Source organism: Narcine bancroftii, chromosome 8, assembly GCF_036971445.1.
Source record: "Narcine bancroftii isolate sNarBan1 chromosome 8, sNarBan1.hap1, whole genome shotgun sequence".
Lineage (NCBI taxonomy): Eukaryota > Metazoa > Chordata > Chondrichthyes > Torpediniformes > Narcinidae > Narcine > Narcine bancroftii.
In genome coordinates, this window is record NC_091476.1 from 177,694,138 (window position 1) to 177,982,495 (window position 288,358).

At 44.2% G+C, this 288,358-nt stretch overlaps 2 protein-coding genes and 2 long non-coding RNA genes across 6 annotated transcripts; 3 read left to right on the top strand and 1 right to left on the bottom strand.

Annotated features, from left to right (window-relative positions):
• The first annotated feature begins 10,371 nt into the window (after nt 1-10,371).
• On the top strand, nt 10,372-21,310 carry LOC138741961 (uncharacterized). 2 transcript variants are annotated; one of them, XR_011343928.1, is made up of 3 exons: nt 10,372-10,462; nt 16,089-16,187; nt 17,928-21,310. It is a non-coding gene; the product is annotated as an uncharacterized lncRNA (long non-coding RNA). The 2 variants fall into 2 exon arrangements; XR_011343927.1 differs by lacking the exon at nt 10,372-10,462 and adding an exon at nt 13,604-14,328.
• Nucleotides 21,311-99,933: 78,623 nt separating this feature from the next.
• Nucleotides 99,934-219,396, top strand: LOC138741963 (C-reactive protein-like). Of its 2 annotated transcripts, none has more exons than XM_069896158.1 (3): nt 99,934-99,938; nt 216,224-216,299; nt 218,276-219,396. In XM_069896158.1, the coding sequence occupies exons 2-3, from the start codon at nt 216,236-216,238 to the stop codon at nt 218,893-218,895; spliced, it is 684 nt and encodes a 227-aa protein (XP_069752259.1). In that variant the 5' UTR covers nt 99,934-99,938; nt 216,224-216,235; the 3' UTR covers nt 218,896-219,396. The 2 variants fall into 2 exon arrangements, with proteins under 2 accessions (XP_069752259.1, XP_069752258.1); XM_069896157.1 differs by lacking the exon at nt 99,934-99,938 and adding an exon at nt 216,038-216,139.
• On the bottom strand, nt 157,755-165,034 carry LOC138741962 (uncharacterized). Its single transcript, XR_011343929.1, has 3 exons — nt 164,565-165,034; nt 162,012-162,109; nt 157,755-157,930 (listed from the first exon to the last, which is right to left on the bottom strand). It is a non-coding gene; the product is annotated as an uncharacterized lncRNA (long non-coding RNA).
• Nucleotides 219,397-256,847: 37,451 nt separating the features above from the next.
• On the top strand, nt 256,848-260,206 carry LOC138741964 (C-reactive protein-like). Its single transcript, XM_069896160.1, has 3 exons — nt 256,848-256,949; nt 257,034-257,109; nt 259,086-260,206. The coding sequence occupies exons 2-3, from the start codon at nt 257,046-257,048 to the stop codon at nt 259,703-259,705; spliced, it is 684 nt and encodes a 227-aa protein (XP_069752261.1). The 5' UTR covers nt 256,848-256,949; nt 257,034-257,045; the 3' UTR covers nt 259,706-260,206.
• The last annotated feature ends 28,152 nt before the right edge of the window (nt 260,207-288,358 follow it).

The window sequence follows — 288,358 nt, forward strand, 5'->3', positions numbered from 1 at the left end:
CTGGCCACCGAGACAGAGGTGCACCAAAGAAGAGGTACAAGGACTGCCTAAAGAAATCTCTTGGTGCCTGCCACATTGACCACCACCAGTGGGCTGATATCACCTCAAACCGTGCTTCTTGGCGCCTCACAGTTCGGCGGGCAGCAACCTCCTTTGAAGAAGACCTCAGAGCCCACCTCACTGACAAAAGACAAAGGAGGAAAAACCCAACACCCAACCCCAACCCACCACTTTTCCCCTGCAACCGCTGCAACTGTGTCTGCCTGTCTCACATCGGACTTGTCAGCCACAAACGAGCCTGCAGCTGACATGGACATTACCCCTCCATAAATCTTCGTCCGCAAAGCCAAGCCAAAAAAAACAGCCAGTGGAATGGCAGAGCAGACTTGATGGCCCAAGTGACCTAATTCCACTGCTATTTCTTATCCAGTGAGGTCAGAGCTCATGAGGCTTCACATAACCCTGGATTACCAGGACAACAACCGCACATACATCAAGCTATTATTCATCGACTTCAGCTTCAACATCATCAACCCCTCAGTACTGGTGAACAAGTTCCAAAACCTGGGTCCCTGCTTCCCCCTCTGCAACTAGATTCACCTTTTTCATCAGGAAACTGAAGTCCGTACAAATCAGAAACAACCAATGACAATCGACATAGGTGGCTCTCACGGTTGCACACTCAGCCTCTGATCTAGTCACTATGGGTCCATGACTGTGGCCCTCACAGTTGCACACTCAGCCACTGCTCTAGTCACTATGGATCCATGACTTTGGCCCTCATGGTTGCACACTCAGCTGCTGCTCTAGTCACTATGGATCCATGACTATGGCCCTCACAGTTGTGCACTCAGCCACTGCTCTAGTCACTATGGATCCATGACTGTGGCCCTCACAGTTGTGCACTCAGCCACTGCTCTAGTCACTATGGGTCCATGACTGTGGCCCTCACGGTTGTGCACTCAGCCACTGCTCTAGTCACTATGGATCCATGACTGTGGCCCTCACAGTTGTGCACTCAGCCACTGCTCTAGTCACTATGGATCCATGACTGTGGCCCTCACGGTTGCACACTCAGCCACTGCTCTAGTCACTATGGATCCATGACTGTGGCCCTCACAGTTGTGCACTCAGCCACTGCTCTAGTCACTATGGGTCCATGACTGTGGCCCTCACAGTTGTGCACTCAGCCACTGCTCTAGTCACTATGGGTCCATGACTGTGGCCCTCACGGTTGTGCACTCAGCCACTGCTCTAGTCACTATGGATCCATGACTGTGGCCCTCACAGTTGTGCACTCAGCCACTGCTCTAGTCACTATGGATCCATGACTGTGGCCCTCACGGTTGCACACTCAGCCACTGCTCTAGTCACTATGAATCCATGACTTTGGCCCTCATTGTTGCACACTCAGCCACTGCTCTAGTCACTATGGATCCATGACTGTGGCCCTCATGGTTGCACACTCAGCCACTGCTCTAGTCACTATGGATCCATGACTGTGGCCCTCACGGTTGCGCACTCAGCCACTGCTCTAGTCATTATGGATTCATGACTGTGGCACTCACGGTTGTGCACTCAGCCACTGCTCTAGTCACTATGGATCCATGACTGTGGCCCTCACAGTTGTGCACTCAGCCACTGCTCTAGTCACTATGGGTCCATGACTGTGGCCCTCATGCTTGCACACTCAGCCACTGCTCTAGTCACTATGGATCCATGACTGTGGCCCTCACAGTTGCGCACTCAGCCACTGCTCTAGTCACTATGGATCCATGACTGTGGCCCTCACGGTTGCACACTCAGCCACTGCTCTAGTCACTATGGATCCATGACTGTGGCCCTCATGCTTGCACACTCAGCCACTGCTCTAGTCACTATGGATCCATGACTGTGGCCCTCACAGTTGCGCACTCAGCCACTGCTCTAGTCACTATGGATCCATGACTGTGGCCCTCACGGTTGCACACTCAGCCACTGCTCTAGTCACTATGGATCCATGACTGTGGCCCTCACAGTTGCGCACTCAGCCACTGCTCTAGTCACTATGGATCCATGACTGTGGCCCTCACGGTTGTGCACTCAGCCACTGCTCTAGTCACTATGGATCCATGACTGTGGCCCTCATGGTTGCACACTCAGCCACTGCTCTAGTCACTATGGATCCATGACTGTGGCCCTCACAGTTGCGCACTCAGCCACTGCTCTAGTCACTATGGATCCATGACTGTGGCCCTCACGGTTGCACACTCAGCCACTGCTCTAGTCACTATGGATCCATGACTGTGGCCCTCACAGTTGCGCACTCAGCCACTGCTCTAGTCACTATGGATCCATGACTGTGGCCCTCACGGTTGCACACTCAGCCACTGCTCTAGTCACTATGGATCCATGACTGTGGCCCTCACGGTTGTGCACTCAGCCACTGCTCTAGCCACTATGGATCCATGACTGTGGCCCTCACGGTTGCGCACTCAGCCACTGCTCTAGTCACTATGGATCCATGACTGTGGCCCTCACAGTTGCGCACTCAGCCACTGCTCTAGTCACTATGGATCCATGACTGTGGCCCTCACGGTTGCACACTCAGCCACTGCTCTAGTCACTATGGATCCATGACTGTGGCCCTCACGGTTGCACACTCAGCCACTGCTCTAGTCAGTATGGATCCATGACTGTGGCCCTCACAGTTGCGCACTCAGCCACTGCTCTAGTCACTATGGATCCATGACTGTGGCCCTCACGGTTGTGCACTCAGCCACTGCTCTAGTCACTGTGGATCCATGACTGTGGCCCTCATGGTTGCACACTCAGCCACTGCTCTAGTCACTATGGATCCATGACTGTGGCCCTCACAGTTGCGCACTCAGCCACTGCTCTAGTCACTATGGATCCATGACTGTGGCCCTCACAGTTGCACACTCAGCCACTGCTCTAGTCACTATGGATCCATGACTGTGGCCCTCATGCTTGCACACTCAGCCACTGCTCTAGTCACTATGGATCCATGACTGTAGCAATGCACAATTCATATGCCATCTACAAATTTGCCAATAGCAGCCCAGTCGTCAGCAGAATTACGTATGGCAATGAGGAAGTGTACAGTAGTGAGAAAGATCAACTCATGAGAGGTGTCACATCAACATCCTTGCATTCAACATTAGCAAGACTAAGAAGATGATTGTGGACTGAAGGAGAACACAGACCAGTCCTCATCAAAAGAATTTCAAATTCCTGGATGTCAACATCTTTGAAGATTGTTCGTGGGGCCTCCAAGTCGATGCAACCATGAAGAAGACTCGCCAGCAGCTGTACTTCAAGAGTTTTGAGGAGATTTGATATGTCACCAAAGACTCTTGCAAATTTCTACAGATGTACCATGGAGACATTCTGACTGTGTGCTTCACTGTCTGGTGTGGAGGTGCCAATGCACAGGACAGGAAAAAAACGACAGAGAGTTGTGAACTCTGTGGTAAGTGACAGAGAAGCAATAAACAATTGATCAGCGCCATCATGGCCACAGTCGTGGATCCATAGTGACTAGAGCAGTGGATCATGGGCACCAGTCTTCACTCCGTTGAGAACATCTACAAGAGGAGGTGTCTCAAGAAAACAGCCTCTATCATCAAGGACCCGCACCACCCAGGCCACGTCCTCTTCTCACTGCTACCATCAGGAAGGAGTGTCACAAGCCCAGAGGACCCCAGCTGCAATAGATATGCACCACAACACAGTTACTTAAACAAAAGTAGTTTTTAATTATAATTGAATAAGAAAACAGAATTAAACTTTAACTTATTACTTAACCTACTTAATCCCCCCTCTAATGCTAAGCGTAGGTATGTGCATTGTTTATTTATGATTAGGAAAGTTCTTTAGATCACAGTCCAATCTCACTGGTTGAAGGTAATTCTTGTACTGTGCACAGAGGTCAGCATAAACAAAGTTCACCAGTGTTTGGTGCTTAACAGGGAAATGGTTACTACTCAGGAGGTTTTCAGAGAGAGATTCCTTTTGTTCCAGGACATCCACACGTGATTCCTTTCCAATCAGTCTTGCTGATGAAACTTGCCCCCTTCAGAGTTCTCCAGATGATCCTCTTTCTTTCGGGTCACCTTTCAGACCGCCAGTCTTCTCCTTTGACCAGGCAGCCTTCTAAAGTTTGCCAGCTTGTCCCTCTGGAACTGATTTCTGTGTCTCTCCTCTCTGTTTCACTCTTTCCCTCTCGGTCCCTCTTCTGTCCTGCCTGCAAAGATCACATGCTCTCCCAGGCCAGCTGTATTCTGCAACTTGGTTGCTCTTCCTGCAAAAAGCACTCTGTAAAAATCCTGCAAAAATTCTGTGTTTTGAAATGTGTGTGTGCAAGCTGTTCTTGCAATTCCTCCCAAGCCACCTCTAAATACTCTGTCACAGGAGGTACAGGAGCCTTAAAATGAACACATAGCAGCACAAATACAGTTTCTTCCTCTCTGCTATCAGATTTCTAAATGGACAATGAATCACAGACACGACCTCACGTTCTGTTCTTTTGCGCCAATTTATTTCTATTTTTAATGTAATATGTGACGCTGCTGCAAAACAACTAATTTCATGACATGTTCCTGATGATAAATTCTGATTCTGAAGTTCCTCGAAGTCCACTTAAGCAGTGGCCTATCCTGGACACATCTCCTCCCTTGTCAGGAAGGCGCAACAGTGACTGCACTTCTTTAGAAGGCTGAGGTGAGCAAGGCTAGTGGCCACCATTCTGTCAACGTTCTATAGGAGCTCCATCGAGAGCGAGCTGGCCAGCTGCGACACCCTGTGGAACAGTTGCTGTAGAGCATTGGATCAGAGGTCAGTCTACTGGACCATAAAGTGGCAGAGAGATCACTGAGGCCTCCACCCCATGTCGATGTGATTTTACTGGGACAGGTGTTTAAAGAGGGCTCGTAAAATCAGGGAGGATGTCTGCATCCCACATACAGCGTCTTCCATTGGGAAAAAGAATCAGGACGAACCGAGCCTGAATCAATAGGCTGAGGAGCAGCTTCTTCCCTCGGGCAGTGAGAAATGCTGAATCAACTTGTTGTGACTTTACTATTTATTAAGAATATTAATTTTAATATTTTTACACATGTTCTGTGCACGTGTGTGATTTGTCTGTCTGTGTTATGTCGGCACCATGGATTGAACACAGTTTTGTCGGGTTTTCCTGGTACAATTGGATGACAAATGAACTTGAACTTAATATCTTCCGTTTCCTTCTCCTTAGTGAATACATGAGACGTATGTGTGTAACCTTGCACCCACACCCGCATTTTACACAGTTAATCATGATCAATATGGGGAGATTTACATTTTTACACCACTCCAGTATTATTGCTTTTACACCTTTCTGTGATTTGCTTATGCATCGTTCCTCTGATTTCTGACTATTGGGAGTTCCAGAGTATAACCCCAGCAAAGCAATAGCCCCTCTCAACTTCCTAAATTCCACCTATTTGGCCTCTTCGGACAATCTCTCCAGGGCATGCTCTCTGTAAACTGCTGTGATGTTCTGATCAATCGTTTATTGCTTCTCTGTCACTTCGAAACCCCAGAACATTAAGCTGCCATCCTGCCTTTCACTCAACCCCAGTTCTAATATTGTAATAATGTCACGCTTCAAAGTGCTGATCCATGTTTTAAGCTCAGCTGATTTCCCAATGAGGCTCCTTAAAGTTAATGCCATTATTTCATAGTGTCGCAGGCATGTGCCCTGATCTCCTCTCGGGATAGAGATTCACGAAGAACAGGATTCCTCTCCTTCTCTCCTATCACCCCACCAGCCTCCTCAATGCTCTCACACTTAATCCCAGCCTCTGCTCTCCCAACCAATTTCCCACAAGTCCCTTTCAGTTCAGTTTTCTCAGATGAGGAATAATTAAACGGAAACATTGACTTTATTCTCTCTCCACAGATGCTGCTTGACTGCTGTGCATTTTCCATTTCAGATCTCCAGTGTTTAATTTTCAATATCTGTTAAATATGTCATTCTCTGAAGAAGACTCGGTAATGAATTGGTCTTCTCCCAGCAAACATTTTCACTTTGACCTTATTTACTTTTATTGAGCTTTTCCTAAGGAATGTTCAGGATACTGCTAAATATAAAACACATAGTGGCTCATTTATTATTATCCAATAAACCCATGAAATTTTAATTAAATATTACAATCAGACAGGCAATCTTCACTAAATTTAAATATCCATTAACATTTAAAAGTCACTTATTAAATTCCTTCCACTTATACTTATATTTCCATGAAAATCAGTTCTGAGTTGCAGCACAAATAGAATTTTAATTATTCATTTAAATCCAATAAATATCATTTATTTCATTTGAGTGATTACAAAGTCTTTGACGTGTCCTTGGCTTATCTCAGCAGCATTTCCCCACCAGTCTACTGCCTGGCCTTACTCTCTCCTACACACAATCTGGGTTCCTTGCGCCAGCTCAGATGTTATCTGTCGGCTTTGACACTCCTAATCCCATTTCTTTTTGTGAGGCTTCAAGCATCTGTCACTTGTTCCACCAAAGATGACATTCTCATGGCTCGACTGTCTGTCCTCTCCACCGTAGATGGCGTTCCCTCGGCTCAGTACTGTCTGTCCTCTCCACCGTAGATGGCGTTCCAACAGTTCAGCACTATCTGACCTCTCCACCGTAGACGGCGTTCCCTCGGCTCAGCACTATCTGACCTCTCCACCGTAGACGGCGTTCCCACGGTTCTACTGTTTGTCCTCTCCACCGTAGACGGCGTTCCCACGGCTCTACTGTCTGACCTCTCCACCGTAGACGGCGTTCCCACGGCTCTACTGTCTGACCTCTCCACCGTAGAGGGCGTTCCCACGGCTCTACTGTTTGTCCTCTCCACCGTCATAGTTTCCTTCTCTGCAGATTTCTCCAAAGCTTGTCCTTGTCACCCCGATGTGAATGGTGGATTGTCCAAAGTTCCACTCAATTTGCAACTCCTGACCAATGCAGCCATGCCAAACTTCACTGGGTGAGATTCCAACATGGGCTGACCATCTCCATCAACCAGCCTTCCTCACGTGCAGGCCAAGTGCCCTGCCATCAGCCTCTTGGAAGATCCCATGATTGTGAAGGCAATGGGTGCAGCCACATAGACAGTGACCTCAAGGGCTGGGTATCCTGTGACCTAGGCCTTTGAACCATGTCCAATGCAAGCGTGAAATTTGACTAAATCCTCATTTGTCCTAGAGAGCTCATCTCCAACATTGTTTGAGTATGAGCACCATGCAGGTCAAAGAGGAAGCTTGATTCACTTCCCCCAACATTCACTGCTGACCTCACTGGGGACCAGTGGCTGAGGGGTGTACCATTTACAAAATACTCCTCCCAAATCCATGGCTTTTCCCCTAAACTTCCCTAATTTCCACACCATCTTGATTTGGAAGTGTATCCTTCATCATAACTGAGTCAATTTTCTGGGCCTCCCTCGCTCACCAGAAGGTCTGCAGTGTTTCAAGAAGGCAGTTCACCATCTTCTTCTCAAGGGCAATTAGACATGTTCAAAACTTGCCATTAATTCTCAGGACCCAATGGAGAGTGAGAAAATACCAATCAATTTGTTCTGAATCTATTTACAGCAACTGATTCGTTATCAGGCAATGTGAAAGATGAGGAAGACTCATCCAGTCTCATTCACTGTTCCCCCAATCAGGATGGATGTCCCTGTCTCATCCCAATCAATGGTGGTCATATCTCTAAACATCTTAAGCTCCACATTTCAAGATGTTTAGGAAGCTGGATCCTTCATCATGGGAGCAGTTCAAGTTCATTGTTATAGACACCAGGGAGCAGTGATAGAAGTAATTTTAATGTGTTAGTTCCTTTTACAAAGTAGCGGGAGGTATAGATGGGAGTCAGTGTGGAGGAGGGGGGTGTCTGTGATGGTCTGAGCCATGTTCACTACCCTCTGCAGTTCCTTGTGCTTTTGGGTGGAGCTGTTCTATCCCCACACAGTGATGACCATGACAGGATGCTTTAAATGGTGGACATGGAGAAGTTGTAAAGGGAACCTGGTGACTTGGCAAATGTCCTCAGACTTCTGAGGAGACAGAGGTTCTGGTGCACTTTCTTGGCCATGTCTTCAATATGGGTGGGACCAGGTCAGGTCAATGGAAGTGTTTACTCATCAGTACTGTCTCCACCTCAGTACCATCAATCCAGACCAGGGAGCGACCTCTGCCCCTCCTCAACAAGTCAGTGACTAGCATTTTGGTCTTGCTGATGTTGAGGGAGACATCGATGACCTGGCTCTGGGCCACCCATCCCTCCACCTGAATACAATTACATCATTGTTAGAGGTTCCACTGAGGACAGTGGTGTCATCTGCAAACTTGCAGATGGAGCTGATGTGTTGTTCAGGGAGTGCAGCAGGGTGTTGAGTGCACAGTCTGGTAGGATGGGGATACAATTTCAAATTCCACCTCTCTTTTACAGCAATGAAAAGTTCTAACAGAGATGGCCTCCACCCTTCTACCAAACAAGTCCTCCACCCAGGCAGTCTACAACCCAACGGGATAAGCATTGAGTTTTTGATTTTCAGGTAATGAGTCCCCTGATTCACTTCATTTTTGTTACTTTGGAGGTAGAGCACGGTAACAGGTCCTACCAGCCCATGACCTGGTGCTGCCCAAATACACTCATGACTTCTTCTTCTTTGGCTTGGCTTCGTGGACGAAGATTTATGGAGGGGTAATGTCCATGTCAGCTGCAGGCTCGTTTGTGGCTGACAAGTCCGATGCGGGACAGGCAGACACGGTTGCAGCGGTTGCAAGGGAAAATTGGTGGGTTGGGGTTGGGTGTTGGGTTTTTCCTCCTTTGTCTTTTGTCAGTGAGGTGGGCTCTGTGGTCTTCTTCAAAGGAGGTTGCTGCCCGCCGAACTGTGAGGCGCCAAGATGCACGGTTCAAGGTGATATCAGCCCTCTGGCAATGGTCAATGTGGCAGGCACCAAGAGATTTCTTTAGGCAGTCCTTGTACCTCTTCTTTGGTGCACCTCTGTCTTGGTGGCCAGTGGAGAGCTCACCGTAGAACACGATCTTGGGAAGGCGATGGTCCTCCATTCTGGAGATGTGACCTACCCAGCGCAGTTGGATCTTCAGGAGTTTGGATTCGATGCTGTCGGCCTCTGCCATCTTGAGTACTTCGATGTTGGAGATGAAGTCGCTCCAATGAATGTTGAGGATGGAGCGAAGACAACGCTGGTGGAAGCATTCTAGGAGCTGTAGGTGACGCCGGTAAAGGACCCATGATTCGGAGCCGAACAGGACTAATTTACCTACTAACCATGTACGTCTTCAGAGAAAACCCACTCAGATATGAGGAGAATGTGCAAATTCCAATTCACTGCAGGAGTTTGGATTCACTGGAGGAGTTGTCAGGTCACAACCCAAAAACATCCAAAGGCACCAACTTCTGATAATTCACGACTTAAAGGGTGACAAGGTTTGCACAATGCTGTTACAGTGCCAGCGATCCAGGTTTGAATCCAGAGCTGTCTCTCAGGAGTTTGTACATGTCCCGCATGTCTGTGTGGGTTTCCTTTGGGTGCTCTGGTTTCCTCCCACTGCTCAAAATGGAATGGGGGTTGTAGGTCAATTGGGTATAATTAGGTGGCATGGGCTTGTGGGCCGAAATGGCCTGTTACCCTGCTGTACATCTACATTTCAGTTTTCATTCCACTTTCTGGAATTATTACAAGATCAACTTTCCTCTCACCAACACTCCCAACAACTTCACTGACAACTGAACATATTTGCCAATATTTGGGAAATATGAATAATAATAAAGAATAAAGTAGTCGGCATTAGACACAAGGAGAGGTTGAACAACTGTGGCTTGGAGATCTGGATTATGAGAAATTGAGGGAAGTTTATAAACTTAAATAATAAGATAGATAGAAGGGGTAGGTTATCAGAGACTTTGTCTCCATCATCTACTGGAGGGCACAAGTTTGAGATGGGGGGGAAATGCAAGTTTACCAGGTGTATTTTTCAGTGTAAAAATGGTTGGTGCTGGGAGAGCTGGACATAGCACAGATGATACCAAACATCCAACAATTCAGTGGCAGGCAGGGATCGGTGGGAAAAAGCCCACGTGGAGGCAGACCACATCTACTCAAAATGGCAATACTGTCATGCAGGTGGAAAGGCCTGTCTTGTGCTGTGCTATGTTCCATGTTCCATGGCATTTCACAGAAGATTGGATACAAAGTTTATTTGAACATTTCTGAGGTCAGGACAAGTATTCCAGAACCATCCTTTCTTTCATTCTGAGACAGTTAATCACCAGCTTTGACAAAATCATTTCGTTTGTCCTTTTGATTGGCAGCCCTTGAATCCGGGAAGGAATCTGTGAAACCAACTCCATTATTGTCCTTGAAAGTGGAATGTGCAGGGATGCTCAGTTGAAAGGTGAAATGCAACCCCACACCACTTCCCTCCATCGCTCCACCTCTCATCCCCACTCCGATCACTGCTCCACTCACATAGGAGCAGAAATAGGCTATTCAGCCCATCATATCTACCTCGCCATTTAATGATGAGCAGATGCATTTCCCCACTCAGCTCCACTGCCCAACCTTCTCCCCATAGCCTTTGATGCCCTGGCTAATCAAGAACCAATCCATCTCTGTCTTAAATACACCCAATGACTTGGCCTCCACAACCACCTGTGGCAAAAGGTTCTGCAGATTTACCACCTTCTACATCTCTGTTCTAGGACAATGCCCTTCAGTCCTGAAGTTGTGCCCTCTTGTCCTAGACCAGTGGATCTCAATCTTTTATGTTCTCCACTCACATACAACCTTAGGTAATCCCTCACTAACCACAGACAACCTACGTCAACCACTGTTTTTGATTTTCTCACCCTTGGAAACAGCCTTTCTACATCTACAGAGTCTATGCCTTTCAACATTCAAACTGGTTCAATGAGATGCCCCCTACCCCCATTCTTCTAAATTCCAATGAGTACAGGCCAGAGTTGTTAAACACTCCTCAAATGATAACTCCTTCATTCTTATTAATCTCCTTTGAACCCTCTCCAAAATTAGCACATCTTTTATTAAATGAGGAGCTCAAAATTGCTCTCAGTACTTTCAATTTTCTCCCCATTTTAAAAAAATAGTCTGTCCATTTATTTCTTTCACTTAAGTGCGTGATGTTACACTCTCTGACATTATATTTCATTTGCCTCTTCTCTGCCCTTTCTCCTAATCTAAGTCCTTTTGCAGCCTCTGTATTTCCTCAACACTACCTGCTCCTCCACCTTCCTTCATATCATCCACAAACTTGGCCACATAATCCAAATCAATGATATAACACTTGAGAAGAAGTGGCCCCAACTATGATCCCTGGCAACCAATCAGAATATGATCCCTGTATTCCAACTCTCTGCTTCCTGCCAATCAACCAATGCTTTTCCCACGTTAGAATGTTTCCTGTTATACCAAGGGGTCTTATCTTGTTAAGTAGCTTTATGTGCAGTGCCTCATCAAAGGCCTCCTGAAAATCCAAACACACAATATCCACTACATCTCCCTTATCCACCTGTTTGTCACTTCCTCAAGGAATTCCAGTAGGTTTGTCAAGCAAGATTTTCTCTCAAGGAAATCATACTGGCTTTGGTTTAAATTATCATGTCCCTCCAAGTATTACATAACCCCATCCTTGACAATCAACTCCAACATTGTCCCAACCACTGACGTCAGATTAATCGGGTAATCATTTCCTTTCTGCTGCCTCCCTCCCTTTTTGAATAATGGGATGATATTTGTGATTTTCCAGTCCTCTGGGGACATGCCAGAATCTACTGATTCCTGAATGATCATTCCCAATACCTCCACAATCTCTATCTCTACTTCTTTCAGAATGCAAGGGTGCAATCCGTCAGGTCTAGGAGATGTCCACCCTCAGCTTTCTGGACACCTTCTCTTTGAAATAGTAACAGCACTTTCTTCCCTTCCCTGATGCCCTTTCAACATCTGGTGCACTGCTAGTGTCTTCCACAAGAACAAAATACCCAAACATTTCCTCTACCATCTCCTTGTCTCCCATTATTATTTCTCCAGCATCATTTTCTACTGCTGCCTTATCTATTCTCACCTCTCATTTACTCTTTGTGTAGTTGAAGAAGCTTTTTACATCCTCTTTGATAGGATTTTGCTAGTTTACTTTCATACTTCATTTTTTCCTCATTATGAGTATTTCAGTTACTTTTTGCCAATTTTTAAAAGTTTCCCAATATTACCACTATTTTTAATTACATTTTTTTTAATTAATTTTAATAAAGGACATACAAACAAAGAAGGGCACAATTCAATAAGATGATATGGAGCTGAATTCCTCCCCCCACCCCCCCAAATTTTTCTAATTCAACACTTCTTGGCTCTTCACTTCCATTCTGAACAACGTTAATAGATAAAACAGTTGTTAACTATTCTATGAGAATTTGGGTACAGTTTAGAAAACATTTTACATTTCAGAATTTTTCTCTTTCAAGCGCCATCATATCCATTCACTTTTTTCAACCTTCTTTACATGATGATATTTTTCAGAGATGTTACAGGGAGGGGATTCAGAGTTTGAAGAGTTCATGTTAGTGGCTAATTTACACCAGAGGTGAAACCAGATGATCCCAGACATCAGCTGGATAGTAATGCACTTCCAACACAGCTGGGTGAATTGAATACATTGTCCTTCAAAGATAATATTTTACTCCAAATAATTATTTTAAATATGTTGTGATGGATTGTGAAGAATTTTTTGAACAAAACACCTCGCCTACAAATACTTCTCCTGTCCCAGGGGGATGAGTCCATCATTCACCCAAAGTCGGGAGATAAATTGGAAATTTGCAGCAACATTCCCTCGTGGAGATGAATTAATTATTCGGCTGGGCAAATGCTATACTTTGTGGCAGTAATTCCCTCATCGCTGCAGAGAACAGTAATTAATACCTGTGTACATTTGGTGTGTGTATGTGACGAGACTTTGGGCTAATATTCATATTGCCTTCTCTGCAGTGCTTCACCCTCTGGTGTAAATTGTGGGCTGCAATCAAACTCCGATTTTTCCAAGATGATGTGTGAAATGATGGACATTCAGGGGTTCTTTTTTCAACACAAACCAATTTAGATTTATCCACATATCATAAATATACAGTTTAAATTTAAAACCAGTACTGTTTGAAGGGTTTCGCTTCATTATATTATGTTAAATATCTAACATATCATTTGTGACAAGTTGTGACATGATATGTAAATATTACTGACAAAGTGAACCTGCCAGTGATAATCTCATCAATGATGAGATTAACCAGAGCCTGCCCAGCCTTTTACCAACCGGATGGCATAAACAGTGACTTCTCTGGTTCCTGTGAGCTGTCTGCCCCATCTCTCCCCTTCCCCTCTCCCTAGTTCTCCCTTCCTCGAGGTCTCTCTCTCTCCTTTTCCCTCCACCTCTCCATTCACAGAGCCAACCCTCCCCAGTCAATACTCAGTTTTCCTCTCCCGCCTCCCCCCCCCCCCCTCATCGATTTCCAATGATCATCTTTTCCCTGTTGGTCTGTGTTCCTGCCTCTGCCCTATTATTTTGCCTGTGTGTTGCTCATAACTTGAAAGGCTCAAACCCAAACTGATGGTGTTTATATCTTTACCTCCACTGGATGCTGTGGGAACAGATGAGTTCTGCCAGGACTTCTTTCTGTTTTTATCAATCAAATCTTTGGTCACTTATGGAGAGAGAGAAAGAGACTGAAGATGCAGGTGTTTTACCAGGTTGCACACAGCACACCGACTGGGGGACATCTGTAGACCAGGTCCACCACACCACCCCAACTGGGGAACACCTGTAGACCAGGCCCACCACACCAACCCAACTGGGGGACACCCATAGACCAGGCCAACCATACTGATCAGAGAGATGCCTGTGCCTTTGTAGTTCTGTGAATGTGGATATCCCATTGGCCAGTCCCCGAGCCATTGAATGGACTCACCAATACTGCCTATTGAAGGCTGAGCTGAAGTTGGTGATGTATGAGGCATTGTTCTCCAGATGGGACACAACGGAGTGGAGGGACAATGCTATAGCATCGTCAGTGCAACAGTTCCTTCGATAGGTGAATTGAGATGGATAGTCCCCCTCGATCATCCATCAGACTCAGGAAACAGTTCGTGGTGGCCGGGCAGACGGAGGAAGAGACACAAAGATTGAAAGTCTCCTGGGAAAGTGCAACTTACCACTGACACCAGGACAACTCCAGCCTGTGGCTGCTCAAACCGGTGAGGGGGGGGGGGTAAAGGCAGGAGTATATCATCTCCCAAACACCCCTCCATTCCCACCGCACCATGACCCTGGGTCAGCTCCACTTATTCCACTTGTCTACAGTGATGTGAGGGTCGGTGTTCACCGTTCCCTCTCACAGTGAGGATCAGTGTTAAAAATCAGAATAAGGTTGATTGTCTTTAACGTGTCACAAAAGTTGTTCATTTTCACCAGTAGATGCATTACAGCTACAACAATAGCTATAAATTAAATTTGCATAATAATTTGTGCAAACAAAGAGAAATAAGTGAGGAAGTGTCTGTGGTTCATTGTCTGTTCAGAAATCTGGTGGCGGAGGGGAAGAAGCTGTTTTTGCAACATTGTGTGTTAGTCTTTAGGCTCCTTTACCTCCTCCCCAATAGAGAAGTGAGAAGAGGGCAGGCTGTGTTAACAATCCTCTGGAGTTTATTCTTGTCCTGAGAGTTTAGTACCAGGCAATGATGCAAGCAGCCAGAATCCTCTCCAAGGTCCACCTGAAGAAGTTTACAAGTCTTCATTAACAGAGTAAATCCCCTCACAAAGTATAGCTGCTGGCAAGCCTTATTTGTGATTGCATCAATGTGGAGACTTCAGGACAGATCCTCAGAGCCCTGTGATGCTGCAGTATTGATGGAGATTGTGAAGATGTTCTTACCAATCCTCACTGATTGTGATCTGCAGGTAAGGAAATCCAGGATCCAATGTGAGTATTGAAGCCAAGGTCTTGGAATTTGTTGATTAGTTTTGAGGGAAGACTGGTGTTGAATGCTGAATTGTAGTTAAAGATAGGTTTGTCCCACTGGGAAAAGATGATAGGAAATGGGAACTGTAGTTAAGAGGAAGTAGGAACCATACATTAGATTTCGGAAGCAAAAAAAAAACAGGATGGGATCATGAGAATTATATGGTATCCAGGAAGGATCTTAAGAAAGGTGTGGTAGAAGGGGTGTGAGAAGGACTTGGCAAGTAGAATTAAGGAAAACGCGAAGGCATTCTATGCATATGTGAAGAACAGAAGGATGTCAAGTGTGAAGGGAGGGCCGCTTAAGAAAAAAGGAAGTGAACGAGATTGAGGAGGTCCTAAATGAATGCATTAGTTTGGTATCCACGAGAGAAACAATCTTTGGTCAGGGAGAGGTCAGAATAGAACAAGTTTATGTGCTGGACCATATTGAGATTAAGATAGAGGAAATGCTATATCTTCTTAAAAATATTAGGATTGATAAGTCCCCAGGTCCGGTTGGGACTGGACGAGATGTATCCCAGGTTTCTGTGGGAAGAGAGGAAAGAAGTTGCTGAGACTCTGGCAATGATCTTTAGAACCATAGAAACTCAAGAACTTTACAACACAGAAATCAAGCCCTTTGGACCTTCCAGTTTGTGCAAAACTATTATTCTGCCCAGTCCCACTGACTGGCATCCTGTCTATAGCCCTCCATACCCCTCCCATTCACATACCTGTCCAAATATTTCTTCAGTTAAAATTAAGCCTGCATTCACTACTTCACCTGGCAGCTCATTCCACACCCCCACCCCTCTCTGTGTGAAGAAGTTCCCCCTCATGTTCCCCCTAAACTTTTCCCCTTTCACCCTTAACCCATGTCCTCTGGTTTATATCTCACCTTCCCTCAGTGGAAAAAGCTGACCCTTTATCATTTTATAAACCTCAATCAAATCTCCCCTCATTCTTCTTCGCTTCAGGGAACTAAGTCCTAACCTGTTTAATTTTTCTCTGCAGTGATATACAAAGAATACAGAAGCTGTGATTGTGGTAAAAATACACAGAAAAGGAATTCAGACCAACAAAAGGTGTTAATTAGATATGATAAGAGGAGAGGTAAGAATTGATTTTAGCCCTGTGATAGGAGACAGAGGAAATACAGAGACAAAGCTGGGTGAAAGGCAACGGGGGAAGAGGAGGAGGGGGGTGGGTGGTTTAACAAAAACCAGAGGTCAATGTTAATGCCATCTGGTTGGAGGGTCCCCAGATGGGTCCCAGTCTGTGCCCAGTCTTTCTAATGCAGATGAGATCATAGGGGGAGCACCAGATGCAGTAGGTGACCCCTGCAGATTCACAAGTAAAATGTTGCTTCACTTGGAAGGACTCTTTGGGGCCTCGAATGGTGCTGAGGGAGGAAGTGTGGGTGCAAGTGGAACATCTCCTGTGGTAATAGGGGTCAGTACCAAGGGGACAATTGGTGGGGAGGGAGGAGTAGATGACAGACTCCCAGAGGGAGCAGAGCCCGCTGTAACCAGAGAGGGGAGGATAGGGGAATGTGTCTAGCGGTGGGATCACGTAGTAGGTGGCGGAAATGGCAGAGGAGGATGTGTTAGATGCAAAGGCTGGTGGGGTGGTAGGTGAGGACAAGAAGAGTCCTGTCCTTGTTGCTTGTGGGGGCGGAGGGGGCCAGGGCAAATAATGTGGGTAATGGAGGATATCCAGATGTGCCAAATTGATGGTCGTAGAGGGAAAGTCACGTTGTTTGAAGAAGGAGGATATATCTATGATCTAGCATGGAAGTCCTCATCCTGGGTGCAGATGCAATGGAGATGGAGGAATTGAGAGAATAGAATGCAATCCTTACGCAGGGTGGGAAAAAGTGTAGTCAAGGTAGCTGTGGGAGATGGTGGTTTATAGAAGATGGCGGGGACGGGGTACTGAACTTTAAGATTAGCCATGATCTCATTGAATGGCGGAGCAGGCTCGAAGGGCCGAATGACCTACTCCTGCTCCTATCTTCTATGTTTCTATGTCTGTCAAGGGTTTGTCTCCTGAGATGAAGGCAGAGATTGTGTTGCTAAAGATGGACCAAGTGAATTTGAGGTCATGGTGGAAGTTAGGTACGAGGCAGCACCAAAGTAGTCATCGATGTTGAGGGGCCTTGCCTGTATAGGCCTGAAGCATGGATTGCTTCACACAGCCAACAAAAAGGCAGGCATAATTGGGACCCATGCAGGTACCCATGACCACCCCTTTAACCTGGAGAAAGTGGGATGAGCCAAGTGAGAAATTATTGAGGGTGAGGAACAAGTTCTACCAGCCGGAGGAGGGTGTTGGTTTAGGGGGACTAGTTGGCTCTATTATCCAGAAAGAAGTAAAGGGCTTTGAGGCCTTCATTATGGGAAATGGAGGTGTGTAGGGATTAGATATCCATGCTAAATTTGAGGCGATTGAGTTCAGGGAAATGGAAGTTGTTGAAGTGATGGAGGACATGTGAAGTGTCCTGGATGTAGGTGTGGAGGGACTGGTCCGTGGGGACAAAACAGAGTCAAAATAAGCAGAGACCAATTTGGTGAGGCAGAAGTACGTGGCTTCATTAGCAACAATGATGAGTCGCTCTGCACAAAAGAGTAGAATATCTTGTGATATGGTGCGAGAATAATGGCCTAAGTCTCAATGTGGACAAGACAAAAGATATAATTGTGGACTTCAGGAGGACGAGGTAAAACCACCCTTCTCTACACATTAATAGCTTGGTAGTGGAGAGAGTGGCGTGCGTCAAGTTTCTCAGAGTCCACTTATGATGTGACCTATTCTGATCACACAACATTCTCCTCACTTGTCATCTTTCAACAGGAACTCTATCATGAACATCCTGGCTGCTGCATCACAGAGTCGTACAGGGCGGTGATGCATCGGATTGGAGGTCAAACCATATGAACAGCAGAGAGGATCATTTGGGTCTCCCACCCCACCCCCCCCCACCAACCCCTCTATTGATATGATCTATTAGGATCGTTGTTTGAAGAGGACTCGCATAATCATTGAGTTCTCTCCCACCTTTCACACAGCATCTTTCAACTGCTCCCGTGGGGGAAAAGGTACGGGAGGATCAGAGCCAACACCACCAGACTGAGGAACAATTTCTTCCCATGGGCAGTGACAATGCTGAACGATAAGGAACCCTCCAAGACCATTTATTTGAAAATATTAATTAATTTATTTTTATATATGTCCCGGTATATAGATGCTGAATGTGTATCGTTTGTGTGTTATGTCTGATGTGTGTTTGCATGTTTTTACACTGAGGGTGGGAGAACGCGGTTTCACCGGGATGTACAATTGGATGACAATAATCTTGAACCTGTTGTGATTCATTCCCAAATTTCACTCTCTCTGTTGTGACCTCTTTATGATGATTTGGAAAACTTTACTGAGCACATATGACAAACTCTAACTGATCCAGCCCTTTTACCATGTGGGAATTAAAATCACCTACTGTCACAACTGAGCCCTGTCCGCATCAGTGACAGGGATCTCCCAGTGGCCGACCACTTCAATTCCATGCCTCTCTTTCATGCTGTCATGTCTGACCATGGCCTCATGCACTTTCCCACCAAGGCCACCTGTAAATTGGAGAAGTAACACTTAATTTTCCGTCTGGGCTCTCTCCAACTGGATGGCAGTAACATTGACTTCTCCCCTTTTGCTAGCCCACTCCCTGTTCTCCCTCCCTCCCCATCCTTCTGTCTCCTTTCTCCAGCTCTCCACCCCCTTCCCTCTCCATTCACAGAACTGTCCCCACTCCCCCTATTTGCTGCTGTGCCCTCCCTCCCTGATACCTCCTGTCAGTGGGACCGTGCTCCTGCCCCTCCCCCCATCATTTTATTTGGGTGCCTATCTATATTTTTTTGAACCTTGATGAAGGGCTCAAGCCTGAAACGTTGGTTCTGTATCTTTATCTTGGCTGTATGAAGTTCACTGTTCGATCCACTGAGTTTCTCCAGCGCCGTGTTTTTCCGATCACACTTTGTGTCCTGCAGATGTCTGCTACCTTTCTGCAGATTTACTCTGATTCTTGCTGATGATCAGATGCTCTTCAAGACAACCCCATTAATGGGGTCATACCTTCCCCATTCCTCAGTTCCACCTTTATAGCCTCAGTAGACGAGCCCTCGAGTCCGTCCAGTCTAAGCACAGCTGTGATATTTTCCCTGACTTACAATGCCACTCCTCCTCTGACTTACAATGCCACTCCTCCCCCTCTATCCCATCTGAAACAATGGAACCCCAGAACATTGAGCTGTCAGTCCTGCCCCTCCTGCAACCACATTTTACTGACAGCCACAATGTCACAATTCCATATGTCCATCCACGCTCAGCTCATCTGCCTTTTCTACAATCTCCTTGCATTGAAATCGCTGAATTTGAGAACATTATTCCTACAGCACACAGCCCTTTGATTCCTGTCTTTGTTTGCAGGTTTAACATAATCTTTGCCCTCCTCCACTCCACTATCTGCTCTGGCCCTCTGGTTCCCCTCCCCCTGCAAATCTAGGTTAAACTCCTCAGAGCAGCACTAGCAAATCTTCCTGGAAGGACATTAGTCCCCTCCAGTTCAGATGCAAAGCATCCTGTAGGGACAGGTCCCACCTTTCCTGGAAGAGCCCAAACATCCAGAAACATGAACCTCCTCCCTCCTGCACCATCTTTAGCCATATGTTAAGCTGCATCATCCTCCTTTTTCTAACCTCACCGGCACGTGGCATGGGCAGCAATCCTAAGATCACAAGCCTGGAGGGTCCTGTTCTTCAACTTCACATCTAACTCCCAGAACTCTCCTTGCAGGACCCCCTCAATCTTCTTACCCACATCATTGGTCCCTACATGGATCACAAAATCTGGCCGCTTACCCTTTTTCCAAGATGGCGGCGTACAATATTTCAGCGGCCACTTCGCTCCTCACAGAGGTGAACCCCACTCCCCAACCTGTTACTTTGTGTCTATAATCAGGAAAATTGTCAAAATACGAAACACAAACTGGATCTTCAAATTAGTGGTAAGCTTCTATGTAGTTAAAACCTACTGAAGTAGGGAACACAGTCTTCTGCAAACCATGGAGCAGATCATGGAGAACACATGAGAGAATATCGGAAGCAGTGCTGGAGAAGGCAGAAGTGTGGAAAACAGGCCAGCGTCGGAATCAGAATGAGAGTTAATCCCTTCAGATCGCGGTCCCAATGATCTTATTCTCAAATGCAAGATCGCTGGAGAAGAAAATGGATGAGCTCTGGCTGAATCTGACCCAGAAAAAATCACCAGCTGTGCTCTGGTGATTACAGAAATGTGATGCCATTCCAGACTCAGCGTTCCAGCTGGATGGTCTTATCTCGATCAGGGTAGACAGAGATGCTGCTGAATCTGGCAAGACGAGGGGGGTCTGTGCATTTACATCAATGAGAACTGGAGCACCAATTTTTCTGTTGTGAAGACCTTCTACTCTGCAGAGATAGAGAACCTCAAGGGGAAATGCAGACCCTTTTACTTGCCCAGGGGATTCTCAGCCATGCTGATATCCGCAGTCTACATTACGCCTTCGGCTGATGAGGGTGAAGCCATGAAGGAGCTTTATGATGCTGTCTGTAACTCTGCTCCTGGATCCTGGACTTTCTAACGGGAAGATTACAGTCTGCCCGGGTCGGCAGCAGAATATCAAGCTCTGTCACGCTGGACACTGGTGCACTTCGGGGCTGTGCTCAGCCCACTCCTGTTCACACAACTCACCCATGACTGCATCGCCAGATCCTGCTCCAACAGTGTTATCAAGTTTGCAGATGACACAACAGTAAATGGCCCCATCAGGAACAATGAGGAGTCGTAGAGGGAAAATCTCGTGAAATGGTGTGAGATGGTGTGAGAACAACAACCTGAGTCTCAACGTGGGCAAGATGAGGGAGAAGATCATAGACTTCAGGAGGACCAGGAATGACCATCAACCACTCTATTGTGGGGAGAGTGGAGACACCAAGTTCCTTGGGGTTCACTGAACCAGTGACTTATTGTGGATACTCAACATCTCCACACTTGTCAGGAAGATGCAACAGGGACTGCACTTCCTGAGAAAACTGAGTTGGGCAAGGCTACTGGCCACCATCATGTAACCCTTCTCTTTTCTTTTCTTTGGCTTGGCTTCGCGGACGAAGATTTATGGAGGGGGTAAAAAGTCCACGTCAGCTGCAGGCTCGTTTGTGGCTGACCAGTCCGATGCGGGACAGGCAGACACGATTGCAGCGGTTGCAAGGGAAAATTGGTTGGTTGGGGTTGGGTGTTGGGTTTTTCCTCCTTTGCCTTTTGTCAGTGAGGTGGGCTCTGCGGTCTTCTTCAAAGGAGGCTGCTGCCCGCCAAACTGTGAGGCGCCAAGATGCACGGTTTGAGGCGTTATCAGCCCACTGGCGGTGGTCAATGTGGCAGGCACCAAGAGATTTCTTTAGGCAGTCCTTGTACCTTTTCTTTGGTGCACCTCTGTCACGGTGGCCAGTGGAGAGCTCGCCATATAATACGATCTTGGGAAGGCGATGGTCCTCCATTCTGGAGACGTGACCCATCCAGCGCAGCTGGATCTTCAGCAGCGTGGACTCGATGCTGTCGACCTCTGCCATCTCGAGTACCTCGACGTTAGGGGTGTGAGCGCTCCAATGGATGTTGAGGATGGAGCGGAGACAACGCTGGTGGAAGCGTTCTAGGAGCCGTAGGTGGTGCCGGTAGAGGACCCATGATTCGGAGCCGAACAGGAGTGTGGGTATGACAACGGCTCTGTATACGCTTATCTTTGTGAGGTTTTTCAGTTGGTTGTTTTTCCAGACTCTTTTGTGTAGTCTTCCAAAGGCGCTATTTGCCTTGGCGAGTCTGTTGTCTATCTCATTGTCGATCCTTGCATCTGATGAAATGGTGCAGCCGAGATAGGTAAACTGGTTGACCGTTTTGAGTTTTGTGTGCCCGATGGAGATGTGGGGGGGCTGGTAGTCATGGTGGGGAGCTGGCTGATGGAGGACCTCAGTTTTCTTCAGGCTGACTTCCAGGCCAAACATTTTGGCAGTTTCCGCAAAGCAGGTCAGATACAGCAATGAGCTCTCTGAACCCTTCTCCATTAACAATGGCGTGAAGCAAGGCTGTGTTCTCGCACCAACCCTCTTTTCAATCTTCTTCAGCATGATGCTGAACCAAGTCATGAAAGACCCCAACAATGAAGACGCTGTTTACATCCGGTACCGCACGGATGGCAGTCTCTTCAATCTGAGGCGCCTGCAAGCTCACACCAAGACACAAGAGAAACTTGTCCGTGAACTACTCTTTGCAGATGATGCCGCTTTAGTTGCCCATTCAGAGCCAGCTCTTCAGCGCTTGTAACCCTTCTACAGGAGCCTCTATTGACAACATCCAGGGTGGCTGCATCCCTCTCCCCCCACCCCCATTACTGGGGTCTCCTTCTCCCCCCACCCCCACCTCTAGACTCTGTGCCAGAGACCTGACAGCCCTGGTTCATCTCCCTCAACAGAATTCAAATTCGTACATGTGTTACTGAGGGAAATGGCCACAGGGTGTCCTGTACTTCCTTTTCCTGACTCCCACCCAGCTATCTGCCTCCTACCTCCTTCCTCCTGCCTCCTTGGTTCCTTTCCATCACCTCTTCAGCCTCCTGAATGATTCAGTTCATCCAGCTCCAGCTCCAGTTCCCGAACTTGGTCTGTAAGGAGCTGGATGACCTCCTTCCTGCCACCTTCTGATTCCAGTAGCTCTTCCTCTATTGCTGGTTGCCCTCAATGCCCCTACAACTCACACCTCACTGACCCCCTTTGCAGGCACAGCCGTTATTCATGGAGTGACTCACCAAGGTGATATAAGACGAAGGGCTCTGTGGAGATGCACATATTTCTCATGTCACTTTTGTGGGCTGGAGGATACCGGGAACCACATCTACATGCATGAGGCTGCAGGCCCCTCCTCGCCTTTCCAAATAGCCTTCTGGCTTTCAGATTTATTGTCAGAGTACATACACGACATCACATACAACCCCGAGATTCCTTTTTCCTGTGGGCCAGGCAGAACTGCCACTAATTGGTAATGCAAAAAAGAACTACCCAACGTAAAACATGTAAATAAATAAAAAACTGTTAACAGAGAATGAATGGAAATAAATTGTGCAATACAGAGAGAACAAGAAAATCAATAAATTGCACACGTGAGAGTCCTTAGAGTGGGGTGTTGAGTTTGTCGTTGAGTATTCTGATGGTGGAGGGGTAGAAGCTGTTCCTGAACCTGGCGGGGCGACTCGTGGCACCGTTACTTCTTTCCTGATGGCAGCAGCAAGAACAGAGAGTGTGCTGGATGGTGTGGATCTTTGATGATTGCTGTTGCTTTCTGATGACAGTGTTCTCTGTGGATGTTGCCTGTGATGTCCTGGGCTGTGCCCCCTACCTTTTGGAGGGCTTTATACTAAGAGGTATTGGTGTCCCCATACCAGACTGTGATGCAGCCGGTCAGCTCACTGTCCAGCATACCACTGTAGAAATTTGCCAGGGTTTCTGGTGTCATTACCAAACCTCCACAAACTCCTGTGGAAGTAGAGGCACTGGCGTGCTTTCTTCAAGATGCCATTTGTGTGTTGGATCCTGGAAAGATCCTCCAAGATAGTGACTCCTAAGAAACTTTTTTTTTTAAATTTTTTATTTTTCACACCATAAATCACATTAGCCATGATATACACTATTTCTTTTTCACACATATACAGTGACTTTTTCTCCCCCCCCCCCTCCCTCCTCCCAAGCCACCCCCCCCCCACCCCCCCTCTCATCCATTTTAGGTATACAATCTAGGTTGCATTAAGCCAGTCAGACAATGTTGTCATTCAACAAAAATACATCAGAAATTCTACTGAGTCCATTCTTTTCTTTCCTTCTCCTTCCATCAACTTAGGTAATGTTTGTCCCCGGTAGGTTTGCGCTATTGTATTTAATGTAAGGCTCCCATACTTGTTTGAATATTTCAATATTATTTCTTAACCTATATGTTATTTTTTCTAATGGAATACATTTATTCATTTAAATTTAGTAGTTTCTTCCTTTTAATTTGGTTATGTATTCCATTAATATTTAAAGTCATATAGTTCAGCGTAGCCCTTTTATATTTTGTTTATCTTCTCTTTCCGTTTTTCCATCATTACCTTTCCTCCTTTTCCATTTCTGTTTTCTTATTTTCAACTCTTTATAAGACAACATTCCTACAACATCCAACATTTTCCTTATTCTCCTATTTCTATCTTCTTTATCCCCAATCTCCCCTTCCCCTCCTGAGTTGTCCTTTATCCCTTGTCGGACAACCACATCTCCCCTCTCCATTTGGATTTGCGAATCCACTCGCAAGCGTCAACTGATTTTGCAGTGACCGCTATTTCCCCCCACCCAGCCCCCCCCAGAAAAGATTTCACTTTTCATATGTCACAAAGGTCACTCTTTTAATTCCCTCCTTATTCTCTCTATTCCATTACCTTCCCTTATTAATTCTTGTCTATACTATCTATATTTTCCTCTAAGTACAGATACATTCACGTATGCTCATTGTCTCTATTCACTCTTATACCTCTTTACCCGCATACATATCAATCGTGATCATTTTTACTCTCATTACCCGTCTTCATCCCTCAGTCTATTTTTGTCTTTACCCACATACATATCAATCGTGATCATTTTTACTCTCATTACCCGTCTTCCTCCCTCAGTCTATTTTTGTAATTGTTCTGCAAATTTTCGTGCTTCTTCTGGATCCGAGAATAGTCTGTTTTGTTGTCCTGAAATAAATATTTTCAATACCGCTGGATGCTTTAGTATAAATTTATACCCTTTCTTCCATAAAATCGCCTTTGCTGTATTGAACTCTTTTCTCTTCTTTAGGAGTTCAAAACTTATATCTGGATAAATGAAGATTTTTTGCCCTTTATACTCCAGTGGTTTGTTGCCCTCTCTTACTTTTTCCATTGTCTTCTCCAGTACCTTTTCTCTTGTAGTATATCTTAGGAATTTTACTACAATAGATCTTGGTTTTTGTTGTGGTTGTGGTTTAGAGGCCAATACTCTATGTGCCCTTTCTATTTCCATTTCTTGCTGTAGTTCTGGACATCCTAGGGCCTTAGGGATCCATTCTTTTATAAACTCCCTCATATTCTTGCCTTCTTCATCTTCCTTAAGGCCCACTATCTTTATGTTATTTCTTCTGTTATGGTTTTCCATTGTATCTACTTTTTGAGCTAGTAGTTCTTGTGTCTCTTTAGTTTTTTTATTAGATTCCTCCAATTTCTTTTTTAAGTCTTCTACCTCCATTTTTCCTGCTACTGCCCGCTCTTCCATCTTGTCCATTTTCTTTCCCATTTCTGTTAAGGTCATATCTATTTTATTCATTTTCTCTTCTGTGTTGTTTATTCTTTTTCTTAAATCATTAAATTCCTGTGTTTGCCATTCTTTAAATGACTCCATGTATCCCTTAATAAGAGAAAGTACCTCCTTTATCTTGCCTTTCTTTTCTTCTTCCATTTCACTGTACTCTTCATCTTCCTCTTCTTCTTCCTCTGGGTTGGCCATCTGTTGTTTCTTTGTTGCCCTTTCCTTCTCTTCTTTCTTGTTTTCATTGTCTTCTGTGGTCTCTTCTTGCTGCAGGTGTTCTGCAGCTGTCGTTGCCGGCTGTGGAGATCGACTCCCCAGCTGGTCCCCCCTCCCGTCGGTGTGTTTTTTTTCATGCGCGGTTGCGCACTTTTACTCGGCTCAGCGAGCCATTTTTGTAGTCCATTATTTACCGACCTGAGGGAGCGGGTTTCTCTCTCCGCAGCGGGCCTCTTCGGACAGGTAAGGCCTTCACCTTTTTCCTCCGTTGTCTTCTCTTCCTCTCTTCTTACCGTTGATTTTGATTTTTCTTTTTTTGTCGCCATCTTCTTTCCACCTTTATACTCACTTTTCTGTAACTTTTATTTCTGTGCCTTTGTGTTTTCCTTTGTTTTTTCTGACTTTTCTGTAGAGGGCTGGAGTTCACCGTCCGGCCACTACTCCATCACGTGACTCCTCCTCCGACTCCTAAGAAACTTGATGTGCTCACCCTCTCCACCTCTGATCCCCCAATGATTACTGGATTTGTAGATGGTGTTATTGTCGTACTGAGTCACACAGTCGTAGATGCAAAGTGAGTAGAGCAGGGGGCTAAGAACACAGCCCCATGGTGCTCTGGTACTGATGGTGATTGTTGAGGAGAAGTTGTTACCAATCCTCACAGGAGGTGAGGAAGTCCATGATCCAATTACTCAGTGGGGTGTTGAGTCCCTGGTCTTGGAGTTGCTGCTCAGATTTAAGGGGATGATGGTGTTAAATTCGAACTGTATTCGATAAAGAGCATCCTGATGTCTGCATCTTTGCTGTACAGGTGTTCTAGGGCTTTGTTTATGGCCATTGAGATGGTGTCTGCTGTAAACTTGTCTGACAGAAGTATGATTGGCCTGAGCGATCACTTGGTCACAGTTCTGTCCAAACTCTCGACAAGACTTGACCAAGCTGTGTTCGTCATTGGCCAGTTTGTTTGCAGATTATGGTGAGAATGCCTGGAAATGTCCAACACTAACCCACCCAAGCAGTGTGATAACTGAGATCTCTACAACTTCTCTGAGTTCTGATCCATGCTCACCAACTCCAAACATTCTCTGTTTCTCTCGAAGAGGAGGACAAGTTCTGCCAGATAGAGGAGGGTGGTGGTAGAGAGTGTCTGGTCGGGTCTCTAGTCCAGGAAAAAGCGAAGTACTTTAAGACCTCCTGTGTGGGGGATGGAGGAATCAAGGGATTGGATATCCATTGTGAAGATGAGACAGTCCAGTTCAGGGTTTCTGAAGTCATTGAAGAGATGGAGAGCACGTGAGGTATCGCGGATGTAGTTGGGGAGGGATTGGACCGGGGAGAAGAGATAGAGTCAAGGTAAGATTAAACTAATTCAGTAGGACAAGAGGAAGCAGAATCAATGGATCTACCCAGACGGTTGGATTTATGCAAGTTGGATAGGAGTTAGAACGAGCACTGCAGTGATGAGAATCGTGATGGAAGTGACCTGAGGACAAGTTCTGCCAGGCAGAGGAAGGTGGTGGGAGAGGGTGACTTATTTTCTGTCCTCTGTGCCACATACATAGAACATGGCACTTTCCAGCACAGTACAGGCGCTTCAAAACTTGTGGTGATCTACGTAAACCTTTCTTTGGCTTGGCTTCGCGGACGAAGATTTATGGAGGGGGTAAAAAGTCCACGTCAGCTGCAGGCTCGTTTGTGGCTGACAAGTCCGATGCGGGACAGGCAGACACGATTGCAGCGGTTGCAAGGGAAAATTGGTTGGTTGGGGTTGGGTGTTGGGTTTTTCCTCCTTTGCCTTTTGTCAGTGAGGTGGGCTCTGCGGTCTTCTTCAAAGGAGGTTGCTGCCCGCCAAACTGTGAGGCGCCAAGATGCACGGTTTGAGGCGTTATCAGCCCACTGGCGGTGGTCAATGTGGCAGGCACCAAGAGATTTCTTTAGGCAGTCCTTGTACCTTTTCTTTGGTGCACCTCTGTCACGGTGGCCAGTGGAGAGCTCGCCATATAATACGATCTTGGGAAGGCGATGGTCCTCCATTCTGGAGACGTGACCCATCCAGCGCAGCTGGATCTTCAGCAGCGTGGACTCGATGCTGTCGACCTCTGCCATCTCGAGTACTTCGATGTTAGGGGTGTAAGCGCTCCAATGGATGTTGAGGATGGAGCGGAGACAACGCTGGTGGAAGCGTTCTAGGAGCCGTAGGTGGTGCAGGACCCATGATTCGGAGCTGAACAGGAGTGTGGGTATGACAACGGCTCTGTATACGCTTATCTTTGTGAGGTTTTTCAGTTGGTTGTTTTTCCAGACTCTTTTGTGTAGTCTTCCAAAGGCGCTATTTGCCTTGGCGAGTCTGTTGTCTATCTCATTGTCGATCCTTGCATCTGATGAAATGGTGCAGCCGAGATTGGTAAACTGGTTGACCGTTTTGAGTTTTGTGTGCCCGATGGAGATGTGGGGGGGCTGGTAGTCATGGTGGGGAGCTGGCTGATGGAGGACCTCAGTTTTCTTCAGGCTGACTTCTAGGCCAAACATTTTGGCAGTTTCCGCAAAGCAGGACGTCAAGCGCTGAAGAGCTGGCTCTGAATGGGCAACTAAAGCGGCATCATCTGCAAAGAGTAGTTCACGGACAAGTTTCTCTTGTGTCTTGGTGTGAGCTTGCAGGCGCCTCCACAATAATCTAACCTTTCTCACTCCCATAACCCTCAATTTTTTTCAGACATCCATGTGTTGGTCTAACAGTCTTTTGTAAGGCCCAAAGAACCAGCCTGCACCATACTCTCTGGCAATGCAGTGCAGGCAGGCACCACTCCCTGTGCGTTGGCCTCCTGGTTTTTTTCAGATCACATTTATATTTTTTTTTTAATTTTTTTATTTTTCACATTATAAACCATATTGATCAAGATACATACATTTTACCTTCATAAATATATACAGTGTCGTTTTCTCCCCCCCTTCCCTCCTCCCCTCCCTCCCTCCCTCACCTCCCTTCCCATTTATTTAAAGTTCAGAATATAAGATACATTAAACCCGTCAAACAATGTTGTCACTCAATAAAAATAAACAAGAAATTCCACTGAGTCAGTTCTTTCCATTATCTTCTCCTTCTGTCATTTTAGGTGGTAGATGTCCCCGGTAGGTTTTCTCTATTGTGTTTCATGTATAGCTCCCATATTTGTTCAAATATTGTAATGTTATTTCTTAAATTATATGTTATTTTTTCTAATGGAATACATTTATTCATTTCTATATACCATTGTTGTATTCTCAAGATATCTTCTAATTTCCAGGTTGACATAATACATTTTTTTGCTACAGCTAGGGCTATCCTAACAAATCTTTTTTTTGCTCCATCCAAATCGAGTCCAAATTCTTTGTTTTTTATATTACTTAGGAGGAAGATCTCTGGGTTTTTTGGTATATTGCTTTCTGTGATTTTATTTAATATCTGGTTTAGATCTTCCCAAAAATTTTTTATGCCCCCTCATCACATCCTTGCACAATCCTCGCCTGGACATCACAGACTGGTGTCCTAATCTACTGCACTATCGACATATGTTCATGGAAACCACTAATAGCTTCATAACCATTTAATTATAAATAATATAAAACTGTGAATTAGTGTTTTGGTTTGTTTTGTGTAATGGGCTCATTAAGATTCTATTCCTAAATCCTTTTATGTGGATGACTGTGGAAACAGACATCAAATTCTGGATGCTAATAGGCCAATCACAATTTATTCTCAAATATTAAAGTTAAAATTCTTTGCCATTTAGAAAATAAGTTGTTACGAGCTGCAGAATATACCAGACAGGGAGCTGCACATGGGCACATTAGGAGGGAGGAGGGCAACTTCTAGCAAAAACACTGCAATGAGGATAGTTGCCCTCAGTAGTTGGAGGATAAGGGGGAAGGGAGGGAGGTCTTGGTACATCACTCGTTGTTAGGCCACCACGAGAATGTTGTGTGCAGGAAAGAGACCGGGGCAGTTTGGGAGTGATTTCCTAGGATGAGGAGAGGTGGGATCTGTCTCTACATGTGCAGAGAGGGTGAGAGAGGTGCAGACAATTACAGGATACTGAGAGGATAGATTGCCCACGCTGGAAGAGTTGAACACTGGAGGCCAATTGCTTCAGTGTTCGGGGTAAATGCTGGGGCAATTCACAAATGTGCTGGAGAAATTCAACAGGTCAAGCAGCATTAGGTGTGTGATGGCCTTTGTTTTCCTTGGATGCCTCATGACTTTGCTGAGTTTCTCCAGCACTGCAGAGGCCATCTGATGGTGGATATCTTCTCCAGAAGGTGGACACTATCTGGTGCACACTGCCTGAGGGGTGAGGGAGGCAGAGACCCTCATGTTCATCTGGGCACGTGCTGGAATCACTGATGCAAAGAAGATCATGCCCCAAATGGGATAGTTTGTCAGCATGGGCATGTGGGGTAAAGGGCCTGTTTCTGTGCTGTGGAAGGACAGAATGTTGATGACATCCCATCAGAATGGAATAAATGAAACAAAGTTCAGGCACATAGGAGATTGCAGAGGATGGGGCCTGAAGAACAAATTCTGCTTGGGGAGCTCAATGGGTCGAGCGGCAGTCCTGGGAGTGAAAGAGCGGTCGTCATTTCAGGCCAGAAGCCTTCATCGTCGAAGAGTGCAGATGTAATCGGTGTAATGAGGACAGGGTGGGAGAGGTCATTCAGGGAATGGGAAACCAGGGCTCATGGGTGACAGACCAAGGAGTGTGGGGTAAGAGACAGAAGTGTGGACAAGGTGGTGATCAGTGGAGAGAAAAGCTGCTGCAGGTGGAATTTGATAAGGTTTTGTTGTGGGAGAGGGGAAGATCAAACTGTATTATAGTTCATAACATCTCCTGGTTCTGATGACGGAGAAGATTGATGAAGATGATAGAGTTGGCATGGACCTTGGACAATGTCCCACATGGATGACCTGCTCCTGAAGGAGAAGGCACTAAGGGTCCAAAGGTATCGGTAAAGTTGGCCTGGTGATGGGAAGTGAGGGTGGGGATCAGTGCTTGGACCTTTCCCAATGATGAACTTCAGATAAGGTGTCAACTGGTACAGTGGGAGGGACTGAAGAATCTTGTCCAAGGACATAGCAGGACACAGACCAGCTGGGATGTGGATGCATTGGTATCAGTAGGAAGTTGGTATACACAAGGACGTGGTATCTTTGGGACATTAACTCCTGGTGTGAACTTGACAGGGGTTATCCGAGTATTGGTGCAGAGAGGGACCTTGGGGTACATGTCCATTGGTCCCTTGACATGGGCATGTGAATCAAGTAATGAGGAATCCATTTGATATACTGTACTTGCCTTTAAAGATGCTGGCTGTAGACTGAGGATCACGGACCAGACTGAGCGGACACGGACTGGACTAAGGAGTCACGGACCGGATTAATAAGCTGAGGGGGTCACGGACTGGATTTAGGAATTGTGGACTGGACTGCTCGATCACCGACTGGACTGAGGGGGTGGCTATACGACATTCAACTACCTGTAAGTTACTGCGCGTTCAGGGTGTTGAGAGCAAGAGGGTAGCCAGGGCCAGGTGGTAAGTCTGCATTTGGGGAAGCTCGGATGGGTGGGTGGGTGACCGGGACCAGGTGGCAACTCTCAGTTTGGTGCTTCGGGAGTTCCGATGGATGGGCAGGAGGATGATAAGGGCCTAGGAAAGAGCCCACAGTCGGGATGTTAGGAGCTTGGATGGGAGGATGGCCAGGGTGTTGGGAGCTAGATGGGAGGGCAGCCAGGGTGTTGGGAGCTGGATGGGAGGGTGGCCAGAGAGCTATGTTTGGCCAGCCCTGGTATAAGCAGAACTAAGTGGGTTGGTAAACTTTGGACTGTCGATGCATGGAGACCAAGTTCATGTCTAGCCCCCTGAACACCAATAGGAAGGAGAAGAAGCCTCCAACATGCTTGACTTCATCAGTGGGCATGGGGTGTAAGAACTGCCGTATTATGTGGCAACTTTGCAAACATGGGTTAGATTGCAGTTCTGGTCACCATTCTACAGGAAGGATGTGGTTGTTTTGGAGAGATTCACCAGGATAACATGGGAGTCCACAGACAGTAGAATCTGGAGCAAAACACAATTGGCTGGGATGTTCAGCAGGTTGAGCAGATCAGTGGGAGAAAGTTACTGATGTTTTGGATTTGAACCCTTATTCCCATATTACAGTTGTGATCTCATAGTAAACTCACCAGGATGTTGTCTGGTTCAGTGTTGTGGGGAGATTGGACTGGATGAGCTTGTGTTCCCTGGAATGAAGGAGGCTGAGGGGTGAACTGATAGAAATATATAAAATTATTAGTGGCATCAACAGGGGATTTAGTCAGAATCTTTATCCCATAGAAGTGATGTCAGAAACACAAGGACTGAGGTTTAAGGAGAGAGGAAGAAGTTTTAATTAGATACAATTTCCATGTTGAAGAGGTATTCAAAAGATACAATAGAAACATACAGTCCTAATGGGAGAAGGTCATCATGTACATGATGGGCTGAATGGCCTATTCTGGAGCTGGGTGACTCTCTCTAGTAGTCTTGACTGAGATGTGTTTGCAAGGTGACTGAGGCTGAGAGCTGAAAATTCCAGAGCAGCAGGAGAGAAAAGGTGGTGAACAATGACTGTTATATTTTTTTTTAAAACACAGAAATAATGGATAAATTCTGTATAAAATTTGCATACTTCCCTCCAGAGTGGTCGTTTATACAGAACTTCTCCTAAGCACTTTTACATTGCCTTCCTGTGTGGCGGAGTTTGTGGGTGAGTGAACGTCGTACTCATTACCCCAGTTTCCTATGGAGGGCCTGTGGATAATTTGCACTGCAATTGCTCTGTAAAAATGTGTAGGGGTCTTGGTGGAAAAATTATGGGATGGAATTTAGCAAATTAATTCCGTCAGGACATTTTTAGACTGCCAGTTGAGCAGAAAATTTGCAGGAATTTCCTACTTTCCAGCTGCTGTGTAAAAGTACCTTGTGGCTGAGTGAAAGAAATACCAGGAAGAGCAGGGTAAATGTTTCCAACAGAAGCAACGCTGGAGAACAGAGTATAAAACAAACTGAGGTCCCTTCAAGAATGCTCGCACAATCATCTTCACAGATTGGACAATATGTTATGGAGCAATTAGAGAAATGCATCATTTTAATTCTCATTCTGTGTAATGTTCCAGGATTAATGAGCAAACACAGAGTAAAGGATCCTCTGGGGAAAAGTGACATGATAGAATTTGGTTTGAGAATGAAAACATTAGGCCTGCAACTAATGCCTGCAAATTAAATGAAGGCAATTATGAAAAAACGATAGCAGAGTGTGTGCAGTTGGGCTGGAGAACAGCTGAAAATATAACATGGTAATGGAGGTGCAACAAACGATTTCACAGTTCTCCACAAAAGTAATGAGAAATGAAGATTCTTAGGAAAGGATAATGCTCTAAAAAAGTTGCAGATGGGATCATGTTTAAGGAGAATCTGATCCAAAACTCTATAAGGCATATAAAATTCATATGAGGCCAGAAGTCTTGGAAAAAATTTAAAAGCAGCAAAGAATAAAATTGATGCAGTAATAAAAGTAGGTGAAGTTGGTTATGAGTCAGCTTTGACTCAAATTAAAGCAGAATGATCCACAAGTGTTCAAGAGGAGCTGTAGGTCAGTCAGGTGTAATTGGGCGGCATAGGGCCTGTTACTGCACTTTACGTCTTCATTTAAATTTCGTTATTAACCCAAGGACGCTTACACTGTAACATTTAATCGAAAATCAGGAATTGGCAGAAATGTGGGAAAATATTTGTATCTGTCTTCATTTGGAAACCTAATGTCCTAGAGACATAATAGAGGCAAAGAGTAAAAAGTAAATCCTTCTCTGTTGCTCACGAGAACTTGACCAGCTGCCTTTCTCCTTTCTGTTTCCTTCCTTTCTTGAATCGGGTATCCTTGCATCTCAGGGTCAAGTGAAGGCCTCATCCTTTCTCAACAGTATTGGAGATGCTTCAGGAAACGTGGGGATGTGTGGACATGGGGTCATGTGTGGTCATGGGGGGACATGGGGGGATGTGGAGACACAGATACCAGGACCCAGTGATGTGGGGACATAATGTGGGGACCTGAGGATGTGAGGGGATGTGGGGACGTGGTGACTTGGGGACATAAAGATGCAGGGACCTGGGGATGTGGGGGGATATGAGGATGAGGGGGGGGCGTGGAGACACAGAAACGTGGGGACCTGGTGACATGGGGATGCGGGATATGGAGATATGGAGACACAGAGATGCTGTGACCTGGGGATGTGGGGACACGGGAACTTGGAGAAGTGAAGGTGGGTTGGGCTGAAATGGAACTTGATTAAAGCTGGTTTGGTGCTGGAGTGGAGATGAAGAGATGTTGATGTGAAGTTGGAGAGGAGGTGGACTGGAGCTGGAAAGGACTGGACTAGATCTGGAGCGGAGGTGGTATGGAAGTGGAGTGGGCCTTCAGGGGAGCTGGAGTGGAGGTGAGTGTAGCTGGAGTGATGCTGGGTGAAGTTTGAGTGGAATTGTAATGGGGATGGAGTGGGCCTGAGGTGGGAAAGCTCAAATAAAGCAGTTGGAGCGGCAGCAAAGATGGAGGTGGAGTGGAGCTGGATTGTGCATCAAAGCATACCTCCCAGACCCGCTGCACCCATTTCAATTCTGCTGTAGCCTTGTTCCTTCGCGCCGTCCTGACCCATCTAGAGAACGATGCTCATACGCCAGGCTGCTGTTCATCAACTTCAGCTCGGCATTTAATACGATCATTCCCCAGAGGCTGGTGACTCAACACACCTCACTGAACCTGGATCTTGAACTTCCTACACAGTCTGTCTGGGTCGGTAGCAGAATGTCAAGCACCATCACACTGAGCACTGGTGCACCTCAGGGCTGTGGGCACAACCCAATACTGTTCACACAACTGACCCATGGCTGCATCACCAGATCCAGGTCCAACAGTGTCATCAAGTTTGTAGATGGTCTCATCAGTGACAATGATGAGTCGCACGACAGAGAAGAGGTGGAAAATCTCATGAAATGGTGCAGGAGTAATGATTTGAATCTCAACGTGGGCAAGATGAAGGAGAAAATTGTGGACTTCAGAAGGACCAGGAATGACCACCCTCCACTACACATCAACAACTCAGTAGTCAGGAGAGTGGAGACACCAAGTTCCTTAGAGTTCATTAAATTAGTGACCAATCATGGACACTCAACATCTCCTCACTTGTCAGGAAGGTGCAACAGCGACTGCACTTCCTGAGAAGACTGAATTGGCCACCATCATGTAATCCTTCTACAGGAGCCTCTATCGAGAGTGTCCAATCCGACTGCCGTCACAGTTGCTGCAGAGAAATTAATCAGAGGTTAATATACATGGCCATAAGAGCGGCAGAGAGGATCACTGGGGTGTCTATCCCTCCACCCTCCCCTCATTAATGTGATCTACTGGGATCGTTGCGTGAAGAGGCCTCATAAAATCATTAAAGGACCCTTTCCACCCTGCACACAGCATCTTTCAGCTGCTCCCATTGGGGAAGAGATACAGGAGGATCAGAGCCAGCTCCACCAGCCTGAGGAACAGCTTTTTCCCATGGGCAGTGAGAATGCTGAACAACCAAAGGACTGCTCACACTGACCCTCCAAGACTGTCATATTCATGAAGGAATATGTATTTATTTGCTTGTACAGATGAAATACTTGTCCTGCATGAGTATTGTTTGTCTGTATGTGTGTTGTGTCTGGTTATGTGTCTGCGTGTTTTGCACCAAGGACAGGAGAACACTGTTTTGTCAGATTTTACTTGTCGGCTTGAGTGGAGGTGGATTAGACATAGAGAGGAGGTAGAGTACTGGTGGTCTGTAGTGGAGCTGGTTTGTAGCTGGAATGAAGCTGGATTGAAGGTGGAATGGAGATAGGGTGGAGGTGATGTAGAGGTGGAGTGGAATTGGAATGAGGCTGAAGTTAAGCTGGAGTGAGGCTGGAGCAAAGCTGGAGTTGAGCTCGAAAAGAACTAGTACTGCTGGACTAGAGATGTGGAGTTGGAGTGGATCTGGTGTGGCGATGCAGTGAAGTTGGAGAAGAGATGGAGTGGAGCTTCTTAATATAATCCAAAACACATTTCCGTTTTATCGGATGATTTAGCCCCCCTTAACATTAAAAGTTGCAAAATTGAAACCATTCATTATATCTTACCAAATGGCACCCAAAACAGAACCCTTCCACTAAATTTGGCTCATTCTAAAACCAACCCTAAAAAAAATTTAAAAAAAAGAAAATATTAAAAAACTAAATCAAAGAAAAAACACAAAGACCCCAACCCCCCCCCCCCCCCCCCACCTCCAAAAAAAATTTACTAGCAGCACCTGCCCTCTATTAACCGGGTGATGACTTTGGATTTAGCTGGGTCGTCAATATCTCCCCATCCGGACTAGGAATGATCCAATCAAGTATTGGATACTCCCGGAAGTTCCTCTTGTAAATCCACCAATTGTTCAGTTTCCAGTTTTCTATCACCTTGTCCATTTTCGACTTTATTCATATAGTCACCAACAACTTCGTAGAAAAATCTTGAGTCAACTTAGAATCTGGCAAAGATTAGTCAAAGGGTAATGCATCTTGTGGATTTTCAAAAATTCGAGACTGATACTGCCCATAAAATACCTTTAGAATTGTTGGGTATCTAAAAGTAACCTTTCATCCACAAAACTGCATTAGCCACATTGAACTCCTTCCATCTCATAATAACCCCCTGACTCAAGTCAGCATAGAAAGAAACCTTACTATTCTGTTCGATCATCGGACCTTGATTCATAAGAGCCTGCAAAATTGCTGCATGCAAAATCATTTCTCAATCTTGGTACAGGTACACAATCCTTTACCTGGACATCTAAAGTCCGGAAAGCTCCAAAATCCGGTGTGGGGAGAGAGGCAGCCGGGTGGCTGGCGCTTGGGGGAGGCGGCCGGACGGCTGGCGCTTGGGGGAGGCGGCCGGGCGGCTGGCGCTTGGGGGAGGCGGCCGGGCGGCTGGCGCTTGGGGGAGGCGGCCGGGCGGCTGGCGCTTGGGGGAGGCGGCCGGGCGGCTGGCGCTTGGGGGAGGCGGCCGGGCGGCTGGCGCTTGGGGGAGGCGGCCGGGCGGCTGGCGCTTGGGGGAGGCGGCCGGGCAGGCGGCACTTGGGGGAAGTGGCTGGGCAGGCAGTGCTTGGCGGAGGCAACTGGGTGGCCGACGCTTGGGAGAGGCAGCCAAGGGACAGTCGCTTGAGTGAGACGGCTGGGCGGCCGAGGGACCAGAGGTTGGGGGAGATGGCCAGGCGGCTGGAAGGGTGTGGGGGTGGATATGGCAGCACAATTTGGGTGGGCTTTCTGAAATGCGGAAAAATCCAAAATTCGGAACACACAGTCCCCCTAGGGTTCCGGATAAAGGATCGTGTACCTGTACCTTAAACAACTCACCAAAACTGCCTGAGGTGGTTTCCCTGGTAACAGTTTTTTCCTTAACACACAATGAGCTCTCTCTAACTCTAAACCCTCCAGAAAATATTCTGAACCCAAAACTTCAACAATCCAATCTGTGAGAGATGGGAAAATTGATCTAAAATTATGAACATGGAAGAAACTAAAGTTCATCAGTAAATGGCTATAACCAGTACAAACAGGATAAGCTTGGGGGGTTAGGATGCAGGAAAGCAGAGTCAGCACGATTAACATAAGAATCTTCTAGTCTTTGTGACAAGACCATAAGACTAAGATAAGGAGTGGTAAGGAACAATAGAATGTAGGAAGTTGAGGTAGTCTGGATCAGATAGGGTCTCCTAGCCCTGGACAGAAGTACCAAGTCCTGCATATCTAATTAGCTAACCTTACACAGATTTATACATATGAAATTAGCCAACCCTAGATAGAATGAGTCAACTCTGCATATCAAGAGACAGGAAGGTGTGAATAAGGACAATAACATGAAGGGACACCGACAGGATACCCCCTGGTCCTCCAAGTATACTGAAACTGCACGTAGGCAGGAAGGATTGCCTATGCCAAACCCATCCAGGGGGCAGAAGAATGTAAGGGGGAGGGCATTCTGATACTGAAATTGACTGTATAAAAGTTGGGTGAGCCCCAGTATGTGTGTGTATTCCCAGGGTAAGGGGAAGCACCCAACTTTGCATTGTTGTAGTAATAAATGTTCTTTGTTCTCAATTTTTGTCTCGAGCAATTTCTTTAAAGGTACTTTAATTTCTAACAAATCTTTAAAAAATTTTGTAGGATTTGTCCCTTCATAACCCTCTGGTAACCCCACTGTCTTTATATTGTTCCGACGACTTTGATTTTCCAATGAGTCCATCTAATGCAAAAATTTTTCTTCTCTATTTGTCATCCAGCAACCCCTCCTTCAACTTGGTCAACTCTGTCTTCAACATTCTTGATTTTATCTTCAACCATATCGACTGCTGTCAAACACTTATTAACATCCACCTTCATTGAAGCAATCTCACTAGACATATCAGTAATTTTAAGTCTTATATCAGCAAGTTGTTGGTCAACATTTTGAAAACTAGAAGTTATATATTCCATCATACTTTCATTTTGTTTAGTTATTGTTTCCATCATAATTATCATATCTGAACCAGGCATAGGGCTCAATGTACTTGGGGATTTATATGGCGAAGGTCATTTTAAAGTTTTAGGTCTACCTTCCACTTTAGCTGCAGCCATTAAAACTTCACTCTTCTTTTTCCAGGTTTTCTTCCTGTTCCTCTTCCACCTCCACTTGCATTAAATTAACCTCCCTGGTTTGACTGCAGGTTTCACTCCACTCCATGATGAGCTGAATTCATCAGCCTGACGTTGAGAGGGAGCCCCTGTAGCCCTCACCCGATCTAGTGTTTCGCACATCCCGGCAGCAGCAACAGCGCGAGGGTAGGTTCCCCTTGACATATCTTAAATGCACTGCATCAAAGATGGAGCTGCGAGCTCAGCGTCATGTTCACCCCCCCCCCCCCCCCACCACCCCCCGCGCTCGGCCGCACTACCTGAGGCACTGGACTGGAGGTGGAGTGGTGAAAACCTTCAAGCACCTTTGTGTTTTGATCGACAATAAGTTCTTCTGATTTTTCTTCATCATCAGAAGGACCTGGCAGTGTGTCACCTTGGGGAGAGACGAGACTGTCAATGAGAACCTGCAGACTGGGGTGAGGCTACATACAATCCTTGTGGAGAGGTGCAGGTCGGAAGCTAACAAAACTGAGAGTGAATGAACGTCACAACCGTTGACCAGATGACACTGGTGTCGATTTCCACTGTCCAACACTGGTCACATTTGATAAATTACTCCTTATTTTGTGTTTGAAAGTTAAAATGCACTGTGGAGAGCTTAACGCTGACTCAAAATTAGCATGGCTATAGGCCATTGCATTAAGTATTATTTTGGGACCATTTAGTCACATTTAAATGTTTGAAAAATAGTTTTCTATGATTAACATGGCAATGAAGTGAGATGGCTGGGTAATCTTTAACAGCTGCTGCAATGTGACAGCCTTTTCCCTGCAGGACATCTTTGTTCCTTTCATTAGTTACGCTTTTTCTCCAAAGGTAATCATACTCACAGTCCAACAGATCCTTTTTGTTTAAAACTCTGCTTAATTAAAGGTGGAAGTGTGTTCACAGACATATTCACCTCCTCTCCAACAGGCTCAAATACCCACTTACTCCACTGTCATCACGGTGCCAAAGAAGATAGTGAGGGGTCTAAATGACCACTGAATGGTGTCTCTGATATCCACCATCATGAGGCACTTTGAGAGGTTGGTCACGGCTCACATTAACTCCAGCCTCCCAGTCCTCCTCGAACTACTCCAGTTCACCTACCACCAAAACAGATCCCATCTCCCTGGCCCTGTACCTGGCCTGGAATTCCTGAACAACAAGGACCTACGTCAGACCATTAGTTATCGACTGCAGCCTTGCTTTCAACGCAACTGTACTGAACAAATTCATCCTGAAACTCCATGACCTTGGTGTCACCACCCCTCAGTGCAATTAGATTCATGGCCTCCTGGCTCCCAGGCTGCAATCAGTGAGAATCGGTGACAGCACCAGCCACTGTGATACCACCAGGTTAAGTATTCATTCCCTGGACGCCCATAACAGTGTGGCGAAACACCACTCCATTCTCACCCAGATCTTGGTCAATGATGAGATAGAATATGAAAGGGAAATAGGGTTTCAAGCAGCTTGGTGCCAGGATAACAACCTCTCCGTCAATGACATCAAGACCAAGGAACTGGTCATAGGCTTCCAGAGCTCACTCCACATCAATGGTGCAGTGGTGGAGCTTTGTTCTTAAAGCTCCAATGACCTTCCTAGTCAACCAAGTTGACACAATGACCAAGAAGGTGCAGCACACTTCTACTTCCTCAGGAGTCTCAGGAAATTTGACACCTGTCTTGTGTCCCTCAACAAATTTCACAGGTGCCCCACTGAGAGGATCGTGTCTAAGGAAATAGAGGCATAGGATTCAGGGCAGGTTGGAACAGAGAGAGGTTGGACCTTGCAATGCAGCTGGTACGCAATGGTGAAGATACAGGAGACCTGCATTCACGAACTGATGCATGAATGTTTGGAGTACAGAATCAAGCAGGAAGGCTATTGAGGAAACGTTAGGTAGACCCAGCCTGAGTTGTGTGTGTCATTGTGGTATGGTAACCACACTGTGGAGAGGACATGAGAGGTGGTCAAGGATGTCATCTGCAATGGAACAGAATTCAGTACATCAGTACACTGTGTCTATGTGTGTGACAAAAAAACTCTCATTATCATTCAGTAAGGAGAGACTGGATCAGCAGGAAATTGAGGGAGGACCTGATAGTGGTGTACAAAATGATGAGGGGCAGAGATAGGTTCGATGATATTGGAAGCTTTTACCCATGGCGGAAATGTCTAAACCTGGAGGGCATTGGTTGAGCCTTAGAGGGGTTCTAAGGATGCCAAGGGCATGGAGGCGGGGAAGAGAGGGATATGGATAAGGTCCAAGCAGCAGAGGTTTAGTCGAATTTGGCATCACATTTAGCTCAGACATGTGAGTCTGTGCTGTTCTACTATATGTAGCATCTTTCATGAGAGAGAATATCACATCAGTATTGAGAGAAGATATTCCTGGGAACTATGAGGCTAAATGCTGTGTGATGGATTTATGTTAATCTTTAATGTTAAACTATATTTCTTTTATAAAAATGTCTTAATAAAGTAAATTATAGAGTTAAAATATTACATCTGTATTCTTAGTAAGTAAGCTGGGGGTTGGTACAGGGTCACACACAGGTCACAGCACATTTACAGAGAACCATTGCTTTCTGGGAAGAGTGTTCATTTTTGGAGTCGCCATGTCTTGGACAGACAGAGCTAATGGATTTTAAGTGGGCCTTAATTATTGGAGAGATGTTGAGGAAGCCATCTGTTTTTAATCAAAGCCACTTAAGTGTCTTGGACATGGAATGGAATGGTTTTGAAAAAGGAACAGAATTTTGGTAGAAATAAACTGATGATCATGTGGTTTCCAAGTATTGGAACAGACTTCGTCCATGATGTAATTGTCACATGATTTGGAGAAATATATTAACATATTCAGTCATTTTGAGTTCAGTTTTGGAATAGTTCAGCTTGGAGTTTACAGAAATCAAACCCTGTGACAAACAGGGGTTGAAACCTTGTAAAAGACAGAGTTGATTTACTGTAACCAGAATTGGTGTTGTTTGTTGTGTGTTACTCCGAGAAGGAGGGGGACACAATCAGTGGCTATTGAATTAATGATGACCACTTTGATGAACTCTTTGGAAAAGAGGACAGAATTCTATTGGGTCTATTTTTGTGTTTGGCCTCTTTGTTTAACCCTTGTCTGGTTTATGACTTTGTCATGGAAGAAGATAACCACAGCAGTTTAACCCTTGTCTGGTTTGTGAATTCATTGTGGAAGAAAATAGCCACATTCTTTGGCTTTGACAAGAAGGCAGATTCTTTGTGTGGAAAACATAATTGAGAGTAAAAGAGCTTGAAAGTGCTTTATAATTATTTCTGAACTGAGAAGTTAAGTCCTTCAAGCAAGTCTAAAATGATGCTGAACTTTTAAAGATTGACTTTTCAGAGTGCGACTTTGAATTACACATACACACACACTTACATTTGCACATAATGGGGTTAAATTTAGAGATAAGTAAGAAAATGCTATGTTATTAATAATTTAATAAAACTATTATTTTGAATTTGTCATTGTCTGTGAATTTTCCACCACTGTTCCTGGTTAGTGCTAACAAAAACCCTTCAGTCCCAAAAATAATTAAAAGGTTGTTAGTTCGTAACAGCTGGAATTGAGAAGGTGGAATAGGACGTTAACTTTGTTGGGATTGTATCATAGGCCCTAAATAGTCAGTGGGAATAAACAGAGCAAATACTTCAGCAGATGGTAAGAAGGTGCAGGAACGATAGGACTGTAGTAGTTGGGGGTACGAAGCTGATGGATATTGAGTGAAGCTGCCACAGTGCTAATTCAGGATTTGATGGGGAAAAGTGTATCCAGAATATTTTACTAAAGCAATACCTAGAGAAGGAGCAACATTAGACCTCAAGAAAAAGCCTCCAACTTTCTACTCCTACACAGAAAATAGAACACTTCTGCACAGTACAGGACCTTCAGCCCTCAATGTTGTGCTGACCTATATTTTTTTTTCTTTGGCTTGGCTTCGCGGACGAAGATTTATGGAGGGGGTAAATGTCCACGTCAGCTGCAGGCTCGTTTGTGGCTGACAAGTCCGATGCGGGACAGGCAGACACGGTTGCAGCGGTTGCAGGGGAAAATTGGTTGGTTGGGGTTGGGTGTTGGGTTTTTCCTCCTTTGCCTTTTGTCAGTGAGGTGGGCTCTGCGGTCTTCTTCAAAGGAGGTTGCTGCCCGCCAAACTGTGAGGCGCCAAGATGCACGGTTTGAGGCGTTATCAGCCCACTGGCGGTGGTCAATGTGGCAGGCACCAAGAGATTTCTTTAGGCAGTCCTTGTACCTTTTCTTTGGTGCACCTCTGTCACGGTGGCCAGTGGAGAGCTCGCCATATAACACGATCTTGGGAAGGCGATGGTCCTCCATTCTGGAGACATGACCCACCCAGCGCAGCTGGATCTTCAGCAGCGTGGACTCGATGCTGTCGACCTCTGCCATCTCGAGTACTTCGACGTTAGGGATGACCTATATATTCCTGCCCAAAATAACAAAACCCTCTCTACCTCATAACCCTCTATTGTCCTTCCATCCATGTACCTGTCTAGGAGTCTCTGAAATGCCTCTAATATTCAAGACTTCACCACAACTACGGGTTAAGTATTCCAGGCACCCACAACTCCCTGCATAAATAAAACTTACCCATGATGTCTCCCCTAAACTTCCCTCTCTTCACTTTGTACAAACGTCTTCTGGTGTTTGCTACTCCTATCCTGAGTAAAAGACATTGGGAGTCCACCTTATCTCTTCTTTGGCTTGGCTTCGCGGACGAAGATTTATGGAGGGGGTAAAAAGTCCACGTCAGCTGCAGGCTCGTTTGTGGCTGACAAGTCCGATGCGGGACAGGCAGACACGATTGCAGCAGTTGCAAGGGAAAATTGGTTGGTTGGGGTTGGGTGTTGGGTTTTTCCTCCTTTGCCTTTTGTCAGTGAGGTGGGCTCTGCGGTCTTCTTCAAAGGAGGTTGCTGCCCGCCAAACTGTGAGGCGCCAAGATGCACGGTTTGAGGCGTTATCAGCCCACTGGCGGTGGTCAATGTGGCAGGCACCAAGAGATTTCTTTAGGCAGTCCTTGTACCTTTTCTTTGGTGCACCTCTGTCACGGTGGCCAGTGGAGAGCTCGCCATATAACACGATCTTGGGAAGGCGATGGTCCTCCATTCTGGAGACGTGACCCATCCAGCGCAGCTGGATCTTCAGCAGCGTGGACTCGATGCTGTCGACCTCTGCCATCTCGAGTACTTCGACATTAGGGGTGTAAGCGCTCCAATGGATGTTGAGGATAGAGCGGAGACAATGCTGGTGGAAGCGTTCTAGGAGCCATAGGTGGTGCCGGTAGAGGACCCATGATTCGGAGCCGAACAGGAGTGTGGGTATGACAACAGCTCTGTATACGCTTATCTTTGTGAGGTTTTTCAGTTGGTTGTTTTTCCAGACTCTTTTGTGTAGTCTTCCAAAGGCGCTATTTGCCTTGGCGAGTCTGTTGTCTATCTCATTGTCGATCCTTGCATCTGATGAAATGGTGCAGCCGAGATAGGTAAACTGGTTGACCGTTTTGAGTTTTGACCGTTGACCGTTTCACAAACTCAAGCTAGCATGCTGGAACATCAGAACCATGCTAGACAAGGCTGACAGCCACCGACCTCAACGTCGGTCTGCCCTCATTGCACATGAACTCCTCAGACTTGACATCGACATAGCCGCTCTCAGTGAAGTCCGCCTGGCAGATGTAGGCAGCCTCCAAGAACGCAGCGCGGGCTACACACTCTACTGGTCTGGCAAGCCTTCGGATGAACGACGCCTATCTGGTGTAGGCTTCATGGTCAAGAGCTTCATTGCCTCCAAACTCGAAAACCTTCCGACAGGCCTCTCGGACCGAATCATGTCCATGCGACTCCCACTTCAAAACAAGCGTCACATCACCCTCATCAGTGTCTATGCTCCAACCCTCCAGGCGGAACCAGCAGAAAAGAACAAGTTCTACACCGACCTGCGCAACCTCATCCAACGTACCCCTACAGCCGACAAGGTTGTCATCCTGGGCGACTTCAACGCTCGTGTCGGCAAAGACTCAGAAACCTGGCCAGGAATCCTGGGCAAGCATGGCATCGGCAAGTGCAACGACAATGGGCGCCTCCTGTTGGAGCTCTGCGCAGAACAGCGACTTGTCATTACAAACACCCTTTTTCAGCAGAGGGACAGCCTGAAGACTACCTGGATGCATCCCCGATCCAAACACTGGCACCTCCTGGACTACGTCCTGGTGCGAGAAAGTGACAAACAAGATGTGCTCCACACCAGGGTCATGCCTAGCGCGGAATGCCACACTGACCACCGGCTGGTTCGCTGCAAGCTCAACCTTCACTTCAAGCCAAAGCCCAGGAACAATAAAGCCCCCAGAAAGAGGTTCAATGTTGGAAACCTGCAGTCAGACGAAGCGAGAGGAAACTTCCAGGCAAACCTCAAAGCAAAGCTCGACGTTGCAACCCGCCTCACGGACCCGTCCCCTGAAACCCTCTGGGATCAGTTGAAGACTACCATACTGCAATCCACTGAAGAGGTACTGGGCTTCTCCTCCAGGAAAAACAAGGACTGGTTTGACGAAAACAGCCAGGAAATCCAGGAGCTGCTGGCAAAGAAGCGAGCTGCCCACCAGGCTCACCTTACAAAGCCGTCCTGTCCAGAGAAGAAACAAGCCTTCCGTCACGCATGCAGCCATCTTCAGCGCAAACTCCGGGAGATCCAAAATGAGTGGTGGACTAGCCTCGCCAAACGAACACAGCTCAGCGCGGACATTGGCGACTTCAGGGGTTTCTACGAGGCTCTAAAGGCTGTGTACGGCCCCTCACCCCAAGTCCAAAGCCCGCTGCGCAGCTCAGACCTTATCTACACCTTTCTAGGAAACCACCTCTCATCCTTCAATCCAAAGAGAAAAGTCCCAGCTCTGCAATCCTTGCTTCACAGGACTTATTTTGAAATCCAGGCAGCACCCTGGTAAATCTCCTCTGTACTTCTCCATAGCTTCCACATCCTTCCTATAATGAGGTGACCAGAACTGAACACAGTGTGGTCTCACCAGAGATCTGTAGAGTTGCAACGTGACCTCTCTACTCCTGAATTCAACCCCCTATTAATGAAGCCCAGCATCCCATAGGCCTTCTTAACTATTCTATCAACCCGTGTAGTGACCTTGAGGGATGTATGGATTTGAACCTCAAGGTCAACCTCATCCACACTGTTAAGTATCCGAGCATTAACCCTGTACTCAGCCTTCAGGTTTGACCTTCCAAAATGCATCACCTCACACTTATCCAGATTGAACTCAATCAGCCATCATTCTGCCCAACTTTTCATCCTGTCTATATCCTTTTGTAACCTACGACAACTCCCAACACTCTTCCAACCTTTATATCATCCACAAGCCTACTGTCCCATCTTCCATTTCTGCATGTAGGCCATTTATAAAAATCAGGTCCCAGGACAGATCCCTGCAGAAGTCTTCTAGTCTCTGTCCTCCATGCAGAATGCTTCCCATCCACGACTACTCTCTGCTTTCTACAGGCAAGTCAATTCTGAATCCACACAGCCAAGATCCATGGATCCCATGTCAATTACTTTCTGAATGAGTCTCTCATGGGGAATATTGTCAAATGCCTTACTAAAATCCATATACACCAGACGTACCACCTTAATTTTATCAGTTTCTCTTGTACCTCTTTAAAAAAAACTCAATTATGGTTGTGGCAAGATCATTCTCTTATAAAGCCATGCGGACTATCCCCAAGTAGACTTTGCTTCTTTAAATGCTCATAAATCTTGTCCTTAAGAATCCTTTCCAAACTTTTGCCCATCTCTGACATGAGATGTCACCGGTCTATAATTTGCAGGATTCTCCCTATTACCCTTTTTAAACAAGGGGCTACATTTACCGTTCTCCAACCCTCCCGCACCTCCCCTGTGGCCAAGGAGAACTCAAAGATCATTGTAAATGCTCCAGCTTTCTCTTTCCTCTCTTCCCAGGGGTATATCTCAGCTGGCCACAGGGACCTCTCATCTTGATGTTTTTAAGGAGATCCAGCACTTCCTCTTTCCACTCACACAATGGCCACTCCAGCAATGGCCACTCCATTTGTGGCTGCTTTATTTTTATTTTTTTATTTGTTCCGTGAAAGAATAAGGATAGGTCTGGTCCTTGGGTTGAGATTCTGAATTGGACACAGGATTTGGCAAGTGTGGGTTGAGACAGGTGGCTTTCTGGCCAAAGTGTGCATGATAAGTGCAAGGCTTTCAAAGGTGAAATTTTGAGAAGACATAATTTGTATGTTCATTTCAGGATTAAAGGCAACTAAAGGAGGTGCATAGAGGGTACAGGGAGCAAGGAACCAACAAGGTAATTCAGGAGCGCAGGAAATCAGGAGGAGGAAATGAAGACACGCGGTTGCTTTGGCAGACAAGGTGGCGGAAAGTCCTGAGAGCAAAAGGACAGCAAGGGGCAAATGTGGTTCTCTAGAAGATCAGAGTGGAGTCAAGTGATGTGGGTTAAATGGTTTTTTTTTTGCATCAATATTACTCAGGAAACTGGCACAGACTTCATTGAAGTGAGGCAAAACCAGTGAAGTTTTGGACCCAATGCAGATTAAAGAGAGGGAAGTGAAAGAGGCAAATGAAGATAGTTCAAGATCAAGGTTCTTTTATTGTCATGTATAAGACAGGTGCACTGTTACACAATATTTTAGTCTGCTGTAAGAAGGCACCCCTTACAGTCAGAGAAAGAGAAGCAAAGGAGGCCCCTCCCCAGAGTCACTGAATGTCCGTGGATTTGCCTCCACCAGACCTGGTCCCTGTCCCAGACCCAGACTATCTCCCAGACCCAGTCTCAGCCTCAGAGATGGACAGTCCAAGTCATGGACACGGACCAAGACCCACATTTTGCTCAAGAGCTGGACTCTGCCCCACACACTGACACTGTCCTCGACCTGGACTCTGTCCCACTGACCTAGTCACCGTCACTGGCCCGGACTTTCCCCAAGGCCCAGACTCAATCCCAGACCAGGACTCTGTCCCAGAACTGGTCTTTGTCCCAGACCTGGACTCCATCCCAGACCCAGACACTCCACCAAACACAAACCCTATCTCAGACCCGGCTGCATGGTTAGTGTAGCAGTTACCACAACAGTCACAGCCTCAGCAATTGGGACCAAGGTTCGAATTCCATGCCGTCTGTGAGGAGTTTGTACGTTCTCCCCGTGTCTGCGTGGGTTTTCCCTGGGGGCTCCAGTTTCCTCCCACCGTTCAAAACATACGCGGGGGGGGGTGTTGTAAGTTAATTGGACGGCACAGACTCATGGGCTGAAATGGCTGTTACCATGATGTATGTCTAAATGTTTTTTAAAAATTAAATTTTAAAAATCTCGCCCAGGCACAGACCCTGTCTCAGACGTGGACACTATCCTGGACACAGACTCCCCAGTCCAGACCTGGTTCTCCACCATACCCAGACTGATATCCTAGACCTGTAATTTGCTCAAGACCAGGACTCTCCCCCAGACTCAGAATCTGTCCCAGACATGGGTCTGCACCAGACCTCAACTCTGTCTCAGACCCTGACTCGGACCTTGAGGGAGACATGTGTTGAAATTGCAGGGGCCTTGGCAGAAATATTCAAAATGTTCTTGGCCACAGCTGAAATGCCTGAGGATTGGAGGGTAGCTCATGTTGTTCCGTGGTTTAAAAAGGCTCCAAAAGTAAACCAGGTGATTATAGGCCTGCGAGCCTGACGTCAGAAGTATGTAAATTATTTGAAGGAGTTCTGAGAGAGAATATATAGGTATTTGGACAGCCAAGGGCTGATTAAGGACAGTCAGCATGGCTTTGAGCATGGTACATCATGTTTAACAAATCTTGTAGTTTTTCGAGGAAGTTACAAGAAGGTAGATGAAGGAAAGGCTGTGGATATTGTCTTCATGGACTTTAGTAAGGCCTTCGACAAGGTCCCACATGGGAGGTTAGTTCAGAAGGTTATGATACTAGGTATACATTGAGGAGTTGTAAACTGGATTCAAAATTGGCTGTGTGGGAGAAGGCAGAGGGTGGTAGGTGGTGATTGTTTCTCACACTGAAGGCCTGTGACTAGTGGGGCGCCTCAGATCTCGGTGCTGGGACCATTGTTGTTTGTGTCTATATCAATGACCTAGATGATGACGTGATGAATTGGATCAGCAAGTTTGCTGATGACACAAAGATAGGAGGCGTCGTGGACGGTGAGGAAGGTTGTAAAAGTTTGCAGAGGGATCTGGACCAACTCGGAGACTGGGTCAGTAAATGGATGATGGAGTTTAATGCAGACAAGTGTGAGGTGATGCATTTAGGAAGGGAAAACCATGGAAGGACATAAAAGGTAAATGGTGGGACACTGAGGAGTGCGGAGGAGCAGAAGAATCCAGGAGTGCGGAAGAGCAGAGGGATCCGGGAGTGGGGAGGAGCAGAGGGATCTGGGAGTGGGGAGGAGCAGAGGGATCTGGGAGTGGGGAGGAGCAGAGGGATCTGGGAGTGGGGAGGAGCAGAGGGATCTGGGAGTGGGGAGGAGCAGAGGGATCTGGGAGTGGGGAGGAGCAGAGGGATCTGGGAGAGCAGATACATTGTTCCCTGAAGGTGGCGTCGCAGGTGGACAGGGTTGAAAAGAAAGCTTTTGGCATCTTGGTCTTTATAAATCAAAGTATTGAGTTTAGGAGTTAGGATGTTATGTTGAAGTTGTTTAAAACATTGGTGAGGCCAAGTTTGGAATATTGTGTGTAGTTCTGGGTGCCCAACTCCAGGAAGGATATCTGTAAGAATGAAGGAGTGCAGAGAAGATTTACTAGAATGTTGCCGTGTCTTCAGGAACTGAGTTACAGGAAAAAATAAAAAGGTTAGGAATTTATTCCTTGGAGCAAAGAAGAATGAGGGGAGATTTGATAGAGGTTTACAAGTTTATGAGAGAATTGGACAGATTGGATGTGAGTAGGCTTTTTCCACTTAGACTGGGGGTGATAAATTTGAGAGGTTATAGTTTTAAGCTGAAAGGGGAGAGGTTTAGAGGGAACAATCAGAAGTTTTTCATTCAGAGAGAGGTGGGAGTGAGGAACCAGCTGCCATCTGATGTGGTGAATGCAGGTACATGGATATGAGAGGACTGGAGGGTTATGGTGTGGGAGCAGTTCAGTGGGACCAGGGAGAGGATGGTTGGCACAGACTAGAGGAGCTAAATGGCCTGTTTTCGGTCTGTAGTGTTCGCCTCCAGCACTCTGGCTGCCTCTGTAGCCACACAGAGCCTAGCAACCAGAGCTCCAGATCCAAACTTTCGACATCCTTAGTACCCTTTTGCATCCCAGTTCCTGTACCTGATACCACTTTAGCCAGTCTCCAGCCAGTGACTGGCAGCCCATAGCCTTAATCTCGAGTAGTCAACAGCCTGCTGCCTGTGTCTTCCTTGCCACAGAGCCCCTCACTGGTCTGTCACCGTGGTCACCAACCCATGGGTTGTCTCTTCCGCTTCTCCTCAAATGGGGATGGTCTCCCTGTTTTCTGGTCCTCTACCTTTCTCAAAGTCTGCAACCTCATTCCATCTTGGGTGAAGATCCCAGGGTTGCAGAATTTTGAATGAAACCACCATTGGCTCCTTTCAAGGGCTCTTTAAAGCCTGTACAGGCTGACAATGGGGAAGGTGCTGAGCCTCCAGTCCAGCTTTTCACGAGTCCACACCAGCAGCAGGAGCTGCTTTTACAGATGTGGACTCCGCCCCCCCGGCCCGGACTCCGCCCCCCGGCCCGGACTCCGCCCCACGGCCCAGACTCCGCCCCACGGCCCGGACTCCACCCCCGGCCTGGACTCCGCTCCCGGCCCGGGCTCCGCCCCCCGGCCCGGGCTCCGCCCCCCGGCCCGGACTCCGCCCCACGGCCCGGACTCCACCCCCGGCCCGGACTCCGCTCCCGGCCCGGGCTCCGCCCCCCGGCCCGGGCTCCGCCCCCCGGCCCGGACTCTCAAACAGACCTGAACTCTTGCCCAGACCACCATCTATTGGGGGGTGGGAGACTCCACTGAACCTCTCTGTCACATTTATGATTCTGTGCATTGATTTCTGATTCATTTTTCTAGAGCAATTGTACTGCACTTTGATGCAGCCGGCAAGGTCACTCTCCATAAAGACTCTTGTAGAAGGTTGACATGACGGTGGCCGGTGGCTTTGTCCCTTTCAGCCTTCTCAGGAAGTGCAGTCGCTGTTGTGCCTTCCTGACAAATAAGGAGATGGTTGAGTGTCCACGATAGGTCACTAAGTCAGTGAACTCCATGGAACTTGGTGTCTCCACTCTCTTGACTACAGAGTTGTTGATGTTCCTGATCTACCTGAAGTCCGCAATCTTCTCCCTCGTCTTGTCCATGTTGAGACTCAGGTTGTTCATCTTGCACCATTTCGAGAGATTTTTCACCTCTTGCCTGTCGTTGTTGCTGACGAGGCCAACTCGCAACCATGAAGAAATATTCAAATGAGCACTTGAACTGCATGACAGGTAAGGCCAAGTTGAAGTAAAGGTTCGTATGGACAGTATCAGCTGGAGAGCTTGTGCACTGCAGCGTCCATCCTGCTGGTGTCGGCCACTGCAGCAGTGCCTTCTTATTTGTAGTTTGGCCAATTTAAGACATTCTCCATTGAACAGGACAGCAATGAACAGATATTCTTTTCACCTTGAAGGCAGTTGACAGGTTGTCATTTAATGTGTACATGTGTTTTTCAATTTGACGAATTCCTGTCAGTGAGAACTAGCTGATTAAATCCCAACACTCACACAAAGAGAGTTTTGGACGCTTAGGTCCAATTTTGGAATCTTGCTGACATTGCTCATTGCCCTTTGAACACAAGCTCACGTTACTTAAACAGATACATCAGGCTTAGCATCAAAAGCAGGAAAAATGACAAGCCCATGCCTCCGAAGGCTAGAGTTTGATTAACTGACAGGATGCAGGTTTGAGTGTGAATCCATTATTACTGTCTCAGTGCTTTGTATTGTCAGCAGAGATGGTTTTACATCGTTACATTTCAGTAAACAACAGACTGATAAAAGACCTGACCACATCCATCAAAAGAACTGCATTGTTCTTGTTAATCAGCTCATTCATGCCCTGAAGTCAGGACAGGATTCAGACCAACGGGAAAGTTGGCCAGTTTGAAAGTGAATGGGTCAGCGATGATATGGGGGTCAAGTCAAGTCACCTGTATTTATCGTTCATACTGTGCTCGCACGGTAAAGACAAGATAGCGTTTCTCCAAGACCATGGAGCACATTTACATAAATATGTTAGAATAGAAGTTAAACACATTGAAAATATTAAGGCTTGTACATTAACATCTCCCAAATGATCTGGGAGTTCAGAAGCCTGATGGCTTGGGGTGTGGGGGGGGGGGGTGGGGGGAAGCTGTTGCCTATCTGGACATACGGTACCTCCTACCAGATGGCAGAAGGGAGAACAGTTTGCATGAGGGGTATGTGGAGCCCTTCACAATGTTTAATGCCTTTTGCCTGTATCGAGTGTTGTGGCCGTCCATCATGGTGGGTAGAGAGCCCCCAATGATCTTTTCCGCTGACTTCACTCTCCACTGCAGGTTGGATGAGCTTCATGTTCACAATCTCTTGTTCAACAGATATGTGGTCTCTCCCAATCAAGGGGAATTCTTGGTGGTTCACATCCTTGGATTCAAAACGAGGGATATAACCAGATAGATCCTTTCTGCAGATGTCATCTGAACAAGAGTGGTTTGTTTTGCTCAGGGGATAGGATTGAGTGTGATAGGGCAGAGAATGGAGTAGATGGTGGAAAGGCTAATGTAATGTGCAGTGAGTTTGTAAGGAAGGACAGGCCATGGAGGGAGCATAAATGTAGTCAGATGGAAAAGTTGAAATGTGTTTACTGCAATACAAGAAGTATCAGGATGTTCATTACCTGCTCTCCACAGATCGCCAGGAGCTCCATGTTACTGATTCTCCAGGGGTTGCCAGAGGCTCCACGTTACTGATTCTCCAGGGAAGGGGGTCACCAGGGGCTCCACGTTACTGATTCTCCGGTGGGGGGGGGTCGCCAGGGGTCCACTTTACTGATTATCTGGGGGGTTAGCCAGAGGCTCCACGGTACTGATTCTCCAGGGAGGGGTCACCAGGGGCTCCACGTTAATGATTCTCTGGTTGGGGGTCACCAGGGACTCCATGTTACTGATTCTCCGGGGGTCACCAGGGCTCCACATTACTGATTCTCCGGGGATCGCCATGGCTCCACGTTACTGATTCTCCGGGGGTGGTCACCAGGGTCTCCTCATTACTGATTCTCTGGGGTTCACCAGGGGCTCCACATTACTGATACTTCGGAGCTCGCCAGGGGCTCCACGTTACTGATTCTCTGGGGTTCACCAGGGATTCTTCTTTTATTAATTCAAAAGGTGACCTTGATAGAGGAAGTGGTTGGATTAAAGTTGGCTTTAGTTTTTAGGTTCCTTTTTCCTTTAATTTATAAAAGTTATTTCAATAAAAAGGTTTAACATGGCTGCATGGATCAAGTGTATAAAATATTTGGAGGGATTATAAACAATTATTGATGTAGTCTTATCTACTTTTCTCCATTGTTTTTTTTTGTACAAGCTTACTCGTATACAAATGAATCATTATGTACTTGCCAATTTTGTTCATGTTTATATATTAAACTAATAAAAATATTTTTAAATGAAAGAAGTATTAGGATGAAGGAAAGTAAACTTGATGGAGGAATCAGTATGTGGAGATAGGATGTTGTGGCCGTTATGGGAACTTGGCTGACTCAGGGACAGGCCTCATTGATGCATGTAAGGGGGTTTAGATGTTTCAAACATGATAGGAAGGGAGGCAAAAGAGTGGGGCCTAGTAGCATTACTAATCAGGAATCATATCGCAGCTGCAGAGAGGTTGAGCCCCTGGCGACCCCCAACCGGAGAATCATTAACGTGGAGCCCCTGGTGACCCCTCCCTGGAGAATCAGTACCATGGAGCCCCTGGCAACCACCAGAGAATCAGTGCTCCCAGTTAGCTCAACTTTAATTTTAGCAGATGATTTTCCTACCTTCATATAACGACAGGAAATGTATTTTTCCAGAATTGGCAATTACAACTTGAACAATAATTGCTTTTATTTCAGCGCAATAACTGAGATCTCCATGGAGGCTATCATCTAGGGTTAGATTAAATGTTCACTCAACAATTAGGAAAGTATCTAGCAAAAAATTGACCCTCCCTGCCCCATTATTACTGCATTTATGAATTCAAATTAAAAAGCTGTAGTGGCTGCTACCATTGGAGAATTTCCGCTCAAAGAAGAGACACACACTACAGGAGTGAATTCAACACTGGTTTATTATGCTGGCAGCTCTCTTTATCCCATCCCTGATGTCATCATGTCCCCCAACTGGTGGCATTACAATCAACTTCCTGGAATGGGTCGTTTAGTGCAATGTGGGGAGCGGCCAATCAGTGAGCTTCTCTCATCCCTGGGTGTGGCTGCTTTCATTTGCATGTGCGGAGAGGAGTCAGGACATGGTTGAGTCCTTGGCCCATGTATTAAGAGTGAATTGATCTTCTATTTATTTCAAAGAAGCTGGATAAATGAAGGCCAAATCAGATCAACCAATTTTATTTACATTAGTTTTCCTGAACTCCCACGTCCATCCCCCATTTAACTCTACTTGAACAGAAAATAAAACTCCCTGAAGTGTACGGGTTATTTATACTTCCCTGTGTTATGATTACAATGGTTTAGAATTAAGGCTACATCAACCATTGCGGACCTAGTTACACATAGAAGGCAGGCAAATACCGGCATGCCTTAACCCTTACCCTAACCCTAATGTGTGACAACTTCGCCAAGTTTCTCCTGTGAAAGCTCCGTCACTCCTTGACTAAATATCATGTCATTACAAACACACACCAATCACCATTCGAACTGCAGGAGAGTTGCAGATAGAGGAGGGGCTACAGACGGGGCAGAGAGAGAGAGAGAGAGAGAGAGATGAGGCAAGTTAGTGTTTAAAAAGAGTGAGGAGCAGGGTTTAGCACCTGAAGTATTGATTTGTGCAAGAGTAATCAAAAGGAAGGGAGGCTAAAGGCGAGTAGCCCAGTGTGTAAGGCCCAGTGAAGAAGTGCAGTGCTAAGGCTTTGGAGAGCTTACTCCAAATGAAGTTTTGCTGGTAAATTTCTTTTTTTTTAAACTTTATTTAAAATTATTAAGAATAATATTTTAAAAATTACATGAAAAATACAATAACAAATCATCAAACAACCCACCCTCCCACCCCACCTTTCAGCCAGCCCCGCAAGGGGAGCCACAAAAAAAAAATATTACAAATAATTACAAATATGAACAAACATAACATTTTAAGATATTTCTAAACCCATATACTCTAAATAAGGTGACCACATTTGAACAAAAAAAAATTATCATGTAAATTATATGTTATTTTTTCATATCAATACAAGATCTCAATTCATTATGCCAACGGATTATATTAATTTCCACATTATCTTTCCAAGTAATCGCTACACATTTCCGTGCCACTGATAACACTAAATGAACAAATGCAATCTGAAACTTGTTCAACCCCAAACCAGTCAAAGAAACCATATAACCCAACAAAAAAATCTCTGGGTCTAACAGTAATTTAATCTTAAATAATTTCTCAAAATGGCTGTACCTTATCACAAGACCAGCTACAAGAAAAAAAGTTCCAATATTCAACCCACATTTAAAACACAAATCCGAATCACTAAATCCATATTTTTTCAATTTCTCAGGAGTCAAATACAACTGATGCAAAAAATTATAATTAACCAAACCCTACCTTACATTAATCAGTTTAGTTATCCTTTCACAACACATAACCTCCCAGTCTTCCTGGGGTATATCATAAATCACCTTCCCATTTATTTCTAGATCATAATATTGACTGGCACCTCCTGCCTGCAAGGGATAGATGGGGTTGAATTTGTCACGTGTGTTCAAGGAGGATTCCTGACACTGTATGTGGACCAGCCGACAAGAGGAGAGGCCATACTGGATCTGGTTCTGGGAAATGAACTTGATCAGGTGGTGGACCTCTCAGTGGGGGAGCATTTTGGTGGGAGTGACCACAACTCCCTGAACTTCAACACAGCCATGGAAAAGGATATAAACAGTCAAAATGGGAAAGTGTTTAACCGGGGAAGGGCTAATTATGAAGGGATGAGGGAGGAACTAGTGAGAATAAATTGGAAACAGATGTTCAGGGGGGGCGTGGCAAGATGACGTAGAGATTAGACGTGTAATCCCTGCCCTCTCTGGTCAGACTTTTAAATGCCCAATTTTAACATTTTATTTTTAATTTTAAAACTTTAATTTTTAGTTTGATATTTTGGTGAGCCATTATGGCTACTAATGTAAAAAAAACTAAGTCTCAGTTACAAAAGAAAATACAGTTTCGAAGTGCAAAGGAATTGGGGCCTAAACAACCTGGAACAGCCTCGATCCGCTTTCAGCGATCCCCAAGCTTCAACGATCGTCAGTGGGGACGAAAGCTAAGGGAACAGTCACTCATCAGTCTCAAGATGGTGCTGGTTCGACCCGTGCTGTGGAGGAAGGAGCACGCTCCCGAGAAGTCGGGCATGAGCCTGGAGGCTTGCGACAAAGAACTCTCCCGTTGGAAGAGACGGGAGCGCAGAGGAAGAAGATTCTGATGGCAGACACGCAGGTTGCAGCGATTATGCACTTGGGTGGCGCTGTGAATTACGGAGAACTCCGTAATTTTATTTTAAAAATGGTCTGCGGGGGGACAGCAGCGACGACCCCCTGAGGAAGTCGGAGGGTCGTCGTTGGGTGTCCAAACTCACAGCAAAACAACTAGAATGCTACCTTTTGAAGAGCAACAAGAAGAGGACTTGCCTTACTCTCTACTATTGTACAGGAAATGGAAGAAGAGGTGGAAGAAAATGAGTTACAGATTATGGAACCAGATCCTGCCATTCAAATTGCACCTCAGCCTGTTTATATGATGTTTGATGTTATACTTATCTGGATCAATAGAACCAGGTGGTTGAAATGAACACTGATAGAATTTCAGACTTAACTGTGGTTAAGGCAGAAGTTAAAGAAAACCGGGAAAACTTCAAAAAATTTGAAGCTTCCTTTTCTGAATGTAAACAACAGGTACAATCCAATACAGAAACAATAATAAAGGTGGAAAATTCAGTTAAAGATTTAGGAGCCCGGGAAAAAGAGTTAACACAAAAAATGGACTATTTGGAAAATCAAAGCAGAAGATATAATGTGAAAATTGTGGGTTTGCCAGAAAGTATAGAAGGTCAAGATCCCGTCAAATTTTTTAAAAATTGGATTCCCCAGATGTTGGGGGAAGAGTCCTTTCCTGACGGATTTGTATTGGAAAGAGCACATAGAGCTTTAAGAAGACCACCTTTACCTGGTCAACCCCCAAGAGCTGTGATAGTTCGCTGTTTGAACTGTTTGGATAGAGAGACAATTCTTCAACTTGCAGTTCAAAATGCAAGACAAAGGCAAGTTCCAATGATGGTTCAGAATAGTAGAGTTTTCTTCTACCCTGATTTGAGTCAAGATATCATCAGATGCCGACGTGAATTTAATCTAGTTAAAGATGTTTTATAACGTGAAGGTTACAAATTTGCTTTCGTTATCCTGCTGTGTTGAAATTATGGAAATAATTTTATGGAAATTATCAGTTTCAATCCTTTGAGAGTGAGCATGAGGCCATGGTTTTTGCTAATTCGTTACCAGATGTCAGAGGACAAAGAAGAAGTCCACCATTATCTCCTAAAAGAAAATCTGATGGACTTGGAAATGGACAAAATGGCAGAAATGGAAAGAACGGGAATGGAAAGAGTTCATCTACTCTTGAAATGAGTTCACCATCTGGACTGGAATCTCAAGGCAGATTTTTAAAAAAATTTTGTAATATGTTAATATTTCTGACTGGCTGGCTGGGGAAGAGGAGATTGCACTAATTTCTTTGTTAGTCATCAGTCACTCGTGGGTAATCCACACCCAGTTTTTTAGGGAATTACTACCATTTGGTAGTTTGTTTTTGTTGTTTATTTTCTCTCATTAACGAATATTATTTTTATTTGGAAGGCCTATATATTTTAATTTGAGGGTTCTATATATAAAAAAATTCCTCTTATTTTTCTTTGTTATTATTAATTTTGTGACTATTTTTGGTATCTAGCAATTGTATTAGATATGTCGAATTTGAAATTTGCTACCTTTAATGTTCAGGGATTAAATAATCCGATCAAGCGTAATCGAACTTTGGCTTACATTACAAAGATGAAGATTGATATTGCTTTTTCTTTTTTTTTAAATTTTTTATTTTTCACACCATAAATCACATTAGCCATGATATACACTATTTCTTTTTCACACATATACAGTGACTTTTTCTCCCCCCCCCCTCCTCCCAAGCCACCCCCCCACCCCCCCCCCTCTCATCCATTTTAGGTATACAATCTAGGTTGCATTAAGCCAGTCAGACAATGTTGTCATTCAACAAAAATACACCAGAAATTCTACTGAGTCCATTCTTTTCTTTCCTTCTCCTTCCATCAACTTAGGTAATGTTTGTCCCCGGTAGGTTTTCGCTATTGTATTTAATGTAAGGCTCCTATACTTGTTCGAATATTTCAATATTATTTCTTAACCTATATGTTATTTTTTCTAATGGAATACATTTATTCATTTAAATTTAGTAGTTTCTTCCTTTTAATTTGGTTATGTATTCCCTTATTATTTAAAGTCATATAGTTCAGCGTTGCCCTTTTATATTTTGTTTATCTTCTCTTTCCGTTTTTCCATCATTACCTTTCCTCCTTTTCCATTTCTGTTTTCTTATTTTCAACTCTTTATAAGACAACATTCCTACAACATCCAACATTTTCCTTATTCTCCTATTTCTATCTTATTTATCCCCAATCTCTCCTTCCCCTCCTGAGTTGTCCTTTATCCCTTGTCGGACAACCACATCTCCCCTCTCCATTTGGATTTGCGAATCCACTCGCAAGTGTCAACTGATTTTGCAGTGACCGCTATTTCCCCCCACCCCGCCCCCCCCAGAAAAGATTTCACTTTTCATATGTCACAAAGGTCACTCTTTTAATTCCCTCCTTATTCTCTCCATTCCATTACCTTCCCTTATTAATTCTTGTCTATACTATCTATATTTTCCTCTAAGTACAGATACATTCACGTATGCACATTGTCTCTATTCACTCTTATACCTCTTTACCCGCATACATATCAATCGTGATCATTTTTACTCTCATTACCCGTCTTCATCCCTCAGTCTATTTTTGTCTTTACCCACATACATATCAATCGTGATCATTTTAGCTCTCATTACCCGTCTTCCTCCCTCAGTCTATTTTTGTCTTTACCCACATACATATCAATCGTGATCATTTTAACTCTCATTACCCGTCTTCCTCCCTCAGTCTATTTTTGTAATTGTTCTGCAAATTTTCGTGCTTCTTCTGGATCCGAGAACAGTCTGTTTTGTTGTCCTGGAATAAATATTTTCAATACCGCTGGATGCTTTAGTATAAATTTATACCCTTTCTTCCATAAAATCGCCTTTGCTGTATTGAACTCTTTTCTCTTCTTTAGGAGTTCAAAACTTATATCTGGATAAATGAAGATTTTTTGCCCTTTATACTCCAGTGGCTTGTTGCCCTCTCTTACTTTTTCCATTGTCTTCTCCAGTACCTTTTCTCTTGTAGTATATCTTAGGAATTTTACTACAATAGATCTTGGTTTTTGTTGTGGTTGTGGTTTAGAGGCCAATACTCTATGTGCCCTTTCTATTTCCATTTCTTGCTGTAGTTCTGGACATCCTAGGGTCTTAGGGATCCACTCTTTTATAAACTCCCTCATATTCTTGCCTTCTTCATCTTCCTTAAGGCCCACTATCTTTATGTTATTTCTTCTGTTATGGTTTTCCATTGTATCTATTTTTTGAGCTAGTAGTTCTTGTGTCTCTTTAGTTTTTTTATTAGATTCCTCCAATTTCTTTTTTAAGTCTTCTACCTCCATTTCTGCTGCTACTGCCCGCTCTTCCATCTTGTCCATTTTCTTTCCCATTTCTGTTAAGGTCATCTCTATTTTATTTTTTTTCTCTTCTGTGTTGTTTATTCTTTTTCTTAAATCCTTAAATTCCTGTGTTTGCTATTCTTTAAATGACTCCATGTATCCTTTAATAAGAGAAAGAATATCCTTTATCTTGCCTTTCTTTTCTTCTTCTATTTCACTGTACTCTTCCTCTTCCTCTTCTTCTTCCTCTGGGTTGACCATCTGTTGTTTCTTTGGTGCCCTTTCCTTCTCTTCTTTCTTGTTTCTATTGTCTTCTGTGGTCTCTTCTTGCTGCAGGTGTTCTGCAGCTGTCGTTGCCGGCTGTGGAGATCGACTCCCCAGCTGGTCCCCCCTCCCGTCGGTGTGTTTTTTTTCATTCGCATCGCGCACTTTTACTCGGCTCAGCGAGCCATTTTTGTAGTCCATTATTTACCGACCTGAGGGAGCGGGTTTCTCTCTCCGCAGCGGGCCTCTTCGGACAGGTAAGGCCTTCACCTTTTTCCTCCTTTGTCTTCTCTTCCTCTCTTCTTACCGTTGCTTTCGATTTTTCTTTTTTTGTCGCCATCTTCTTTCCACCTTTATACTCACTTTTCTGTAACTTTTATTTCTGTGCCTTTGTGTTTTCCTTTGTTTTTCCCGACTTTTCTGGAGAGGGCTGGAGTTCACCGTCCGGCCACTACTCCATCATGTGACTCCTCGATATTGCTTTTTCTACAGGAGACACATTTGAATAAAAAAGAAAGTATGAAATTGAAGAGGGATTGGGTTGGACATGTTTTTTCTTCTTCATTTAATTCCAAAGCTAAGGGAGTAGCAATTTTGATACATAAAAATTTATCTTTTGAATTACAATCAATGGAAATGAATGCAGGACGTATTCTTAAGTTTAACTGTAAGATTTTTAATGAATTTTGGACTTGACTTAACATTTATGCACCGAGTGTGGATGATGAAGCATTTATTTCTGATGCATTTTTGCTTTTGGGACAAGCTAATGAAAATGTTTTGGTTGGAGGAGATTTTAATTGTGTTTTTGAACCTTTATTAGATAAATCTCCAAAAAATGTTAAAAAATCTAAAATGGCAATTAAAATTTGAGCTTTGATGAAAGATTTTAATTTAGTGGACATTTGGCGATATCTTAACCCAACAGAGAAGGATTTTTCTTTTTATTCATTTAGACGTGAATCTTTTTCTAGAATTGATTTTTTTTTTAGTATCGGCACATTTACAGGGGAAAATACTACAAGCAGAATATAAAAGTAGGGTAATTTCAGATCATTCTTTGTTGTATTTTACTTATGAGAGTTTTGAAAAAATTCGTGCAGCTTATCGTTGGAGATTCAATAAGATGTTGTTTTTTTAAAAAAGTGGAATTTATTGAATTTTTTAAAAAACAAATTAATCTCTTTTTGGAAGAAAATTTTAACTCCATTCAGAGTAAATTTATATTGTAGGATGCTATGAAAGCTGACTTGAGAGGTCAAATAATTAGTTATACCTCTAAGGTTAAAAAAAATTATTTGACCGAGAGTCTTGAATTAGATAAACAGATTGATGAATTAGAAAAGGAATTTCAGAGAGATGTGACAGAAAATCAGAAGATGGAGTTGTCTAGATTGAAATTGAAATATAATACGTTGCAATCTTATCAATTTGAATGCTTGATTAATAGATCTAAACAATGGTATTATGAATGGGGTGAGAAAGCACATAAGGTACTTGCATGGCAGTTAAAGAAAAAATAGGTATCAAGGGTTATTAATGCAGTCAGATGGAATTCGACTATTACTTACAAACATTGTGAGATTAATGATGAGCTTTATTCATTTTATAAGAAATTATATCCATCTGAGGAAAAACAGGAGTGGTTCAATTGATTCCTTTTTAATCGGTGTTGAAATTCCCGGTACTAGGAGAAAAAGGCATATTGGAGCTGGAGGCTCCTTTTACTGATCTAGAAATTAAATCGGCTATGTTGGAAATGCCGAGTGGAAAATCACCTGGTGATGATGGGTTTTCGGTTGAATTTTAGAAGGTATTTTATGATGATTTATCTACAGTGTTTGGAGATGTGTTACGACAGATTAATTAACATTATGATCTACCTAAATCATGCTCTCGTGCTTTAATTACTGTAATTCCTAAGAAAGATAGAGATCCGTTGAAGATGTCTTCATATAGACCAATTTCTTTGTTCAATGTAGACTATAAAATAATAGCTAAAGTATTAACGAATCGATTGGTTAAATTTTTACCTAAGTTGATACATGTTGATCAAACAGGTTTTATAAAGAATAGGTATGCTTCAGATTATATTCTTTGAGTGATTAGTTTGATTAATAAACATCGACAGTGCCCTGATCATCCGATGGTGATATCTCTCGATGCAGAAAAGGCTTTTGACAGAGTTGAATGGAACTTTTTATTTATAGTCTTAGAGAAATTTAAGTTTGGTCCTTCTTTTATTGGTTGGATTAAAGCTTTATACAATAAACCAATAGCCAGGGTATTGACAAATGGTCAGATCTCGGAACCTTTTAAATTAACTCGTTCAACTCGACAAGGTTGTCCTTTGTCTCCAGCTTTGTTTGCGTTAGTAATTGAAACCTTTAGCACAGTTGATATGACAAAATACACAGATACAAGGTATGAAAGTTTTAGATGAGGAGTATAAAATTAATTTATTTGCTGATGACGTACTGGTGTATTTAATAAACCCAGCTCAGTCACTTTTACACTTGAAGGAATGTTTAATACAATATGGATCTTTGTCTGGATATAAAGTTAACTGGGAAAAAAATGAAATTTTACCGATAGGTGAAGGAGATTATTCAGTTTATAAGAATATTATTAATTTGAAGTGGACTGATCAAATTAAATATTTGGGTATAAATGCGGATCTTTATATAAATTAAATTATGTACCGTTAATGAAAGAGATCAAAGCTGATATGATTATGTGGAAGGATCTTCCTATAAATTTAATTGGAAGAATAAATACAATTAAAATTAATATCTTTCCAAGTATACAATATTTGTTTCAGTCAATTCCGTGTTTACTTAATAAGAATTTTTTTTCGAGATTAAAATAAAATGGTTAGGAAATTTTTATGGAAGGGTAAATTTCCGAGAGTAGCTTTGAATAAGCTAACCTAGAAATATGCATTAGGGGGAATTACACTTACCACATTTTCAAAATTATTATGAGGCAGCTCAATTTAAATTTATTAGCATATTAATGGATTTGGAACGGCCCTCTAGTTGGTTTAAAATTGAGATGGCGAATATTTCTGACTTTGAAATACATCAATTTTTGTTTTGGTGGAATTTAAATTTATTACAACAAAATAATGTGCCTATACTAAGACATTTAATGAAGTTATAGATGAGGAAAAATAGAATGATAGGTTCTAAGGGTAAATTATTGACTTTAACACCATTATATAATAACCAACTTATTCCTTTTTCAATGTATAATCAATTTTATTATGTTGGAAATCTAAAGGTCTAAAAAAATTGGGGGATTGTTTTAAAGAAGGTCAATTTTTATCCTTTAATCAAATGAGGGAAGATTTTGGTATTAATGAAAATTCTTTATTCGTTTATTATCGACTTCGATCTCTAGTAAAACAAATATTTGGTAGAAACATGATTTTACCTGATTTGGCTACATTTGAATCTCATCTTGTGATTGCACCAAAGAAGGGATACATTGCTTTGATGTACCAACTATTACAGGGAAGTATGGAAAAAAAGGGATGGAACAGATCTAAGATTAAATGGGAAAAGGATATTAACTTTACTTTTTCAGAGGATGATTGGTTAGATATTGGTCATGATAGAGTTACTAGATTGATAAATGTTCATTATGCAATGGTTAATTACAATCTTTTACATCAATTGTATTTAATACCTGAAAAGTTTTTTAAATATATGGTTTTAGTGAATCAGATTCTTGTTTTAGGTGTGGTCATTCGGTTGGAACTTTTTTTCATGCTGTTTGGTTATGTGTACAGATACAATCTTTTTGGAAAGTAATTCAACTGTTTTTGGAACATTTGTACAAGATTAAAATACTTTTAGATCCGACAACATTTTTGTTGGGTAAGTTGAAGCCTTTGAAAGATTTAAGATTAGAAAAATTTCAGATTGCTTTTGTATATTTAGCTTTATCTGTAGCAAAAAGTATAGCAAGTACATGGAAAAATGCTAATATGATTGATATTAATAGATGGCATAATGAGATGAAAACTTGTTTGGTAATGGAAAAATTACGTATGTTTTACATGATAATTATTCTTTTTTTTAAATAAGTGGTCTTTATATTTAGAATATTTACATTTAGATTTACCTTGATTAGATTTTAGTAAATATATTTCAGTTTTCTTTTCTCTTTCTTTGGCTCTCCTAAAGAGAGCTGGCTGAGAGGGGGAGGGGGGGGGGTTCTTTTTTCTTTTTTTCTTTTCTTTTTTTTTAAAAAATAAAATTTATCATTCATAATATGTATTTTTCTTATTGTATGTAATAACTTTATTGAACGAATAAATAAAGTTATGAAAAAAAGGAAACAGATGTTCACGCGTGAAAGCACAGAAGTAATATGGAGGGAGTTTAGGGACCACTTACGCTGGGTTCAGGATAGATTTGTCCCACTGGGACAAGGAAAAGATGGAAGGAAAAGGGAACCATGGCTGATGAAACAGGTGAGGCAACGTCAAGAGGAAGAAGGAAGGAAACATTAGATACAGGAAACAGGAAATGTTCATGAGAAGTATATGGTAGCCAGAAAAGAGCTTAAGAAAGAACTCAGGAGAGCTTGAAGGGGGTATGAGAAGGCTTTGGCAAGTAGGATTAAGGAGAACCCCCAGGGTGTTCTATGTGTATGTGAAGAGCAGAAGGACAATGAAAATGAAGGCGGGGCTGATAAAGATAACATGTGTCTGGAAGTGGAGTAGGTTGGGAGATTTTAATGAATACTTTGCTTCAGTATTCACAAGAGAAAAGAACCTTGATCAGGGTGAGGTCAAAATTGAACAGGCCTGTGTGCTGGACAATGTGGAGATTAAAGAAGAAGTGTTGGATCTTCTTAAAAACATCGATTGATAAGTCCCTGGGGCCAGACTGTTGTGGGAAGTGAGGGAAGAGTGAGTTGGAGCAGCAGCTATGATCTTTGAATCTTTTTTAGCCACAGGGGAGGTGCAGGAGGGTTGGAAAATGGCAAATGTAATCCCATTGTTTAAAAAAGGTAATATGGAGAATTCTGGGAATTCTATACCAGTGAGTCTTACGTCAATGGTGTGTAAACTAATGGAGAGGATTCTTAAGGATAGCATCTATGAGCATTTGGGGAAGTCCATTCTACTCAAGGATAGGTTTGTAAGGGGAAGGTCGAGCCTCATGTGTCTAAATTAGTTTTTTTGAGGAGGTAACAAAAGAATTAATGAGGGTAGGGTGGTAGATGTGGTCTATGTGGATTTTAGCAAAGCATTTGACAAGTTCCAACATGAGAGACTCATCCAGAAAGTCACAAGTCACAGGATCAGTGAAATCTTGGCTGTGTGGTTTAAAAAATTGGCTTGTAGGAAGAAAGCAGAGAGTAGTACTGGAAGGAAAGTATTCTGCCTGGAGGTCGTTAACTAATGGAGTGCATGGGGATCTGTTCTGGGACCACTGCTCTTTGTGATTTTTATAAATAACCTGATGAAGAGGTAGAAGGATGGGTCAGTAAGTTTGCAAATGATACAAAGGTTGTCGAAAGTCACAAGATGATATAGACGGGATGATGAAATGTGACAGATGATTTCAATCCAGATAAGTGTGAGGTGATGCAGTTTGGAAGGAGAAACCAGAAGGCTGAGTACAGGGTTAATGGTCAGTTACTTAAGAGTGTGGATAAACAGAGGGAATTTGGAGTGCAAATCCATACATCCCTCAAGGTCACACAGGTTGATGGGAGAGTTAATAAGGCCTATTGGATGCTGGGCTTCATTAATAGGGGGATTGAATTCAGGAGTAGAGAAGTCATGTTGCAACTCTACAGATCTCTGTATTGTGTTCAGTTCTGGTCACCTCATTACAGGAAGGATGTGGAAGCCAGAGAGGGTGCATAAGAGATTTTCCAGGATGTTGTCTGGATAAGGAAACCATTTTTATGAGGCAAGAATAGCAGAGCTGGGACTTTTCTCTTTAGAGCATAGAAGGTTAAGAAAAGATTTGATAGAGGTCTACAAGGTCATGAGAAACATCGATAGGGTGGACAACCAGTACCTGTTTCCCTGGGCAGGATCAACAAACACCAGAGGACATGTGTACAAAATGAAGAGAGGGAAGTTTAGGGGCAACATCAATGGGGAAAAATCGGGTCTAATGGTGGCTGGCACTGCTGGACACCGGTGACGAGCACACCATCATCTCAGGAAACCATGACACCTGGCAAGGGCCCTGGGTGGCCATTGAAGGTTTAAGGGTGTCCACCAGCCCTGCCAACATCCAAGGCCCCAGAGTGCATCCTGGGGATGAATGTGCTTTGGCCAGTCCCTCAGCTCTAGCAAGGGGCAGTTCTCCTCTGGGTTGCTTGTGCGAGAACTGGGAGTTGAGAGGGGAAACATTGGTACTTGGTTATAGCCAGCCAATGTCTTTTCCTCCATTCCCCCGAGTGGAGAATCACAGGGCCAGTCCGCCTTTACATGGGTCACCAGTACATCTTCTGTCACCTTACCCAGGAGTATCTACACATTCCCACATTGTGCCATGGTCTGCAGCTGGACCCAAATATCTCACTGTCACATTACACCAGCAACATGCTGCTCCAGGGTAGTTCAGACCCTAGACACAGAAGTCACTTCCCTCTTAGGCATGGGGAATGGCACATTAACCCCAAGAAGATACAGGGCCCTAGCCAATCTGACCTGTTCCTGGAGATGCAAAGGCATGCGGGCCAGAGAGAAATCTCCAAAAAGACTGGGAACAAAATCCTCACTGCCACAACCCCCACTTCCAAGGGAGAGACACAGCCATTTATTGGGCTACTATAATTCTTCCTGCATCTGACCAGGATCCTGTGCCCCTTGTACAGTACTTCCTGAATGAAGGCTATGATTCACTGGGGCCCCAACCAGCAGGCAGTCTTCATGGCAGCCAGCAGGCAGTCTTCATGGCAGCCAGCAGGCAGTCTTCATGGCAGCAAACAGGCAGTAGAGCAGCCTCTCCCACACTGATCACACCCCATCAGTCCTCACCCCAGAACTCATCGGTCCCCGACTTTTCTAATATAGGGTTGATCCCATTTTTAAAAATTTTTAGACCTACAGCATGGTAATAGGCCTTTCCGGCCCACAAGTCTGTCCTGCCCAAATATCCCATTCAATCCACGTTTCGAAGGATTGGAGGAGTAAACCAATGCAGACATAGGGAGAAGGTACAAACTCCATACAGGCAGCACCGGATTCGAACCCGGGGCACTGGCGTTGTAACAGCGTTGCACTGACCACACCACCTTGGAATTCCCTCCAGCCAATTCCCCTGCACTGTTAGACTGTGGTTCCCTGGCTTGTCCTTGCTGCCTGAAAGTATAAATTGGAGGGCCCCAGCTAAGAGTTCAGCGCAACATCTTTCACTGTAGCTTTGGTGGCTCAATAAGTCACTGAGGTGGTCATTATAATCAATGATTATTACAGATAGATATTGCCAATTTGACGTTTATCACCATTGATTAGACATGAGCAGATGGTATTTATAACCAGCAATTAGTATGGCTTTGAAAATGCCATATGGTCAACAATACTTAGAATTTGCAGATCAGGCCAATGTTTGAACAAATGGATCACCTATGTGCCTTTTCAAAATTACTACAGTAGGCCGTGGCTGATGGTATATTTTGCTGTGATTACGACAGGAGAAATGGCCTAAAGCTATTTTTTTAACTGAGTAGAAAGGACCTGATTTTCCAACAGCAATTTTTAATCGAATGAAAAATCTGCTTCCTGTTATATCCAATTACATACAAGACAGGAAGAGTCTGATGTTGTTTTGAACCAAGCCGGTAATAGTTATGATAGATTCAGCCTAATGGCATTGATGACCAGTGATCATTATCTGCAAGAAATTCCCAGCGATCGTTGCTGCCGACAGATGCTATTCATAACCAGCAGTTATTATTAGATTGATGCTGAGACACTAGAGTGCCTTCAAGGAGTATGGTGACCAATTCTGGGCTCCTCATTTAAGAAAAGATGTGCTGACATTGGTGAGGGTTCAGAGGACATTCACTGGGATGATTCTGGGAATGAAAGGTTATTAAATGAGGAATGTTTGACAGCTCTTGGCTTGTTATTCATTGAAATTTAGAATGAGGTGGGGTCTCATTGAAAAACTTGGAATGTTGAAAGGCATGGACAGAGTAGATGTAGAAAAGTTGTTTGCCATGGTGGGAGAGCCTTGAACAAGAGGGCATAACTTTGGGATTGAAGGATGTCTGCTTTGAACAGAGATGTGTAGGAATTTCTTTAGCCAGAGGGTGGTAAATCTGTGGAATTTGTTGCCACAAGTGATTGTGGAGGCCGGGTCATTGAGTGTATTTAAAACAGAGATGAATAGGTTCTTGATTAGCCAGGGCATCAAAGGTTATGGGGAGAAGGCTGGGGAGTGGGGAAAACGGATCAGTTCCTGATTAAATGACAGGGCAGACTTGATGGGCTGAATGGCCTATTTCTACTCCTACATCTTGTGGCCTTACCCAGTGCTATTTGAACCCAGTGATCATTATACATATATACCCCCAGAGAGGTATAATAAGCAATACTGATTGAAATGATGATTTGAACCAGTGATTATGAGAGAGGAGCATTCTATTTAGATCTATTTATGGTCACCTATTAAAAATACAGTGGTGTGTTTTGCACGCACAAATTTGTGGTTTTGTGGCACCATGACAGATGCAAATGTTGTGATGAAATTCCATTAAAAAATAAAATGGAGCAAAAGAGGAGGTCGGGTAGTATCCATTCAGAAATTTGATTTTTCGGGGGGAATGACCTGTTTTTGTGCTGCTCGGTGTTCCACCGAGAACTCTCTAACTTCATCCTTTCCAATATTGTCCCAACCACTGACCTCAGGCCAACCAGCCTATAATTTCCTTTCTGCCACCTCACTCCCTTCCTGAATAGTGAGGTGGCATTTGCGATTTTCCAGTCCTCCGGGACTTTACTAGAATCTATTGATTCTGAAAGATCATTATCCATGCCTCCACAATCTCTACTGATACATTGTTCAGGAAACAAAAGCTGCAACCCATCTGGTCCAGAAGACTTGCCACCCTAAGACCATTCAGTTTTCTGAACACCTTCTCCCTTGAAGTAGTAACTGCACTCACTTCCCTTTCCTGATGCCCTTCGACATCTGGCACATGGCTGGTGTCTTCCACATTGAAGACTGATGCAAAATGCTCATTTAGTTCCTCTGCCATCTCCTTGTCTCTATTATTCTTTCTCCAGCATCATTTTCAATTGGTTCTATATCTACTCTAACCTTTTTTCTATTATTTATATACTTCAAGTTTTTCAGAATCGGGATTTATTGTCCTGAACAAGTCAAGAAATTGGGTGTTCGCAGCAGCGTCCTAGTGTAAACATTCAGATTATAACCATCTGACTACATTACTGTAAAAAATAACAGTGCATGAAAAGTAAGGCAGTGTCTGTGGTTCATTGATCATTCAGGAATCTGATGGCAGTGGGGAAGAAACTGTTCTTGAGTCACTAAGTGCTCGTCTTTAGGCTCCTGTACCTTTTTCCCAATGGTAGCAGAGTGAAGAGGTGTGGCCTGGGTGGTCAGGGTCTTTGAGGAGAGAGCCTGCTTTTTTAAGACATTGCCTCATGTTGATGTCTTCAATGGAGTGGTCTGGTGCCTGTGATGTCACAGGCTGAGTTAACAACCCTCTGAAGTTTATTCTTGTCCTAAGAGTTGCCACCAGATAGTGATGCAACCAGCCAGAATGCTCTCCACTGTACTCCTGTAGAAGTTTACGAGAATTTTCTTGTATTATCTTCTTGTGTCGTCTTTGATATGATTTACTAGTTACTTTCATGCTTCATCTTTTCCCTCCTTAGGAGTTTTTGGTTACTTGTTGCAAGTTTTTAAAGTCATGCCAATCCTCCATCTTCCAACTAGTTTTGCATCCTTGTCTGCCCTCTCTTTGACTTTTACGTTGGCTTTGACTTCCCTTGTCAGCCACAGTTGTGACTTTTTCCCATTTGAGTATATCCCCTTTTTGGTCTGTATTTATCCTGCACCTTCCCTGTTTCTTACAGAAACTCCATCCATTGCTGCTCTGCCATCTTCCCTACTAGTGCTTCTTCCGATCTACTTCAGCCAGTCCCCCTCTCATGCCGCTGTAATACCAATATATTTGACTTTAGTTACACCTTGTTAAATATCACATTGAACTCTTTCATTTTGTGATCACTGCCCCTCACCTGCCACTCAGAAAACGAGCTGTTTATTCTAACTCTCTGTCTTCTATCTGCCAGCCAGTTCTCAATCCACATCAATACCTTGCCCCCAATCCCATGAGCCTTGATTTTGCATGCCAGTCGTTTATGTGGGACCTTATCGAAGGCCTTTTGGAAGTCCAGGTACACCACATCCACTGGCTCTCCCCCATCTATTTTACCTGTCACCATCTCAAAGAATTCCAACAGATTTGTCAAGCATGATTTACCTTTTGTAAATCCATGTTGACTCTGTCCGATCCCTTCTCTGCTAGTCATATGCTCCGCTATTACATCCTTAATAATGGATTCCATCATTTTGCCCACTACTGATGTAAGGTTCACCACCTTATAATTCCCTTCTTTTTCTCCCTTTTTAAATAGTGGGGTAACATTAGCTACCCTCCAATCCATGGGTACTGATCCTGAGTCTACTGAGTTCTGGAAAATAATTCCTAAAGCATCTGCTATCTGAATGCCCACTTCTTTAAGTACCCTAGGATGTAGATTATCAGGCCCTTGGAATTTATCTGCCTTCAATCCCATCAATTTCCCCAAGACCATGTCCTTAGAGATGCTGATTTCTTTCAGTTCCTCCCTTGCATTAGTCTCTATGTTTCCCAACATCCTTGGGAGGTTATTTGTATCCTCTCTTGTAAAAACAGAACTAAAGTAAGGATTTAATTGGTCTGCCATTTCCTTATTCCCCATTATATATTCCCCTGATTCCGACTGCAAGGGACCTACTCTGGATTTCACCAATCTTTTCCTCTTGACATATTTATAAAAGCTTTTGCAGTCAGTTTTTATATTTGCCGCAAGCTTACTTTCGTAATTTAGTTTTGCTCTCTTGATTAATCCCTTTGTCCTCCTTTTCTGCATCTTGAACTGCTCCCAGTCTTCGGTTGCGGTACTTTTTTTGGCTAATTGATATGCTCTCTCTTTGGACCCAATGGTGTCTCTAATTTCCCTTGTTATCCACGGTCTAGTCACCTTTTTTGGTTTATTTTTATGCCAAACCGGTATAAACGATTTTTGCAATTTCTCCATTAGATCTGTGAATGCTTTCCATTGTCTATCCACCGTCAACCCCCCCATAAACACCACCCAATCAATCTTACTCAACTCCCGTCTCATACCATTATAATTCCCTTTATTTAAATTCAGGACCTTAGTCTCGGTTTTAATTTCATCACTCTCCATGTCGAGTGAGAATTCGATCATATTGTGATCGCTCCTACCCAAAGGGCCTCGCACAATAAGATTGCTGATTAGCCCCTTATCATTGCATAATACCCAATCTAAAATGGCCTGCTCCCGAGTTGGTTCCTCGACATATTGGTCTAGATAACCGTCCCGTAAACATTCAAGGAATTCCTCCTCCTCTGTATTTTTACTAATTTGACTAGTCCAATCTATATGTAAATTAAAGTCTCCCATGATGACAGCTGTTCCCTTATTGCACACTTCTCTAATTTCTCTTTTTATGCCTTCCCTCACCTCTACACTACTATCTGAAGGCCTATATACCACCCCCACTAACGTTTTCCGCCCCTTGCTATTCCTCAGTTCTACACATATTGATTACGCATCTTCCGAGTTGATATCCTTCCTGTCAATCATGTCGGTCCCTTCTCTCACCATCAATACTACCCCACCCCCTTTTCTTTCTTGCCGATCCCTCCTAAATATCGTATACCCCGGGATGTTAAGTTCCCAGGCTTGCCCACCCTGCAGCCATGTTTCTGTAATCCCAATCAAATCATATTTGTTTATCTCAATTTCCACAGCTAATTCATCTACCTTGTTCCGAATGCTTCTTGCATTAAGATATAAAGCCTTCAGATTTGCTTTTTTCACCCTCCTTGCTCTTTCTGATTTTTTACTTTCGCTGCCTAACCTAACTTTTCCTGTTTTATCTTTTCTGTCCTTTACCCTATCATACAGGTTCCCACCCCCCCCTGCCAAATTAGTTTAAACCGCATCTGACAACTGTACAAAACCTAGCTGCCAATACATTGACCCCTTTTGGGTTTAGGTGTAACCCATCCTTCTTGTAGAGGTCATGCCTCCCCCAAAAGAGATCCCAATGGTCCAAGAAGCCAAAACCCTGTCTTTTACACCAGCCCCTCAGCCACACATTCATTTGTCTTAACCTTCCATTTTTGTCCTCAGTTGCACTTGGCACAGGTAGCAATCCAGAGATCACCACCCTGGCTGTCCTATTTCTTAGTTTCCATCCTAGCTTGCTGTAATCCTTTTTCAGTACCTCCTCCCTCTTTTTATCTATGTCATTGGTACCCACATGTACCAAGACATCAGGCTGCTCGCCTGATTTGAGATATCCCTTACCTTTGCACCAGGGAGGCAGCACACCATGCAGGCATACCTATCTGGCTCACAGAATCTCTCGTCTGTACCTCTGACAATGGAGTCCCCAATGACCACTGCATTCCTCCTTACCTTTTGTACCACAATGCCAGGCTCAATGCCAGCGACCTGGTCACTGTGGCCAGCTTCTGTCAGGTCATCTCCCTCAACAGCATCCAACACAATATACTTATTGCTGAGAGGGGTAGTCACAGGTGTACTCTCCATTTTCCAGGCATTTTCCTTCCCTCCCCTGACAGTTCCCCACTTACCTGACACATCTGGTCTTGGGGTAACTATGTCCCTGAAAGTTGAATCTATCAACTCCTCACTCTCCCTTACCAGCTGCAGGTCCTCAAGCTGCAGTTCCAGATCCCCAACTCGGTCCTTAAGGAACTGCATCTCGGTGCACCTGACGCAGATGTGGCTATTTGGGAGGGTGGAACTCACCCATGGTTCCCACATCTGACACCCAGTACAAAGCACTAACCCCATTGGCCTGACTGAGTTAAAATAATGCCGCTTACCTTTCTCCTCGCCTGCTTTCGCCTAAGCCTGTTGAGCCAAAGCCTGGAAGTCCCATTCCTTCTCCATGTCGCTCGCTTGCCGGGCCGCTCACCTCCGCTCGCCCGACCTCTGAAGTTGCACGCCTCTCGGTAGTGATTAATCAATGTTGTATACCTGCTTTTTCAAGCAAAAATTCTATTAGAAAACACTTTTGGTCATCTTTTAGCACTTTTTCCTCAGAGAGCTCAGAAAAACACATCCACTCAGCATGGCCACGCCCTCAAGGTGGCCCTTTCTTACTTCAACTCCTGTACCATCACCTCAGTCCCTATTCACCGAAGCCCTTTGAGCCAAAGCCTTTCCACTCAGAATCACTCCACTCCCTTGATGACTACTCCCTTTGGTAGTGATGTTTGGGTCACCTGATCTCAGTGGCCCAATCAACTGCTTATGTGCTGAGTCTCTTCTAAAGTTGCTGAAGTTTAGAAGGGTGAGTGAGGATCTCACGATGTTACGAACTGACCAACCCCGTTAGTACCTGTCACAGCAACAGCAATGCAAGATTCGTCAGATAATGGTAAACTCAAAATAATATATTTAAACATTTCATTAATCACATAATAGTTCTCACTTAACTCTAAACTTACTTAACTCTAAACTTAAACTCCACTATGCGCGAATGTAATTGTATAAATGTGTGATGTATTAAAGTCAAAACTACTTCAGTTTAAACTTGAGTATGAAAGGTTATCTTTAAAGCCCAGTATTTTAAATTCTTGTTGAACTTGAAGGTCTATTAAATCGTAGTTCAGCAATGATTACGAAACATCAAGTTCTTTTAAATTGTGGCTGAAAGCAGTAGTGAACGCCCATCGGGAAAGAGGAAGAGGTGCCAACAGGTTCAGGAACAGTTGCTTCCCCTTCACCATCAGACTCACTTAAAGTGCACGTTATTATTTTCTGAATTGCAGTCAGTTTGTTCACATTTCTCTCTTGTACACATCTTTTATTTAAAATAGAGTTGACAGTTCGGGTTAAGTAGAAATTCTGCCTTGCCCGCAGGAAACAGAATTTTAGAGTACTATTTGTATGTGAGGTCAATGTAAAACTGGGTCGGCCACACTTGGAATATTGTGTTCAGTTCTAATCACCTCATTAAAGGAAGCTTTAGAGAGGTTGCAGATGAGATTTGCAGGACATTGCCTGGATTGGGATACAAGTCTTATGAGGGCAAGGTTAGCAGTGTTAGGGCTTTTCTCTTTGGAATGAAGAAATATGAGAGGTGATTTAATCAAGGTTTACTAGATTATGAGAGACATAGATAGGGTTGATAACCAACACCTTTCTCCCAGGGCAACAGATGCAAATGTCAGAGGACATTTGTTTAAGGGGAAGTTTAGGAGAGAAGTCAAGGGTGATTTTATATATATATATAATCACCACCTCCAGCGTGGTGGTGGAGGATGGAACAATAGGGACATTTAAAAGGCTCTTCATCAGGCACATGGATGCAAGAAAAATAAAAAGTGATGGGTGTGAGGTAGGAAAGGTTTAGATTGTTGAGGTTGTTTATGTGGATCTGCACAACATTGTGGGCTGAAGTGCCTGTACAGAGCTGTATTGTTCTACAGTGAGACCCCTGGTATCTGACACCTATGGGGATGTGTATTTTCTGGTTAAGACTTACTCTTACAATGTCTAACTAAAATATTTACATTAAGAATAAACAGTTTAAAAGACAAAAATACTGTACTATTACTTACACTGAAGAAACTTTACTTGCAAGAATATCATTATTTAGGTGCCTTGCCGTATGGTGTAGGCTATCACATCTTTCCATCCGTCATGATTTCTGACCCTCCGAATTGTAATTGTTGCCTCCCCTGTTCTCCTTCGGTGAAAGCTCCATCTTTGAGCTGAGACCGTAGTCACTATTGAGTTCGTGATTATACGGGAAAGAATACTGAAGTGGTTTCCTGTTGCCTTCTTGCATGAATATATAAACCTTAAAGCATTTTACTTTATTTCAGTCACTTTCTTTGAAAACATTTAATTGTCGCTGCATCTGCAGGTTCCTCCCCCTCCATGGAGCTGCCTGAAAGACGAACAGTAACATTACAGATAATTAACCCTCCTTCTCCCTTCTCCCAAGTTTACAGATAAAGCCTCTGACTGGGCAACTCTTTCTAAGCAGGGAGAAGGAGACACATTAAGAGAGTCACCTCAACAGCGAGTGGCATCAACTAGCTCTTCATCCTGGGCGACGCTGTCACTGTTTTACACAACGTTATTCAAACAGCTGCTACGAACAAAGCCCGACCAAGGCCCTCCCTCCGCTGGCTGGATATTTTCCCCCACCTTCACCAAAGGTTTACATCTTACTTCAGAGAACATTTACTTTTTACCATTTTTAACGTGTTCTTTTACCTTTTATTCTTATTTATTTGCCTTTTTTTGCTGGTTACTGGAGGCTGGGATTGTTGATTGAATTTCAGATACAAGGGGTTTTACTGTATATTCTATATCCCTTGTAGCAAAGGCCAACCTACTACACGTAAGCTTAACTATTTTGTTGCACTTGTCTGTGAACGTATTAGATTTTATGCACTCGATCCCTAGATCCCTTCAAGATTTTGCCATCCCAGTCAACATAAATGATAAATTGCTTTTTCATTCTTCTTTTGAATGTGGATAACCTCATATTTGGTCACTCTTTTAACCAATCATGTTCCTTTGCAATCTCTATGTTCTTCAGAACTTGCATAACTACCCCATCACCTCTCGCGCTTGTCGGAGAAAACTCGCATTGAGCAGACTGAGGTGAAGATGTTTTATTTTGTGATGCTAACAGGCTGATGTCTGATTACCTTGAGACTGGGGAGCTCTCTGAGCTCCCTCCTTTATACAGAAATGCAAAATAGTTGTCTTACAGTGTATTATCAGGAAGATAACTCTTGTGGTCCCAAAGGCTGTTAGAACAATGCTGATTGGAAGCAGTGCTTATCGTATAACTGTCCGTACCATCACATTTATACTCGACAATGCTTATCGTACATATAACTGTCCGTACCATCACATTCATGAAGCACCACAAGCTCCAGACTGGCAGTCATGGCTCTGCTCTGGCCTTGAGATGAAGCTGCGAGTTTTAGTTCTCTGGCTTTTTAGTCTTGCTTGGGTTTTTTGGCTGACTTAACCCTTTAACCACCAAATTCTTCCATAGTGCTCTCAGTCCTTTCATCAAAGTCATTCATGGTGGGACAGACTCGATGGGCTGAATAGCCTATTTCTGCTCCTTTGTCATGGCCTTGTTACGCCACTGATTGCAAAGTGGTAAGTGACCCATTGACACACATTTTGTTTTTGGTAAGTTCACCAGTCCTTACCTCTGACAATGAATTCACTCCTGTGTATAATTTTATTTTATCAAAAGAAATGGAAAATAGAATTTAACTGTCAAGGGCACTGTGTTCCCTTTGGTCAGTTCACCCATGGCAGGACTGAATGGCATGCCTCTGGGTGTGTTGTAGAACAAGAGAGCAAGAGAGTCCAAGATAGTGGGAACACAAGGAGGGAGATGGGGCAGAGAAGAAGGTGCTTGGCATCCTTGCCTTCATCAATCGGTCAGGTGAATGAGTGCAGGAGCAGGGATGTCGCATTACAGATGTACAGGATGTTGTTGAGACCACACCTGGAGTATTATGTCAGCTCTGAGCACCCAGCGATAGGAAAGATACCATTCATTTGGAATGGAAGTAGAAAAGATTTACAAGAACATCACCAGGACTAGGGGCCAGGAGTTATAAGAGAACTTTTTCCTTGAAGTGGGGGACTTTATAGAGAATTATAAAATCTAACTTTTTTCCACTGAGTAGAGGAGTCTAAAATTAGAGGGTACAGACTGAAGGTGAGAGAGGAAAGATTTAAGAGACCTGTTTCTCACAGAGGGTGGTGGGTATATGGAGCAAGCTGTTGGAAGAAGTGTTAGAAACAGGGACAATTACCACATTTAGATAGGCTCCTGGCCAGACAGGGTTAGAGGGAGGCAAATGGAACTTATCAGCATAGAGAGTTTGAGCTGAAAGATCTGTTCCCATGCTGCAGAATCTAAAAGGCTCTGGAATTACAGAAAAATCCTCACATCTACTGGGATCTTTAAACTTTTTTTTAACTTGAAAGGATGTCTCTCTGCAACTGGATTCTTGATTTCCTCATCGGCCGGCTCCAGTGCAACTGGCAACATCACCTCCTCCTTGCTGACCATCAACACAAGCCCCTCAAGTCCATGTGCTTAGTCCCTGTTCTTCTCCCTGTATATCCATGACTGTATAGACAAAGTCAGATCCAATCCAATCTATAAATTCACTGACAATACCACCATTGTTAGTCAAATGATAGAAAACGATGAGTCAGATTACAGGATGGAGATGGAGAACATGGTTGGGTAATGCCAGACCAACAATCTTGTTCTCAACATCTCCAAAACCAAGGAACATTGTTGATTTTAGGAAGGACAAGAGACCATGCACCCGTCTGCATTGATGGGAGGGAGGTGGAGAGGTTTAAAACCTTGAAGTTCCTGGAATTCATATTGTAGAAGCCAGCACACATCGAGGAAACTGTGAAGGAGGTACATCAACGCCCCTACTTTCTATGGAGTCTGAGGCGATTTGGCACATCGTCAGGTACTCTATCAAACTTCTGTAGATGCACCATAGAAGATGTACTGACCGGTTGAATCAGCCTGCTTTGGACATTTGGCTCTCCAGGGAAGGCTGCAGAAGGTAACATATGTCAGCAGATCCATTACAGGCTCAGACTCCCATCCACTGCAGGCAAGGAGGCAGCCAACATCATAATGGAACACTGGTCACAACCTCCTCTCTGCGACCAGCACCTCCTGGTTCATGAACAGTTTCTTTCCAACAGTTATCAGGCTCTTGAACCTCCCCTTGGTGCACTGCTCCGACACCACAAAGGGACTGTCTGCCTGATCGTAAACTTTTTATCACTTTTAATTTAATATGTGCTACTGTCTCATTTGTTTTACAAAATCCTTGTTCAGCTGCAGCAAGTAAGAATGACTGCATTTGTACATTGTACAAGGTCTATGATAGTATATTCATTATCACACAGCAAACACAATTTCCCTTTCCTCAAACCACATCAGTTCTGCTTCATTGTTAATTACTTTCTAAATTTACTGCTTTTACCTCCTTCAGGTATGGATTCCAGTATTTACCCAGTGACCAATGTTGCCCTAATTGAACATAATAATAGAAGAAATTGAAGCGGAGTCAGCCATTCGGCCCATCGCGCCTGTTCCAACATTCAATAAGATCATGGCTGATCTGATTATTGACTCAATTCCACCGACCTGCCTTTTCTCCACATGCCTAAGAACTGGGCTCCATCTCCCTTCTTTATGAATAGAGACATTCCATTTGTGTATTTCCAACCGTCTGTAAAATCTTAAAGGATTGTTGGCGATTACCACCACTTATCAATAATCCATGAGATTAACGCTCTGGGGTGCAAATGATCAGGTCCAGAAACCAATCAGATTTTAGCCCCATTAATTTGTCAGGTAGAAGGATCCCAAGGTTACAGAAGACCTGATTTACAGGAATCCGTCTTGAAGGAAGTTCTCCCAGACTCTTGAGAGTTTACCTGCTGATCACCCGTTCCCTTCCCCTGTCATTCCATCGTGATACTTTCAGGCAATCACCATGACATTGTACCTGCTGGTAACAACTCCATCACCTCCCCTGACCTTTGCTTTTGCAAATCACCCCAAAGGGCTGGTCAGGATCAAAGATTTTGTCTGATAATTTCAGAGGAAATTGTTCATTTCGACTTGCAGGAAATGTCATTGATAGTAGCTCCTTGTAGAACCTGTGCACGTCTTCAGTTAGTTTTTCCTCGAGCTAGAATTTGTCTTGTTTCTTTCTCCCTATAACAACTTGATTCTCCATTATTATTGTGAAATCTTTAGTGTCATCCAAAATGCACAATGATCCAAGTAATTACTTACATCTCTACCATTTCTGTCTCTTCTCATCGATGTCCCGTCATATCTGATCAGAGCCCAACGTTTACTACAAATGCTCTCTTATGCTCTCATACGTCTGTAGAAGCTCTTGCCCTCTATTTTCATGTTATTTGGAAAATATTCTCACAATTCATCTTCTACCTCTTAAGAAGTGTAAGTCTCTGGGCATAGACTACCGGTAATCCAGGCAAGTACGGGATGTAGCACTTTATCAAACCTTTTCAAATGCCTTACTTTGGGAGGATAAATGTAAATGTATACAGTTACTAGCAGGAGTCTTAACAATGTTGATGTGTTGGGGGGGGGGGGGGTCTGGGCATTTTTTAAAGTATCCCTGCCAGTAGATGGGGGGGGGGGGAAGGAAGGAGATGGGATCTTGGCTTCATTGAGTAGAAAAGTGGGGAGATCATGTAGCAATGATATAAAACTTTAGTTTGGCCACATTTACAAATACTGCGTGCAGTTCCGGTCGTCCCAATACAGGAAAGATGTGGAAGCTTACGAAAGGGTACAGAAGAGGTTTATCAGGATTTTGGTTTAGAGTCTGAGTTACGGGAAGAGATTGGGTGGCAACAGTTAGTGCAGTGGTTAGTGCCACACTATTACTGCACCCAGATTCCCAGGTTGAAATCCAGCTCTGTCTGCAAGGAATTTGAATGCTTTCCCCATGTTTGCACGGGTTTCTTCCAAGTGCTTGGTTTCTTCCCACCTTCCAACCCATATGGAGTTGTTGGTTAATTGGTGTATTTAGAGGGGGGGAGGGGGCAAGCAGAGCAACAAAGAGTTATCATGGGCTGGAAGAGCCTGTTACCATTCTGTGCGCCTAATTTTAAATCTAAAAAAAATCAGTTTGTTTCCTCTGGATCGTCAGAGGCTGAGGGGGTGAACTGTCAGAGGAGTATAAAAAGAGGAGAAGCATTGACAGGGTGGGCAGTCAGAATGTTTTCTCCAGGCTAATAGTGTCACACACCAGAGAACGTATATTTAAGGAGAGGGTGAGGAAGGTGAAGGGAAGATGTGCGAATCCAATATTTTACAGAGTGGTGTCTGGGCCCAGTGGTGGAAGCAGATACAAAAGTCGTGTTTAAGCAGCTTCTAGTCAGACGCATGAACATGAAGGGGATAGAGGTGCGTTATCGGTGCAGGCAGCAGGGTTCCAGTCAGATATGTGGGCCAGTGTGTTCCTATGCTGTACTCTCCTATAATCCATGGCCTTCTGGTTTCTAAAAACCAACATCTTATGCCTTTTCTGAGTCCTTGTTGTGGAAAAAAATTTATGAAGAAAAGATTGATGCTGTTATTAATGTAATTGTTTTAATACCAGCATCTGCTCAGTGAGATAAATACAAGGCAAGTTGTGGTCAAAGACACTAACCTTGATTATTGGCACATTCTTCTTCAAGTGAGACAAAGCCCCAAATTGTAGATTTCAATGGGTTTATTCTATGAATTAATCCTATTTTCTGTAACTGCTTGTTTGGATCTCTGTATCAATGCACATTTGTAGAAGTGGAGACTGCCACCAACTCTCCATGACATATCGTGCAAAGTGATACCAGAAGCCTCCAGTCGGTTAATTTCATCAATACTGGACTTGCTCTAAACATTCTGAAAGCATGAGACCTCTTCCAGTTTGTCTTTAAACATTACTTTCAGTCAATGAAGTTTCTTCCTGGAATGTGTGGAGCAGATGCCATCCAGAGCCACCTGACCTGGAGGATGATGGCTGATGGAAAGGATATTTGGTCAGGTATTAAATGCAATAGAAATCTCATGGTCTGCAGGACCACCTGAAATTGTATTCAGCAGGTAGTTAGGGCAGTGGTTAGGACATTGGTATTACAGTTCCAGTGACCCAGGTTCAACTCCAGGTGCTGGCTGTAAGGAGTTTATATATTCACCCCATGTTTGCATGAGTACCCACTGGGTGCTCCAGTTTCCTCCCACTTTCCATTAAATGCAGAGGGTTTGTAGGTTAATTGGGGTATTTGGGGCAGCACCAGCTCTTGGCCAGAAGATGATATTTTGCAGCTTTATGTCCAAATTTCAATTTAACAGGGACAGCAATTGAAGACACAATTCCTGCAAAATCCTTCCAATCCTAGGAACATCCTCTCCCAGGTCAACCACCCCCACCCACCCCCCCCACCATCAACCCCAATCACCACTCTGACAGGTGGGCCATGGATATCTGAAACAAACGGCCCCTGCCACAGCTTCATCCACACAAGCAACTAACCATGAATGCTTATGTTGGATAGGAGCATTCGGGAAGGCATTGAGAACCTCCAGCTGCCTGCCTCCCTCTGAGGAAGCAGCTGGTTCCCCACATTGCCCTTGCTACATCATAGAAGCAGACCAGAGGCGTCACCTTGGATCTTGCTGAAGAATTAAAACAGCTGCCCTCCTAGATGGATCCAAGGTGGATAGAACACGGGCCTGAAGACTAGTTATGTAGGTAAGTCCTCAGCACCTGATGGAATCAAACCCAGGTTTTAGTGGGAGGCAAAAGAGGGGATTACTAGGCCCTTGGTAGATCTTTGAATTCGCTTTAACCACAGTAGAGGTCCTAGACACCAAGGGTGTAGCCAATGCTGTTCCTCTGTTGGGGAAGGGTTAGAGGGATATTGCACCAAATTCTGGACTGGCAAGTTTACATCAGTGACTGAGAAACTATTAGAGAGGATTCTTATTTACTAACATTTGGGAAAGCCTTCTAGTTTGTGCCAAAAACATCATTCTACTAGTCTTACCGACCTGCACCCATTCTATAACTCTCCAGACCCCTCCCATCAATGTACCTATCCAATTTATTCTTAAATGATGGAGCTCACATTTACCATGTCAGATGGCAGCTTCTTCCACACTCCCTCCACTCTTTAAGTTAAGACGTTTCCCTAATGTTCCCCCTAAACCTTTCCCCCTTTCACCCTAAAGCCATGTCCTCTTGTATTTACGCCTCCTAATCTAACTGGAAATAACCAAATTAAATTTACTCTGTCTATACCCCTCATAATTTTGAAAACCTCTCTCAAATCTCCCCCTCATTCTTCTATGCTCCAAGGAATAATCTCCTAACCAGTTTAATCTTTCCCTGTAATTCAATTCCTGAAGACCTGGCAACATCCTAGTAAATCTTCTGTGCACTCTTTCGTTCTTATTGATATCCTTCCTGTAGTTCGGCGACCAGAACTGTACACAATTTTCCAAATTTGGCCTCACTAATGTCTTATACAACCTCACCATAACATCCTAACTCCTATACTTAATACTTTGATTTATGAAGGCTAATTCCAGCAATGTCAGACCCTTCCAGGTGTGGCTGCGGGTCTGTACTCCTGACGATGCCATCCCGACGTGGTCAGGACGCCGCTGCTCAGCCCCACACATGGTCCAACAGGTCCCGGACCCCTGAAGCACTGCGCGTGCACGGTAAGGCCAGGGACTGCCCAGTGCGACTTACAATGCCATTCTGCGCATCCCCAGCTCACCCGACGGCAGCCTGGGCTCAAGGGTTCTTCTCTCAGCTGGGTCCCCCACACGCCCGATATCGCGGATGTGCAGTTCGACACCAGCTGAACTTTTCGTCAAGCCGGCGCCATCTTGCAGAGGCAAGGTCGGCGCCGGCGTCATACTTAGTCGGGCAGGAGTCCTCTGCACCTTGGAGGTTCCAAACGTTGGGTCCATGGCTGCAATTGAACCGGTAGGCCTCAATTCTTCAGCACTTTTAAAAGGTCATTTCTTCTGCAGTTGAGTTTTCATTTTTTTTAAAAATTGGTAGCCATTATAACCCACTAATGTTGCCAAAAGTAAAAATACAACTTTTAATCACTTTTATAAACTTTAAAAACGGTTGCTTAAAAATCTAGCTGAGGGAGGGTGGGACCGCACGTCTGTCCTCTATGCCATCTTGCCACGCCCCCTGCAGCTCCAGGGTTTGACCAGTCACCCATTCTGGTGACCACCATAGTCATCAACCCCAACACTCTTTGAGGAATGTTGACCCTGAAGAGCAGGAAAGGTTGAACGGTGAGGAAGCACAGCAGGAAGTATAAATATGAGAAGTGAAGGGATCTCGTGCTCTCTCTGTCCCCATTGAGGCTCAATGTGATTTGCAATCTCTTGTTGAGAGGTTACATTTCCATTAGTCCAGGATTGAAGGGAATGTACGGCCTAGGCTACACACCTAAAGTGTCACCATTTTTTTCCCCCCAGACCATGTTCTGATTGAAGAGGCACATTTGTCTTTATGTTGGTTTCCATGTGAAATTGAGGACACACAGCCAATAATCTTGGCAGAGGACTCCCAGGTGTTTCCTGGCAGATCTGATAGTTCCTGAAGGTCATCTGTCCTCTTGTAAACTGTTTTGTCAGGAGTAACTGACAAGGCATGAAATTATTTTAATAAATAACATTCACTTCTTGCTCTGCAGAGCAGAACTGAATAATGAATGATTCAGTTTATTGTCATTTAGAGAGGTACATCGGTGTAATGCAAGTCTTGCTGAAGGTTCTTGGATGCGTTAAACAGACAAACAATGAATAAGGTAAAATGAACACAGAGAAATTAAGTTTTTACATGTAAAAGAAAGAGAGAAAATAAGTAGGTAGGTAATTAGATAGCAGTTCACTTTTGCAGTTACTGCAATAAGAATAAGTGATGTTTCTACAGGGCAACAGATTATTTTGCAGTCCTGGAGTAGTTTATAGTCAGAGTTAGGGGAGGTTCAACAACATTAAAGCTGTTGGATAAAAACCACTGTTGTAGAACCTAGTGCTGCTGGTTGGCCTGAAGAGATTGTCACCAGGATGGGGGTGGGGGGGGTGGTGGGGTGTTCCTTTATGATGTTGGCTTCCTTCTTGAGGTAGCGCCTCACAAAGACGTCTGCAATGGTGGGAGGTCGGAGTCTGTGAAGGACCTGGCCACGTTCACTACCTTCTGCAGCCTCTGGGTTCCAAGGCACTCGAATTCTCAAACAAGCTTTGATGCAACCAATCCGTTTACTTCCACCGTGCACTTGTTCAAATCTGATCAGAATACCTGATGACATAGAAAATGTCCTCGGACACCTTAGAAAAGTGAAGCATTGGTGTGTCTTAATCACAATTGCCTCGGGGTGTTGGCTCTGGGAGAATTTTCAGAAATATGGACTCCCAGGAAATAGAAGGTTCCGTTCCTCATCACTGTCACCCATCAATGTGGTCATGCACATGGTACATCGGCCTCTCATTCCTAAAATCCACAATAAGCTCTTTGGTCTTGGTTCTGGGGGCAGGGTTGTCCATGTTGTTGGGAGGCATGATTAGTGCAGTGCTATTACAGTGCCAGAGAGCCAGGTTCGAATCCAGCAGTGTCTGTAAGGAATTTACCTTCTCCCCAGGAGCTCTGGTATCTCTCATCCTCCAATGTATGGGGGTTGAAGGTCAATTTGGGTGGTGTGGGTTTAAACGACTAGAATCCGCTTCGACTATGCTGTAATAAAATTGAAATCAAAAATTTAAACTAGATTCTAGATCTCCATCTTCATTCATTTCCCATTGTTGACCCAGTAGTTGTCAGTGAATTTGCAGATTGTGATGGAACTGAACTAGGCTACAGAGACATGCATGTACAGGAAAGCGAGCGGGACCAAACACACAGTTTTATGGTGCCCCGTGCTGATGGTCAGTGGGTGGAAGTGATGTTGTCGATCTGCACTTATTTGGCTCTGTCGGTGAGGAAGAGGGACTGACAGAGACCCAGATCCCTTGATGAGATTATTACTTTCGTGGTACCGTGGATAAATTAGTTGTAGAAGTTCCTCAGCTGCCCAGGGCTCTCCCTTGTGGATCGGGCCATCTCAGTAGCTTCTCATTTCACATCTCCACTTGAACTTAATTTGCGGCAGTTTAATAGGGGTGTGGTAACACGTGGAAAGAGATATTGAGACCATGGCAACACCTGGAAGGAGATCTGGGGACTACGATATCAACCAGAGTGAAGTCTGGGATCTATAGTGACAGATGGAGCGGATCCGGGGACAACAGTAACAGATGGGAGTGAGATCTGCGGACCATGGTAATACCTGGAGTGAGATCTGGGGACTACGGTAAAACCTGGCATGGATATGGGGACTACGGTAACACCTGGAGTGGATCTGGGGGCAACGGTAACCAATGGAGGGAGATTAAGGATTGCAGAATAACCAGAAGTAAGATCTGGAGCTGATGATAATGCCTTCAGTGAGATCTGAGCTGATGGTATCACCTACAGTGAGATCTGGAGCTGATGGTATCACCTACAGTGAGATCTGGAGCTGATGGTATCACCTACAGTGAGATCTGGAGCTGATGGTATCACCTACAGTGAGATCTGGAGCTGATGGTATCACCTACAGTGAGATCTGGAGCTGATGGTATCACTTACAGTGAGATCTGGAGCTGATGGTATCACACAGTGAGATCTGGAGCTGATGGTATCACCTACAGTGAGATCTGGAGCTGATGGTATCACCTACAGTGTGATCTGGAGCTGATGGTATCACCTACAGTGGGATCTGGAGCTGATGGTATCACCTACAGTGAGACCTGGAGCTGATGTTATCACCTACAGTGAGACCTGGAGCTGATGGTATCACCTACAGTGAGATCTGGAGCTGATGGTATCACCTACAGTGAGACCTGGAGCTGATGGTATCACCTACAGTGAGATCTGGAGCTGATGGTATCACCTACAGTGAGATCTGGAGCTGATGGTATCACTTACAGTGAGATCTGGAGCTGATGGTATCACCTACAGTGAGATCTGGAGCTGATGGTATCACCTACAGTGAGATCTGGAGCTGATGGTATCACCTACAGTTAGATCTGGAGCTGATGGTATCACTTACAGTGAGATCTGGAGCTGATGGTATCACCTACAGTGAGATCTGGAGCTGATGGCATCACCTACAGTGAGATCTGGAGCTGATGGTATCATTAACAGTGAGATCTGGAGCTGATGGTATCACTTACAGTGAGATCTGGAGCTGATGGTATCACCTACAGTGAGATCTGGAGCTGATGGTATCACTTACAGTGAGATCTGGAGCTGATGGTATCACCTACAGTGAGATCTGGAGCTGATGGTATCACCTACAGTGAGATCTGGAGCTGATGGTATCACCTACAGTGAGATCTGGAGCTGATGGTATCACCTACAGTGAGATCTGGAGCTGATGGTATCACCTACAGTGAGATCTGGAGCTGATGGTATCACTTACAGTGAGATCTGGAGCTGATGGTATCACCTACAGTGAGATCTGGAGCTGATGGTATCACTTACAGTGAGATCTGGAGCTGATGGTATCACCTACAGTGAGATCTGGAGCTGATGTTATCACCTACAGTGAGATCTGGAGCTGATGGTAACACCTACAGTGAGATCTGGAGCTGATGGTATCACCTACAGTGAGATCTGGAGCTGATGGTATCACCTACAGTGAGATCTGGAGCTGATGGTATCACTTACAGTGAGATCTGGAGCTGATGGTATCACCTACAGTAAGATCTGGAGCTGATGGTATCACTTACAGTGAGATCTGGAGCTGATGGTATCACCTACAGTGAGATCTGGAGCTGATGGTATCACCTACAGTGAGATCTGGAGCTGATGGTATCACCTACAGTGAGATATGGAGCTGATGTTATCACCTACAGTGAGATCTGGAGCTGATGGTATCACCTATAGTGAGATCTGGAGCTGATGGTATCACCTACAGTGAGATCTGGAGCTGATGGTATCACCTACAGTGAGATCTGGAGCTGATGGTATCACCTAAAGTGAGATCTGGAGCTGATGGTATCTCTTACAGTGAGATCTGGAGCTGATGGTATCACCTACAGTGAGATCTGGAGCTGATGGTATCACCTATAGTGAGATCTGGAGCTGATGGTATCACCTACAGTGAGATCTGGAGCTGATGGTATCACCTACAGTGAGATCTGGAGCTGATGGTATCACTTACAGTGAGATCTGGAGCTGATGGTATCACCTACAGTGAGATCTGGAGCTGATGGTATCACTTACAGTGAGATCTGGAGCTGATGGTATCACCTACAGTGAGATTTGGAGCTGATGGTATCACCTAGAGTGAGATCTGGAGCTGATGGTATCACCTAGAGTGAGATCTGGAGCTGATGGTATCACCTATAGTGAGATCTGGAGCTGATGGTATCACCTACAGTGAGATCTGGAGCTGATGGTATCACCTACAGTGAGATCTGGAGCTGATGGTATCACCTAAAGTGAGATCTGGAGCTGATGGTATCTCTTACAGTGAGATCTGGAGCTGATGGTATCACCTACAGTGAGAACTGGAGCTGATGGTATCACCTATAGTGAGATCTGGAGCTGATGGTATCACCTACAGTGAGATCTGGAGCTGATGGTATCACTTACAGTGAGATCTGGTGCTGATGGTATCACCTACAGTGAGATCTGGAGCTGATGGTATCACTTACAGTGAGATCTGGAGCTGATGGTATCACCTACAGTGAGATTTGGAGCTGATGGTATCACCTAGAGTGAGATCTGGAGCAGATGGTATCACCTAGAGTGAGATCTGGAGCTGATGGTATCACCTACAGTGAGATCTGGAGCTGATGGTATCACCTACAGTGAGATCTGGAGCTGATGGTATCACCTACAGTGAGATCTGGAGCTGATGGTATCACCTACAGTGAGATCTGGAGCTGATGGTATCACTTACAGTGAGATCTAGAGCTGATGGTATCACTTACAGTGAGATCTGGAGCTGATGGTATCACCTACAGTGAGATCTGGAGCTGATGGTATCACCTACAGTGAGATCTGGAGCTGATGATAATGCCTTCAGTGAGATCTGAGCTGATGGTATCACCTACAGTGAGATCTGGAGCTGATGGTATCACCTACAGTGAGATCTGGAGCTGATGGTATCACCTACAGTGAGATCTGGAGCTGATGGTATCACCTACAGTGAGATCTGGAGCTGATGGTATCACCTACAGTGAGATCTGGAGCTGATGGTATCACTTACAGTGAGATCTGGAGCTGATGGTATCACTTACAGTGAGATCTGGAGCTGATGGTATCACCTACAGTGAGATCTGGAGCTGATGGTATCACCTACAGTGTGATCTGGAGCTGATGGTATCACCTACAGTGGGATCTGGAGCTGATGGTATCACCTACAGTGAGATCTGGAGCTGATGTTATCACCTAAAGTGAGATCTGGAGCTGATGGTATCACCTACAGTGAGATCTGGAGCTGATGGTATCACCTACAGTGAGATCTGGAGCTGATGGTATCACCTACAGTGAGATCTGGAGCTGATGGTATCACCTACAGTGAGATCTGGAGCTGATGGTATCACTTACAGTGAGATCTGGAGCTGATGGTATCACCTACAGTGAGATCTGGAGCTGATGGTATCACCTACAGTGAGATCTGGAGCTGATGGTATCACCTACAGTTAGATCTGGAGCTGATGGTATCACTTACAGTGAGATCTGGAGCTGATGGTATCACCTACAGTGAGATCTGGAGCTGATGGTATCACCTACAGTGAGATCTGGAGCTGATGGTATCATTAACAGTGAGATCTGGAGCTGATGGTATCACTTACAGTGAGATCTGGAGCTGATGGTATCACCTACAGTGAGATCTGGAGCTGATGGTATCACTTACAGTGAGATCTGGAGCTGATGGTATCACCTACAGTGAGATCTGGAGCTGATGGTATCACTTACAGTGAGATCTGGAGCTGATGGTATCACCTGCAGTGAGATCTGGAGCTGATGGTATCAGCTACAGTGAGATCTGGAGCTGATGGTATCACCTACAGTGAGATCTGGAGCTGATGGTATCACCTACAGTGAGATCTGGAGCTGATGGTATCACCTACAGTGAGATCTGGAGCTGATGGTATCACCTACAGTGAGATCTGGAGCTGATGGTATCACCTACAGTGAGATCTGGAGCTGATGGTATCACTTACAGTGAGATCTGGAGCTGATGGTATCACCTACAGTGAGATCTGGAGCTGATGTTATCACCTACAGTGAGATCTGGAGCTGATGGTAACACCTACAGTGGGATCTGGAGCTGATGGTATCACCTACAGTGAGATCTGGAGCTGATGGTATCACCTACAGTGAGATCTGGAGCTGATGGTATCACCTACAGTGAGATCTGGAGCTGATGGTATCACTTACAGTGAGATCTGGAGCTGATGGTATCACCTACAGTGAGATCTGGAGCTGATGGTATCACTTACAGTGAGATCTGGAGCTGATGGTATCACCTACAGTGAGATCTGGAGCTGATGGTATCACCTACAGTGAGATCTGGAGCTGATGGTAACACCTACAGTGGGATCTGGAGCTGATGTTATCACCTACAGTGAGATCTGGAGCTGATGGTATCACCTACAGTGAGATCTGGAGCTGATGGTATCACCTACAGTGAGATCTGGAGCTGATGGTATCACCTACAGTGAGATCTGGAGCTGATGGTATCACTTACAGTGAGATCTGGAGCTGATAGTATCACCTACAGTGAGATCTGGAGCTGATGGTATCACCTACAGTGAGATCTGGAGCTGATGGTATCACCTATAGTGAAATCTGGAGCTGATGGTATCACCTACAGTGAGATCTGGAGCTGATGGTATCACCTACAGTGAGATCTGGAGCTGATGGTATCACTTACAGTGAGATCTGGAGCTGATGGTATCACCTACAGTGAGATCTGGAGCTGATGGTATCACTTACAGTGAGATCTGGAGCTGATGGTATCACCTACAGTGAGATCTGGAGCTGATGGTATCACCTGCAGTGAGATCTGAGCTGATGGTATCACCTGCAGTGAGATCTGGAGCTGGTGGTATCACCTACAGTGAGATCTGGAGCTGATGGTATCACCTACAGTGAGATCTGGAGCTGATGGTATCACCTACAGTGAGATCTGGAGCTGATGGTATCACCTGCAGTGAGATCTGAGCTGATGGTATCACCTTCAGTGAGATCTGGAGCTGATGGTATCACCTACAGTGGGATCTGGAGCTGATGGTATCACCCACAGTGAGATCTGAAGCTGATGGTATCACCTACAGTGGGATCTGGAGCTGATGTTATCACCTACAGTGAGATCTGGAGCTGATGGTATCACCTACAGTGGGATCTGGAGCTGATGTTATCACCTACAGTGAGATCTGGAGCTGATGGTAACACCTACAGTGAGATCTGGAGCTGATGGTAACACCTACAGTGAGATCTGGAGCTGATGGTATCACCTACAGTGAGATCTGGAGCTGATGGTATCACCTACAGTGAGATCTGGAGCTGATGTTATCACCTACAGTGAGATCTGGAGCTGATGGTATCACCTACAGTGAGATCTGGAGCTGATGGTATCACCTACAGTGGGATCTGGAGCTGATGGTATCACCTACAGTGAGATCTGGAGCTGATGGTATCACCTGCAGTGAGATCTGAGCTGATGGTATCACCTGCAGTGAGATCTGGAGCTGATGGTATCACCTACAGTGAGATCTGGAGCTGATGGTATCACCTACAGTGAGATCTGGAGCTGATGGTATCACCTACAGTGAGATCTGGAGCTGATGGTATCACCTGCAGTGAGATCTGAGCTGATGGTATCACCTACAGTGAGATCTGGAGCTGATGGTATCACCTACAGTGAGATCTGGAGCTGATGGTATCACCTACAGTGAGATCTGGAGCTGATGGTATCACTTACAGTGAGATCTGGAGCTGATGGTATCACCTACAGTGAGATCTGGAGCTGATGTTATCATCTACAGTGAGATCTGGAGCTGATGGTATCACTTACAGTGAGATCTGGAGCTGATGGTATCACCTACATTGAGATCTGGAGCTGATGGTATCACCTACAGTGGGATCTGGAGCTGATGGTATCACCTACAGTGAGATCTGGAGCTGACGGTAACAGGTACAGTGAGATTTGGAGTTTTTTAGCTGGTTCGTGTGAAAGCTCCTCTCGAGGTCAACTGCACAGTTAGTGCTCTCCACTCCCCTGGAGTAAGCTGGTGTTGAAGCTGAAGAGGATTTCGGTTCAATCTGTTTTTGTTTCAACTGGAAATGCATGGAACATCCCTTTGGTGCATACTGCTGGGGATGGGGGAGAGTGGAGGGGGAGTCAAGTCAACAGCCTGCTCAGATCATTCCCTGAGTCATCACTGTTGACTCCTCTGAGTTCCTGAGCCTCCGTACCTGTCTCTCCACTATATTAATGATGTGCCAGTTGATGAAGTAGACAAAGACGATGCGATCAAACAATATTAATGGCTTTTATTAGCAGTGGAGCCTCAGCATGGCCATCTGAATGCTTACTGGGGGTCACAGGCTGGGGGGGGGGGGGTGAGTCCAATCTCTCAGGCTCGCTCTGAGTAGGGGTGTGAGGAAGGGGCGAACCAGGCAGGGGCATTTCTTTTAGGGGTACAGTGTCCGTGCTCCTGTCTGGGAACTTAACTTGAACATAATTGTGGTTAGTACGCAGTAGCTGAACTGGTTGGACTAGAGGGTCCGTTTTACGCATCTGAGCATGGCTCTTCAGCAGCATGGTTCCAGGCTCAGATAGACAGGCTGGCCAGTCCATCACACTTCCTTATTTCCTAGGGAAAGTAAACATACGTTCATGTAGTGTTTGATTTGTTGCAGTACACAGTAAAGACCGGATAGAATGTAGTGCCTCAGGTAGCACCTCTTGCCACAGGGTAACAGGGTAAGCATGTGTCTTTAACCCAAGGTTAACAGTCTTCCAGACTGTAGTGTTAGCCCTTTATACGTACCCATTTCCCTGTGGGTTGTAGCTCGTAGTATGGCTGGTGACAATCCCCTTTCGTAGCAGGGCTTGGCGCAGCTCAGCGCTCACGAATGCTGAGCCCCTATCGGTATGAATGTAATTGGGAAAACCAAAAATGCTGAAAATTCTGTCAAGTGCCTTAATGACAGACGCTGACGAGACGTCAGGGCCGGGTATCGCAAAGGGAAACCTTAAATATTCGTCGATTACTGTAAGGAAATATACATTTTTGTTGTTGGAAGGTAACGACCCTTTAAAATCTAAGCTAATCTTCTCAAAAGGTCAGGTTGCCTTGATGTCAGTGGCCTCTGGAGCTTTAAAGTACTACAGTTTTTAGTCAGTTTCCTGACTTCTTCCAGGGAGTAAGGAAGGTTGTTAGCCCTTATGTAGTGGAAGAATCTCCTGACCCCTGGGTGGCCCAGTCTGCTATGGATCACTTTTAGCCCTTCAAGCTGAGCACCAGCAGCAGCTCGTGACGATGCGTCAGAGGGATGATTTAACCTGCCCGGTCTGGACTGGATCTCATAATTATAAGTTGAGAGTTCTATTCGCCAGCGTGCCATCTTATCATTCTTGATTTTACTTTTGTGTTTAGTACTGAGCATGTAGGCTACAGATTTCTGATCAGTGACAAGAGTCAATTTTCTGCCGGCTAGAAAGTGTCTCCAATAGCGAACAGCTTCATTGATAGCCTGGGCTTCTTTTTCAATGGCAGGATGTTTTAGTTCAGGTCTGCGTAACGTGCGGGAGAAGAAGGCCACAGGTCTGCCCTTTTGATTAAGGGTTCCTGCCAAAGCACAATCTGAGGCATCAGTTTCCACTTGGAATGGGACGTCCTCGTCAATGGACGAGAGTGCAGCTTTGGCAATATCAGCTTTAATTCTCTCGAAAGCCTTCAAGGCCATCGGAGAGAGAGGAAAAGATTTAGTGTCAAACAGAGGGCGTGCCTTCTTAGCATAGTCACGTACCCATTTGCAGTAGTAGGAAAAGAATCCCATACACCTCTTAAGGGCTTTTGCTGAGTCTGGGGGTAGTAACTTCTTAAGGGGAGCCATTCTTTCCGGATCGGGGTGGATTTTGCCCTTGCGGACAATGTAGCCCAGAATGGGCAGCTCTCACGTTGAAAACACATTTGCCCTCGTTGAATGTAAGGTTGAGTTCTTTAGCTGTTGCTAAAAATTTCTTTAAGTTGTTGTCGTGCTCGGCCTGTGTTTTCCCACAGATAGTGACATTATCCAGATAGGGAAACGTACCCTGTAACTCATACGTCCTAACAATCTTATCCATTTCCCTCTGAAACACTGACACATCATTAGTGACTCCAAAAGGTACTCTTTTAAATTGGTATAACCCCCCATCAGCCTCAAAGGCCATATTGGGTTGTTCTCTCTTTTTTTAATAGGGATTTGGTGGTAAGCTCCTCTGAATGAATATCCATCCCAATAACACAGGAACACAGACCTCAGGCATTACAAAAAGCCAAACATCAGCAAGGCAATGTCCCTGCAAGTTTAAAGTAACTTTACACTTGTCCTGTACAATTTTTGTAAGTTCACTACAAGCCATCGATATCTTTCGGTTCACTGGATATCTCTGCAAATTTAAGGCTTTGGCGACTTTCTCGTGGATGTAGCTGTCAGTACTCCCCGAGTCTATTAGGCAATTGAAAGTCTCACCATTCACCTCCCCCTTCATAGTCGACCGTTCCAGTCTGTAACATCCCCCAAGCTTTACAGCCAATTGAGCTATCACAGGGGATCTCACCTCGCCCTCACTTGAAGCCGATTCAGTCGGCTCATCTGAATATACCTCCTTTTCACAGTTATCTTCCATTCCCACAGCCCCAGGATGAATTTTCTTGGGGCTTCTCTTCTTCTTCTTATCAGTGGGAGTACTTTTCACCCTACATGCTTTAGTGAAGTGGCCGAGTTTCCCACAATAGCTGCAGGTAGCAAATCGAGCTGGGCACTTCTGTCTGCACAGAAGTATAGCACTTCTCAGTGTTTTGGCTAGAGTAACTGCCCGGTCGTAGGTTAAGGGCTCCGTCTCCAGCAGCCTGACGGATGTAACTGGAGTCAATCCAATTGACTAAAGCATCCACCTTCAAGACTTTGCGGTGTTATTGCACATTGACTGCCCTGACATCACATTCGTTTGCCAGTGAGTCAAGGGCCAGTGCATAGGCAGCATCACTTTCCCCGGGTTTCTGGCATCTAGTCAGCAACTGGTGTCGAGCAAGCACCACATTCCGTGGCACTGTATAGTGAGCAGTCAGATGTTCTCAGGCTATAGCCAGAGTGGAAGCTCCTTGCATTACGGTGAAAGGGACCTCACCCAGCAGAGAGTTCAGGTGGCCCCACTGTATCACCTCATCGACCACGTTGTTTTGAGCCATGTGGTTGAAAATTTCTCTAGCCCTCGGGGCAGACTGGTCGATTATCAGCCGCTCTGGCTTGAGGGCTGCATCCATTTCTGCTAATAAAATTGAAGTGCCAGTTGATGAAGTAGACAAGGAAATAAAATGTGGTCAAACAATAATCATTGCTTTTATTAGCAGAAACTCATGGTACAATAATGAAAGACAATAGGTGCAGACACAGTTACGCCCACGGGGAGTGTCCTTAATGGTAGAGATAATTCACAGCCAATGTTAGTACAGCAAGGCTCGCCAGAGGGGAGACGGACAGCTTGGCAGACATTCACAATTATTCGTTTTGGACTTCACCCATCCTCTGTCGCTCCACACAGACACGGCCTAAAGGAATCCCATTCTTTCCCAAGTTACCCTTTTACCTTTAATACACTTGCAATCTCATTCCATTCTCCAGTGCTAAGTCAACATTTTGCCTTTTGAGAGTGATCCTACAACCCCCTAACTCATCTGCAATTCACTGATCCCATCTGTTGATACTCAACATGTGCCACCAACTTTATTGTGACCAGACTTCAACATCCCTCATCAACAACTATTCCTCCTCCTGCCAGCCTTGCCCTTCACTCAAACAGGAGCACATTGCCCTGAATTTCTCCAAAACACATGAACAAATTTCAGCCCATCCAAGCCCTAGCACGATTGCAGTCCCAGCCAATACCTGGGTTAAAAGCCCTGCCTGTTACAGTCTTTTGTCCTTGTAGCTGTCTGCCACCTCCCCACGTGGCTGCTGTTCATCATGGCCTCCATCACCTGTGGCGGTCGGCAGGCATTGGGGACATCTGCTGATGCTCGACCTCGGCTTTCTTCGAAGACTGAGAAGTTCAGCATGTCTCCCTTGTCTCTTCTACAGGGGTAGGATAGAAGGCTGTCTTGCTGTAGGCATCATAGCATCGGCTCTGCTCCAGATTGGAAGGAGCTCCAAGAGGTGGTGAATACAGCCCAGAGCATCATGCAAACTTCCTTCCCCTCCATGCTCTATGACTACATCACCTGCTTCCTAGGAAAGATCCGTCAGAGCCCAGACACCCTTCTCCCCTCCTCTCACTGGGGCGAGCCAAGCCTGCAATACACCAGTGCTCTCGACCAGTCCTCCTTTGGTGTTGACTGAGATAAACAAGGAAATCTGCAGCTGCTGGGGTTGAGTAATACAAATGTGCTGATGGAGCTGGGCCCGTTATACAGCTTCAATTAGCAGCTGCCGATTGTTTTTCCTGCTCATTGCAATCCCACACTGTAAATGTTGCTCATGACACGGCTGTATGAATGTTAGAGATAACTGGCTAGATTATTTGCAGAAGAACACTGTCCTCAGTACTTACTGACAAATTTCATTAAGTCATGAAAGAGTACAGCACAGATAGGAGCCCTTCTGCCCATCCAGAACATGCTGACCATAATGCCTCATGATGTTAATTCTGCAATTCCTGTATCCCTTGACATCTTCCCTGCCTCCATCACCTCCACAGCAGCACGATCAGATCGTCACCATCTGTGGAAAACCTGCCAGGACCAGGAACAGGGGGTATAAAAATACCTCGTCCTGGGGAGGTTACAGGGAGAGAAGGAACCACATCCCGGGGAGGTTACAGGGAGAGAAGGAACCATGTCCCGGGGAGGTTACAGCAAGAAAAGGAACCACATCCCGGGGAGGTTACAGGGAGAAAAGGAACCACGTCCCGGAGAGGTTACAAGGAGAGAAGGAACCATTTCCTGGGGAGGTTACAGGGAGAGAAGGAACCACGTTCCGGGGAGGTTACAGGGAGAGAAGGAATCACGTCCCGGGGAGGTTACAGGGAGAGAAGGAACCTTGTCCCGAGGAGGTTACAGGGAGAGAAGGAACCACGTCCCGGGGAGGTTACAGGGAGAGAAGGAACCACGTCCTGGAGAGGTTACAGGGAGAGAAGGAACCACGTCCCGGGGAGGTTACAAGGAGAGAAGGAACCATGTCCCAGTGAGGTTACAGGGAGAGAAGGAACCGATGAACTTTGTGGAGTGAGAAATAAGATTGGATGGTGAATCAAAGAACTTTTCTGAACATACACACACATGACATACACGTGCACTTTGAATTAGAAGGGAGTTAAGTTAGGTTAGTTAAGTTTAATAGTGATAAGTTAAAGTTTGATCCTTTTTTTAAGTTTAAATAAAATTTAAAACTACTTTTATTTAAGTAACCATTTGTTTTGGTGAATTTCTATTGCTGCTAGGATTTGGGGTCCTGTGGGCCTGTAACAGGTGGCAGTGAGGACAACTCAGTCTCCTTGGACAAGCATAGTAGTAGACAAACTGGAAAGGTGCTGAATTGGAGAAGGGGTCATTATGAAAGGATTAAGCAAGAAATGGAAAGAGTAAACTGGGACAGATGTTCTCGGGGAAAGCTCGGGAATAATGTGGAGGTTGTTGAGGGATCACTTGTGCAGGTTCTAGGTAGACTTGTCTCACTGAGAAAGGGAAGAGATGGCAGGATAAGGAAACAGTGGTACCAAAAAAAGCTGAGACAGCTAGTTAAGGAGAAGAAGAGCCAGACAGGGTTTCAAAAGCAAAAGCCAGGAAGGGCTCATTAAAATTATCCGGTAACCAGAAAGGAACTTAAGAAAAGACTTAAGGAGAGTTAGAAGGGAGCACAAGAAGGGCCTTGGGAAGTAGGACTAAGGAACACCCAAATGCCATTCTCTGCATACATGAAGAACAGAAGATCGTCGAGTGAGGGTGGACTGTGAATGAAAGGAGGATTGGCTGATGCAGGTACCGGGTTTAGATGTTTTAAAAGGGATAGGATGAGAGGTAAGAGAGTGGGGGATTACTGGTCAGGGATAGTATAACGGCTATAGAAGGGGAAGATGTGCAGGGATTGTCTACTTAGTCGATGTAGGTGAAACTCAAAAATAGGAAGGGAGCAATCACTGTCTTGGGAGTAGACTATAGGCCCCAAATATTCTAAGGAACACCAGGAAACAGATTAGTAGACAGATTTTAGAATGGTGCAGAAATAACTGGGTTCATATTATGGGAGACTTCAACTTTCCAAATATTGACTGGCACCAAGGGGGATAGAGGGGGCAGAATTTGTCTGGTGTGTTGCGAGGATTCCTGACATAGTATGTGAACTGGCCAACTCGAGGAGAGGCCACACTGGATCTCATACTGGGTAATAAACCTGATCAGGTGACAGAACTTGGTGGGGGACCATTTTGGAAATAATGACCACAACTCCCTGACCTCTCACGTAGCTGTGGACAAGAATAGTAGTCGAGAAAATGGTAAAGTAATTAATTGGGGAAGGGCTAATTATGAAATTAGGAGAGTAGATTGGGAAAGATGTAAGCAGGAAGAACTGCAGAAGTAATGTGGGGGAAGTTTAGGGCCCACTTGTGCATGGATCTGGATATGTTTGTCCCACTGAGACAGGGAAAAGATGGTAGAAAAAGGGAACCATGGCTGATAAAACAGAAGAGGCAGCTAGTTTCGATTAAATTTACACATACAGCACAGTTCCAGGCCCTTTTGGCCCACGAGCCTGTGCACTCAATTACACCCCAGTATTGAACCGTGGGAAGAAACTGGATACCCGGAGGGTGGGGAGAATGTACAAACTTACAGACCACACCAGATATGAAACCCAGTCACTAGAACCATAAGAGCATTGCTCTAACTGCCACATTAACCGGGCCACCTTAAGAGAAGGAAGTTAAATGTTAAGAGGAAGGAAGCAAATAACAGGAGGGGCCCATGAGGAATATATGGTAGTCAGGAAGGGACTTAAGAAAGAACTAAGGAGAGCTGAAAGGGGGCATGAGAAGGCTTTGGCAGGTAGAATTAAGGAGACCCATAAAGTGTTCTACGCATACGTAAAGAACAGAAGGAATGATGAAAGTGAAGGCAGGTTCGCTTAAGCACCTGTGCCTGGAGGTGGACAAAGTTGGCAAAGTTCTAAATGAATACTTTGTTTTATTATTCATCCAAGAAAGGGACCTCGGTCAAGGAGAGATCAGAATCGAAGAAGGTTATGTGCTGGGCCATGTTAAGATTAAAAAAGAAGAAGTGCTGGATCTTGAAAGCATTAAGATTTGATAAGTTCCTGGGACCACACAAGATATATCCCAGGCTGCTATGGGGAGGGAGGGAAGAAATTGCTGGGGTTAGTGCATAATCTTTATATCCTCACTGGCCACAGGAGAGGTGCTGAAGGATTGGAAAATAGCAAATGTGACCATGTGGCCAAGCACCATTCCAGAGCTATCCACAAATATGCTGATGACACCACAGTTGTCGGCAGAATCACAAACGGCAATGAGGAAGCGTACAGGAGGGAGACAGATCAGCTCTTTGATGCAATCATGAAGAAGGCTCACCAGCGGCTATACTTTGTGTGCAGTTTGAGTAGATTCAGGATGGCACCAAAGACTCTCTTCTACAGGTACCATGGACAGTGTTTTATCTGGTTGCATCACTGCCTGGTACGGAGGGGTCAATGCTTAGGAGAGGAAAAAAATCTCCAGAGGGTTGTTAACTCTGCCTGCAACATCATGGGCACCAGAGTTCACTCTATGATCATGGTGTATTAAAAAAGTAGCCTTTTTCCTTAAGACCCCCACCACCCAGGCCACAGCTCTTCACTATGCAACCATTGGGAAGGATGTACAAGGGCCTAAAGACGAGCACTTAGCGACACAAGGATACCTTCTTCCCTCCACCATCTCATTCCTGAATGATCAACAAACCACAGACATGGCCTCACTTTGTCTTTTTCTTTTTCCTGTACCATATTATTTGCTTTGAAATGTTGTTTATAGAAATGTTCCAATGTGATGCTGCCACAAAACAATGAATTTTGTGACATGTTCATGGCAATAAATTCTGATTTTGTTGGCCCATTGTTCATAAAAGGTGATAGGAAGAATCCTGGGAATTATTGACCAGTGAGTCTGACATCAGTGGTGGAGAAACTTTCAGAGAGAATATCTAGGTATAGGACTTAAGAGCATTTAGAGAAGTTCAGGGATAGTTCAGCATGTCTTTCTGAGGAAAAGGCCATTTCTCACGAGCATAATTGAGTTTTCTGAGGAGGTAAGAAAAGAAACTGATGAAGGTAGGGTGGTAGATGAGGTGTATATGCATTTTAATAAGGTATTTGACAAGGTATCCCTTGGTAGATTAATTCAGCATGTCATGAGGCACGGGATCTATGGAACATTGACTGTGGACTCAGAATTGGAATTCTGGCGAAAAGCAGAAAGTAGTGGTGGACGGAAAGTATTCAGCCTGGAGTTCATTCAGTACTGGAGTTCCACATAGACGCTAGACTTTGTGTGTTTTATAAATTAACTAGACGAAGAGGGAGGTCAGTAAGCTTACTGGTGATATGAAGGTTGGAGGTGTTGTGGATAGTATTGGAGGTTGTTGTAGGTTACCAAAGGATATAGACAGGATGCAGAGTTGGGTGGAAAAATTGCAGATGGAGTTCAATCTGGATAAGTGTGAGGTGATACATTTTGGATGGTCAAAGTCAGAGTGCAGGGTTAATGGTGAACTAGGGTGGGAAATGGGGGGAGGGTGCAGGATCACAGTTGATAGCCAGGTGCCCAAGAAAGGGAGGGATTGGGTGGAGGAAGACGAGACACGGGTTGGAAAGGGGGCTGGAGACTCCCAGTGCTGGAATCTGATGCAGAGAAGATGAGAGTGGTGGTGTAAATAGACCAGATGGAACAGAGGTGGGGGGTGGGGAGGGAGAGGAGAGAAGAATGGAAGAATCCAGTGAGAAGATGGGAGTGGAATGCAATGGAACCAGAGAGGGAGGGTGTGAGAATGGGATAGGGGGAGTGTGTGGGAAAAGAGACAAAATGGGAAGTGAGAGAAAATATGTAGTTCAGAAAATGCTGTGTGAAGTTACTAAGTTTAATGGTCACACCATTAAACTGTACTCTGCCCAAGGTAAGCATGAGGTGTCATTCCTTTGGACCTCACTCTCACTGAGGAGAATGCCCAGGACTGACAGATCAGGGTGGGAATGAGAAGGAAAGTTGAAATGGCAGCAGCTGAGAGCTCAGGATGGCCATTGTGGACAGAGAGTATATGCTGTTTGAAACAGTTCCCATCTACCTTTGGTCTCACCGATGTACAGGAGGCCACATTGGGTGTGGCGGATGCAATCGATGAGGTGCGAGGATGTGCAGGTGAATACATTCCCATCCATCCAGCTTGTGTGGGTTGATATTGGGAAAGGACTGGCTGGATAGACATTCACCCTCCAACAGCAATGCTTATCCGAAGCAGGGAGCCAGTTTCTTAGCTTCACTACTCCAAGAGAAGCTCCTCACAGCAAGGATCTTCCTCCTTCAACAGATGAGAACATTCCCTGCATCCAGTTGAAGGGAAGCATATGTTTAGAAAACAAGAGGTCTGTGGACTCAATCTTATGTCATGGATACCATTCTTTCGGAACCACTTTCCACAGATTCATTTTCAAGCAATCTATTTTGATTCAATAATAACAAAGTTGGCAGAGCATAATGTCACCTGATGTTTTTTTCTCTATTCTGCATGAGCAGCCAAAGTCAAAATGGGTCTCAAAATACTTTTGGAAAGTTATTGAAGTATTTTAAGCCATTTCTGTCTTGATTAACAGGGAAAAAAATAGCAAAAAAGTGGAACCACTCAAGATCAAACTTGAAAGCATTGTCCTAAGTGCACTTAGGACATCTGCTGTCAGTCTCCATCTGCGCATAGTCTAACAAGAAGTGAGTTGGGCATTTCGTCTGAAAGCAGTCCTGAATCCCGTCCTCTTCACTACACCTTTATCGATTCTGAAGATCTCAGTTAATTTCGACATGCATTCCAAAGCACCAACACTTTAATAGCCTTGGCCTTGTATCCTTCACTGAGTACATCTACCTTAATAGATGTCTTCTCTGCATCTCATTTGTGTGGCTCAAACTAGATGCATTTTTTACTATGGCACAAAGTCTACAGGGGTCTCCCTTCAATCACAAAATCAGTCAGGTGGTACGGTTGCATCCTGAAGAAAAGTCTGTTGTAGAGGTCTCATGGGACACTGGTAGATTGATGATGAGCTACCACCACTCTTCGTCCTGCTGAGTGCATTTGCCAAGGGTGGAGATGAATTTGGCAGATACTGACACGTGAAATATCACCTGTGGAGTTGAAGAGAGGCACGATTCACACTGATGGCACTGGTGATCTTCCTGGAAAAGAACATATCTCTCAGGACAGGAAAATGTCCCAGGGCTTTTCTTGGCAACACAGTCAGCAGAATTTGACAAAGTTTTATAGAAAGATCAATGGCTCACTCAAAACTACAGATACATTGCAGATGATTAGATGAACAAAGAGAGTTGAAGATGGTCTTTATTCCAGAATATCTGTGGCTTCCCCTTTCCTGCCATTAACTCAGCGTTCATCAGCTTCTCCTCTATTATCTGAACATCTACCCTTGCCCCCTCTGTTCCTAGATGCAGCAAGGACAAGGTTCCCTTTGTCCTCACCTACCACTGCACCACCCTCCTCATCCAACATATTATCCTCAGCAATTTCTGCCTCCTACCAAGTGATCCCACCGCCAGATACATCCTCTCCTTCCTCCCCACTCAGCCTTCTGTAGGGACCGCTCCCTCTGTGACTCACTCATCCACTTCTCCCTTCCTACAATCACCCCTTTGGCACTTGCCCATGTAACCAGAAGAAATGCCACACATATCCACCATCTCCCTCATCACCATTTGTGTCCCAAACGGTCCTTCAAAGTGAAACAGCACTTCATTTGTAAACCTGTGGGGCTCATCAACTACATCCGGTGCCCTCGGTGAGGGCTCCTTTACATCAGAGAGACTGGAAGCAGACTGGGAGATCACTTCATTGATCACCTTCACTCTGTCCACTACAATAACATGAACCTCCCAGTGGCCAACCATTTCAATTCCATACACCATTGCCAAGCTGACATGTCTATCCTTGGCCTCGTTCATTCAAACTGAGTCTGCCTGCAAATTGGAGGGACAACACCTTGTATCTGTCTTGGCATTCTCCAACCAGACAGGATTAGCTTTGGCCTCCAATTTCCTGTTAATCCTCTCCCCTGTATCTCTCTCATTCCCTATCCTTTGTCTCAGGAGTGTGTCTCCTTTTTGCCAGCTCTCCACTCTTTCCCTTCATTCTCCTATCAGAGAGCTACCCTCTGTCTTCTCCTCTTATCACCTCAGCTTTTCCCACCAATTACCACTTACCTGTTAGCCTGGGCTCTACCTCCTGCCCCTTCATCCCTCCTCTCCTCCTCCCCAGTTCGCCCACCTTTTTATTCAAATACCTGTCTGTTTCTGCTTATACCTGATAAAGGGCACAGGCCCGAAATAACTGTAACCCTTTATATCCTATGGATGGTGCATGATCTGCTGAGTTTCTCCAGAACGTTTGGATATTGCACTTGACCCCAGTATCAGCAAACTTTCTTTTTTCACTCAAAGATATTTTGGGAAGGAATTCCAGAGTTTATCAGGCTCAAGGTTGTTGACAGATATCAATAAGATTGAAAGAGTCCAGAAAAGATTGATAAAGATGTTGCCAAAACTTGAGGAGCTGAGTTTCAGTAATCTTTCAGGAAAGATTAGGATTTTATTCCCTGGAACGTCAGAGAATGAGGGGAGATTTGATAGAGGTTTACAAAATTATGAGGGGTATAGAGAGAGTAAATGCAAGCAGGCTTTTTCCACTGAGGTCAGGTGAGATGTAACCTGAGGACATGGGTTAAGGATGAAAGGTGGAATGTTTAAACGGAATATTCGAGGAAACATCTTCACGCAGATAGTGGTAAAATTGTGGAATGAGCTGCCAGCTGAGGTGATGAATGCAGGCTCAAATTTGACATTTAAGAAAAAATTGCATGGGAGGAGTATGGTCCAGGTCAATTAGATGAAGCAGAATAATGGTTTGGCACAGACTAGATGGGCCTGCTTCTGTGCTCCCATGTTTTATAGTACTTGTACATGTTGGAGCAGTTACATCAGTATTAACAACAGAGGTCATGTGGAGAAGGGACCCTCAGCCTAAGGCCTGTGCTTAAGATGAGACCCAGATTAATCCAGATCTTTATTGCCTGCTCATGATCCATACCCTATGTTATGAACTGCATACACTGTTTGACCTTCTGAGTTTCTCCAGTGTTGTGTTACTACACTGGCAAGTCCCCTCAACTCTTCTTCCATTGTATCGACGACTACATCGGGGCGGCCTTGTACACACGCTATTAGCTTGCCAATTTCATCCACTTCGCAGCCAACTTCCATCCCAATCTCAAACTTACCTGGTCCATCTCTGAAAATACTCTCCCCTTTCTGGGATCTGTCTCCATCTTAGGAGATAAGGTTTCCACTAACATATTTTACAAATCTACCGACTCCAAGGATTCTCACAATTTCTCCTTCTCCTTCTCCGCTGCATCTCTTCCCAAGATGAGATTTTGCAGTCCAGATCATCAGAAATGTCCATCTACTTCTACAAACGTGGCTTCCCCTCCACCAACATTAGCTCAGCCCTTACTCTTATCTCTTCCATTTCCTGCTCATCTGCCCTGGCCCTCTCTGCCCCTAGACACAACAAACACAGGATTCCCCTTGTCCTTACCTTCCATCCCACAAGCCTTCACATCCAACACATTATCCTCCAGAATTTATGGCACTTACAACAGGATTCCACTACCAGACACATCTTCCCCTCGCCTTCCCTCTCTGCCTTCCGTGTTGTGAAGACCACCTTGTGAGTCTGCTCCCTCCATGATTCCCTCAAGCACTCATCCCTCCCCACCAAAATGACACCCCCAACTCCTTCCCTAATGGCCTTAGGAGGTTCCACATTTGCGCCCATACCTCCTCCCTCACCACAGTATGGGGCCCCAAACAGGCCTTTCAAGTGAATTAACACTTCACTTGTGTATCCGCAGGACTGGTTTACCATATCTGGTGCTCCCACTGTGACATCAGAGGGACTGGGTGCAGACTGGGAGATCGCTTCGCTGAGCACCTTCGCACAGTCTGCACCAGTAACAGGGACGTCCCAGTGGCCAACCGTTTCAGTTCTGTGTCCCACTCCCTCACTCACATGTCTGCCATGGCCTCATTTATTATCCCACCAAGACCAAGACCACCCGTAAATTGGGGGAACATCTGAATTTCTGTCTGGCCACTCTTCAGCCAAATGGAATTTACATCGAGTTCTCCAGTTTCTGCTAACCTCCTCTCCGTTTTCCTTCTTTCCATTCCCTCCCCATCTTCTTTCCCTCAGCTCTCCATCCCCTTCTCTCTCCATCCCTTCCTGCTGCTGACTGCTGTACTCTCCCTACCTTCTCCACCTATTACCTCCTGCCTTTGGGACCACACTTCTTCCCCTCCCCTCCCACACTTACCTTTTTGATTGGACACCTGCTGACGTTTTGTCCACACCTTAATGAAGGGCTCAAGCTGAAACGTTGGTTATATGTCTGTGTCTTTGCTGTATAAAGGACACTGTTTGACCTGCTGAGTTTCTCCAGCATTTGTATGTTTCCACCATTCCCCCTGGCAGCCTGTTCCAGGCAACCACCACTCTCTGTGTCCATATCTTTCCTGTACATCTCCTTTTAACTCCTCAACCCCACCTTAAAAGTCTGTCCTCCAGTGTGTAACATTTTCATCGCATATGGGCAAGACCCTCTGAGCCCACGTAAAGAACTTCACCGCAGAGATGTTTACTCCTGATTTTTAACCTCTGGTATGATTTTCTCCTGACAAGGGAGGTCAATTTAACGTCTCTCTGCAAATAGAATGATGGTCCAATCTCCATCAGTATATTTCAAATGTAACTCTGCTAGGCGCATTTCAGTCTATTACAGAGCCTGATGGTCCCAAGACATGAACAAATAAGCAATGGCTTTGGAATATTGATGTTCTTTGAGAATTTACACATAAATTCATGCATTGTTGCACTTATTCTTGGAAAATAAATAGCTCATTGCTTATTTATTGACAAAATGTTACTCTGGGCTAACTCTGTGTTCTTTTCGCCCATTTACTGATTTTGTCAGTTTGAAGGTTGACTGGAAATAACTCAGATTTCAAACTCATGGAACTTCATTAACCCTATTTCCAACAGACTTTTTTAGTTCTGATTTCCAGCATTTATAGAATATAGCTTTATAATTTAATTTTAATTTTAAAGGAACAGAATGGTAGAAGGCCCTTCTAGCCATTGAAATCCCTGCTGCCCAATTAAATCCAATTAACCTACCCGTTCCTCCTATGTGTTCGCAATATCTCTGCATTCCAAAATAATACATTTTTAATTTAGACCAGGGGTGTCAAACTCAAATTCACGGAGGGCCAAAATTAAAAACTTGGACTAAGTCGAGGGCCGAACTAAATATTTACTGAAAATTTTCAACAACATCTGCATGTTTTCTCTTCTTTCAACATATGTAATGTTAAACTTTAGGATATAACTTTAGGAGGATAATGTGACAGGTCAGGAGTAGGTAGCTCAAGTTCACCCTTTGCTTGACCTGAGGGAAACCTATTTGGTCCCTGTGGAGATGTAGTCACCATTCACAGGCTGTGTCCATTTTGGCCTGCATCAGGACTCAGCATTTCCTGCTCACTCCTCAGGCTCTAGGCCTCCATTCACCCTCGACCCACCATCCCTCTACCTGACCAGTCCTTTACCCAACCTCTACTCACCCCTCACTCCACTCACTCTGCCTCTACCCACCCCATCCTATACACGCCCCTCTACTGCCTCTCCCCTCAACCTGTTCCTCCCTCTACCCATCTCTCACCCTCTAATCACCCCTCCACTACTCACCCTGCCCCTCCCCTTTTACCTCTTCCCTATCCACCCCTCCTTCTACTCATCCCTCCCTCTAACTGCCCCTTGCACCACCATAACTTCCCCTGCCAATTACTCCTCACCTACACCCTCTGCCCACCCCTGCTTACCCACCCACTCAAGCCCAGCGCGCTGCTGATCAGCCTTTGCGGACAGCCACCATCTCTCTCTTCACGTGCAGGGCCGAACCAGCCGTCCCTGGGGTCCGCGCGGGTGCAAGCGCTGAAGGCCGTGGCGACCGGGAGAAATGCGCTCGCGCTGTGGAAGGGCCATCCGGTGCCAGTCGCGTGGGGCTCACGCTGCCCGGAGGCCGTGCGCAGCCTGCCACGCCCGTCGCGCCGACAGGAAATCACAGGCGCTCGCCCATCCGCCGCACCGCTCGACAGGTGGGAGAAGTGACTGGTTGAGTGGGGAGCCTTCCAACTGGCTTGCCGGCTGATGACATCGACAGACTCCTCGTGTTACAATTTCTCGTGTTACAATGGGGAAGGATGTGCAATGAAGGGGGAGGATGGTGGGGGTGACATGACCAAAAAACAGCATCGGCTCTCGCTGCAGGGCGGGCCACCTCTAATACATTTTTGAAATGATCTTGCGGGCCAAATATAATGATATCGCGGGCCAAATTTGGCCGGCGGGCCAGAGTTTGACATGTGTGATTTAGACGTACAGCACGTAACAGGACCTTTTGGCCCACGAGCCCGTGCTGCCCAATTATACCCAACTGACCTATAACCCCTGTACGTTTTGAAGGGTGGGAGGAAACCAGAGCACTCGGAGAACGTACAACTCCTTATAGACAGGGCCAGATTAGAACCTGGGACCTGAGCTGGAACTGTGTTGTGCTTATTCACTACACTAACCATGTTTATCCTTACAAGGTGGGGGAAGGGGAGATGTCAGAGGTAAGTTTTTTACACAGAGAGAAATTGGTGCTTGGAATGCATTGCCAGGAGGAGTGGTGGAGGCTGGCTCAAGAGGAACATTTAAAAGACTTTAAGATAGGCATATAGAGGCAGAAAATAGAGGATTATGGATGTCAGGTAGGAAAGGTTTCATTTGCTGAGTGGTTTTATATAGGTCAGCACAACATCATGAGCCAAAGGGCCTGTACTGAGCTGTAATGTTCTATGTTCCTAGTCTGGTCAGTCAGCCTGCAGCAAACAAGGTGGCCTTCACAACATGGTGGTCTTCACAACATGGTGGTCTTCACAACACAGTGGTCTTCAAAACACGGTGGTCTTCACAAGGTGGTCTTCACAACACGGTGCAAGATGTGAATGAAGAAAATGGAAAGGTAAGAACATTTGATGAACAGGTTCTCAGTACTTTACTTCAACCAATGTCATCACCTATAACTCGATGACAACACCTCCACCTCTTTCCACTGTGACAGATTATGTTGTGTTTGTATTGTATATAGATATGTTTTTGGGAGATAAATTAGGGCAAGTTTTTTAGTGTAGGTCACATACAAACACTTCAAAACAGACCTCATTTAAAAGACTGGAGCTCTGCTCAAGACAGACAGTCCGGCTCCGAGCGCCTTTGCAAAAGTATTGGAAAGTGCCCAAAGAACTTCACTAATGGATTGTTGTTTTGAAAAGCAACAGATGAAAGAGCTCAGAGGATTAGGTTCATAGCCACAGGCTGTCTGAGTGCAGTTTGCTGTTCTAAGAGGGCCAAGTAGTTTTGCAAGCAGAGAGAGAAAAGAAGCAGGCTTTTCTCTGGGAGAGAGAGAGAGAGAGAGAGAGAGAGAGAGAGAGAGAAATAGTTCTACAATTCAGCAGCAGCAGCAAGGACTGGAACAGGACAAGCTGGCAAGCTTGTGAAAAACCCCATTTTGAAGATGGTTTGTGAGTGCTTAGTTCAGCCTGGTCAAAGCCCTTGTGGTTCATACAAGAGGAGAGGACTGACTGCCTAATGTTTCACTTGGAATAAGGGAAACAAAAGAACTCTGTGATGACCTGAAAGAAAGAGGTTATCATCTGGAGAACCCTGAGGTGGCAAGTTTCTTCATCAAGACACTGAAGTGGCTAGTCACAAAGAATCAGTTGTAGGTGTCCAGCAAACAGCGAATCTCTTTCTGAAACTCAACAAGAACCTTCCTCAGCGGTAACCATTTACCTTTCAAGTACCAAAGCCTGGTGAATTTTATAAATGTTAAATTCTGTGCGCAGTATAAGAATTGCCTGCAACCAGTGAACTTGGAGGAGAAGTGAGATTGGACTGAATCAAAAAACTTTTCTGAACTTACACACACATTACATAAATGTGCTCTTAGAATTAGAAGGGGGTGGTTAGGTTAAGCAAGATAATAGTGATAAGATAAAATTTGATCCTGTTTTCATGTTTAAAGATAATTAAAAGCAACTTTTGTTTAAGTAATAATTTGTCTTGGTGATTTTTTTATTGCTGCTGGATTTTGGGGTCCTCTGGGCTCATAACATCTGTGTTCCAGAAAGGAGCACAGATGCCCTCCTGGCACCAGGCTGCAGTCTTAGAGAAGTCCCTCTTTTCCTTTTACCTTAATCCTTTGCCCTCTAGTTTTAGACTCCCTTACCCTTGGGAAAATTCTGTGATTTTCTCCTCATTTATTTCCCTCATGATTTTATTAACGGGAGAGGGTAAAGATTTAAAACAGGACCTGAAGGGCCCTTCATCACACAGAGAGTTATGGGTGAGTGGAATGAGATCCCAGAGGAAGTGGTGGAGGTGGAGACAGTTGTGACATTCTGAGAGATCCATGGATGGGGAGATTGAGAGGGGCATGGGCTGTCCATAGGTAGGTGGCCAGTTGGGGGCTTGTACACAGTGCTGAAGTGCTTGTTTCTGTGCTCTGGAACTCAATGATACTCCTGGGATGCCAAATGTGACCCAGCCATTGCATCTGTAAACGTACTAATCATTTTATCCAAGCCATGGATATCTAGTTGCAAACTACAAAGGTTTCAGTACAAATTCCTGCTGTTCAACACTTGTGACACACTTTCAGTCAATAAAGCACTGATCCAGCAGTGCCCACCTGTCTCCAGGCTAATGTTGGAAACAGTTGGCCAAAATACCCCTAACCCATTGTGCACTAACCTCCTGGACCTGTCACCATGCAGGACCTTGCTACAAGCCTCACTGAAGTCAACCATCAAGACACCAGAGGAAGGTTTTCTTCTCAGTGGTGGGTCCCTGGAGTGCATTGATGGGGTGGGGGTGGAGGCTGGTATAAAAGGCACATTCAAAAGACTTGGGTAGTACGTGCATATGAGAAAACTAAAGAGGATGGTGGAAAGATTTAAACAGGACCTGAAGGGCGCCTTCTTCACACAGACGATGGTGGGTGGTTCTGGATTTGAGGGAGGGAAGGGTTAGATAGTTGCGGAGTAGATATACATAGTTGAGCACAACATTGTTCTGACATCTTCCTGTTCTTTGTTATTGCAAAGAAGGGCTGAGACCTGAAACATCAGTAATATATCTGTCCCTCCTATAGACCAGCTGAATTCCTCCAGCATTTCTCTGTGTGTTTTCGTCTATGATCACAATGTCTGCAGACTTTCATGTTTCACTTCAAAATATGGAGACCGGCCAGCAGGAGGAGAGGATCTACTTGACCTGGAATTGGGAAATGAACCAGGTCTGGTGTCAGATCTCTTAGTGAGTGAATATTCTGCAGAAACCAATCGCATCTGCCCCACCTTTACCATAGCGCTGGAGAAGGACGAGAATAGACAATTCCGGAAAACATTTAAATGGGGTGGGGGAAAATATGATTCTATTAGGTGGGAGCAGATGTACTTGAGAAACGTATAGCTGAAATGTGACCAATGTGCACAGTATATTCCATTTAAGTGGGGAATGGACGGTAAAGTGAAAGAACTGTGGTGTACATGCTGTACAAGAAAATCTAGTTCAGAAGAAAAACTTTCAGAAAGTTTGAGGAGAGGAATTGATAGAGCTCTAAAGAATTACAAGATGCTAGGAAAGAGCTTGTGGTAAACCACTGTTAAGCTATGATTGGCTGGACACACCTCCCGAGACCGATCCTACCCATAGTACTTAGCACAATCCACATTCCACTCTGCCTTGACCAGTTGATGAGGTTGACAGTTGTTCCAGTCTGTAGTTAATAAAAGCCTATCAGTTTCACACCTTCAGTCTTGTGTGATTATTGATGGTGCATCAGTTTTATTAGCTATAAATTTTCAAGAGGTCCTTGGGTCGTAGGTTTTATATCGGACTGGCCTTCTCCTATGCAGGTTTCTTACCCGGGCTGGAGGGGACTGCCTCCCCTCCTAGGTCGGTCCATACTGCCCGGACCGGGGCCGAGGCTACCGCTGCTCTCCCTGTGCCCGGACTGGGGCCGTCGCCTCCAACTCTATGCCCGGACCGGGGCCTCCGCCTGCCTCACTCAACCGAGACCGGGGCCGCCGCCTCCCCCTTGCTCCTGCCCAGATCGGGGCCGCCGCCGCCTACCCTTCGCCCGGACCGGGGCCGGGGCCGCCGCTGCTCTCCCTGTGCCCAGACTGGGGCCACCGCCTCCAACTCTCTGCCCGGACCGGGGCCTCCGCCTGCCTCACTCGACCAAGGCCGGGGCCGCCGTCTCCCCCTTGCTCCTGCCCGGATCGGGGCCGCCGCCGCCTACCCTTCGTTTGGACCGGGCGATACTTAGAACTGTCAGCTGCATATAATCCATCCAGTGGTGGTGCTGCCAGAGTTGGGCGGAGGGGAAGTGGCCGCTAGACATAAAGGCGGTCAAACCCACATTCAGGTCCCATCTGTTTGACAGATGGAAAACAAAGCCAAGTGAATAAACACTTGACAGGTTGCTGAGAGAGAATCCTAATTTTTCCTCCGCAATCACCCCTGTGGCAGTACTCCTCTGGAGGGAAGACACCAAAATCTGCAGTCAGAGTTCGACTTCGAGTCAAACGGCGAGGAGGCGAACAACGGCCTCGATGATGCTTGACCAAAATGGAGCCACTTCCCAGCTTGCTTGGCCACGGCACACGAACCATGGGTGTAAATGGTGGGGCCAGTACTGCGTGCACTGCACTCCACCTAAAAGCTCCTTTGCGCAGGCCCGAGGACAGGTCCACGTCCTCCCCCTCCACGTCCTCCCCATCCACGTCCTCCCCCTCCATGTCCTCCCCCTCAAAAGATGCTCACAAACTCAAGCTAGCATGCTGGAACATCAGAACCATGCTAGACAAGGCTGACAGCCACCGACCTCAACGTCGGTCTGCCCTCATTGCACATGAACTCCTCAGACTTGACATCGACATAGCCGCTCTCAGTGAAGTCCGCCTGGCAGATGTAGGCAGCCTCCAAGAACGCGGCGCGGGCTACACACTCTACTGGTCTGGCAAGCCTTCGGATGACGACGCCTATCTGGTATAGGCTTCATGGTCAAGAACTTCATTGCCTCCAAACTCGAAAACCTTCCGACAGGCCACTCGGACCGAATCATGTCCATGTGACTCCCCCTTCAAAACAAGTGTTGCATCACCCTCATCAGTGTCTATGCTCCAACCCTCCAGGAGGAACCAGCAGAAAAGGACAAGTTCTACACTGACCTGCGCAACCTCATCCAACGCACCCCTACAGCCGACAAGGTTGTCATCCTTGGCGACTTCAACGCTCGCGTCGGCAAAGACTCAGAAACCTGGCCAGGAATCCTGGGCAAGCATGGCGTCGGCAAGTGCAACGACAACGGGCGCCTCCTGTTGGAGCTCTGCGCAGAACAGCGGCTTGTCATTACAAACACCCTTTTTCAGCAGAGGGACAGCCTGAAGACTACCTGGATGCATCCCCGATCCAAACACTGGCACCTCCTGGACTACGTCCTGGTGCGAGAAAGAGACAAACAAGATGTGCTCCACACCAGGGTCATGCCTAGCGCGGAATGCCACACTGACCACCGGCTGGTTCGCTGCAAGCTCAACCTTCACTTCAAGCCAAAGCCCAGGAACAGTAAAGCCCCCAGAAAGAGGTTCAATGTTGGAAATCTGCAGTCAGACGAAGCGAGAGGAAACTTCCAGGCAAACTTCAACGCAAAGCTCGACGATGCAACCCGCCTCACGGACCCGTCCCCTGAAACCCTCAGAGATCAGTTGAAGACTACCATACTGCAATCCACTGAAGAGGTACTGGGCTTCTCCTCCAGGAAAAACAAGGACTGGTTCGACGAAAACAGCCAAGAAATCCAGGAGCTGCTGGCAAAGAAGCGAGCTGCCCACCAGGCTCACCTTACAAAGCCGTCCTGTCCAGAGAAGAAACAAGCCTTCCGTCGCGCATGCAGCCATCTTCAGCGCAAACTCCGGGAGATCCAAAATGAGTGGTGGACTAGCCTCGCCAAACAAACCCAGCTCAGCGCGGACATTGGCGACTTCAGGGGTTTCTACGAGGCTCTAAAGGCTGTGTACGGACCCTCACCCCAAGTCCAAAGCCCGCTGCGCAGCTCAGACGGCAAAGTCCTCCTCAGCGACAAGATCTCCATCCTCAACCGATGGTCAGAACACTTCCAATCTCTTTTCAGTGTGAACCGCTCAGTCCAAGATTCCGCCCTGCTCCAGCTCCCTCAACAGCCCCTAAGGCTAGAGCTGGATGAGGTCCTCACCCAGGATGAGACATATAAGGCAATCGAACAACTGAAAAGTGGCAAAGCAGCAGGTATGGATGGAATCCCCCCAGAGGTATGGAAGGCTGGCGGCAAAACTCTGCATGCCAAACTGCATGAGTTTTTCAAGCTTTGTTGGAACCAAGGAAAACTGCCTCAGGACCTTCGTGATGCCACCATCATCACCCTGTACAAAAACAAAGGCGAGAAATCAGACTGCTCAAACTACAGGGGAATCACGCTGCTCTCCATTGCAGGCAAAATCTTCACTAGGATTCTCCTAAATAGAATAATACCTAGTGTCGCCGAGAATATTCTCCCAGAATCACAGTGCGGCTTTCGCGCAAACAGAGGAACGACTGACATGGTCTTTGCCCTCAGACAGCTCCAAGAAAAGTGCAGAGAACAAAACAAAGGACTCTACATCACCTTTGATGACCTCACCAAAGCCTTCGACACCATGAGCAGGAAAGGGCTTTGGCAAATACTAGAGCGCATCGGATGTCCCCCAACAAGGTCGGGTCAGATACAGCAATGAGCTCTCTGAACCCTTCTCCATTAACAATGGCGTGAAGCAAGGCTGTGTTCTCGCACCAACCCTCTTTTCAATCTTCTTCAGCATGATGCTGAACCAAGACATGAAAGACCTCAACAATGAAGACGCTGTTTATATCCGGTACCGCACGGATGGCAGTCTCTTGAATCTGAGGCGCCTGCAAGCTCACACCAAGACACAAGAGAAACTTGTCCGTGAACTACTCTTTGCAGACGATGCTGCTTTAGTTGCCCATTCAGAGCCAGCTCTTCAGCGCTTGACGTCCTGCTTTGCGGAAACTGCCAAAATGTTTGGCCTGGAAGTCAGCCTGAAGAAAACTGAGGTCCTCCATCAGCCAGCTCCCCACCATGACTACCAGCCCCCCACATCTCCATCGGGCACACAAAACTCAAAACGGTCAACCAGTTTACCTATCTCGGCTGCACCATTTCATCAGATGCAAGGATCGACAATGAGATAGACAACAGACTCGCCAAGGCAAATAGCGCCTTTGGAAGACTACACAAAAGAGTCTGGAAAAACAACCAACTGAGAAACCTCACAAAGATAAGCGTATACAGAGCCGTTGTCATACCCACACTCCTGTTCGGCTCCGAATCATGGGTCCTCTACCGGCATCACCTACGGCTCCTAGAACGCTTCCACCAGCATTGTCTCCGCTCCATCCTCAACATTCATTGGAGCGCTTTCATCCCTAACGTCGAAGTACTTGAGATGGCAGAGGTCGACAGCATCGAGTCCACGCTGCTGAAGATCCAGCTGCGCTGGGTGGGTCACGTCTCCAGGATGGAGGACCATCACCTTCGCAAGATCGTGTTATATGGCGAGCTCTCCACTGGCCACCGTGACAGAGGTGCACCAAAGAAGAGGTACAAGGACTGCCTAAAGAAATCTCTTGGTGCCTGCCACATTGAGCACCGCCAGTGGGCTGATATCACCTCAAACCGTGAGGTTTGACGCCTCACAGTTCGGCGGGCAGCAACATCCTTTAAAGAAGACCGCAGAGCCCACCTCACTGACAAAAGACAAAGGAGGAAAAACCCAACACCCAACCCCAACCCACCAATTTTCCCCTGCAACCGCTGCAACCGTGTCTGCCTGTCCCGCATTGGACTTGTCAGCCACAAACGAGCCTGCAGCTGATGTGGACATTTACCCCTCCATAAATCTTCGTCTGCAAAGCCAAGCCAAAGAATTAGACTTCCAGCACCATTAACACCTGTTGCAATCTTATAATCTTCTGTTGATCACCCCTCGCCAACACTTTAGGGACAACAAGTCCATCATATTTCAATATCTCCTGAGCCTAAAGTCCTCTAATCCAGCAACCTCCTTGTGAATCTCCTCTGAACGCTCTCTGGAACCATCACATCCCTCCTATAATGTAGAACCAGAACTATTAACAAAATTCCAAGCTTTATAATGTTGCACCATAAACATCCAAACTCTTATTCTATGCTTAATTCTATCTTCTGTTTACATCATTGGTTGCGTTTGGTGAAGCACCAGGAAATTGGGGGGTGTCAAATGTCATTCTTCAGAAAGAGCAGCAAAGACAAGGTGAGGAACTGCAGGCCAGTGAGCTTGATATCAGTGGTTGGAAAATTGATGGAGGGGCTTCTGAGGGACAGGATATCCTGGCAGATAATTAGGGTTTGGAGGGTGGAGGTAATCAGCATAGCTGATCATATCATCTGAATTTGGTAGTGTGTTTTGAAGAGGAGAAAAAGAAGGTTGATGAGGGCAGGTAATGGATGATGGACTTTGGTGAGGCCTTTGACAAGGAACTGCATGGCAGGTTAGTCTGGCAGGTTAGTCTGGATGTTTAAATCACATTTGATCCAAGGTGAAATGGCCTGTTAGGTTCGACTGGCTTAGTGGGAGAAGGTAGAGGGGAGTAGTGAGGGATCTTTCTTTGATTGGAGACCTGTGACCAGTGGTGGGACACAGGGGTCAGTAATGGGTCCACTATTGTTTGTTGGAGATGACAGTGTAGTGAACGTGATTGTAAATTTGCAGATGAATCCAAAAGTGGATGGGGCAGAAGGATATTTGAGTTTACAACAGGATCTGGATCAGTTGGGAAGGAGGACCAAGGACTGATGAATGGAATTTAACTCTGACCAATGTGAGGTGTTGCATTTATAACATATAACAATTACAGCAAACCAGGACAGGACTTGCAACAGTGAAAGAGAACAGAGAGACCTGGGGATACAACTGTGTGGCCAAACACCACTTCAGCTATAAACTATAAATTTGCAAATGGCAGGATCTGTAGCAACAACGTAATGGCGGGATGAGTTGCTATGTTCTAGGAAACAACCTCTCCTTCAATGTCAGTAAGACCAAGGATCTGGTCTGAATCTGCAGCACTAAGTCATGGAGTCACACAATGTGGAAAAAGGACATTAAGCCCAACCTGCCCATGCTGACAGGTGCTGGGAGATAAAGGTCTTCATCTGAGAGTTGCTGGTTTCCAGGCTGAAGGTGACAGGGAGATGAGGTGTCATCAGTGAATTTATAGATGTCGTTAGAACCAAACGTGGATATGTAATTGTGGGTGTAGAGGGAATAGACCAGGGTTGAAGCACACGGCCTTAGGGTACTCACTGAGTTGATGACCTGAGAGGAAGTGATATTACAAATCTGTGCTGATTGGGATCTGCCAGTGAGAAAATCAAGGATCAGTTGCAAAGAGACAGAAAAGGTTTTGAGGAAGAACTGAGGCAAACAAATTGGCCAGCAGGGACATGCTGGGCCAAAGGGCCTGTTTCTGTTCTGTGAAACTCTGACTGCATGGCATAGCCTGGAAGGCTGATGTGTGGCTGAACATGAGAAGTTGTATCTGAGCTTTTCATGGCAATGTTTATCGGAAAAGGAGAGAGGTTCAAGGTGCAGAGTGATACAAGAACGTGGTTTAATGCTTTGATTAAAATCAAATTAATCGGGGCATAAATTGAGATTTATTTCCTTAAATATATTCTGAATTAGATGAAGAAATTCTGCAGGAATGAGGAATGTTTGAAAGCTTGAGGAGAAGTCCTAATTAATTCTTCAGGGTAATTAAAATTGCCCTTACAATGAAATATTGATACTTACAAATTATTATTCATCATTTTCTGTGAGGGACACCATTATTTCCACAATTTCTCTAAGAGCTGAACCCTGACTTAATTAATTCAGCTCTGATCACCTCAGTTAAAAGATAAACCAATACCTGAGATGAATTGAACCACAACTCCTTTAATATTGAGGAGTTTATGGGGCAGCCGACCAATGGTGGGTCCAATTCTACTTCACTGAGATAGAGAGCAATGTTCAAATTCCCAGGACTGAAAGATCCCTGCACCGACACGGTACTGAAGGACTGGTCCATGGACACGAAACTGGAGGACTGGTTCATCCACACTGTACTGGAGGACTGGTCATCGACACGGTACTGAAGGTCTGGTCCATTGACACGGAACTGGAGGATGGGTCCACCGACCCGGTACTGGAGGACTGGTCCATGGACATAGTACTGGAGGAATGGCCCATCGACATGGTACTGGAGGACGGGTCCATCGACACAGTACAGGTGGACTGGTCCATGAACTCGATACTGGCAGACAACGCCAACAATCAGGACTAGGGTTTGAATCCTGTGCTGCCTGTAAGGAGTTTGTACATTCTCCCTGCATCTGCGAGGGTTTTCCCTGGGGACTCCAGTTTCCTCCCACCATTCGAAACATACTGGGTGTGTACATTAATTGGTGTAAATTAGGCCAGCATGGACACGTGGCTGAAATGGCCTGTTATCGTGATGTATGTCTAAATTAAAAATTTTAAATTTAAATTTAATTAGTTGAAGGAAGAGGAACGGGGTGTTTACAAAAGTGCATGAATAAGAGCCCTGAACATGCACATTCACGTACGATTGAAGGGTCAGACATGCAAGTGTAGGGAAGCTTTGATGATGAAGGAAATTCTAGCTCTGGTCAAAAGCAAGAAGGAGGTATGAGACAGGTAGAAGCAGCTAGCATCGTGTTTACCTGGAGGAGTTTTGGGAACTGAGAAGCAAGTTAAAAAAGGAAGTCAGGAGGACAAAGAGAGACAGGACATAGCTCTGACAGATAATATTGATGATATTTTCTGGACCCAAAGAGAAAAAAAGGTAACCAGAGAGAAGAATCAGACCTCCCAGGAACCACAGGAGATGGGCAAAGTCCTCAATGAGTACTTTTACTTTTTACTGTGGAGAAAGACATGAAGACTGGGGAACTTGGGGTGGTCATTAGTATTGTCTTGAGAGCAGTCAGAATTATTGTTTGGAGGTGCTAAAGGTCTTGATACATATGAAGGTCCTGATCAGAATTCAAGAACACTATGGGAAGTGAGATACAAAACTGCAGTTACCCTGGCCAAGATTTATACAGGAGAGGTGTCAGAGGGTTGCAAATGTGCCTTTATTCAAGGAAGGAAGCAATGAAAAGTTTGGGAACTACATGCCAGTGAGTCTAACATCTGTGGTCTCTCAGGTATTGGAGGGAGAAGATATACATGTGCAGATAAACACAGCAGATTAGAGGCCGTCAGCATGGTTTAGAAAGTGGGAGGTCATGTCCAACAATATTTTGAAAATGTGACCAAGGAGGGTGATGAGGGCAGAGCTGTAGAGGTTGTACATATGGATTTCAGCCAGGCATTTAATAAGATTCTGCTCAGGATTGAAGGTGAAATGGCAGAATGGATAGAAACTTAGCTTCATGGTAGAAAGTAGAGAGGGATGGTGGAAGGCTGGTTTTCAGACTGGGGGAGGCCTGTGACTAATGGTGTGCCACAGCGTTTGGTGCTGGGCCCATTGCTTTGGTCACCTCTCTTAGATTAGTCATTCACAATCATTTATCAGCTCTGACCACCCCCCCCCCCTTAAGACTCTGCTCCTTGTGAGGCTGCCAAGTGTTGGTTTCTTCTGTACTTCTCTCCTACCGACTGTATAAAACAAACATTCTGTTGTGTGAAGTGAAAAGAAAACAAGGCTTTTACTTAAATGTAGGAAGCCCATTGTGAAAGTGCCTGGCATTGTAGAGAGTGAAGACTGTTGCCAAAGATTGCAGCAGGATCTTACAGGTTGGGCAGGCGGGGAGAGGAGTGGTTGATGGAATATAATGCAGAGAAATGTGAGGTGGTTAAATATAAGAAGGTCTAACGTAAGTAGGACTTCCACTGAATGGTAGGGATCAGAGGCATCTAGGAGCACAGGTACACTGAACCTTGAAAGTGGAGTCACAGGTAGATAGGGTGGTCAAAAAGGCTTTTGGCTCATTGACCTTCATCAGCCAGAGTTCATCAGTCAGAGTATTGAGTGGAGGAGTTGGGAGGTTATGTTGCACTTATGGTGAGGCTCCATTTGGAGTATTTTGTTCAGTTTTGGTCACCAAGCTGCAGGAAAGATGATGGCAATCTGGAGAGTTTGCCGAGAAAACTGACAAGGATGTTTCCAGGCCTAGGGGGCCTGAGGTACAGGGAGAGGTTGAACAGGCTGGGGCTTCATTGTTTGGAGTGGAGAGGAATATTTGGGATGACCACAAAGAGTCTTTTGGGCAGAGTCAGGAAATGATAACCAGAGGACAAAGGTGATGGGGGAGTGAAATTTAGATGGGCTATTGGGAAGATTTAATTCACCATTTTTTCCCATTACCTCCATAACCTGTTCCCCTTCTCCAACTGCTATATCTTCTGTTCCTCTTCTGCGAGAGACTAACATAGTTAATATCCTTCCGGAGAGGGGGAGGGGAAGGGGAGAGAGGGGGAGAGGAAGGGAGAGGGGCAGGGAGAGGGAGGGGGGGAGGGAGTGGGAGAGGGAGTGGGGAGGGAGAGGGGTGGGAGAGTGAAAGGGAGGGGAAGGAGAGGGAGTGGGAGGGGGAGGAGAGGGAGAGGGAGAGGGAGGGGAGGGAAAGGGAGTGGGAGAAGGAAAGTAAGAGGGAGAAGGACAAGGCATGGGAGATGGAGAGGGGGTAGGAGAGGGAGGGGAGGAGGAGGGAGAGAGAGGAGGGGGAGAGGGAGTGGGAGAGGGAAAGGAAGAGAGAGAGGGACAGGGAGTGAGAGAGGGACGGAGAGGGGCTAGGAGAGGGAGAGGGAGGGGAGGGAGAGGGACGAGAGGGAGGGGGAGAGAGCAACTTCCTCCAACTTCTGCTGTGAGTTTGAGGATTCAGTTGCAGAACATAATAAGACAAACCTGCACCAGACAGTTAAAAAGTGGAATGACAGTAAAAATGATGAATCCTCTGGGAATGGCCATCAGGGCCGTCAATTCCCCAATCAGATGACCCTCAACCTTTTAGTTCCATAGCAGAATCAGCCCCCTACAATTCCCAATTCCTGTTTATACCCCCTGGAAACCAGGCTCCAGATCGTAAAACAAACCCACATGGTTTTGTTATGTCAGACGTATTACTCAAATGTACAACACTACTCTTCAAGATTTATTCAGCTTCTGTTGCACTGGTCTGTCCCCTGAAGAGGACTGTAAGTTGCATGTAACCCTTATGGAGAACTTGCCTTAAACCAGCCAGAAGATTAGATTGGCCATATAGTCACATGGTTAGCTTGCAGTTTACAGCAGCCCCCATTAATATTGTCCAAGGTATTAGAATGCAAGTCCATACCAAACAGTGGCATTTCAGAACTGGACTTTCTGCTTGGTGACCATGGAGGTACATGTGCTATTATAGGCCAAGAGTGTTGAACATATATCCCAGTCAACTCTGGGAATATGTAGTGGAGCGCATGAAACAACATGCAGATGATTTAAAGAAAATTGGGGCTGACCTGCATTGTTGTAACACTGACCCTATTAGGTAAACGTTTGGGTCACATCGGTTCCAATGGCTGGAAAAGGAATGATCATTTTAATTCCTGTTCTTGTTGTGATAACATCTCTGTGCTGCTCAAGTAAACTTGCTTTTTGCCACTTCATTAATATTCAATTATAAATGATCATGAACTGATGAACAGAGGGAATGAGAATGTCAGTTTTAACTAAAATAATAAAGTGGAGAACATTCCATGGTGTGTTTTGATAATTCTGCAAGGTTAAAGAACAGCATCAACTCCATATTTGGCAGAGACAGTGAAAGGCATTAACAATGAGGGTAAGGGACACGACCCTGTTTAATGAATCCCAAGAGAATTCTAAGAAATGTATTTATATAGAGAAGTCTGTTTGAATGTTCTGGAAAACTGGAAATCTATCAGTAGAAATAACAGGTATAAAGATAAATCTTTTTCTAGGAGTCAGATGATGGAATAGTGTCCGGTAGGAGAATACCAGCCCTCTCCAGAAAAAAGAAAAAAAGTGAAGGAAAAGCAAAGCCCCAGATACACAAAACACAACAAATAAAAGATAATGGTGTGGAGAAAAGAAAGAAAATGGCACCTAAGAAAGAAAAATCAAAAACAACGGGAAAAAAAAGAAGGAAAGACGCCGGAAAGAAAGGAGAAGTCCTTACCTGCACGGAAAAGCAGGTACCTGCCATGGACAGAGGAGCCCAATCCCCGAAGTTAGTGGAGACCCCGCAGGGTCACGACCTCCTGACTGCGGGACTGCAAAAATGGCTCACTGAGCCAAACAGAGATGGGCAATGCGCACAACAAGGAAAAGGAGAACACCGACGAGAGGGAGGCCCAGCTGTGGAGTGAAACTACACAGCACGACCAGCTGAGAGATGCCCAATAGCAGGGCTCTTAGCTGGAAGAAAAGGAAAGCAACGGGAAGGGGAGGGATGAGAAAGAGAAAAGTAAGCAAGAGACACAACAGATAACCAGCCCAGAATAAGGGGACCGACATCAAGAAGTCATGGAAAAAAAAATACCCAACAAACTGAGGCAAGCAGCTCAACAAGAAAGTCAGAAGAGACACAGATACAAGGAAGAGAAGTAGAAGACACAAACCCAAGAGCAGACACAGAAGAAGAAGAAGACCAAGCTCTGCACAGAGGAATAGAAGGTAAAATGAAAGGACATTACAGAGATTTTAAAAATTTCAAGAACAAATGAAAGCATTAAAAGAATGGCTGACATTAGAATTTAGTGAAATGAAAAGAAAAATGAAAAGTACAGAAGAAAAAATGAGTAGAATAGAGCTGGTTATAACAGATGTAGGGAAAAAATTAGAAAATGTGGAAGAACGTGTAATGGCGGTAGATATGGAAGTGAACGACTTAAAAAGAAAATTGGAAGAAAGTGACAAAAAAGTTAAAGAAACACAGGAGTTGTTAGCTCAGAAGATGGATATAATGGAAAACTATAGTAGGCGAAACAATATAAAGATAGTGGGCCTAAAGGAAGATGAAGAAAGCAAAGATATGAAAGAATTTATAAAAGGAATGCCAGAAATGCAGAAAGGAATGGAAATAGAAAGGGCACACAGAACATTAGCCCCGAAACCACAATCTCAACAAAAACCAAGATCCATTTTGGTAAAATTCCTGAGATACACAAGAGAAAATATATTGGAGAAGGCAATGAATAAAATGAGAGAAGACCAAAAACCACTGGAGTACAAATGTCAAAAAAATATTTTCTACCCAAACATAAGTTTTGAGCTCCTAAAGAAGAGGAAGGAGTTTAACACAGCAAAATCGATCCTATGGAAAAAAGGCTATAAATTTATGTTAAGATATCCAGCGGTGCTTAAAATAGTTATCCCGGGGGGGGGGAGGCAAAACAGACTGTTCTCGGATCCAGAGCGAGCATGAGAATTTGCAGAACGCCTGCAGGACAGAGAGATGAAGAGATGATACAAGAACGAAGAACAATGACAAACTACATATAAAGATGTAAAAATAATGCATAAGTAAGAATTAAAGGAGGGAAGAAAAGGGAAGTAAGGGAGAAGGGGGAAAAAGAGGAGGGGGGTAAAAAAAGAAAAAGAGAAGAAAAGAGGGGGAGCTTTGTTTTAATGTGAAGATAAAAGTCTTTTCTGGAGGGGGTTGGGTGGGAGAGAATAACAGTCACTGCGAAATCAGTTGACGCTTGCGAACGGGTTCGCAATCCAAATGGAGAGGGGAGGCAAGGGACAAGGGGCGACTCAGAGAGGGGGGGACACTTAGGGTTAAGGGAATCTTAGATGTGGGAGTGGTTGAAGTATTTTATGTTTTAGAAGTGTTGTCATACATTGAGTTCAAAAAAGGAAAACTGAGAAATGAAAATGAGGAAAAGGGGAAAGGTGGTGGTGAGGAAACGGAAATGAGATGTAAACAAAGTATGAGATGGCCATGTTGAACTATATGATTATAAATATTAATGGAATACATAACCAAATTAAAAGGAAGAGGCTATTAAATTTACTGAAGAAAGAAAAAATAGATATAGCATTCGTGAAGGAAACACATCTAACTGAAGTGGAACATAATAAATTAAGGAGAGACTGGGTAGGTCACGTAATGGCAGCATCATATAACTCAAAAGCCAGAGGTGTAGCTATATTAATCAATAAAAATGTACCAATCAAAGTAGAGGAGGAAATAATAGATCCAGCAGGAAGATATGTAACGATAAAGTGTCAGATATATTCAGAACTCTGGAATTTGGTCAATATATATGCACCTAATGAAGAGGATCAAAAGTTTATGCAAGATATTCTTTTTGAAGATTGTAGATACGCAGGGGAATATATTGATAGGAGGGGACTTTAATCTTAATTTGGATTTAAAGGTGGATAAAACTGGACAAAAGACTAGCAAAAAGAACAAAGTAGCCAAATTTATGGTTAAATCAATGCAGGAAATGCAACTTTTGGATATATGGAGGAGACAACACCCAAAGATAAAGGAATACTCATATTATTCGAATAGACATAAAATATACTCAAGGATTGACCTGTTCCTGTTGTCAGCCCACATCCAAGGGAGAGTTAGGAAAACGGAATATAAAGCTAGATTGTTATAACATATATATATAACATATAACAATTACATCAGATCACTCACCCCTGTTATTAGCAATAGAGCTGGAGGACATCCCACCGAGAACATATAGATGGAGATTAAACTCCATGCTACTTAAAAGACAGGAATTTGGAGAATTTATTGAGCGTCAAATTAAAATGTACTTTGAAATAAATACGGAATCAGTGAAAGACAAATTTATATTATGGGATGCAATGAAAGCCTTAATTAGAGGGCAGATAATAAGTTATGTAACTAAGATGAAAAAGGACTACAATCGGGAAATAGAACAGCTGGAAAGGGAAATAGTAAGTACAGAAAAAGAACTTGCAACAAGGGAAGATACAACAAAAAGAAGAAAATTGGCGAACAAAAAAATAAAATACGAAACACTACAAACATATAAGGTGGAGAAGAACATAATGAAAATAAAGCAGAAGTATGATGAGCTAGGAGAAAAAAAACGCACAAAATACTGGCCTGGCAGCTTAAAAACAGAACAAGCTAAAAGAACGGTATTGGCATCAAGGAAAAAGGACAAACAAATTTCATATAACCCAACAGAGATCAATGAAAACTTCAAGGAATTCTACGAGCAATTATACCGAACTGAGAATGAAGGGAAAGAAGACAAAATAGATGAGTTTTTAGCTAAAATTGAACTATCAAAATTTCAAGAAGAGGAGCAAAACAAACTGATAAAACCATTTGAAATAGAGGAAATACAGGATATATTAAAAAAGCTACCGAACAATAAAATGCCTGGAGAGGACGGACTCCCAATAGAATTCTATAAATTCCTCTTCTGGAAGTAATGAACCAGATAGAAGAAACACAAAACTTGCCAGATTCATGTAAAACAGCAATAATTGCAGTAATACCAAAGACAGGGAAAGATCCACTAACACCAGCATCGTATAGACCAATATCTCTACTTAATTCAGATTATAAGATAGTAGCAAAACTATTAGCAAACAGATTGGATGACTGTGCACCAAAAATAGTAAAACTAGATCAAACTGGATTTATTAAGAAAAGACGAACAACAGACAATGTCTGTAAGTTCATTAACTTAATCCATGTCGTGCAAGGAAATAAGATACCAACAATGGCTGTTGCTTTAGATGCAGAGAAAGCCTTTGACAGGGTAGAATGGAATTATTATAATATATTAATTGGATTAAAGCATTATATAAGGGACCAATGGCGAAGGTGACAGTAAATGGATATATATCGAACCAATTTAAATTAAGCAGGTCAACTAGGCAGGGATGTTCACTATCTCCCTCACTGTTCGCTTTAGCAATGGAACCATTGGCAGAACTGATAAGAACAGAAAATAAAATAAAAGGGATAAAAATTAAAGAGAAAGAATATAAAATCAGTTTATTTGCAGATGACATCATAGTATACTTAACAGAACCAGAATTATCAATAAAAGAATTACATAAGAAATTGAAGGAATATGGAGAAGTGTCGGGTTACAAGATTAACGCAAATAAAAGTGAAGTGATGCCAATGAATAATGCAGATTACACAGAGTTTTGAAAAGAATCACCATTTAATTGGCAAACACAAGCAATCCAATACCTAGGTATTAGATTAGATAATAATTTAGGCCATCTATACAAATTAAATTATCAGCCATTAATGAAGAAATTACAAAATGACTTAGAACATTGGAAAGATTTACCACTAACACTGATAGGAAGGGTAAATTGCATTAAAATGAATATCTTCCTAAGGATACAATACCTATTTCAATCGTTACCAATTCCCTTAACAGAGAAATTCTTCAATTAACTAAAGAGAATAATGAGGAAATTCTTATGGAAAGGGGGGAAACCAAGGATAGCGCTTGATAAATTAACAGAGAGGTACAACCAAGGTGGTTTGCAGCTACCAAACTTTAAAATTTATTATAGAGCAGCACAATTAAGATATCTATCAGATTTTTATCAAACAAGGGAAAAACCAGATTGGACCAAGATAAAGCTAGATAAAATAGGGGAGAAGATACCTGAACATATACTTTATATGAAAAACTGGTGCAATATAGAAGTTCGCCAGTACTGCACCCTTTACTCAACATTTGGAAGAAGATTCACGTAGAAAGGAAAAAAAACAAATTACCGACTACCAAAATTATTATTGACGCAAAATCAACTAATCCCTTTCACAATAGATAACCTTTCCTTCAGAGAATGGGAGAGAAAAGGAATTAAAAGAATAGAAAATTGTTTTTTGGGAAATAATTTATTATAATTTGAACAATTAAGTGCAAATATGGAATAACTCATGGTACAATGTTTGCATACCACCAACTGAAAACCTACTTAAAGGACAAATGAAATTACCAGAAGGAAGCAGCTTTGAATATGTGATTACAGACACAATGATAATTAAAAGATTTATAACAAACATGTACATCAAGCTGCAAGAGAAAAAAAATGATGAAATAAGCTATAAACCAAACAAAAGTGGGGGAAAAGATCTAAACATAAAGATAAAAAAATGAAATATGGGAAAAGTTATGCTCCGGAACTATGAGAAATATAATAAATATGAGGTTAAGTATGATACAATATAATTGGTTACACAGGTTATATATCACGCCCCAAAAGTTAAATAAATGGGACCCAACAGTATCAGATAGATGTTTTCGCTGTAGGAAGGAAACAGGAACAACAGTACATGCAATTTGGGCATGTGAGAAAGTGGGAAAGTTTTGGGAAGATCTAAATCAGGGTATTAAATAAAATCACAAAAAGCAACATACCAAAAAATCCAGAGATCTTTCTTCTAAGTAATATAAGAAATAAAGAATTAGGCCTCAAATTGGATGAAGCACAAAAAAGATTTGTTATGATAGCCTTAGCTGCAGCAAAAAAAATGTATAATGTCAACCTGGAAATCAGAAGAGAGCCTGAGAATACAGCAATGGTACATGGAAATGAATAAATATATTCCATTGGAAAAAATAACATAATTTAAAAAATAAAGTCACATTATTTGAACAAATTTGGGGACCGTACATGGAACACAACAGAGAAGTCCTACCCCGGACCTCCACCCACTAAAATGACAGAATGAGAAGAAGACGAAATGACCTGACCCAGTGTGTAAAAGTAGATGATACAAATTTCTTGCTTATTTTCATTGTGTGATGACATTGTTTGATGGGTTTATTGTATTGTATATTTTGAACGTTTAGTGGGTAGGGAGGGGGGTGGGAAGGAGGGAGGGAAGGGAGGGGGGAAAAAAGGGGAGAAAATGACACTGTATATTCAAGAGGGAAATGTTTGTGTGTATTTTGGTCAGTATGGTTCATAGTGTGAAAATTTTTTTAAATTTTTTAAAAAGATCAATCTTTTTCTCTTGGCAGCACATTTAGTGCAGGGATTGAATTTTGTGCTGTCTGTAAGGAGTTTGCATGTCCTCCCCATATCTGCATGGATTTTCTCTGGGTGTCTTCGGTTTCTTCCCACCCTTCAAAATGTACTAGGGGTTGTAGGTCAATTGGGTCTAATTGGGCTGCACGGGCCTGTGCAAGGCCTGTTACCCTCTAGTGTGTGTTTTTACAGCTGTATTCATTTTTGTCCTTAAGCAATCTCAGGTCCACATTAACACTTTGATTTGGAGAAAGTGGGATGAGTTAAAAAAAAAGGTATTGAGGCAATCTTGTTCATCAGTGATGGTATCTCTGAGCAGCATGAGGCTTTCAGAGGTTTTCCTGCCCAGAACTGTGCAGATTTGGTCTGGGTGGATCACCTGTCCCAGGGCAGCAGACTTGACTCGAATGGCAATAAATCTGGACAGGATTTTGTAGTCAACGTTTAACAATGATATGGGTCTCCAATTCCTGATATACTCTCCCCACCCTCACCTCTGTTTGAAGATAAGGGTGATGATGCCCTTCCTGATGAGGCCTGACATGCTGGCTGCCAGGAGAATAGTATTTTATACTTTCGTAGGTTCGAACCCACCCAATCCCACAGAGCTATGTACAACTCAACGGTAAACTGTCACATCTGGGAGATTTACCAGACCCAAAGGAATGGTGGAGTCTGTAAGCTCCCCCAGCATAACTTGCTGGTCCAGATACTGTGTTAAGCCCTGTGTCCTGGAACGTTATCAAGTTCTGGGTTTAGTCCTGTCTGGTAACATGATCAGATTCTGTGTTAAGCCCTGTGTCCGGGAACGTTATCAAGTTCTGGGTTTAGTCCTATGTCTGGTAACGTGATCAGATACTGTGTTTAGCCTTGTGTCCGGGAACGTTATCAAGTTCTGGGTTTAGTCCTATGTCTGGTAACATGATCAGATTCTGTGTTAAGCCCTGTGTCCTGGAACATTATCAAGTTCTGGGTTTAGTCCTATGTCTGGTAACGTGATCAGATTTTGTGTTAAGCCCTGCGTCCTGGAACGTTATCAAGTTCTGGGTTTACTCCTATGTCTGGTAACATGATCAGATTCTGTGTTAAGCCCTGTGTCCTGGAACGTTATCAAGTTCTGGGTTTAGTCCTATGTCTGGTAACATGATCAGATTCTGTATTAAGCCCTGTGTCCGGGAACGTTATCAAGTTCTGGGTTTAGTCCTATGTCTGGTAACGTGATCAGATACTGTGTTTAGCCTTGTGTCCGGGAACGTTATCAAGTTCTGGGTTTAGTCCTATGTCTGGTAACATGATCAGATTCTGTGTTAAGCCCTGTGTCCTGGAACATTATCAAGTTCTGGGTTTAGTCCTATGTCTGGTAACGTGATCAGATTCTGTGTTTAGCCTTGTGTCCGGGAACGTTATCAAGTTCTGGGTTTAGTCCTATGTCTGGTAACATGATCAGATTCTGTGTTAAGCCCTGTGTCCTGGAACATTATCAAGTTCTGGGTTTAGTCCTATGTCTGGTAACGTGATCAGATACTGTGTTTAGCCTTGTGTCCGGGAACGTTATCAAGTTCTGGGTTTAGTCCTATGTCTGGTAACATGATCAGATTCTGTGTTAAGCCCTGTGTCCTGGAACATTATCAAGTTCTGGGTTTAGTCCTATGTCTGGTAACGTGATCAGATTCTGTGTTAAGCCCTGTGTCCGGGAACATTATCAGAATCTATCTTTGGACATGTGTCTGGGAACGTGAGTGCTCGTCTTTAAGCTCCTGTACCTTTTCCCCAATGGTAGCAGAATGAAAAAGGCATGGCTTGTGGGGTGGAGGTCTTTGAGGATAGAGGCTACTTTTTTTTTTAAGACACTGCCTCACATAGATGTCCTTGATGGAGTGAAGTCTGGTGTCTGTGATGTCGCAGGGCAAGTTAACAACCTTCTGGAAATTATTCTTGTTCAGAAAGTTGGCGCCTCCATATCAGGCAATGATTCAACCAGCCAGACTGCTCTCCACGGTATACCTGTAGAAGTTTGCAAGAGTCTTCAGTGACATACCGAGTCTCCTCAGAGAAATTAGCCCGGTGTCCGGGAACGTGATCAGATATTGTGTTTTGCCTTGTGTCCTGGAACGTTATCAGGTTCTGGGGTTAGCCCTGTGTCTGGAAACGTGATCATATTCTGCGTTCAGTCCTCTGTCTGGGAATGTGATCAGATTCTGGTTAAGCCCTGTGTCTGGAAACGTGACCAGATTTTGGGTTTAGCCCTGCGTCCTGAAACATGATATGATTCTGGGTTCAGCCCTGTGTCCGGGAATGTGATCAGGTTTTGTGTTTAGCCCTGTGTCCGGGAACGTGATCAGATTTTGTGTTTAGCCTGTGTCCAGGAACGTGATCAGATTCTGGGTTTAGCCCTGTGTCTGGTAACGTGATCAGATTCTGGGTTTAGCCCTGTGTCCGGAAATGTGATCAGGTTCTGGGTTTAGCCCTGTGTCTGGTAATGTGATCAGGTTCTGGGTTTAGCCCTGTGTCTGGAAACGTAATCAGATTATGGGTTCAGACCTGAGTCCAGGAATGTGATCAGATTCTGGGTATAGCCCTGTGTCTGGGAACGTGATCAGATTCTGGGTTTAGCCCTGTGTCCGGAAACTTGATCAGGATCTGTGTTTAGACCTGTGTCCGGGAACGTGATCAAGATCTGGGTTTAGCCCTGTGTCAGGAAGAGTTATCGGATTCTGTGCTTAGCCCTGTGTCTGGGAACATGATCAGAATCTGACTTTAGCCATGTGTCTGGGAACGTGATCAATTCTGAATTTAGCCCTGTGTCCAGTAACGTGATCAGATACTGTGTTTAGCCCTGTTTCCGGGAACATGATCAGGTTCTGTGTTTAGCCCTGTGTCCGGGTATTTGATCAGATTCTGTGTTTAGCCCTGTGTCCGGAAACGTGATCAGGTTCTGGGTTTAGGCCTGTGTCCGGGAGCGTAATCAGGTTCTGGGTTTAGCCCTGTTTCTGGCAACGTGATCAAGTTCTGGGTTTAGCCGTGTGTCTGGAAACGTGATCAGATTCTGTGTTAAGTCCTGTGTCCAGGAACATGTTCAGAATCTAGCTTTAGCCATGTGTCTGGGAATGTGATCAAGTTCTGGAATTAGCCCTTTATCCGGGAGCATGATCAGATACTGTGTTTAGCCTTGTGTCCGGGAACATTATCAGGTTCTGGGGTTAGCCCTGTGTCTGGAAACGTGATCATATTCTGGGTTCAGCCCTCTGTCCTGGAATGTGATCAGATTCTGGGTTAAGCCCTGTGTCTGGAAACATGATCAGATTTTGGGTTTAGCCCTGTGTCTGGGAATGTGATCAGGTTTTGTGTTTAGCTTGTGTCCGGGAACATGATCAGATTCTGGGTTTAGCTTTGTGTCTAAGAGCGTGATCTGATTATGGGTTTAGACCTCTGTCCATGAGCGTGGTCAGGTTTTGTGTTTAGATCTCTTTCCAAGAGAGGGATCAGGTTTTGTGTTTAGCCCTGTGTCCGAGAACGTGATCAGGTTTTGGGTTCAGTCCTGTGTCTGGGTGCGTGATCTGATTATGGGTTTAGATCTCTTTCCAAGAGAGGGATCAGGTTTTAGTTTAACCCTGTGTCCGGGAATGTGATCAGGTTCTGGGTTTAGACCAATGTCTAGGGATGTGATCAGGTTCTGAGTTTATCCCTTTGTCTGGGTACGAGATCAGATTCTTTATTAGCCCTGTGTCCGGAAACATGATCAGGTTCTGAGTTTAGCCCTGTTTATGTTAACGTGATCAGATTCTGTGTCCAGGAATGTGATCAGATTCTGTATTTAGCCCTGTGCCCTGAAACGTAATCAGATTCTGGGTTCAGCCCTGTGTCCGGAAACGTGATCAGATTCTGTGTTTAGCCCTGTGTCCGGGAACGTGATCAGGTTCTGGGTTTAGCCCTGTGCCCTGAAACGTGATCAGATTCTGGGTTCAGCCCTGTGTCCAGGAATGTGATTAGGTTTTGTGTTTAGCCTGTGTTCGGGAATGTGATCAGGTTTTGTGTTTAGCCTGTGTCAGGGAACATGATCTGGTTCTGGGTTTAGCCTGTGTCTGGTAACGTGATCAGGTTTTGGGTTTTGCCCTGTGGCCGGGAACATTATCAGGTTCTGGGTTTAGCCCTGTGCCCTGAAACGTGATCAGATTCTGGGTTCAGCCCTGTGTCCAGGAATGTGATCAGGTTTTGTGTTTAGCCTGTGTTCGGGAATGTGATCAGGTTCTGAGTTTATCCCTTTGTCTGGGTATGTGATCAGGTTCTGAGTTTAGCTCTGTTTATGTTAACGTGATCAGATTCTGTGTTTAGCTCTGTGTCTGGGAACTTGATCAGGTTCTGGGCTTTGCCTGTGTCCAGATACGTAATCAGATTCTGGGTTTAGTCCTGTGTCTGGTAACGTGATCAGGTTCTGGGTTTTGCCCTGTGTCCGTGAACATAATGAGGTTCTGGGTTTTGCCCTGTGGCCGGGAACATTATCAGGTTCTGGGTTTATAGACAATAGACAATAGGAGCTGAAGTAGGCCCTTCGGCCTGTCGAGCCAGCACCGCCATTTTACAGATCATGGCTGATCACTACCATCAGTACCCCTTTCCAGCCTTATCCCCAAACCCTTAACTCCTTTGCCCACTAGAGTCTTATCTAACTCTCTAACATGGGTTTAGCCCCATGTCTGGTAACATGATCAGATTCTGGGTTTAGCCCCATGTCTGGTAACATGATCAGATTCTGGGTTTAGCCCTATGTCTGGTAACATGATCAGATTCTGGGTTTAGCCCCATGTCTGGTAACATGATCAGATTCTGGGTTTAGCCCCATGTCTGGTAACATGATCAGATTCTGGGTTTAGCCCCATGTCTGGTAACATGATCAGATTCTGGGTTTAGCCCTGTATTTAACCCAGATTCAGGGTTTTGTCGTGTGACCGGGAGTGTGAGGGGGAGTGTGAGGGGGGACATCTCCTGAGCTACTGTTGCCTTTTCCACCGTGTTCCTGAAAAGGGTGAACTGTCATCCTGCAGGGGCAAGAGGCAGGAGAACACTTCCAGTACAAAGGTGAGGGCTGCAGTGATCCCCACCCACCTGACTGTAATGGTATGGATTGTGTGTGGTAATTGGCTCGGGCTGGTCTGCCCCCTGATGACATTTTCACCTGGACTCCTCCCCTGGGACCCAGGCCATAAAGGTTGGGCCACCTCTCCCTTCCCTGCACTTCCCTAGTTTGGATCCGGGCCAGCTCAAGTTTTCTGTAAAATAAAGCCTATCGTTCCCCTCAGTCTTGGTCCTTGTGATTATTGGGGCAACTGGTCGTGCCCAACAATTGTGACATTATTGACCGTCGGCTATCTGGGGTAGAGGGTATCCATCCAATTGGGTGAAGCGGTTGATGGTTTGGCTATAATCAATCACCATCCGGTGCTTGCCTGCCCCTCTGACCATGAGGACCTGCGCCCTCCAGGGCTGGAGCTAGGAGCTATGATCCCCTCCACCAAGAGTCGCTGAACCTCAGCCCGGATGAACTGCATATCCTCAGTGTTGTAGCACATGGTGGCGATCGGTTTACAGTCCGGGGTGAGGTTCACAAATAGTGACGGAGGGGCCACCCGCAGGGTGGTTAGGCTGCAGGACAGTGCTCAAGGCTGGGTGTTCGATATGGGGGGGGGGGGGGTCCGTAAGCTGCAGGTTGTAAATGGTGAGCGGAGATTGGGGCCCCCCCTGAACACCATCATCACGCTCCTGAATTGACTCTGGAAGTTGAGGCCCAGGAGGATCGGTGCACAGAGCTGGGGCATGATTAACAACAGAAAGTCATTATAACACTCGCCACCCCCCCCCACCCCCACCATCAGAGACTCCACACAGTACCCCCGGATACAAGTCCGCTGGTCTTTCGCTGCCATTGACACTGATACAGTCATCGGCCAAATGGGTATCGACAGAATACGGGCCACCTCGGGTGGTAAACCTTCGGTACTACCACTATCAAAGAGGCAGTTCAATTTGTGCCCATTCACCTCGATCTGCATCATGGAGGTTCTGATCGGGTGAGGGCTGGTGATCGATGCCAGGATGGGTGCATTGTATTCGTCATTGGTGGGGAGGCCCAATGCCCAAGATGGCGGCCTCCGTGTTGACCATGCTGCCAACACCGGTGAAGAAGGCAGAAGTGACATTGTCAGGGGCAGAAGTGATGTCGCTGGTGAAGGTTGCCACTGCGCAGAGGATGGCAGCGGGAGCGGGTAAAATGGCGCTTGCCTTACCGTGCACATGGCCAGCACTGGAAGCTCTTCGACCATACCTGCTGTGCTGCTCTGGGACGTGGATCTGGACCTGCAGACACGTTAATAGTGGCCCTTTTTTCCCCAGCCCGAGCAGGTAGCTTCTTTCGTGGGGCAGAGTCGTCGCGGATGTCTTGCCTGCCCGCAGAAGTTGCACCTCGACGATTTTTCTGCTGCTGGTGTATATTAGGGAGAGCAGGGAGCAGAGACACATGCTGCTCCCCAGGCTCTTGTGGCCTGGTAGTGAATGGGATTTAAACAGCCTGTTAAAAGTGTTTTGTTTTAAATCTTGCAACTTTGGGGTCTGTGCCCAAGGCGGCAGCACTTGTGCTGGGCAGCGCACCATAAAGCATGCAGACGCTGGGGGAAGCAGCAGACCGAGAGCACCCCCACCTCAATCATGGGAAAGGAGAATCATAGGAGATGAACACACAGGATGATGACCACAGCAGGCATCCAGCAAGGAGCTCAACAGCTGAGGGACTCACATAAGCAGCTCCTGACAAAAGCCAGTGAATTGTCATCAAAGGGCCCACTAAGACTGCAGCTGCTAGTGGCTAACTCATGGGAACTAGGTGCTGAACCGAGATTCATACCGAGGACAAGAAGGGCTTCTGATGGGCCTTTGATGCTGAAGGATTACTGATGATATTGGTGGTTTGGATCTGGAACTCGGGTGGCCGATGGATGGAACAGATCGATGGTCTGTAAGAATGCTAAAGATGAATCCATGGACGCAGTGGACCCTGGATGGACTCCCTTTTGCTTCTCCTCTTAGGACAATACTCAAGGTGACTGCTTTCCAGCAAACAAAATTTGAAGCATATCATGAATATTACATGATGTGAAAATGGAAGGAACCTTTGAACCTGCTTTGGACTGCCAACTGTAGGCTGATCAACGCACTGGAACTTGAACTTGGAAAAATCTCCTAGGATGTCTCAGCAATTAATGACATGGTTCTTTCCAGCACAGAGTCTTAAATCACATTACACTGCTCCCAGCCTCTGGAGACAAACCCCTTTGTCCTCAACCAATTCCCCAGTCAGAGTGGTCATGACAGTGGAGCAGGTTACACACAGCCCATTCTCTCATCTCAGTGGTGTTGTCTGAAAAACAGCAACACACTGTTAATGTGATTTTGTCAAGCCCCATTAATTTATCCTTTCATATTCATTTGACCTCAGAATTGCTGCAGCCATTAATTAAGTTCTATTTACAGAGCTCAGTACTTCAGGCAATTAAGCGTCTGTATTTGTCTTTCAAATGACATTTACCTCTTGTTCTCCACCTTTCCCACCCCCTGTGCTGCCTTTCAGGATCATTCACTGCTCTGATGACCCATGCTGATGGAAAAGAAAATCAGTCAGGGTTTGCAGAAGAGTTTGTCCTTTAGCTTTTCTCCTTGCTGTTTCCTGGTGATGTGTTACTGCTCTCAAGCTCTTGCCTTGCACAGCAGAGTACAGCACAGCACAACACAGCACAGCCCAACACAACACAGCACAGCCCAGCACAACACAGCACAGCACTGCATGGCACTGCACAGAACAACCCTGCACAGAACAACAAAGCACAGCCCAGCACAGCACACCCCAGCACAGCACAGCACACACCAGCACAGCACAACACAGCATACAAAATAAAGCAGCTGAGGAGTGGACTCCGAGATACAGCTGGAAATACAAAGGGTATCTCACAAAGATAATATCGAATTAATTATGGGAGATTTTAACATGGCATGGGATTGGGAAGGACAAGAATTTACTGGATCACAGGAGAATAAGTTTGTAGAAAACCTAAGAGATGGATTTTTTGAACATCTTGTTGAGAAGCCCATCAAGGGATCCACAGTTCTCGATTGGGTCATGTACAATGAACCTGAGGTCGTTAGGGAGTTCAAGGTCTTAGAACCTCTAGGAAGCAGTATTCAAATTTGTTAAGAAAAATATATTATCGGATGTATCAATTTTTAAGTGGAATAAAGGAAATTATCTTCTTTCTTTGGCTTGGCTTTGCGGACGAAGATTTATGGAGGGGTATGTCCATGTCTGCTGCAGGCTCGTTGGTGACTGACAAGTCCGATGGCAGGCACGGTTGCAGCGGTTGCAAGGGAAAATTTGTGGGTTGGGGTTGGGTGTTGGATTTTTCCTCCTTTGTCTTTTGTCAGTGAGGTGGGCTCTGTGGTCTTCTTCAAAGGAGGTTGCTGCCTGCCGAACTGTGAGGTGCCAAGATGCTCGGTTGGAGGCGAGATCAGCCCACTGGTGGTGGTCAATGGGGCAGGCAGCAAGAGATTTCTTTAAGCAGTCCTTGTACCTCTTCTTTGGTGCACCTCTGTCACAGTGGTCAGTGGAGAGCTCGCCATAGAACACGATCTTGTGAAGGTGATGGTCCTCCATTCTGGAGACGTGACCCACCCAGCGCAGATGGATCTTCAGCAGCATGGATTCAATGGTTGCGGACTCTGCCAGCTCGAGTACTTCGATGTTGGTGATGAAGTCATTCCAATGAATGTTGAGAATGGAATGGAGACAGCGCTGATGGAAGCGTTCTAGGAGCCGTAGGACCCATGATTCGGAGCCGAACAGGAGCATGGGTATGACAACAGCTCTGTACATGCTGATCTTTGTGTGTTTCATCAGGTGGTTGTTTTTCCAGACATTTTTGTGCAGTCTTCCAAAGGCGCTATTTGCTTTGGCGAGTCTGTTGTCTATCTCTTTGACGATCCTTGCATCAGATGAAATGGTGCAGCTGAGGTAGGTAAACTGGTTGACCGTTTTGAGTTCAGTGTGCCCGATGGAGATGTGGGGGGGGGGGGGGGGGGGCTGATGGAGGACCTCAGTTTTTTTCAGGCTGACTTCCAGGCCAAACATCACCTTTGTTGACCTCACCAAAGCCTTTGACATCGTGAGCAGGAAAGGGCTTTGTCAAATACTAGAGCACCTCGGGTGCCCCCCAAAGTTCCTCAACATGGTTATCCAACTGCACAAAAACCAACAAGGTCGGGTCAGATACAGCAATGAGCTCTCTGAACCCTTCTCCATTAACAATGGCGTGAAGCAAGGCTGCGTTCTCACACCAACCCTCTTTTCAATCTTCTTCAGCATGATGCTGAAACAAGCCATGAAAGACCTCAACAATGAAGACGCTGTTTACATCCGGTACCGCACGGATGGCAGTCTCTTCAATCTGAGGCGCCTGCAAGCTCACACCAAGACACAAGAGCAACTTGTCCGTGAACTACTCTTTGCAGACGATGCCGCTTTAGTTGCCCATTCAGAGCCAGCTCTTCAGCGCTTGACGTCCTGTTTTGCAGAAAGGAAATTATGGTGGAATGAGAAAGGAACTGGCTCAAGTCGACTGGAAAAGCAAACTAATCGGAGGAACAGAGAAGGATTGGAAGATGTTTTTGTAAATAATAAAAGGCCTGCAGGATAGATATATTCCAAGAAAAAGGAAATTAGTCTAAAGGGGAGATGGAACCAATGTGGCTGACAAAAGGCGAAGGCCAAGATCAAAGCAAAGGGGAGGGCATACAAGGAAGCTAGAATTAGTGGGAAATCAGAGGACTGGGACTCCTTTAGAAACTTACAGAAGAAATAAAGAAAGTCATGGATAGAATAATTATGAAAGGAGATTGGCAAACAATATAAAAAAAACAAAGAGTTTTTTAAAATATATAAAAGAGAAACATGTATTGACATAGGACCAATAGAAAATGATGCTGTGGAAATGATGATGGGTTACAAAGATATGGCAGAAGAATTAAATCAATATTTTACATCTGTATTCACTGGAGAAGACATTAGTTATATCCCTGACAGAGGCTTCAGGGAGTAGAGTTGGATACAGTTAAGATTACTAGAGAAATTGTGCTAGGTAAATTGAATGGATTAAAGACAGATAAATCTCCCGGACCGGATGAGGTACACCCATGGGTTTTGAAAGAGGTGGCTTTGGGGATTGTAGATCCATTGGTGACAATCTTCCAGAAATCAATAGTCTCTAGCATTGTTCCAGGGGATTGGAAGGTTGCAAATGTGGTTCCGCTGTACAGGAAAGGTGGGAAACAGAAAAATGAAACTATAGACCTATAAGTCTGAAGTCGGTGGTTGAGAAGATATTAGAGTCAATCCTCAAGGATGAAGTTATGAAATACCTAGAGATGCATGACTGGATTGGTCCTAGTCAGCATGGGTTTTTTTTAAAAGGTAGATCATGCCTGATCAACCTATTAGGATTTTTTAAAGAAGTCACAAGTAGGATAAACAAAGGAGAGGCTGTGGATGTTATATATATTTAGATTTTCAAAAAGCTTTTGATAAGGTTCTGCAATAAGGCTGCTCAATAAGATGAAGGCCCATGGAATTACAGGTACACTATTAGACTGGATAGAAAATTGGCTGATAGGCAGAAAGCAAAGGGGTTGAAATTAAGGGGTCCCGTTCAGGATGGCTGCCTGTAACAAGCTGTTTTCCTCAGGGGTCAATCTTGGGGCCACTGCTGTTTACAATTTATATTAATGATTTGGATTGTGGAACGAATGATTTTTGTGGCCAAATTTTCAGATGACACCAAGATAGATGGCAGAGCTGGAAGTATTGAAGAAATCGTAAAGTTGCAGAAGGATGGAGACAGATTGGGGGCCTGGGCAAAAATATAGCAGATGAAGTACAATGTTGAGAAGTGTATGGTTCTACATTTTGGCAGTGGAAATAAACAGGTAGAGAACTTTTTAGATGGGGGTAAAATTCAATCCTCAGAGGTGCAGAGAGACCTGGGCATCCTTGTGCAGAGTTATCTAAATGTTAATGCCCAGGTGGGAATGACAGTGAAGAAGGCGAATGCTTTGCTAGCTTTAATTTCAAGATGTATAGTGTATAATTGTAAAGAGGTGTTAATGAGACTGTATGGGGCACTGGTGATGCCTCATTTGGAGTACTGTGTGCAGTTTTTGGCCCTCTAGCTTAAGGCTTTTTCAAGTGCATTCTACGCTAAGAATGCGCCTGAAGCAGAAGTGGCCCTTTAAATTGCCATTCAGGTGGCAGCGTTTAAAGCGCAATGTTGGCCATCTGAAGGACACAGCTGCACAGGATGCGGCTCTGAGCACACTTCGGCTCCTGCCCAGTGTCAGCTGTGATCAGCAGCCTGACCCTTTAACATCTGCTTTCAGCCAGCTTCATTCAGGTGGCTGGGGGAGCCACTGAGCTGAGCTCAAAACAGCCGTATATTGCTTAAACATGCAGCTTTACATGCGGGGCAATTGGCCACCTGTAAGTGCCTTTAGAAAGGTTGGAGAGGGTACAGAGGAGATTCACTAGGATGATTCCTGGAATGCAAGGGTAACATGAGGAACATCTGGCAGCTCTTGGATTGTATTCATTGGAGTCTAGGAGAATGAGAGGGGATCTCATAGAGATATTTTGAATTTTGAAAGGTTTTGACAGAGTTGATATAGATAAGATGCTTCCCTTTGTGGGTGAATCGAGGACCAGGGGTCATAGTCTTAAAATTAGTTATCCAATTAAAACAGAGAGGAAGAAGAACTTCTTTAGTCAGAGGGTCGTGGATCTGTGGAACTCACTGCCACACAATGCAGTGGAACATAGGAACATAGGAAGTAGGAAGAGGAGTCGGCCAAAAATGGCCCATCGAGCCTGCTCCGCCATTCAATACGATCATGGCTGATCTAATTTATGACCTAACTCCACCTACCTGCCTTCTCCCCATATCCCCTAATTCCTCTATCATGTAAAAATTGATCTAACCGAATTTTAAATATGTTTAATGAAGCAGCCTCAACCACTTCCCTGGTTAGAGAATTCCAAACATTCACTACTCTCTGTGAAAAGCTATTTTGCCTCATCTCTGTCCTAAATCTACTCCCCCGAATCTTGAGACTGTGTCCTCTCGTTTTAGTTTCCCCGGCCAGCTCAAAAAACCTTCCTACATCTATCCTATCCATACCCTTCATAATCCTATATGATCTCCTCTCATTCTCCTGAACTTGAGCGAATACAATCCTAGATGATTTAATCTTTCATCATAAGTCAACCCCTTCATCCCAGGGATCAACCTAGTAAACCTCCTCTGGACCATCTCCAAAGCCAGTATATCCTTCCTCAAATATAGAGACCAGAACTGGACACAGTACTCCAGGTGCGGTCTCCTGTACCTTGTACAGTTGCAACATGACCTCCCTACTCCTGAATTCAATTCCTCTAGCGATGAAGGCCAACATTCCATTTGCCTTCTTCATAACCTGCTGCACTTGCAACCTAACCTTTTGCGATTCACGCACAAGCCCTCCCAAGTCCCTCTGCACAACAGCATGCTGTAGTTTTTCACCTTTTAAGTAATATTCAGCTCTTTTATTTTTCTTGCCAAAGTGGATCACCTCACACTTACTAACATTGTACTCCATCTGCCAGACCTTTGCCCACTCATCCAACTTAACTCGATCCCTCTGCAGACTCTCCACATCCTCATTACAATTTGCTCTTCCACTCAATTTGGTGTCATCCGCAAACTTGGCTCCACCACATTTTGTCCCCTCCTCCAAGTCACCAATGTAAATGTTGAACAGTTGTGGGCCTAACACTGACCCCTGCAGCACCCCACTTACCACTCTCTGCCAACCTGAAAAACTCCCATTTATCCCGACTCTCTGCCTCCTGTCAGACAACCAATTTTCACTCCAGGCCAATATACTTCCCCGGACTCCACTTTCCTGTAACTTACTGAGAAGTCTCTTGTGTGGCACCTTATCAAACGGTTTCTGGAAATCCAAATATACAACATCAACCTGTTCCCCTCTATCCAACACACCCATTATATCCTTAAAGAATCCTAACAAGTTTGTCAAACAAGATCTTCCCTTTCTAAAACCATGCTGTGTCTGCCTGATTGAACCCTTACGTTCCAAAAGTTTCATTATTTCATCTTTAATGACGGCTTCAAGCATTTTTCCAACTGCAGACGTCAAGCTAATTGGCCGATAATTTCCAGTCTTCTGCCTACATCCCTTCTTAAAAAGTGGCGTGACATTTGCTGTCTTCCAGTCTGCCGGGACCTGCCCAGAATCCAAGGAATTCTGGTCTATGACCACCAATGCATCAACTATAACTTCTGCCATTTCCTTCAGAACCCTTGGATGCATATCATCAGGACCAGGTGATTTGTCTGGCTTTAGTCCCATTAGTTTCTCCATCACTACTTCCTTTGTAACAACTATTTTATCAAGGCCTTTTCCAGGGTACACGTCCTATAGAAAAGACAGAAAGTTAGGAAGAGGAGGTGGGGTAGCTCTGTTGGTAAGAAATGAAATTCAGGCGTTTGAAAGGAAAGACATTGAAACAGGTGGGGTAGAGTCTGTTTGGATAGAATTAAGAAATTGTAAAGGCATGAGGACCATAATGGGGGTCATTTACAGGCCTCCGAAAAGTAGCTTAGATATCAGTAGAAGTATAAATCAGGAATTAAGAGTGGCATGTCAAAGTGGTAGCAATACAGTAGTTATGGGGGACTTTAACATGAAGGTGGACTGGGATAATCAGACGGGAGCAGGAGCACAAGAGACTGAGTTTATTGAATGTCTACGAGATACTTTCTTGGAGCAGCTAGTGGAGGAACCTACCAGGGGGAAGTCAATTCTGGACTTGGTGCTGTGAAGTGACGCAGAGTTAATAAGTGACCTCGATGTAGGGGAGCCATTAGGGAATAGTGACCATGGTATGGTTACTTTTGAGCTGCAATTAGGAAGGGAAAAAGAAAGGAAGTCGGAAGCATCTGTACTGCAGTTAAATAAAGGGGATTATGCAGCTATGAGGGAGGAGCTAGCCAAAATAAAATGGAAAGATACACTAGCTGGGAGGACAACTGGGGAAAAATGGCAGGTATTTTTGGACATTTTTCACAGGTTTCAGGACAAATTTATTCCAAAATGGAGGAAAGGCTCTAGGAGATGCAAATGGCAGCCGTGGCTAACTAATGAAATCAAGTGCAATATCAAATCCAAAGGGAGTAAGTATAAGATAGCGAAGCGGAGTGGGAAGTTAGAGGATTGGGAAACCTTCAAAGAGCATCAGAGGGTAACTAAGAAAGTCATAAGAGAGGGGAAAATGAAGTACGAGAGGAAATTAGCAAATAATATAATGGAGGATAGCAAAAGCATTTTTAAATATGTGAAGATGAAGAAATTGGTTCGGTCTAAAATTGGTCCATTAAGAATGGTAAAGGGTGGAATTATTACCGGAAATAAGGAGATGGCTGAGGAATTTAACAAATACTTTGCAACTGTCTTCACCAAGGAGGATATAGGTTATGGTCAGTTAGGGGGTAATGGTCATGCGGTGTCAAGAGACTTGGGGAACTTTCCTGGGGAAGTAGGGGATCTAATGGATATCCGGATCCAGAAACAGGAGGTTGTGAGTAAATTGTTGGGACTGAGGGCTGATAAATCCCCAGGGCCTGATGGGCTGCATCCCAGGGTGCTTAAAGAAGTTGCTATGGAAATTGTGGAAGCACTGGTCGACATTTTCCAAAGTTCCATAGATTCGGGGGAGGTCCCTGAGGATTGGAGAGTGGCTGATGTGGTGCCGATTTTTAAGAAGGGAGGGAGGGAGAAAACGGGAAATTATAGACCGGTCAGCCTGACGTCAGTGGTGGGGAAGATATTGGAATCTATCATAAAAGGAGTAATAGCAGAACACTTAGGCAGAAATAATAGTATAAGGGCTAGTCAGCATGGATTCCTTAAGGGTAAGTCATGCTTGACTAACCTTCTGGAATTTTTCGAGGATGTGACAAAGAGGGTGGACTTGGGAGAGCCAGTGGATGTGGTGTATTTGGACTTCCAGAAGGCCTTTGATAAGGCACCGCACGGGAGACTAGTGGGCAAGATCAGGGAGCATGGTATTGGAGGTAAGGTGCTGACATGGATAGGAAATTGGTTAAGAAATAGGAAAGAAAGGGTTGGAGTAAGCGGGTCTTTTTCAGGATGGCAGGATGTGACGAGTGGAGTGCCGCAGGGATCGGTATTGGGTCCTCAGTTGTTTGTAATTTATGTAAATGATTTGGATGAGGGGATTATTAATAATTTGAGCAAATTTGCAGATGACACAAAACTGGGTGGCGATGTGGGGTGTGAGGAGGATGTCAGGAAATTGCAGAGGGACTTGGACAGGTTGGGGGAGTGGGCTGTTGAATGGAAGGTGACGTGCAATGTGAGCAAATGTGAGGTTATCCATTTTGGGGGCAATAATAGGAAAGCTGAGTATTATTTAAATGGAGACAAGCTAGGGAGTGGGGAGGAGCAAATGGATCTGGGAGTACTTGTTCACCGGTCACTGAAGACTAGCATGCAGGTTCAGAAAGCTGTGAAGAGGGCAAATGGCATGTTGGCTTTCATAAAGAGGGGATTGGAGTATAGGAACAGAGACGCCCTTCTGCAGTTGTACAGGGCCCTGGTGAGACCCCACCTGGAGTATTGCGTCCAGTTCTGGTCTCCAATTTTGAGGAAGGACATACTAGCTATAGAGGGTGTGCAGCGCAGATTTACAAGGTTAGTTCCAGGGATGGCGGGGTTGACATATGCTGAAAGGCTAGAAAAACTGGACTTGTATCTGATGGAGTTTAGAAGGATGAGGGGGGACATGATTGAGGTATACAAAATCATCAGGGGGATAGACAGGGTGAAGTCGGATTACTTGTTCCCAATGATGGGGGAGACGAGGACTAGAGGGCATAGTTTAAGAATACAAGGTAGGCCCTTTAGGACGGAGATGAGAAAACATTGTTTTACCCAGAGAAGTGTGAATCTGTGGAATGCTCTGCCACAGAGGGTGGTAGAGGCAGATTTGCTGATTATGTTCAAAAGAGAGTTAGATAGGACTCTAGTGGGCAAAGGAGTTAAGGGTTATGGGGATAAGGCTGGAAAGGGTACTGATGGTCGTGATCAGCCATGATCTGTAAAATGGCGGTGCTGGCTCGACGGGCCAAAGGGCCTACTCCAGCTCCTATTGTCTATTGTCTATTGTCTATTACTTGGGCATGCTGGACGTGTCTTCCACCGTGAAGACTGACACAAAATATTTGTTCATTGTCTCGGCCATTTCCTCATTTTTTGCTACCAGTTTTCCTTTCTCATCTTCCAAGGGTCCTATGTTAACTCTGGCCACCCTCTTCCGTTTTATAACTTTATAAAATTTTTTGCTTTCTGTTTTTATATTTTGTGCCAATTGACTTTCATAATCCTTTTTCCCATTTCTTATTACCCGCTTTGTAACGCCTTGTTGTCTCTTAAAGTTTTCCCAATCTTCCAGTTTCCCACTGCTCTTTGCAGCTTTGTACACCTGCGCCTTCAACTTTCTGCTCTCCTTTATTTCCTTTGTTAACCACGGTTGATTTTTCCCTCCCTTGCTGCCCTTTTTCCTGACCGGAATATATTTTTGTTGAGCATTACAAAATATTTCTTTGAAAATCTTCCACTGTTCCTCAACTGTTTCATCAATGAGCCTGTGCTCCCCGTCCACTCTGCCCAATTCCTCCCTCATCCTATGGTAGTCACCCCTGTTTAAGCATAATATATTAGTTTTAGATCTAACTATTTCCCCTTCCATCTGAATGAGAAATTCAATCGTACTATGAACGCTATTTCCCAGATGGTCTCTGACTATTACATCATTTACTCTACCTATCTCATTGCACAACACTAGATCCAGGAGAGCATTCTCTTGTGGGTTCCTTAACATCCTGCTCAAGAAAGCTATCGCGGATGCATTCTATGAAGTCCTCTTCCAGACTCCCACGACCAACTTCATTTTCCCAATCTATGTGGAAGTTAAAGTCCCCCATGACGACTGCCGTATCATTATTACATGCCTCACTTATCTCTCTATTTATTTCCTGTGCCACTAAACTATTGTTATTTGGTGGGCGATAGATAACACCCACCAATATTTTTTTCCCTTTGTTATTCTTTATCTCTACCCTAATGGAGGCCAGATAACTGGGAGTATTTAAACAGGAAATGGAGAAATATCTCATTAGTCAGGGTATCAAGGGATATGGGGAAAAGGATGGAAATTGGAACTAGGTGTGAGCATAGTTCAGCTTAGTGTAGAGTCACAGAACAGACTTGATGGGCCTAGTGGCCTAGTGGCCTTGATGGGCCTAGTATCTTATGTCAGAATCTGTGGCAACAATAAAACCAGTGGGGGAACTTAGTGAGTCAGGCAGCATCTGTGGAGTCTTGGACTTCATGAAGAATTGGCTAACATTTGTTATCGATGTATCAGTCAGGTTAATGGTATAAATGATGAAGGGACTTGAGATATGCGGAAGGTTGGAGGTGAATGCTGAATGTGTAAAAGCCCGAGTCCTGTGGTGGAATTTTGCCCATGGAAATTTGAAACTGAGTCTTGAATGGGAACTAAAACCAAGGCAAATATTTGGAGCCTAGAATTAATGGTCTGTTTCTTCACAAAGAGAGAACAAACAAATGTGTTTCATCTGGAGGAATTTCATTTCCTTTGAGTGTTCAATCTTTCAGAAGAATTTTAAAAGGATAATTTTACATTTTAATGTATTTTTCTTACTTTTCCTTTACCTTTATTGTTATTTCAATCTTTCCCCCTCAGATTTGCAGCAGAAGCTGAGACAGGATTGTGATATCGTGTGGAAGTATCGTGTGGTATCGTGCGGTATCTTGCAGCAGTAGCTGAGACAGGATTATGGTATTGTGTGGAAGCATCGTGTGGTATCGTGTGGTATCTTCCAGCAGCAGATGAGACAGGATTGTGGTCTCGTGTGGCAGAAAATAATTGCTTCTGTCTGCCTCCAGTGCATACCTCCTCTGCAACCCATTGGTCCAAGTCTCAGCAGAAGTTCTACGGAACTACTTGCCTTTAATCCAGATTGCATTGCAGTAGATCAACTCACAGCTTCTGCTCCACATTTTATAGATCAGAGAACCACAGAAATTTGCAGTACAAAAACAGGCTCTTCACTCCATCTCGTCTGTGACAAACTATTTTCTTGTCTGATTCTATTGACTTGCACCCAAACCATTGCCTCCCATTCAATCTTCTCTAAATATTGAAACGGAACCCTCATTCACCACCCGCACTGGCAGCTCAATCCACACTGCTACAACCTTCTGTGTGAAGAGGTTCCCCCAAAAGTTCCCTTTAAACATTTCACTTTTACCCTTAACCTATGTTTTTGACTCACTGGACTTTGGTGCAAAATGTCTGCTTGCATTTATCCTATCTATCCACCTTATGCTTCTCCATGGATTGTCACCTTGTCGTAGTGGAGAAGCTTGTGAGGTCCTGCCATCTGGATCCATGCTCCTGGTAGGGTCACCCATGGTGGTAAGGTCAAGGGTGAGGTCCCTGACAAGGAACAATCCAACTAAGTCCTCAACGGTGGAACAGGGAGATGAAGTTACCCTGAACTCAACAGCTGTGAAGGCGGACAAAGGCTGCAACAAATCCATCAGCTCCAATCGTCATGGTTTCCATGCCACTGGAGTTAGTTGGTTGATTTGTGAAGTATCTTGTGCTTCTTGGAAGCAACATTAAGTCCACATTAAACAAATACACGTACAGGCATCTCCACTCGGGGGGCCACTTTCCAAGATGGGACTCCTAAGCCACGTGAGAGCTCATGAGAATGAAGACCATCATCCTCGACCTCGAGGGATAGACATGACACCTCAATTTTTTATTCCTCTCATTCCTCCCCTCATTCTTCAGTGCTCCAGGGAATGAAGTCCTAACCTGTTTAACCTTTCCCTATAATTCAGTTCGTCAAGACCTGGAAACGTTGTTGTAAAGCTTCTCCACACTCTTTCAATTTCATTGATATCCTTCCTGTAGTTCGGTGACCAAAACTGCACACCATGCTCCAAATTTGGCCTTACCAATGTCTTGTCCAACTTCATGGTAATATTTACATTCCAGTGCTCAATACTTTGATTTACTGAGCCCAGTGTGCCAAAAGCTCTCTTTACACTCCTATCTACCTGTGACATCACTTTCAGGACATTATCCCTCTGTTCTACCACACTTAGCACTTACACTATTTATTATGTAAGTCCTACCCTGGTTTGTCGTCCCAAAGTGCAAAACCTCACATTTGTCCACATTAAACTCCAGCCACCATTTTATAGCCCATTTTCCATTTGATCCAGTCCCCACTGCAAGATTTGAAAGCCTTCTTTGCTATCCACTACATCCCCAATCTTAATGTCATCTGCAAATTTGCTGATCCAATTTACCACATTATTAGCCAGATCAGTGTGATATCGACGACAAGCAACAATGGACCTCATCCCTGAGGCACTAGTCTCAGGTCTCCTCTCTGAGACAACCAGAGTTCAAATCTTCTTCCTATTTATCACCTCATCCTGAACATCAAGCGACTGAACTTCATTGATCAACCTTTCATTCAGGACATTGTCAAAGTCCTTACTAAAGTCCAGTGAAACACAAAAGTTTGCAGATGCTGTTACTGCAATAAAAAACATAGAAATGCTGGAGGAGATCAGCAGGTCTTTCAGCGTCCATGGGAGGCAAAGATATATAACTGATGTTTCAGACCTGAGCCCTTCTTCCCTGTTGACAACATCCATAGACTTTCCTTCATAAGTTTTCCTGGTAACCTCCTCAAAAAGCTCTGTAAGATTGATTAACCTCTGTTGTTTCCTGTATCTGATGGAACAATTGGAGATAGATGATTTAAAAAAAGCTGCAATTATTCAATGTTAACAGTGAGATACACTGAGGGACAGGTTGAGTAAGGACTTGTGTTGGGTAGGGACTTGTGTTGCATTGGGTTGGGACGCGTTGGGTAGAGATTTGCATTGGATTGGGACATGAGTTAGGTAGGGACTTGCGTTTGGTAGGGACTTGCATTGGGTTGGGACTTGTGCTGAGTTGGGACCTGTGTTGGGTTGGGACCTGTGTTGGGTTGGGACCTGCGTTGGGGAGCAGAAATTCTTTCAGCATTCAGCTGTCATCATTCACATTTCAGCTTTCAAGTAATGTTGAGAGAAGGAGAGTGAGATTACTGAGATAATTCATCACATTTACAGAATGAAAATATAATTTAGAATGTAGTCAAATTCATGTCAAAAATCTGCCCTGGGTAGTTTAATTTCTTAGAGGAAACAGCTAATTCCTTTGAACAACTGCTTGTTTTACATTTATTTACATTCTTTGGAACTCTCTCCATGGAAATACATTCCTTCAGAGCTGTTACTCTTCCCTGCATCCATGGATGAGCTGTACTTGACATGATCACTTCCCAATGACTGTGAGGAAGAAGTCCAATGTGCGTGTCATTGAATAATTTGTACACAAGAAGAGCTGGTCTTTACAATATTTATGTCTCTGTTTACCACTGTCGATAGTGCAAAGCCTGCTTTTGAGAGAATATTTCAATAGAGAATGAACAATACTTAATCTTTTCTCAGGAAATGAAAGTGGGGCAAGTGTTAGCAGGGAACTTGTTGAAACAGTGATCACAACTCTGTAAGTTTCAAAATAATTGTTGGGAAAGTAAGGTTGGACCTCAACTTAAGGACCATAGCATGGTAGTGTACACAGCACCAGTGACTTGGGTTCAAATCCCTCGCTGTCTGTAAGGACTTTCTACATTCTCCCTCCCCATGTCTGCGTGGGTTTCCTCTGGGTATTCAGTTTCCCCCCCACATTCCAAATACATGCATGGATAATGGGTTAATTGGTCACAAGGGTGCATTTGGGTGGCGCGGGCTCATGGGCCAGAAGGGCCTGTTACTGTGGTGAATCTCTAAATACAGCACAGTAACGGCTGATTTCAGTGGTGCAAAAGAGGACCTGGAGAAAGCAGACTACGTGCAGATGTTTGTGTGTGAATGATACCTGAGAGCAGAAAGGTTGCTAGGGCCATGGGCCAAGGTATTCCAGGAAGAATGAAAGGGACCAATGGCTGATCAGAGAACCTTGGTTGAGGAAGATGAAAGAAGTCTGATCAGGGTAAAAATGGGAAGGATTTGACAAAGGCAATGAAGTCGGGTAATGAAGAAACCACCAGATGGAGTGGTTGAGTGCAGTACAAATAGAAACAGAAACATAGAAAATAGGTGCAGGAGTAGGCCATTTGGCCCTTCAAGCCTACACTGCCATTCATTATGATCATGGATGATCAGTACCCGGTTTCTGCCTTCTCCCCATACCCCCAATCCCCTTGGCCACAAGGGCCAAATCTAACCTGCACTTAAATATTGACAGGGAACCGGCCTCAACTACTTACTGTGGCAAAGAATTCCACACATTTACCACTCTCTGAGAAAAGAAATTTTTCCTCATCTCAGTCCTAAAAAAATTCCCCCTTATCTTTAAACTATGGCCCCGGTTCTGATTTTTCCCAGCACTGGAAACAACCTTCCTGAGTCTAGTCTGTCTAAAACCTTAAGAATTTTATGTTTCTATAAGATCCCCTCTCAATCCTCTAAATTCCAGAGAATACAAGCCCAGTCTATCCAAACTTTCTTCATATGCGAGTCCCTCCATCTCCAGTATCAGCCTAGTGAACCCCTGCACCCCTTCCCAGGCAAGGATGTCCTTCCTCAGATAAGGCAACCAAAACTGCACGCAGTACTCCAGATGTGGTCTCACCAAGGCCCTGTACAGCTGAAGCAGGATCTCTGTACTCCTGGACTCAAATCCTCTCGCTATGAACGCCAACATACCATTTGCCCTCTTCACCGCCTGCTGCACCTGCAGGCCCACTTTCAACGACTGACACACAGCAACACCCAAGTCTCGCTGCATCTCCCCCTTTTCCTAAACAGATACTATTTCAATAATAATCCTCTTTCCTGTTCTTACGTCCAAAGTGGATAACCTCACATTTATCCACATTATACTGCATCTGACATGTCCTGGCCCACTCGCCCAACTTGTCCAAATCACCCTGCACTCTCCTAGCATTCTCCACACAGCTAACCCTGCCACCCAACTTCGTATCGTCTGCAAATACACAAGAGGGCTGGAGGAATCACGGGTCATGCAGCATCCAGGGGAAGCAAAAGGTAGTTGACATTTGGGCCTGAGACTTTGTCAGGAATGCTGGAAATCAGGTTCATGTTCAAATAAGAAGGTGGCTGGAGGTGGGAAAGGGCAGGAGCACAGGCTGGAAGGAAGTAGAGGAGAGAGGATCTGAACAGTAATGGGGGAGAGGGCAAGACTGAAAAAGATGCTGGGAGCGGAAGGGAACATGGAACATTGGAGCACAGTACAGGCCCTTCAGCCAACAATGTTGTTCCAACCGATAAACCTAGTAAACAATTTAAACCTTCCCAATCCACAGCTATAATTCTCTATTTTTCTTGCATCCCCCTGCCTGACCAAGAGTCTTTTAAATGTCTTTACTACACCAGCCTACAGCACCACCTCTGGATATGTATTCCAAACACTCACTACTCTCTGTGTAAAATAAAACCTATTCTTGAAGCCTCCCTTACACTTTACTCCCCTCATCTTATACAGATGTCCTTTGGCATTTTCTTCTGTCACCCTGGGGAAAAAGTGCTGGCTGTCCACCCTATTAATGCTTCTCATAATCTTATTGACCTCTATTAAGTCAGCTCTCATCCTTCTTCGCTCCAAAGAGAAAATTCCTTGCCCTGTTAACCTTGCCTCATAAAGCACATTTCCCAATTCAGGCAACATTCTGGTAAACCTCCTCTGCCCCCTCGCAACAGCTTCCACATCTTCCTGTAATGAGGTGACCAAAACTGAACACAATGTTCCAAGTGTAGTCTCACCAGAAATTTGTAGAGCTGCAACATTACCTCTCATCTTTTGAACTCAAAAGTTCAAATGAACTGGCCCAGTATGCCATAACCCTTCTTAACTACCTTATCAACCTGCATGGCCACCTTGAGAGATCTATGGATTTGAACCACAAAGTCCCTCTTTTTCCACACCATTAAGAATCGTGCCATTAACCATACACTCCGTCTTCAAGTTCAACCTTCCAAAATGCATCCCTTCACACTTATCCAGATTTAACTCCATCAGCCACTTCTCTGCCCAACTCTATATCCTGTCTAAACCCTATTAGAACCTACAGGAACCTTCTACATGATCCCCATCACCTCTAAATTTTGTGTCACTTGCAAACTTACTGACCCATCTCATTGTAATTCTTCATCCTGGTCATTTAGAAAAATCTCAAACAACAGGGGTCCCAGAACAGATAAATGTCATTATATCACATTTATAGCAGGCAATATCTTCCCATTATATATGATGCACAGCGGACAATTTCATACGGTTAAGAATAATGCACAGTGGGGGTTTTAATCCTGTTATATATGCTTTACATCGGGCAATTTAATCTTGTTATGTATGTTGTACAACTGGTGAAATCTTCCTGGGATATATAATGTACAGCAGACAATATTCTGTTATTTATGATGCACATTTAGTTAATATCATCCCGTTATTCATAATGTACAATGGCAATCTTCCTGTTATATGAACATGATGTACAGCAGGAGATTTCATTCTGTGATATATGATGTGCAGCAGGTAATATCCTGTTATTTAAGATGTACATTTGGTTGATATCATTCTGGTGTACATGTTGTACAGCGTTAATATCCCTCTATTTCTGATCCACAGTGGATGCTCTCTTCCTGTTATATATGTTGAACAGTGGTCAATATCCTGTCTGTATAGCAGCGGACAGGTGCTGGGCACCAGAAATAGGAAGAGCATCCCCTGTTGAGAAGGAGAAGATAGGAGATGACCCAACAGAATGGTGACCACGGCAATGCACCAGTGTGGGGCTCAGCGGCTGAGAAGCCCAGCAGGCTGCGGGGGCCTGTTGGAGACTGGCTCATAGGAACCAGGTATTGGAGCCAGGATGCTGAGAGCAAGAAAGGCTCCTGAAGGCTCTCAGACACTGTAGGCTTTCTGATCATGTCAAAGGTTTGGATCTGAGCTCAGGTTGCCGATGAATCAAACCGAGTGACTGCACAGGGTGCAGGAGTGCAAGAAGCAAGTCCATGGATACTCAATGAAGGGACTCTCTTTTGCTTCTCTTTCTCTTGTCGGACAACACTAAAGGTGACTCTGTCTGCCTTACAGCAGAAGACAGGAATATTAGATGTTCTGTACTATTACAGGACAATAAATAAATCCTGAATTTTATTATCTTTGAGTACGTTGGGCAAATTCATTCTGTTGCATATGATGTACAGAGGGTGATATCGAATTTGAAATCTGTTATTTAATTCCATCAACAGAAGTTACAATTCCCCACCTGAAACATTTTCAAAGACTGGCTAACCATGAAGTGTAAAAATAATGAGCTCACAAATCTTTGACCCAGTTCATCACTTGGACAGTATTCATCAACGGTAGCAAGGCTTGCTGATGTCAAAGTGAAAACCTTGATTTGGGAAGATTTGCCTAATTGCATTTAATATTCTGTGAGATCCAAACATCAACAGGGGGAGCAATATGTTTAAGCATTGAATGCGTAGAAAGAAATTCAAGCTTGACTTGAATCTTTTCTCATGAGACCAGATGAAGATATTGGCAGGCTGGTGCTGCTTTGCAACAGCTCATTAAGGAGTGGAATATCTGTGTGTGGTCGATGAACTGCTTACATCTGAAGTCTGAAAGGTCTTATTCATATATACCTATAAAAGATTGGGTCTCAGAGACAAAGGGTATTGATTTAAAGTTCCAAGGCATTGCAATTTAAGATATGAGAAACTCTTTAGCACAACTGAAATACTGAATTATACTTGCAAGATGTCCGGTGAACTTGTCAGGCAGCCAGACTGAAGTCCTCTCACTCACAAATTTAGCACATTTGCTCCTTCATTTGTGCGTTTAGCAATTCAAGTCATTTGAAGAGTTGACAATTCCATAGGGCCTGTGTTAAGCCTTATTCACCCCAGTGCATGTGGTCTGTGGAGGAGGGGAAATGTCCACTCACCCAGGACTGGTTTTAAGCCTATTTGACCAATTTGATCAAATTGGGCCCCGCGCCTCAAGGGGGCCCCGCGCACGTGTTTGAGCCCAGGCCTTGAGCAGAGAACACTGTGACAGACTTCGTTTAAACTGGTAAGAAAATAATAATACTATAGGCCTTATAAACTCAGAGATTTGTCAGTGAACTCGTGAAATTATTGCCCTTAATTGATCGTATTATCTCAGTGAAATATTTTTAGGAAATATGTCTTCAATTAAACTACTGGCTATAGGCCTCCTTTGTTTCCCTAGCCAAAAATTTCATGTTTCGTATTCATTTGACCCAGTAAGATCGATGTATTCCGGAGCTGATGAAACATTTCTTCTTATTATCAAGATCAAAACAGGCTGTAGGCTAATCAATAAGAGAACTTGTACTTTAATATGAGATCGAGATAGCGTCATGCAAGCCTAGGGCCTAGCCTGTAGCCTAGGCTTAAGCAGTTAGCCTGAACGTAAATAGCCTAGGCCTAGGCATAGAATTTCTAATGTTAGTAATCGTAGATGGAATTGGTGAGAATATTCGGGTCTTGTAAAGATGAATAACCCCAAAGTTAGGTTAGTTTAAGTTGATCTTTACTAGGCTAGGTCGCTGTGGGGGTTATAGCCTATATCTTTACGAGCTGGTTTACAGGTTATTCAGCTATAGGGGCATGTACTGTACATCTCGGGGTTATTCATCTTTACAAGATCCAGATATTCTTAGCAAGGCTGCCTCTGTCATTGTTTCATCATTTTGCAGTGGTTTAATTTTGTATCAAAGTAGTACTAGGCGACTGTTACTAACTGTGCTATTGCACTGCCAAGGCTTAATATAGCCTATTTCATGTTTTTGGTGATTTAGAAAAGGTGCCGTTTAGCTTGACCATGCTGAAATTGTTTTCTTCGGGGGCGAATTTCATCCGTTACATGCATCAGTTTTTCCACTGATTTTCTAGCAACAAACTATCGCTAGACATTTGACTAGAAAATCAGCTAAAAAAAAGCAAAATTAAAGTGCATCCCCCCATTCTGGAATGTAACCTTAACTAACCTAACCTAACTATTACTAAAAAAAAGGCAATTCTTACCTTATTCGAAGTTGTCGTCATTCAACAAATCCAGAATCGGTCGCTTGTTTTGCTGTTCAGTGGCGTTCACAAGTTGAGAGTTGGGTGCGTTGTTCCAAGGTCAGCAGCTGACGTTGGAACAACGTAAAGCTAACGAGCAAAATGATGTGGGATTGACGTTGGTTTCTTACATTGTCCCAACGACGATGACAAGATTGTTTTACTGTTGGAAGAACGTAGACATCTTATCAGGGACGTCGAGTCCAATTTTATAACAAATTGCTAATGTCAAGTTTTTTGTGTAATTTTAAGTCTAAACATTTTAAAATATACTTCTTTTACCTTTTCTACCTTAAAAATATAGCCCAGAGAATGTCATTTTACATGGCAAGCACAAGCAGAGATAGAGACAAAGGGTGTAAGTATTTAAGCGGCAACCAGAAATGAGCACTGGCCAAGGCTAAGGTAGCTGAAAATGAAAAACATAGAGTTGCTATCACAAAATTCTATGTCACTCCAGCTTTGAAGTGCCCATGTATTGAGGATGAAGAAAACAAAAACAATTCAGAAAATGACAAAACAGCCTTGAGTCCAATTCCAGTTGATGAATTCAACAATGAAATTGATAACAAGTTAGAAAAGGATGACACAGCTGTGAATCAAATTGAAGACCATCTCAATACACCAGAAGACAGTGCCAAAGCGCAAAGTCCACTTAAAGTTTCACTGCAAGAGGAAACTTCCAAATGGGGAGTGTGTTAAAAGACCTTAGATTATATACCCTCAGTCTGCCGATAGAATTTATTGCTTTTATTGTAAACTTTGTAGTAAGAACACAACCATTGCATAATCAACAAGTGGATTCAACAACTGGTCTGATCCTCATACAAGGTTGTGTGAGCATGAAAATTCTAAAAACCATTTGGAAGCCACATGGAGTTTCTGGGAGTTACACCAAAGACTTTGTAGTGGACAGACAATTGACAAAGAACTTGAAATAATCGTCAATGAATGTGCAAAGCACTGGCACCAAGTATTCAAAAGGCTAGTGGCAATAGCGCAGTTTCTTGCTGAGAGAAATCTAGCATTTAGAGGAACAGAGGAGAAAGTTGATAATGAGAGTGTATACAATGGTGGAAACCTTTTAGGTCTTGTTGAGCTGTTTGAAAGTTTGACCCTGTTCTTGAAGAACATTTGCGAAAATTCATAAATTCACGAAATTCATAATCACTATTTAGGAAAAGATACTCAGAATGAACGACTAGACATTATGGCTACAGCTGTTTTGAATGAGATACTGAAACGCGTAAAAGCAGCGAAGTACTACGCCATGATTTTACACTGCACCCCTGATACGAGTCACCAAGAGCAAATGTCTCGAACGATCAGGTATGTGCCTGATGGTCACTTGGTTCCTTCAGGTGTTTATGAACATTTCATAAAGTTTATGCTGGTTGAAAGTAGCACAGGAGAAGATTTATATGAAACATGATTAAACACACTAAAGGAATTAAATTTAGAGGTGAAAGATATTCGAGGCCAAGGCTATGACAACGGTAGCATGAAAGGTCACACATCCGGAATACAAGCACGACTGTTGAAGGATAATTCAAGAGCTTTCTTTGTACCCTTGTCACAATTATAACCTTTTACTCAGAGATGTAGCCAAGTGTTGTCCAGATGCTATAACATTTCTTGGGATCTTGCAAAGGATCTACATATTGTTCTCTGCATCAACTAAGAGGTGGGCAGTTTTTAACAAACATGTATCCGGGTTATCAGTGAAACCCTTGAGCAACACAAGGTGGGAGTGTCAGAGTGATAGTATTAAAGCTATTCGTTATCAGGTTGGAGAAGTATATGATGCACTTGTGGAAATGTCAGAGATAACAGATGAGCCCAAGGTAAAAAGTAGAAGCTGAATCTTTAGCAAACCAGCTAAAAGACTACAAATTTTTAGTTTCTTTGATATGAAGTACTTTTTAAAGTTAACTATGTAAGCAAGGAACTACATTGGACATTGATGAAGGCATGGAGTCATTTGAAAAACTATTATCATGGCTAAGAATTTATAGAGAGGGCGGTTTTAATGATGTCCTAATAGGCGCAAACGAATCGGCTGAAGCTGTTGAAGTACCATTGGAGTTTAGACAATTTCAAGAAAAAAAACTACGTAGAAGGAAGAGAATATTTTCATGTGAGGCAAAAGATCAAGCTTTAGATGATCCAAAAGAAGCACAGAGTTCAGTGCTTCAGCTTAGTGCTAGACAAAGCTATTCGATCTTCAGAGCCGATATTTAAGCAACTTAAAAATCATGTAAAATTATTTGGATTTTTAAATAACTTTGAGAGCTTACAAAAGGTGGAAATAAGGAAACACACAGCAGACTTGAAACAGCTTTAATTGACACCATACTAAAAGAGAGCACTGATGGAGGGGTAGTTACTGAAACAACTAAAGACGTTGGTGGTGATCTGTTGGCCGAAGAACTTGAAACTCTGAAAACTTTTCTTCCCTTCAGTGTCGTTAAGCCTCAAGCTCTGTTTGAATATCTGGTATTAAACAATCGATTCACAGCATTTCCTCATGTTTTTATTGCTTTGAGGATTTACTTAACAATGCCTGTAACAGTCGCATCGAGCGAAAGAAGTTTTTCAAAACTAAAACTGATTAAAACATACTTATGGTCAACAATTTCACAAGAGAGACTAAACAATTTGGCGACGGTATCTCTAGAAAATGACATTACTAAAACCATTGACTTTGAAATTATTTGCAAATAAAAAAGTCAGAAAGGTCTGTTTGTAAAAGACCTGCATAAACAGTAGGTCTGTAATTGTCTCAACTTGTATTAAAAAAATAAAACTTTCATATTGTCTTTCAATATTTAGTATATCAAGCATTTAATGCTTTCTGGCTAAGACTGGCATACTACACGAAATATGAAACATCAATTTTGACTTTTGTAGAGTAGAGGCTCTGCTATCAATTTTCTAATTGGGCCCCACAATTCCTAGCACTGGCCCTGCACTCAACTTGGAGTGTCATTCCATTTCTTTGTTTGCTGTGCACTGACATGTACACTTGAAACGACTACCTGACTGGATAACAGAAAATGTGATCGCTCATAGCGTGTTTAAAGTGGAAAAAAAATAGATGTGTACTGAGGGAGGTATTGGAACGTCTCCCTGGGGGGCAAATCTGAAGGGAAGGACTTGAATGGTCTTTTCCTGTCCTCAAGCATTCTAATATTTCGATGCAGTCACAGGTTGAGCAAACAGGTGTATGAGGAATTGAGAGAGTGGATTGCTCAAGGAACCAAAAATACTGGATTGGTGGAGAGAAAGGAAGTGAAACATAAATCATTGCAGCAGGAAGAGTAAACGGTCGCCAGTATTACCAATGGAGAAAGAGTAATAGATCGCCATTATACCAATGGAGGATGAAGTGTACTCGCCAAGGCAAATAGCGCCTTTGGAAGACTACACAAAAGAGTCTGGAAAAACAACCAACTGAAAAACCTCACAAAGATAAGCGTATACAGAGCCGTTGTCATACCCACACTCCTGTTCGGCTCCGAATCATGGGTCCTCTACCGGCATCATCTACGGCTCCTAGAACGCTTCCACCAGCGTTGTCTCCGCTCCATCCTCAACATTCATTGGAGCGCTTTCATCCCTAACGTCGAAGTACTCGAGATGGCAGAGGTCGACAGCATCGAGTCCACGCTGCTCCCAAGATCGTGTTATATGGCGAGCTCTCCACTGGCCACCGTGACAGAGGTTCACCAAAGAAAAGGTACAAGGACTGCCTAAAGAAATCTCTTGGTGCCTGCCACATTGACCACCGCCATTGGCTGATATCGCCTCAAACCGTCCATCTTGGCACCTCACAGTTCGGCGGGAAGCAACCTCCTTTGAAGAAGACCGCAGAGCCCACCTCACTGACAAAAGGCAAAGGAGGAAAAACCCAACACCCAACCCCAACCAACCAATTTTCCCCTGCAACCACTGCAACCGTGTCTGCCTGTCCCGCATCGGACTTGTCAGCCACAAACGAGCCTGCAGCTGACGTGGACATTTACCCCCTCCATAAATCTTCGTTCGCGAAGCCAAGCCAAAGATACCAATGCAGCAGGAAGAGTAAACGGTCGCCAGTATTACCAGTGCAGGAAAAAGAGTAATCGGGTGCCATTATTACCAATACAGGAGGAAGAGTAATTATTCGCTATTATACTAATGTTTAGCTGGCAGTAATATTCCTGTTGTGAAAGAATACATTTTAGAAATATTCTGAACAAAGCAACTCTCTGCATAAAAATGTTACCCTTGATATATCCCCCACACATCCCTCTTTTCACTTTGTACACTTCCCCTGGTGTTTGCTACTCCTGCAGTCCCCTATAACTACGGTAAATATATTACTTTGTAGAAAGCAGTCAGACTTGTATTAGATTAAAACAAACCAATACAGTTTGATCAGCCACAAGAGAGAGGCTGGGCCAAAATGATCCTGAAACAGTTTCAAGTTTATGGTTGCACAAGCATTCAGTGTGCAAATAGTTTTTAAATTTGCAGATCACTGCAGCATTATCAATGCACCACACAACAGACAGAAGGTGTGAAACTGACAGCCTTTTATTAACTAGAGACTGGAACAGCAGTCAACCTCATCGACTGGTCGAGGCAGAGTAGAATGGGGAGTGTGCAAAGTACTATGGGTAGGATCGGTCTTGGGAGGCTTGTCCAGCCTGCAGCAGCCAATCATCGCACAACAGAGGTTTGCACATTCTCTCCTCCTTTTTAAGAAGAGCCCTGTGGGGTGAGAAAAATAATGAGACAAATGCATATATACATTTTATGGATTAAGTCTGTCAGGGGGGTCTCCTTTGCCGCAGCGAATGATGTGGTAATGGTTGGGGCGCTGCTGTTTCATCCTGAGCAGCTTGTGGGGTTGGCCTGTCATCATCAGTTACAATTCGTCGGGGGGGTGGTGAAGGGGGTATGGGAGCATAACAAGTGCTGGTGCATCATGAGTGTCAAAAATAGCGGGGTGAAGTGGTCCAGCCTCAGGATCAAGAACCCCTAAGGAGGCAGAGGAGGCGAGTATCTGTGGGTGGTCAGTGGTGATCGAGGGGGCCCGATAGTGCCAGATCCCTGATTGAGACTATGCCCTCGCGTCCGTCAGGGAAGACAATGTAAGCATACTGGGGGTTAGCATGAGGAGGCAGACCCTCTTGACCAGTGGATCAGTCTTAGATTGCCTGGCGTGCTTCTGAAGCCCAGATCCTAGTGTAGCTTCCTCACTGTCCACTACACTTCCAATCACTGAGTCATCTGCAAACTTACTGATCCAATTTACCACATTATCACCCAGATCATTGTTATAGACAACAAGCAACAATGGTTCCAGCATCGATCCTTGAGGCACACCACTAAACACAAGCCTCCAGTCAGAGATGCAACCATCCACTACCACTCTCCATCTTCTCCTGCAAAGCCAATTTACTACTTCATCATGAATACCGAGTGACTGAACCTTCCTGTCTAACCTCCAATGCGGGTCCTCGTCAAAACTCTTTCTGAAGTTCATTTTGAAAACATCCATGGCCTTTCCTTCATGGACATTCCTGCTAACCTCCTTAAAAAGCTCTATTAGATTGGTTAGACATTACCTACCACACACAAAGTCATAATGCCAATCCCTAATCCATCCCTGTCTATCCAAGTACACATATATCCCAGGGCACTGATCCTGCTCTTGCCTATTTGTAGACCATCTGGATTCTGCTGGTCTCACCTCCCACAGAATCGGTACCAATGCCCCAGGAACCTGAAACCCTCCTTCCTACACCATGCTCAAGCCATGCATCCATTTATGCTATTCCTACACTGACCTGCACATAATACCTTGTGTTCCTGGTTTTCAGTGCATCTCCTAACTCCCTAAATTCATCTTGTATGTCCTCACCCCAGTATCACAGCTATCTTCATGCACCATGACAACTGGTTGTTCACCCCTTCTTTCCAAATGCCCTGCAGCTGCTCTCCTTAAGCCTTGTAGCCAGTAGCCTAAGCACATCAGCTGGGAACCCTGCTTGTGTCCACAAAAACTCTTGTCTATTCCCCTCACCGTGAAATTCCCCATCACTGTAGCTCTGCCACTCTGCCTCCTGCTATCTTGTGCAGCAGACCTACCTCCAGTGCCTTCCCTAATGAACCATCTCTCCCAACTGTATCCACAGTGGTACATCAGAGTTGGAGGGAGATGTCTGCAGCGGACTCCTGCACTCCCTTCTTACCAATGCTCTATCTGCTGGTCACCAATGCTCTACCTATTGTATCGGGTTATATTATTATGGTTATGGATAAATATATCTTTAAAAGAGATAGATTGTGGGTGTTTAGTGTAGGTCACTTCACAAACAGAGTCACACTTCACAAAAGACATTTAAAATGCAAGAACTTTGCTGAACCTTGACATTGAGGCTCTGAGTGACTTTGAAAAGACAATGGAAATGTTTTGGAAGGAACTTCAGAAATAGGTACAAATGGAATAATGTTCACGCTCAGAGGCTGATAAGATCCTTCAAAGATTGGGTTTGGAGCCCTGCAAGAAGTCATATGGTTTTTATAAGCAGATGATTTCCCTTTTGAAGGGAGTGAGAGAAGTCAGTTCGACAGTAGCAGTAGAGGCTGCAAAATGGCAAGCTGGCAGGTTTGTTGAAAAAAACTCATTCTGAAGACAGGTTGTGAGTTCTGAGTTCAGCCTGTTCAAAACCCTTGTAGTCCTTACAAGAGGAAATGGCTGGTTAGAGTGTTTCTCCTGAAATAAGGGAATCAAGAAGAACTCTGTGGTGACCTGGAAGAAGAGGTTATCATTTGGAAAACCCATGATGGGGCAAGTTTCTTCAAGACATTGAAGTGACTGGAGGAAATCAGTTTGTGTCCAACAAGCCACAAATTTCTCTCTGAAACTGACAAAAACCTTCCTGAGTGGTAAACATTTAACTTTAAGAAACAGAGCCTTGTGGAAATTATAAATGTTGAATTCTGTACACAGTATAAGAATTGCCTGAAACCAGTAAACTTGAAGTGAAAAGTGAATGACTGGACTGTGAATCAAAGAACTTTCCTGAACATATACACATGTGCTTAGAATTAGGAGGGGGGGGGGTCTTAAGTTAACCATATAACCATATAACCACTTACAGCACAGAACAGGCCAGTTCAGCCCTTCTAGTCCATGCCGTAACAAATCCCCACCCTCCTAGTCCCACTGACCAGCACCCAGTCCATACCCCTCCAGTCCTCTCCTCTCCATGTAACTATCCAGTCTTTCCTTAAATGTAACCAATGATCCCGCCTCAACCACATCTGCCGGAAGCTCATTCCACATCCCCACCACCCTTTGCGTAAAGAAATTTCCCCTCATGTCCCCCTTATAATTTTCCCCCTTCAATCTTAAACCATGCCCTCTAGTTTGAATCTCCCCCACTCTTAATTGAAAAAGCCTATCCACATTTACTCTGTCCCTTTTAAAATCTTAAACACCTCTATCAAGTCTCCCCTCAATCTTCTACGCTCCAGAGAAAAAAGCCCTAGTCTGCACAACCTTTCCCTGTAATTCAAACCTTGAAATCCTGTCAACATTCTCGTGAACCTTCTCTGCACTCTCTCTATTTTGTTTATATCTTTCCTATAATTTGGTGACCAAAACTGTACACAGTACTCCAAATTTGGCCTCACCAATGCCTTGTACAATTTCATCATAACCTCCCTACTCTTGAATTCAATACTCCGATTTATGAAGGCCAACATTCCAAATGCCTTCTTCACCACACCATCTACCTGAGTATCAGCCTTGAGGGTACTATTTACCACAACTCCTAAATCCCTTTGTTGCTCTGCACAACTCAATAGCCTACCATTTAATGCATATGACCTATTTAGATTTGCCTTTCCAAAATGTAACACCTCACACTTATCTGTATTAAATTCCATCAGCCATTTCTCAGCCCACACCTCCAGCCTTCCTAAATAACCTTTTAATCTACGGTAATCTTCCTCACTGTCCACAACACCACCAATCTTTGTATCATCCGCAAACTTGCTTATCCAATTCTCCAGCCCTACTTCCAGATCGTTAATATATATAACAAACAATAGTGGACCCAGGACCGATCCCTGAGGAACTCTACTAGTCACCGGCCTCCAATTGGACAAACAATTTTCTACCACGACTCTCTGACACCTCCCATCCAACCATTACTGAATCCATTTCACTACCTCCTTATTTATACCTAATGTCTCCACCTTTTTTCCTAACCTCCTGTGGGGAACTTTATCAAAAGCTTTACTAAAGTCTAAATAGACAACATCCACAGCTTTCCCTTCATCAACCTTTTTTCTAACCCCCTCAAAAAACTCAATCAGGTTTGTCAAGCATGATCTACCCCTGACAAAACCATGCTGATTACTCCCTATCAATCCCTGTACCTCCAAATATCTGTAAATACCATCCCTCAGAACACTTTCCATCAACTTGCCCACCACAGACGTCAGACTCACGGGCCTATAATTCCCAGGTTTACATTTGGACCCCTCCTTAAACAGCGGAACCACATGCGCCACCCTCCAATCCTTTGGCACTACCCCCGTGGCCAGTGACATCCTAAATATCTCTGTTAATGGCCCCACTATCTGTCCACAAGCCTCTCTGAGTTAATAGTAATAAGTTAAAGTTTGATCCTGTTTTTAAGTTTAAAGAAAATTGAAAGCAACTTTTGTTAAATAACCATTCGTCTGGGTGAATTTCTATTGCTGCTGGGTTTTGGAGTACTCTTGGCCAGTAACACTCTGCTCAGGCCCTTAACATGTGGAGTGACCTACTCACCAAATGTGTGGTTCACCACATTCTTAACACGGCAATGTTCCAAAGTGAATTGATGCACCGATCCAAGTGTGAGAAATATGGTACTTTCACAGATTTCGCTCGAGACAAAAATTGAGAACAAAACATTTATTGTACAACAGTGCAAAGTAGGGTGCTTCCCCTTACCATGGGAATACACACACATACTGGGGCTCACCCAACTTTTATACAGTTCATTTCAGTGTAGAGATAACCCCCCCCCCCCCCCCCCCACTTAACATTCTTCTGCCCTCCTGGATTGGTTTGGCATTTGGTAATTCTGTCTGCCTAGGTGCAGTTTCTGTAAACTTGGAAGACCATGGGGTTTCCTGTCTGGGTCCCATCATGTCATTGTCCTCATTCATGAATCTGCCTTTGTCCTTATTCACACCTCTCAACCCCCAGGATTTACTAATTCTATACCAGAACTTGCTAGTTCTTTCTATCACTGTAAGACCTATTGTACTTGCGGAACCCTTCCTCACACTCTTATCGGAATTCATCCCTATTCAGCACTTACTTAACTTCCTCTAGTCTAGTTAATTATTCTTTATTTTATTCATACTAACTTTACTTCCTATAATCTATTATCTCACAGTACCTTTGAGGTCCTGCTTTTTAACCTCCTTCCTAACTCCCTACATTCCCTCTTCATGACCTTATCCTCACTCCTATTGATGTCATTATTCCCCACGTGGACCACGACATCTGGCTGCTCGCTCTCATTAACATAACATAACAATTACAGCACGGAAACAGGCCATTAGGCCCCTCTAGTCCGCACCGAACCAAACACCCCTTTCTAGTCCCACCTCCCTGCACAATGCCCATAAACCTCCATCTTCTTCTCATCCATAGACCTGTCCAACCTTTTCTTAAATAATACAATTGACTCCGCCGCCACTATTTCTCCCGGAAGATCATTCCACATGGCTACCACTCTCTGAGTAAAGAAGTTCCCCCTCATGTTACCTCTAAACCTCTGCCCCTTAATTCTTAACTCATGTCCTCTTGTTTTAATCTTTCCTCCTCTTAACGGAAATAGTCTATCCACATCCATTCTGTCTATCCCTTTCATAATCTTAAATACTTCTATCAAATCCCCTCTCAACCTTCTACGCTCCAAAGAATAAAGACCCAATCTGTCCAATCTCTCCCCATACTTCAGATGCTTAAACCCAGGCAACATTCTGGTAAACCTTCTCTGCACTCTCTCCACTCTGTTTATATCCTTCCTATAATTAGGCGACCAGAACTGCACACAGAACTCCAAATGAGGCCGCACCAACGTCTTATACAATCTCAACATCACCTCCCAACTCCTATATTCCATGCAATGATTGATAAAGGCCAGCATACTAAAAGCCTTCTTCACCACCCTATTCACGTGAGTTTCTACCTTCAGGGAACGATGTACCGTTACTTCTAAATCTTTCTGCTCTTCTGTATTCATCAATGCTCTCCCATTTACCACGTATGTCCTGTTCTGATTCTTCTTACCAAAATGAAGCACCTCACACTTATCAGCATTAAATTCCATCTGCCATTTTTCAGCCCACTTTTCTAAGCAGCCCAAATCCCTCTGCAATCCTTGAAAACCTTCTTCATTATCCACTATTCCACCTATCTTAGTATCGTCTGCATATTTACTAATCCAATTCACCACCCCATCATCTAGATCATTAATGTATATAACGAACAACAATGGGCCCAATACAGATCCTTGAGGCACACCACTGGTCACCGGCCTCCAACCTGACAGACAATTATCCACTACCACTCTCTGGCCTCTCCCTTTCAGCCAATGTTCAATCCATTTGACTATCTTAAAATTTATACCTAAAGACTGCACCTTCCTAACTAACCTTCCATGTGGTACCTTATCGAAGGCCTTACTGAAGTCCATATAGACAACATCCACTGCGCTACCCTCATCCACATTCCTAGTCACCTCTTCAAAAAATTCAATCAGATTGGTCAAACATGACCTTCCTCCCACAAATCCATGTTGAGTGCTCCTGATCAGACCCTGTCTATCCAGATGTTTATAAGTACTATCTCTAAGAATTTTCTCCATTAATTTACCTACCACAGACGTCAAACTTACTAAAGTCCTTGAACCCTTTTTAAATAACGGAACCACATTCGCAATGTGCCAATCCTCTGGCACTATCCCCCTGAGCTCCCCCTCAGAAAGCTATGAACTCTGGGATATCCATGACCCTAGCACCTGGGAGGCAATGGACCATCAGGAAGCCTCAATTTCGTCCACCAAACCTCCTATATGCTCTCCTAACAAATGTGTCCCCAATTACCATAGCTCTCCTCTTCTTCCCCCTTCCTTTTTGAGCCAGCGGTCCAGTATCTGTGCCGGAGATGTGACCACCTCGACTTGTCCCTGGTAGATCATCCCCCACCCCCCCATCCCCGCCACAGTATCTAAAACAGTATACTTGTTGTTGAGGGGAATGGCCACAGGGGTACTCTGCACTGTCTTCCTCTCGCCTTTCCCTCTCTTAACAGCCACCTAGTTACCTGTCTCCTGCCTTTTAGTGATGGCTGTCTCCCTGAAGCCCCTCTCTATAGCTATCTCTGTCTCCCGAATGATCTGGAGGTTTGATTAGGGAGCTTAAGATAAAGGAACGCTTAGGAGGTGGGTCGGACACAGAATTCACTTTGCAGTTTGAGAGAGAGAATCTAAAATCAGTGTTACAGATGAGTGAAGGTAAGTGGAGAGGATGAGAGAAGAGCTGGCCAAAGTTAATTATAATGTGGCCCTAGCAGGGCTGAGAAGGGAAGTCAGAGACAGTATGAAAGCAAAAGAGGGCACTGCAAATATTAGTGGGAAGCTAGAGGATTGGTTTGCTTTTAAAAACCAACAGAAGACAACGAAAAAAATCAGTAAGTGGAAAAAAATGAGAAATGAAAGGAAGCCAATAACATAAAAGAGGACCCCGTAGCTAGGTGCTACCACAGAGCGAGAGAAGACGACACACACATGGGAGTAAGTGAAGTCAAGTCTGATTTATTGATCTGCCCAGCCTTGCTTTTATAGACCCAGCTTCCTGCCTCTGGCCCTGATTGTGATGTCACTGGCGAGCTGGCCTTCGATTGGCTGAGGTTCCTGGCATGCAGGCTCCTGGCCTGTGAAGGCCATTAGTGGGCGCAAGCTTTGCACTCTCACCGCGTTAGTCCACCATTTTGAGTGCCAGTTCGCTTGCCAGGTAGCAGGCCGCTACAAAAAAACACCAAACTTTTTCAGGTTTATAGAGAGGAATAAAGAGGCAAGTATGGACGTTGGACAGTTGGAAATTGGTCCTGGAGAAGAGGTAATGGGGAACAAAGAAATTGTGAATGAACTGAGTAGGGATAGTAACCAATCAAAAATCTGAGAGTGTCAGGGGGCAAGTGAGTGTCGTTATTAAGGAGAACATGCTTGGGAAGCTTAAGGTGGATAAGTTACCTGGACTGGATAGACCACACCCCAGGATTCTGAACAACGTGGTTGAACATAAGAAGAATTAGTGGTGATTTTTAGAAATCACTAGAGTCAGGAATGGTTCCAGAGGGACTGGAAAATTGAAAATGTAACTTGACTATTTAAGACGGGGGAAGGCAAAACACAGGATAAGATAGGCCAGGTAGTCTGGCTTCAATGTATGAACTATAAAGTGTTCACAATCACTACTCTGGAGACAAAGTCTTGGAGAACAGGTTCAGCTTTATTTCGAGTCTGCAGAGTCGGGTGTCCCTGGTCTGGAGACATACTGGATGTTCAGAATCATCACTCCTTTGTACAGTCCCGTGCTCAACATCACCCCACCTTCATTTACCTTCTTCCAATCAGAATCCCAATACATTACAACATTCTCCTTTTCCCTTCCATCAATACAGGTATCATTCAGTTCCTCCCTCTTCATACATCGCATGTTATGTTAATTAGTTCATTCCCTCCTTAGGGGCGTCTAAGATAATATTCATGTCTCGATTAAGCAAGCGTAGTACTAGCTATAGACTACCTTAGGTCACTGTACCAGCCTTGGGGCTTCTGATAAGAAGAGGCCTGCCTACTAGCTAGTATTGTCTGTTTTCAAGCTCTCATCTACCTTATTTGCATTCCATCCCTTTTCACAGAATGGTGTGAGTTTGGTGTGAGTTTAATCACCTTCAACCATATTTCACAAACGGTTGGCAAGATTCTGCAGTTTGCTACTAAGAATGAGATTTCAGGGTACTTGAAAGCAGAGCTGAAGCCAGCACAGTTTCCTTCAGTGGAGACCTGTTCATTGAGGAAGTAACAAGCAGGACAGACAAAGGAGAGGCATTGTGCTTCACAGGAGAGTGCTAAACAAAATATGAGCCTATTCTATTACTGGGAAGGTATCAGCATGGATAGAATTAAACAAAGACATCTACAGATGCTGGGTCGAGAGCAGTACACAAACATGCTGGACAAGTCAGCAGGTCACTCAGCATCCAAAGTACCATCATTTTGGGCCTGGGGACTTTGTCAGGCATCTCGTGAAAGTTCAGGGATCAATTCCTCATCGATCTGCTGGTTCTCCACCCTTTGGATATTCTTCAAATCTAACTGGTTATTTTCACCTTTGATGAAGTGTTGAACAAATTCTAACCTTTTAAAATATGTATAAACCATCCAAACCTGGTCTGAACTGATTACATCAGCATTGCAATGGGAGAGGAGGATGGTCATGCCCAAAAGGCTGGTCATGCCCAAGATCCAATATATATTCTGGAGCTTATGAGAAAAGCTCCCTAAGGCTTTCATGCAGAAAGGAACATTAGAAACCTGATATGTATCAAGGTGTTGCTCAAAGCTGAATGCTTCAGAGGAACATTAAAATAACAAGCAGCTGAAGTCAGAAAGCAGAGGGGCAGCAGGTTAAATTTAAATTTAGAATTTTAAATGTAGACATTTAATTGATTTGGACATTTAGACATTAAATTTAATTCATCTTGTCCCACCAACTGAATGATTTGTGCTTCTTCCAGCTACTTGGCTCCCTTGATAAAATTACTTGGAAACTCCATCTCAGCCAGAGACTCCATTCTCCATTCTCACCAACACCCATTACCTTCTGAGACTAATACTTGAGATTCAGGCTGTCATTTGAATGAAAAATGTTTTCAAATATTTGTGAATGACGAAGTTCTAATTCTAAGACCATGTCCTATTTATCTCAACACATTTTTACAGCAAGGTCTTGCTGTGATGGAAAGTAATATGACTGCATGTGTCTGCTCAGTGGTGTTGGTTGAGGAATGACTGTTAACCAGGACTTCAAGGAAAGTTCACATCTTGACAAGAACCCATTTATTTCATCATTTCCCAGTGGTGTTAGTGCCCCATTCGACCTTCTCCTGCCCCCTCTCTCTATCCTCAACCATTCGACCTTCTCCTGCCCCCTCTCTCTATCCTCATCCATTCGACCTTCTCCTGACCCCTTCCTCTATCCTCGGCCATATGCCCTTCCTCTGACCCCTCCCTCTATCCTTGTCCATATGATCTACTCCTAACCCCTCCCTCAAACCTATATGACCAACCTGCCCCTTTAATCCCTCCTTCTGCCCCCTCCCTCTCATCCCTATTTCTCCCCCCTTCCCTTTTATCCACACTTCCACCTCCCCGCCCCCCAACCAGTCTTCCTATTTCTAGTCTTCCAGTTCCCTTGAGCGCAATATTTCCTTGTGGGAACCCTTCCTCCTTATATAACCAATTTCTTCCACAAGCTGGCCTTTACTGGTTGCCGGAAGAGTTAAAGATGAACAATTCTGGGAGCTGACACAAAAAGATCATGAATTATGGGTTGCAGAACATCACAACATTGTAACACAGAAGAGTGGAATTTTGTTCTTCAGACTGTAAAAATTAATTTGGCTCAGGTTTTATTGATTGTAATATGTCTTGGAAAAATAATGGTCAAATATCATCCATCTGTAATTACGTTGATCATGTGCCAAGAAAAGTAGCCAAAAAATAATATCTTGGGGAATTATACTCAAAGTGAACGATAAAACTTCAGGCCATGTAAGCACTGTCTTTTTTGGATTGTAACACACAAGAGAAGTAGAGAAACTCAGCAGGTCTTGCAGTGTTCCTTTTATATCGAAGATACATAACCAGTGTTTCAGGCTTGAACCCTTCGTCTGGGCAAAAGGAAGTAGGTACCTGAATAAAATAGTGAGGGGAGGGGCAAGAGGCCAGAGGTGGGTATGAGTGGGAGGAGATGGGAAGAGGATAGGCCTCTAAATGAAGAGGGAAGGGAAGGGGTAGGGAAGGCAGGAAAAGAAGCAGATGCGAACTTTCCTCCAGCTCTCCATTAAGCCACATCTCATCCTTCGTCGCTCCAAAGATAAAACCCCTTACTCCAACAACCTTGCTTCATAGGACACACCAGACAATCTCCTCTACACCCTCTCTAAAGCTTCTACATCCTTTTTGCAATGAGGTGACCAGAAGTGAATGAAATACTCCAACTTCAGGTTTGGACAAATTCAGCAGGTCAAACAATAAACTGTACTTTATATCTTTCTTTTTTTCTTTGGCTTGGCTTCGCGGACGAAGATTTATGGAGGGGGTAAAAGTCCACGTCAGCTGCAGGCTCGTTTGTGGCTGACAAGTCTGATGCGGGACAGGCAGACACGGTTGCAGCGGCTGCAGGGGAAAATTGGTTGGTTGGGGTTGGGTGTTGGGTTTTTCCTCCTTTGCCTTTTGTCAGTGAGGTGGGCTCTGCGGTCTTCTTCAAAGGAGGTTGCTGCCCGCCAAACTGTGAGGCGCCAAGATGCACAGTTTGAGGTGATATCAGCCCACTGGTGGTGGTCAATGTGGCAGGCACCAAGAGATTTCTTTAGGCAGTCCTTGTACCTTTTCTTTGGTGCACCTCTGTCACGGTGGCCAGTGGAGAGCTCGCCATATAACACGATCTTGGGAAGGCGATGGTCCTCCATTCTGGAGACGTGACCCACCCAGCGCAGCTGGATCTTCAGCAGCGTGGACTCGATGCTGTCGACCTCTGCCATCTCGAGTACTTCGACATTAGGGATGAAAGCGCTCCAATGGATGTTGAGGATGGAGCGGAGACAACGCTGGTGGAAGCGTTCTAGGAGCCGTAGGTGATGCCGGTAGAGGACCCATGATTCAGAGCCGAACAGGAGTGTGGGTATGACAACGGCTCTGTATACGCTTATCTTTGTGAGGTTTTTCAGTTGGTTGTTTTTCCAGACTCTTTTGTGTAGTCTTCCAAAGGCGCTATTTGCCTTGGCGAGTCTGTTGTCTATCTCATTGTCGATCCTTGCATCTGATGAAATGGTGCAGCCGAGATAGGTAAACTGGTTGACCGTTTTGAGTTTTGTGTGCCCGATGGAGATGTGGGGGGGCTGGTAGTCATGGTGGGGAGCTGGCTGATGGAGGACCTCAGTTTTCTTCAGGCTGACTTCCAGGCCAAACATTTTGGCAGTTTCCGCAAAGCAGGACGTCAAGCGCTGAAGAGCTGGCTCTGAATGGGCAACTAAAGCGGCTTCATCTGCAAAGAGTAGTTCACGGACAAGTTTCTCATGTGTCTTGGTGTGAGCCTCAGATTGAAGAGACTGCCATCCGTGCGGTACCGGATGTAAACAGCGTCTTCGCTGTTGAGGTCTTTCATGGCTTGGTTCAGCTTCATGCTGAAGAAGATTGAAAAGAGGGTTGGTGCGAGAACACAGCCTTGCTTCACGCCATTGTTAATGGAGAAGGGTTCAGAGAGCTCATTGCTGTATCTGACCCGACCTTGTTGGTTTTCGTGCAGTTGGATAATCATGTTGAGGAACTTTGGGGGACATCCGATGCGCTCTAGTATTTGCCAAAGCCCTTTCCTGCTCACGGTGTCGAAGGCTTTGGTGAGGTCAACAAAGGTGATGTAGAGTCCTTTGTTTTGTTCTCTGCAGTTTTCTTGGAGCTGTCTGAGGGCAAAGACCATGTCAGTAGTTCCTCTGTTTGCGCGAAAGCCGCACTGTGATTCTGGGAGAATATTCTCGGCAACACTAGGTATTATTCTATTTAGTAGAATCCTACACAAAAGAGTCTGGAAAAACAACCAACTGAAAAACCTCACAAAGATAAGCGTATACAGAGCCGTTGTCATAACCACACTCCTGTTCGGCTCCGAATCATGGGTCCTCTACCGGCATCACCTACGGCTCCTAGATCGCTTCCACCAGCGTTGTCTCCGCTGCATCCTCAACATCCATTGGAGCGCTTTCATCCCTAACGTCGAAGTACTCGAGATGGCAGAGGTCGACAGCATCGAGTCCACGCTGCTGAAGATCCAGCTGCGCTGGATGGGTCACGTCTCCAGAATGGAGGACCATCGCCTTCCCAAGATCGTGTTATATGGCGAGCTCTCCACTGGCCACCGTGACAGAGGTGCACCAAAGAAAAGGTACAAGGACTGCCTAAAAAAATCTCTTGGTGCCTGCCACATTGACCACCGCCAGTGGGCTGATATCGCCTCAAACCGTGCATCTTGGCGCCTCACAGTTTGGCGGGAAGCAACCTCCTTTGAAGAAGACCGCAGAGCCCACCTCACTGACAAAAGGCAAAGGAGGAAAAACCCAACACCCAACCCCAACCAACCAATTTTCCCCTGCAGCCGCTGCAAACGTGTCTGCCTGTCCCGCATCGGACTTGTCAGCCACAAACGAGCCTGCAGCTGACGTGGACTTTTACCCCCTCCATAAATCTTCGTCCGCGAAGCCAAGCCAAAGAAAAAAAAAAGAATCCTAGCAAAGATTTTGCCTGCAATGGAGAGCAGCGTGATTCCCCTGTAGTTTGAGCAGTCTGATTTCTCGCCTTTGTTTTTGTACAGGGTGATGATGGTGGCATCACGAAGGTCCTGAGGCAGTTTTCCTTGGTCCCAACAAAGCTTGAAAAACTCATGCAGTTTGGCATGCAGAGTTTTGCCGCCAGCCTTCCAGACCTCTGGGGGGATTCCATCCATACCTGCTGCTTTGCCACTTTTCAGTTGTTCGATTGCCTTATATGTCTCATCCTGGGTGAGGACCTCATCCAGCTCTAGCCTTAGGGGCTGTTGAGGGAGCTGGAGCAGGGCAGAATCTTGGATTGAGCGGTTGGCACTGAAAAGAGATTGGAAGTGTTCTGACCATCGGTTGAGGATGGAGATCTTGTCGCTGAGGAGGACTTTGCTGTCTGAGCTGCGCAGTGGGCTTTGGACTTGGGGTGAGGGGCCGTACGCAGCCTTTAGAGCCCCGATCCGGGCAGGAGCAAGAGGGAGACGGCGGCCCCGGCCTCGGTTGAGTGAGGCAGGCGGAGGCCCCGATCCGGGCAGAAAGTAGGAGGCGGCGGCCCCGGTCCGGGCACAGGGAAAGCAGCAGCGGCCCCGGCCCCGGTCCGGGCGAAGGGTAGGTGTACTTTATATATAGCAAAGATAAAAATACATTAACAACATTTTGGGCTTGAGCCCTTCATCAAGGTGTGAGCAAAATGTAGGCAGGCTCCCAAACAAAATGTTTGGCAGGGGAGGAGGTGAGGGAGGCAGGGCACACCTGCAAACAGGGGAGGGGGGAGATGGTTTTATGAATGGAGTGGGAAGGGGGTGGAGAGCTGGAGGATAGAAGGATAGGGGAGAACGAAGAGGTGGGCTAGCAGAAACCGGAGAAGTTGATATTAATACCATCGGGTTGGTGAGTGCCCAGATGGAATATTAGGTATTGCTCTTCTTATTAAGGGGCAGCCTTGGTTTGGCCATGCATGAGGCCATGGATAGACATGTCAGCATGGGAGAATTGAAATGGTTGGCCACTGGAGACCCTGTCATTAGGGAGAGGATAATGGATGGTCATGTATATGATAAAAATACTAGTTTTTGTTCAACAGCAGAAAGATTACACTCAGGTGATGTTCAGAAGGTCCTGGGTGTACGTCAGTTTTGTATCTTATCAAATACACTGTTTGACCTGCTGACTTCATCCAGCATTGTTTTTATTTCAATCATGGTGACTGCAGACTTTTGTGTTATACTCCTCACAATACTCCAAGTGTGGTCTAACTGGAATTTTACAGAGCTGCAACATTACCTCATGGCTCTTAAACTCAATCCCCCAACTAATGGCCAGCCTACCATAGCCTTCCTATCAACCTGCGGGCAGCCTTGAGAAATCTATGGATCTGGGCACCAAGATCCCTCTTTTCCTCCACATATCCTGTTGTAACCTGCTGAAGACTACACACATCTTCTCTATGCTCCCTCTATGGCAAATAGTGCCCATTATGGATCAGGTGAGGTCTCTGCAAGGTCCTCTCAACTGGCCAAAGACTTGCTGCCTCTGTATTCTGATCTTCTTTGAATGAACCCTGGAATGGCACTTTCACTGCTCATTAATGACTAAACTTGCACATGCATTCAGTGACATAGGTAACCAAGGGCACCCAGGACCTTCTGAATGTCAACTTGGTCTAATCTTTTCACCAATGAACAAAACCTGCTGTTTTTGTCATATACACCACCATCCATTATCATCCACCTCCAATGTTGGAGCCTATACACTCAGCCAATCCAGTGTCCCCTGGAAACCTCTTGACGTGCTCCTCGTGCCCACAAGGCTGGAATCATGATGTTGGGTCTCTTAGCTTCAACATTGATCTAGATTGAGAATAGGGAGGCAGATTTTCCAGATTTCTATTATTGCCTGTGTGGAGTTTGCACATTGTTTCTCTATCAACCAAGTTCTCCAGTTTTGCTCATCCTGAGAATGTGTAGGTTGGTAGGTTAATTGGCTCACTGCTCCCAGAGTTTAGGTGAGTAGTCGAACTTTGGCAAGTTAATGGAAATGTGGGAACTAGTCTCAGAATGGTGTGCCTGAACCTCAGTATGGACAGCAAGCTGATGACATGGATTATTTACTTTAGGTCTCTTGCTGAAGCCCAAAAAGCACTAATTCTTGTGTGGGGCCTTGTCAAAATACATGACATCTACTGATTCCCCTTTATCTATCTTGCCACAAATATCCTCAAAGGATCCCTGAAGATGTCAAACATGCACATTACAACATTTAATGACACTGGTTGGCCTCAAGAGATGAAACAGCTTGTGATGTTGGACAAGAATATCAAACAGAATCTTAAAGTGAACAGGACAAAGGACTTCAGAAGGACAAGGGATGATCACCCTCCACTGCACATTGCTAACTCAGTACTGGAGAGATAGAAGAGAGTACCTACTTAAGCAGTGACCTATCCTGCTCACACATCTCCACACTTGTCCGGAAGGAGCAACAGCGACTACACTTCCTGAGAAGACTGAGGTGGCCAAGGCTATTGACCACCCTCCTATCAACTTTCTACAGGACCTCTATTGAGAGTAGCCTGGTCGACTGCATCACAGTGTGGGTACGGTTGCTGGAAACCATTGGATTGGAGGTCAGTCCTCAGGACCAAAAGAGCATCAGATAGGATCACTGGTGTTTCCCTACCCCCCCCCATCAACATGATCTAGAACCATAGAACACTACAGCACAGAAAACAGGCCATTCAGCCCTTCTAGTCTGTGCCAAAGCATCATTCTGGTAGTCCAACTGACCTGCAACCATTCCATAACCCTCCATACCTCTCCCATCCATGTATCTATACAATTTATTCTTAAAACACAAGTGAGACCACATTTACCACATCAGATGGCAGCTCGTTCCACACTCACTCCACTCCCTGGATGAAGAGGTTCCCCTTAAACCTTTTTCCTTTCACCCTAAAGCCATGTCCTCTCGTATTTATCTCTCCTAATCTAAGTGGAAAGAGCATTCTTGCATTTACTCTGTCTATACCCCTCATAATTTGTAAACATCCATCAAATCTCCCCTCATTCTTCAACGCTCTAAGGCACACATGTCAAACTCTGGCCCGCGGGCCAAATTTGGCACGTGATATAATTATATTTGGCCTGCAAGATCATATCAAAAACGTATTAGAGGTGGCCCGCTGGTCGCCGCGCCAGTCTAGCTCATGCACAGTAACCGCTGTGTCCCAGGGTGAGAGAGAGAGAGAAAAATCCTGGTCCTTGAAAAGTAGTGGTGGGTGGTTTTGTAAACACGCTGTCGTGTCCCCCTGCCCACCCTCCCCCCATCGCAGCGCGGCCTGGCCGATGTCAGGGGAAGCCAAGGCCACTTCCCAGCGCCCAGAACCCCAGTGGCACAGCGTTTCTTGGAGCTGCAGATGGAGTTGGGATGCCGGAGGAAAGATTGGGGCTCCCCGCCGGGCGATGGAGGCGCCGGCTACCGGCCGCCCTGCGCCTTCCCACCGGACCAGCGGCGGGTGCCCAGAGTACACATGGAGAGCGAGGCTGGTCGGGCAGGTAGGGTGGAACCCCCCGCCAATCTCAGGAGTGGTGTGGGCTGGATCGGGATTAGCCGCGCTCACCTGCTCCTCCACCGCTGACCAGGATCCCAGCGCAGTCCTGAGCATGGAGACTGCCCTGGAAAGGTCCTGGGACACTGGCACGGAAAGAAAAGGGGGTCCGGGAGAAACTCAGCAGGTCAAGGGGGGTCCGGGAGAAACTCAGCAGGTCAAGGGGGGTCCGGGAGAAACTCAGCAGTCAAAGGGGGATCCAGGAGAAACTCAGCAGGTCAAAGGGGGATCCGGGAGAAACTCAGCAGGTCAAGGGGGAGGGGTCCGGGAGAAACTCAGAAGGTCAAGGGGATGGGGTCCGGGAGAAACTCAGCAGGTCAAGGGGGGTCTGGGAGAAACTCAGCAGGTCAAGGGAGGTCCGGGAGAAACTCAGCAGGTCAAGGGGGGTCCGGGAGAAACTCAGCAGGTCAAAGGGGGATCCGGGAGAAACTCAGCAGGTCAAGGGAGGTCCGGGAGAAACTCAGCAGGTCAAGGGGGGGTCTGGCAGAAACTTAGGGGGGGCCTGACATCGCCAGGACCGTTGCCCACTCCCCCTCCCTGCCGCAGGCCGACCCGCGACTCACGATGATGTGGCCGCTGATCCGCCGAGATGCCGCCCTGCAGCGAGAGCCTATGCCCCCGCACTGTCGTTGTCCAACCCGATCACCTGCAAACCCCGCCCTCCCGCACACAGGTCTGAGTAAGTATTATGAACTTTAATCTCAGGATAAAACGATCTTCCAATAGTTTCATGTCACAGTGATAAATATATTCCAGGTTAAAAATAGTCCTGCACCTGAGTTTCATTAGGCATAAAACTTGAAAAGTGTGTCAATCAAAGGATATCTGTACCAATGGAAAAAGGGCATGGCAAATAACCCTGCTAGAGTTCATGCCCACAATCAGTCACCCATTTGATTGTTTCAGGAATCATGTAATTCTCCCACATTCTCAATAGCCCTCAGATTTTACTATTCGACAGCACACTAGCAACATTTGACAAATCCTCTATAGAGAAATATTATTTATTGAATATTTTATTTCTCATTTGTTCATGCTTCTGGAAAGAGTTTATCCAAAACTATTATTAAACATTTATTTTAATAAGAAAAAGTTTAACATTACATATGTTGAAAGAAGAGAAAACATGCAGATGTTGTTGAAAATTTTCAATAAAGATTTAGTTCGGCCCTCGACTTAGTCCAAGTTTTTAATTTTGGTCCTCCGTGAATTTGAGTTTGACACCCCTGCTGTAAGGAATAAAGTCCTAACCTGGTTAATCTTTCCTGAAGACGTGGCAACATCCTAGTAACTCTTCCTGCACTCTTTCGATCTTACTGATCTTCTTCCTGTAGTTTGGTGACCAGAACTGGACACAATACTATTGAGATAGTTGTCTAATGAGGGCTCACAAAATCATTGAGGACCCCTTCCACCCTGCACACAGCATCTTTCAGCTGCTCCTGTCGGGGAAGAGATCCAGGAGGATCAGAGCCAGCACCCACCAGGCTGAAGAGCAGCTTCTTCCCACAGGCAGGGAGAACACTGAATGACCAAAGGAACTGATCATACTGACCCTCCGAGACACGACTATTTATTCAACAATATTTATATGTATGTGTCGCTTGTCTGGCTGTGTATTTGCATGTGTTTACAATGAGTTGAAGCCAGGAGGCTGCAGTTGATTTAAATTATTAGGGCCAGGGACCAATTGAGATAATAGGTAGGGACATAGAAAAAGAGGGACAGCTGTTAAAGCAGCCAGTGACAGAGTGGCTCTGTCCCTCGTGGCTCTGTCCCTCGTGGCTCTGTCCCTCGTGGCTCCGTCCCTCGTGGCTCTGTCCCTACTGGCTCCGTCTCTCGTGGCTCCGACCCTAGTGGATCCGTCCCAGGTGGCTCCGTCGCTAGTGGCTCCGTCCCTCATGGCTCTGTCCCTAGTGGCTCCGTCCCTAGTGGCTCCGTCCCTCGTGGCTCCGTCCCTTGTGGCTCTGTCCCTCGTGGCTCTGTCCCTTGTGGCTCTGTCCCTACTGGCTCTGTCCCTACTGGCTCTGTCCCTAGTGGCTCTGTCCCTAGTGGCTTTGTCAAGTCGTGGCTTTGTCACATCATTACTGGAGTGCAGTTTGCTGCCAGGAAGGGAAGAGTGGTAAGGTTCTTGAATTAAGTTAATGAACTGATGAATTGGATAATGGAGCCAGTTGTTAGGGCTGTCCAGTGTTCCAACTGCAGCATCTGGTAAGTCAGGGACAACACATTGTTTGCGGATGACTACACCTACAAGAGGTGCATCCAGCTCAGCTCCTGATAAACCGAATTAAGGAACTGCAGCTGGATGAACTTCAGATCATTTAGGTGGCAGAGATAGAGATAGAGAGGAGTTTTAGGGAGGTAGTCAACCCTAAAAGTTGGGTGACTGTCAGGGGAAGCGAGGGGAAGAGGCAGAGAGAACAGAGCACCCTATGACCATTCCCATCAACAATAGGCATATTATTTTGGATACTGTAGGTGGAGACGACCTACCAGGGACAAGTTGTAGTGGTCACATCCCTGGCACTGAGACTGGACCCTCATCTCAGAAGGGAAGGAGGGAGGAGAGAAGTGGAGTAGTGATAGGGGATTTGATAGTTAGGGGGACAGATAGGAGGTTCTATGGGAGAGATCAAGTATCTAGGATCATCTGTTTCCTCCCTGGTGCAAGGGTCCAAGATATTTTGGATCGAGTTCTCCCGATTCTAAGGAGGGAGGGTGAGCAGCCAGATGTCATGCTTCATGAAGGGACCAATAACTTGTGTAGGAAAGGTAAGGAGGTCCTGCAGGAAGAGTTTAGGGAATTAGGTGGAAAGGTGAAGCACAGGACCTCCAGGGTGGTGATCTCAGGATTTTTGCCCATGCCTTGTGCTAGTGAGGCTAGAAGTGAGAAGATAATGGACCAGGTGGCTAACGAGATGGGGCAGGAGGGAAGGCTTCATGTTTCTGAATAATTGGGCTCTGTTCCAGGGAAGGGGGGGCTTTAAACTAGATTTGCAGGGGGAGGGGAACTAGAGTGTTAGACCAGAGAGTAAAGTGGAGGAGGATCAGGGTCATATGAGGGCTCTATGTAAAGGCAGAATGCAAAAGTTTGTACATGATAGAAATAATCTCTGATGCATCTCTTTCAATGCAAGGAGTATTGTCCGTAGGGCAGATGAGCTTATGGCATGGATTAGCACATGAGATTTTAACGTTATAGCTATTAGTGAGACTTGGTTACAGGAGGGGCAGGATGGGCAGCTCAATGTTCCAGGATTCGATGTTTCAGATGTGATAGAGGGGGAGGGATGAAAAGGGAAGGAGTGGGATTGCTAGTCAGGGAAAATATTTCAGCTGTGTATAGACAGGACAGCCCAGAGGGCTCATCTAAATAGGCCATATGGGTGGAGCTAAGGAACGGAAAAGGTGTGAGCACACTAATAGACTTGTACTATAGACCGCCCAATATTTCGAGAGAATTGGAGGTGAAAATCTGTCAGGAGATAGCAGACCGATGTAAGAAACAGAAAGTTGTGGTGGTAGGGATTTTAACTTTTCACATATTGACTGGGACTCCCATACTGTAAAAGGGCTGGATGGCTTGGAGTTTGTCAAATGTGTTCAGGAAAGTTTCCTAAATCAATATGTAGAGGTACCAATGAGAGAGGATGCAGTACTGTATCTCCTGATAAGGAACTGGGCAGGTCAGGTGGAAGAAATCTGTGTCGGTGAGCATTTTGGGGCCAGTGACCATAATGTCATTGGGTTCAAGTTACTTAGGATAGGTCTGGACCTCAAGTTGAGATTCTAAATTGGAGAAAGGCCAATTTTGTGGAAATGAGAAAGGATGATGGAAGAGTCGATTGGAATAAGCTGTTTTCTGGCAAGGACTTGTCCAGCAAGTGGAAGGTCTTCAAAAACTGATACAAAAATATTGAGGGTGCAGAGTTTGCACATTTGCACATTCCTATCAGGATTAAAGGCAAAATTAACAGGCATCAGGAACCTTGGTTTTCAAGGGATATTGGTGATATGATTAAGAAGAAGAGAGAGGTTCTTAACCGATATAGACAGCAAGAAGCAAATGAGGTCCTTGCAGAGTATGGAAAATGTAAGAGAATAAAGAAGGCACGAGGGGCTATGGCAGATAATGTGAAGGAAAATCCGAAGGGAAAAGGGACAAAATTGGTCCCCTAGAGGAACAGAGTGGTCAACAATGTGTGGAGCCTCACGAAATGGGGAAGATCTTAAACAGATTTTTGTATCAGTCTTTAATCAGGAAACTGAGTAAGGATGGAAGAGGAAACAAACAGAACTGCCATGAAACTTATGGAGATGAAGGAGGAGGAGGTGATTGCTGCCTTACAGTGAATAAAGGTAGACAAATCCCCTGGGCCAGATATGACATTGAGGGAGACAAGTGTTGAAATTGCAGGGGCCCTGACAGATATATTCAAAATGTCCTTGGCCACAGGAGAGATGTGGAGGATTGGAGAGTAGCTCATGTTGTCCTGCTGTTTAAGAAGGGCTCCAAAGTAAGCCAGGTAACTACAAGCCAGTGAGCCTGATGTCAGTAGTATGTAAATTATTAGAATGAGTTCTGAGAGACAGGATATCTAAGTATTTGGACAGTCGTGCGCTGATTAAGGACAGCCAGCATGGCTTTGTGAATGATAGGTCCTGTTTAACAAATCTTGTAGAGTATTTCGAGGAAGTTACCAAGAAGGAAGATGAAGGAAAGGCTGTAGATATTGTCTACATGGACTTTAGTAAGGCCTTCGACAAGGTCCCACATGGAAGGTTAATTCAGAAAGTTAAGAAAATAGGTATACATGGAGAGGTTGTAAATTGGATTTGAAATTGGCTGTGTGGGAGAAAACAGAGGGTGGTAGTGGATGGATGCTTCTCAGACTGGAGGCCTGAGATTAGTGATGTGCCTCAAGGATCTGTGTTGGGACCATTGTTGTTTGTGTCTATATCAATGATCTGGATGATAATGTGATAAATTGGGTCAGCAAGTTTGCTGATGACACAAAGATAGGAGGCGTCGTGGACGGTGAGGAAGGTTATCAAAGCTTGCAGAGGGATCTGGACCAACTCGGAGACTGGGTCAGTAAATGGATGATGGAGTTTAATGCAGACAAGAGTGAGGTGATGCATTTAGGAAGGGCAAACCAAGGAAGGACATACACAGTAAATGGTGGGGCACTGAGGAGTGCGGAGGAGCAAAGAGACCTGGGGATACAGGTACATTGTTCCCTGAGGGTGGTGTCGCAGGTGGACAGGGTTGTAAAGAAACCTTTTGGCATCTCAGCCTTTATAAATCAAAGTATTGAGTATAGGAGTTGGGATTTTAAGTAGAATTTGGAATATTGTGTGCAGTTCTGGTCGTCTAGCTACAGGAAGGATATCAATAAGATTGAAGGAGTGCAGAGAAGATTTACTAGGATGTTGCCAGGTCTTCAGGAGTTGAGTTACAGGGAAAGATTAAACAGGTTAAGACTTTATTCCTTGGAGCGTAGAAGAATAAGGGGAGATTTGATAGAGGTTTACAAAATTATGAGGGGTATAGACAGAGTAAATGCGAGAAGGCTCTTTCCACTGAGATTAGGAGAAATAAATATGAGAGGACATGGCTTTAGGGTAAAAGGGGAAAAGTTTAGGGGGAACTTCTTCACCCAGAAAGTGGTGGGAGGGTGGAATGAACTGCCATCCGATGTGTTGGGTGTGGACTTGATCTTGTTTTAAGAATAAATTAGATAGATACATGAATGGGAGAGGTCTGGAAGGTTATGGAATTGGAGCAGGTTATTGGGACTAGCTGAACAATGGTCAGCACAGACTAGAAGGGCTGAATGGCTTTTTTCTGTGCTATAGAATTCTATGGTTTTGTATGTCTTCTTCTCTGAAGATAGATACAAAGTAATTATTGAACTCCCCCAATTTCATTATCCCATTGATAGCTTCCCCTTCCTCCATCTGTTCTAATCCCCCAATTGCCCTTGCTGGCTATTGCTTTTATGTTCCCACTTTAAAACTCTGTTCATGTTTCCCACCCATATATAGTACCTCCTCTCATCATACAGCAGACTGTTCTTCGTAAACTTCTTGATCCTCCTTTGCTGAGTTCTAAAACGTATCCATTCTTAAACAAACCTCAGCTGCTTCTGATAAATTTATAAACCTCTTCCTTCAATGGTTATAGCACAACACTGTCGGTGGTTAGCAGTTAGTGCAACGCTGTTACAGCACCAGTGACCTGAGTTTGAATCCGGCGTTGTCTGTAAGGAATTTGTACCTTCTCCCTGTGTCTGCTTGGGTGTCCTCCATGGGCTCCGGTTTCCTCCCACCCTTCAAAATGTATGGGCCTTGTAGATCAACTGGGTGGCACAGGCTCGTGGGCTGTAAGGACCTGTTACCGGGCTGTATGTCTTTAAAATAAATGCAAGAGCATCTACAAATTTTGTCAGTCACAGATGAGTCACTTTTAATTTTGTTTTTTTGTGGATTGAAGGATTATTTCTTGCATCTTTGCTTGTTGTCCCTTCAATGCATCACCTGTGTACTGTCATGCTTTCCAATGTTTTGATTTAAGATGTCAGTTTTGCATTAAACACCATCACTTTCGTCCTCAATGTGGTATTCTCTCATCTCATGTTCACTGTTCTCCAAAGGCACTTTGACAACTGAATTGCTTTTGTTTGTTCCACTCAGCCATTTGTCTTGATGTGAAAGCAGTGCTCGTTCAGGTATGGAGCCTTATGCTTGATGCAGTAACATTTCACCGCACTTTCTTTGCCACTTGTCTTTGTTTTTGCTGTCATTTATTTCACTGACAATCTTTTGATCTTCCTCTTTCTGCTTCCTGAATTCCCTTTGAGGTTCTCATCCCTGCCAAGCAAGTTGATACCCTTTACAATAGCCCCAATAAGCTGTCCTGGGATCAATAAAGCCCTGCTGCATTAGAAATTTAAAGCCCTGCCACCAGCCACACATTTATCTGCTCTGCTCATAGTTTATGATCAAAACAGGTCCAGTCCAAGAGCCAACAAACATTCCTCATCTGCGAACCCTTTGATTCCTGGTATCATTCCAGTGATTCTTCTCTGATTCTCTCCAGTGCTAGCACATCCTTTCTCAAATAAAGACCCTAAAACTGTACACAGTACTCCAAGTGAGGTCTCACCAGCGCCCTACAGAGTCTCATCTTTACTGCTCTTATATGCTATTCCTCTAGAAATAAGTAACAACATTGCATTCACTTTCCTCACTGCTGACTCAAGATGGAGGTTAACCTTTAGGGGATCCTGCACAATGACTCCCAAGTCCCTTTGCACCTCTGAATTTTGAATTTTCTTCCAATCCAAATAATAGTCTGCCCATTTATTTCTTGTACCAAAGTGTATGACTGTACACTTCCCAATATTTTATTTCATCTGCCATCTCTTTGCCCATGCTCCTAATCTATCCAAGTCTCTCTGCAGCCTTTCCAAGGCCTTAGCACCATCTCCTAATTTGGTATCATCTGGAAATTTAGCCACAAAGCCATCAATCCAAATCATTTATATACAACATGAAGAGAAGCAACCCTAACACTGACCATAGCACCCCCAACAGGAAACCAACCCAAATAGGATCCCCTTACTCCCACTGTCTGTCACCCTCCAGTTGTAATTCTGTTCCATCACCGGCTTGTCATCCTTGGGCCCCTTTGAGTTCAGGGGTATTCCATCCTTATTGTACAGGTCGTACTTTCCCCAAATGAGATCCCAGTGATCCAAGAATCTAAAGCCCTGCCCTCTGCGCCAGTTTCTCTGCCACACATTTATCTGCCTGATGTCGCTATTTGTGCCCTCATCACCGCGAGGTACAGGCAGTGATCTTGAGATGACCAAGCATCTCATGCTCCTTCCTAATTCCTTGTATTTTCCCTTAAGACATCCATAACTGATCTTTCCTATGTCATTGGTACCAAAATGATCCAAGACTTCTGGCTGGTCACCCTCTCTCCTCAGAATGTTTTAGATCCAATTGAAGAAATCTCGTACCCTGGCACCTGGGAGGCACACACCATCTGGGTGTCTTTATCAGGCCCACCGAATCTCTCTTCTGTCCTCCTCAGTATAAAATCACCGATCACATCTGGATACTTCTTCACCTTCTGCATCACAGTGCCAGAGACTTGGTCACCATGGTTGTCCACGTCAGATCATCCTCAACAATCTAGTTGCTGAGGGGATGGCCAGAGAGAGGCTCTCTATCAACTCCATGTATTTCTACACTCTTTCCAAAAAGCAGTAGGTCACCAAGCCACAGTTCCAGTTCCATAACACGGTCTGTAAGGAGCAGCATCTCCGCTCACCTGGTGTAGATGCAGGCATCCAACAAGAGCACTAGGCCTACAGACATTCTACCTTGTCTATAAACAGGACCTGCTGAGGTTCTCCAGCACTTTTGCGTATTGCCCTACAATCACATTTTTTTCCTTAGGAATTCTCTGCCCCACAATTGTTGGTTTAAAACATAAATTGATAGATTTTTAGATATGAGACAATTTAACCCTGCAGGGATGGGTGAGGGAGACGTTTGTGAAATGGGCTATTAGCAGTGATCTTGTTGAATGGCGGAGCCTGCATGAAGGGCTGAATGGCCTACCACTGTTCCTAACTCTTCTTGCATGAAGTGATATTCTTGCTGCAGATCCCCTGAAAGAGGAATCTTGGGCCTCAGCTGGACCAGCCACTAAATACCATTTATTCCAGAGCTGGTCAGGGCTGGGCAGCTGAGCAATCTCTAAATCCACCAAATGCCTTTCCACCATTGGTCAAGTCTCCAACAGGATGATCCACTCTTACAAGAGTTGATTCAGTGGAAGAGCTGCTGAACCAGTCATCACAGAGCACTGCAGACTTACAGCCAGAGCTCTAGTGTTTGTTACGTCCTCAGGAGACTGATATCTAATGAATTTCACAGCCGGTGAGACAATTTCAACTGTAGTACATTTTACTTTGTCAATGAATTCTTCGGCCCAGAGTCCAGGATCACGAATCATGAGCTATGAGTTCTGGATCTGAAATAGGACTTAAGCAATTGACTTTGATTGGCATGGATCAGTGGAAAGATCCCTGCTGTTTGTAAGATAAATTTTTTATTTAAATTTAGACATACACCATGGTAACAGGCCCTTCTGAGCCATGAGCCTGTGCCACCCAAATACCCCAATTAACCTACAACCCCCATATGTTTTGAAGGATGGTTAGGAAGGTTGCAGTTGGCACAAAGATTGGTGGAGTTGTGGACAATGCAGAGAGTTAGCAAAGAATACTACAGAATATCGATGTGTAAAAGATAAGGGCAGAGAAATGGCAAATGGGGTTTAACCCACATAAGAGTGAGGTTCTGCACTTCAGGAGGTGAAACGTAGAGGAAAGTGTACAGTTAATGGCAGTGCTCTTAAATGCATTGGCGTGCAGAGGGTTCTGAGGGTCCACGTCCATAGCTCTTTGATAATGGCAAGTAAAATGAATGTTAAAAATGGGATAATCCACCAGTTCCCTGAACCTATCCTTCCTCTCTGTACCACTCTCCCCATCCTGTCTCCCCACCCCCACTCCTTGCATCCCCTCCCCCTCATGTCCCACCTCCCCCTCGCGTCCTGTTTCCCCTGTGTCCCGTTCCCCCATGTCCCATTCCCCCCCTCGTGTCCTGTTCACCCCTCGTGCCCCATTCCCCCCAATGTCCCATTCCCCCTCACATCCTGCCCCCCATGTCCCATTTCCCCCCACACATCCCATTCCCACCTCGCATCCCATTCCCTCCTCACGTCCCATTCCCCCCTCACGTCCCACTCCCCCCTCACATCCCATTCCTCCACATCTCGTTTGCCCCCTGCATCCCTTTCCCCCACTCATGTCCCATTCCCCCCCCCCTCGTGCCCCGTTTCCCCCCTCGCATGGCCAAGTTTGCAGATGATATAAAGGGAGGTGGAGGAGCAGGTAGTGTAGAGGAAACACAAAGGCTGCAGTAGGACTTACACAGATTAGGACAAAAGGCAAAGTTGCAAATGAAATATAAAGTTGGAAATGCACCATCACACACTTTAGTAGAAAAAAAATTGGCAGACTATTTTCTTACATGGGGAGAAAATTTGAAATACCCTGGGATTCCTCACGCAGGATGGCCTGCAGGTAAAAGTGCAGGGTGAGTTGGTGGTGAAGGCAAATGTGATGCTGGATTAATTTCAAGAGGACTAGAATCTAAGAGCAGAGCTGTGATGTTGAGGCTTTATAAGGCCCTGGTGAGACCTCACGGAGGATTGTGAGCAGTTCTGGGCTCCTCAATTAAGAAAGGATGTGCTGAAGTTGGAGAGGGTTCAGAGGAGGTTCACAAGGATGATTCTGGGAATGAAAGGGTGATATGAGGAGTGTTTGACCATTTTAGTCTATATTTATTGGAATTTAGGAGGAGTGAGGGGATATCTCATTGAAACTTTTTGAAAGTTGAAAGCTGAGGACAGAGTAGATGTAAAAACGTTGATTTCCATGGTGGGAAAGTTTAGAACAAGAGGGCGCAACTTTTGGATTGAAGGGCGTCTGCTTAGAATAAAGATGCGCAAGAATTTCTTTAGCCAGAGGGCAGTGAATCTGTGGAATTTGTTGCCACAGGAGGTTGTGGAGGCCAGGTCATTGGGTGTATTTAAGGTTCTTGTTGCAGGTTCTTGATTAGCCAGGGCATCAAAGGTTATGGGTAGAAGGACGGGCAGTGGGGCTGAGTGGGGAAATGGATCAGCTCATGATAAAATGACAGGGCAGAATTGATGGGCTGAAAGGCCTATTTCTGTTCCTATGTCTTGTGATCTTATTGTAGGGATGGTTTGAGGGAGATGTCTGAGGTAAGTGGCCTTTTTATATATACAGAGAATGGTGTGTGCCTGGACTGCATTGCCAGTGATGGTGGAGGCTGGTACCACTGGAACCCTTAGGCACATAGAACATAGCACAGTACAGACCCTTCGGCCCACAATGTTGTCCTAATTTTTTATTTTTGCCTTGAAGATGAGCTCATGCCATCGGTTATATACGACTCCTTATGGTTGCTGCAAGACCTGCGTGTTCCTCCAGCATTTTTGTGTTTTCACTATTGTGGTGCACTGTTAGCCAAAATCAGACACACACAAGGTAAAGTCTGTACAACAGGCTTTAATCCACAAAGACTTCCACAGAGCCAGGCTGATTATAGCTGCAGTAACTCCGAGTGACCTTCGGGAGGCCAGCGCAGGCTTATATCCCAGAGGGTGATTGACACCCGTCCGGGTGGGCTTGATCCCTTCAGGCCGACTGATTGACAGTCGGTCAAGTGTTGTCCAGTCCCCTTACACTCCTGCAGGTACAGAGGTTTCCCCCTGCAGTAGGCCAGTGGTGTACTACCACAACTATAAATACAGCATCTGCAGACTTTTGGAATTCACTCCATACTTTGTCTTCCATTTTGCCAGTTATTGGAAACCTGTGGTTACACCTCCATCTACTGGTGGAATTATCTCCTACTTACTTTATAAAAACTGATGTACAGAGAACAATTCTACTTCTCCATCCCTGGTAACTTTCTGGGCATCGAGCATCTTCCAAATTCAAGCTGAGACATAAGTGGTGCTTTCCGAAGATTGATCTGAAGGACCTTGGTTTTCTTCTCCTGTCTCATGTTAATAAAACCAAACCTGACACTTTTCCATCATTTTCTCAATTGCCTCCAATACATAAGATCACAAAATCAAGGAACAGAAGTAGGCTATTGGGCCATTGAGTCTGTTCTGCAACTCTTCCCTCAGCTGAACTAGTTCCAATTGCCAACCGTTACCCCAAACCCCTGATGCCCTGACCAATTAGCTACATCAATCTTCTGCTTAAACTCTCCCGGTGTTCTGGCCTCCACCACTGTAGTTCCACAGATTCACGACCCTCTGACAAAAGAAGTTTTTTCTCATCTCTGTTTTGAATGGATAACTAATTTAAGACTGTGACCCCTTGTCCTTGATTCATCAAAATATCTCTATGAGATCCCCTCTCATTCTCCTATACTCCAATGAATGCAACCCAAGAGTTGTCAAATGCTCCCATACGCCAGCCGGTGCATTCCAGGAATCATCCTAGTAAATCTCTTCTGCACCCTCTCCAACAACATCACATCCTTTCTAAAAAAGGGGGCCCAAAACTGCACACAGTACTCCAAATGAGGTCTCACCAGTGCCCCATAGAGCCTCATCAACACCTCTTTACTCTTGTACACTATTCCTCTTTAAATGAAGCCAACATAGCATTCGCTTTCTTCACTACCAATCCCACCTGGTCATTAACTTTTAGGTGTCCCTGCACGAGGACACCCAGGTCCCTTTGCACATCCGAGGTTTGAATTTTCTCCCCATCCAAATAGTACTTTGCCTATTTATTTCCACTGCCAAAATGTTGAGCCAAACATTTCTCAACCTTGTATCTCATTTCCCATATTTTTGCCCAGTGTCCAAATCTGTCTCTATCCTTCTGCAACTTTACGATTTCTTCGACACTTCCAGCTCCACCATCTATCTTGGTGTCATCTGCAAATTTGGCCACAAAAACCAATCCAAATGATTAATATAAATTGTAAACAGCAGTGGCCCCAAGACCGACCCCTGAGGAAAACCACTTTGTTACAAGCAGCCATCCTGAATGGGAACCCTTAATTTCAACCCTTTGCTTCTTGCCTATCAGCCAATTTTCTATCCAGTCTAATAATGTCCCTGTAATTCCATAGGCCTTCACCTTATTGAGCAGCCTAACATGCAGCACCTTATCAAAAGCCTTTTGAAAATCCAAATATATATAAGATCCACAGCCTCCCCTTTGTCTATCCTACCTGAGATTTCTTTAAAAAAAACTCTAGTAGGTTGGTCAGGCAGGATCTACCCTCTAAAAAACCATGCTGACTAGGACCTATCCTGTCATGCATCTCCAGGTATTTCATAACCACGTCCTTGAGGATCGACTCTAATATCTTCCCAACCACCAACGTCAGACTAATTGGCCTATAGTTTCCTTTTTTCTGTCTCCCACCTTTCTTAAACAGCGGAGCCACATTTGTGACCTTCCAGTCCCATGGAATCATGCCAGATTCTATTGATTTCTGGAAGATCATCGCCAATGGATCTACAATCTCTTTTAGAACCCGTGGGTGAACTGCTGGAGGAACAGTAATTGAGTGGCAAAACTGTGGCAGAGGAGGGATAGATCATCCATAGCTGGGGTCTTGATGTGAGATCTCAACCAGAAATATGAACAGTCACTTCCCCTCCACAGAATATTAATACAATTGAGCGATACAACATGAAATAAATAATTGTATCATCTTCAAAGCTCTAATAATTTAACAAAATTCTCATCAAGTAGCATACAGCCTGGGCTCATTCTTCCCTCTCTCCAATCCGACCATCCTTATATCAGTGTTCCTCCAGCTTCACCCTCATGCCCACTGACTGTGACCATGGGGCTAATGTTACGAGCCCAGAGGACCCATAAACCCAGCAGCAATAGATATTCATCAAGACAAATAGTTACTTAAATAAAAGTTGCTTTTAATTATCTTTAAACATGAAAACAGGATCAAATTTTATCTTATCTCTATTAACTTACTTAACCTAACTTAACCTCCTTCTAATTCTAAGCGCACGTGTATGTAATATGCGTGTAAATTCAGAAAAGTTCACAGTCCAATCTCACTTCTCATTCCTCCAAGTTCACTGGTTGCAGGAATTCTTATACTCTGCACAGAATTTAACATTTATGAAGTTCACCAGGCTTTGGTGCTTGAAAGGTAAATGGTTACCACTCAGGAAGGTTCTTGTTGGGTTTCAGAGAGAGATGTGTTGTTCACTGGACACAAACTGAGTCCTTCTAATCAGCCATTTCAGTTTCTTGATGACGAAACTTGCGCCATCGGGGTTTTCCAGATGATAACCTCTTTCTTTCAGGTCACCACAGAGTTCCTTTTTGTTTCCCTTCTTTCAAGTGAAACATTATGCAGCTAGTCCTCTCCTCTTGTCTGGATCAAAGGGCTTTGACCAGGCTGAACTAAGCACTCACAACCCATCTTCAACATGGGGTTTTCCACAAGCTTTCCATCTTATCCTGTTCCAGTCCCAGCTACTGCTGCTGAACTGAATTTTCTCTCTCTCTCAGAGAAAAGCCTATTTGACTCCCTCTCTGCTTGCAAAACCACATGACCTTCTTAGAACAGCCAACTGCCCTCAAACAGCCTGCGGCTCTGAACCTAATCCTCCACGTTCTTTCATTTGTTGCTTTTTAAAACAACAATCTATTAGTGAAGTCCCTTGGACACTCTTCAAAGTTTTTGCAAAAGCTCTTGGAGCCGGACTGTCTAGCTTGAGCAGAGTTCCAATATTTTAAATGATATCTGTTTTGAAGTGTTTGTATGTGACCTACACTAAAAAAAACCTGCCCCAATTTATCTCCTTTAAAACATATTTATATACAATATAAAACACAACATAATCTGTCATACTGAATAACAAATCTCCTGAAATCTTGACAAAATTTTGAGACGTGACCTGACTATTCTGGAGGCAACTCGTATTGTGAAAATATTAGGCCATACTGATGAAATTCACTTAAAAAGGGGAAGAACATTAGTGGACGTGGAAAAAGATGAGATCACAAGATCTAACTAGCGCGAGAGAGAGCGAGTGAGAGAGAAAAAACACGAAGCTTGGAATGTTTTGGTCGTGAGAATTCTGGAAGTCTGGAGGATCTACCCACACTGACCATATGAGACTGTCATGTCCATGAAACAATCTTTATTTATTTATTTGTATGGATGTAATACTTGTCCTATATATGTATTTTTTGTCTGTATATGTATTACGTCATGTTTTGCACTGAGGACCAGAGAATGCTGTTTCGTCGGGTTGTACTTGTACAATCAGACATGAATAAACTTGAATTGACTTGACTTGATTAAGTGCAGAAAAGTTAATCACCCGATACACAAATCTGCAATAGGAAAATAAGGCCATAAATTAAAGGACAATTACAGAGAGGATGGGAATTCTGTCAGGAGACTGCAGACAGGTTTCAGATGTGAGGCAGAGATGAACACTACCAGAAAAAAACAAATTGTTGATGAATTGGTGTGGTTCTGTGAAAGCAGCAAGTGAACACTCTAACAATTGCAAAGCAAGTACCATAAATTACTGGCAATTTGTGTGTTTTATGTTGCGTATTCTCTCTGGAAGGGGCATCAATTATCCCGGTGCCCAAGAAGAGCGGAGTGAGCTGACTCAACGACAATCGCCCAGTAGCACTAACTTCTACTGTGATTAAATGCTTTGAGAGGCTGGTCATGGCCAGAATTAACATGTACCTAAGTAAAGATCTGGACCCATTGAAATTCACCTATCTTCACAATCGCTCCACAGCAGATACAGTATCACTGGCTCTCCATTCATCTCTGGATCACCTTGAAAACAACAATTCATACCTATGGCTGCTCTTCATCGACTACATTAACACCATTAATCCCTCAATGCTGGTCAAGAAGCTACAAACTCTAGGCCTCTGTGCCCCCCTCTGCAACTGGATCCTTGACTTTCCCATTGGAAGACCACAGTCAGTACGAATTGGAAACAACATCTCCTCCTCTTGGATTATCAACACAGGCGCACCCCAAGGATGCGTGCTTAACCCACTGATCTACTCATTATGTACCTATGACCGTGTGGCCAGGCACAATTCCAATGCCATCTTTCTTCTTTCTTTGGCTTGGCTTCGCAGACTAAGATTTATGGAGGGGTATGTCCATGTCTGCTGCAGGCTCGTTGGTGACTGACAAGTCCAATGCGGGACAGGCAGGCACGGTTGCAGCGGTTGCAAGGGAAAATTGGCTGGTTGGGGTTGGGTGTTGGGTTTTTCCTCCTTTGTCTTTTGTCAGTGAGGTGGGCTCTGCGTTCTTCTTCAAAGGAGGTTGCTGCCCGCCGAACTGTGATGCGCCAAGATGCACGGTTGGAGGCGAGATCGGCCCACTGGCGGTGGTCAATGTGGCAGGCACCAAGAGATTTCTTTAAGTAGTCCTTGTACCTCTTCTTTGGTGCACTTCTGTCTCGGTGGCCAGTGGAGAGCTCGCCATAGAACATGATCTTGGGAAGGCGATGGTCCTCCATTCTGGAGACGTGACCCACCCTGCGCAGTTGGGTCTTCAGCAGCGTGGATTCGAAGCTTGTGCACTCTGCCAGCTTGAGTACTTCGATGTTGGTGATGAAGTCATTCCAATGAATGTTGAGGTTGGAGTGGAGACAGCGTTGATGGAAGCGTTCTAGGAGCCGTAGGTGATGCTGGTAGAGGACCCATGATTCAGAGCCGAACAGGAGCGTGGGTATGACAACGGTTCTGTACACACTGTGAGTTTCTTCAGGTGGTTGCTTTTCCAGATTCTTTTGTGTAGTCTTCCAAAGGGGCTATTTGCCTTGGCGAGTCTGTTGTCTATCTCATTGTCGATCCTTGCATCAGATTAAATGGTGCAACCAAGGTAGGTAAACTGGTTGACCATTTTGAGTTCTGTGTGCCCGATGAGATGTGAGGGGGCTGGTAGTCCTGGTGGGGAACTGGCTGATGGAGGACCTCAGTTTTCTTCAGGCTGATTTCCAGGCCAAACATTTTGGCAGTTTCCGCAAAAGAGGACATCATGTGCTGGAGAGCTGGCTCTGAATGGGCAACTAAAGCAGCATCGTCTGCAAAGAGCAGTTCACGGACAAGTTTCTCTTGTGTCTTGGTGTGAGTTTGCAGGCGCCTCAGATTGAAGAGACTGCCATCCGTGCGGTACCAGATGTAAACACCGTCTTCATTGTTGAGGTCTTTCATGGCTTGGTTCAGCATCACGTTGAAGAAGATTGAAAAGAGGGTTGGTGCGAGAACACAGCCTTGCTTCACGCCATTGTTAATGGAGAAGGGTTCAGAGAGCTCATTGCTGTATCTGACCCGACCTTGTTGGTTTTCGTGCAGTTGGATAATCATGTTGAGGAACTTGGGGGGGCATCCGAGGCGCTCTAGTATTTGCCAAAGCCCTTTCCTGCTCACGGTGTCGAAGGCTTTGGTGAGGAACGAACACACTCACACACAACCAACACACACAAACACACTCAAACCCAACACTCACACACACACACACCACCACACTCACACACACACACTCTCACACATACACACACACCAACACACTCACAAACACACACACTCTCACACATACAAACCAACACACTCACACACTCATACACACTCACGCATCAACTCACTCACACATACACCACACTCACACACACATCCTCTAACATACATACACTAACACATTCATACATACAAACACACTCATACACACACAATAACACACTCACACACACAAACACACACACCATCACACTCACACAGCAACACACACAAACACATGCACACACACTCATACACAAACTCACAAGCACACTCACACACACATCAACTCTCACACTCGAACACACTCACAACCAACACACACGAACACACTCAAACCCAACACTCACACACACACACCACCACACTCACACACACACCAACACACACTTACACACACACACATGACAACATTCACAAGCACATACATGAACACCAGCACATACACACCAACACTCTCGCACATATACCAACACACTCACACACACACTCATACACACATTCTCCAACTCTCCAACACAATCACACACCGACACAATAACACGCACACATCAACACAATCACACACACCCCAACACACTCACAAATACACTAACATACACACACACACTAACACACACCAAAACACTCACACACACACTAATGCATACACACCAACACACTCACTCACCAACACACACACACCAACATACTTACACACTCCCCAACACATTCTCACACACACAACACACTCACATACAGACACCCCAACATACAAACCAACACATTCATACACACACCGTGCGTGTGTGTGTGTGTGTGTGTGTGTGTGTGTGTGCGTGCGTGTGTGTGTGTGTGTGTGTGTGTGTGTGTGTGTGTGTGTGTGTGTGTGTGTGTGTGCCTGTGTGTGTGCCTGTGCGTGGTGTTATTTATATAAACGGTCAACCAGTTTACCTATCTCGGCTGCACCATTTCATCAGATGCAAGGATCGACAATGAGATAGACAACAGACTCGCCAAGGCAAATAGCGCCTTTGGAAGACTACACAAAAGAGTCTGGAAAAACAACCAACTGAAAAACCTCACAAAGATAAGCGTATACAGAGCCGTTGTCATACCCACACTCCTGTTCGGCTCCGAATCATGGGTCCTCTACCGGCACCACCTATGGCTCCTAGAACGCTTCCACCAGCGTTGTCTCCGCTCCATCCTCAACATCCATTGGAGCGCTTTCATCCCTAACGTCGAAGTACTCGAGATGGCAGAGGTCGACAGCATTGAGTCCACGCTGCTGAAGATCCAGCTGCGCTGGATGGGTCACGTCTCCAGAATGGAGGACCATCGCCTTCCCAAGATCGTGTTATATGGCGAGCTCTCCACTGGCCACCGTGACAGAGGTGCACCAAAGAAAAGGTACAAGGACTGCCTAAAGAAATCTCTTGGTGCCTGCCTCATTGACCACCGCCAGTGGGCTGATAACGCCTCAAACCGTGCATCTTGGCGCCTCACAGTTTGGCGGGCAGCAACCTCCTTTGAAGAAGACTGCAGAGCCCACCTCACTGACAAAAGGCAAAGGAGGAAAAACCCAACACCCAACCCCAACCAACCAATTTTCCCCTGCAACCGCTGCAACCGTGTCTGCCTGTCCCGCATCGGACTTGTCAGCCACAAACGAGCCTGCAGCTGACGTGGACTTTTTACCCCCTCCATAAATCTTCGTCCGCGAAGCCAAGCCAAAGAAAGTGTGTAAGCAACTGCCTTCAGCCAAGCACCACATTGTCAGAGCCTTTTCTTTCTTCATTCCTTCTCTCTGCTGTGGAGAGGATTCATTCTGGCCTCTTGAGATACAAACTGTCCAGCCTGGACATTCCAACCTTACCTCAAACTGACACAATGTTCCAGAAGCATTGTGCCCGACAAATACCCCAGCTCTCCAGTCAGGTGTTCATGAATACAATCCTGTTCTTGGTGTAGACATTGGTGTATGTTTCCCCAAGGAATTAAAAGTCAATAAACTTTCCTCTCTTGTTTTTTAATTTTGTTCCCAGTCAGCATTAATCAGTCTGTAGGATCTCATTTTCCAAACATATCATTATTATAGATTTGGATGCCATCCAGTTACAGGAGATGTAGACAGATCTGCTCCAGGGCAACATTGGGTAATCAGATAGACTCACCCAATATTCTGCAAATGCTGCCAAATCTCACCCTGTGGGAATTTATCAAGTCCAGGGTAAGTTCCAAGCATGGCTGCTCTCCTCCCTGAAGTGAACCCACTTTCTTCCCTATCTACAATGGCATTAGAAGCCACCATTGATTCCATTCAGGATTGGCAGCGACACCTCATTCTGCTCACTACACTCCCCGAAGGCTGAGCTCTCTCTGCAAACTGCAACTTCCCAGTCCCAGATCATTCTGCACATCACTCTGTGGTCACACAGTATGTTTTCTGAATGCTCGGCAATCCTAGCTCATCTTTGGCCCTTCTAGTCTATGCTGAACTCTCATTTTCCCTCGTCTCACTGACCTACACCCGGACCCTTCCATACCCCTCCCATTAATGAATGACACAGTCCAAATTTATTACCATTGTTAAAACTGAGCTCTCGTTCATCGGTTCAACTGTCAACTCATTCCACACTCACACGATTCTCTCTGCGAAGAGGTTCCCCCTCGTGTTCCACTAAACCTTCCCCATTCATCTTTGACCCATGTCTTCTGGTTTGTATCTCACCTAACCTCAGTTAAAAAAAAGCCAGCTTGCTTTTTCTCTCTCTATATACCTCCTAATTTTGTATACCTCTATCAAACCTCCTCTCATTCTTCTACATTGCAGGGAATAAAGTCCAAATCTTTCCCTGTTAGTCACATTTCTAACTTCAGATTTATTGTCAGAGAACGTTCTTTACATACAACCCTGAGATTCTTTTTCCTGCAAGCCAGACTGAAGTTCTACTAATGGGGAGTCCAAAAACAAACTGGAAGAGAGTTACCTGGAAAACTGATGAAGGCAAGGTTGTGGATGTTGTCTGCATGGATTTCTGTACAGGGGGCCTGTACTAGTGTTCTTCTTCAGGGATCAGTGCTTTAATCATTGTTGTTTGTTATCTATATCAAAGATCTGAATAACAATGTGATAAATTGGATCAGCAAGTTTGCAGATGACTCAAAGATTGGAGGAGTTGTGGACAGTGGAAGGTTTGCAGAGGGATTTGGACCAGCTGAATAAATGGGCTGAAAAATGGAAGATGGAATTAAATGCAGAGAAGTGTGAGGTGCTGCATTTTGGAAGGAAAAACAAAGGTCGGACAAACACGGTCAATGGTCAGGCTACTGAGAGTGCAGTAGAACAGAGGGATCTGGAGACACAGATGCACAATTCCCTGAAAGTAGAATCACAGGTGGACAGGGTTGTAATGAGAGCTTTTGGCATATTGGCCTTCATAAATCAAACAATTGAATAGAGGAGTTGAGATGTTATGTTAAAGATGCATAAGAGATAGGTGAGGTCAAATCTGGAGTATTGTGTTCAGTTTTGTTCACCAAATTACAGGAAAGATATCAGTAAGGTTGAAAGAATGCAGAGAAGATTTACTGGGATGTTGTCTGTATTACGGGTTATATTCCAGTTTTGCGGAAACTGCCAAAATGTTTGGCCTGGAAGTCAGCCTGAAGAAAACTGAGGTCCTCCATCAGCCAGCTCCCCACCATAACTACCAGCCCCCCCGCATCTCCATCGGGCACACAAAACTCAAAACGGTCAACCAGTTTACCTATCTCGGCTGCACCATTTCATCAGATGCAAGGATCGACAACGAGATAGACAACAGACTCGCCAAGGCAAATAGCGCCTTTGGAAAACTACACAAAAGAGTCTGGAAAAACAACCAACTGAAAAACCTCACAAAGATAAGCGTATACAGAGCCGTTGTCAAACACACACTCCTGTTCGGCTCTGAATCATGGGTCCTCTACCGGCATCACATACGACTCCTAGAGCGCTTCCACCAGCGTTGTCTCCGCTCCAACCTCAACATTCACTGGAGCGCTTTCATCCCTAACGTCGAAGTACTCGAGATGGCAGAGGTCGACAGCATCGAGTCCACGCTGCTGAAGATCCAGCTGCGCTGGGTGGGTCACGTCTCCAGAATGGAGGACCATCGCCTTCCCAAGATTGTGTTATATGGCAAGCTCTTCACTGGCCACCGTGACAAAGGTGCACCAAAGAAAAGGTACAAGGACTGCCTAAAGAAATCTCTTGGTGCCTGCCACATTGACCACCACCAGTGGGCTGATATCGCCGCAAACCGTGCAACTTGGCGCCTCACAGTTTGGTGGGCAGCAACCTCCTTTGAAGAAGACCGCAGAGCCCACCTCACTGACAAAAGGCAAAGGAGGAAAAACCCAACTCCCAATCCCAACCAACCAATTTTCCCCTGCAACCGCTCCAAGCGTGTCTGCCTGTCCCGCATCGGACTTGTCAGCCACAAACGAGCCTGCAGCTGACGTGGACATTTACCCCCTCCATAAATCTTCGTCCGCGAAGCCAAGCCAAAGAAGATTAGTGTGGTTATAGGTAAAAATGTCTTTAAAAGTGATCGATAGTGGGAGTTTAGTGTAGGTCTCTTCACAAACACAATAACACTTCACAAAAGACAGGAGATAAAACTGGAGTTAAGGTTAGATGTTACTAGTTTGGTGAGTTAGGAGAACGTGGAAATAATGGGTCTACCTGGATAATTGGGTTTGTGGACATTGATTACAAGGTTGAACTGGGCAGTGGTTGGGAAACAACAAATTTGGAGGCCACGGAAGACCAGAAGTGACGAGATCAGGGAGGATGCTTGAGATGGTGGCGTGATATTTTATGGTGGAGTCCTGTTCTGACATCCAGAAACATTTTTGTATTTTTCCCACAATATGTTCCATCTGATCCAACTGATTGGTCTCTGCAGGCAAGACAATTCACAGTCATATAACCATATAACCATATAACCACTTACAGCTCAGAACCGGCCAGTTCGGCCCTACTAGTCCATGCCATAACAAATCCCCACCCTCCTAGTCCCACTGACCAGCACCCGGTCCATACCCTCCAGTCCTCTCCTATCCATGTAACTATCCAGTCTTTCCTTAAATGTAACCAATGATCCCGCCTCGACTACGTCTGTCGGAAGCTCATTCCACATCCCTACCACCCTTTGCATAAAGAAATTTCCCCTCATGTTCCCCTTATAATTTTCCCCCTTCAATCTTAAACCATGCCCTCTAGTTTGAATCTCCCCCACTCTTAATAGAAAAAGCCTGTCCACGTTTACTCTGTGTTTAAAATCTTAAACACCTCTATCAAGTCCCCTCTCAATCTTCTACGCTCCAGAGAAAAAAGCCCCAGTCTGCACAACCTTTCCCTGTAACTCAGACTCTGAAATCCTGTCAACATTCTCGTGAACCTTCTCTGCACTCTCTCTATTTTGTTTATATCTTTCCTATAATTTGGTGACCAAAACTGTACACAGTACTCCAAATTTGGCCTCACCAATGCCTTGTACAATTTCATCATAACCTCCCTACTCTTGAATTCAATACTCCGATTTATGAAGGCCAACATTCCAAATGCCTTCTTCACCACACCATCTACCTGAGAGTCAGCCTTGAGGGTACTATTTACCACAACTCCTAAATCCCTTTGTTGCTCTGCACATCTCAATAGCCTACCATTTAATGCATATGACCTATTTAGATTTGCCTTTCCAAAATGTAACACCTCACACTTATCTGTATTAAATTCCATCAGCCATTTCTCAGCCCACACCTCCAGCCTTCCTAAATCACCTTTTAATCTACGGTAATCTTCCTCACTGTCCACAACACCACCAATCTTTGTACCATCCGCAAACTTGCTTATCCAATTCTCCACCCCTACTTCCAGATCGTTAATATATATAACAAACAATAGTGGACCGAGGACAGATCACTGAGGAACAACACTAGTCATCGGCCTCCAATTGGACAAACAATTTTCTACCACTACTCTCTGACACCTCCCATCCAACCATTGCTGAATCCATTTCACTACCTCCTCCTTTATACCTAATGCCACCACCTTTCATCCTAACCTCCTGTGGGGAACTTTGTCAAAAGCTTTACTAAAGTCTAAATAGACAACATCCACAGCTTTCCCTTCATCATCCTTTTTTGTAACCCCCCTCAAAAAACTCAATCAGGTTTGTCAAGCATGATCGACCCCTGACAAAACCATGCTGATTACTCCCTAGCAATCCCTGTACCTCCAAATATTTGTAAATACCATCCCTCAGAACACTTTCCATCAACTTGCCCACCACAGACATCAGACTCACGGGCCTATAATTCCCAGGTTTACATTTAGACCCTTTCTTAAACAGAGGAACCACATGCCCCACCCTCCAATCCTTTGGCACTACCCCCGTGGCCAGTGACATCCTAAATATCTCTGTTAATGGCCCCACTAACTTATCCCTCACTAATCTTTTACTTTTAATGTACTTATAGAAACCCTTTGGATTTATTTTTACTCTGTCTGCCTAAGCCTCTTCGTGCCTTTTTTTGGCCTTTCTAATTTCTTTCGTAAGATTCCTTCTACACTCCTTGTAGTCCTCCTTCAAATTGTCAGCTCCCTGTTCTTTATACCTCTTGTACACCTCCCTTTTTCTCCTAACCAAATTTCCAATATTCCTCGAAAACCAAGCCTCCCTATGACTTCCAGTCTTTCCTTTGATCCTCACTGGGACTTAACTACTCTGTACCCTCAAAATTTCTTTTTTGAATGTCCTCCATTTTTCATTTACATCCTTACCTGAAAATATCCTGTCCCACTCAATACTCCCCAAATCCCTTCTTATTCCTTTGAAATTTGCTCTTCTCCAATCCAGAACCTCAACTTTAGGCCCCTCCTTGCTCTTCCCTAAAACTACCTTAAAACAAACAGAATTATGATCACTAGACCCAATTGGATCTCCAACATTAATGTCTGATACCTGACCTAGCTCGTTCCCTAACAGGAGATCCAGTATTACACTGTCCCGAGTCGGTTCTTCGACTAATTGATTCAGAAAACAATCTTGAACACATTTAACGAACTCTAGCCCATCCAGCCCTCTAACTGTATGGGTATCCCAATCAATGTGAGGGAAGTTAAAATCTCCCATGATCACTACCTTATGATTCTCACACATATACGTTATCTCTCTACACATTAGTTCCTCTAGTTTTCTTGACCCATTTGGTGGTCTGTAATACACCCCTATTAGCACCCTCATGTCTCCTTCACCCCTCAATTCCACCCAAACAGCCTCACTGGACGATCCCTCCAGACCATCTTGCCACCTCATGGCAGTAATGTCCTCCTTCACAAGCAGAGCAACTCCTCCCCCTTTTTTACCCCCTGATCTATTACATCTAAAACAAATGTATCCTGGAATGTTAAGTTGCCAGTCCTGCCCCTCTTGTAGCCAGGTCTCACTAATTGCCACAATATCGTGACCCCAAGTATCTGTCCATGCTCTAAGCTCATCTACCTTGTTCAATCCATGTGTATCTGTGGGTGTGTGTGTGTGTGTGTGTGTGTGTCTGTGTGTGTGTGGATGTGCGTGTGCGTGGTGTTATTTATATAATATTAAGTGTGTAAGCAACTGCCTTCAGCCAAGCACCACATTGTCAGAGCCTTTTCTTCATTCCTTCTCTCTGCTGTGGAGAGGATTCATTCTGGCCTCTTGAGATACAAACTGTCCAGCCTGGACATTCCAACCTTGCCTCAAACTGACACAATGTTCCAGAAGCATTGTGCCCGACAATTACCCCAGCTCTCCAGTCAGGTGTTCATGAATACAATCCTGTTCTTGGTGTAGACATTGGTGTATGTTTCCCCAAGGAATTAAAAGACAATAAACTTTTCTATCTTGTTTTTTAATTTTGTTCCCAGTCAGCATTAATCAGTCTGTAGGATCTCATTTTCCAAACATACCATTATTATAGATTTGGATGCCATCCAGTTACAGGAGATGTAGACGGATCTGCTCCAGGGCAACATTGGGTAATCAGATAGACTCACCCAATATTCTGCAAATGCTGCCAAATCTCACCCTGTGGGAATTTATCAAGTCCAGGGTAAGTTCCAAGCATGGCTGCTCTCCTCCCTGAAGTGAACCCACTTTCTTCCCTATCTACAATGGCATTAGAAGCCACCATTGATTCCATTCAGGATTGGCAGCAACACCTCATTCTGCTCACTACACTCCCCGAAGGCTGAGCTGTCGATGCAACCTTCCCAGTCCCAGATCATACTGCACCTCACTCTGTGGTCAAACACTATGTTTACAGAATGCACGGCAATCCTAGCTCATCTTTGGCCCTTCTAGTCTATTTTCCCTCGTCTCACTGACCTGCACCCGGACCCCTCCATACTCCTCCCATTAATGAATGACACAGTCCAAATTTATTACCATTGTTAAAACTAAGCTCTCATTCATCAGTTAAACTGTCAAATCATTCCACACTCACACGATTCTCTCTGCGAAGAGGTTCCCCCTCATGTTCCACTAAACCTTCCCCATTCATCTTTGACCCATGTCTTCTGGTTTGTATCTCACCTAACCTCAGTTAAAAAAAAGCCAGCTTGCTTTTTCTCTCTCTATATACCTCCTAATTTTGTATACCTCTATCAAACCTCCTCTCATTCTTCTACATTGCAGGGAATAAAGTCCAAATCTTTCCCTGTTAGTCACATTTCTAACTTTAGATTTATTGTCAGAGAACGTTCTTTACATACAACCCTGAGATTCTTTTTCCTGCAAGCCAGACTGAAGTTCTACTAATGGGGAGTCCAAAAACAAACTGGAAGAGAGTTACCTGGAAAACTGATGAAGGCAAGTTTGTGGATGTTGTCTGCATGGATTTCTGTCTGTACAGGGGGCCTGTACTAGTGTTCTTCTTCAGGGATCAGTGCTTTAATCATTGTTGTTTGCTATCTATATCAAAGATCTGAATAACAATGTGATAAATTGGATCAGCAAGTTTGCAGATGACTCAAAGATTGGAGGAGTTGTGGACAGTGGAAGGTTTGCAGAGGGATTTGGACCAGCTGAATAAATGGGCTGAAAAATGGAAGATGGAATTAAATGCAGAGAAGTGTGAGGTGCTGCATTTTGGAAGGAAAAACAAAGGTCGGACAAACACGGTCAATGGTCAGGCTACTGAGAGTGCAGTAGAACAGAGGGATCTGGAGACACAGATACACAATTCCCTGAAAGTAGAATCACAGGTGGACAGGGTTGTAATGAGAGCTTTTGGCATATTGGCCTTCATAAGTCAAACTATTGAATAGAGGAGTTAGGATGTTATGTTAAAGATATATGAGAGATAGGTGAGGCCAAATCTGGAGTATTGTGTTCAGTTTTGTTCACCAAATTACAGGAAAGATATCAGTAAGGTTGAAAGAATGCAGAGAAGATTTACTGGGATGTTGTCTGTATTAAGGGCTATATTAGTGTGGTTATGGGTAAATATGTCTTTAAAAGTGATCGATAGTGGGAGTTTAGTGTAGGTCTCTTCACAAACACAATAACACTTCACAAAAGACAAGAGAAAAAATGGAGTTAAGGATAGATGCTACTATTTTGGTGAGTTAGGAGAACGTGGAAATAATGGGTCTACCTGGATAATTGGGTTTGTGGACATTGATTACAAGGTTGAAATGGGCAGTGGTTGGGAAACAACAAATTTGGAGGCCACGGAAGACCAGAAGTGATGAGATCAGGGAGGATGCTTGAGATGGTGGCGTGATATTTTATGGTGGAGTCCTGTTCTGACATCCAGAAACATTTTTGTATTTTTCCCACAATATGTTCCATCTGATCCTACTGACTGGTCTCTGCAGGTAAGACAATTCACAGTCATATAACCATATAACCATGTAACCACTTACAGCACAGAACAGGCCAGTTCGGCCCTACTAGACCATGCCGTAACAAATCCCCACCCTCCTAGTCCCACTGACCAGCACCCGGTCCATACCCCTCCAGTCCTCTCCTATCCATGTAACTATCCAGTCTTTCCTTAAATGTAACCAATGATCCCGCCTCAACCACGTCTGTCGGAAGCTCATTCCACATCCCTACCACCCTTTGCATAAAGAAATTTCCCCTCATGTTCCCCTTATAATTTTCCCCTTCAATCTTAAACCATGTCCTCTAGTTTGAATCTCCCCCACTCTTAATTGAAAAAGCCTTTCCACGTTTACTCTGTTTAAAATCTTAAACACCTCTATCAATTCCCTCTCAATCTTCTACGCTCCAGAGAAAATAGCCCCAGTCTGCACAACCTTTCCCTGTAACTCAGACCCTGAAATCCTGTCAACATTCTCGTGAACCTTCTCTGCACTCTCTCTATTTTGTTTATATCTTTCCTATAATTTTGTCACCAAAACTGTACACAGTACTCCAAATTTGGCCTCACCAATGCCTTGTACAATTTCATCATAACCTCCCTACTCTTGAATTCAATACTCCGATTTATGAAGGCCAACATTCCAAATGCCTTCTTCACCACACCATCTACCTGAGTATCAGCCTTGAGGGTACTATTTATCTTTGGCTTGGCTTCGCGGACGAAGATTTATGGAGGGGGTAATAGTCCACGTCAGCTGCAGGCTCGTTTGTGGCTGACAAGTCCGATGCGGGACAGGCAGACACGGTTGTAGCGGCTGCAGGGGAAAATTGGTTGGTTGGGGTTGCGTGTTGGGTTTTTCCTCCTTTGCCTATTGTCAGTGAGGTGGGCTCTGCGATCTTCTTCAAAGGAGGTTGCTGCCCGCCGAACTGTGAGGCGCCAAGATGCACGGTTTGAGGCGATATCAGCCCACTGGTGGTGGTCAATGTGGCAGGCACCAAGAGATTTCTTTAGGCAGTCCTTGCACCTTTTCTTTGGTGCACCTCTGTCACGGTGGCCAGTGGAGAGCTCGCCATATAACACGATCTTGGGAAGGCGATGGTCCTCCATTCTGGAGACGTGACCCATCCAGCGCAGCTGGATCTTCAGCAGCGTGGACTCAATGCTGTCGACCTCTGCCATCTCGAGTACTTCGACGTTAGGGATGAAAGCGCTCCAATGGATGTTGAGGATGGAGCGGAGACAACGCTGGTGGAAGCGTTCTAGGAGCCATAGGTGGTGCCGGTACAGGACCCATGATTCGGAGCCGAACAGGAGTGTGGGTATGACAACGGCTCTGTATACGCTTATCTTTGTGAGGTTTTTCAGTTGGTTGTTTTTCCAGACTCTTTTGTGTAGTCTTCCAAATGCGCTATTTGCCTTGGCGAGTCTGTTGTCTATCTCATTGTCGATCCTTGCATCTAATGAAATGGTGCAGCCGAGATAGGTAAACTGCTTGACCGTTTTGAGTTTTGTGTGCCCGATGGAGATGTGGGGGGGCTGGTAGTCATGGTGGGGAGCTGGCTGATGGAGGACCTCAGTTTTCTTCAGGCTGACTTCCAGGCCAAACATTTTGGCAGTTTCCATAAAGCAGGATGTCAAGCGGTGAAGAGCTGGCTCTGAATGGGCAACTAAAGCGGCATCGTCTGCAAAGAGTAGTTCTCGGACAAGTTTCTCTTGTGTCTTGGTGTGAGCTTGCAGGCGCCTCAGATTGAAGAGACTGCCATCCGTGCGGTACCGGATGTAAACAGTGTCTTCATTGTTGGGGTCTTTCATGGCTTGGTTCAGCATCATGCTGAAGAAGATTGAAAAGAGGGTTGGTACGAGAACATTTACCATCTCTCCTAAATCCCTTTGTTGCTCTGCACATCTCAATAGCCTACCATTTAATGCATATGACCTATTTAGATTTGCCTTTTCAAAAATGTAACACCTCACAATTATCTGTATTAAATTCTATCAGCCATTTCTCAGCCCACACCTCCAGCCTTCCTAAATCACCTTTTAATCTACGGTAATCTTCCTCACTGTCCACAACACCACCAATCTTTGTATCATCTGCAAACTTGCTTATCCAATTCTCCACCCCTACTTCCAGATCGTTAATATATATAACAAACAATAGTGGACCGAGGACAGATCACTGAGGAACACCACTAGTCATCGGCCTCCAATTGGACAAACAATTTTCTACCACTACTCTCTGACACCTCCCATCCAACCATTGCTGAATCCATTTCACTACCTCCTCATTTATACCTAATGCCTCCACCTTTTTTCCTAACCTCCTGTGGGGAACTTTGTCAAAAGCTTTACTAAAGTCTAAATAGACAACATCCACAGCTTTCCCTTCATCATCCTTTTTTGTAACCCCCTCAAAAAACTCAATCAGGTTTGTCAAGCATGATCTACCCCTGACAAAACCATGCTGATTACTCCCTAGCAATCCCTGTACCTCCAAATATTTAACATAACATAACATAACAATTACAGCACGGAAACAGGCCATTAGGCCCTTCTAGTCCGCACCGAACCAAACACCCCTTTCTAATCCTACCTCCCTGCACAATGCCCATAACCCTCCATCTTCTTCTCATCCATATACCTGTCCAACCTTTTCTTAAATAATACAATTGACTCCGCCGCCACTATTTCTCCCGGAAGATCATTCCACACGGCTACCACTCTCTGAGTAAAGAAGTTCCCCCTCATGTTACCTCTAAACCTCTGCCCCTTAATTCTTAACTCATGTCCTCTTGTTTTAAACTTTCCTCCTCTTAACGGAAATAGTCTATCCACATCCATTCTGTCTATCCCTTTCATAATCTTAAATACTTCTATCAAATCCCCTCTCAACCTTCTACACTCCAAAGAATAAAGACCCAATCTGTCCAATCTCTCCCCATACTCCAGATGCTTAAACCCAGGCAACATTCTGGTCAACCTTCTCTGCACTCTCTCCACTCTGTTTATATCCTTCCTATAATTAGGCGACCAGAATTGCACACAGAACTCCAAATTAGGCCGCACCAATGTCTTATACAATCTCAACATCACCTCCCAACTCCTATATTCCATGCAATGATTGATAAAGGCCAGCATACTAAAAGCCTTCTTCACCACCCTATTCACGTGAGTTTCTACCTTCAGGGAACGATGTACCGTCACTCCTAAATCTTTCTGCTCTTCTGTATTCCTCAATGCTCTCCCATTTACCACATATGTCCTATTCTGATTCTTCTTACCAAAATGAAGCACCTCACACTTATCAGCATTAAATTCCATCTGCCATTTTTCAGCCCACTTTTCTAAGCAGCCCAAATCCCTCTGCAATCCTTGAAAACCTTCTTCATTATCCACTATTCCACCTATCTTAGTATCGTCTGCATATTTACTAATCCAATTCACCACCCCATCATCTAGATCATTAATGTATATAACGAACAACAATGGGCCCAATACAGATCCTTGAGGCACACCACTGGTCACCGGCCTCCAACCTGACAGACAATTATCCACTACCACTCTCTGGCCTCTCCCTTTCAGCCAATGTTCAATCCATTTGACTATCTCAAAATTTATACCTAAAGACTGCACCTTCCTAACTAACCTTCCATGTGGTACCTTATCGAAGGCCTTACTGAAGTCCATATAGACAACATTCACTGCGCTACCCTCATCCACATTCCTAGTCACCTCTTCAAAAAATTCTATCAGATTGGTCAAACATGACCTTCCTCCCACAAATCCATGTTGAGTGCTCCTGATCAGACCCTGTCTATCCAGATGTTTATAAGTACTATCTCTAAGAATTTTCTCCATTAATTTACCTACCACAGACGTCAAACTTACAGGCCGATAGTTGCCAGGCTTCCTCCTTGAACCCTTTTTAAATAACGGAACCACATGCGCAATGAGCCAATCCTCCGGCACTATCCCCATATCTAATGACATTTGAAAAATTACCGCCAGAGCCTCTGCTATTTCCTCCATCACTTCTCTCAATGTCCTGGGGAAGATCCCGTCTGGTCCCAGAGACTTATCCACCTTTATATTCTTCAAAAGCCTTAAAACTACACCTTTTGTAATCTCTATATTCCCCATATTTACCCAATTTGCTTTTTTTATCCCACATCTCCCAATATCCTTCTCCTTAGTGAATACCGAAGAAAAGAAACTGTTCAATATCTCCCCCATTTCTCTAGGTTCCACACACAGTTTTCCACTCTGATTTTCTAAGGGACCAATTTTGTCTCTAGCTTTCCTCTTACCATTAACATATTTGTAGAACTCTTTTGGATTAGTTTTCACCCTGCTTGCCATAGTTTTCTCGTACCTTCTTTTAGCTTTCCTAATTCCTCTCTTAAGATTCCTCTTACATTCAATCTATCTTTCAAACATCTCCTTAACTCCATGCTTCTTATATCTAATGTACGCCTCCCTTTTTCTTCGAACCAAGTTTCCAATATTCCTTGAAAACCACGGCCCTCTCAAACCTTTTGCCCCTCCTTTTAACCTAACAGGAACATAAAGCTTTTGCACTCTCAAAATCTGATCTTTAAAAGACTTCCATCTCTCTACTACATCCTGCCCATAAAACAAATTGTCCCAATGCACACCCTGCAAGTCCTTTCGCATCTCCTCAAATCTAGCTTTTCCCCAATCAAAAACCTCAATCCTTGGCCCTGATTTCTCTCTTTCCATAATGACATTGAAGCTGATGGCATTATGATCACTGGACCCGAAGTGCTCGCCAACACTAACCTCCGTCACTTGACCCATCCCATTTGCCAACAGTAGATCTAACACTGCTCCTTCTCTGGTCGGCACCTCTACATATTGTTGTAAAAAACTATCTTGCACACATTTCACAAACTCTAACCCATCCATTCCTTTCACAGAATGTGTTTCCCAATCTATATGTGGAAAATTAAAATCTCCCATAATTACAACCCTGTGCTTATCACAAATATCTACTATCTCCCTACAGATTTGCTCCTCTAGGTCTCGGTCCCCTCCGGGTGGTCTATAATACACCCCTACAAGTGTAACCTCTCCTTTCCTACTCCTCAGTTCCACCCAAATAGCCTCCGTGGATGTGCCCTCTAATCTATCCTTCCTAGGCACCGCTGTAATATTTTCCCTGACAAGCAATGCAACCCTACCTCCTCTTGCCCCTCCGACTCTATCACACCTAAAACAACGAAACTCAGTTGCCAATCACATCCCTCCTGCAACCATGTCTCACTAATCGCTACCACATCATACTTCCAAGTATCAATCCACACCTTCAGCTCATCCACCTTTTTTACAATACTCCTGGCATTAAAATATATGAATTTGTAAATACCATCCCTCAGAACACATTCCATCAACTTGCCCACCACAGACGTCGGACTCACGGGCCTATAATTCCCACGTTTACATTTAGACCCTTTCTTAAACAGCGGAACCACATGCGCCACCCTCCAATCCTTTGGCACTACCCCCGTGGCTAGTGACATCCTAAATATCTCTGTTAATGGCCCCACTATCTGTCCACTAGCCTCCCTGAGTGTCCTTGGGAATATTTTGTCTGGTCCCGGAGATTTATACACCTTCATCTTTTTCAACACAGTCATCACTACCTCCTCGGTTATCCTTATATGCTTCATTACCTCCCCACTATTTTTCTTTACCTCAACTAGTTCCATATTTTTTCCATAGTGAATATCGAGGCAAAGAAATCATTCAAAATTTCCCCCATTTCCTCTGACTTCTCACTCAGCCTACCCTCACTATCTACAAGGGGTCCAATTTTATCCCTCACTAATCTTTTACTTTTAATGTACTTACAGAAACCCTTTGGATTTATTTTTACTCTGTCTGCCTAAGCCTCTTCGTGCCTTTTTTTGGCCTTTCTAATTTCTTTCGTAAGATTCCTTCTACACTCCTTGTAGTCCTCCTTCAAATTGTCAGCTCCCTGTTCTTTATACCTCTTGTACACCTCCCTTTTTCTCCTAACCAAATTTCCAATATTCCTCAAAAACCAAGCCTCCCTATGACTTCCAGTCTTTCCTTTGATCCTCACTGGGACTTAACTACTCTGTACCCTCAAAATTTCTTTTTTGAATGTCCTCCATTTTTCATTTACATCCTTACCTGAAAATATCCTGTCCCACTCAATACTCCCCAAATCCCTTCTTATTCCTTTGAAATTTGCTCTTCTCCAATCCAGAACCTCAACTTTAGGCCCCTCCTTGCTCTTCCCTAAAACTACCTTAAAACTAACAGAATTATGATCACTAGACCTAATTGGATCTCCAACATTAATGTCTGATACCTGACCTAGCTCGTTCCCTAACAGGAGATCCAGTATTACACTGTCCCGAGTCGGTTCTTCGACTAATTGATTCAGAAAACAATCTTGAACACATTTAACGAACTCTAGCCCATCCAGCCCTCTAACTGTATGGGTATCCCAATCAATGTGAGGGAAGTTAAAATCTCCCATGATCACTACCTTATGATTCTCACACATATACGTTATCTCTCTACACATTAGTTCCTCTAGTTTTCTTGACCCATTTGGTGGTCTGTAATACACCCCTATTAGCACCCTCATGTCTCCTTCACCCCTCAATTCCACCCAAACAGCCTCACTGGACGATCCCTCCAGACCATCTTGCCACCTCATGGCAGTAACGTCCTCCTTAACAAGCAGAGCAACTCCTCCCCCTTTTTTACCCCCTGATCTATTACATCTAAAACAAATGTATCCTGGAATGTTAAGTTGCCAGTCCTGCCCCTCTTGTAGCCAGGTCTCACTAATTGCCACAATATCGTGACCCCAAGTATCTGTCCATGCTCTAAGCTCATCTACCTTGTTCAATCCATGTGTATCTGTGGGTGTGTGTGTGTGTGTGTGTGTGTCTGTGTGTGTGTGGATGTGCGTGTGCGTGGTGTTATTTATATAATATTAAGTGTGTAAGCAACTGCCTTCAGCCAAGCACCACATTGTCAGAGCCTTTTCTTCATTCCTTCTCTCTGCTGTGGAGAGGATTCATTCTGGCCTCTTGAGATACAAACTGTCCAGCCTGGACATTCCAACCTTGCCTCAAACTGACACAATGTTCCAGAAGCATTGTGCCCGACAATTACCCCAGCTCTCCAGTCAGGTGTTCATGAATACAATCCTGTTCTTGGTGTAGACATTGGTGTATGTTTCCCCAAGGAATTAAAAGACAATAAATTTTTCTATCTTGTTTTTTAATTTTGTTCTCAGTCAGCATTAATCAGTCTGTAGGATATCATTTTCCAAACATATAATTATTATAGATTTGGATGCCATCCAGTTACAGGGGATGTAGAGGGATCTGCTCCAGGGCAACATTGGGTAATCAGATAGACTCACCCAATATTTTACAAATGCTGCCAAATCTCACCCTGTGGGAATTTATCAAGCCCAGGGTAAGTTCCAAGCATGGCTGCTCTCCTCCCTGAAGTGAACCCACTTTCTTCCCTATCTACAATGGCATTAGAAGCCACCATTGATTCCATTCAGGATTGGCAGCAACACCTCATTCTGCTCACTACACTCCCCGAAGGCTGAGCTGTCGCTGCAACCTTCCCAGTCCCAGATCATACTGCACCTCACTCTGTGGTCAAACACTATGTTTACAGAATGCACGGCAATCCTAGCTCATCTTTGGCCCTTCTAGTCTATTTTCCCTCGTCTCACTGACCTGCACCGGACCCCTCCATACCCCTCCCATTAATGAATGACACAGTCCAAATTTATTACCATTGTTAAAACTGAGCTCTCATTCATCGGTTCAACTGTCAACTCATTCCACACTCACACGATTCTCTCTGCGAAGAGGTTCCCCCTCATGTTCCACTCAACCTTCCCCATTCATCTTTGACCCATGTCTTCTGGTTTGTATCTCACCTAACCTCAGTTAAAAAAAAGCCAGCTTGCTTTTTCTCTCTCTCTATATACCTCCTAATTTTGTATACCTCTATCAAACCTCCTCTCATTCTTCTACATTGCAAGGAATAAAGTCCAAATCTTTCCCTGTTAGTCACATTTCTAACTTCAGATTTATTGTCAGAGAATGTTCTTTACATACAACCCTGAGATTCGTTTTCCTGCAAGCCAGACTGAAGTTCTACTAATGGGGAGTCCAAAAACAAACTGGAAGAGAGTTACCTGGAAAACTGATGAAGGCAAGTTTGTGGATGTTGTCTGCATGGATTTCTGTACAGGGGGCCTGTACTAGTGTTCTTCCTCAGGGATCAGTGCTTTAATCATTGGTGTTTGTTATCTATATCAAAGATCTGAATAACAATGTGATAAATTGGATCAGCAAGTTTGCAGATGACTCAAAGATTGGAGGAGTTGTGGACAGTGGAAGGTTTGCAGAGGGATTTGGACCAGCTGAATAAATGGGCTGAAAAATGGAAGATGGAATTAAATGCAGAGAAGTGTGAGGTGCTGCATTTTGGAAGGAAAAACAAAGGTCGGACAAACACGGTCAATGGTCAGGCTACTGAGAGTGCAGTAGAACAGAGGGATCTGGAGACACAGATACACAATTCCCTGAAAGTAGAATCACAGGTAGACAGGGTTGTAATGAGAGCTTTTGGCATATTGGCCTTCATAAGTCAAACTATTGAATAGAGGAGTTAGGATGTTATGTTAAAGATGTATAAGAGATAGGTGAGGCCAAATCTGGAGTATTGTGTTCAGTTTTGTTCACCAAATTACAGGAAAGATATCAGTAAGGTTGAAAGAATGCAGAGAAGATTTACTGGGATGTTGTCTGTATTACGGGTTATATTAGTGTGGTTATGGGTAAATATGTCTTTAAAAGTGATCGATCGTGGGAGTTTAGTGTAGGTCTCTTCACAAACACAATAACACTTCACAAAAGACAGTAGAAAAAATGGAGTTAAGGTTAGATGTTACTATTTTGGTGAGTTAGGAGAACGTGGAAATAATGGGTCTACCTGGATAATTGGGTTTGTGGACATTGATTACAAGGTTGAACTGGGCAGTGGTTGGGAAACAACAAATTTGGAGGCCACTGAAGACAAGAAGTGACGAGATCAGGGAGGATGCTTGAGATGGTGGCGTGATATTTTATGGTGGAGTCCTGTTCTGACATCCAGAAACATTTTTGTATTTTTCCCACAATATATTCCATCTGATCCTACTGACTGGTCTCTGTAGGCAAGACAATTCACAGTCATATAACCATATAACCATATAACCACTTACAGCTCAGAACAGGCCAGTTCAGCCCTACTAGTCCATGCATAACAAATCCCCACCCTCCTAGTCCCACTGACCAGCACCCGGTCCATACCCTCCAGTCCTCTCCTATCCATGTAACTATCCAGTCTTTCCTTAAATGTAACCAATGATCCCGCCTCGACCACGTCTGTCGGAAGCTCATTCCACATCCCTACCACCCTTTGCATAAAGAAATTTCCCCTCATGTTCCCCTTATAATTTTCCCCTTCAATCTTAAACCATGTCCTCTAGTTTGAATCTCCCCCACTCTTAATTGAAAAAGCCTTTCCACGTTTACTCTGTGTTTAAAATCTTAAACACCTCTATCAATTCCCCTCTCAATCTTCTACGCTCCAGAGAAAAAAGCCCCAGTCTGCACAACCTTTCCCTGTAACTCAGACCCTGAAATCCTGTCAACATTCTCGTGAACCTTCTCTGCACTCTCTCTATTTTGTTTATATCTTTCCTATAATTTGGTGACCAAAACTGTCCACAGTACTCCAAATTTGGCTTCACCAATGCCTTGTACAATTTCATCATAGCCTTCCTACTCTTGAATTCAATACTCCAATTTATGAAGGCCAACATTCCAAATGCCTTCTTCACCACACCATCTACCTGAGTATCAGCCTTGAGGGTACTATTTACCATCACTCCTAAATCCCTTTGTTGCTCTGCACATCTCAATAGCCTACCATTTAATGCATATGACCTATTTAGATTTGCCTTTTCAAAAATGTAACACCTCACACTTATCTGTATTAAATTCCATCAGCCATTTTTCAGGCCACACCTCCAGCCTTCCTAAATCACATTTTAATCTACGGTAATCGTCCTCACTGTCCACAACACCACCAATCTTTGTATCATCTGCAAACTTGCTTATCCAATTCTCCACCCCTACTTCCAGATCGTTAATATATATAACAAACAATAGTGGACCGAGGACAGATCACTGAGGAACTCCACTAGTCATCGGCCTCCAATTGGACAAACAATTTTCTACCACTACTCTCTGACACCTCCCATCCAACCATTGCTGAATCCATTTCACTACCTCCTCCTTTATACCTAATGCCACCACCTTTTATCCTAACCTCCTGTGGGGAACTTTGTCAAAAGCTTTACTAAAGTCTAAATAGACAACATCCACAGCTTTCCCTTCATCATCCTTTTTTGTAACCCCCCTCAAAAAACTCAATCAGGTTTGTCAAGCATGATCTACCCCTGACAAAACCATGCTGATTACTCCCTAGCAATCCCTGTACCTCCAAATATTTGTAAATACCATCCCTCAGAACACTTTCCATCAACTTGCCCACCACAGACATCAGACTCACGGGCCTATAATTCCCAGGTTTACATTTAGACCCTTTCTTAAACAGAGGAACCACATGCCCCACCCTCCAATCCTTTGGCACTACCCCCGTGGCCAGTGACATCCTAAATATCTCTGTTAATGGCCCCACTAACTTATCCCTCACTAATCTTTTACTTTTAATGTACTTATAGAAACCCTTTGGATTTATTTTTACTCTGTCTGCCTAAGCCTCTTCGTGCCTTTTTTTGGCCTTTCTAATTTCTTTCGTAAGATTCCTTCTACACTCCTTGTAGTCCTCCTTCAAATTGTCAGCTCTCTGTTCTTTATACCTCTTGTACACCTCCCTTTTTCTCCTAACCAAATTTCCAATATTCCTCAAAAACCAAGCCTCCCTATGACTTCCAGTCTTTCCTTTGATCCTCACTGGGACTTAACTACTCTGTACCCTCAAAATTTCTTTTTTGAATGTCCTCCATTTTTCATTTACATCCTTACCTGAAAATATCCTGTCCCACTCAATACTCCCCAAATCCCTTCTTATTCCTTTGAAATTTGCTCTTCTCCAATCCAGAACCTCAACTTTAGGCCCCTCCTTGCTCTTCCCTAAAACTACCTTAAAACTAACAGAATTATGATCACTAGACCCAATTGGATCTCCAACATTAATGTCTGATACCTGACCTAGCTCGTTCCCTAACAGGAGATCCAGTATTACACTGTCCCGAGTCGGTTCTTCGACTAATTGATTCAGAAAACAATCTTGAACACATTTAACGAACTCTAGCCCATCCAGCCCTCTAACTGTATGGGTATCCCAATCAATGTGAGGGAAGTTAAAATCTCCCATGATCACTACCTTATGATTCTCACACATATACGTTATCTCTCTACACATTAGTTCCTCTAGTTTTCTTGACCCATTTGGTGGTCTATAATACACCCCTATTAGCACCCTCATGTCTCCTTCACCCCTCAATTCCACCCAAACAGCCTCACTGGACGATCCCTCCAGACCATCTTGCCACCACATGGCAGTAACGTCCTCCTTAACAAGCAGAGCAACTCCTCCCCCTTTTTTACCCCCTGATCTATCACATCTAAAACAAATGTATCCTGGAATGTTAAGTTGCCAGTCCTGCCCCTCTTGTAGCCAGGTCTCACTAATTGCCACAATATCGTGACCCCAAGTATCTGTCCATGCTCTAAGCTCATCTACCTTGTTCAATCCATGTGTATCTGTGGGTGTGTGTGTGGATGTGCGTGTGCGTGGTGTTATTTATATAATATTAAGTGTGTAAGCAACTGCCTTCAGCCAAGCACCACATTGTCAGAGCCTTTTCTTCATTCCTTCTCTCTGCTGTGGAGAGGATTCATTCTGGCCTCTTGAGATACAAACTGTCCAGCGTGGACATTCCAACCTTGCCTCAAACTGACACAATGTTCCAGAAGCATTGTGCCCGACAATTACCCCAGCTCTCCAGTCAGGTGTTCATGAATACAATCCTGTTCTTGGTGTAGACATTGGTGTATGTTTCCCCAAGGAATTAAAAGACAATAAACTTTTCTATCTTGTTTTTTAATTTTGTTCCCAGTCAGTATTAATCAGTCTGTAGGATCTCATTTTCCAAACATATCATTATTATAGATTTGGATGCCATCCAGTTACAGGGGATGTAGAGGGATCTGCTCCAGGGCAACATTGGGTAATCAGATAGACTCACCCAATATTATACAAATGCTGCCATATCTCACCCTGTGGGAATTTATCAAGTCCAGGGTAAGTTCCAAGCATGGCTGCTCTCCTCCTTGAAGTGAACCCACTTTCTTCCCTATCTACAATGGCATTAGAAGCCACCATTGATTCCATTCAGGATTGGCAGCGACATCTCATTCTGCTCACTACTCTCCCCGAAGGCTGAGCTCTCGCTGCAACCTGCAACCTTCCCAGTCCCAGATCATACTGCACCTCACTCTGTGGTCACACACTCTGTTTACAGAATGCTCGGCAATCCTAGCTCATCTTTGGCCTTTCTAGTCTATGCTGAACTCTCATTTTCCCTCGTCTAACTGACCTGCACCCGGACCCCTCCGTACCCCTCCCATTAATGACACAGTTCAAATTTATTTTCATTGTTAAAACTGAGCTCTCATTCATCGGTTGAGGGACAGCTGCTACCCCTCTACCATTAGACTCCTCAACAACAAACTCCATCCAAGACTCATTTAAGGACACTTGTGCATTTTATTGATCTTCTTCCATAGTTAGGGGTCAGATAGGAAGTTCTGTTGAAGTGATCGAGTAACCCAAATGATACGTTGCCGCCTTGGTGCCAGGGACCAAGATATTTCAGATCAAGTGCTCGGAATTCACAGGAGGGAGGGAGAGCAGCCCGATGTCGTTGTCCATTTAGGGACCAATGACCTGGGTAGGAAGGCTGAGGAGGTCCTTCAAGTATTGTTCAGCGAGGGGGACTAACATCTTAAGGGCAGCTTTGCTAGTCCTGTTTAGGTTGGGTGTAAACTAGATTTGCTGGGGGAAGGGAACCAGAGTGCCAGAGCAGATAGAGGAGTGGAGGAGGGTGAAGATGATGTGAAAATTGCCTGCGTCGTTAGAGTCAATGGGTTGTACCTGGTGGAAATGTTCTCATGTGCATCTATTTCAATACAAGGAGTATTGTAGGAAAGGAAGACGAGCTTAGAGCATGGATTGACACGTGGAATTATGACATTGATAGGAGAGAGAAGAGAATGAGGGAGAGGGAAAGAGAGAGATTCAGGGAAGGGGTTAACAGTAATTGGAGAAGTGAATAAGAATCCTGTGCAGTTGGAGAGTGCCCATATGATGTGTTCCTCCAATTTACAGGTAACCTCATTTTTTGGCAGAGCTGGAAGCCATCGACAAACATATCAGTGTGGGAATGGTGTGCAGAATTAAAATGGTTGAGCACTGAGAAGTCCCTATTCTTGCAGCTGACTGTGTGAATGTGCTCAATTGAACAATCTCCCAGTCTGCATCCAGTCTCCCCAGAAGGCCACAACAGGAGCACCAGATGCAGTGGACCACCCCTGCAGATTCACAAGTGTAGTGTTGATTTAGTTGGGAGGACATTTGGGGCCAAAAACGGTGATGAAGGAGCAGAAGTGGGTGTAAGTGTAGTCAGAAGGGAAGGAACTGAGGGGGGAATATTTTTAGAAGGGATGAGATAGTGGAAGTGGGGAGTTTGTGTCTCTACTGCAAAGTAACACACCCTCCCCATTGAAAAGGGCTATCTGCTCTTGGTGGCACCTGATATCTGGCAGCTAAGTAATTCATCATTATGTCTGTGGGTTGTAGGTGGCAAGCAGAAACCCCAGAGGACAGGGAGAAGGTGTAAACTGCAAGGTCAGGATCGAGGCTGGCAGTCTTTCAGCACCAGTTCCACCACCTACATCATCTCTGTGCAATATTGAACTCCACACTAGAACCGACAGCAGTATTGTACTCATTCACAGTGTCAGGGCGAATGTGCAAACTTGTCCTATTCACTGTCACAGAGATCCAGCAGAGCTGAGCAGATGAAAGTACATGAGACAGGGAAGGAAGGAAACCATTTCCTGGGTGGTCAGTGCTGATTAATTTGGGGAGACAATCAATGGTAACTGGGGCCTGAGATCAAGAGTGGGACAGCAACTCCTGGAATGGACTTCCAGATGGGGTTGGAGGAGGGGTGGTGAAGGCATGATCACATCCAAGACTCTGTTTCTGCTGACTTTACAACTTGCCATGACAGTTCTCTGGGGAGTCAACTATAGCAGAGTTTTCTCCGCCCCCTGATCCTCCCTGCAATTGGGTGTGAGTGAGTTCAGCAGATTATAAATGACAGCGGCTTGTACCCAGGCTATTGGAGCAACCCAAGGAAAGGCTGGCCTGTTGGAGACAGGATCACAGTGAGTACCAAAGGAATTAGTAGCTTCTGATTTTCTATGGAGTGACATCAACTGAAATGAACTGGAGAATTTTTGCTTTGACAGGCAGGAGACAGGATGAACCCCTTCTTTCCAATTGTTCTGGTGATCTGCATTTCCCTGTCAGGATCTGACAGTGCAGGTATGTACCTGATCTGATCGAAACAGTCATTCAAGGTGAGTCTTTGACAGTGAGACTGAGGGTCATGCAGGGCAGCAGGAGCCCAGATTCAAGATCCTTTTTATTGTAACAAAATAGATGTAATAAACTGGTCTGATCTGAGCAGCTGACTTCACCTTGTAGCCTCGAGACTCATCATCGGGAAGATCCCAGGGTCCTGTTGTGTTTGACACAACAGGAAATGGAGCACACACATTTTAAAAAGTGTCCTGAAGAAACTCATGAATGATAGTGTGTAAAAAATGGTAAGGACAGTGAATCAAGAACTCTTGAAAGTCTTTTATTTAATACTTCTCGTTTCGCTGTCTGTTCGGCAATTGTTCTGCAAAGTGTTGGGCATCTTTCAGATCTGAGAACAGTCAATTTCTTTCCCCAGGAATGAATACTTTTAATACTGCTGGGTGTCATAGATTAAAATTATAGCTTTTCTTCCATAATGTCTGCTTTGTCAAGTTAAACTTTTTTCATTTCTTTAAGAGCTCGAATATCTGTCAGTTTCAAAAATGAAAAGGTAAAGAAGAACCTAAAATTGCCAATATAGCTAGATTTTTAGAAAAATTCTATTCCATTTCTATCCAAGAAGGATGATCATTTAAAGTATCAAAATGCAATCATAATAATGGATTTTGTATATTAACTGTCCAATAACAATATCTCAAGTTTGGAAGAGACAAAACTCCGTTCCTTTTGGTTCTTTTGAAGATAAGCCTTAATTCTATGGGGCTGTTTGTCTTGCCATATATACAAAGAAATAATCAAATCTAATAGTCAAATAAGTTTCCAGAATAAAAATTGGTAATGATTGGAACATTTACAAAAATGTAGGTAAAATGTTCATTCAAATTGCATCAACACGTCCGATCATTGTCCGTACACAAGGTGAATTCTGACAATGCTCTCTTCGTCTGTTTGATTAACCTTAAAAATGTTTCCTTTAATAAAAATTCTTACAGCTCTTTGTAATTATAATTCCCAAATATTTGAACTGGTCTTTAACTATTTTGAATGGGAAATTGATCAAGATCCTTTAATGGGTAAGTAATTCACTCTTAAGAAACTTTATTTTAAACCCCAAAAACTGACTAAATTGGTCATGATTCACATGCCACTGTATCGTTTCTGTTCATGTGTTTGCCTGAATGCCTTTTGGATCCTTTAAACTTTTCATCTCCCACCTTAAGCTGATCGCTGAGATTCCCACCCTGGGAGAAAGACCCTATCTCCCTGATTTATGCATCTCTTTATTTTATTGACCACTCCGCTTTCTACGCTCCCACAATAACTGTCCAAGCTGCTCCACTCGCTCTTGCAACTAATACTCTCAAGTTCAGGCATCATAATGATGCACCCTCTCCAAAGTATCTACATTCCAAGGAGACTTTGGAATCATGGACCAATTCACCTGCAATCTATCAGAGAATATCCATTCATCGTGACTGAAGGTTCATTTGCTCAGAGAGACAGCACTGATTTGTAAAGGGTTGGTCATGGCTGTTGAATGCAATTGGATGATTTGAAAAGACCACCATCCTGAGATGTTCTTCCTCTGGAAGTCCACGTCGTGAATTAATCTCTCTACGGAGAGACTGTCGGCTACAGCCGTTGGAATTTAAGGTAATTTATTGATGTAGTCTGTGTGACAGGAAATGAAAGTGAGGATAATGAGAAGGTTAATTGATTTTCATCAACAGGATGTGAGGAGTGGGTGTCCTGCAAGGGTTACGTTAGTGTTGTGACTGTTCACTGTTTTAGATGACAACACAGCTGAGGGGCTGGAACATCATGGACCTGAGACAAGGCAGTAGATACACGTGAGAACCATGGGTTACTTTATCATCACTAGGTTAAAACCATGGAATATTAACTCCACAGAGGGGGGGATTATAACAGGCTGCACTTTGATGGCAGGGTTATAATTTCAAACTAATCTTTTACAGGTTTGAAAGGAAAATCATTGATATTTCTGACCAAAACAGACAAGGACTACGTCAAGTTGAATGCAGCTGATTTCTCCAGTTTGACCGCCTTCACTGTCTGCTTCAGGGCTGCGTCCGAAGAATCATCGCGTGATTACAGTTTGTTGTCCTACGCAACAGGCGCAAACAATAATGAACTTCTGATTTGGCAAAAAAAAACTGGGCAGCTAACATTGTATTTAAAATCCCCTGTGGTTGATATCTCCCTCCCAAAAATAGACGGCTTGCTGAGACACGTCTGTGTGACCTGGGAGTCTCAAACGGGTGTGGTAACAGCTTGGGTAAATGGGAGACGCAGTCTACAGAAGGTGGGTGGAAAGGGTTTGACTGTGAAAGGTTCAGGGGTGTTTATTCTTGGGCAAGAACAGGACAAACCCGGTGGTCATTTTGATATTAATCAGTCATTTGTGGGGGAGATTACTGACGTCAACATGTGGGACCATGTTCTAAAATCCACTGATATTGAGCTGTTAAGTCAGGGTTGTTTCAGTACAGGAGGGAACATCATTGACTGGAGCACAATTGGCTTCACGTCAGGTGGGAATGTGAAGATCGAAGACAATAATGATTGCAAATTTTAAATGTTTTGGCTGCAAAATATATTAAAATGTGCTCGGGGACCATAATGTCTCCCTAACCCTAATCCTAATGTGCTCAATATGACCGGTCTTCTCTAACTCAGATCAGCAGAAGTATGAAGTTGAGTCCAGAATAATGGGCGGTTTATAGCTGGACAGCGACACCTCAATGAGTCCTCGCAGTTTCTCGTCACCCTCACTGATGGTGGAGGTTTAAACTCAGTCCACCAGAGTCCCGGCTATTCTCTGTCACACGTTGACAGATGGTTGGGCTGGAGGAGCTGTGATGGAAAGGGTCAGACATGAACTGGGGGAAGTGCCTGTGATGGAAGCTGATCCTGCTCTTTTTTTCCATGGGACTGATTGGAGTTATTTCTGCCTCCCTCTGTAGACCCTATTTTCATGTATTTTGTTAGCTCACACTGTGTAACTATGCATCAAGCAATTGTGATTGAAGTGGAACATTCAGTATCATCGTATTAGTAAATAGCATCAAAGCAGAAAGTTTCTCGTGTTAATTTGTGTCTGTGTGCATGGATGTGTGATGTGTGGGTCTGTGTGTGTGTGGGGGTCTGTGTGTGTGCATGTGTGTGGATGTGCATGTGTGTGTGGGTGTGTGCATCTGCGTCTGTGTGTGTGTGTATGTGTGTGTGGGTGTGCATGTAGGTCTGTGTGTGTGTGTGTATGCATGTGTGGGTGTGTGTCTGTGTGTGTGTGGCATGTGCTTGTGTGCGTGGTCTTCAGTTTAAGCTTCATGCACCTTCACTTCCCACCATTAAATTGACCATGACACAGGCCAGTGGGGACCTTGACATCCTGTGTCATTGCTGACGTCTCTGTCCACATCCCACAGTCTGCACCGATCATAAACTGGAGATGGAGAGCTGGAGGAAAGAAGACAAGTGGAAAGGGAAGGGTGGGAGAAGGGAGAGTAGGCAAGCAGAAACCAGAGACCTCAATGTTAATGCCATCTGACAGGAGAGGGCCCAGACACAAAATCAAGTGTTGCTCCTCCAATTTACAGGTGGTCCTGGTGCGACAGCACAGGAGGCCACGTACAGACATGTCATTTTGGAAGGAGGGTGCGGGATTGAAGTGGTTGAGCTTTGGGAGATCTCTGTCATTGATGCAGTCTGAGAGAAGATGCTCAGAGAGGTGATCTCCCAGCCCACGTCCAGTCTCTTTGATGTAAGGAAGGCCAAAACGACCACTGGTGTAGTAGATGGCTACTGCAGATTCACAGCATTGCTCCACTTGGAAGGACTGTTTGGGGTCCAGAATGGTGGTGATGGAGGAGGTTTGGGCACAAATGTGGCACTTCCTATGGCCACAGGGGAAGGTGGCAAGGAGGCGATTAGTGGGAAGGGATGAGTGGATGAGTGAATCATGGAGGAAGTGGTCCCTATGGAAGGCGGAGAAAGGAGGAGAGGGTAAGATGTGTCTGGTGGTGGGATCATGTTGTAGGTATTGGAAATTACAGAAAATAATGTGTTGAATGCAGAGGCTAGTTGTGGTAGATGAGGGCAAGGGGAATCGTATTACATCTGTTGGCCAGAAGAGGGCAGGGCAGATGAGTGGGAATGTAGGAGATAAGGGTACGGGCTGAGTTGATGATGATGGAGGGGAAGCCACAGTTGCGGAAGAAGGAGGACATTACAGATAATCTGGGCTGGAAAACCTCAACTTGCAAACAGATGTGATGGAGACAGAGATATTAGGGGAAAGGAATAGAATCCTTGCAGGGGACTGGGTCTGAGGAGTGTAGTCAAGCTAGTTATGGGAGTTAGTGGGTTTATAATATGTCACTGGAAAGCTTGTCACCTGAGATGGAGTCAGAGAGATCAATAAAGGGGAGAGTGTCGCCAGAGATGGACCAGGTGAATTTGAGATCAGGGTGGAATCGGAGAGCATGCCTAATGAAGCATGGTTGACAGAGCTAAGACTTTTCTCTTTAGAGAGATGAAGAATGACAGATGATTTTATACAGATATATGACCTGTACAAATGGGATGAGTTTCACCTGAACTGGAGAGGAACCAATCCTGGCAGGGAGGTTTGATAATGCTGTTGGAGGGGAGGGGTTAAACTAAATTTATGGGGGTGGGGGGGGGGGTGGGGGGGGGGGTGGGGGGGGGTGTGGGAACATTTGTCCTCATTCAGAAAATTATGAGGCATGGAATCCAAGGAAACTTGGCTTCTTGGATTCAGAAATGGCTTGTCTGAAGAAAGCAGAGGCAAATACTTTACAGCATCCAAAGGAGTAATGGTTATTATTGAGGGGAACATTCACAAAGAGGCAGAGGACGAGGCAGTTGGCGCACAAGTTGAAGCAATTGTGATGTGTTGCAATGCAACAGGGACACAGAGTCAAAAATGAAACAAAAACAGGGCTAAAGGTTTTATATTTAAATAAACACAGTATAGAAATAAAGTGGGTGACCTTATAGTACAGCTACAGATTGGCAGGTATGATGTTGTGGCCATCATGGAGTTGTGGCTGGAGGACGGGTGTCATTGGGAGCTGAACGTCCAAGGATACACAGTGGATCAAAAGGATGGGCAGATAAGCAGAGGGGAGGCGTGGTTCTGTTGGTGAGGAATAATATTAAATCATCACTAAGAGGTGACAGGATCAGAAGATAAAGAATCATGAGTTGCATTAAGAAATGGCAAGGGTAAAAAGACAATTATATACATACATCCAAACAGTAGCTGGAATCTGAATAACAAATTAAGAAAAGGTGTGTCAGAAGGGCAATCATGGAAGGTTTTAACATGCAAGTAGATTGAGAAAACCAGATTGGGACTAGATTTAAAGCAAGAGAATTTTTAGAAAGCCTATGAGATGTCTTTTTAGAGAAATGTCTTGAAAAGCCCACGAGGGGATCGGCTGTACTGATGTGTAATGCACCAGAGGTGTTTAGAGAGCTAAGAGTAATGGAACCATGAGAAGGCTGCGATGACAATATCATTGAGTTCAATTTGAGATTTAACAAGGAGAAACTTGGCACAGTTAGTGTATCAGATAGCACAACACTGTTACAGAGCCAGCCATCCGGCTTCAAATTCAGCAATGTCGGGGGCGTGGCAAGATGGCATAGAGTCTAGACCTGTAACCTTGACCTCTCTGGCGGACTTTTAAGTATCCGTTTTTTAACCCTTTATTTTCAAGTTTAAACTTCTTAAATTTTAGTTTAAAGTATTAAGGAACTATTATGGCCATTAATGGTAAAAAGATTAAACCTCAAGTGCAGAAGAAGTTACATTTTCAAAGTACTGAAGATTTGGGGCCTAAACAACTTGCTACAGCCTCAGGTTTAATTTCTTCAGAGCCTAAACTACAAAGCCTGTCTGTGGGAGCTGAAAAAAAAATGTCTACTACTCACCAAATGAAGGATAGCGCTGGAATTACCCGTTCTCTGGAGGAAGGTGCGTGTTACCAAGAAGTGGATCCCGATTCTGGCAGCCTGCCGATTTTAACGGAAGGAGCACGCAGGAAGACGACTCCATTGTCTGAAAGGCTTCAGGCAATGCTCCAACCTGAAGATTTCGATCTCTTCTGTCATTTTTTTGGAAAAACAACGAGCTGCGAGGGGAGGCCAGCGTCAAGACCCTGACGAAGTTGGGGTGCCGTCGCTGGGAGTCCAGACCCGCAGTAAGACTGTTAAAATGCCTGTTCTTGAGTTGCAGCAGGAGATGCAGTTACCTGGTTCTGCCACTACGTTAGAGAAAGCAGGGCTGAGCTTTTCTGAATTACCATGTAACCATAGCATTCTCCAAGGGGAAGGAAAACAGCCAGAAGTAGTGGTCCATGTGGGGACCAATGACTTAGTTAGAAGTGGGGATGAGGTCCTGAAACAGGATTATGTAGAATTAGGTAGGAAGTTAAAAAACAGGACCTACAAGGTAGTAATCTCTGGATTGCTGCCCGTGCCACGAGCTAGTGAGGGTAGAAATAGGAGGATGTGGAGGATGAATGCGTGGCTAAAGAGATGGTGCAGGGGGCAAGGGATAAGATTTCTGGATCATTGGGATCTCTTCTGGGGAAGGTCGGACCTGTACAAGAGGGACGGACTCCACTTGAACTGGAGGGGGACCAATGTGCTGGCAAGCAGATTTGCCACAGCTGTGGGGGAAGGTTTAAACTAGTTTGGCATTACAGATTAGTTAATTAGTTAAGATAAAAGTTAACATTTGTGCTACAATCTATTTTATATTTGTTCTACAATCTATTTTATAATCCCTCCTCCCCGTCACATTCTCCATCAGACTCCGGATCGATCTCAGCAATTTTTGACGCCTCCTATGACGTGAGATAGTCCCGCTCCGTAGCTTGTAGAGCTTGATATTTTGGAGGCAGCTCATCACGGTTGGCAAAGGCTCTCTCAATGGTCCTTGTGACCAACGTTCGAATGCATGGAATACAACAACAGCCACAAGTGATAAAAATGGATACAGAAATGAACAATCCTAGGAAAAGTTGTCCCAACATTGTGCCCCATTTCCTAAACACTCCATGTAACCAGGACAAAACAGGGTTAGAGACTCCTGATTGGGCTTTTAATTCCTTCGCCAATGCCTTAAGTTTTGTCAGCCCCTTAGTGAGTGACCCATCTGGCCCTGCGTTATTAGAGATAGAAGTGCAGCATAGATCGAACTGGAAGGTGCTATCCTTGTCTTTATCTATCTTCAGAATAACTTTGGCCCCGCATGGATCCGAACTACTCTGTTGGCTTGTTTGGCAACCCATCAACAGGAATGCCCATAGGGCCGTCGGCATTGTCCACATGAGTCTCATCATATTTTCCAATACTCGCTACTTGTTGTTTTGCCTTGGAGCAAAAGGCAAAATGATGCCAATTATTATCCCCTGGTTTGTCAATTCTTACCAACCTATCTGTCACGGCGGTAACAGTGTATGGTCCAGTCCATCTAATTTCAGTCCAATGTACCTTCCCAGGTTTACGGATATACACCAGATCTCCCTCCTTCACTGGAACTCATCCACTGTCCGGGTTCTCCTTATTTGCATTCGCCACCTGTTGTGAAACTAAAGCAACCATATTACCCAGCATCTGCATATAATGGTCCAGTTCCACTTCCCTTTCTTCCCAAATCTTTACCCAGGCTGGATCAGTCTTTGGACCGGGCATGGGTCGACCCATTAGAATCTCGTGTGGTGACAGGAAGGTATCTTTGGCCTTCTCTTGTCGCATAGACATCCGTACTAATGGCAATGCCTCGACCCAATTCAGCCTGGTCCCACCCAAAACCTTTCCTAATTTGGATTTTATCGTTCTGTTTGCCCTTTCTACTAGCCCCTGGCTCTCAGGCCTATAGACACTACTGAAACGGTGTTTGATCCCTAAGTATTCTTCAACCTGTCGGATCAGCTCATTCTTAAAGTGGGACCCATTATCAGAGCATATTCTGCTGGGGACCCCGTAGCGGGGTATCAACTATCGCGTCAGCCAGCCTATTACACTATCCACATCCTCCCTCTTCGTTGGGACAGCCTCCACCCACCGTGAGAACCTATCTACCGCCACTAACAGATATCGGTATCCTTCCTTTGTCCTAAGGTCAGTACCCATATCTGTATAGTCAATATAGATCTCTTTCCATGGGGCTGTCGGTACTGGAAATCATAAAAGCGGGTGGGGTAAGGTGATCTTTTGGTTATGCCCATTGCAGATAGTACATTCAGCTCTAAAATTGTCAATGTGCTCGCTTAAGTGGGGATTCCACCAATGTTGTTTAAGCGTATTATAAGTTTTTGTGGCGCTAATGTGAGTCGGCCCATGTGCTTCTTCAAATAATAGCGGAAGTAATTGGCGGGGGGCTACTATCGTACCTATCGGGGAGCGCCAGACATGTACTGTCCGATTGTCATAGATGATCTCCTGTCGTGTAGCACAGCGTTTCTTCCATTCCTCTTTCTCACTTGGGCTAGCTTTTTCCTGTATTTCTATCAGGTGTTCAATATTTGGTGGGGGTCCCTCTCCCTCCTTCTCTTTTTGGTCACTCAACTTGCTACTATTTTCTCTTCTCTCTAATTCCTCTTTTTTGCCATGGGACCTCAGAATCATCCCCTGTATAGGTTCTTGATATCCAGTAACCTGTTTGGCTGCTCTGTCAGCTGCGTGTTTCCTTTCCCTTCCTTTGTGTTTTGTAGGGAATGGCCTGCTACTTTAATTAGGCTTAGAACCCGGGGAAGCATGACTGCCCTGACAAGTCTCCATAAAACCAGATCATGTCGGAGAGATTTATTGTCAGAGTACATACATAACATCACATACATCCAGAGACTGTGAGAGAGAGCGAGAGAGAGAGAGAGAGAGAGAGAGAGAGAGAGAGAGAGAGAGAGAGAGAGAGAGAGCATAGCGAGAGAAAGAGATAGAGAGGCAGATACACAGAGCACGAGAGATAGAGAGAGAAAATGCCTTGCACTGGCCCCACTGGGAGAAAAGTCTTCAGATTAACACTTCCGTTTCATGGTTACACCTTTAAAAGGTTCTCATCCTGTGATCACTGGTCTGGGTCAGATTGGGTCTCCCACCACTGGGAACCACCACTCCTTCCTTCCCTCCCACCTCGAGTGAGCTACACGTCAGCCCACAACGTCTGCCCTGATCCCACAATGGTGGGGGTGCGGGAAAGAGGGAGGGAGAGAGGATAAAACAGGATCCCATTTGATGCGGAGCTGGAATTGTGGGCACAAAATTAAAACCAAATTGCATTTCTCTGCCCTGCCCCACCTGGGGATTTCAGGGCAGCACCGCCACAGATTGGGATTGGGAGGGGGAGTGGGTGAGAGAGGAGGGGGGGGAGAAGAGAGAGAGGGGGAGAGAAAGGAGGGAGGGAGAGAGCAAACCCGGACACTTCGTGGCTGGAAACCGGAAACAGGCACTTTTCCTTTCCCTTCTGTGTTTTGTTTCTTCCAGCTTATCTAAGACCCTACACTTTAGAATTTTGTTTCCCTCACCTGTCAGGAACATCTCGGCGCTCCCGGGTAACCACCCCATCTTCCTCCAGCGATCTACACATTTTCAGAGAATTCTTTGTTTCTCTAATGCCTCTTTACTGGTATTTCGCTTCTCTAATTCCTGATTAATTTCCCTAATAATTTGGACAAAGGTCTTAGCAGACAACTGTGCAGCCATTGCTGCGGGGTCGCTTCCTAATGCTTCTCTTAATTTAGGTTCTTGTCCGTTTAGAGGATCTATGTTAACAAAAATCGCCTTTAAAAATGTCTCCTTGCAGGCCGGATGACAAAAGTTTTTAGTGAAACAGTCTCCAAGTCTGGTCCTCCGGTGGACCTCAGACTGTCCTGTATACACTGATTGCTCGTCTTCCACTCTCTGTTTTCCCAAAGAGGTCTGAAAGTTAGGTTACAACTAAGAAACCAAGTTTTTGGGCTATATTTTTGTCCAGTTTCCCTGTACCAATCTATGAATTTACGTAACTTTATCCCCTTGGTGATGCTGGGAATACCTTCATTTAACTTATCAAAAATACTTCGAATAAACCGGGTGTCTCTTAAGATTCTGTCAACTTTTTCATTGATATCTCCTACCTGATCCGGACACAGCTTTTTCAGCCTTTCGTCGTCGTCCTTGTTCACCAGGCAGGTGTCCCTGAGTACTCTTTTTGTCGTCTCAAGGTCTCTAATGTCCGCTGTGGTATTCCACCACGGCAAATTGGGGGAATAAATTCTTAAGTTTTCAAGTGTACAAACATTATCATACCTACCGGACATTTATAAGTCAGTCTTTTTATACAGTTGAGACCAATAAGCCTGAACCTTCGTTTTCTTTCAAAGCCCAACCTTCACGTGGGAGATTTCTCCTCTTAATAACCAGTTTAGGGCAGAAAACTCAGGTCCCCAATTGTTCATAGACCACCTTCTCACTCTATTGGACTTTGCAACGACACAATAAAGACTTTTTAAACTCTAGTAGTTTGTCGGTGAAGCACTTATCAAATGTCACTCAACCACCTTAAGGACTTTTCTTCTCTCTGTAACCACTTACGTGTTACAATCCTGGCAGTTGACGACCTTCAATTAGGGTCGTCTAATTTGTCCGATCTCCAGGTCTTACTGACAATCATAAAGATTTTAAAAGAGAGAATTTTGTTAAAACAGGCTTCTCTGGACCTTTTTATCAGCCGGCTGAGATGATTGTCAAGAAAAACAGAAACCGTCGTCCAGTGTCCACTCACCCATCACGTCGGGGTCACCAAATTGTTAGGTCTGCTTTGTTCATGAATGAGTGAGTCAAACACCAAACTGAGTCGAAATCAAGGTTCTTTATTGCCGGATTGTAACACTTGCAACTAACAGTGTTAGTTGGAGAAGGCGCATTCTCCTGATATCAGCAAGTGGTGTTTTTTTTATACCTCAGGACACACACTTAGTAAATTATCATACCATTACACTGTCCAATGAATAAGATGTTGCTACCCTTCACTGTTAGTCTGCTGCTCATCAGCTTGTTAGTGCCAAACTTATCTTGAGCGTACAAGGTCACACCTGCATCCTGTTACTCCTTAGTACTGGGTGACTCCTTCTCCGGTCCCATCTCATGATGTTTTTACCTTACACAGGGGGTGGGGAACAGAGTGTGAGAGCAGTGTCCAGGGAGTATGGCCACCTAGATAGGAATTAAAAAAATAACAAAGGTAGGATGGAGATTAGGGTAGAAGGTAAAAAAGAGAATATATGTGAGGGTCATTCTCTGAGATTCATATATTTTAATGCAAGAAGCATAGTAAACAAGGTAGATGAGCTGAGAGCATGGATAGATACTTGGGGTCAAGATATTGTGGCAATTAGTGAGACCTGGCTACAGGAGGGGCAGGACTGGCAACTTAATATTCCAGGATACATTTGTTTTAGAGCTGGGGTAATTGTCGGGCACAATGCTTCTGGAACATTGTGTCAGTTTGAGGCAAGGTTGGAATGTCCAGGCTGGACAGTTTGTATCTCAAGAGGCCAGAATGAATCCTCTCCACAGCAGAGAGAAGGAATGAAGAAAGAAAAGGCTCTGACAATGTGGTGCTTGGCTGAAGGCAGTTGCTTACACACTTAATATTATATAAATAACACCACGCACACGCACACACACCCACAGATACACATGGATTGAACAAGGTAGATGAGCTTAGAGCATGGACAGATACTTGGGGTCACGATATTGTGGCAATTAGTGAGACCTGGCTACAAGAGGGGCAGGACTGGCAACTTAACGTTCCAGGATACATTTGTTTTAGATGTGATAGATCAGGGGGTAAAAAAGGGGGAGGAGTTGCTCTGCTTGTTAAAGAGGACATTACTGCAGTGAGGTGGCAAGATGGTCTGGAGGGATCGTCCAGTGAGGCTGTTTGGGTGGAATTGAGGGGTGAAGGAGACATGAGGGTGCTAATAGGGGTGTATTACAGACCACCAAATGGGTCAAGAAAACTAGAGGAACTAATGTGTAGAGAGATAACGTATATGTGTGAGAATCATAAGGTAGTGATCATGGGAGATTTTAACTTCCCTCACATTGATTGGGATACCCATACAGTTAGAGGGCTGGATGGGCTAGAGTTCGTTAAATGTGTTCAAGATTGTTTTCTGAATCAGTTAGTAGAAGAACCGACTCGAGACGGTGTAATACTGGATCTTCTGTTAGGGAACGAGCTGGGTCAGGTAGCGGACGTTAATGTTGGAGAACCAATTGGGTCTAGTGATCATAATTCTGTTAGTTTTAGGGTAGTTTTAGGGAAGAGCAAGGAGAGGCCTAAAGTTGAGGTTCTGGATTGGAAAAGAGCAAATTTCGAAGGAATAAGAAGGGATTTGGGGAGTATTGAGTGGGACAGGATATTTTCAGGTAAGGATGTTAATGAAAAATGGAGGATATTCAAAAAAGAAATTTTGAGGGTACAGAGTAGTTATGTCCCAGTCTGGATCAAAGGAAAGACTGGAAGTCATAGGGAGGCTTGGTTTTCGAAGAATATTGGAAATTTGGTTAGGAGAAAAAGGGAGGTGTACAAGAGGTATAAAGAGCAGGGAGCTGAGAAGTTGAAGGAGGACTACAAGGAGTGTAGAAGGAATCTTAAGAAAGAAATTAGAAAGGCCAAAAAAAGGCATGAAGAGGCTTAGGCAGACAGAGTAAAAATAAATCCAAAGGGATTCTATAAGTACATTAAAAGTAAAAGATTAGTGAGAGATAAAATTGGACCCCTTGTAGATAGCAAGGGTAGGCTGAGTGAGAAGTCTGAGGAAATGGGGGAAATTTTGAATGATTTCTTTGCCTCGGTATTCACTAGGGAAAAAAATGTTGAACCAGTTGAAGTAAAGAAAAATAGTGGGGAGGTAATGAAGCATATAAGGATAACCGAGGAGGTAGTGATGGCTGTGTTAAAAAAGATAAAGGTGGATAAATCTCCCGGACCGGACAAAATATTCCCTAGGACACTCAGGGAGGCTAGTGGACAGTTAGTGGGGCCATTATCAGAGATATTTAGGTTGTCACTGGCCACGGGGGTGGTGCCAAAGGATTGGAGGGTGGCGCATGTGGTTCCTCTGTTTAAGAAAGGGTCCAAATGCAAACCTGGGAATTATAGGCCTTGAGGTCTGACATCTGTGGTGGGCAAGTTGATGGAAAGTGTTCTGAGGGAGGCTATTTACAAATTTTTGGAGGTACAGGGATTGATAGGGAGTAATCAGCATGGTTTTGTCAGGGGTAGATCATGCTTGACAAACCTGATTGAGTTCTTCGAGGGGGCTACAAAAAAGATTGATGAAGGGAAAGCTGTGAATGTTGTCTATTTGGAGTTTAGTAAAGCTTTTGACAAAGTTCCCCACAGGAGGTTAGGAAAAAAGGTGGAGGCATTAGGTATAAATAAAGAGGTAGTGAAATGGATTCAGCAGTGGTTGGATGGGAGGTGTCAGAGAGTAGTGGTAGAAAATTGTTTGTCAAATTGGAGGCCGGTGACTAGTGGAGTTCCTCAGGGTACGGTCCTGGGTCCACTATTATTTGTTATATATATTAACGATCTGGATGTAGGGGTGGAGAATTGGATAAGCAAGTTTGCGGACGACACAAAGATTGGTGGTGCTGTGGACAGTGAGGTAGATTACCGTAGATTAAAAGGTGATTTAGGAAGGCTGGAGGTGTGGCCTGAGAAATGGCTGATGGAATTTAATACAGATAAACGTGAGGTGCTACATTTTGGAAAGGCAAATTTAAATAGGTCATATACATTGAATGGTAGATAATTGAGGAGTGCAGAGCAACAAAGGGATTTAGGAGTTATGGTAAATAGTACCCTCAAGGCTGATACTCAGGTAGATGGTGTGGTGAAGAAGGCATTTGGAATGTTGGCCTTCATAAATCAGAGTATTGAATTCAAGAATAGGGAGGTTATGATGAAATTGTACAAGGCATTGGTGAGGCCAAATTTGGAGTACTGTGTACAGTTTTGGTCACCAAATTATAGGAAAGATATAAACAAAACAGAGAGAATGCAGAGAAGGTTCATGAGAATGTTGACAGGATTTCAGGGTCTGAGTTACAGGGAAAGGTTGTGCAGACTGGGGCTTTTTTCTCTAGAGCTTAGAAGATTGAGAGGGGACTTGATAGAGGTGTTTAAGATTTTAAAAGGGACAGACAGAGTAAATGTGGATAGGCTTTTTCCATTAAGAAAGGGAGAGATTCAAACTAGAGGGCATGGTTTAAGATTGAAGGGGGAAAATTATAAGGGGAACATGAGGGGAAATTTCTTTACGCAGAGGGTGGTGGGGATGTGGAATGAGCTTCTGGCAGACGTGGTCGAGGCGGGATCATTGGTTACATTTAAGGAAAGACTGGATCGTTACATGGATAGGAGGGGACTAGAGGGGTATGGACCAGGTGCTGGTCAGTGGGACTAGGAGGGTGGGGATTTTCTACGGCATGGATTAGTAGGGCCGAATTGGCCTGTTCTGTGCTGTAAGTGGTTATATGGTTATATGGTTATATGGTAACCAGTTAAATTCAGCCTATAATGAATGAGTTGGCTCAAAGGATAAGTTCAGAATTGAATATAGTTAAAACACGTGTAGAAGTATCTTGTGAAGATTTTTTTAAATTTTAGTCTGCTTTTTTGGAATGTCAATAACAAGTGGCTTCTAATACAGAAAAAGTGTTGAAGGTTGAAAAATCCGTTATAGAATTGTGAGAACGTGAGAAGGAGTTAGAGAGGAAAATAGACTATTTGGAGAATCAAAGCGGAAGGAATAATGTGAAAATTGTCGGTTTGCCAGAAAGTATGGAAGGACAAGATCCTCTTCGTTTTTTTACAGATTGGATCCCACAAGTACTAGGACAAGAATTTTTTTCTGAAGGCTTGGTATTGGAAAGAGTTCATAGAACTTTAAGGAGAACACCTTTACCTGGTCAACCACCGAGACCGGTAATAATTCGATGTTTGAATTATTTGGACAGAGAAGCAATACTTCGACTAGCAGTGCAAAATGTGAGAAAACGACAAACCCCATTATTGATTCAGAATAGCAGAGTTTTTTTCTATCCTGATTTGAGTCAAGAGGTCATTCAACGTCGACGTCGATTCAATCCAGTTAAAGAAGTTTTGTGGCGTAAGGGTTATAAGTCTACTTTTCGCTATCCGGCAGTGTGGAAGGTGTTTCATGGAGACTATCAATCTTGGTTTTTTGAGGATGATCATGAAGCAATGATTTTTGCTGATTCATTGCCTGATATAAGAGAACAAAGATGTAGTCCACCATTGTCTCCTAAAGAAAAATCTGGTTGTGCTGGAAATGGAAGAAATGGCAAAAATGGGAAAAATGGGAATGGAAAGAGTCCAACTTCTTTTGAAATGGAATCTTTTGAGTTTGGAACCTCTTGGATGAATAGCAGAATTTTCTTATTCTTATTTTACTTTTTATGTTATTATGATATTTTGAGATTTTTTTGTTTGGCTGGGGAGGAAGAGGTTTGTTCTAGGTTCTATTAGTCATCAGCCACTGGTGGATGATCCACACCCAAATTTTGTTTAGGGATTACTACCATTTGGTAGTTTTTATTGGGGGGGGGGGGGGTTTGTTAATTTTTTTTTTTCTTATTTTTTTTATTTTTATTTTATCTAGCTTTTACTTTGTGATTTTTTTTTCTCCTATTGGAGGGCCTATATACAATGATTTGAGTTTTTATATAAAAATATTATTGGTCTTTAGTAATATTAGTAGATATGTTAAAGTTGAGGTTTGCTACTTTTAATGTTCGAGGTTTAAACAGTTCGATTAAGCGTAATGATGAGGGACAGCTATGGTATTGATAAGAATTCTTTGTTTCTTTATTTTTAAATTTGATCTTTGGTAAAATGTGTGTTTGGTAGCAATATGATTTTATCTGAAATGATTAAATTTGAGATTTTTCTTATGAAGGTACCAGAGAAGGGTTATATTTCATTCATGTATTAAATATTATAGGATGGTATGGATAAAAAGGGTTGGGATAAATCCAAATCTGTATAAGATTAAAATACCTTTAGATCTGATAGTATCTTTATTGGGCAGTTTGCAACCTCTGAAAGATTTGGGATTAGATAAATTTCAACTTGCTTTTGTATATTTAGCTTTATTTGTAGAGAAAAAATGTATTGTTAGTATGTGGAAAGATACCAATATGATTGATATTAATAGATGGCATAATGAGATGACATATTGTTTAATAATGGAAAAAATTACATATGTTTTGCATGATAACTATAGCTTTTTTATTAGTAAGTGCTTGTTATATTCAGAATATTTACATTTTGATTTATGTTGATTAGATTTTAATATGTATGTTTATTTTTTCCTTAATTTTTTTTTCCTTTTTTTATGACTCTCCTTAGGAGAGCTGGCTGAAGGGGGGAGTGGGGGGGGGGGGGGGTTCTTTTTTTTTCTTTCTTTTTTCGTTATTTTTTTCTATAAAATATAACGTTCGTGGTTTTGGTTTATTGTTGTATATGTTATTTACTATCTGTATTTTGAACGAATAAATAAAGTTTTTAAAAAAAATTCAGCAATGTCTGTAATGAGTCTGCTCATTCTCCCCATGTCCGTGTGGGATTCCCCCAGGTGCTCCAGTTTCCTCAAGCCTTAAAATGTACGGGGGTTGTAGGTTAATTGGGGTATTTGGGCAGCATGGGCTCGTGGACCAGAAAGGCCTGTTACTGTTCTGTATGTTGAAATTTCAGAAATATAAAAATTTAAATTTAAAACAAAGAGCAAGTATGTCTGTATTTCAGTGGAGTAAAGGGAATTACAGTGGCATGAGAGAGGAAATGGTTAATGTAGATTGGGATGGGGTACCAGTAGGGAGGACAGCAGAGCAGCAATAATGGAATTTATGCAAGAAATAAGGAAGGCTCAGGATAAATACATACCAACAAAGAAGAAAAATTCAAATGGAAATATGTAATTACTGTGACTGACAAGGGAAAAATCAAAGCTAACGTAAAAGCAAAAGAGAAGACATTAGAGGAAGTAAAAATTAGTGGGAAGATAGAGGATTGGGAAGTTTTTGAAAACTTGCACAAGATACCTAAGAAATTATAAGGCTGAAACAACCCAGGAGAAGCTGGTTGGAAACTGAAAAGCTCCAGAGAGGCGGATGGCTGGAAGTGCTATCTGTCTGATATTTCTCTTGGAATAAGTGAAAGGAACTCTGTGGTTCCCTGAAAGAAAGAGGTTATCATCTGGAGAACCCTGATGGGGCAAGTTTCATCAGCGAGGCATTGAGGTGACTAATGATGGTACCTCAGTTGTGAAAAACCTAGAACAACAAATATTTCACTCTGCAAACCTACAAGAACCTTCCTGAGCGGTAAACATTTACCTTATTGAGCACCAAAGCCTGGTGAACTTTATACTTGTTAAATTTTGTGCACAGTATAAGAATTGATTGCAACCAATGAACTTGGAAGAAGTGAGATTGAACTGTGAACCAAAAAACTTTTCTTAAATTTACACACACATCATACACATGCGCTTAGAATTAGAAGAGGGTTAATTTGGGTTAGTTAAGTATAGAGATCAGTTAATTTGATTCTGTTTTCATGTTTAAAGATAATTAAAAACAACTTTTGTTTAAGTAACTACTTGTCTTGGTGAATAACTATTGCTGCTGGGTTTTGGGGTCCTTTGGGCTTGTAACAGACTGGGATTCATTCAAATATCATGGTTACTGTAGGTTCTTCATGAGGCTATATGACTAAACTGATCCTCTGGAACAACAGAGACTAAATAAATCTTGAGAGGTAGTGCCAAACATTGAAGTAGTTCACTTAACCTCATCAGCAAAATCATGCGGGCCCATTTTACAATCTGGAGCCTGATTCATTATTAGAATTATTTCCTGAGACTGCCAGGGGGTATAAACAGGAATTATAACAGACTGATTGAGCAGATTTACCACAGGGTTGGGGACCATTTGATTAGGGAAATGGTGACTAATGGCATTTCTCAAAGGAATCATCCTGTTCACTCCCATTTCACTTTTTAACTGTTTGTGCAGGTTTGTTTTAATACGTTCAGCAATTGAATCCACAAAATCATGGGAAGAAATAAAAAATTGGGGAAGGAGCTCTCTCTCTCTCTCTCTCTCTCTCTCTCTGTGGAAGGACATTTACTGAGAAAGTCATGGAAGGCACAATACTTACAAATACAGTTGGTAAATATGGAGAAACAGAAGGGGGAGCAAGAGATATTCAAGATGTCACTGCAGAAGGAACAGAAGAGGGCGCAAAAGGTACAGAAAATGTTCCTGCCAGAGGAATTGTAGGTGCGTATATAGGGGAACAAAAGAGGGCGCTAGAGGATAAGTATAATGTAGATTGGGCTATCTAATCATCACCAATTTGTTCGCTATCACTTCCCTCAAACAGCATTGGAAGATAATTTGAAAATACAACAATGGTATATAGAAATGAATAAATGTATTCCATTAGAAAAAATAACATATAGTTTAAGAAATAATATTGAAATATTCGAACAAGTATGGGAGCCTTACATTAAATACAATAGCAAAAACCTACCAGGGACAAACATTACCTAAGTTGATGGAAGGAGAAGGAAAGAAAAGAATGGACTCAGTAGAATTTCTGGTGTATTTTTGTTGAATGACAACATTGTCTGACTGGTTTAATGCAACCTAGATTGTATACCTAAAATGGATGAGAGGGGGGGGTGGGGGGTGGCTTGGGAGGAGGGAGGGGGGAGGGAGAAAAAGTCACTGTATATGTGTGAAAAAGAAAAAGTGTATATCATGGCTAATGTGATTTATGGTGTGAAAAAAAAATTAAAAAAAAAAAAAAACAGCATCGGGAAACCAGACCCTGAGGGGATCCACAATGGCTCTTCCAGCTTTTTCTCTGCTTGCTTCTGTTCTTTACATTTCCCCCTATCCTTTTCTGCCTTTGTTTCTCTTCCAGCTCGCTCCCTTTTTCCGACCATCAACCCACCCACATTTGGCTTTAAGGATCTCCCAATTCTTTGTTGTTCTGTCCACTGTACATATCGCTACCTCTTTTTCACAGGCATTTATTGTCCAACTTGCTAACAAGGGCCAGTTCTTTTTTCTTACACTTTTTCTTTCCGTAGAGTTATTCATGTCCTCCAATTGGTACCAATGTCCTTTTTCCATATTACTCGTACAGCTTGTTTGTTCACAAGCTGCTAAATCCCAAGTCCCAACCATGGACCATACTTTTTTGCCCAAACCTTTCATCAGTGCAGCACTTAATAATCTTAACTTTTTCTGTGTATTCAGATTCTAATCACACATTATCAGTATTGGAGAGCCTTCTCTTTTTTTCTTTTTATTTTTTTATTTTTCACACCATAAATCACATTAGCCATGATATACACTTTTTCTTTTTCACACATATACAGTGACTTTTTCTCCCCCCCCCCTCCCTCCTCCCAAGCCAACCCCCCACCCCCCCCCCCCTCTAGTATTGGAGAGCCTTCTCCACTTTTATCTAATGACTCCCATCCTTCTTTCATGACTCGTCAGCCAATTATCCAACTCTTAATAGTCTGAGTCCTCAGTCTTTCTGACCAACTCCCAATTTCCCCAATAGACTGATTTTAACCATAATTGCTACCCAATTCACAAATAGACAGATCTGTTCAATTTACTGTGTATTTCAAACTCGCTGACATTAAAATACACTAACATCATGCAATCCATATTCCTTCCTGCAGGTCCTTTTGTAGATCCTATCAAGGCAATCCGGTCAACCTTGGGCAAGATCTGTGCCACCAGGGGATCGACAGAGGGAGATCAAGGTAATTTTACCTTGAGGGCTCTATCTATAATCATATAACCACATATCAATTACAGCACAAAAACAGGCCAGTTCTCACTCCTAGTCCCATTGATCTGCACCCACCCCATAAACCTGTACACTTCTCTTGTCCATATATCTATCCAACTTTTCCTTAAATATTACCTGCATTTACTGCTTTGGCCAGAAGCTCATTCCATATCCCCACCACTCTCTGAGTGAAGAAATTCCCCCTGATGTTTCTCCTAAACGTTTCCTGCTTCAATCTCAATCCATGTCCCTGAGTTGGAAGAAGATGTTATCATCTCTATCCTCAATCTTCTAAGCTCCAGGAAATAAAGTCCCAGCCTACTTAACCTTTCCCTGTAACTCAAACCCTGAAATCCAGGCAACATTCTTGTAAACCTCCTCTGCACCCTCTCTATTTTGTTGATATCCTTCCTATAATTCAATGACCAAAACTGCAGACAATATTCCAAATTTGGCCTCACCAATGCCCTAATTGACTTCAACATGACATCCCAACTCCTGTATTCAATACTCTGATTTATAAAGGCCAACACACCAAATGCTTTCTTCACCACCTTATCTACATATGACTCAACTTTCAGGAAATTACGTACCAGAATCCTAAATCCCTTTGTTCTATTGCACTCCTCAATTGTCTAACTTTAACGTGTATGACCTTGGCTGATTAGCCCTACTAAAACATAGCATTTCACATTTATCAGTATTAAACTCCATCTGCCATCTTTCAGCCCATTCCCCTAACTGATGTATATCCCACTGCAAGCTTTGATACCCTTCTTCACTGTGCACAACACTACCAATCTTTGTATTGTTACGAGCCCAAAGGACCCCAAACCCCAGCAGCAATAGATATTCACCACGACAAATGGTTACTTAAACAAAAGTTGTTTTTAATTATCTTTCAACATGAAAACAAAATCAAACTTGATCAAGCTCTATTAACTTAACTAACCCCAATTAACCTCCTTCTAACTCTAAGCGCACGTGTATGATGTGTGTGTAAATTTAAGAAAGGTTCTTTGGTTCACAGTTCATTCTCACTTCTCATTCTTCCAAGTTCACTGGTTGCAAGCAATTCTTATACCAGGGGTGGCCAAACTTGCTTAATGTAAGAGCCACAAACGATAAAGCTCAGATGCTTGAGAGCCGCAAGACAAGAACAAAATTCACACATACGTTTTTATTGTTACATAAACATTTGTAACAGAAATTTGATATCAATTTTAAGAAATGCATATTAAGTGCAAAAATATTTATTCATGCATGCAGTTTTTAAACTTAATTTGTATTTGTTTCAGTAATCACAAGGATATAAATATGTTAAAAAAGTAAACCAAAAAAAATGAGAGATATTTTAATCAGATTTCCACCTTAGAAAATTAGTCTTATGAAAATCATATTTTTTATGACTAAAATACAACGCTACAAATTTCAGGCTATTAAAGACGTGAGTCGGACAGTCAAGGGGGGGAGACTGGCAGCGCGAGTCGGGCGGGCGAGGGGAAGAGACCGGCAGCGCAAGTTGGGCGAGGGAGAGACTGGCTGCACGAGTCGGGCGGGCGAGGGGAGGACCGGCAGAACAGGTCGGGTGGGCAAGAGACCGGCAGCGTGAATCAGGCGGGTGAGGGGGGAGACCAGCAGCGCAAGTTAGGCGGGGGAGAGACTGGCTGCATGAGTTGGGTGGGCGAGAGGGACCACCGGCAACATGGGTCAGGTGGGCAAGAGACCAGCAGCGCGAGTCAGGCAGGTGAGGGGGGAGACAGGCAGTGTGGGTCAGGTGGGCGAGGGGGAGAGACTGGCAGTGCAAGTCGGGTGGGCGAGGGGGAGTCTGGCAGTGTGAGTTGGGCAGGAGATGGGGAGAGACCAGCAGCGTGAGTCAGGCAGGAAAGAGACCGGCTGCACGAGTCGGGTGGGCGAGGGGAGGGTAGACCAGCAGCACGAGTCAGGCGGGAGAGGGTGAGAGACCAGCAGCATGCGTCAGGTGGGCGAAGGGGGGAGAGCGGCAGTGCGGGTCAGGTGGACAAGAGACTGGCAGCATAAATCGGGCGGGCAAGAGGGAGAGACCGGCAGCGAGCTGCGTATTAAAGGTCAAAGAGCCGCATGTGGCTCATGAGCCGCAGTTTGGCCACCCCTGTCTTATACTATGCACGGAATTTAACATGTATAAATTTCACCAGGCTTTGGTGCTCAATAAGGTAAATGTTTACCACTCAGGAAGGTTCTTTGGAGGTTTGCAGAGAGAGGTTTGTTTTTCCAGGATTTCCACAACTGAGGTACCACCATTTGACACCTCAATGATGAAACTTTCCCCATCAGGGTTCTCCAGATGATAACCTCTATCATTCAGGCAACCACAGAGTTCCTTTCTGTTTCACTTATTCCAAGAGAAATATCGGACAGATAGCACTTCATATTCCAAGAGAAACGTCAGACAGATTGCACTTCCAGCCATCCACCACTCTGGAGTTTCTATTTCAGTTCCAACAAGCTTTTCCTGCTTACTTCAGCTGTAACTGTTCTCTCTCTCTCTCTCTCTCTCTCTCTCTCTCGTTCCTCATCTGAGACTGCTAGAAAGCCCATGTGACTCTCTCACTTACCACAAAACCCCTACCTTCTCCAGCAAACAACAGGAGTTAGTCTTTTGCTCCCACCTGATGTTTTGGGTAAACAAGAACCCAGGAATGACCTTTCTGTGAGCACTTTGTGGATACTTGCAAACAGCCAGAGTGTCTCCAGTCCAAAACAATGGTCTATTCATTTTATTCTGTAGTGTAAATATGATAGACAACAGTTCTTTTTCAATAGTGGAATAGTTCCTTTGATGAACATTGAATTTCTTTGAAAAGTAGGCAACTGGATGGTCAATTTCATTATATTTTTGCAATAAAATGGAACCTGCTGCTCCCTCACTGGTATCAACTGCCACAGAAAAAGGCTTATCAAAATCAGGAGATTTTAACACAGGATAATGGCATAGCATATCCTTTAAATTTTCTAAAGCTGTCTGACACTCTATAGTCCACACAAATTTCTCCCCTTTCTGCAAAACTTCCTATAATATCCTACCATTCCTAAAAACCTTCTCACTGCCTTCTTACCATTTGGAATAGGAAACTCAGAAATTGCATTCACTTTTGGTTAAATAGGTGCAACTTTGCCATGACCAACTACATAACCCAAGTATGTCACAGTGCATTTGCAAATTCGCTCTTCGCTAAGTTAACAGTTAAGTTTGCTTCGGATAATCTTGCAAACAATTTGTCCAATTCTTTCAGATGTTCTTCCCATGTGTCACTTTTTGTGACCAAGTCATCAATATAAGCATCTGAATGTGTTAACCCTTGGATTACCGAATCCTTTGAAATGTTGCAGGGGCATTTTTCATGCCAAAGGTATCACATTACACTCATATAAACTGGATGGAGTAACAAAAGCTGAAGTATTCCTTCCTCTCTCAGTTAAAGGCACACACCAGTAATCCTTCAACAAATCCAACTTAGTAAGAAATTTAGCTTTTTCAATTTTATCAATACAATCATCCATTCTTGGAATAGGATAAGCATTTGTTTTAGTTACTGAATTAACATTCCTGTAATCCACATTGTGATAAATCACTGATGTCCTTTTTGGAATGTCAGGAAAAAGATTTGTGTATTTTAAAATTAATTCCTTCTGTGGTGATATGTAATTACACCACTAGGTCACCAGGGGTGATTCCAGAGACCTTGTCTATAAAGCAGTCCAGAGCTATAGTCTAGCCTTCCAGGTTCATCTTGCAGAGACACAAGACCTCTTGGTGTACATATTAGTTATTAAAGCTGTCTTATACTCGCATTGCTCGTGTGGTTATTGTCAGTACAATTTAATAAACTAATATGATAGCTACTAGGATGGAAGCTTTTTCTGCTCCAAAGCACATTCCCAAACACCTGGAGACTCTTTATGAGGAATGGAATCCGGGGACGACCAGCACGCATGTGCATCCGAGGACAGAGATGGCGAGGGACCGCTATACTGGAATCATAGTGGAATGCAGGGAAGACCACAGAAGCACGATAGTGCAGGTAAGAAATGGCCAAGAGCCCTGTCTGCCCGTGAGTTCTCCGGTACAGGCACCAACGACCATAAACCCCAGTCTGATCAGAAAGAGGCCACTACAAGCGTGGGTGGAAGGATCTCCACAAGTCGTGCTCCTGATCGCCACCTATGCGCAGAATTCACGACCACTCCAGAGCCAGGGAAAGCATCACTCCCCCAGCAACAGTTTCCCCCAGTACCACGGAGACCTGACGCTACCGCTGGGATCCCCCCTAATCCCACTGCAAATGTCCCAAAGCCAGAGATTCAACCAAAAGCCCTAATCACCCAGGTAACTTCTCCAGCAGACACAAGCCCACAGAGGCTCTACTAGCAGCTCCCAGTACCCCAGGGTCCGCCTTTGCTGCACCTAAGGGACCAAAGACTGCGGCTTAGCCATGTGCTGTGACCAGACAGGCTGGAGCTCGACCCCAGAAATCTCGGAGCCGGCACGCACTTCAGCCGCTGGCAGAGATGCTTTCTGAATTACGTGGAGGGTGCTGAAGCATCAGATAAAGAGCTATTAATGCTGCTGTTAGCGCAGCTGGGAGACCACCCTTACTCAGGATGCCAGGTCCTACCAAGAGGCAATGAGCATTTTACAGAGGCATTACAGTGAGGGGCATAGCGAACTCCACTCCCGGTGCAGACTCATGACCAGGTGACAACAAGTAGGGAAGTCCGTGAGAGACTTTATACTCTCTCTGAAAGACCTGGCGAGAGGCTGCAACTTTAAAGGAGTATGCAGAGGGCCTTATTAGGGACAAAATTGTTGCGGGCATACAGTCCACTAAGACGAGACATTGATTGCTGGAGAAAGGAATGGTTGGGCTAGATGAGGCACAGACTATTGCAGAAGCTTTAGAAAGCACCAAGAAAGAATTGGAGGAATATTCACAGGACCCAGGGGCTGGGACAAACGTCACACTGCTGGACTCTCTAGTCCCACGAAAAGAAAAGTATGCTGCCTCACAGGAATTCACAGCAGTAGCAACACACCTTGAGGGTCCAAAGAGCTTTTTCTGTGGACAAAGAAAGCACCCCAGAGCCCTCTGCCCTGCCAGAAAAAATGTCTGTTCCAACTGTGGAAAACATGGACATTATGCAAAAGTCTGCAGAAGCCACAAGGCCACAGCCAAGGCCCATTCTCATGCTAATGAGAAGCAGGAAAGCTCTTCTTTCTCCACAGACAAACAGAAGATGAAGAATGCCATGTGCAGCTGGCCATCTTGGACAAATGCTACAGAGCAGAGGACACAGTCTTCAGGAGATGAATATGACGCCGAGTACTATCGGATGGAAGGAAACGAAGGACACGCCAGACTTGCTTCCCTACGCATGAATCAGACGAATCCACACAATTTATCTGATGCCACTGTGTGCATCAAAATTAATGATATGAGGGTAAATTGCTTAATAGATAGTGAAAGCACTGAAAGTTTTATTGACCATGGGTTAGTCAACTGCCTTGCCCTCCCCACATGCCCGAGTGAGCACCGGATCCTGTTAGCAGCCAGCAGCCTTGTGGCTGAGGTAAAACAGTTTTGCAGGGTTACTCTAGAAATCCAAGGCACAAAATATGAAGAGTTCAAATTACTAGTACTCCCTCACCTCTATGCCTCGGTACTATTAGGGTTAGATTTTCAGTGCCAGTTAGAAAGCATTACAATAGTACACAACGGGCCTCACCCCCCACTACGCCTTACGAAGAAACAACACTGCAGCCTGTCTGTCCTGAACATAGAACCCCCTCTGCTGTTCACACACCTGACCCCAGAATGCACACCAATTGCCACAAAGAGCAGGAGGTACGGCCCGAGGAACAGAGCCTTCATTAGGACAGAGGTCCGCAAGTTACTGTCAAATTTGTGGCCCAAAATGTGAAATTAATAACACCATCACCACATGCTTTAACAGTTGAATATCTCTGTGTCTTTATTTTCCTGCTTCCCTTATTTCATCTTCCTGCACCTTCCATCTCCAGTGCATACCATCTGACTTCCGGTCAGGTTAATACATATCATGCATATTCATTATCATGACATCCCTCCTTTCACCAGAAATAAACTTTATATCTTTATATAACCATATAACCACTTACAGCACAGAACAGGCCAGTTCAGCCCTACTAGTCCATGCCGTAGCAAATCCCCACCCTCCTAGTCCCACTGACCAGCACCCGGTCCATACCCCTCCAGTCCTCTCCTATCCATGTAACTATCCAGTCTTTCCTTAAATGTATCCAATGATCCCGCCTCAACCACGTCTGTCGGAAGCTCATTCCACATCCCTACCACCCTTTGCATAAAGAAATTTCCCCTCATGTTCCCCTTATAATTTTCCCCTTCAATCTTAAACCATGTCCTCTAGTTTGAATCTCCCCCACTCTTAATTGAAAAAGCCTTTCCACGTTTACTCTGTTTAAAATCTTAAACACCTCTATCAATTCCCTCTCAATCTTCTACGCTCCAGAGAAAATAGCCCCAGTCTGCACAACCTTTCCCTGTAACTCAGACCCTGAAATCCTGTCAACATTCTCGTGAACCTTCTCTGCACTCTCTCTATTTTGTTTATATCTTTCCTATAATTTGGTGACCAAAACTGTACACAGTACTCCAAATTTGGCCTCACCAATGCCTTGTACAATTTCATCATAACCTCCCTACTCTTGAATTCAATACTCTGATTTATGAAGGCCAACATTCCAAATGCCTTCTTCACCACACCATCTACCTGAGTATCAGCCTTGAGGGTACTATTTATCTTTGGCTTGGCTTCGCGGACGAAGATTTATGGAGGGGGTAATAGTCCACGTCAGCTGCAGGCTCGTTTGTGGCTGACAAGTCTGATGCGGGACAGGCAGACACGGTTGTAGCGGCTGCAGGGGAAAATTGGTTGGTTGGGGTTGCGTGTTGGGTTTTTCCTCCTTTGCCTATTGTCAGTGAGGTGGGCTCTGCGATCTTCTTCAAAGGAGGTTGCTGCCCGCCGAACTGTGAGGCGCCAAGATGCACGGTTTGAGGCGATATCAGCCCACTGGTGGTGGTCAATGTGGCAGGCACCAAGAGATTTCTTTAGGCAGTCCTTGCACCTTTTCTTTGGTGCACCTCTGTCACGGTGGCCAGTGGAGAGCTCGCCATATAACACGATCTTGGGAAGGCGATGGTCCTCCATTCTGGAGACGTGACCCATCCAGCGCAGCTGGATCTTCAGCAGCGTGGACTCGATGCTGTCGACCTCTGCCATCTCGAGTACTTCGACGTTAGGGATGAAAGCGCTCCAATGGATGTTGAGGATGGAGCGGAGACAACGCTGGTGGAAGCGTTCTAGGAGCCGTAGGTGGTGCCGGTAGAGGACCCATGATTCGGAGCCGAACAGGAGTGTGGGTATGACAACGGCTCTGTATACGCTTATCTTTGTGAGGTTTTTCAGTTGGTTGTTTTTCCAGACTCTTTTGTGTAGTCTTCCAAATGCGCTATTTGCCTTGGCGAGTCTGTTGTCTATCTCATTGTCGATCCTTGCATCTAATGAAATGGTGCAGCCGAGATAGGTAAACTGGTTGACCGTTTTGAGTTTTGTGTGCCCGATGGAGATGTGGGGGGGCTGGTAGTCATGGTGGGGAGCTGGCTGATGGAGGACCTCAGTTTTCTTCAGGCTGACTTCCAGGCCAAACATTTTGGCAGTTTCCGTAAAGCAGGATGTCAAGCGGTGAAGAGCTGGCTCTGAATGGGCAACTAAAGCGGCATCGTCTGCAAAGAGTAGTTCACGGACAAGTTTCTCTTGTGTCTTGGTGTGAGCTTGCAGGCGCCTCAGATTGAAGAGACTGCCATCCGTGCGGTACCGGATGTAAACAGTGTCTTCATTGTTGGGGTCTTTCATGGCTTGGTTCAGCATCATGCTGAAGAAGATTGAAAAGAGGGTTGGTACGAGAACATTTACCATCTCTCCTAAATCCCTTTGTTGCTCTGCACATCTCAATAGCCTACCATTTAATGCATATGACCTATTTAGATTTGCCTTTTCAAAAATGTAACACCTCACAATTATCTGTATTAAATTCTATCAGCCATTTCTCAGCCCACACCTCCAGCCTTCCTAAATCACCTTTTAATCTACGGTAATCTTCCTCACTGTCCACAACACCACCAATCTTTGTATCATCTGCAAACTTGCTTATCCAATTCTCCACCCCTACTTCCAGATCGTTAATATATATAACAAACAATAGTGGACCGAGGACAGATCACTGAGGAACTCCACTAGTCATCGGCCTCCAATTGGACAAACAATTTTCTACCACTACTCTCTGACACCTCCCATCCAACCATTGCTGAATCCATTTCACTACCTCCTCATTTATACCTAATGCCTCCACCTTTTTTCCTAACCTCCTGTGGGGAACTTTGTCAAAAGCTTTACTAAAGTCTAAATAGACAACATCCACAGCTTTCCCTTCATCATCCTTTTTTGTAACCCCCTCAAAAAACTCAATCAGGTTTGTCAAGCATGATCTACCCCTGACAAAACCATGCTGATTACTCCCTAGCAATCCCTGTACCTCCAAATATTTAACATAACATAACATAACAATTACAGCACGGAAACAGGCCATTAGGCCCTTCTAGTCCGCACCGAACCAAACACCCCTTTCTAATCCTACCTCCCTGCACAATGCCCATAACCCTCCATCTTCTTCTCATCCATATACCTGTCCAACCTTTTCTTAAATAATACAATTGACTCCGCCGCCACTATTTCTCCCGGAAGATCATTCCACACGGCTACCACTCTCTGAGTAAAGAAGTTCCCCCTCATGTTACCTCTAAACCTCTGCCCCTTAATTCTTAACTCATGTCCTCTTGTTTTAAACTTTCCTCCTCTTAACGGAAATAGTCTATCCACATCCATTCTGTCTATCCCTTTCATAATCTTAAATACTTCTATCAAATCCCCTCTCAACCTTCTACACTCCAAAGAATAAAGACCCAATCTGTCCAATCTCTCCCCATACTCCAGATGCTTAAACCCAGGCAACATTCTGGTCAACCTTCTCTGCACTCTCTCCACTCTGTTTATATCCTTCCTATAATTAGGCGACCAGAATTGCACACAGAACTCCAAATTAGGCCGCACCAATGTCTTATACAATCTCAACATCACCTCCCAACTCCTATATTCCATGCAATGATTGATAAAGGCCAGCATACTAAAAGCCTTCTTCACCACCCTATTCACGTGAGTTTCTACCTTCAGGGAACGATGTACCGTCACTCCTAAATCTTTCTGCTCTTCTGTATTCCTCAATGCTCTCCCATTTACCACATATGTCCTATTCTGATTCTTCTTACCAAAATGAAGCACCTCACACTTATCAGCATTAAATTCCATCTGCCATTTTTCAGCCCACTTTTCTAAGCAGCCCAAATCCCTCTGCAATCCTTGAAAACCTTCTTCATTATCCACTATTCCACCTATCTTAGTATCGTCTGCATATTTACTAATCCAATTCACCACCCCATCATCTAGATCATTAATGTATATAACGAACAACAATGGGCCCAATACAGATCCTTGAGGCACACCACTGGTCACCGGCCTCCAACCTGACAGACAATTATCCACTACCACTCTCTGGCCTCTCCCTTTCAGCCAATGTTCAATCCATTTGACTATCTCAAAATTTATACCTAAAGACTGCACCTTCCTAACTAACCTTCCATGTGGTACCTTATCGAAGGCCTTACTGAAGTCCATATAGACAACATTCACTGCGCTACCCTCATCCACATTCCTAGTCACCTCTTCAAAAAATTCTATCAGATTGGTCAAACATGACCTTCCTCCCACAAATCCATGTTGAGTGCTCCTGATCAGACCCTGTCTATCCAGATGTTTATAAGTACTATCTCTAAGAATTTTCTCCATTAATTTACCTACCACAGACGTCAAACTTACAGGCCGATAGTTGCCAGGCTTCCTCCTTGAACCCTTTTTAAATAACGGAACCACATGCGCAATGAGCCAATCCTCCGGCACTATCCCCATATCTAATGACATTTGAAAAATTACCGCCAGAGCCTCTGCTATTTCCTCCATCACTTCTCTCAATGTCCTGGGGAAGATCCCGTCTGGTCCCAGAGACTTATCCACCTTTATATTCTTCAAAAGCCTTAAAACTACACCTTTTGTAATCTCTATATTCCCCATATTTACCCAATTTGCTTTTTTTATCCCACATCTCCCAATATCCTTCTCCTTAGTGAATACCGAAGAAAAGAAACTGTTCAATATCTCCCCCATTTCTCTAGGTTCCACACACAGTTTTCCACTCTGATTTTCTAAGGGACCAATTTTGTCTCTAGCTTTCCTCTTACCATTAACATATTTGTAGAACTCTTTTGGATTAGTTTTCACCCTGCTTGCCATAGTTTTCTCGTACCTTCTTTTAGCTTTCCTAATTCCTCTCTTAAGATTCCTCTTACATTCAATCTATCTTTCAAACATCTCCTTAACTCCATGCTTCTTATATCTAATGTACGCCTCCCTTTTTCTTCGAACCAAGTTTCCAATATTCCTTGAAAACCACGGCCCTCTCAAACCTTTTGCCCCTCCTTTTAACCTAACAGGAACATAAAGCTTTTGCACTCTCAAAATCTGATCTTTAAAAGACTTCCATCTCTCTACTACATCCTGCCCATAAAACAAATTGTCCCAATGCACACCCTGCAAGTCCTTTCGCATCTCCTCAAATCTAGCTTTTCCCCAATCAAAAACCTCAATCCTTGGCCCTGATTTCTCTCTTTCCATAATGACATTGAAGCTGATGGCATTATGATCACTGGACCCGAAGTGCTCGCCAACACTAACCTCCGTCACTTGACCCATCCCATTTGCCAACAGTAGATCTAACACTGCTCCTTCTCTGGTCGGCACCTCTACATATTGTTGTAAAAAACTATCTTGCACACATTTCACAAACTCTAACCCATCCATTCCTTTCACAGAATGTGTTTCCCAATCTATATGTGGAAAATTAAAATCTCCCATAATTACAACCCTGTGCTTATCACAAATATCTACTATCTCCCTACAGATTTGCTCCTCTAGGTCTCGGTCCCCTCCGGGTGGTCTATAATACACCCCTACAAGTGTAACCTCTCCTTTCCTACTCCTCAGTTCCACCCAAATAGCCTCCGTGGATGTGCCCTCTAATCTATCCTTCCTAGGCACCGCTGTAATATTTTCCCTGACAAGCAATGCAACCCTACCTCCTCTTGCCCCTCCGACTCTATCACACCTAAAACAACGAAACTCAGTTGCCAATCACATCCCTCCTGCAACCATGTCTCACTAATCGCTACCACATCATACTTCCAAGTATCAATCCACACCTTCAGCTCATCCACCTTTTTTACAATACTCCTGGCATTAAAATATATGAATTTGTAAATACCATCCCTCAGAACACATTCCATCAACTTGCCCACCACAGACGTCGGACTCACGGGCCTATAATTCCCACGTTTACATTTAGACCCTTTCTTAAACAGCGGAACCACATGCGCCACCCTCCAATCCTTTGGCACTACCCCCGTGGCTAGTGACATCCTAAATATCTCTGTTAATGGCCCCACTATCTGTCCACTAGCCTCCCTGAGTGTCCTTGGGAATATTTTGTCTGGTCCCGGAGATTTATACACCTTCATCTTTTTCAACACAGTCATCACTACCTCCTCGGTTATCCTTATATGCTTCATTACCTCCCCACTATTTTTCTTTACCTCAACTAGTTCCATATTTTTTCCATAGTGAATATCGAGGCAAAGAAATCATTCAAAATTTCCCCCATTTCCTCTGACTTCTCACTCAGCCTACCCTCACTATCTACAAGGGGTCCAATTTTATCCCTCACTAATCTTTTACTTTTAATGTACTTACAGAAACCCTTTGGATTTATTTTTACTCTGTCTGCCTAAGCCTCTTCGTGCCTTTTTTTGGCCTTTCTAATTTCTTTCGTAAGATTCCTTCTACACTCCTTGTAGTCCTCCTTCAAATTGTCAGCTCCCTGTTCTTTATACCTCTTGTACACCTCCCTTTTTCTCCTAACCAAATTTCCAATATTCCTCAAAAACCAAGCCTCCCTATGACTTCCAGTCTTTCCTTTGATCCTCACTGGGACTTAACTACTCTGTACCCTCAAAATTTCTTTTTTGAATGTCCTCCATTTTTCATTTACATCCTTACCTGAAAATATCCTGTCCCACTCAATACTCCCCAAATCCCTTCTTATTCCTTTGAAATTTGCTCTTCTCCAATCCAGAACCTCAACTTTAGGCCCCTCCTTGCTCTTCCCTAAAACTACCTTAAAACTAACAGAATTATGATCACTAGACCTAATTGGATCTCCAACATTAATGTCTGATACCTGACCTAGCTCGTTCCCTAACAGGAGATCCAGTATTACACTGTCCCGAGTCGGTTCTTCGACTAATTGATTCAGAAAACAATCTTGAACACATTTAACGAACTCTAGCCCATCCAGCCCTCTAACTGTATGGGTATCCCAATCAATGTGAGGGAAGTTAAAATCTCCCATGATCACTACCTTATGATTCTCACACATATACGTTATCTCTCTACACATTAGTTCCTCTAGTTTTCTTGACCCATTTGGTGGTCTGTAATACACCCCTATTAGCACCCTCATGTCTCCTTCACCCCTCAATTCCACCCAAACAGCCTCACTGGACGATCCCTCCAGACCATCTTGCCACCTCATGGCAGTAATGTCCTCCTTAACAAGCAGAGCAACTCCTCCCCCTTTTTTACCCCCTGATCTATTACATCTAAAACAAATGTATCCTGGAATGTTAAGTTGCCAGTCCTGCCCCTCTTGTAGCCAGGTCTCACTAATTGCCACAATATCGTGACCCCAAGTATCTGTCCATGCTCTAAGCTCATCTACCTTGTTCAATCCATGTGTATCTGTGGGTGTGTGTGTGTGTGTGTGTGTGTCTGTGTGTGTGTGGATGTGCGTGTGCGTGGTGTTATTTATATAATATTAAGTGTGTAAGCAACTGCCTTCAGCCAAGCACCACATTGTCAGAGCCTTTTCTTCATTCCTTCTCTCTGCTGTGGAGAGGATTCATTCTGGCCTCTTGAGATACAAACTGTCCAGCCTGGACATTCCAACCTTGCCTCAAACTGACACAATGTTCCAGAAGCATTGTGCCCGACAATTACCCCAGCTCTCCAGTCAGGTGTTCATGAATACAATCCTGTTCTTGGTGTAGACATTGGTGTATGTTTCCCCAAGGAATTAAAAGACAATAAACTTTTCTATCTTGTTTTTTAATTTTGTTCTCAGTCAGCATTAATCAGTCTGTAGGATCTCATTTTCCAAACATATAATTATTATAGATTTGGATGCCATCCAGTTACAGGGGATGTAGAGGGATCTGCTCCAGGGCAACATTGGGTAATCAGATAGACTCACCCAATATTTTACAAATGCTGCCAAATCTCACCCTGTGGGAATTTATCAAGCCCAGGGTAAGTTCCAAGCATGGCTGCTCTCCTCCCTGAAGTGAACCCACTTTCTTCCCTATCTACAATGGCATTAGAAGCCACCATTGATTCCATTCAGGATTGGCAGCAACACCTCATTCTGCTCACTACACTCCCCGAAGGCTGAGCTGTCGCTGCAACCTTCCCAGTCCCAGATCATACTGCACCTCACTCTGTGGTCAAACACTATGTTTACAGAATGCACGGCAATCCTAGCTCATCTTTGGCCCTTCTAGTCTATTTTCCCTCGTCTCACTGACCTGCACCGGACCCCTCCATACCCCTCCCATTAATGAATGACACAGTCCAAATTTATTACCATTGTTAAAACTGAGCTCTCATTCATCGGTTCAACTGTCAACTCATTCCACACTCACACGATTCTCTCTGCGAAGAGGTTCCCCCTCATGTTCCACTCAACCTTCCCCATTCATCTTTGACCCATGTCTTCTGGTTTGTATCTCACCTAACCTCAGTTAAAAAAAAGCCAGCTTGCTTTTTCTCTCTCTCTATATACCTCCTAATTTTGTATACCTCTATCAAACCTCCTCTCATTCTTCTACATTGCAAGGAATAAAGTCCAAATCTTTCCCTGTTAGTCACATTTCTAACTTCAGATTTATTGTCAGAGAATGTTCTTTACATACAACCCTGAGATTCGTTTTCCTGCAAGCCAGACTGAAGTTCTACTAATGGGGAGTCCAAAAACAAACTGGAAGAGAGTTACCTGGAAAACTGATGAAGGCAAGTTTGTGGATGTTGTCTGCATGGATTTCTGTACAGGGGGCCTGTACTAGTGTTCTTCCTCAGGGATCAGTGCTTTAATCATTGTTGTTTGTTATCTATATCAAAGATCTGAATAACAATGTGATAAATTGGATCAGCAAGTTTGCAGATGACTCAAAGATTGGAGGAGTTGTGGACAGTGGAAGGTTTGCAGAGGGATTTGGACCAGCTGAATAAATGGGCTGAAAAATGGAAGATGGAATTAAATGCAGAGAAGTGTGAGGTGCTGCATTTTGGAAGGAAAAACAAAGGTCGGACAAACACGGTCAATGGTCAGGCTACTGAGAGTGCAGTAGAACAGAGGGATCTGGAGACACAGATACACAATTCCCTGAAAGTAGAATCACAGGTAGACAGGGTTGTAATGAGAGCTTTTGGCATATTGGCCTTCATAAGTCAAACTATTGAATAGAGGAGTTAGGATGTTATGTTAAAGATGTATAAGAGATAGGTGAGGCCAAATCTGGAGTATTGTGTTCAGTTTTGTTCACCAAATTACAGGAAAGATATCAGTAAGGTTGAAAGAATGCAGAGAAGATTTACTGGGATGTTGTCTGTATTACGGGTTATATTAGTGTGGTTATGGGTAAATATGTCTTTAAAAGTGATCGATCGTGGGAGTTTAGTGTAGGTCTCTTCACAAACACAATAACACTTCACAAAAGACAGTAGAAAAAATGGAGTTAAGGTTAGATGTTACTATTTTGGTGAGTTAGGAGAACGTGGAAATAATGGGTCTACCTGGATAATTGGGTTTGTGGACATTGATTACAAGGTTGAACTGGGCAGTGGTTGGGAAACAACAAATTTGGAGGCCACTGAAGACAAGAAGTGACGAGATCAGGGAGGATGCTTGAGATGGTGGCGTGATATTTTATGGTGGAGTCCTGTTCTGACATCCAGAAACATTTTTGTATTTTTCCCACAATATATTCCATCTGATCCTACTGACTGGTCTCTGTAGGCAAGACAATTCACAGTCATATAACCATATAACCATATAACCACTTACAGCTCAGAACAGGCCAGTTCAGCCCTACTAGTCCATGCATAACAAATCCCCACCCTCCTAGTCCCACTGACCAGCACCCGGTCCATACCCTCCAGTCCTCTCCTATCCATGTAACTATCCAGTCTTTCCTTAAATGTAACCAATGATCCCGCCTCGACCACGTCTGTCGGAAGCTCATTCCACATCCCTACCACCCTTTGCATAAAGAAATTTCCCCTCATGTTCCCCTTATAATTTTCCCCTTCAATCTTAAACCATGTCCTCTAGTTTGAATCTCCCCCACTCTTAATTGAAAAAGCCTTTCCACGTTTACTCTGTGTTTAAAATCTTAAACACCTCTATCAATTCCCCTCTCAATCTTCTACGCTCCAGAGAAAAAAGCCCCAGTCTGCACAACCTTTCCCTGTAACTCAGACCCTGAAATCCTGTCAACATTCTCGTGAACCTTCTCTGCACTCTCTCTATTTTGTTTATATCTTTCCTATAATTTGGTGACCAAAACTGTCCACAGTACTCCAAATTTGGCCTCACCAATGCCTTGTACAATTTCATCATAGCCTTCCTACTCTTGAATTCAATACTCCAATTTATGAAGGCCAACATTCCAAATGCCTTCTTCACCACACCATCTACCTGAGTATCAGCCTTGAGGGTACTATTTACCATCACTCCTAAATCCCTTTGTTGCTCTGCACATCTCAATAGCCTACCATTTAATGCATATGACCTATTTAGATTTGCCTTTTCAAAAATGTAACACCTCACACTTATCTGTATTAAATTCCATCAGCCATTTTTCAGGCCACACCTCCAGCCTTCCTAAATCACCTTTTAATCTACGGTAATCGTCCTCACTGTCCACAACACCACCAATCTTTGTATCATCTGCAAACTTGCTTATCCAATTCTCCACCCCTACTTCCAGATCGTTAATATATATAACAAACAATAGTGGACCGAGGACAGATCACTGAGGAACTCCACTAGTCATCGGCCTCCAATTGGACAAACAATTTTCTACCACTACTCTCTGACACCTCCCATCCAACCATTGCTGAATCCATTTCACTACCTCCTCCTTTATACCTAATGCCACCACCTTTTATCCTAACCTCCTGTGGGGAACTTTGTCAAAAGCTTTACTAAAGTCTAAATAGACAACATCCACAGCTTTCCCTTCATCATCCTTCTTTGTAACCCCCCTCAAAAAACTCAATCAGGTTTGTCAAGCATGATCTACCCCTGACAAAACCATGCTGATTACTCCCTATCAATCCCTGTACCTCCAAATATTTGTAAATACCATCCCTCAGAACACTTTCCATCAACTTGCCCACCACAGACATCAGACTCACGGGCCTATAATTCCCAGGTTTACATTTAGACCCTTTCTTAAACAGAGGAACCACATGCCCCACCCTCCAATCCTTTGGCACTACCCCCGTGGCCAGTGACATCCTAAATATCTCTGTTAATGGCCCCACTAACTTATCCCTCACTAATCTTTTACTTTTAATGTACTTATAGAAACCCTTTGGATTTATTTTTACTCTGTCTGCCTAAGCCTCTTCGTGCCTTTTTTTGGCCTTTCTAATTTCTTTCGTAAGATTCCTTCTACACTCCTTGTAGTCCTCCTTCAAATTGTCAGCTCTCTGTTCTTTATACCTCTTGTACACCTCCCTTTTTCTCCTAACCAAATTTCCAATATTCCTCAAAAACCAAGCCTCCCTATGACTTCCAGTCTTTCCTTTGATCCTCACTGGGACTTAACTACTCTGTACCCTCAAAATTTCTTTTTTGAATGTCCTCCATTTTTCATTTACATCCTTACCTGAAAATATCCTGTCCCACTCAATACTCCCCAAATCCCTTCTTATTCCTTTGAAATTTGCTCTTCTCCAATCCAGAACCTCAACTTTAGGCCCCTCCTTGCTCTTCCCTAAAACTACCTTAAAACTAACAGAATTATGATCACTAGACCCAATTGGATCTCCAACATTAATGTCTGATACCTGACCTAGCTCGTTCCCTAACAGGAGATCCAGTATTATACTGTCCCGAGTCGGTTCTTCGACTAATTGATTCAGAAAACAATCTTGAACACATTTAACGAACTCTAGCCCATCCAGCCCTCTAACTGTATGGGTATCCCAATCAATGTGAGGGAAGTTAAAATCTCCCATGATCACTACCTTATGATTCTCACACATATACGTTATCTCTCTACACATTAGTTCCTCTAGTTTTCTTGACCCATTTGGTGGTCTATAATACACCCCTATTAGCACCCTCATGTCTCCTTCACCCCTCAATTCCACCCAAACAGCCTCACTGGACGATCCCTCCAGACCATCTTGCCACCACATGGCAGTAACGTCCTCCTTAACAAGCAGAGCAACTCCTCCCCCTTTTTTACCCCCTGATCTATCACATCTAAAACAAATGTATCCTGGAATGTTAAGTTGCCAGTCCTGCCCCTCTTGTAGCCAGGTCTCACTAATTGCCACAATATCGTGACCCCAAGTATCTGTCCATGCTCTAAGCTCATCTACCTTGTTCAATCCATGTGTATCTGTGGGTGTGTGTGTGGATGTGCGTGTGCGTGGTGTTATTTATATAATATTAAGTGTGTAAGCAACTGCCTTCAGCCAAGCACCACATTGTCAGAGCCTTTTCTTCATTCCTTCTCTCTGCTGTGGAGAGGATTCATTCTGGCCTCTTGAGATACAAACTGTCCAGCGTGGACATTCCAACCTTGCCTCAAACTGACACAATGTTCCAGAAGCATTGTGCCCGACAATTACCCCAGCTCTCCAGTCAGGTGTTCATGAATACAATGCTGTTCTTGGTGTAGACATTGGTGTATGTTTCCCCAAGGAATTAAAAGACAATAAACTTTTCTATCTTGTTTTTTAATTTTGTTCCCAGTCAGTATTAATCAGTCTGTAGGATCTCATTTTCCAAACATATCATTATTATAGATTTGGATGCCATCCAGTTACAGGGGATGTAGAGGGATCTGCTCCAGGGCAACATTGGGTAATCAGATAGACTCACCCAATATTATACAAATGCTGCCATATCTCACCCTGTGGGAATTTATCAAGTCCAGGGTAAGTTCCAAGCATGGCTGCTCTCCTCCTTGAAGTGAACCCACTTTCTTCCCTATCTACAATGGCATTAGAAGCCACCATTGATTCCATTCAGGATTGGCAGCGACATCTCATTCTGCTCACTACTCTCCCCGAAGGCTGAGCTCTCGCTGCAACCTGCAACCTTCCCAGTCCCAGATCATACTGCACCTCACTCTGTGGTCACACACTCTGTTTACAGAATGCTCGGCAATCCTAGCTCATCTTTGGCCTTTCTAGTCTATGCTGAACTCTCATTTTCCCTCGTCTAACTGACCTGCACCCGGACCCCTCCGTACCCCTCCCATTAATGACACAGTTCAAATTTATTTTCATTGTTAAAACTGAGCTCTCATTCATCGGTTGAGGGACAGCTGCTACCCCTCTACCATTAGACTCCTCAACAACAAACTCCATCCAAGACTCATTTAAGGACACTTGTGCATTTTATTGATCTTCTTCCATAGTTAGGGGTCAGATAGGAAGTTCTGTTGAAGTGATCGAGTAACCCAAATGATACGTTGCCGCCTTGGTGCCAGGGACCAAGATATTTCAGATCAAGTGCTCGGAATTCACAGGAGGGAGGGAGAGCAGCCCGATGTCGTTGTCCATTTAGGGACCAATGACCTGGGTAGGAAGGCTGAGGAGGTCCTTCAAGTATTGTTCAGCGAGGGGGACTAACATCTTAAGGGCAGCTTTGCTAGTCCTGTTTAGGTTGGGTGTAAACTAGATTTGCTGGGGGAAGGGAACCAGAGTGCCAGAGCAGATAGAGGAGTGGAGGAGGGTGAAGATGATGTGAAAATTGCCTGCGTCGTTAGAGTCAATGGGTTGTACCTGGTGGAAATGTTCTCATGTGCATCTATTTCAATACAAGGAGTATTGTAGGAAAGGAAGACGAGCTTAGAGCATGGATTGACACGTGGAATTATGACATTGATAGGAGAGAGAAGAGAATGAGGGAGAGGGAAAGAGAGAGATTCAGGGAAGGGGTTAACAGTAATTGGAGAAGTGAATAAGAATCCTGTGCAGTTGGAGAGTGCCCATATGATGTGTTCCTCCAATTTACAGGTAACCTCATTTTTTGGCAGAGCTGGAAGCCATCGACAAACATATCAGTGTGGGAATGGTGTGCAGAATTAAAATGGTTGAGCACTGAGAAGTCCCTATTCTTGCAGCTGACTGTGTGAATGTGCTCAATTGAACAATCTCCCAGTCTGCATCCAGTCTCCCCAGAAGGCCACAACAGGAGCACCAGATGCAGTGGACCACCCCTGCAGATTCACAAGTGTAGTGTTGATTTAGTTGGGAGGACATTTGGGGCCAAAAACGGTGATGAAGGAGCAGAAGTGGGTGTAAGTGTAGTCAGAAGGGAAGGAACTGAGGGGGGAATATTTTTAGAAGGGATGAGATAGTGGAAGTGGGGAGTTTGTGTCTCTACTGCAAAGTAACACACCCTCCCCATTGAAAAGGGCTATCTGCTCTTGGTGGCACCTGATATCTGGCAGCTAAGTAATTCATCATTATGTCTGTGGGTTGTAGGTGGCAAGCAGAAACCCCAGAGGACAGGGAGAAGGTGTAAACTGCAAGGTCAGGATCGAGGCTGGCAGTCTTTCAGCACCAGTTCCACCACCTACATCATCTCTGTGCAATATTGAACTCCACACTAGAACCGACAGCAGTATTGTACTCATTCACAGTGTCAGGGCGAATGTGCAAACTTGTCCTATTCACTGTCACAGAGATCCAGCAGAGCTGAGCAGATGAAAGTACATGAGACAGGGAAGGAAGGAAACCATTTCCTGGGTGGTCAGTGCTGATTAATTTGGGGAGACAATCAATGGTAACTGGGGCCTGAGATCAAGAGTGGGACAGCAACTCCTGGAATGGACTTCCAGATGGGGTTGGAGGAGGGATGGTGAAGGCATGATCACATCCAAGACTCTGTTTCTGCTGACTTTACAACTTGCCATGACAGTTCTCTGGGGAGTCAACTATAGCAGAGTTTTCTCCGCCCCCTGATCCTCCCTGCAATTGGGTGTGAGTGAGTTCAGCAGATTATAAATGACAGCGGCTTGTACCCAGGCTATTGGAGCAACCCAAGGAAAGGCTGGCCTGTTGGAGACAGGATCACAGTGAGTACCAAAGGAATTAGTAGCTTCTGATTTTCTATGGAGTGACATCAACTGAAATGAACTGGAGAATTTTTGCTTTGACAGGCAGGAGACAGGATGAACCCCTTCTTTCCAATTGTTCTGGTGATCTGCATTTCCCTGTCAGGATCTGACAGTGCAGGTATGTACCTGATCTGATCGAAACAGTCATTCAAGGTGAGTCTTTGACAGTGAGACTGAGGGTCATGCAGGGCAGCAGGAGCCCAGATTCAAGATCCTTTTTATTGTAACAAAATAGATGTAATAAACTGGTCTGATCTGAGCAGCTGACTTCACCTTGTAGCCTCGAGACTCATCATCGGGAAGATCCCAGGGTCCTGTTGTGTTTGACACAACAGGAAATGGAGCACACACATTTTAAAAAGTGTCCTGAAGAAACTCATGAATGATAGTGTGTAAAAAATGGTAAGGACAGTGAATCAAGAACTCTTGAAAGTCTTTTATTTAATACTTCTCGTTTCGCTGTCTGTTCGGCAATTGTTCTGCAAAGTGTTGGGCATCTTTCAGATCTGAGAACAGTCAATTTCTTTCCCCAGGAATGAATACTTTTAATACTGCTGGGTGTCATAGATTAAAATTATAGCTTTTCTTCCATAATGTCTGCTTTGTCAAGTTAAACTTTTTTCATTTCTTTAAGAGCTCGAATATCTGTCAGTTTCAAAAATGAAAAGGTAAAGAAGAACCTAAAATTGCCAATATAGCTAGATTTTTAGAAAAATTCTATTCCATTTCTATCCAAGAAGGATGATCATTTAAAGTATCAAAATGCAATCATAATAATGGATTTTGTATATTAACTGTCCAATAACAATATCTCAAGTTTGGAAGAGACAAAACTCCGTTCCTTTTGGTTCTTTTGAAGATAAGCCTTAATTCTATGGGGCTGTTTGTCTTGCCATATATACAAAGAAATAATCAAATCTAATAGTCAAATAAGTTTCCAGAATAAAAATTGGTAATGATTGGAACATTTACAAAAATGTAGGTAAAATGTTCATTCAAATTGCATCAACACGTCCGATCATTGTCCGTACACAAGGTGAATTCTGACAATGCTCTCTTCGTCTGTTTGATTAACCTTAAAAATGTTTCCTTTAATAAAAATTCTTACAGCTCTTTGTAATTATAATTCCCAAATATTTGAACTGGTCTTTAACTATTTTGAATGGGAAATTGATCAAGATCCTTTAATGGGTAAGTAATTCACTCTTAAGAAACTTTATTTTAAACCCCAAAAACTGACTAAATTGGTCATGATTCACATGCCACTGTATCGTTTCTGTTCATGTGTTTGCCTGAATGCCTTTTGGATCCTTTAAACTTTTCATCTCCCACCTTAAGCTGATCGCTGAGATTCCCACCCTGGGAGAAAGACCCTATCTCCCTGATTTATGCATCTCTTTATTTTATTGACCACTCCGCTTTCTACGCTCCCACAATAACTGTCCAAGCTGCTCCACTCGCTCTTGCAACTAATACTCTCAAGTTCAGGCATCATAATGATGCACCCTCTCCAAAGTATCTACATTCCAAGGAGACTTTGGAATCATGGACCAATTCACCTGCAATCTATCAGAGAATATCCATTCATCGTGACTGAAGGTTCATTTGCTCAGAGAGACAGCACTGATTTGTAAAGGGTTGGTCATGGCTGTTGAATGCAATTGGATGATTTGAAAAGACCACCATCCTGAGATGTTCTTCCTCTGGAAGTCCACGTCGTGAATTAATCTCTCTACGGAGAGACTGTCGGCTACAGCCGTTGGAATTTAAGGTAATTTATTGATGTAGTCTGTGTGACAGGAAATGAAAGTGAGGATAATGAGAAGGTTAATTGATTTTCATCAACAGGATGTGAGGAGTGGGTGTCCTGCAAGGGTTACGTTAGTGTTGTGACTGTTCACTGTTTTAGATGACAACACAGCTGAGGGGCTGGAACATCATGGACCTGAGACAAGGCAGTAGATACACGTGAGAACCATGGGTTACTTTATCATCACTAGGTTAAAACCATGGAATATTAACTCCACAGAGGGGGGGATTATAACAGGCTGCACTTTGATGGCAGGGTTATAATTTCAAACTAATCTTTTACAGGTTTGAAAGGAAAATCATTGATATTTCTGACCAAAACAGACAAGGACTACGTCAAGTTGAATGCAGCTGATTTCTCCAGTTTGACCGCCTTCACTGTCTGCTTCAGGGCTGCGTCCGAAGAATCATCGCGTGATTACAGTTTGTTGTCCTACGCAACAGGCGCAAACAATAATGAACTTCTGATTTGGCAAAAAAAAACTGGGCAGCTAACATTGTATTTAAAATCCCCTGTGGTTGATATCTCCCTCCCAAAAATAGACGGCTTGCTGAGACACGTCTGTGTGACCTGGGAGTCTCAAACGGGTGTGGTAACAGCTTGGGTAAATGGGAGACGCAGTCTACAGAAGGTGGGTGGAAAGGGTTTGACTGTGAAAGGTTCAGGGGTGTTTATTCTTGGGCAAGAACAGGACAAACCCGGTGGTCATTTTGATATTAATCAGTCATTTGTGGGGGAGATTACTGACGTCAACATGTGGGACCATGTTCTAAAATCCACTGATATTGAGCTGTTAAGTCAGGGTTGTTTCAGTACAGGAGGGAACATCATTGACTGGAGCACAATTGGCTTCACGTCAGGTGGGAATGTGAAGATCGAAGACAATAATGATTGCAAATTTTAAATGTTTTGGCTGCAAAATATATTAAAATGTGCTCGGGGACCATAATGTCTCCCTAACCCTAATCCTAATGTGCTCAATATGACCGGTCTTCTCTAACTCAGATCAGCAGAAGTATGAAGTTGAGTCCAGAATAATGGGCGGTTTATAGCTGGACAGCGACACCTCAATGAGTCCTCGCAGTTTCTCGTCACCCTCACTGATGGTGGAGGTTTAAACTCAGTCCACCAGAGTCCCGGCTATTCTCTGTCACACGTTGACAGATGGTTGGGCTGGAGGAGCTGTGATGGAAAGGGTCAGACATGAACTGGGGGAAGTGCCTGTGATGGAAGCTGATCCTGCTCTTTTTTTCCATGGGACTGATTGGAGTTATTTCTGCCTCCCTCTGTAGACCCTATTTTCATGTATTTTGTTAGCTCACACTGTGTAACTATGCATCAAGCAATTGTGATTGAAGTGGAACATTCAGTATCATCGTATTAGTAAATAGCATCAAAGCAGAAAGTTTCTCGTGTTAATTTGTGTCTGTGTGCATGGATGTGTGATGTGTGGGTCTGTGTGTGTGTGGGGGTCTGTGTGTGTGCATGTGTGTGGATGTGCATGTGTGTGTGGGTGTGTGCATCTGCGTCTGTGTGTGTGTGTGTATGTGTGTGTGGGTGTGCATGTAGGTCTGTGTGTGTGTGTGTATGCATGTGTGGGTGTGTGTCTGTGTGTGTGTGGCATGTGCTTGTGTGCGTGGTCTTCAGTTTAAGCTTCATGCACCTTCACTTCCCACCATTAAATTGACCATGACACAGGCCAGTGGGGACCTTGACATCCTGTGTCATTGCTGACGTCTCTGTCCACATCCCACAGTCTGCACCGATCATAAACTGGAGATGGAGAGCTGGAGGAAAGAAGACAAGTGGAAAGGGAAGGGTGGGAGAAGGGAGAGTAGGCAAGCAGAAACCAGAGACCTCAATGTTAATGCCATCTGACAGGAGAGGGCCCAGACACAAAATCAAGTGTTGCTCCTCCAATTTACAGGTGGTCCTGGTGCGACAGCACAGGAGGCCACGTACAGACATGTCATTTTGGAAGGAGGGTGCGGGATTGAAGTGGTTGAGCTTTGGGAGATCTCTGTCATTGATGCAGTCTGAGAGAAGATGCTCAGAGAGGTGATCTCCCAGCCCACGTCCAGTCTCTTTGATGTAAGGAAGGCCAAAACGACCACTGGTGTAGTAGATGGCTACTGCAGATTCACAGCATTGCTCCACTTGGAAGGACTGTTTGGGGTCCAGAATGGTGGTGATGGAGGAGGTTTGGGCACAAATGTGGCACTTCCTATGGCCACAGGGGAAGGTGGCAAGGAGGCGATTAGTGGGAAGGGATGAGTGGATGAGTGAATCATGGAGGAAGTGGTCCCTATGGAAGGCGGAGAAAGGAGGAGAGGGTAAGATGTGTCTGGTGGTGGGATCATGTTGTAGGTATTGGAAATTACAGAAAATAATGTGTTGAATGCAGAGGCTAGTTGTGGTAGATGAGGGCAAGGGGAATCGTATTACATCTGTTGGCCAGAAGAGGGCAGGGCAGATGAGTGGGAATGTAGGAGATAAGGGTACGGGCTGAGTTGATGATGATGGAGGGGAAGCCACAGTTGCGGAAGAAGGAGGACATTACAGATAATCTGGGCTGGAAAACCTCAACTTGCAAACAGATGTGATGGAGACAGAGATATTAGGGGAAAGGAATAGAATCCTTGCAGGGGACTGGGTCTGAGGAGTGTAGTCAAGCTAGTTATGGGAGTTAGTGGGTTTATAATATGTCACTGGAAAGCTTGTCACCTGAGATGGAGTCAGAGAGATCAATAAAGGGGAGAGTGTCGCCAGAGATGGACCAGGTGAATTTGAGATCAGGGTGGAATCGGAGAGCATGCCTAATGAAGCATGGTTGACAGAGCTAAGACTTTTCTCTTTAGAGAGATGAAGAATGACAGATGATTTTATACAGATATATGACCTGTACAAATGGGATGAGTTTCACCTGAACTGGAGAGGAACCAATCCTGGCAGGGAGGTTTGATAATGCTGTTGGAGGGGAGGGGTTAAACTAAATTTATGGGGGTGGGGGGGGGTGGGGGGGGGGTGGGGGGGGGTGTGGGAACATTTGTCCTCATTCAGAAAATTATGAGGCATGGAATCCAAGGAAACTTGGCTTCTTGGATTCAGAAATGGCTTGTCTGAAGAAAGCAGAGGCAAATACTTTACAGCATCCAAAGGAGTAATGGTTATTATTGAGGGGAACATTCACAAAGAGGCAGAGGACGAGGCAGTTGGCGCACAAGTTGAAGCAATTGTGATGTGTTGCAATGCAACAGGGACACAGAGTCAAAAATGAAACAAAAACAGGGCTAAAGGTTTTATATTTAAATAAACACAGTATAGAAATAAAGTGGGTGACCTTATAGTACAGCTACAGATTGGCAGGTATGATGTTGTGGCCATCATGGAGTTGTGGCTGGAGGACGGGTGTCATTGGGAGCTGAACGTCCAAGGATACACAGTGGATCAAAAGGATGGGCAGATAAGCAGAGGGGAGGCGTGGTTCTGTTGGTGAGGAATAATATTAAATCATCACTAAGAGGTGACAGGATCAGAAGATAAAGAATCATGAGTTGCATTAAGAAATGGCAAGGGTAAAAAGACAATTATATACATACATCCAAACAGTAGCTGGAATCTGAATAACAAATTAAGAAAAGGTGTGTCAGAAGGGCAATCATGGAAGGTTTTAACATGCAAGTAGATTGAGAAAACCAGATTGGGACTAGATTTAAAGCAAGAGAATTTTTAGAAAGCCTATGAGATGTCTTTTTAGAGAAATGTCTTGAAAAGCCCACGAGGGGATCGGCTGTACTGATGTGTAATGCACCAGAGGTGTTTAGAGAGCTAAGAGTAATGGAACCATGAGAAGGCTGCGATGACAATATCATTGAGTTCAATTTGAGATTTAACAAGGAGAAACTTGGCACAGTTAGTGTATCAGATAGCACAACACTGTTACAGAGCCAGCCATCCGGCTTCAAATTCAGCAATGTCGGGGGCGTGGCAAGATGGCATAGAGTCTAGACCTGTAACCTTGACCTCTCTGGCGGACTTTTAAGTATCCGTTTTTTAACCCTTTATTTTCAAGTTTAAACTTCTTAAATTTTAGTTTAAAGTATTAAGGAACTATTATGGCCATTAATGGTAAAAAGATTAAACCTCAAGTGCAGAAGAAGTTACATTTTCAAAGTACTGAAGATTTGGGGCCTAAACAACTTGCTACAGCCTCAGGTTTAATTTCTTCAGAGCCTAAACTACAAAGCCTGTCTGTGGGAGCTGAAAAAAAAATGTCTACTACTCACCAAATGAAGGATAGCGCTGGAATTACCCGTTCTCTGGAGGAAGGTGCGTGTTACCAAGAAGTGGATCCCGATTCTGGCAGCCTGCCGATTTTAACGGAAGGAGCACGCAGGAAGACGACTCCATTGTCTGAAAGGCTTCAGGCAATGCTCCAACCTGAAGATTTCGATCTCTTCTGTCATTTTTTTGGAAAAACAACGAGCTGCGAGGGGAGGCCAGCGTCAAGACCCTGACGAAGTTGGGGTGCCGTCGCTGGGAGTCCAGACCCGCAGTAAGACTGTTAAAATGCCTGTTCTTGAGTTGCAGCAGGAGATGCAGTTACCTGGTTCTGCCACTACGTTAGAGAAAGCAGGGCTGAGCTTTTCTGAATTACCATGTAACCATAGCATTCTCCAAGGGGAAGGAAAACAGCCAGAAGTAGTGGTCCATGTGGGGACCAATGACTTAGTTAGAAGTGGGGATGAGGTCCTGAAACAGGATTATGTAGAATAAGGTAGGAAGTTAAAAAACAGGACCTACAAGGTAGTAATCTCTGGATTGCTGCCCGTGCCACGAGCTAGTGAGGGTAGAAATAGGAGGATGTGGAGGATGAATGCGTGGCTAAAGAGATGGTGCAGGGGGCAAGGGATAAGATTTCTGGATCATTGGGATCTCTTCTGGGGAAGGTCGGACCTGTACAAGAGGGACGGACTCCACTTGAACTGGAGGGGGACCAATGTGCTGGCAAGCAGATTTGCCACAGCTGTGGGGGAAGGTTTAAACTAGTTTGGCATTACAGATTAGTTAATTAGTTAAGATAAAAGTTAACATTTGTGCTACAATCTATTTTATATTTGTTCTACAATCTATTTTATAATCCCTCCTCCCCGTCACATTCTCCATCAGACTCCGGATCGATCTCAGCAATTTTTGACGCCTCCTATGACGTGAGATAGTCCCGCTCCGTAGCTTGTAGAGCTTGATATTTTGGAGGCAGCTCATCACGGTTGGCAAAGGCTCTCTCAATGGTCCTTGTGACCAACGTTCGAATGCATGGAATACAACAACAGCCACAAGTGATAAAAATGGATACAGAAATGAACAATCCTAGGAAAAGTTGTCCCAACATTGTGCCCCATTTCCTAAACACTCCATGTAACCAGGACAAAACAGGGTTAGAGACTCCTGATTGGGCTTTTAATTCCTTCGCCAATGCCTTAAGTTTTGTCAGCCCCTTAGTGAGTGACCCATCTGGCCCTGCGTTATTAGAGATAGAAGTGCAGCATAGATCGAACTGGAAGGTGCTATCCTTGTCTTTATCTATCTTCAGAATAACTTTGGCCCCGCATGGATCCGAACTACTCTGTTGGCTTGTTTGGCAACCCATCAACAGGAATGCCCATAGGGCCGTCGGCATTGTCCACATGAGTCTCATCATATTTTCCAATACTCGCTACTTGTTGTTTTGCCTTGGAGCAAAAGGCAAAATGATGCCAATTATTATCCCCTGGTTTGTCAATTCTTACCAACCTATCTGTCACGGCGGTAACAGTGTATGGTCCAGTCCATCTAATTTCAGTCCAATGTACCTTCCCAGGTTTACGGATATACACCAGATCTCCCTCCTTCACTGGAACTCATCCACTGTCCGGGTTCTCCTTATTTGCATTCGCCACCTGTTGTGAAACTAAAGCAACCATATTACCCAGCATCTGCATATAATGGTCCAGTTCCACTTCCCTTTCTTCCCAAATCTTTACCCAGGCTGGATCAGTCTTTGGACCGGGCATGGGTCGACCCATTAGAATCTCGTGTGGTGACAGGAAGGTATCTTTGGCCTTCTCTTGTCGCATAGACATCCGTACTAATGGCAATGCCTCGACCCAATTCAGCCTGGTCCCACCCAAAACCTTTCCTAATTTGGATTTTATCGTTCTGTTTGCCCTTTCTACTAGCCCCTGGCTCTCAGGCCTATAGACACTACTGAAACGGTGTTTGATCCCTAAGTATTCTTCAACCTGTCGGATCAGCTCATTCTTAAAGTGGGACCCATTATCAGAGCATATTCTGCTGGGGACCCCGTAGCGGGGTATCAACTATCGCGTCAGCCAGCCTATTACACTATCCACATCCTCCCTCTTCGTTGGGACAGCCTCCACCCACCGTGAGAACCTATCTACCGCCACTAACAGATATCGGTATCCTTCCTTTGTCCTAAGGTCAGTACCCATATCTGTATAGTCAATATAGATCTCTTTCCATGGGGCTGTCGGTACTGGAAATCATAAAAGCGGGTGGGGTAAGGTGATCTTTTGGTTATGCCCATTGCAGATAGTACATTCAGCTCTAAAATTGTCAATGTGCTCGCTTAAGTGGGGATTCCACCAATGTTGTTAAGCGTATTATAAGTTTTTGTGGCGCTAATGTGAGTCGGCCCATGTGCTTCTTCAAATAATAGCGGAAGTAATTGGCGGGGGGCTACTATCGTACCTATCGGGGAGCGCCAGACATGTACTGTCCGATTGTCATAGATGATCTCCTGTCGTGTAGCACAGCGTTTCTTCCATTCCTCTTTCTCACTTGGGCTAGCTTTTTCCTGTATTTCTATCAGGTGTTCAATATTTGGTGGGGGTCCCTCTCCCTCCTTCTCTTTTTGGTCACTCAACTTGCTACTATTTTCTCTTCTCTCTAATTCCTCTTTTTTGCCATGGGACCTCAGAATCATCCCCTGTATAGGTTCTTGATATCCAGTAACCTGTTTGGCTGCTCTGTCAGCTGCGTGTTTCCTTTCCCTTCCTTTGTGTTTTGTAGGGAATGGCCTGCCACTTTAATTAGGCTTAGAACCCGGGGAAGCATGACTGCCCTGACAAGTCTCCATAAAACCAGATCATGTCGGAGAGATTTATTGTCAGAGTACATACATAACATCACATACATCCAGAGACTGTGAGAGAGAGCGAGAGAGAGAGAGAGAGAGAGAGAGAGAGAGAGAGAGAGAGAGAGAGAGAGAGAGAGAGCATAGCGAGAGAAAGAGATAGAGAGGCAGATACACAGAGCACGAGAGATAGAGAGAGAAAATGCCTTGCACTGGCCCCACTGGGAGAAAAGTCTTCAGATTAACACTTCCGTTTCATGGTTACACCTTTAAAAGGTTCTCATCCTGTGATCACTGGTCTGGGTCAGATTGGGTCTCCCACCACTGGGAACCACCACTCCTTCCTTCCCTCCCACCTCGAGTGAGCTACACGTCAGCCCACAACGTCTGCCCTGATCCCACAATGGTGGGGGTGCGGGAAAGAGGGAGGGAGAGAGGATAAAACAGGATCCCATTTGATGCGGAGCTGGAATTGTGGGCACAAAATTAAAACCAAATTGCATTTCTCTGCCCTGCCCCACCTGGGGATTTCAGGGCAGCACCGCCACAGATTGGGATTGGGAGGGGGAGTGGGTGAGAGAGGAGGGGGGGGAGAAGAGAGAGAGGGGGAGAGAAAGGAGGGAGGGAGAGAGCAAACCCGGACACTTCGTGGCTGGAAACCGGAAACAGGCACTTTTCCTTTCCCTTCTGTGTTTTGTTTCTTCCAGCTTATCTAAGACCCTACACTTTAGAATTTTGTTTCCCTCACCTGTCAGGAACATCTCGGCGCTCCCGGGTAACCACCCCATCTTCCTCCAGCGATCTACACATTTTCAGAGAATTCTTTGTTTCTCTAATGCCTCTTTACTGGTATTTCGCTTCTCTAATTCCTGATTAATTTCCCTAATAATTTGGACAAAGGTCTTAGCAGACAACTGTGCAGCCATTGCTGCGGGGTCGCTTCCTAATGCTTCTCTTAATTTAGGTTCTTGTCCGTTTAGAGGATCTATGTTAACAAAAATCGCCTTTAAAAATGTCTCCTTGCAGGCCGGATGACAAAAGTTTTTAGTGAAACAGTCTCCAAGTCTGGTCCTCCGGTGGACCTCAGACTGTCCTGTATACACTGATTGCTCGTCTTCCACTCTCTGTTTTCCCAAAGAGGTCTGAAAGTTAGGTTACAACTAAGAAACCAAGTTTTTGGGCTATATTTTTGTCCAGTTTCCCTGTACCAATCTATGAATTTACGTAACTTTATCCCCTTGGTGATGCTGGGAATACCTTCATTTAACTTATCAAAAATACTTCGAATAAACCGGGTGTCTCTTAAGATTCTGTCAACTTTTTCATTGATATCTCCTACCTGATCCGGACACAGCTTTTTCAGCCTTTCGTCGTCGTCCTTGTTCACCAGGCAGGTGTCCCTGAGTACTCTTTTTGTCGTCTCAAGGTCTCTAATGTCCGCTGTGGTATTCCACCACGGCAAATTGGGGGAATAAATTCTTAAGTTTTCAAGTGTACAAACATTATCATACCTACCGGACATTTATAAGTCAGTCTTTTTATACAGTTGAGACCAATAAGCCTGAACCTTCGTTTTCTTTCAAAGCCCAACCTTCACGTGGGAGATTTCTCCTCTTAATAACCAGTTTAGGGCAGAAAACTCAGGTCCCCAATTGTTCATAGACCACCTTCTCACTCTATTGGACTTTGCAACGACACAATAAAGACTTTTTAAACTCTAGTAGTTTGTCGGTGAAGCACTTATCAAATGTCACTCAACCACCTTAAGGACTTTTCTTCTCTCTGTAACCACTTACGTGTTACAATCCTGGCAGTTGACGACCTTCAATTAGGGTCGTCTAATTTGTCCGATCTCCAGGTCTTACTGACAATCATAAAGATTTTAAAAGAGAGAATTTTGTTAAAACAGGCTTCTCTGGACCTTTTTATCAGCCGGCTGAGATGATTGTCAAGAAAAACAGAAACCGTCGTCCAGTGTCCACTCACCCATCACGTCGGGGTCACCAAATTGTTAGGTCTGCTTTGTTCATGAATGAGTGAGTCAAACACCAAACTGAGTCGAAATCAAGGTTCTTTATTGCCGGATTGTAACACTTGCAACTAACAGTGTTAGTTGGAGAAGGCGCATTCTCCTGATATCAGCAAGTGGTGTTTTTTTTATACCTCAGGACACACACTTAGTAAATTATCATACCATTACACTGTCCAATGAATAAGATGTTGCTACCCTTCACTGTTAGTCTGCTGCTCATCAGCTTGTTAGTGCCAAACTTATCTTGAGCGTACAAGGTCACACCTGCATCCTGTTACTCCTTAGTACTGGGTGACTCCTTCTCCGGTCCCATCTCATGATGTTTTTACCTTACACAGGGGGTGGGGAACAGAGTGTGAGAGCAGTGTCCAGGGAGTATGGCCACCTAGATAGGAATTAAAAAAATAACAAAGGTAGGATGGAGATTAGGGTAGAAGGTAAAAAAGAGAATATATGTGAGGGTCATTCTCTGAGATTCATATATTTTAATGCAAGAAGCATAGTAAACAAGGTAGATGAGCTGAGAGCATGGATAGATACTTGGGGTCAAGATATTGTGGCAATTAGTGAGACCTGGCTACAGGAGGGGCAGGACTGGCAACTTAATATTCCAGGATACATTTGTTTTAGAGCTGGGGTAATTGTCGGGCACAATGCTTCTGGAACATTGTGTCAGTTTGAGGCAAGGTTGGAATGTCCAGGCTGGACAGTTTGTATCTCAAGAGGCCAGAATGAATCCTCTCCACAGCAGAGAGAAGGAATGAAGAAAGAAAAGGCTCTGACAATGTGGTGCTTGGCTGAAGGCAGTTGCTTACACACTTAATATTATATAAATAACACCACGCACACGCACACACACCCACAGATACACATGGATTGAACAAGGTAGATGAGCTTAGAGCATGGACAGATACTTGGGGTCACGATATTGTGGCAATTAGTGAGACCTGGCTACAAGAGGGGCAGGACTGGCAACTTAACGTTCCAGGATACATTTGTTTTAGATGTGATAGATCAGGGGGTAAAAAAGGGGGAGGAGTTGCTCTGCTTGTTAAAGAGGACATTACTGCAGTGAGGTGGCAAGATGGTCTGGAGGGATCGTCCAGTGAGGCTGTTTGGGTGGAATTGAGGGGTGAAGGAGACATGAGGGTGCTAATAGGGGTGTATTACAGACCACCAAATGGGTCAAGAAAACTAGAGGAACTAATGTGTAGAGAGATAACGTATATGTGTGAGAATCATAAGGTAGTGATCATGGGAGATTTTAACTTCCCTCACATTGATTGGGATACCCATACAGTTAGAGGGCTGGATGGGCTAGAGTTCGTTAAATGTGTTCAAGATTGTTTTCTGAATCAGTTAGTAGAAGAACCGACTCGAGACGGTGTAATACTGGATCTTCTGTTAGGGAACGAGCTGGGTCAGGTAGCGGACGTTAATGTTGGAGAACCAATTGGGTCTAGTGATCATAATTCTGTTAGTTTTAGGGTAGTTTTAGGGAAGAGCAAGGAGAGGCCTAAAGTTGAGGTTCTGGATTGGAAAAGAGCAAATTTCGAAGGAATAAGAAGGGATTTGGGGAGTATTGAGTGGGACAGGATATTTTCAGGTAAGGATGTTAATGAAAAATGGAGGATATTCAAAAAAGAAATTTTGAGGGTACAGAGTAGTTATGTCCCAGTCTGGATCAAAGGAAAGACTGGAAGTCATAGGGAGGCTTGGTTTTCGAAGAATATTGGAAATTTGGTTAGGAGAAAAAGGGAGGTGTACAAGAGGTATAAAGAGCAGGGAGCTGAGAAGTTGAAGGAGGACTACAAGGAGTGTAGAAGGAATCTTAAGAAAGAAATTAGAAAGGCCAAAAAAAGGCATGAAGAGGCTTAGGCAGACAGAGTAAAAATAAATCCAAAGGGATTCTATAAGTACATTAAAAGTAAAAGATTAGTGAGAGATAAAATTGGACCCCTTGTAGATAGCAAGGGTAGGCTGAGTGAGAAGTCTGAGGAAATGGGGGAAATTTTGAATGATTTCTTTGCCTCGGTATTCACTAGGGAAAAAAATGTTGAACCAGTTGAAGTAAAGAAAAATAGTGGGGAGGTAATGAAGCATATAAGGATAACCGAGGAGGTAGTGATGGCTGTGTTAAAAAAGATAAAGGTGGATAAATCTCCCGGACCGGACAAAATATTCCCTAGGACACTCAGGGAGGCTAGTGGACAGTTAGTGGGGCCATTATCAGAGATATTTAGGTTGTCACTGGCCACGGGGGTGGTGCCAAAGGATTGGAGGGTGGCGCATGTGGTTCCTCTGTTTAAGAAAGGGTCCAAATGCAAACCTGGGAATTATAGGCCTTGAGGTCTGACATCTGTGGTGGGCAAGTTGATGGAAAGTGTTCTGTGGGAGGCTATTTACAAATTTTTGGAGGTACAGGGATTGATAGGGAGTAATCAGCATGGTTTTGTCAGGGGTAGATCATGCTTGACAAACCTGATTGAGTTCTTCGAGGGGGCTACAAAAAAGATTGATGAAGGGAAAGCTGTGAATGTTGTCTATTTGGAGTTTAGTAAAGCTTTTGACAAAGTTCCCCACAGGAGGTTAGGAAAAAAGGTGGAGGCATTAGGTATAAATAAAGAGGTAGTGAAATGGATTCAGCAGTGGTTGGATGGGAGGTGTCAGAGAGTAGTGGTAGAAAATTGTTTGTCAAATTGGAGGCCGGTGACTAGTGGAGTTCCTCAGGGTACGGTCCTGGGTCCACTATTATTTGTTATATATATTAACGATCTGGATGTAGGGGTGGAGAATTGGATAAGCAAGTTTGCGGACGACACAAAGATTGGTGGTGCTGTGGACAGTGAGGTAGATTACCGTAGATTAAAAGGTGATTTAGGAAGGCTGGAGGTGTGGCCTGAGAAATGGCTGATGGAATTTAATACAGATAAACGTGAGGTGCTACATTTTGGAAAGGCAAATTTAAATAGGTCATATACATTGAATGGTAGACAATTGAGGAGTGCAGAGCAACAAAGGGATTTAGGAGTTGTGGTAAATAGTACCCTCAAGGCTGATACTCAGGTAGATGGTGTGGTGAAGAAGGCATTTGGAATGTTGGCCTTCATAAATCAGAGTATTGAATTCAAGAATAGGGAGGTTATGATGAAATTGTACAAGGCATTGGTGAGGCCAAATTTGGAGTACTGTGTACAGTTTTGGTCACCAAATTATAGGAAAGATATAAACAAAACAGAGAGAATGCAGAGAAGGTTCATGAGAATGTTGACAGGATTTCAGGGTCTGAGTTACAGGGAAAGGTTGTGCAGACTGGGGCTTTTTTCTCTAGAGCTTAGAAGATTGAGAGGGGACTTGATAGAGGTGTTTAAGATTTTAAAAGGGACAGACAGAGTAAATGTGGATAGGCTTTTTCCATTAAGAAAGGGAGAGATTCAAACTAGAGGGCATGGTTTAAGATTGAAGGGGGAAAATTATAAGGGGAACATGAGGGGAAATTTCTTTACGCAGAGGGTGGTGGGGATGTGGAATGAGCTTCTGGCAGACGTGGTCGAGGCGGGATCATTGGTTACATTTAAGGAAAGACTGGATCGTTACATGGATAGGAGGGGACTAGAGGGGTATGGACCAGGTGCTGGTCAGTGGGACTAGGAGGGTGGGGATTTTCTACGGCATGGATTAGTAGGGCCGAATTGGCCTGTTCTGTGCTGTAAGTGGTTATATGGTTATATGGTTATATGGTAACCAGTTAAATTCAGCCTATAATGAATGAGTTGGCTCAAAGGATAAGTTCAGAATTGAATATAGTTAAAACACGTGTAGAAGCATCTTGTGAAGATTTTTTTAAATTTTAGTCTGCTTTTTTGGAATGTCAATAACAAGTGGCTTCTAATACAGAAAAAGTGTTGAAGGTTGAAAAATCCGTTATAGAATTGTGAGAACGTGAGAAGGAGTTAGAGAGGAAAATAGACTATTTGGAGAATCAAAGCGGAAGGAATAATGTGAAAATTGTCGGTTTGCCAGAAAGTATGGAAGGACAAGATCCTCTTCGTTTTTTTACAGATTGGATCCCACAAGTACTAGGACAAGAATTTTTTTCTGAAGGCTTGGTATTGGAAAGAGTTCATAGAACTTTAAGGAGAACACCTTTACCTGGTCAACCACCGAGACCGGTAATAATTCGATGTTTGAATTATTTGGACAGAGAAGCAATACTTCGACTAGCAGTGCAAAATGTGAGAAAACGACAAACCCCATTATTGATTCAGAATAGCAGAGTTTTTTTCTATCCTGATTTGAGTCAAGAGGTCATTCAACGTCGACGTCGATTCAATCCAGTTAAAGAAGTTTTGTGGCGTAAGGGTTATAAGTCTACTTTTCGCTATCCGGCAGTGTGGAAGGTGTTTCATGGAGACTATCAATCTTGGTTTTTTGAGGATGATCATGAAGCAATGATTTTTGCTGATTCATTGCCTGATATAAGAGAACAAAGATGTAGTCCACCATTGTCTCCTAAAGAAAAATCTGGTTGTGCTGGAAATGGAAGAAATGGCAAAAATGGGTAAAATGGGAATGGAAAGAGTCCAACTTCTTTTGAAATGGGATCTTTTGAGTTTGGAACCTCTTGGATGAATAGCAGAATTTTCTTATTCTTATTTTACTTTTTATGTTATTATGATATTTTGAGATTTTTTTGTTTGGCTGGGGAGGAAGAGGTTTGTTCTAGGTTCTATTAGTCATCAGCCACTGGTGGATGATCCACACCCAAATTTTGTTTAGGGATTACTACCATTTGGTAGTTTTTATTGGGGGGGGGGGGGGTTTGTTAATTTTTTTTTTTCTTATTTTTTTTATTTTTATTTTATCTAGCTTTTACTTTGTGATTTTTTTTTCTCCTATTGGAGGGCCTATATACAATGATTTGAGTTTTTATATAAAAATATTATTGGTCTTTAGTAATATTAGTAGATATGTTAAAGTTGAGGTTTGCTACTTTTAATGTTCGAGGTTTAAACAGTTCGATTAAGCGTAATGATGAGGGACAGCTATGGTATTGATAAGAATTCTTTGTTTCTTTATTTTTAAATTTGATCTTTGGTAAAATGTGTGTTTGGTAGCAATATGATTTTATCTGAAATGATTAAATTTGAGATTTTTCTTATGAAGGTACCAGAGAAGGGTTATATTTCATTCATGTATTAAATATTATAGGATGGTATGGATAAAAAGGGTTGGGATAAATCCAAATCTGTATAAGATTAAAATACCTTTAGATCTGATAGTATCTTTATTGGGCAGTTTGCAACCTCTGAAAGATTTGGGATTAGATAAATTTCAACTTGCTTTTGTATATTTAGCTTTATTTGTAGAGAAAAAATGTATTGTTAGTATGTGGAAAGATACCAATATGATTGATATTAATAGATGGCATAATGAGATGACATATTGTTTAATAATGGAAAAAATTACATATGTTTTGCATGATAACTATAGCTTTTTTATTAGTAAGTGCTTGTTATATTCAGAATATTTACATTTTGATTTATGTTGATTAGATTTTAATATGTATGTTTATTTTTTCCTTAATTTTTTTTTCCTTTTTTTATGACTCTCCTTAGGAGAGCTGGCTGAAGGGGGGAGTGGGGGGGGGGGGTTCTTTTTTTTTCTTTCTTTTTTCGTTATTTTTTTCTATAAAATATAACGTTCGTGGTTTTGGTTTATTGTTGTATATGTTATTTACTATCTGTATTTTGAACGAATAAATAAAGTTTTTAAAAAAAATTCAGCAATGTCTGTAATGAGTCTGCTCATTCTCCCCATGTCCGTGTGGGATTCCCCCAGGTGCTCCAGTTTCCTCAAGCCTTAAAATGTACGGGGGTTGTAGGTTAATTGGGGTATTTGGGCAGCATGGGCTCGTGGACCAGAAAGGCCTGTTACTGTTCTGTATGTTGAAATTTCAGAAATATAAAAATTTAAATTTAAAACAAAGAGCAAGTATGTCTGTATTTCAGTGGAGTAAAGGGAATTACAGTGGCATGAGAGAGGAAATGGTTAATGTAGATTGGGATGGGGTACCAGTAGGGAGGACAGCAGAGCAGCAATAATGGAATTTATGCAAGAAATAAGGAAGGCTCAGGATAAATACATACCAACAAAGAAGAAAAATTCAAATGGAAATATGTAATTACTGTGACTGACAAGGGAAAAATCAAAGCTAACGTAAAAGCAAAAGAGAAGACATTAGAGGAAGTAAAAATAGTGGGAAGATAGAGGATTGGGAAGTTTTTGAAAACTTGCACAAGATACCTAAGAAATTATAAGGCTGAAACAACCCAGGAGAAGCTGGTTGGAAACTGAAAAGCTCCAGAGAGGCGGATGGCTGGAAGTGCTATCTGTCTGATATTTCTCTTGGAATAAGTGAAAGGAACTCTGTGGTTCCCTGAAAGAAAGAGGTTATCATCTGGAGAACCCTGATGGGGCAAGTTTCATCAGCGAGGCATTGAGGTGACTAATGATGGTACCTCAGTTGTGAAAAACCTAGAACAACAAATATTTCACTCTGCAAACCTACAAGAACCTTCCTGAGCGGTAAACATTTACCTTATTGAGCACCAAAGCCTGGTGAACTTTATACTTGTTAAATTTTGTGCACAGTATAAGAATTGATTGCAACCAATGAACTTGGAAGAAGTGAGATTGAACTGTGAACCAAAAAACTTTTCTTAAATTTACACACACATCATACACATGCGCTTAGAATTAGAAGAGGGTTAATTTGGGTTAGTTAAGTATAGAGATCAGTTAATTTGATTCTGTTTTCATGTTTAAAGATAATTAAAAACAACTTTTGTTTAAGTAACTACTTGTCTTGGTGAATAACTATTGCTGCTGGGTTTTGGGGTCCTTTGGGCTTGTAACAGACTGGGATTCATTCAAATATCATGGTTACTGTAGGTTCTTCATGAGGCTATATGACTAAACTGATCCTCTGGAACAACAGAGACTAAATAAATCTTGAGAGGTAGTGCCAAACATTGAAGTAGTTCACTTAACCTCATCAGCAAAATCATGCGGGCCCATTTTACAATCTGGAGCCTGATTCATTATTAGAATTATTTCCTGAGACTGCCAGGGGGTATAAACAGGAATTATAACAGACTGATTGAGCAGATTTACCACAGGGTTGGGGACCATTTGATTAGGGAAATGGTGACTAATGGCATTTCTCAAAGGAATCATCCTGTTCACTCCCATTTCACTTTTTAACTGTTTGTGCAGGTTTGTTTTAATACGTTCAGCAATTGAATCCACAAAATCATGGGAAGAAATAAAAAATTGGGGAAGGAGCTCTCTCTCTCTCTCTCTCTCTCTCTCTCTGTGGAAGGACATTTACTGAGAAAGTCATGGAAGGCACAATACTTACAAATACAGTTGGTAAATATGGAGAAACAGAAGGGGGAGCAAGAGATATTCAAGATGTCACTGCAGAAGGAACAGAAGAGGGCGCAAAAGGTACAGAAAATGTTCCTGCCAGAGGAATTGTAGGTGCGTATATAGGGGAACAAAAGAGGGCGCTAGAGGATAAGTATAATGTAGATTGGGCTATCTAATCATCACCAATTTGTTCGCTATCACTTCCCTCAAACAGCATTGGAAGATAATTTGAAAATACAACAATGGTATATAGAAATGAATAAATGTATTCCATTAGAAAAAATAACATATAGTTTAAGAAATAATATTGAAATATTCGAACAAGTATGGGAGCCTTACATTAAATACAATAGCAAAAACCTACCAGGGACAAACATTACCTAAGTTGATGGAAGGAGAAGGAAAGAAAAGAATGGACTCAGTAGAATTTCTGGTGTATTTTTGTTGAATGACAACATTGTCTGACTGGTTTAATGCAACCTAGATTGTATACCTAAAATGGATGAGGGGGGGGGTGGGGGGTGGCTTGGGAGGAGGGAGGGGGGAGGGAGAAAAAGTCACTGTATATGTGTGAAAAAGAAAAAGTGTATATCATGGCTAATGTGATTTATGGTGTGAAAAAAAAATTAAAAAAAAAAAAAAACAGCATCGGGAAACCAGACCCTGAGGGGATCCACAATGGCTCTTCCAGCTTTTTCTCTGCTTGCTTCTGTTCTTTACATTTCCCCCTATCCTTTTCTGCCTTTGTTTCTCTTCCAGCTCGCTCCCTTTTTCCGACCATCAACCCACCCACATTTGGCTTTAAGGATCTCCCAATTCTTTGTTGTTCTGTCCACTGTACATATCGCTACCTCTTTTTCACAGGCATTTATTGTCCAACTTGCTAACAAGGGCCAGTTCTTTTTTCTTACACTTTTTCTTTCCGTAGAGTTATTCATGTCCTCCAATTGGTACCAATGTCCTTTTTCCATATTACTCGTACAGCTTGTTTGTTCACAAGCTGCTAAATCCCAAGTCCCAACCATGGACCATACTTTTTTGCCCAAACCTTTCATCAGTGCAGCACTTAATAATCTTAACTTTTTCTGTGCATTCAGATTCTAATCACACATTATCAGTAGTGGAGAGCCTTCTCTTTTTTTCTTTTTATTTTTTTATTTTTCACACCATAAATCACATTAGCCATGATATACACTTTTTCTTTTTCACACATATACAGTGACTTTTATTCCCCCCCCCTCCCTCCTCCCAAGCCAACCCCCCACCCCCCCCCCCCTCTAGTATTGGAGAGCCTTCTCCACTTTTATCTAATGACTCCCATCCTTCTTTCATGACTCGTCAGCCAATTATCCAACTCTTAATAGTCTGAGTCCTCAGTCTTTCTGACCAACTCCCAATTTCCCCAATAGACTGATTTTAACCATAATTGCTACCCAATTCACAAATAGACAGATCTGTTCAATTTACTGTGTATTTCAAACTCGCTGACATTAAAATACACTAACATCATGCAATCCATATTCCTTCCTGCAGGTCCTTTTGTAGATCCTATCAAGGCAATCCGGTCAACCTTGGGCAAGATCTGTGCCACCAGGGGATCGACAGAGGGAGATCAAGGTAATTTTACCTTGAGGGCTCTATCTATAATCATATAACCACATATCAATTACAGCACAAAAACAGGCCAGTTCTCACTCCTAGTCCCATTGATCTGCACCCACCCCATAAACCTGTACACTTCTCTTGTCCATATATCTATCCAACTTTTCCTTAAATATTACCTGCATTTACTGCTTTGGCCAGAAGCTCATTCCATATCCCCACCACTCTCTGAGTGAAGAAATTCCCCCTGATGTTTCTCCTAAACGTTTCCTGCTTCAATCTCAATCCATGTCCCTGAGTTGGAAGAAGATGTTATCATCTCTATCCTCAATCTTCTAAGCTCCAGGAAATAAAGTCCCAGCCTACTTAACCTTTCCCTGTAACTCAAACCCTGAAATCCAGGCAACATTCTTGTAAACCTCCTCTGCACCCTCTCTATTTTGTTGATATCCTTCCTATAATTCAATGACCAAAACTGCAGACAATATTCCAAATTTGGCCTCACCAATGCCCTAATTGACTTCAACATGACATCCCAACTCCTGTATTCAATACTCTGATTTATAAAGGCCAACACACCAAATGCTTTCTTCACCACCTTATCTACATATGACTCAACTTTCAGGAAATTACGTACCAGAATCCTAAATCCCTTTGTTCTATTGCACTCCTCAATTGTCTAACTTTAACGTGTATGACCTTGGCTGATTAGCCCTACTAAAACATAGCATTTCACATTTATCAGTATTAAACTCCATCTGCCATCTTTCAGCCCATTCCCCTAACTGATGTATATCCCACTGCAAGCTTTGATACCCTTCTTCACTGTGCACAACACTACCAATCTTTGTATTGTTACGAGCCCAAAGGACCCCAAACCCCAGCAGCAATAGATATTCACCACGACAAATGGTTACTTAAACAAAAGTTGTTTTTAATTATCTTTCAACATGAAAACAAAATCAAACTTGATCAAGCTCTATTAACTTAACTAACCCCAATTAACCTCCTTCTAACTCTAAGCGCACGTGTATGATGTGTGTGTAAATTTAAGAAAGGTTCTTTGGTTCACAGTTCATTCTCACTTCTCATTCTTCCAAGTTCACTGGTTGCAAGCAATTCTTATACCAGGGGTGGCCAAACTTGCTTAATGTAAGAGCCACAAACGATAAAGCTCAGATGCTTGAGAGCCGCAAGACAAGAACAAAATTCACACATACGTTTTTATTGTTACATAAACATTTGTAACAGAAATTTGATATCAATTTTAAGAAATGCATATTAAGTGCAAAAATATTTATTCATGCATGCAGTTTTTAAACTTAATTTGTATTTGTTTCAGTAATCACAAGGATATAAATATGTTAAAAAAGTAAACCAAAAAAAATGAGAGATATTTTAATCAGATTTCCACCTTAGAAAATTAGTCTTATGAAAATCATATTTTTTATGACTAAAATACAACGCTACAAATTTCAGGCTATTAAAGACGTGAGTCGGACAGTCAAGGGGGGGAGACTGGCAGCGCGAGTCGGGCGGGCGAGGGGAAGAGACCGGCAGCGCAAGTTGGGCGAGGGAGAGACTGGCTGCACGAGTCGGGCGGGCGAGGGGAGGACCGGCAGAACAGGTCGGGTGGGCAAGAGACCGGCAGCGTGAATCAGGCGGGTGAGGGGGGAGACCAGCAGCGCAAGTTAGGCGGGGGAGAGACTGGCTGCATGAGTTGGGTGGGCGAGAGGGACCACCGGCAACATGGGTCAGGTGGGCAAGAGACCAGCAGCGCGAGTCAGGCAGGTGAGGGGGGAGACAGGCAGTGTGGGTCAGGTGGGCGAGGGGGAGAGACTGGCAGTGCAAGTCGGGTGGGCGAGGGGGAGTCTGGCAGTGTGAGTTGGGCAGGAGATGGGGAGAGACCAGCAGCGTGAGTCAGGCAGGAAAGAGACCGGCTGCACGAGTCGGGTGGGCGAGGGGAGGGTAGACCAGCAGCACGAGTCAGGCGGGAGAGGGTGAGAGACCAGCAGCATGCGTCAGGTGGGCGAAGGGGGGAGAGCGGCAGTGCGGGTCAGGTGGACAAGAGACTGGCAGCATAAATCGGGCGGGCAAGAGGGAGAGACCGGCAGCGAGCTGCGTATTAAAGGTCAAAGAGCCGCATGTGGCTCATGAGCCGCAGTTTGGCCACCCCTGTCTTATACTATGCACGGAATTTAACATGTATAAATTTCACCAGGCTTTGGTGCTCAATAAGGTAAATGTTTACCACTCAGGAAGGTTCTTTGGAGGTTTGCAGAGAGAGGTTTGTTTTTCCAGGATTTCCACAACTGAGGTACCACCATTTGACACCTCAATGATGAAACTTTCCCCATCAGGGTTCTCCAGATGATAACCTCTATCATTCAGGCAACCACAGAGTTCCTTTCTGTTTCACTTATTCCAAGAGAAATATCGGACAGATAGCACTTCATATTCCAAGAGAAACGTCAGACAGATTGCACTTCCAGCCATCCACCACTCTGGAGTTTCTATTTCAGTTCCAACAAGCTTTTCCTGCTTACTTCAGCTGTAACTGTTCTCTCTCTCTCTCTCTCTCTCTCTCTCTCTCTCGTTCCTCATCTGAGACTGCTAGAAAGCCCATGTGACTCTCTCACTTACCACAAAACCCCTACCTTCTCCAGCAAACAACAGGAGTTAGTCTTTTGCTCCCACCTGATGTTTTGGGTAAACAAGAACCCAGGAATGACCTTTCTGTGAGCACTTTGTGGATACTTGCAAACAGCCAGAGTGTCTCCAGTCCAAAACAATGGTCTATTCATTTTATTCTGTAGTGTAAATATGATAGACAACAGTTCTTTTTCAATAGTGGAATAGTTCCTTTGATGAACATTGAATTTCTTTGAAAAGTAGGCAACTGGATGGTCAATTTCATTATATTTTTGCAATAAAATGGAACCTGCTGCTCCCTCACTGGTATCAACTGCCACAGAAAAAGGCTTATCAAAATCAGGAGATTTTAACACAGGATAATGGCATAGCATATCCTTTAAATTTTCTAAAGCTGTCTGACACTCTATAGTCCACACAAATTTCTCCCCTTTCTGCAAAACTTCCTATAATATCCTACCATTCCTAAAAACCTTCTCACTGCCTTCTTACCATTTGGAATAGGAAACTCAGAAATTGCATTCACTTTTGGTTAAATAGGTGCAACTTTGCCATGACCAACTACATAACCCAAGTATGTCACAGTGCATTTGCAAATTCGCTCTTCGCTAAGTTAACAGTTAAGTTTGCTTCGGATAATCTTGCAAACAATTTGTCCAATTCTTTCAGATGTTCTTCCCATGTGTCACTTTTTGTGACCAAGTCATCAATATAAGCATCTGAATGTGTTAACCCTTGGATTACCGAATCCTTTGAAATGTTGCAGGGGCATTTTTCATGCCAAAGGTATCACATTACACTCATATAAACTGGATGGAGTAACAAAAGCTGAAGTATTCCTTCCTCTCTCAGTTAAAGGCACACACCAGTAATCCTTCAACAAATCCAACTTAGTAAGAAATTTAGCTTTTTCAATTTTATCAATACAATCATCCATTCTTGGAATAGGATAAGCATTTGTTTTAGTTACTGAATTAACATTCCTGTAATCCACATTGTGATAAATCACTGATGTCCTTTTTGGAATGTCAGGAAAAAGATTTGTGTATTTTAAAATTAATTCCTTCTGTGGTGATATGTAATTACACCACTAGGTCACCAGGGGTGATTCCAGAGACCTTGTCTATAAAGCAGTCCAGAGCTATAGTCTAGCCTTCCAGGTTCATCTTGCAGAGACACAAGACCTCTTGGTGTACATATTAGTTATTAAAGCTGTCTTATACTCGCATTGCTCGTGTGGTTATTGTCAGTACAATTTAATAAACTAATATGATAGCTACTAGGATGGAAGCTTTTTCTGCTCCAAAGCACATTCCCAAACACCTGGAGACTCTTTATGAGGAATGGAATCCGGGGACGACCAGCACGCATGTGCATCCGAGGACAGAGATGGCGAGGGACCGCTATACTGGAATCATAGTGGAATGCAGGGAAGACCACAGAAGCACGATAGTGCAGGTAAGAAATGGCCAAGAGCCCTGTCTGCCCGTGAGTTCTCCGGTACAGGCACCAACGACCATAAACCCCAGTCTGATCAGAAAGAGGCCACTACAAGCGTGGGTGGAAGGATCTCCACAAGTCGTGCTCCTGATCGCCACCTATGCGCAGAATTCACGACCACTCCAGAGCCAGGGAAAGCATCACTCCCCCAGCAACAGTTTCCCCCAGTACCACGGAGACCTGACGCTACCGCTGGGATCCCCCCTAATCCCACTGCAAATGTCCCAAAGCCAGAGATTCAACCAAAAGCCCTAATCACCCAGGTAACTTCTCCAGCAGACACAAGCCCACAGAGGCTCTACTAGCAGCTCCCAGTACCCCAGGGTCCGCCTTTGCTGCACCTAAGGGACCAAAGACTGCGGCTTAGCCATGTGCTGTGACCAGACAGGCTGGAGCTCGACCCCAGAAATCTCGGAGCCGGCACGCACTTCAGCCGCTGGCAGAGATGCTTTCTGAATTACGTGGAGGGTGCTGAAGCATCAGATAAAGAGCTATTAATGCTGCTGTTAGCGCAGCTGGGAGACCACCCTTACTCAGGATGCCAGGTCCTACCAAGAGGCAATGAGCATTTTACAGAGGCATTACAGTGAGGGGCATAGCGAACTCCACTCCCGGTGCAGACTCATGACCAGGTGACAACAAGTAGGGAAGTCCGTGAGAGACTTTATACTCTCTCTGAAAGACCTGGCGAGAGGCTGCAACTTTAAAGGAGTATGCAGAGGGCCTTATTAGGGACAAAATTGTTGCGGGCATACAGTCCACTAAGACGAGACATTGATTGCTGGAGAAAGGAATGGTTGGGCTAGATGAGGCACAGACTATTGCAGAAGCTTTAGAAAGCACCAAGAAAGAATTGGAGGAATATTCACAGGACCCAGGGGCTGGGACAAACGTCACACTGCTGGACTCTCTAGTCCCACGAAAAGAAAAGTATGCTGCCTCACAGGAATTCACAGCAGTAGCAACACACCTTGAGGGTCCAAAGAGCTTTTTCTGTGGACAAAGAAAGCACCCCAGAGCCCTCTGCCCTGCCAGAAAAAATGTCTGTTCCAACTGTGGAAAACATGGACATTATGCAAAAGTCTGCAGAAGCCACAAGGCCACAGCCAAGGCCCATTCTCATGCTAATGAGAAGCAGGAAAGCTCTTCTTTCTCCACAGACAAACAGAAGATGAAGAATGCCATGTGCAGCTGGCCATCTTGGACAAATGCTACAGAGCAGAGGACACAGTCTTCAGGAGATGAATATGACGCCGAGTACTATCGGATGGAAGGAAACGAAGGACACGCCAGACTTGCTTCCCTACGCATGAATCAGACGAATCCACACAATTTATCTGATGCCACTGTGTGCATCAAAATTAATGATATGAGGGTAAATTGCTTAATAGATAGTGAAAGCACTGAAAGTTTTATTGACCATGGGTTAGTCAACTGCCTTGCCCTCCCCACATGCCCGAGTGAGCACCGGATCCTGTTAGCAGCCAGCAGCCTTGTGGCTGAGGTAAAACAGTTTTGCAGGGTTACTCTAGAAATCCAAGGCACAAAATATGAAGAGTTCAAATTACTAGTACTCCCTCACCTCTATGCCTCGGTACTATTAGGGTTAGATTTTCAGTGCCAGTTAGAAAGCATTACAATAGTACACAACGGGCCTCACCCCCCACTACGCCTTACGAAGAAACAACACTGCAGCCTGTCTGTCCTGAACATAGAACCCCCTCTGCTGTTCACACACCTGACCCCAGAATGCACACCAATTGCCACAAAGAGCAGGAGGTACGGCCCGAGGAACAGAGCCTTCATTAGGACAGAGGTCCGCAAGTTACTGTCAAATTTGTGGCCCAAAATGTGAAATTAATAACACCATCACCACATGCTTTAACAGTTGAATATCTCTGTGTCTTTATTTTCCTGCTTCCCTTATTTCATCATCCTGCACCTTCCATCTCCAGTGCATACCATCTGACTTCCGGTCAGGTTAATACATATCATGCATATTCATTATCATGACATCCCTCCTTTCACCAGAAATAAACTTTATATCTTTATATAACCATATAACCACTTACAGCACAGAACAGGCCAGTTCAGCCCTTCTAGTCCATGCCGTAACAAATCCCCACCCTCCTAGTCCCACTGACCAGCACCCGGTCCATACCCCTCCAGTCCTCTCCTATCCATGTAACTATCCAGTCTTTCCTTAAATGTATCCAATGATCCCGCCTCAACCATGTCTGTCGGAAGCTTATTCCACATCCCCACCACCCTTTGCGTAAAGAAATTTCCCCTCATGTTCAGTGGTAGAATTCTCGCCTGCCACGAGGAGGCCCGGGTTAGGTCTTTATTCTTTGGAGCGTAGAAGGTTGAGAGGGGATTTGATAGAAGTATTTAAGATTATGAAAGGGATAGACAGAGTGGATGTGGATAGACTATTTCCGTTAAGAGGAGGAAAGATTAAAACAAGAGGACATGAGTTAAGAATTAAGGGGCAGAGGTTTAGAGGTAACATGAGGGGGAACTTCTTTACTCAGAGAGTGGTAGCCGTGTGGAATGATCTTCCGGGAGAAATAGTGGCGGTGGAGTCAATTGTATTATTTAAGAAAAGGTTGGACAGGTATATGGATGAGAAGAAGATGGAGGGTTATGGGCATTGTGCAGGGAGGTGGGACTAGAAAGGGGTGTTTGGTTCGGTGCGGACTAGAAGGGCCTAATGGCCTGTTTCCGTGCTGTAATTGTTATGTTATGTTATGTTATATGTTCCCCTTATAATTTTCCCCCTTCAATCTTAAACCATGCCCTCTAGTTTGAATCTCCCCCACTCTTAATTGAAAAAGCCTATCCACGTTTACTCTGTCTGTCCCTTTTAAAATCTTAAACACCTCTATCAAGTCCCCTCTCAATCTTCTATGCTCCAGAGAACAAAGCCCCAGTCTGCACAAACTTTCCCTGTAACTCAAACATTGAAAACCTGTCAACATTTTCGTGAACCTTCTCTGCTCTCTCTCTATTTTGTTTATATCTTTCCTATAATTTGGTGACCAAAACTGTACACAGTACTCCAAATTTGGCCTCACCAATGCCTTGTACAATTTCATTATTACCTCCCTACTCTTGAATTCAATACTCCGATTTATGAAGGCCAACATTCCAAATGCCTTCTTCACCACACCATCTACCTGAGAGTCAGCCTTGAGGTTACTATTTACCACAACTCCTAAATCCCTTTGTTGCTCTGCACACCTCAATAGCCTACCATTTAATGCATATGACCTATTTAGATTTGCCTTTCCAAAATGTAACACCTCACACTTACCTGTATTAAATTCCATCAGCCATTTCTCAGGCCACACCTCCAGCCTTCCTAAATCACCTTTTAATCTACGGTAATCTTCCTCACTGTCCACAACACCACCAATCTTTGTATCATCCGGAAACTTGCTTATTCAATTCTCCACCCCTACTTCCAGATCGTTAATATATATAACAAACAATAGCGGACCCAGGACCGATCCCTGAGGAACTCCACTAGTCACCGGCCTCCAATTGGACAAACAATTTTCTACCACTACTCTCTGACACCTCCCATCCAACCATTGCTGAATCCATTTCACTACCTCCTCATTTATACCTAATGCCACCACCTTTTTTCCTAACCTCCTGTGGGGAACTTTGTCAAAAGCTTTACTAAAGTCTAAATAGTCAACATCCACAGCTTTCCCTTCATCAACCTTTTTTCTAACCACCTCGAAAAACTCAATCAGGTTTGTCAAGCATGATCTACCCCTGACAAAACCATGCTGATGACTCCCTAGCAATCCCTGTACCTCCAAATAATTGTAAATACCATCCCTCAGAACACTTTCCATCAACTTGCCCACCACAGACATCAGACTCACGGGTCTATAATTCCCAGGTTTACATTTAGACCCTTTCTTAAACAGCGGAACCACATGCGCCACCCTCCAATCCTTTGGCACTACCCCCGTGGCCAGTGACATCCTAAATATGGCCCCACTATCTGTCCACTAGCCTCCCTGAGTGTCCTTGGGAATATTTTGTCTGGTCCGGGAGATTTATCCACCTTTATCTTTTTCAATACAGCCATCACTACTTCCTCGGTTATCCTTATATGCATCATGACCTCCCCACTATTTTCCTTTACCTCAACTGGTTCAATATTTTTTTTCCCTAGTGAATACCGAGGCAAAGAAATCATTCAAAATTTCACCCATTTCCTCTGACTTCTCACTCAGCCTACCCTCACTATCTACAAGGGGTCCAATTTTATCCCTCACTAATCTTTTACTTTTAATGTACTTATAGAAATCCTTTGGATTTATTTTTACTGTCTGCCAAAGCCTCTTCGTGCCTTTTTTTGGCCTTTCTAATTTCTTTCTTAAGATTCCTTCTACACTCTTTGTAGTCCTCCTTCAAATTGTCAGCTCTCTGTTCTTTATACCTCTTGTACACCTCCATTTTTCTCCCAACCAAATTTCCAATATTCCTCGAAAACCAAGGCTCCCTATGACTTCCAGCCTTTCCTTTGATCCAGACTAGGACATAACTATTCTGTACCCTCAAAATTTCTTTTTTGAATATCCTCCATTTCTCATTTACACCCTCACCTGAAAATATCCTGTCCCACTCAATACTCCCCAAATCCCTTCTTATTCCTTTGAAATTTGCTCTTCTCCAATCCAGAACCTCAACTTTAGGCCCCTCCTTGCTCTTCCCTAAAACTACCTTAAAACTAACAGAATTATGATCACTAGACCCAATTGGATCTCCAACATTAATGTCTGATACCTGACCTAGCTCGTTCCCTAACAGGAGATCCAGTATTACACTGTCCCGAGTCAGTTCTTTATGTTTAAATGTAAACACTTTAACACTATCAATAACATTTTTCTGCCTTCTGAACCAACAAAACAACTTCAAATTCAAAACAAAACCAACTTCAAATTCCCTCTTCACAAAATGTAACATCAACATGTTATAACCGGGGGGAGTCACGTGATGGAGTAGTGGCCGGACGGTGAACTCCAGCCCTCTCCAGAAAAGTCGGGAAAAACAAGAGAAAACACAAAGGCACAGAAATAAAAGTTACAGAAAAGTGAGTATAAAGGTGGAAAGAAGATGGCGACAAAAAAAGAAAAATCGAAAGCAACGGCAAGAAGAGAGGAAGAGAAGACAAAGGAGGAAAAAGGTGAAGGCCTTACCTGTCCGAAGAGGCCCGCTGCGGAGAGAGAAACCCGCTCCCTCAGGTCGGTAAATAATGGACTACAAAAATGGCTCGCTGAGCCGAGTAAAAGTGCGCAACCGCGCATGCGCGATACTTCGCGCATGTGCGATGCGAATGAAAAAAAACACACCGACGGGAGGGGGGACCAGCTGGGGAGTCGATCTCCACAGCCGGCAACGACAGCTGCAGAACACCTGCAGCAAGAAGAGACCACAGAAGACAATAGAAACAAGAAAGAAGAGGAGGAAAGGGCAACAAAGAAACAACAGATGGTCAACCCAGAGGAAGAAGAAGAGGAAGAGTATGGTGAAATAGAAGAAGAAAAGATAGGCAAGGCAAAGGATATACTTGCTCTTATTAAAGGATACATGGAGTCATTTAAAGAATGGCAAACACAGGAATTTAAGGATTTAAGAAAAAGAATAAACAACACAGAAGAGAAAATAAATAAAATGGAGATGACCTTAACAGAAATGGGAAAAAAAATGGACAAGATGGAAGAGCGGGCAGTAGCAGCAGAAATGAAGGTAGAAGACTTAAAAAAGAAATTGGAGAAATCTAATAAAAAAACTAAAGAGACACAAGAACTACTAGCTCAAAAAATAGATACAATGGAAAACCATTACAGAAGAAATAACATAAAGATAGTGGGCCTTAAGGAAGATGAAGAAGGCAAGAATATGAGGGAGTTTATAAAAGATTGGATCCCTAAGACCCTAGGATGTCCAGAACTACAGCAAGAAATGGAAATAGAAAGGGCACATAGAGTATTGGCCTCTAAACCACAACCACAACAAAAACCAAGATCTATTGTAGTAAAATTCCTAAGATATACTACAAGAGAAAAGGTACTGGAGAAGACAATGGAAAAAGTAAGAGAGGGCAACGAACCACTGGAGTATAAAGGGCAAAAAATCTTCATTTATCCAGATATAAGTTTTGAACTCCTAAAGAAGAGAAAAGAGTTCAATACAGCAAAGGCGATTTTATGGAAGAATGGGTATAAATTTATACTAAAGCATCCAGCGGTATTGAAAATATTTATTCCAGGACAACAAAACAGACTATTCTCGGATCCAGAAGAAGCACGAAAATTTGCAGAACAATTACAAAAATAGACTGAGGGAGGAAGACGGGTAATGAGAGTTAAAATGATCACGATTGATATGTATGCGGGTAAAGACAAAAATAGACTGAGGGATGAAGACGGGTAATGAGAGTAAAATTGATCACGATTGATATGTATGCGGGTAAAGAGGTATAAGAGTGAATAGAGACAATGAGCATACATGAATGTATCTGTACTTAGAGGAAAATATAGATAGTATAGACAAGAATTAATAAGGGAAGGTAATGGAATAGAGAGAATAAGGAGGGAATTAAAAGAGTGACCTTTGTGACATATGAAAAGTGAAATCTTTTCTGGGGGAGGCGGGGTGGGGGGAAAGAGCGGTCACTGCAAAATCAGTTGACGCTTGCGAGTGGATTCGCAAATCCAAATGGAGAGGGGAGATGTGGTTGTCCGACAAGGGATAAAGGACAACTCAGGAGGTGAAGGGGAGATTGGGGATAAATAAGATAGAAATAGGAGAATAAGGAAAATGTTAGATGTTGTAGGAATGTTGTCTTATAAAGAGTTGAAAATAAGAAAACAGAAATGGAAAAGGAGGAAAAGTAATGATGGAAAAACGGAAAGAGAAGATAAACAAAATATAAAAGGGCTACGCTGAACTATATGTCTTTAAATATTAATGGAATACATAACCAAATTAAAAGGAAGAAACTACCAAATTTAAATGAATAAATGTATTCCATTAGAAAAAATAACATATAGTTTAAGAAATAATATTGAAATATTCGAACAAGTATGGGAGCCTTACATTAAATACAATAGCGAAAACCTACCGGGGACAAACATTACCTAAGTTGATGGAAGGAGAAGGAAAGAAAAGAA

Coding starts and splice junctions, on each gene's coding strand:
- LOC138741963 (XM_069896158.1), top strand. CDS start 216,236: ATGAACCCCTTCTTTCCAATTGTTCTGGTGATCTGCATTTCCCTGTCA. Junction 216,300..218,275: donor GTCAGGATCTGACAGTGCAG/GTATGTACCTGA, acceptor AATCTTTTACAG/GTTTGAAAGGAAAATCATTG.
- LOC138741964 (XM_069896160.1), top strand. CDS start 257,046: ATGAACCCCTTCTTTCCAATTGTTCTGGTGATCTGCATTTCCCTGTCA. Junction 257,110..259,085: donor GTCAGGATCTGACAGTGCAG/GTATGTACCTGA, acceptor AATCTTTTACAG/GTTTGAAAGGAAAATCATTG.